The sequence below is a fragment of the Ylistrum balloti genome, unplaced genomic scaffold (genome assembly GCF_031769215.1).
Source record: "Ylistrum balloti isolate Yb309-2 unplaced genomic scaffold, AGI_CSIRO_Ybal_v1 Utg370058, whole genome shotgun sequence".
NCBI classification, from domain to species: Eukaryota; Metazoa; Mollusca; class Bivalvia; order Pectinida; family Pectinidae; genus Ylistrum; species Ylistrum balloti.
Genome location: NW_026782107.1, coordinates 313959 through 602316, shown reverse-complemented (window position 1 = coordinate 602316; position 288358 = coordinate 313959). Strand labels below are relative to the sequence as shown.

General features: G+C 35.0%; 12 protein-coding genes, 1 non-coding gene and 1 pseudogene across 16 annotated transcripts in view; 6 read left to right on the top strand and 8 right to left on the bottom strand.

Annotated features, from left to right (window-relative positions):
- Window positions 1-36574: 36574 nt before the first annotated feature.
- LOC132549462 (plasminogen-like) lies at window positions 36575-37417 on the bottom strand. The gene is made up of 2 exons (XM_060213404.1): window positions 37000-37417; window positions 36575-36807 (listed from the first exon to the last, which is right to left on the bottom strand). Exons 1-2 carry the CDS (start codon window positions 37415-37417, stop codon window positions 36575-36577), a joined length of 651 nt encoding a protein of 216 aa, XP_060069387.1.
- A 19646-nt stretch (window positions 37418-57063) lies between these two features.
- On the bottom strand, window positions 57064-68391 carry LOC132549435 (probable aminopeptidase NPEPL1). The gene is made up of 13 exons (XM_060213371.1): window positions 68344-68391; window positions 66967-67123; window positions 65452-65637; window positions 64674-64931; window positions 64296-64377; window positions 63471-63613; window positions 62978-63055; window positions 62579-62679; window positions 61466-61520; window positions 61156-61237; window positions 59738-59901; window positions 58350-58460; window positions 57064-57770 (listed from the first exon to the last, which is right to left on the bottom strand). Exons 2-13 carry the CDS (start codon window positions 67111-67113, stop codon window positions 57603-57605), a joined length of 1575 nt encoding a protein of 524 aa, XP_060069354.1. The 5' UTR covers window positions 67114-67123; window positions 68344-68391; the 3' UTR covers window positions 57064-57602.
- A 430-nt stretch (window positions 68392-68821) lies between these two features.
- LOC132549482 (gigaxonin-like) lies at window positions 68822-78691 on the top strand. Its single transcript, XM_060213421.1, has 5 exons — window positions 68822-68994; window positions 70633-70968; window positions 71233-71589; window positions 71957-72093; window positions 73072-78691. Exons 1-5 carry the CDS (start codon window positions 68822-68824, stop codon window positions 73908-73910), a joined length of 1842 nt encoding a protein of 613 aa, XP_060069404.1. The 3' UTR covers window positions 73911-78691.
- Window positions 78692-79337: 646 nt separating this feature from the next.
- LOC132549438 (MTOR-associated protein MEAK7-like) lies at window positions 79338-88770 on the bottom strand. Its single transcript, XM_060213377.1, has 8 exons — window positions 88574-88770; window positions 87495-87710; window positions 87080-87218; window positions 86547-86698; window positions 84914-85208; window positions 84428-84546; window positions 83717-83917; window positions 79338-83050 (listed from the first exon to the last, which is right to left on the bottom strand). Exons 1-8 carry the CDS (start codon window positions 88694-88696, stop codon window positions 82892-82894), a joined length of 1404 nt encoding a protein of 467 aa, XP_060069360.1. The 5' UTR covers window positions 88697-88770; the 3' UTR covers window positions 79338-82891.
- Window positions 88771-88941: 171 nt separating this feature from the next.
- On the top strand, window positions 88942-100344 carry LOC132549452 (centrosomal protein of 76 kDa-like). Its single transcript, XM_060213396.1, has 12 exons — window positions 88942-89013; window positions 91899-92139; window positions 92635-92859; window positions 93063-93248; window positions 94692-94918; window positions 95313-95504; window positions 95885-96048; window positions 96283-96403; window positions 96835-97047; window positions 97551-97638; window positions 97812-97941; window positions 98208-100344. Exons 1-12 carry the CDS (start codon window positions 88951-88953, stop codon window positions 98344-98346), a joined length of 1989 nt encoding a protein of 662 aa, XP_060069379.1. The 5' UTR covers window positions 88942-88950; the 3' UTR covers window positions 98347-100344.
- Window positions 100345-108224: 7880 nt separating this feature from the next.
- Window positions 108225-109199, bottom strand: LOC132549461 (uncharacterized). Its single transcript, XM_060213403.1, has one exon. It carries the CDS (start codon window positions 109197-109199, stop codon window positions 108225-108227), a length of 975 nt encoding a protein of 324 aa, XP_060069386.1.
- Window positions 109200-117854: 8655 nt separating this feature from the next.
- LOC132549444 (phosphatidylinositol-3-phosphatase SAC1-like) lies at window positions 117855-132896 on the top strand. The gene is made up of 17 exons (XM_060213387.1): window positions 117855-117945; window positions 119869-119949; window positions 120738-120865; window positions 121234-121383; window positions 121512-121605; window positions 122800-122987; window positions 123266-123349; window positions 124604-124672; window positions 125238-125317; window positions 125594-125692; window positions 125934-126072; window positions 126501-126570; window positions 127502-127574; window positions 128184-128277; window positions 128435-128536; window positions 129020-129080; window positions 129340-132896. Exons 3-17 carry the CDS (start codon window positions 120821-120823, stop codon window positions 129462-129464), a joined length of 1473 nt encoding a protein of 490 aa, XP_060069370.1. The 5' UTR covers window positions 117855-117945; window positions 119869-119949; window positions 120738-120820; the 3' UTR covers window positions 129465-132896.
- A 729-nt stretch (window positions 132897-133625) lies between these two features.
- On the bottom strand, window positions 133626-143274 carry LOC132549460 (uncharacterized; annotated as a pseudogene).
- An 8156-nt stretch (window positions 143275-151430) lies between these two features.
- LOC132549484 (serine/threonine-protein kinase Nek11-like) lies at window positions 151431-166714 on the bottom strand. Its single transcript, XM_060213423.1, has 14 exons — window positions 166557-166714; window positions 160363-160528; window positions 159971-160119; window positions 159190-159351; window positions 157687-157836; window positions 157476-157554; window positions 156765-156838; window positions 156424-156552; window positions 155438-155513; window positions 154838-154973; window positions 153848-154030; window positions 152375-152620; window positions 152090-152174; window positions 151431-151764 (listed from the first exon to the last, which is right to left on the bottom strand). The coding sequence occupies exons 1-14, from the start codon at window positions 166712-166714 to the stop codon at window positions 151563-151565; spliced, it is 1995 nt and encodes a 664-aa protein (XP_060069406.1). The 3' UTR covers window positions 151431-151562.
- Window positions 166715-172482: 5768 nt separating this feature from the next.
- LOC132549490 (E3 ubiquitin-protein ligase Su(dx)-like) lies at window positions 172483-219065 on the bottom strand. 4 transcript variants are annotated; one of them, XM_060213429.1, is made up of 20 exons: window positions 219009-219065; window positions 202219-202302; window positions 197260-197407; window positions 196488-196612; window positions 194977-195123; window positions 194291-194449; window positions 192871-192924; window positions 191794-191980; window positions 191215-191543; window positions 190915-190999; window positions 190610-190738; window positions 184577-184730; window positions 183593-183681; window positions 180197-180356; window positions 179838-179971; window positions 178941-179081; window positions 178458-178578; window positions 177907-178011; window positions 177501-177597; window positions 172483-177222 (listed from the first exon to the last, which is right to left on the bottom strand). In XM_060213429.1, the coding sequence occupies exons 2-20, from the start codon at window positions 202277-202279 to the stop codon at window positions 177050-177052; spliced, it is 2598 nt and encodes an 865-aa protein (XP_060069412.1). In that variant the 5' UTR covers window positions 202280-202302; window positions 219009-219065; the 3' UTR covers window positions 172483-177049. The 4 variants fall into 4 exon arrangements, with proteins under 4 accessions (XP_060069412.1, XP_060069415.1, XP_060069413.1 ...); XM_060213432.1 differs by having other exon boundaries at window positions 194411-194449; XM_060213430.1 differs by lacking the exon at window positions 192871-192924.
- Trnat-ugu (transfer RNA threonine (anticodon UGU)) lies at window positions 188029-188101 on the top strand. Its single transcript has one exon. It is a non-coding gene; the product is annotated as a tRNA-Thr (tRNA).
- Window positions 219066-219334: 269 nt separating the features above from the next.
- LOC132549479 (RNA-binding protein NOB1-like) lies at window positions 219335-234587 on the top strand. The gene is made up of 8 exons (XM_060213417.1): window positions 219335-219418; window positions 220221-220353; window positions 227249-227382; window positions 228233-228304; window positions 231306-231743; window positions 233417-233514; window positions 233666-233807; window positions 234302-234587. Exons 1-8 carry the CDS (start codon window positions 219338-219340, stop codon window positions 234569-234571), a joined length of 1368 nt encoding a protein of 455 aa, XP_060069400.1. The 5' UTR covers window positions 219335-219337; the 3' UTR covers window positions 234572-234587.
- An 11007-nt stretch (window positions 234588-245594) lies between these two features.
- On the bottom strand, window positions 245595-275201 carry LOC132549488 (zinc finger CCHC domain-containing protein 2-like). Its single transcript, XM_060213427.1, has 14 exons — window positions 274722-275201; window positions 266910-267087; window positions 256225-256301; window positions 255877-255948; window positions 255398-255461; window positions 254440-254485; window positions 253654-253826; window positions 252834-252920; window positions 251932-252001; window positions 251643-251829; window positions 250239-250330; window positions 247941-248281; window positions 246343-247581; window positions 245595-245997 (listed from the first exon to the last, which is right to left on the bottom strand). Exons 1-14 carry the CDS (start codon window positions 275199-275201, stop codon window positions 245954-245956), a joined length of 3150 nt encoding a protein of 1049 aa, XP_060069410.1. The 3' UTR covers window positions 245595-245953.
- Window positions 275202-279503: 4302 nt separating this feature from the next.
- The window catches only part of LOC132549449 (kelch domain-containing protein 4-like), a 10460-nt gene continuing 1605 nt past the window's right edge, over window positions 279504-288358 (top strand). The window contains exons 1-9 of the mRNA XM_060213394.1: window positions 279504-279622; window positions 280583-280674; window positions 281866-281944; window positions 282310-282408; window positions 283108-283244; window positions 283901-283993; window positions 285114-285340; window positions 285533-285678; window positions 287949-288040. Of these exons, the coding sequence (XP_060069377.1) occupies window positions 279509-279622; window positions 280583-280674; window positions 281866-281944; window positions 282310-282408; window positions 283108-283244; window positions 283901-283993; window positions 285114-285340; window positions 285533-285678; window positions 287949-288040 (1079 nt within the window). The 5' untranslated portion in view covers window positions 279504-279508. The remainder of the gene's footprint in view (window positions 279623-280582; window positions 280675-281865; window positions 281945-282309; window positions 282409-283107; window positions 283245-283900; window positions 283994-285113; window positions 285341-285532; window positions 285679-287948; window positions 288041-288358) is intronic.

Sequence of the window (288358 nt, the reverse complement as noted above, 5' to 3'; positions counted from 1 at the left end):
TCTAAGTGCATCGTATATCGGTCATTACATCAGCCAGATGACCCGTTAAAGTCCACGAGTCTCGTGTCTTTTCTGTCACAAATTTTGGCATCCGCCGGAAAAAGACGCGAGTGATTAATCTTCCGACAACACGATGACAAGTTTATTACAGTCATATGCACGGATTTTGACAAAACTCCTATTACACAAGAGGCTACTGGTGTCCCGGAAAAACATGTTTTTTTCTTTATACCATCTATTTTGAAGTTCTCATGTTTCTCGGAATGGAATCAGGTGAAACGTGCATGAAACGATACTGACATGGCCCTGACACAGTTTTTACCGAATCGGTTCCAAACCCTAGATGGTGTAACAAAATATGGTTTAGATATATTGTTACAAAATGTAATTTCGATATTAGTGTATATCAGATACATAAGTCAGTAATCTTTGACTGACTGGTTTTAGGATTCATTTTGTCAATATATAACATCTGGTAGACTGGGCGTAATTATGAATGCACACCGATATTTCGTAACTGTATTTACAGTGGACAGCACTGACATCTACTTCTCCCGGTAAACAAGTATTAGGCAGTTTAATGGCAGTCCAATAAACGGAAGTCCACTCTGATAAGAAACTCAACCATTGGGGCATTAGATCGTGGCATTTCCATGACGAGATCTTACAGAATAAGGATAAAAGGAGGAGAGTTTTTGGGGACGAGGGACAGACAGAGGGAGAGAGCGCATTAGCCCTACGGACAGACGGGGATATAGTTCAAAAGCCCTATGGAGAAACAGGTTACACCATGATGAATAGTATGAGGAGTGGGTAAAATGTGTATACTTTAGAAGTACTGATTTTATACATGGACAGTTCTGATACGAGACACAACGCGAAGTACTAGTATGAGTATATGAACTATGTATATTGATTGTTTTTGTACATGTAACATTATTATTTTTCAACATGTAATAAACATGGCTATTACCAACAAGTACGTGTGTTTACGCCTACTGTGTTACAAAGCTCGCCATTGCAGGCATCTTGAATCACATTTTAATTATCTGCAAAGTTCAACTGATGCTATTGGTTTGAAATATTGTAGGAATGATGGAAAACTGAAACAAGGAGTGTATAATTGTTGCATCTGAAATATTCCGCACTGTTTTACTCATTTAACATTACTTCCCACTACAACTACTACTACTACTGTTACAAGTTCATCGTATATCGGTCATTACATCCGCCAGATGACCTGTTAAAGTCCATGAGTCTCTTGTCTTTTCTGTCGCAGATTTTGACATCCGCCGGAAAAAGACGCGAGTGATTAATCTTCCGACAACACTATGACAAGTAAAGGACAGTCATAGCAGGGGTTTTGACAATACTCCTATTACATAAGAGGCTACTAGTCGTCCGATTTATTATCTGCCTCAACTGTATCGCTGTGTAAACCTCAAACATTGTTAGAGCCATTTTACGACAGCTTTAATATCTGTCAAAGGCTCCCACAAGTGTTGATAAAAGCTGCCAAATTTTAAGTCATACTCATTCTTTATTTTACAATGTGTGTCAACAGGGACAACGCATTCGACTCGAGTGTACATAAATATAATGCATGCGCTCATACCACACTAATAAAACATTACAGGTATTGTCGGTAGTGTGGCGATATCATACACATATCAATACAAAGCCTTGGTACGGGTCCTAGAAGGACAAAACAGCTGTATGATGCATTTTAATTCATTGTGTTGCTCTACTGTATCTAACTCTCCATTTGTATTTAAAGGTGTTATTCGTACGTGTGTATTCTGTACTATATTTGAGATAGCAGGTGGAAGACACACCTGGTGGACTTAAGTAACCTGCATCCCACATTTTATTTCAATCGAATATTGGCACGGCTCTGAATATACGCATGTACTTGACGTTGTAAATTAATTGCTATGAAAATGATATGTATTGAATTATATGGCTGGTGTCATATTGGCTGACGAGGCCTAGAATAGAGGACGAAACAGTTGTATGATGCATTCAAATCATTGTTTGGCTCTACTCTGTCCGATTCTAAATTTCTATTTAGAGGTGCTATTCACATGTGTGTCATTGTACTATCTTAGACTATCGTTGTTATTTACTAAGAGTCTCACGTCATTGAAAATTAGCATAATTGTCCCAAACAAATTAGTTCAATCAGTCTATATCAAATTTAAAAGAGCAAAACTATTTAGTAAGGAGTACTTCAACCCCAATACTGTCACCTCACAACACAGGCATCCAATGTTATTATTAAGTCATATTTTAAGTATATCTATAACGCATGCCCTCTTGCTATATAAAAATTCCGACTTTTAAATTGTAAATTGTTTCATAAAATGTATTATTGAGCCCTTGTGCTTAGAATGAACATGACAGAAGCAAACAATATTCTCAATGAAAATATGAAAAACAGCTGCATTTCTGTAACATTTAGTTGTGGGTTAAGAAATTAAGTCTCTTCGAGAAAACTTGTCAAAAACCACTGTAAAATAAATGCAAGAAAACTGATATTTTCTAATAGAAAAACTAGAACTCTTACTTTGAAGAAATCAGAAATTGTCTACAAGTACGTGTAGAATCGCCACTTATGTCAAGGATATAATTGATAGTTTATCCAATGTTGTTTGGATTTTAGGTATGTACACTTGTATACGTGTTTAGGTGTGCATGCACCTTTGGCCGTGTTAACGTCACATGTCGGTGTCCTTGTGGTAGTCACGTGATTTACCTTATTTGGTGATAGCGGAGTTTACCGTATTTGGTATTGTGGATGTACTGTTAACCTGTGTGTCGCGTGTGAGAAAAAGAGCAAAAGTTTTTTGTTAAGTGCCGTGCTGGTTTGTTTCCTTTTGTTTAGATTTATTGGAGGGGTTAATAACTTGTCCTCACGTCCTGTATATATCTTCTAGGGTTCACGATTTGCAAACTTTTGACAATTATACTGCCTTTATCAGCTTATACCAGCATAGAAATGTGATAATAATATAGTTAACTGATGTATACTAATAATGGTCGAAAAGTCACCTTATATCATACTTATACTTATACTAATTTCGTTAAATTTCTCTATTTCCAGGGGTTATTTCTCTGTTTCTATTGTGAAAACATCTTCCGGTAGAGACAACCACCGAGACGAAGTTGCCCTTGCCCTTCTTCGGATGGGTCATACATACCTTACATATTCATATATGTTGAAAGGAGAAGATAATCCTTGGTGCATAGGATGTGATGAGCCATTCACCGTTATACCGCTCTGTGTTTTAAATGTTTGGTGGCCCTAATGACGTTTTATGTGTTGACGAGCCGTAAAGAATTTAATAATATAAGACTCTTCTATATGGGTATGTAGGATAGGGAAGCCGAGGGTTTTTACCACATTTTGTGATCCCGAGGGTGGAATGTCCCTATCCTTCATACCCATATAGAAAATAGTTTTTTTTTCTCTCATTTCTAATCTCATATTATCAAATATTTGCACTCACCTCGCGGTAGCCAGCAATGGACGCCGCCATTTTTCAGAATTCTATTTTTTTTTCTTGGGCCATATACCTAACAAAAAATGCTGAAATAGATTCTCCATCCCCGAATTTTGCAAACTACGTTTGCGGTCGAAAACATAATATGGACTGTGAATGTAAACATCCAACGTCAGTGTTTCACCGTTTTTTCTTCAAGCGGGCAGGGTCAAATACCCTGTCAAATATGCCACTCAGAGACATGCATACGCGTTCAAATATAGTGCCTTAAAAGACGCAATAAAACAACACTTTTCTTTTTAATATTTACTATTGCTCAATGTATAATATATCATAAACGCATTTAATATCTTTGAACATGTTTATTAATACTAATTTACTGTCAATAGTAATCTACCAAATCTTACACATTTATGAATGGAATTCTTGGTTTGCTTGTGAGATTACGTCACACATTTCGCGCCACACCGACAGGAGGAAAGTTAGTCACTTTCAGTCACACGTAGACGACGGCGGAAAGCCTGAGTGAGGGTTGGTGATGTTGATATTTATATAACAGTTTTGTAAATACGACCCTGCAAACAATAACTCCAATCGACTATGCGTGTTTGTGGATGAAGCGGTTGACAGGGACATAGTCGATGAGTGTGTGGGAATTACAGTGTCAACTGCCGGAGAACTGATTATCGGCATTGACAACATGTTTGACGGAGAAGAAACACAAACGGGCAAGGATCTTACAGGCAGTTGGCCAGTTTCTTGTGTGGGTCGCGTAACTGTGCATGTGGCAGGAGGCAGGATGGATTTATTTTTTCCCGGGGCTGATGTGTTGGACAACATTCTGAATATGGCAAACTTATGTTCGTTGTTGAGTGATCGGTAATTGTTTAGGGATGCAGCATTTTTGTGACCGGTGACGTATGTTTGCAAATTGTCGGGCACATTGTTGTCAGTCATTTTCTGAACGAGTGTTTTTCTAACGCTGGTGTTGGTAAGCCTTTTTTCAGGTAAGTCGGCGGATTTTGCTGTAAGCAGGTGTACAATAATCTCTGTCACCAGCGCGCGCGTAATTAGCACGAGCTGTGAAAGATTGCATGAGAGTTGCATGCCCTTTACTTTTCAATATTTTCATTATGATATGTTTTTATATGTCAAGTCATCCAACTTATATAATTACGCTGATGATAACACCATCAGTAACTCTAGCAAAGATCCCCTCACTCTAAAACCAACTGTTGAAAGAGACTGTTCAAACTTGGTTAAATGGTTTTACAAGAACCAAATGAGGGCAAATCCTGAAAAATTTCAGGCTCTATGTGTAGGTAAAAAATCAATGGAGGCATTTGCAAATTTCAAAATAGATAATGTAACCATTTTACCAGAGAAACCTGTAAAATTGCTTGGAGTTTATTTTGATTCACTTTTAAATTTTGACTTTCATGTCTCGGAGCTATGTATAAAGGCCTTCAGACAATTGAATGTTCTGAAAAGAATTGGAACTTACTTAAATAAACAGGGCAGAAAAGTTATATATAATTCTTTTATACTTTCAAATTTCCAATTCTGCCCATTAGTCTGGCATTTTACAAGTATGAAAAGTGTGCGAAAGATGGAAAAGATCCATGAGCGTGCTCTAAGATTTGTTGAAAGTTATATGAGTCGTCTTTTATTCAGCTTTAACAAACAGTAAAACTACTCTTTTACACATCAAGAGACTTAAAGACAAGGGCTGTGAAGTTTACAAAATTTTATACACATTGTTCCCTAAATACATTTAAAGAGTCTATTTATAATTTTAGGAAGGACTACACAGTCACTGTGCCAAATGTAAAGTCTACCAAGTATGGACAGAAATCGTTTAGTTTTGAGGCAGCACGGGTGTGGAACAGCCTTCCGAATGAATTACGGAAGTGTGAATACTACCCAGAATTCAGGAGGCTGATCCACACCTGGGATGGCCCGATATGTTCCTGTTCTATCTGTGCCAAAATGAAACCTTGATCTGCTTTCTGTGTGTGTTTGCCATTTGGTCTGTTGCCAATGTTTATTTCTTACTGTTTGTTGCTATATATTTTTATGGATTAGGGACCTGGTTTGTGGGGACTATACTGGCCCAACTTACCAGACCTCTGGGCCATTTTAATTTATAACCATTAGTGCTTTCATAACTTAAATATGCTGTGTCTTTATGTACATTTTAATCAATGGAAATACCGTAATTAACATCTCGAGTTACTACTCTGTGCATGTTTTATGTCCATACACGTATGTTTCACATTTTGTTTTTTTTTTCTTTTATATTGATATGTTTTGTCGTAATAATAGCTCCTCTGAGCTAATGTTGACTTTGTTTATCATATACGACACAAAATAAATCTTATTGTATGGTGTTGTATAGTTGCGCATGCATGAGTCACGAACCACCTGTACCCCGAATTCCAGTCACGTCATTCCGCACCTGGCCAGCACTGCGTCCACATCGGTGGCGACACACACGTTCTCTCCTGGTAAGTATATGTCGAATCTGTTAATTTGTGATATTTAATTATATTTATGTTATATGTATATGTAATATATGTTCTGTGTATTACAGGCTCCGGTTAAACTATATGTAAATAAAAAGTGTGGAATGGAACCCCCGTCTTTGTTCTTTTTTGAGAACGAAGGCTCCATGTAGGGACCCGGGAATAGTACTTAGCCATGCCCCACCAGCATCTCTGTAACCCCTGGAAACTCGAGGACGAGTTATTACCTGGAGGGGGAGTATGTAACCCTGGTAAAATACTAGCCGCAATATACTACTTGGCTAGAGAGCACTTCTCTTTAGCTTGATTGGTTGAGCGTCAGACTAGTAAGCCAGGGGTCCCGGGTTCGATTCCTAGCGGAGGCATTGAGATGAAAAATTATCTCTGTTACATTGCCATCGATTTCATAATATTTGAAAGTTTATTTTTACGGAAGTACAATTTTTACGGAAGTACCAATGGGGCCTCTCAGAAACCACCTGTCTTGCACTCGGGGATGCTTGTCGTGAGTTACGATAGCCAGGTAAAAGGGATCATCGGCATTAAAGTAGCCCTCGGGTCGTTTCGCCTGATAAAACATGTATAATTGAACTGGGCAACTGTCCGGTTGTTCAGGGGTAGCGTACAATTTAGGAGGGCATACACATGTGGATCTGAGATCATCACCATTGCGGGTTTTTGTCAAACGTTCGTAATATTCTAAATAATCTAGTTCAAGCTCAGGGTCGTATTTCACAACAACATCCCCCCAGCACATGGCCCGATGCTTTATCGCCCCTCCCCTCATACCAAAGTGTAATATGTTGTTGTTGTACCACAGCGTCTTTATCACGGCTGTTGGGTTACCATTTCCCATTTGCCCCGTCTCTTACAGTTTATCGATATCAGAGTCAAGTAATGGGTCTGCCCTGTAGGGTTTCGAACCTTTCCCCTGGCCCTTCAAGTCGTGTTGTTTCGCTTTCATTGCATCACGGGTTTTGGAAAATTCAACGCTGGTTCCCATAATACTGACACCATATGATCTTTTCCTTAAATGCCTATCAAAGCTGCTGATCATGTTACGTAATGTACTGGGCTCATATTCTTTCTGATCCTTCGTTCTTACGGACACAATAAAATTGGCAAGATACATGTCCAAGTCACACGGGGGAATGCAGTGGACGGGACACTTTTCATCATACCTGGCTTTTAGAAATTCATTCAAAAGTTTCAAATTACTCAAAATTTTACAAAGAGTGTTCTGATTTTCATTACCATCAATAAACTTTTGAAGGTCCACTTGTTGAAACCGTGAACTTGCCATAGTCAAATGAATGTTGTCCAGTAAACAGTATTGAGGATGTATTGTTTACAAACAGCGGACGATACTACTTTGGATTACCTCCCTTTAATTGTAAAAAACTATGAATTACTCCGTGCGCGAGGCTTTATTACACAGGCGCCTGTGTAATAAACGTCTATCATGACCATGTTTATTGCCCTGGACAGGCCTATCCGACACAGATGGAAATGAGAGAATAATGATAATTAATGTACACAAGGGTTCAAAAGATGCAGGTTGGTGAAAATTATGGGGAAGTTTTATGGTCGCTATAATGATATCATTCAGAAAGATTCTATTTTTGTGTTACATAGAGCAGGACGTATTTGATGTCCGCTAGTTTGCCTGTTGGTTCCATTGTTGTTTGCCTTGACAACGTGACATTACTTACTTATATTGACTAAGGTTTACATGGCGAGTGTCGTCGATGAAGCAGAAGACGCTTACACTTCCGGAACTGGTATTATTTTGCTTGCACTTTTCAGAAGTCCCCTGTCAATCTTTCTTTTGTTCATATTTTGCCCTAGTTTTATGGAACTTGAGTTTGAATTATGACTATGTTATGTTGGTATTTTTTCAAGTTTTTCATGAATATGGCAAGATAAGCTGACAGTAAATATTTATTTTTGGTACATAGTAGCTGAAATATTTTTAATGTTGAATTCACAGATAACACCACGCGTAGTTATTAACATGACTGATCCTGATTACTTATGTGGGGATAACAAGAATAACAGACAGGATGCAACTCAGGGAAATATGTAGATACGTATCCAACGAGCCTTAATGTCTCTCACAACATTTCTTGTCTCATCTGCAGGCAAGCATACTACTGTTTCGAAACAATGGATTGCTTTTTGAAATGACGTGGTTTTTTTCCCAAGAGCTGTCACATTGTTTTCTTTTCTTGAAACCTGATTTCGATACCTGCAGATCCTGTATTGTAGAAATGGCAGAATTTTTTCAATTTTGGTCTGATGCATTCTCGGGTAACTGGGTTTAAATTTTGGATCAATGTCCGACTTCCCTGAGGCTAAAGGGACAAGCCCTACAGAGAGAATAGGGTAATAACGTAAAGAGTTTCCTTCTGAATAAATCAATAAAAAGATATGGGACAAATTTGGTCTGACGCGTCGTTGGGTGAAGAGGATTTGCTTTTGTATGCATGGTGAGCTTTGGGCAGAGGTTATCACCCTACCCAAGGGAATAAATATTAGGATCATAATTCTAAAATGTACCGTGTGTCTTGTCCCTCCACTAGGAAATAAATGAGTGGTCTCAACTCTGAAATGATCGAGACCCCGTCCCATATATACCAAGAGGAAAAAGAAACGCAATTAGGAATTTCCAGGTCAACTCGGGAAATAGAAAAGGGTTTTTAGAATGTAATTACGGTGTAGCTTGAAGATAGTTGACCACTCTGTCATCTACGAGAATTTCATTCATGTACGTTAAGTAAACCTTTCAAATTTGACGTTGATTCAAGAGTACCCCACTCAAAATGAAGTGCGTTTTGGACCCATCAATATCGTGTGTGCCCCCGCGAGCTGCAGTAACTGCACGAACTCTTTTGTGCATTGAATTGATAGGGGTATTAACCCTCCTCATTGGTATACAATTCCATTCCTCATCCAGCGCCAATGCCAACTGAGCGATGTTGATTGGAGGATTCAGCCTACGTCTTATAGTTCTGTCCAACTCGACCCATAAATGTTCCATTGGGGAGAGGTCGGGACTGTATGGGGGCCAGTCTAGGGTGGGGACATTGTTTGCTGCGAGATAACCACGGCAAACTATCGCCACATGCAGCCGGGTGTTGTCCTGCTGAAACGTCAGTTGACGCTGCTGTACTAGAGGAACAACATGTGGCGATAGGACTTGATCCATGAGATTTCCCTGAATAACGACCAGAGGAGTCTTGATACCATGCGTAATCCCTCCCTATACCATGACCGATCCTCCTCCAAAACGGTCATTCACACAAGTATCTGCATATTGCTCGTATATATAGACACGACGTCGGCCGTCTGCGCAGACTCATCTGAGAACAGGACCCTTCTCCAACGTTGCACTGGGAAGCGTCTTACGGAATGTGTGTTCAGCCATTACATTCATCTTGCACGTCGCTGCGCATTAAGCCGTGGTCTAACATATGGCCGCCGCTGTCTTAGACCGAAGCACGCAGTCGAGTACGCACTGTCTTTGGATAAATTGCAACATGACGACGCCCAATTGTGTTCCTTGTTGTTTCCGTGGCCGTCAGAAAGCGATTATGTAGGTGCATTGCCCTATCCTGCCGACGCGTCGTCACACAAGGGCGACTGCTTCGGGGACGGTCTGCAACCCTTCCAATGGCATGTAGTCTTTGGATGAGACAACAAATGTTCGATGGATGGACTCTAAATTGATCAGCAACCTGATTTTGCGGGGTACCTTGCATAAGAATTTCGGACAGTCGTGGCATTTTTTATGGTGAACTGTTTATGCTTAAAATGTGAGAAATCAAGACAGATATGTCTGAAGATTCGCACACACAGATTTTGAACCAATATTTTATACTGGGTTCGAGATATCATGCTTTTGTATCTTAATCTTTTGTATAAGCTGCATGCGCAGTTCAGTTATGCATCAGTGATTTTAATACGGTACCATGGGGACCTTACTCAAATGCACACATTTGTCAAGTTTCAAGGTGTATGTAATATCTTCAGATCTCTCGATCATGCTCGATGGCGTGTTTATTCACAACATGGCCGCTCTATAACATGTGCGCGATCCCAAAATGCTCCTACGAGTACAAGGGGCGTAACTCGTTATGTATTATCGTAACTAGGGTGCAATGCACTATTATAAGTTTCTTTTTCCTCTCAGTATACATTTGACAGCTCTGTCCATGGAGTAATTTTCCACTACTAGAGACTAAGATATTTGGTTGTAACTGTGGGAGGTAAACTTGGTTATCTGTTGAAACCATGAGGCCTCACCTCTAAGAAACCTAGTTTTAGGTAATATGTTTGAAAGAGTTGAAATCCCTATCCTTTATATAATAGATATACATTTTTATTGACATATATACATGAACTGATACTATAATTATATGGCCCCACCCGAGTGACTTCATTCGTTTGTTCAGATATCAGATTGATTCTCAAAATTCTTTTTAACTTCTTTCCACACTGATTGGGGAGCTGATAGACAAGTTTTGCTAAGACTCTATAGAGCCCTTATTAGATCAAAATTGGACTACGGTTGCCCCAGTAAAGATCGTTCTATTCCGGACTTGAAATACTCCCGATAGCAAATTTGAAATAAAATTTGGTAGATAACCTCCGATACCTGTCCCGTGCAGATATTTCATGATGTCGTATTTTCATGTTGTATTGTTAACCTTTTCCAAATCGAAGAAAATCGCAACCAAATGTTACATCTTTAAAAAAAAGCCTCACACACGAAGGTTTCTAGTCTAACCAAATGATCGTTGGTACCTTGCTTAGATCTGAAATCGCTTTGTATGGGTGATATTATGTGATTTGACTCTAGATGCAAAATAAATCTTGAATTTATCATCCGCTCTAGAATTCTACAAAAGCAACTCGTGAGTGATATTGGACAGTAACTGGAGGGATCCTTTCTCCTTGTACTAACCGGGACGCAACACACAGCAGACAGGTTGCCCCTTATAGGGGAGTTTTACCACATGCAGTATGACGCGGCAATATTCTAACCCCTATCCGCAGCGGATTGAACCCATTAAACGAACGTTCTCATACCTGATTCGTCAGAAGTTCACAGCCACACCTCATATGCTATCGGAAGATCTTAACGCTAAACTCGACGAGGATATTGTTAACCAGAATAGTCAATCATTTTTTTTTTTTTTTTTAATTTTGACGCTTCGAACATATCTGAACTGCCGTCCACACTTTTGAAAATAAAGCTCTCGATAAAAGAGAATGAAGACGTTCTTTCAGTGTAGAATAAATCAAAGAAGACATGTTAAAGTCAATTCCTAAGTCACTAAAACGTTTGAATGCATGGATGTATAAGTATAACAGTTATGCTCTCTTTTCATACGACAAATCTCCTCAGGAAGTCATGGATGTATTACGATTTCTTTTTTTAGTAAAATTTATGCCTCATGACGTTTAATATTTGTGTTTTTACTGTTTTATTACACCAAATGTGTTTTCAGAATATAAACACATTTTAACGAATCGCTGTCAATTCTTCTCTAGTGTCAAAACATGGCTCTACCTGGATCATATTGCACCATTTCCTTTGCCCATTATTAACTCTGATAATGGATAAGGTGATGAGGTCATCTGGTGTAGGTGGTGCACGGTGTGACTCAGTATAAACGAACAAGATTGGTATCGCTGCTGGATCTATGATTCCTTGTTTAACTATTATTTATATTTGTTATAAATTGTTCAATTTCAGTGTTACTTCTTTATGGTGGTATTCCCCTAAATCCTGGCCCGGACAGAATTACCAGCTCTCACTTTCACGACATTTCCCTTTGCCATACAAATTCTCTGACTGTGATATTCTATGTGGTACTGAAACTCATCTTAATCACTCTATTTCTGACAATGATGAAATACTGGAAAATATGGAAATATCCCAAGAAAAGATTGCAACATTACCACCACCAGAATTATTTTAACTATTCAAAACTAATCTGAATATCAAGAGAGGAATTGACCTTGAATCAGATTATCTTGAATTACTTCTCGTATGTATTTATAGACCCCGAAATTCACTTGTTAACTATGCGCAAAATCTTTAAAATAATCTTAAAGGTATAATTGATTTACAAAGGGAAGTAATTCTGATTGGTGACATTAATCAAGACATGTTGAATCTTCATCCCAACTCTCACTTTTGCAGAAATGTGGATTAACAAATACTTTTTCTGATCCTACCAGGATTACTCCCCATTCGTCAACATCTCTTGATATTCTTGTTACTAATAATGTTTATTTTGTTAAAAACTCTTTTGTACTATATCCCTCCTGTAGTGATCAATGTTAATTTCAATTCTTTTAATAATAATGTCTATAAAAAGAACACTGCTCAATGTTAACAATACTAATTGGGAAGAAGCGAAACGATTTCTGAGCTCAGTGGACTGGAATCGTTAACTTCAAGGTAATATTTATGACACGAACTGTACTTAATAATAAAATATAAGCAGCTTTAGACCTATTTGTTTTAAATATAACTGTAACTGTTAGACCTTTTTTAAATTTGGATAACTAATGAAATTAGACTGAATATAAGACAACGAAATCGCCAGCATTCTAGGGCTAAGCACATAAACGTCAAAGCCTCTTGGACCAAATTTAGAGCTATTCGAAATGCACTTATTTCTTTAATCCAGGAGGCCTCAGAAAAATACCTTTCAAAATTGCAGTCGTCTCTTATTGATAATAATATTATTATTATATAAAATACACAGCGATCCAAAAAGAAATAACATTAAACAAACCAAACGGAAAAAGACATGTTAAAAATATGAAATTTGTATGTTATCACAAAAGATTAAAATGCCACGTCAAAGTCTATTATATAGACCAACATATTTCAGGTAATGTAGAATTTTACAAATATCAAAAGTAGTAATTAACATAATTAAGATATAAAAAAAAATACATCCTATTGATAAAGCTAAGTCTTTCATAACTTTTTTCTATCTCTGTTAGATACGAATGCTGGTGATTTACCTCCTGAACCTACTCAACCAAGACATACTTTTCTTCTATTGACATAACTGAAAAACCTGCCGGTCCTGATACTATTCCTCCTTAATTTATAAAACATGCCTCCGAATCACTTGTGAAACCACTTTAAATAAATTTTGATGAATCTATTTCGATAAATCTATTTCAACAGGAATTATTCCTTCTGCATGGTAAAATACACGTTTTACCAGTCTATAAGGGAAAAGATGGGAAAGCTAGCCTATCCAATTATAGGCCAATCTCGCCACATCTATCTTTAGTAAGGTACTTGAAAAAATGTTTTTTAAAAACATGTTTAATTATCTTTTAAGAAACAATATTATTTATAAAATTCAACCGGGTTTCATAACAAACGATTCTTCTGTTAATGAATTAATGTGATTTTCAATGATGAAATTGTTAGGCATTTAGACAAAGGTAAAGAAGCTAGAATGGTATTCTGTGATATTAGTAAAGCGTTTGATAGGGTTTGGCACGATGGACTTATTTATAAATTGAAAAAAAAACATGGCTTTAGTGATAAAATGTTAAATAGGTTTTCATCTTATTTACATGATAGGAGACAGACAGTGGTCTTGGATGGCTTCAAATCCAACTAGAAAACATTACAGGGAAATGTATAACATGATTCAGTTCTCATACTATATTTTCATTACACATTAATGATATTGGTTAAGATTTACAATCAAATGCGAAGTTATTTGCTGATGTCACACCTTTATATGGTCTATTGCTAAGAGTTTGTAGAACTGAAAGAGAGTCTGCATGGATTACATCTCTCATTACTTTGTGTCTTTGAATATATTCAAGGGCGAGGTAGATAGCTCGCGCTTCTGCCGAGAATATTGAGGCGTTGTTCGGTAGCCGGCATCCATAGGTTTCGTCTTGTGTAGCCATGACCGTAACAACCTTATCATTATTTTTTGGACCATCAGTATATAAATGTAGAAATGTTTCATATTTTAACTGCAATTTCGAGAAGGATGAATGAAATTCGTAATACCTTAATGCCATATCATAAACTTTCGTATTGCTTTTTGCTGGGTTACTGGTCACATTGGAATACCAGGCAATGAAAAAGCAGATCATACTGCAAAGGAAGCTTTATCGCTACCACCTGTTGTTTTTAAACTTCATTTTACCGATTTTAAACCATTAATTAAAAAAGTTTTAAAAGCTCAGCAGCAGCAGGATTGGAATACATATACCAGAAGAAAGTGTAACAATGTTTGTAGTGAAGGATAAAGTTATTAGACGCCTGATCTGCAGACACATTAACATACATGTCATGTAAGTTTTGAAATTGGATTTAACATAAAAATGGAGGAAAGTTTACTTGTTTTGTTTCCATTTGTTTTCAAGCTGCAAATTCTTTAAAGAATAATGGACCAAATGGTTTTAACCCACACATGAACTGCATCGAACGCAGCATGTTCTCGTTTCATAAATTCTCTGGATTAGTTTTCGACAAAATTTTAAAGTATCTTGAAATTCATATTCCAAATAACGGACGGGGTTTCACGATATTATGGACCCGTCATCTAAAGCTCTCGTAGCTTAACATTTTGAATAATGCTTCAAACACTAAAAACTATGTGCCCAATTGGACCATAATAGAAAACGAGGTAGAACAAGAATAAGATTAAGGAGCTAGTTCTAAGGTCATGTACATTCATTTGTTGCTGCGTTTGTTTGTAGTTTAAACGTTTAGATGCAATGGACTTGAAGTGACTGTACGGACAGGTTTAAAAAGCTTGATTTTGCAAAGTTACCATTGAATTTATGACGCCTCCAATCTAGTTTACACAAGTGACTAGAAGCATTCTTGGTTAAATCCACTCAAAGTTTTGGTAGTCCGCAGAGGAAATGAATATAATATAGTTCGAACAAAATGGGCACCTGTTGGTTTCTGTAAAGTATCCTTTCAAACGTGACAGTATATCCGCTATGCTTATTGCGATGCCTCTGTCCAAGGCTACGATAACGTTTAATTTGTTCTTGGTTCTATACGGGTTATATCTATACTATATACATATACTACTCACAATTTGATAGGAATCACACCTAATAATGAGCAAAATTTTCTTTTAAAATAAAATAATACATATTCCTTATATTTTTTGGTTTATATCTGTACCGAGGTCTATGTGTATCGGGTGTTTATGTGGTCAGTCACCCGTAACACCTACACCTCACGTGTACACACACGAGCCTCCTACGTGCAGATTGTCATCAATACGTTTGTGGCAGAATATCTCGATTTTTGCTTTACATTTTGAATTTTGATGGTTTCAAAATGCCCCGAAAGCAGGCTATATGACGTCTAAGCACTTCAGATATGGACAGGGGCATTGGTATGATCCATTCTGGTAGATCACAAAGGGAGGTGGCCAATGACCTTGGTGTGTCCCAGAGTGTTGTGTCCCGTACGTGGAATCGTTACCAAAATTATGGAACTGTCTCCAGAAGACAAGGTGGGGGTCGGGAACGACTTATCTCGCAGCGTCAAGACCACTATCTTGTTATTGCAGCTCGACGTCAAAGGTTCATCAACGCTACGTCACTACGTAATGACTTCCAGAATGCCATCGGAACTCGTATCTCCATACAAACTGTGAGAAATAGACTTCATGATGCTTGTTTAAGGTCGCGCAGACCTGCTGCGAGAATTCCTTTGATGTTACGACGTGTTCAAGCTAGACTTGCTTGGGTTCGCGATCATGTGAATTGGAACCTCCATGGCTGGTCCCCCGTACTTTTTACAGACGAGTCTAGATTTCGCTTAGATTTCACTGACCGACGTGCCAGGGTGTGGCGACTACCAAATGAGAGGTTCCATGCCGCTAACGTTTCCCAACATGACCGATACGGTGGTGGATCTGTTATGGTTTGGGGTGAAGACCGACCTTCATGTGTTCCTTAATAGCAGTTTGCACAGAGGTACTGTGACGAAGTCCTGGACGTGTACGTCAGGCCTTATGCCGGTGCTATAGGCAAATTAATACTGTTATTCTTCGCTTGGTGTTTTTAAATCTTCATCTTATAATGCTGAAGTATGTATAAATCGAACTGTAGAATATATTCTTAAAATATATACCGTTACACATTAAATAAAAAAGTGATTCCTATCAAATTGTGAGTAGTATATATATTAAAAGTACTATTCTATACTAATGGAACCAATAGAATAAAAATATGTATAATAATGATTCAGAAATAAAATCCATTACACGCGGGATTTAATTGAATAAGAAAACAAAAAAACTGCATTTAGTCCTTTTCTTCAGGCCTTAGAGAACATGTATTTCATAAAGGGCCGGTTTCCAAAACGGCCCCTTCTCTGATTCAAATTTCCTGTTGGTGGTGCATTGCCCATGCCGTTGTGGTCACAAATCTATAAAGCATAAAGATTTAGATCACTTGGTTTGTTTTTTATGGCTCCTCAAAGTTGTACCTTTCAAAAGCTGTCTAAGTGTTGATAAAATGTGCATGTTATGTAAAATATTAATGAAAATCTAATCAAATGATAGTCACCGTAACGAATACATTCATGGCATGATTGTGACAAAAAATCATGTTTCCATCGCGCCATTTGGCTGTTTTATGGAAGAAACAATCTCAAAAATGCCATTTTCGATGATAACATTTTAGACAAAAACTGTGTTTTTTAGAGAATACACCCTTTTATGGGCGTTGGATGCAAACCAATTTTTATCCTATTAAATAGTTCGTAATATGCTACTGATGAGAGGAAAAATCATCAAAATGTAAGTGGTGGAACATTTTCAAATGTTGGGTTGAATTAGCCTATGGTTGAATTGCCGATTCGAATTAACAAAAAATTATTTGCTCGGTATGTTGAGAATATGTACACAGATATGAAAAAAAGTGAGAGAAACACTTTTTCATAAAAAAAATCCAAGATGGCTACTTCACAAGTCCCCGTGGTTGAAGACATTGGCTGACAAATAGACAGAACAACAAACAAAACGTGTTCCTTATGATTTTGGTTGGTTTTCGCATTTACGGGAGTGTTCATAGCTACGGGCGATTGTATAATACCTATATTTATAAGTTTGGTTAGTCACATGGTAACGGGGATCTTTCATATCGAGCCCCAAACATACTTTCGACATATGCACTCCGTTGCTGCATGGAAAACTATTTCAAGTTTTGTCGGAATTTCTTGTGCGCACACATTCCCATCGTTCTCTCTCCACCTGGGCACTGGCAGTAGTAGTCCTTTATTGGGGCCTAAACATCGGGTGAAACGGTGAACCGTATCCAAACGTTATATTTCGTTTGGCTTTTGTGTCGAGAATGTATTTGACATCGGAGAAGGTCTGGGGAGTGCTGGTAAAGCCACACCTCATAGTCTCCGTCATCACTTAAATGTTCGGCGATGTAACCAGGAGCCAGAGATATCTGATACGTTCCACACGTAATGGTTCTCAAGTAATCAAGATCGAGACGGGGAAACAGTACGGAAGATGCATCCATCTTGACAAACTCGGACCTTGCCCGTCTAGATAGATCCGGATCTATCTTGACTCTCTGAGCTAAACCATTCGGTGTTGTCAAACGGTCCTTCATACGTTCAGCCATTAGCCTATCTTTGGCATCTCTCTCTGGAGATCTCTGGTAGATCGGTCCTCTAATACCATTCTGACAGGCTGTGACGGTTCGAAGCAAAGCCTCAATGACATTGATAAAGCTGTTAGACACCAATTGCGTTCGGAGGAACGTCCAGTGTTTCAGATGACCATGATAGGATTCCACAATCCACCTCGATTTGGTGATAGTTCTGTCAAGATTTGCTTGGACGTCAGAATGTTGACTTTGACCGGGTTTCAGGTATGACGGCATGCTAGCATTGAGGCCAGAGGCTTCGAGAACTGGTAGGACATCTCTAAAACCTCGGTCAACGACAACGTTGTCGTCTGGTTGTAGACAAGTAACTAGCTTGTCCATGACTTTTTTGTAATTGTAGCATCATTTTCGCTGCCAGTGAATGGTCCTACGGTGTCCAGAATGTAGCCATCTGGTAAGGCGATGCTCATGAATTTGACATAGTTTCTCTTCTTCTGGCCACAGTAGGACATTCTCTGGAGCTTGTGGTCGGAGCTTTTCTGGATATAAATATAGGTGCCATCTAATATGGCAGTGGCTTTATCTCCAAAAAATGCTTCTGAAAAGACAGTATTGTGCCCGAGCAATTGTTCTCTTGTCAAGTGATCCGGACCTAGAAATTGTGGGACTACGATGTGTCTAATGCCTGTACTATGGAGTGGAAAGTTTTGGACACACTTGACTTGAAAATTCCAAAAAGAGAAGAACACTAATTCCAGGAAATGTCGGTTTTCAGTTTTACCCAGAACAGTAACAGAGCATCGTGTGTAGTCTTGGTATATATACCAGATGAAAGTAATGGGGAACAGTGCGAGTGGATTTCGAGAAACTGATCTTTGGACCAACCTGTCCGGGCCATGCATGCCGAGTCATCAAGAGAAGAAAAGCTTATTGTAAACGCAGACTGGTTCTGTGAAAGAACGTTCGACACCTCTAGGAGGTCATTAATGACTTCGGACAATTTTGATGGTAACTGAGATTCCAAGAACCTCTACCATCAAGGACAACCTCTGTAGACGGATCTAAGTCGTTACCAATAAGGTGAATGGAGCAGATGCGGGATGAGGTGGGACACCATAGTTTGTGTGTATAGATCAGGTGATGTCTTGCATGTTTTGGTAAGACTGATGATTTTGTTCCTTTTTTTGGAAAGGTAACAAGGCAACGGCAGGATATGGAACGGGGAGTCGTCTTCTTCCTCTATTTCCTGGTTCTGCTCGGGTTCAGGTTCAGGCTGATTTTTGTTCCGAAGATACTTCATGTAGCACTCCTGGCAAATAAATGCTTGTTCCTTTGCTGACATCAATCCTTGTTGCACCAGCGTATCTAGGAGCCATTTATATTGTGGACTATTTACATTGCGTGCACTTCTGTTCTTATTGCCACTACGTTTCTTGAAGTATACTTGACACTCTTCTCCAACACATTTACCCTCCATCTTGAAACAATAACGATTGATTTATGAAGCGTCGATAAAGTAACAAAATAGCAAGCCACCGATGATTGCTGTAAACAGCTAATACTTAGTAGTTTGGTACAATTATGCGAAAATGTGTGATAAATAACGAACAACTAATTACACAAAATAAAGTATTCCATATGGATAATCTATCTATTCGATGTGGCGTGGTCGGCAGGCACAAAGAAAGTGAGACAAGTCAGGGTCCCAACCCTGACAGAGCCACGACGCTTTGGAGATAGTACAATAAAACAAGGAAATTGAGACAAGAATAGCTAGCGTCGAGTGAATGATTTCGTAAACGTATAGACAAAGACAAGAAGATACGGATAAATGTACAAGGCCACACGATCAGAAAATTCAGAAGAGGACAGCTTGAGATAGAACAGTATTCATGTATCAGGGTGTCCTCAGTGTAAATCTTTATATCGATACTATTTATTTAGTCGTTACACATCATAAAACTGTCATGAAAATATCCGCTCTGATATTCAATATAAAAGTTTGTATATAATAAGTTATATAATAGGGTTTCAGACAAGGTTGTTACTCATTTCCCCTTTTCTTTCAATTTACAACCACATTCAGGCGGCGATATGAGAACGTTCCACCACATGGAATTAGCTGATTTTTGGTACACATATGAAACAAGTAAAGCTCTATCCGATTTTCTGATGGAAATTTGCATCCAAAACTATATAACGGGAGAAAATTGCAAATTTATGGCATTTTTCTTCATAATTGTGTCTCTGCAAGTGCATTTTCATCTGAGAATATTTTTTTATGTTTTATGAATAAACACGATGTTTTGGAAATATTTATCAAAAGAAATTTATACTATGTTGCGAATTACAATTTCGAAATAACCTTCTTTTATTTACGAACTTATGACTTTGACGCTGAAATTGACAACTTTATAAAAATACATTTTCACTGAAATTATGAAATCTGGGTGTCGGAAAGGTGTAAAATTATTTTTCGGAAAAGAAAAAAACAGTAGTTGAGCTAGATAAGAAATTATACGGGGGCAGGCTCCTATGGAGAATTAACATTACTGGAAACAGGCCCTTTGTTTTTATTTAATTTTTCATATCTATTTCTATATACGTATAACGAACTATAAAAAGATTCCAAACTTTTGTCATTTTTTAGACGCCATCTTTAGGTGGTTGGCCGTTTTAACAACATTTCGTGGTCCTTCCGCCTGCCTTTAAACAATTCTTGTTATCGTTATATCTAAAGAGAAGTAACGGATTAAACTTTCTCAAAGAGTCGATTCAGATGAACATCATGGATGTTTAAGTTATACTTTCTTGTCGCTTTTCGTGAAACGTACTTAATGAATCATTCTCATATGAGAATTGTTATTTGCTACACGACCTGACAGGATTTTGTTCGGTTTCATACTGTTTAACGTAACTACTGTGCCACAGTTATGGTCGTTTAAGGACGGTCTCCCTTTGTATCCATGGCTTTATAAATCGCTCATTTCATATTCTACGTTAAAACACCTCATGGTAAAGTTTACACTGCAAAAACATGGCCTTTCCGAATTGAATTTTCAGAAAAGCTTATATATTTTACGGACATTCAATGACTGCGCAGAATTCCCATCTGCTATTTGGATCTGTAGTATAACACCAAGGTCTCGGCTCTCCTTCTAGTTGGCACCAATTTTCAAGGTCACTACGCCCTACGAATGACGTGGGAGTATGTGGATAATTGCTGTCCCATCGCTGACATGTGTTACCCAACTCTGTGCACGACACTCGTCCTTCGTAGGATTTGCTATGGACGTCATAACAATCTTTCACTGAATAGAAAAATACAAAATGATAAAGTGTTTTGATGTTTCATTTATTGTAGGGAATATTAGCATTATGCAAAGCTTCTCTGTACAAAGATAATGCCGACAGTAAAAATAGTTCACCCATTATGGGAAAACTATGGATTCTACTCCATGGCCGGGAAATACCGAAAATGGTAGTTATTACTGCCTGTGCAACTTAAAGTCTTGCGTAAATGTAATGGTAGTATAACCGATGTCAACAGAATAGGTTTCTTTGGTCGTAAACATCAGTGTGGTAGCACTATATTCGGTATCAGTTTTGCGCTAACGAAACTTACACATATATATTACAGCCTCCCAAAAAGGCATGCAATCAACACAAACACTCGTTTTGCTTGCAAAATTTCATTAAAGTTGGTTAAGGGCTTTCTAGAGGTCAAACATGTAAATTGACACATGAAAATGACATAGAATATGGGACCAACTGTGATTGCTTAAGGACATTTCAGTTGACTTCATTTGACTAGGATACTGCCGATAATAGGATATTTACCTGAACATGAAATGTTTGCCTTCGACCACGAAAGGCCCTCACAGCGTGCCACGGGACAACCCTGTAAAGGGTCACCTTCACCCAACGACAGACACTTGTACCACGCCAACGCATCAGAATTCATATGAGGCTTCTTAATTGTCACCTCGGCACCTTTCATGGTGGAAGGTATCGATGAAGTGGGTGGAACCTCACAATTGATTTCCGGCACCGGACAATAATCCCACCTTGTATCGGGATCAGTTGTATAACACCAGGGGCGGCTCTCGGTTTCAAGTTTACATCTGTTTCCAAGATCACTTCTGCCAGAATATACGCTAGGCGTATGGGGATAATTACTGTCCCACCTCTGACAAGCAACTCCCTTTACTGTGCAGGTTACACCACCATAATAATCATCTGTGCTGCTGCTGTTAAAAACGTCTTTCACTGAAAGCACAAATAAGAAAATACATTTTCATTAATCTGATAATTTCTCCGACCAACGCAACGAGACTAATTTTTTTTAAATCACAACGAAACTTTGCAACGTGAATTCATCTAGTCTTTAAAAAATGAGAATCGCGTGGGAAAGCTTAAACAAAAACACGTTTATCATAACTATGTCATGCGACAAACTTAATAGCAGCGTGTTGTTGTTTTTGTGAACACGCTGGATATGTACACATTTTCAAACCCTGGTCGTCTTTGATCTCCAACAATTCAGATTTGACATCGAACTACTTTACACGCGCGTTTTTCGTTTATCAATGAAACAAAAATTAACATGACCACCGATTTGTCGTGAACTGTATGAAAACACAAGAATTCCTTCCCCGTGACAATTCTGAAATGCATGAACGCTGATTATCCATATTATGCATTGACATGTGTCTCAAAGACGAGAAACTTGGAAGCCTTTGTCTAACCATTCAGCGATGATATTTTGAATGAATTTCAAATGAATTTGTTATTCCTGGACTAAACCAAAGTTGTCATGGCTAGGCCTAGTCAATTGTTAATGCAATAATATATTGTCACCAAATGAACATGAATATAAACACTCTGGATGACAAATATTATTCACTTTTCCTTTATTGCAAATTTATATCCCAAACGCAACATATTATATTCCATTTTGGAACATTCGTCTTGTGTTATTAACTTGATGAATTGACCTGATGTAAGCACCACATTGCAGCGCACGTTGGATCAACACACGTCGCAAATTCATGATTTTTATACAGTATATTTCCGGACAAACATAGTATATTATCAATATATTTGAGTGTTGAACGCGCGTCAACCTCACAGCAATTTCCACCTGTTGCCTCCAGCCAGTGTAGCAGCCCCGTCTACTTCACCACGTATGTCAACAACACAGTGTCACAACAGTAACGTTAGCTTATCACTCCAGCTAGGTTTCTCGGAAATCTACTTGAACACGCCTGCCTTGAGGCGTTTTAAAAATCTTAAATAGAACAAAATCTTCAAGCGAAGTTTTGATATCACTATTTACAAAACCTACAAACCTACTACATCCAGGAAATGGGAGATAACTTCTAATGGCAATGATTCTATTCATATTCGACTGCTCAAATTTTGACGTTCCGCCCGCCGTGTCATGCCGTTCATTTCGAGTGGCGATTTTAACGAGTATCCTATTAATAACAGCTCAGTGGCAGGAGGAATGGAATCAATATACCAATTATAAAATGCACTCCGTAAAACACAATCATCGGTGAATGGTCTCAATGTTATAGATACAATCACCGAGACGAAGTTGTCCTTGCCCATCTTCGGATGGGTCATACATACATTACGCATTCATTTTTGTTGAAAGGCGAAGATGACCCTTAGTGGAGGGAAATAGACGAGCCATTCACATTTTTATTGGACTGCATTGACCTTCTGTCTACTCGAGAATGTTTTTATCGTAACATTTCTAAAGACCCTTTTTGAAACTGTTGAGATTTGTAAAATTCTAGGTTATCTTATGTTATAGACTATGACTTACTTTCTTAATCATTTATGATATAAAAATTTAAGATTTTTGGCATTTGTATTTTACCTTCTAGTTTGATATTTTTTTCCTTTTGAGATCGGTGTGTGTTTTACCGGTTGATGGCCCTAATGGCCGTTTATGTGTTGACGGGTCATTAGTACATTCTTTTTTTACATTATTTTTCAGGGAACAAAAACGAAAAAGTAAAAGCAGAAGCATTATCAACTTGAAAATGATGTAATGAGTTAACATCTTAATTGTGATAAAATTCAATAGGGCAACATATCAACAAGAGAAAGATTTATCCGAAAACTCATGGGAGGATAAAACCAGATATTCCGGAAGATGAAGCGTCCGTCCTCTGATTCATCGTCGACATCCGCTTTGTAAATCTTAGTCAACCTAAAGTAATGTCAGGTTCTCAAATGGGAACAAGGTATACAACAACGGAACCAACAGACAAACTAACAAGCAACTAGCTAATCCAGTTTCATATCGTGGTAAATGAAATAGATTTCTCAATGATGACCGTAAAATTTTCCCATAGTTTTCGTCAACCTGTATCTGTTGAAAGCCTGTGTTACAAACGTGTCCATCAGCTGACGCCTATTGCACGAAAATCGTGATAATAGGGACAGGCCTTTGAATACTGAATCAACTACAACATGTTAGTATCATGGATTGGGGATGCAGGTAGCTGCCATCTAGAAATGGAAATTTCACAATAGGAAAATTGAAATCATTACGCTTATCATACTGTTTGATGGAAAGCTGTCCATGTTGGTTTCTTTGTAGGAAAAGTTGCTTTGCACAAGGGATGTAGTCCATAAATTTCATTTCATCTAAAGATAAGACGTCATCAATATATCTAAAAGTGAAATTAAACGACTTTGAAGGTCTTTTTGGTCTGGTTTGATAAGCTCTCTGATTAATACAGTCTCGTATGAAAACAAAAAAGTTCGCCGGGGTCGAAATCTAACGACTTCTAGTTTACCAAATGACATAGAATAAAGGCATTTCGCTGGGTTATTCTTATGATATATATATATATATATATAGAGAGAGAGAGAGAGAGAGAGAGAGAGAGAGAGAGAGCGAGAGCGAGAGAGAGAGAGAGAGAGAGAGAGAGAGAGAGAGAATTAATCACTTAACATTACCAACAAATATATCACTAACGTTTTCAGACCTCGCGGCCATCTTCAGTAACTTAAATTGTGACGTAATGTTATTGTTATAATAAAAGGGGAGTTAATAACGTTATTATTTGTGTTCCGACGCAATCTTCAGTGTGTATTTAGGGACGGTTTAAACAGTTTGACAAAAGATCTTCTTTAATGATTCGTTTTGACGTTGTAGATTCTGACATCTTATAGAACGGGTATATAAAAAAGTTTCCTTTGCCGCAGATGTCCAAATGTTCACTTAGCGGGATATTCCGTGTTTCCGGTGAGCGTATCTGCTGTCTGTGAACCCGAACTCTTTCAGATAGGGCATTTCCTGTCTGTCCAATGTAGTTTTCGAGACAAGTTGGACACGTAATGCAGTAAGTTAAGTTTCTGCTTTTACAGTTTAAATCACAGTTTGGTTTCACCATTTTCCCGTTTTTCAGGGTTATGGAATGGCCCTCTTTGATGTGTTTACATGTCCCACATCTGGTATCTTCGCACTTCGAAATTCCATAGTCGCGCTGCTCGTTGACATCGAATTTAGCTCGGGTTAGTATTTTCTTCAAATTCTTGAGTTGCCTTTTACTTTGAAGAATATCCGTTGAGATCGCGCATCTTTTTGCTCTTATGTAATATGACGATAGAGGTTTTGGCAACCTCAACCATATTACGGTGTCCCGGGTTATGTGTTAATACGAATGGTATTTCGGCTTTCTTTTCTTGTCTTATTTTGGGCTTTCTTAATTCCTCCAAGGGTATTGTCTTTGCACGTTGAACACCCATTTTAACTAACTAATTTGAGTAGTGTTGTTTGCGCAAAAATATTTGAAGCTCATTTAATCTCTTCTCTCTTTTCCCACTTTCTATTACAATGGCACATATCCGCCGTGCTAAACAGAATGGAATATTTCGTTTAGTATGAGACGGGTGACATGAATAGAAATCTAGATATTGGTGTGTATCTGTGGATTTATAATAAATATCAGTCACGATATTTTTCCTCTTTTTTGTACCAATACATCTAGAAATGCTAGTTCCGTTTCACTAATTTCCATTGTGAACTTGATATATAGGTTGAGATTATTGAGCATTTCTTCAAATGCAGATAGATCTGTTCTGGATTTTGTCCATATTATGAAGCAGTCATCCAGGTACCGTTTCCAGCATTCCTTTATATACATACCAAAAGTGTCATATTTGTGCTCATTTTTATTACTTTAGTATATATTTATAAATATGCTACTTAGAAAGTGTGCAAAAAAGACATGACTTTGATCCATATTATCAATCAGGGTTATTACTTGGAGCGTTGTCGTCTTAAATATTTTGAAGGACTTTTATACAAGATACTGACATTAATCTAAGTAAAAGATCCATCACAGTATTCATTATTATGTCAGGGCAAGGATGCAAGCCCAATGTGCCTTGTTTTTGTTACACCATGGCAACAAGGTGTGTTCTGAAATCGGATACCACATTAGGCAGTGTTACGCGAGCTGCTTTTCTTCATGGAATGTAATGGACCTTGGATGTTACGTGTGATTACCATACATTAGAACTTCAAATCTTACCTGAACAAGACACAGACACATTTGTGTTGTTATAAGGACCGCTGCATTTCACGATCGGACAGCTGTCGACCGGTGGTTCATCAGTAAGGGATGAGCAGGTGTACCTGGCCAGATCACTACCACCGCCAAACGGATATTGTAAGCCGTACCCTGGGGGAATTGGCACAGGACATTCATCTGAAATAAAAATGATTTAGCGGAATTTAGACGGTTCATACCACACACGTGCATCTTATATATTTTAATCATCACGTTGGCATCAGTTGTACACTATCGCAGCCTTCCGAAAGCACATGGTCTCCATACATGCAGTGGCGTCACGTACGTAAGATTGTCCAATGTAGCATAAAGTAATTTAGGTTGTATTTAAAATTCAAAATGAAACGAGGGCATGATATGTTTTACACTGGCACACTTAAAAAAGTAAATGGAGATTTAAGACCAGGTGTTCCTGAAAACAAATTTTGGCGCAGCTTCCCTTAATTGGCTTCCCTCTCAAGATGTCCCCAATAAATCGCTGTTAGTCATAAATGACTGCGCGTTTTGAACAAACAGAAAAATATATTGAGGAAGGAACAGGAATTTAATGGGTGTTTTCGCTTAAATACGTACGCGTAATTCGTTTTACTTACTTGGTCCTGTGCTGTCATCTGATAAAGCAGCATCTTTCGGAGGTCCGTTGTTAAGCCTTGCTGTCATATGAAAGAAAATGGAAATAAAATTTGCCGAGCAATTATGATTTCTACATTTGCCCCCTCAAAGCAACAACTACATAACTTAAAATCCTTGTTGGATAATAACTGTTTGTGACTTGTAATGACTGCGCATGTTAGAGACAGCTAAAACCATTTCCATACATTATGACAAAACGATTCCGCTCATTTGGCACTTAATTTTAATGTCCGTAAACGAAGTCATTACTGACAACTAACATTGTTAAAACAAATAGTTCGTCTCAACATCTAGTAGTGTGTACAGTTCACTTCACGATGTCAGTTGGTCGTATTTTAATATTAACGGTAAAACAGTTCTGATTCTTTTTATTAGTACGATGATGACATCATTAACTTATCGATGCACCAGTCGGCAACTGATACATGTGTCAATATATCTCGTAATACTCTCGGTATATCATTAATAAGTCTTTTCCTGGGCGCCGACATCTTGGCTTGTGTTTATAACAATGTTATTATTATTATCAATACAACACATAAAAGGTCATTAGGGCCATCAAACGGTAAAACACTCACCGATCCAAAAAGAAATAGCATTAAACAAACCAAAAGGTAAAAGACAAATGTTAAAAATCTTAAACGGGTATTTTAACACAAAAGATTAAAATGGTACTTCAAATATCAACAGTTTCAAAAAGGGATTTTATACATGTAATGTTATGATAAAAACGTTCTGGAGTAGACAGAAGGTCAGTGCAGTCCAATAGAAAAATGTTAAACGGTGAATGGCTCATCACATCCTATGCACCAAAGATTATCTTCGCCTTTCAACATATATGAATGTGTAAGGTATGTAAGACCCATCCGAAGACGGGAAAGGACAACTTCGTCTCGGTGGCTGTCTCTATAGCCTGGAGACCATTCACCGATAACAGGATTAGCGGAGTGCAATTTGTTATTTGTATAGGTATTCCATTCCTCCTGCCACTGAGCTTTAAAACATGTTTTATAAATGGTTTTAAAATCGGTAAAATGAAGTTTAAAAGCACAGGTGGTAGCTATACAGCTTCCTTTGCGGCACGTTCTGCTTTTTCGTTGCCTAGTATTCCCATGTGCCAAGGAACCCAGCAAAAAGCAATACGAAAGTATAAGGCAAGTTCATGAAATAGAAATAATCTATTACAAATGAAAATGTTTTCGATATTTCTATTGCTAAGACTGTATAGACCAGAAAGAGAGTCTGAACTGATAACAGCTCTAATTATTTTGTTTGAATATATTCAAAGACTAGATAGATAGCTCGCGCTTCTGCCGAGAATATTAAGGCGTTGTTCGGTAGCCGGCATCCATAATTTTCATCTTGTGTAACTATGTCCTTGCAGTTCGTGGAGACGATCCGCTTGTTCTTCATTTGATAGTTGAATCATGGTGTCGTTATCACATTCAATAGAGACAAGATAAAATCTTTGTGTTGTAAATTTCCACAACTTGTATAAGAAATGCAAATCCTTTCCATCCTCAATGGATACCTGCTTTATTGTCATTATAAGAAATACTGGCTATCAAGCGCCAACATATATCATATCAGGAACTGCTTGCAGTGAGATAGTCTATATAGAATTATGTTAATTGCCATTACAAGAGCCTGAGACTTTGTGATGATAATATAAAATTGCTCTAAATATTTAAAACACAATGATGAATAAAATAGCGGGAAACACGTTTCCGTCATCACCTACTAATTTGTCATTACCGAGGTGTTCGGTAAATATTGGCGACTTACCATACAACTTCTCATGAGGCAGTCCACAAACGGGCGATGCATTGATATCTTCGGTAAAAATCCTACAAATCCCGCTTAGACTGTTGAACGAGAACGCGTCAGTGCTGAGAATATCAGAAATCAATGCACAATTTATTAATGACATATGTGTTATTTCTGACGTCACCTTCTTCCCTGACAAACACGTCCTGTATTTATAAACAAGTTCATTGTTTGTAGCAGATGCAATGTATGCAAAACAGAAAAGAGGATAAACATTGTAATACATTTCCAAGTCAGAAAAGTAAAGTAATTTCTTTCGCGAATTTTTTTAATGTTTTTCACTATATGATTGTTAGATTACTGCAATCCTCTGCATACAAGCACCTTTCTAATACTTGTGATCACTGAACATAAATTTGTAAAATTTCACATTATTATTCTATCATAAATACTATATTATAACCTACGCATTCTATCCAATGAAATTGCTCTTCAGATTATAATCAGAGTGTTCGGAATTAATATCAGTCCAATAACAATGTAACCATTAGTTACGGCACACTTTGACAGACCCATATATAAAAACAGCTTCATATTTAATAATTCATATAAAAAGCATTTATTTTTATTACAAAAGGAGACGGTTACCAATTTGGACTTACCAATCACATTAATGTTATTTATTTAAAAGTATTGATATTTAGTGATAAGTGGTCTCGATAGCTCAGTCTGTTACAACTTCCGTCTGTGTAACATCGGGAATCCGAGGTGCGTTTTCCGACGATGTTTATCCATGTTAATTTGTTTGTTTGTTTTCTCAGTAAGCTAAGAAACGAACCTGTCTGTGCTGTTCTAGTTGTGCCCTTTTGAAAGGCACTTTGCCTTAATTGCTCAGTATGACATCCTATCACCCGGTTCAGTGAGGCATCAACAAGGACAGCCGCGCCTAAAATTAACCCGGTTGTTCAGTGCAATAAATCCAGCAAACAAACTGGAAGTGACGTATGTAAAAGACCGAGGTAGATTCTACCCCATCAGACTATCTTGTAACCTATATGGAAGGGGATGGAATTTCGTCACTAAAAATCAAAATTAATGCAATAATGATTTCCAGTGACCTGAAAATTTTTAACGATAAATGAAGTAAAATATACTTATTATTCAGGCAATTATTGCCGTAACCTCAACTCGTCGTTTGATTCATAAATCGTTTCTTTTTCTGTCTCGGTATCTTCCATCAAGAGTAGCAATAATAAGATATTGTTTACATTTTGACATACAGAGTTAACTCAAGGACATATTCAGTAGAGATAAATGGTAAGAAATTAATTCTCTCGCCCACTGGAGACAAATTCGGGTTTGCCAGAGAGAGTAAACGACCATTGGTAATGTGTGTTAAATTTTTCATCAGTTCAAACGCTTTTATGTTTCTATGTTGGAACATTTTAAATGAATAATTTATGTGCTTTATCACTATTCTTACATCTCTTACGGTTTATTTGTGTTTTTACAACCTCGCATTGTCTTCGGGCGCAAGTTGTAATTGCTGTTTATATACAGGATTTGTAAGGGAAACTAAATTTGGCATAAAATCTGTCAGTTTTAAGAACTGTTTGTCTCCCTTTAAAACAGTTAAGCTTCCAGAACATATATGGGGCCGTCCTTAAATAGATGTGTCAGTGGCACGGTTCATAGTATAAACATGTACTTGACGCTCTTCTTAACTTATTTGTTAATAGTGCACCTCCCCATCTATACTTAAACTTTTTCGGTAATTTCGGATAATCCTCAATCGCCACATAGGTTTCAATGACGAAGCCTTTATCATCACTGACGAGACCTAGAAGGACGAATCACTTGGTGATCCAGTTTTATTGCGTTTTGAGTACTACTTTATCTAATTTTAAATTGTGTTGAAAGCTGCAACTAATTTTTTCCATCATTCGGTATTCAAATTTCTGCTCTCTTAACAAACAAATGTATTGATATTGATCAATTTCAGCCATTTGGAACGATAGAAATTCCATCCTGGCTCTTGAATTCACATGAAGTTGACTTTTCTCCTCGCGTAATGTTTAAATCAGACACAGACAATTAGCTCGAGCTATCTACCTCGCCCTTGAATATATTCAAAGAAACAAATTAATGAGAGCTGTTATCCAGTCAGACTCTCTTTCTGTTTCTGTTCTAAAAAGTCTTAGCAATAGAAATATTGAAATTATTTTCATTCGTAATACATTAATACTATATCATGAACTTGCCTTTAACTTTCGTATTGCTTTTTGCTGGGTTCCTTAGCACATGGGAATACCAGGCAATGAAAAAGCAGATCGTGCCGCAAAGGAAGCTGTATCGCTACCAACTACATTTTACCGATTTTAAACCATTTATCAAACAAATTTTAAAAGCTCAGTAACAGGAGGATTGGAATACTTTTATCAATAACAAATGTTTTATTTGACTGCATTGACCTGTCTACTCGAGAACGTTTTTATCGTAACATTACATGTCTAAAATCCCTTTTTGAAACAGTTGAGATTTGTAAAATTCTACATTACCTGAAAGATGTTGGTCTAAATAATAGACTATGACGTACTATTTTAATCTTTTGTGTTAACATACCCATTTAAGATTTTTAATATTTGTCTTTTACCTTTTGGTTTGTTAAATGTTATTCCCTTTTGGATCGCTGTGTGTTTTACCGTTTGATGACCCTAATGACCTTTTATGTGTTGACGAGCCGTTCAGAATGTAATAATAATAATGATGATATTGTGACTGGTACCAATTTCAATCGCCAGGAAGTACATGCATACGATATACTTCGGCTGAAAATTTTATTAACTCGTTCCAAAATCGTGGTAACGCTTCTGAAACAACATCGCTGCTTTAATGAAAACTCGGACTTATCTGTAGGCCTGTTCTAAAGTTGGTTGTGTGTCCGCCACCCATTGACTTTGGTTTTACCTGTCATCATCCGGTCATAACGCCAAGAAACATTGTCAGTTCTCGACCTAGCATGAGAGAGTTTAGCGTTGTGAACAGATGAACTTTGTGGCCTTATTATGTATGTAATATGGTTTTTCCAGTCGTTCTGGTTCTCGTTGACAAATAACCTGTGCATCTTCTTTAGCTTCCTACTAAATCTCTCCGCCATACCGTGATTGCGGATAAGCCGTGGGTCTAGTCTTTTTGATACCAAGCTTTCTGGACTTTTCTGTGAATAAGACGCTTTCGCACTGCCTTCCCTGATCTGAATGAATGGACGATGACATACAAAACCTTTTAATAATTTCTTCTGCCAAGACGGTTTTCTGATCCGGGAACGCGAACGCGTACATCCACTTAGTGAAGTAATCAGCTACTACCAGTATATATAGATTGCCACTTTCATTTCTTGGTAGAAGTCCCCTCATATGTATAGCAATGCTCTCCATACGCATTCCAGTCTGTAGAACCTGCATTGGTGACTGCATTGCTTTACTGATCTTTTTTCCTCTTGAACACTTTTCTCACCCATTGACCCATTTGCGCACATCTCTCTGAAAGCCAGGCCAATAGTACTTTTGGCATAACATCTATAAATGCGAGATGGCTTCTAGTCCTGCTATCGTGCACCTGGCTCAAAACCGTCTTTCACAACTCTCTTGGTACTAGAACTTACCATGCAATTTTCTTTTTTGCTGAATATTTCCACTCAAAGGCAATACTTCCATTATGAAACTTAAAACGTCCGAATGATATCCAGAGAGATTTCAGCTTGCTCCGTACACCGCTCACATCATTCTCATCGGGGAGAATGCCCTGTCGGACCAAGTCAGCTAGTTGACTGATGGTGCAATCTTCCTCAATTGATTTGACCTAGTGGTCGTAGAACGTACGTGTATTCACCCAGTTTTGTCATTTCTCATGGTGCTATCGACACAGAGATCACACGAAACTCTGCTTAACCCTAATCTATCATAATCAGAAATCTATTCCCGATGAGATGATACCGGAAATACTGCCCAAATGGACTTCAGCTGACAGCCGTTGCATTTTTACGCAGGAGTGTCGTTCACACTTTGAAAGTATTATATTTCCATAGAATATCGCCCTTTCTTTTTTAACTTGCACTTGTGATAGAACAGTGTCGATGATTACATCATAGGCGTCAGTATTCAAAATGTAGTCGGGATGTGCCGAATCGGCTCGGAAGTAAGTTTCGCCTTCATTTGGTCGACAACTGTTTCTTGGCAGTAGATTGTGAAGTGGCTGTGCTTGGAATCTTTCGTTAGCACTTCTTACAACTCTGGCGCGGCGCCTGGATATGCCAGTTAATAACTTTAATAATGACTGCCCTAGCGCTATCAAACTTTCACTTGGCATGAAACAACGAATCTTAAACAGCGATGGATATATTCATGTTTCGTTTATGGGTGGAAACCGTTGTAATGCAGATGAAAACTTTCCGCATTATCATTTGCCTATCTGATATACCTTGCGCAAACGCTCGTTAATTTACTGTAAGATGCATGCCTTTTTCATTGTGGGACCAGCATTTTAAAGAAGCGCACTTTTCAAAATGTGTCAATTCATGATGTTAAACCGTCGAACATTGCTAGTTTAACTTTTGTTTTCGGTTGGACTGTTTGTTCAGGTGTATTTTGCAACAACTGTCGTGAATGCAGTGAGTTATGTACTCTGGCTCACTTAGTCCGAAGTTATTTCAGATGCCATTCGGATTTACTCCATTGTTGTTTTTTTTCCAATATTGCAGTACTAGTCATCCAAATGTTGCCATCTTGTTGCATGTTACCTGGCGCTACCTACTTTTTTGTTCAGCGAATCCATTAGGGAGACCTTCCGTTTTGTGTAAGATCGGTATACCATGACTTTGGTTTTCTTCTATCATTAGTAACATCTTTACTTTTTTACACGTGACGTCAAATGTGATCTAAGAGTCATTTGCGCCAGCGACACCTGAGGTGGTTGTGCTGGATAAGCAAATTGCTTCGGCGATACCTGTGACGCCGGCAATGCTCCTTGCGCCGGGTTGTTTCTCTCTGTGTATTTTTTCTATTGTTGAAATTATTTGATACTTATTCAACTGAAATGTCTAAAATTTTGAAATAGATGCTAATTAAAAAATAGTTTAAGTTCAAAAAGTCAATTACGACATATAAATGTATAAATGGTATAGTACCACAGTATTTTCCAGTGATTTTGTTATATTTTATTTTTGTGTATCTGGTTGTCAGGAATGGAACAAACTTCCAAATGAAATCAAAACTGAAACAGAAACTAGTGTGTTATATATAAGCGTATAGCTATGCCAATATTTACACTTGATTATATTAGTATGTATTTATAATAAACAAGTTGCCCTTTAATGATGAAGAACATTTTGCACGAACCTGTGTGCATTCAGTGATATTCTTAATTATATACCTGTGATAAATGTATGGAAAATCTTAAAATTATGATGTGAACAATCATGTAATTTAGCATGTAACATGTTTTACTAACAAGAGGACCTTGCTAAACAGGTTCTTTATTCCTCATGAAGTAAAGTATATTATCATTATCATTATTATTATTATGTAGAACTGTAGACGTTTTGACGCCGTGTTACACCAGTTCACTGCTCTCACCAACTTTGTAACAGTTTTATTATGAAAACGCAAATTGAGCTCTAACCGTCGATCTTGCTTTCTGGCGTAGATCTGGCATTTCGGCTTGTTGAACAAACAATACAACCAACACTGCCTGTTTCAGAATTTAATACGAGAACTCACAACAAATAAACCCAAGCACTAATTGTTCAAATGAGGCAATATTTAATCAACAAACTCAAGCACAGGAAATTAAGATCTATATCGGAAGTCTTGTTTTTTGCTGAATGTGGCTATATGTATTTCATTTTTGTTGAGTTTGACATTCCGATGATTAATGTTATGGTGGCTATACTTCCGATAAAAAAAATTGGACTGATCAGGTTTTCTTATAATTGCATACAATACCATTTTTTCACACGTTTCATTGAAAAAAAAAACAAGTAATATGAACAATTAAAAAAGCCCTCACATAGGAGAGCTATCATTCAACACACACCATCCACTCATTCACAATTCAGCTAAACACAAATCCTTTAAATCCTGCTTTTTCACTTGTATTAGATCCAAAATATAACACTTTGTTTGAAAACAAGACCATTCCACTATTCGGTAATTCGGATCTCCGCTCTTTTACAAAACACAAATACTGTTATTGATCAAATTCAGTCATTTGGAACGATAGAACTTCCACACTGGCTCTTGATGTCATCTGAAATTAACATTTCACTTCATGAAAAAAGTTCAATCAGATACTGACATATTTTCATCTTTCGTTCATCCTTGTCGAAATTGCAGTTAAAATATGAAAATTTTCTTATGTATATATTGAAGGTTCAAAAGATAATAATAAGGTTGCAGCGGTCATGGTTACAAAAGACGAAGTCTACTGATGCCGGATACCCAACAACACCTCAATATCCTCGGCAGAAGCGCGAGCTATCTTCCTCGCTCTTCAACATATTCAAACTAACAAAGTAATGAGAGCTGTACTACAAAGTCGTAGCAATTGAAATGTCGACAATATTTTCATTCGTAAAACATGGATACTAAAGCATGAACTTGCCTAAAACTTTTTTATTGCTTTTGGCTCTCACAAGCATTTTATTTACAAAGAAACGATTCACAACACATACATAATTAACAAAAACGGCGGTAGCAATAAACATTAGTGTTTTAATGAAATTCTACAAAAGAATGCAGAATTCCTTATCTGATGTTAAGAATATTTCTGATAGGTACTTTGTTAAAGGGAAATAAGTTCCCTTCGGACGTAAACTCGACCATGGTTGTGTCTGTGACGAGTCATGAACTCCGAATGAGTTAGGGAAAGTTAAATGTGGTATTCTGTCTGGTTTGTGAAAAATCTTAAATTGACATAGTAAAGCGTAATACATACAAATCTGCAAGTACACACACTTGGATGTGTATGAAAAACATGCATTTTAGTTGAAAAGACTATAAGTAGTATTTTTTGTCTGCTGATAATTTGGATTAAATATCTCTGAATTTGTGCTAGTTATGATGAAACTTAATTGTACATCAGGATAACTGCAACGTTGTACCAGTATATATTACCTATGTCACGTATTTGAAAATACCATTCGAATTTTGTCTTTCTTTTGTAGGTCCGATTGTCGACTGCTTTATAAATTTGGCCTACCGTCATGTAGGCATATGATCAGCCAGTTTGAGTTGCACATCTGTAGGCATAAATCTCGAGGACTTCATTAGACCGGAAACAATGTATCTCTATGTGTATTTTTTATGTCTGCATATGTGATTCCAGATTTAGAATTAGACATGGTATTGTCATTCAACTTTTTCAAAACTTAAACACAGTTACGTATAGATTTTACATAGAATGATTTAATATATAAAACTAAACAGCTAAACTAAATTAAACTAAAATATATATTTCAAAGATCTTATGTTGACACATATGATCATTTTAGAACGACCCGTTATTGATGGAGTTCAAAAATACACCTAAATGTTTCCTTTCTATCAAAATTGCAGTTTTAGGACCGATCAGAAAATTATAATTGCAAAGATAAGGACATCTTAGAATTTAACTGTTGTACTTTGTTGTCATTTGCTACATCATTTGACATGGTTTCATACTCTTTAACTAACTACTGTTTCACCATTATGGTCATTTACGGACGACCTTCCTTTATATCCGGTGGTATGTAAGTAAGTAATTCCATAAACTACTTAAAGACTACCTCATGGTAAAGGTTACACTGCAAAAACATGTCTTTTCCGAATTGAATTTTCAGAAAAGCTCACATATCTTACGGACATTCAATGACTGAGCAGAACTCCCATCTGATACTTGGATCTGTAGTATAACACCACGGTCTCGACTCTCCTTCCATTTGACACCAGTTCTCAAGGTCACTACGCCCCTGGAGTGCATGGTGAAAATGTGGATAATTGCTGTCCCATCGCTGACAAGTGATACCCAATCCTGTGCAGGATACTTGCCCTTCATAGGAATTGTTATGGGCGTCATAACAATCCTTCACTGAGTAAAAAAAAGCACAATAAATAAAACGGTGTTTTGATGTATTATTTCTTGTGTGTAGGAGGAGGGGATTCTGTTCACTGGCAGGGAAATAAAAATAAAACAAAAAAACTATATTTACCTTCTATGTAATGTCAAGTGTTGAGGATAGAGTAATAGCACGAGATGAAGCCTGTGACAAGAAATATTTACCTGAACATGAAATGTTTGCCTTCGACCACACAAGGCTCTCACATCGTGTCACGGGACAACTTCGTATAGGCTCGTCTCCACTCAGCGAGAGACACTGGTACCACGCCAACACATCAGAGCTCATATGAGGATTCTTTATTGTCACCTCGGCACCTACCATGGTGGATGGTGTCGATAAAGTAGGCGGAATCCCACAATTAATGTCCAGCACCGGACAATAATCCCACCTTGTGTCGGGATCAGTTGTATAACACCAGGGGCGGGCCCCGGTTGCTAGTTTACATCTGTTTCCAAGATCACTTCTTCCAGAATATACGCTAGGGGTATGAGGATAATTGCTATCCCACCTCTGACAAATAATTCCCTTTATGGTGCATGTTACACTTCCATGATATACATTGGCGCTACTGTTGAACATGTCTTTCACTGGAAGAACAAACAGGCAAGTCCCCTTTTTTTTACTAAACCATTCAACCAATATTATTTGTCTTCAAATATTAAACGCAAAACAAAATATAACAAAATGAAATAAATCATAACGAAAAAAACTGAGTATGTTTTGAACGTTTTAGAGCTATAACGGAAAACGCGTTTGCGTCTTTTTGACGACCTTCCTTGCATGAAGGCAAGGTTTGCCGTTACCTGCATCATAACATTCATTCTAGTGTAACTCTCCACCTAGATTGGTTTCCCTCAATCGCTTCTTAGTTTAAAAAGTTTAAGACCTAACCATCACTGAAAAAACAAATCTATAATGCAGTTCATCTCAATATTTGGTAGGCACAGAATGACATTGATAATGAACCTATACCGATATTAAATTTAACCTCTTTCTTCAGAGGCTCCTCTCTTGTAACATTGACTTGATCTAGTGATCTTGATTATACGTTCCTGGATATTTCGAAACCTGGTCATATAAAGACGGGTGACAAGAGGTATACCAAGAGTTTAAAAGCGGAGAAAAAAGCGCTAACAGGAAAAGTTTAAGATACTAAGTGCTGCAATAGGAGTAACATTTCTATTTTATTTCCCTCAAAAGTACCCTTGGTAGAAGGCACGGAAGCAAATCTAGTTTCAGCAAAGGGGCTACCTTTAGTTGCGTTCTTAGAACATGCAGTGAAATACATTAAACACTATTGTCACGAACGCAGGCACATCTTTTTGTTATTGTGAATTGGTCACGTGTGCGTTTGTGTGTACGTGTGAAGAAAGACGGGTAGTGCATGGGCTGGACAGGTGAGAGGAGTGGCCATTGTTTGGCAGAGCTGTTTATAATTAGTTTCCCAGCCATAATTCGTGTGTGATGAAGCCCGGATATCTGACTGGGGTAAGTATTCTTTCTATCTTTCATAAATTGTTGTTTTAGTTAGCTATTTCGTGCCATATTTTAATTGTCCCTATTGCCGGTCAACCAATCTATCTATCGATGCGTGTCAACTCGAGCGTAATTATTTGCTGTTATAGTATACAGGTGTGTTGATTTTAAATGTCATAATTAACAGTATAAGGTAATTAGGATTTATGTGGTATTATAGTAATGTGTTGATATGTACAAGTAATTTAGTTGCCTTTAAGCGTATATTTCGCTTAATAACGTTATTTTGTTCGAGTAGTTTATCTATGGAAGCCCTGAGTAGTAGTTGTATTTACCTGTGCGCGCAGGTGTAAAAAGTACGGAAGCCACTCAGTAGCATATATGGTTGCGGTGTTACGTGCGTTTTGGCATTATTATTATAAGAAAATGGTCACGCATCCTAGAATTTAATATGTTTGTAGGGGTATATGTACAATTAGGTTTAGTATTTATAAAGGGAAGTAGAATGGATGGTAAATTATATAGTTAGTTAAGGAATGTCTTAGTTGGATTAAAGTATGGATGTGCGTGAGTGTTTATGATATTTTGTCATGTTTATTATAGCTTCACACGACGGGCAGACAACTAAGTTAGGCTAAGCCTGTAACAGACTGGTATGCAACGGGGCCGGCCAGTGTTGCAACAGCAACTACCAGGAACACGGTGGTCAGCTACCAGGACGTTCAGACAAGGCGTCAGGCGGGCTATGCAGGCAGTGTTGATGTTGGAGATCCTGGTCTGAGAGAGACCAATGATGCTGATGGGCATATGCTGTTCTATTTATTGTGTTAGCCGTGGGCTAAATTTTGTTTGCATTTTGTGCACCGTCTCGAGGTGGTGAACGACGAGTCGGGACCTGTAAAGACCACTGGGTGACTGTATTTCCTCGGAGAAATGTGAAGACTCATAGTGTGTGAAGAGACTGTAGTATAACATTTAGAGGCGTGGAAGATAGAGTGGGTGAATGCGAGTGTGTTATTGTCTATATTTAGTGTATGTAGTGTAAATAAACTTGTATATATATGTATTGCAGTATCTCTTGTGGTATTTTCCCGTGAGTGTCGAACTGAGGCTCGTCCCGCGTTACAACTATTATTGGCATTACGATGTCCCCGAAACTGAAGATATCAGAGAAATCACTCCCGTCTTGCAATGAATGCCAAACAATTTGTCGTCATTTACTACATAAAGTGATATATAGCAAACACATTCTTTCCCCAGTCCTTGAAGGGTTATATCTGCTCATCTTTACAATGGTCCTGTTTCGTTTGGCTCAATAATCAAGTTCACACTTATAGAATATATGTATATATATACTAAACAAAAAAAGAAAGGTAACACTACTTTATTCTGTGATTAATTAATTAACCCCTTCATTAATCCTTACCAATCATGTACGAATAAAGTAATTGATAAATTCTGATAAAACTGCAGTCATGGTTCATTATAAAACTTTGCGTTCAGTCGATTTTATTCGACTGTAAAGGACGTTGGGGTCAATTTCAAAGGTAACACCATTAGTAACGGGTATGGCCACCGTTTGCGAAGTAAACAGCATTGCAGCGTCGTCGCATGGAGGTCGTAAACCGGCAGGTAATTCGAGCAGAGATGTTGTTCCATTCAGCGATCAAGGCTTGAGCCAGCTCCTGCAAGTTTGACGGCTGATTTGGACGTTCTCTCACGCGTCGCCCAAGAACGTCCCAGACATGCTCAATCGGTGACAAATCAGGTGATTTAGATGGCCAGTTCTGCACCTGTACGTCATTCTGCTGTGAAAGTTCTGCTGACGTTGGTGTGCGCCAACGCCATGGCGTCTTAAGAATGACAGAACCACTGGTCTTAAAATTTCGTCCCAATATCGAATGCCGGTTAAACTGCCATTTAACACAACAAGCCTGGTACGAGTTACGAATCGATTGCGAAAGTGTTTCAATCGTATACGACGGTCATCCCTGGCGGTCGTTTTACGGGGTCGGCCGCTTCGGGGACGATCGGATGTTGACCCAGTTTGGTTTAAACGACTTACCAAGTGGCAAATCGTCTTAACACTGCAACCAAAATACCGTGCAACTCGACGGCGAGACTCCCCAGCCTGGATCATGCCTACAGCCCTTTCTCTCTGTACTTGTGACAGCCGGGGCATAATGATAAAGTTGATAGATAGCAAGATTCGGTGATTTCTAAGTCCTAAGGATCTAAGGAACAGTTGTCAGTTTGAATGTTTATGAAATTCAAGCGAAGATACAAGTTAGTCGCAGAAAACCTCGTGCAGCTCTTTCGCTAATACAGACTTTCACGCTTGAATGATTTTGGTAACCCCCTTGGATTTTGTAATGTAAAACATTACCATTTTCTAATATTGCACAAACGTCATTTTGTTTTCACTCATTTACAGGTATTCGCCAAGGAAACATGTTAACCTTTCTTTTTTTGTTGAGTATATTGGCGGACTTCTTTTGGCAAACTACGTGCCGATGTTAACAAAGACTAGCATGCAGTTTAAATTATTTAGTACATCAAATACTGCGAAATATTGTGAACAGTGTTGTTCTCATGGAGAAAGTAGAAAGGGTTCAGCTGTCTGTCCACAGCTTTTGTAAATGACTGATGTGGATTGATAAATATGATGTCAAAACAGTTTCGAAGACTGGATACACAAGGCCAATATATATATCTGACTTTCTAGGTCAATTGAGACGAAGTCTCATGTGGCGTATTGTGATCGCCTTTCGTACGTCGTAAGCAATTGACATTTCCGACTTCCTCTCAATAACTAAAGGCCCATAGTGCTGATATTTGGCCTGCAGCATGCCTGGATAAAAGGCTACCAAGTGTGTTTAAATGAATGACTTTGGCCCAATTTCAAGGTCACAGGGTCAAATATGTTGAAATATTTAAATGACTTGTTCTCAGTAACCAAAACACACAGGATGCTGATATTGAGTCAGTGGAGTCCATGGATGAAGTACTACCGGGTTGTCTCAATACTCTCGGCAGAAACGCGAGCTATCTACCTTGCCCTTGAATATATCCAACGAAACGAAGTAATGAGAGTTGTTATCCATTCAGACTCTCTCTCTGATCTACAAAGTCTTAACAATACAAATATCGAAAATATTTTCATTCGTAATGCATTAATACTATATCATGAACTTGCCTTTAACTTTCGCATTGCTTTTTGCTGGGTTCCTGGGCACATGGGAATACCAGGCAATGAAAAAGCAGATCGTGCCGCAAAGGAAGCTGTATCGCTACCACCTGTTGTTTTTAAACTTCATTTTACCGATTTAAAACCAATTATTATACAATCTTAAAAGCTCAGTAGCAGGAGGAATGGAATACATATACCAATTACAAATTGCGCGCCTATAAGCCCGTTATCGGTGAATGGTCTCCAGGCTATAGAGACAACCACCGAGACGAAGTCGTCCTTGCCCGTTGTCGGATGGGTCATGCATAACTTACACATTCATATATGTTGAAAGGCGCAGATAATCCTTTGTGCAAAGGATGTGACGAGCCATTCACCATTAAACATTTTTTTATTGGACTACAGTGACCTTCTGTCTACTCGAGAATGTTTTACCGTACATTACATGTATAAAATTCCTTTTGGAAACTGTCGCGATCTGTAAAATTATACGTTACCTGAAAGATTTTGGTCTATATAATAGACTATGACGTAGCATTTTAAGATTTTAAACATTTGTCTTTTACCTTTTGGTTTGTTTAATGTTATTTCTTTGATGGCCCTAATGACAGTTTATGTATTGATGGGCCGTTAAGAATGTAATAATAATAATGATAATAATTGGTGTCGCGATAGTGCAGTCTCTTAGAATGCTGACCTGCGTTACATCAGGTATCCGAGGTGCGTATTTCGACGCTACTTATCGGTAGCGATTTGTTTTGTTTTTCTTGGAAAGGTAATAAATGGCCCAGTTTGTGCTGTGTCCTTGTCCTAATTGATTTTTCGAAATCCATACGTGTGTGTATTCACTATTGAAATCCTTTTTTCTTCATAAAACTGAGAAATGGACCGGTCTGTGCTGTGTGTTTTACCGTTTGTATTCAGGTGGTAGCCTAATAACTTAAAGGGAAGTTGGTCCAAAAGATGTTTCTTATGTTCAAGATGACATCAGTTACGTTAAGAATGTAATAATAATAATGGTGATAATTGGTTGTCGCGTGTGGGCTTTTTCTCTCTGGAATAGTTTTTTCCAAAACATGCAGTCTCTTTTAAATATTCACATTCCTTTCCACATAGCTTTATTCTTTTATTTAAATTTTTTCATTTATTGTTTTCGGGATTACATCTTTCTTTTTAATATAACGATTGAATTTCGTATTGTTTTAAAATGAAAGTTCCTGTTTACATTATTCGTTTTTTACGTAGCGATTTTACATTTTGTTTTGTTTTTACATGTTCTGTTATGCCCACAAGATCACTGATAAATCAAACTTTGGCCAGTCTTAGTTTTTGCTGTGTCCTTGTCCTAATTGATTTTTTTTAATTAATTCGAAATCCATACGTGTGTGTATTCACTATATTTTGAAATCCTTTTTTCCTCATAGGCTTCAAAATTTAAGCACTTGACATAACTGACGAGTCCAAGAAGGACGAAACAGCCATGTGATACAGTTGTATGAATTATTTGGCTCTACTGTATCTTAAATTTATTACAAGGTGATATTCATTTGTATGCCTTTTGTACAATCTTAGGAAAAAAATGTTGAAGATTAGTTAAAGATAAGATTAAACTTCAAAACAAAGAATATGAACACTGTCAAATCATTATAGCAATTAGCTATAACTACAGATGTATTTTGTTACAGTATTTTGTGGATTCAGCTGACCGCCTGTATTCTACAATGTATGTGTATGGCACATTAGCGCCTCCCACACCTAGGAAGCATGAAGCTGAACTGAATCGGCATACAGAATAATGTGCCCAACCCACCACCATTACCATAATATGGATGAGTGTCTGTACACTAAGACTAGTCAAATTGGGCACTTTGTATACAAAACACTCTTAAATACGAATGTATATAACTATTTGATATGTACCTGATAGATCTACACGTGTCTGACCTATAGGTATAGCTTTGCTACGAAATGTACTTATTAATAAAATAAGCATATCCTATTCGTCCATAGGTCATTTCTAAATACATGGACCTGGATAAAATCTTACAGATGTGCGATAGCAAATGACTTGGAATTACCGAAAGAAATACCTGAAAGTTTCACGGGAAAAGTCCGATACTACCGATGGGACAGGACATGCATGAATTTCACTATTTTTGTAAAGCTCCATAAGAATGAATGAATTTCAGAACTGACATTTCAAAGCCTTATGAAGAAGTCTTTTTGTAATTTTGGTTGACACTGAGCGACAGACGGACGACACCGTCACTGTATAAGCTCACATGCTACTCGAGAAAGTAAGCTAAAAACTGATAATAAGTTATCATTACTTAATTGTTGTTATATTTTATTGTTATGAGTCTAATTGCAAATACGTTTACCATACAGGTCTTCTGATTCAAATATATATCATTTTACATCGTATTAAAAAATGAATGATTGAAAGTGTTTGAATATTGGAAGTTGGAATATCAACGCACTTCAAAAGAGATCATTAATTGTTTCTAATAGACAATGGTATTTGTTTTTTTCAGTAGGAAGACTATAAGCGGTTACGAGAGTAAATATACAGAAGAAGCAACTCTTGTCATACAGAGGTCATACTGATACCACCATAGCCTTTCAGTGTCGGTTAATAAACATAATATTGCAGGGAAAAGCCGAGATTTTAACTTTCTTTCCTTGTCGTTTTAAATGTTGGGTATTAAAATCAATCTCTATTATAAAGTCATATAGTGACGGTACATTATTTCAAAATGATTTGGTCTGGTTTTATATCGTTCATTGTCCTGTCAACAGCTACAGGTAGTTAAGGAGTCTCAGATTGTATGTGAAGCGAATGCGTTTTGTTAAGAGCGGATAAACCACTTATCATGCGTGTTAAAATTGATAAGTTCAAACTAATTTATAAGACTATGGTGAAGCAATTAGAATAAATAAATTATGTGCTTTTTTAACTATACTTACTGTAAAAGTACATGTGTGTCTGGTTAGGATTGTGCGTGGTTTTACAACCTCGGGTTTGTTTTACATCGTTCATTGCCTTGTCAACAGCTACAGTCAGCTAAGGAGTCTCAGAATATATGTATAGCGAGTGCGTTTTATTAGAGCGACTAATACACTTATCATACGTGTTAAAATTGATGAGTTCAAACTAATTTATAAGACTATGGTGAAGCAATTAGAATAAATAAATTATGTGCTTTTTTAACTATACTTACTGTAAAAGTACATGTGTGTCTGGTTAGGATTGTGTGTGGTTTTGCAACCTCGGGTTTGTTTTATATCGTTCATTGCCTTGTCAACAGCTACAGTCAGCTAAGGAGTCTCAGAATATATGTAAAGCGAGTGCGTTTTATTAGAGCGACTAATACACTTATCATACGTGTTAAAATTGATAAGTTCAAGCTAATTTATAAGACTATGTTGGACCAATTAAAATAAATAAATTGTGTGCCGTTTTAAATATACTTACTGCAAAAGTACATGTGTGTCTGGTTAGGTTTGTGTGTGGTTTTACATCCTCGGATTTCCTAAAAGGTAGGGCGTATCGGCGGTAAGGGCAACCACATTTGAGATAGATCTTTTCCTCCTAAAGTACTGTTCGTTTTACAAATGTCTCTCTTGGAAACATATTTAAGCTTCCTGAACACATAAGAGGCCGTCCTCAAATACCTGTGGATGTAAATAGGACGTTAAGCAATAGAAAACAAAACCTACGTTCCCGAAACAAAACTGTTCGAATGAGGAAGTTAGTTGTCACACGCCATAGTTTGTTTTTGTTTTTATGGGGTTAATCGTCTTCGAAACAATCAGTGTCATATTAGGGCGGGTGCCAAGAGGGACACCAACAATCAGTGTCATATGAGGACGGAAGTCGAAAGGGGACACCGACAGCCATGATCATATGAGGGCGGGTACCAAAAGGGGCATCAATAGTAAGTGCCACATGAGGAAGGACGCTAAGAGGGACGCCAACAACTAGGGTCACAACCAGTGAAATTTACCTACTACTAATGGGACAGACATGAATTTCACAACTTTTATAAAGATCTATACGTATGTTATTAAAAACGTTATTGAAGACAGGTCGATTAAATATTATAAAACACTTGATTCATGTGACCATGGAAATGGGTCATCCATTCAATTTAAAAACCTTCGTAGAATGGCCACATGGCTGAAATCATTACACTGCGCATCTTCATTAATGAGACGTGGATTTTAAGAAATACTGTTGACGCCAGACGGACAACGCGCCACTGTATAAGCGCACATGTTAAAGTGTTAAAAGTCAATGTTAAAGTTAAAATTAATCCTGATTATGAGTCATCACTAACTAGAAAAAGCCAAGAACCGGAATCAATGTTATATTTTAATCTTGTTTTTTAATTGCAGTTGTAGGCCACGAAGATGGATCAGCAGATGTTGCATGTGATGATCAAGCTCACTGTGCGAACTTTGGTGGAAGGCATGCAGCATATTCAAGAGATTGCCCTCCTTGGCGCAAGGAAAAGGAAATCCTTCACGTCAAGTATGCCAACAATATCACTTTTCCTGAGGCAAGGACGATTGTTGAAACGCCATTGTCGGGTCCACCATATGCCAGTCGTGCAAAGGCTGTTATTACGACCGTGCAGACCCGTGATGCTGCTACACAGACATGTGATGCAGGGACACAGACTGACATGATGTGTAACGGTCGTTCTGACCCACGGCCTGCTGCATCTAAGTCTTCATCAACACAGTCATCAGAACCACCACCGTCAAAACAAAGTCAGTAACCTCAACCCCCATCAAAACCAGCTCCCAATCAAAAAAGGAAAAATAAAGCGAAAGCAAAATTCAAATTTTCCCAGATGAAAGGAAAAAAGGGTCTGACGACACAATTCACACCATCAACAAAATCGACTGTCTGGAGGATATGCAGTACCAGGTAGCTGCTTCCAAATCCTCCAATATCTCTATTAAAGCTGTCAAACCACCTTAGGTTAAACAAGAAGTCTAACTAGTTTTCAATGGTCCCCCACTTTTCTCTATTTATTTGAGTAGTAATGGATACAATAATCCAATGGAATTGTAGAGGTCTTCGTTCGAATATTGACGAACTTCTTCGACTGTCTCAAGAATAAATCCCTAGTGTAATCTGTATCCAAGAAACGCTCACAGAACCGAAACAAATATCAGTTTCAGAAAATATTCATTGTTTGATTGCTTCGGTCCAATTAGCAACAAAACAACCGGTGGAGTTGCTATCCTGGTTGGCAACCAAGTTCCTCTCAGAAATATACCATTAAATACAGACCTCCAGGCAACTGCTGTTAGTGTTACGCTCCATAGAACGCCTACAGTATGCTCTATCTATCTCCCTCCAAACTCTGATTTTACGAGTAGTAAAAAGGTAACATTCTCCCGGTTACACTGTTTGGACTTGAAATTAACAGTATTGTAAAAACATTATCCCCTTCAATGAAGGATGCTTTTTATGTTGATGACTTTATTATATGCTATCAATCTAAGCCTATGAATACCATCGAAAGATAATTCCAACAATATTTGAATAGACTACAAATTTGGGCAGATGAAAATGGATTTAAAGTTTCGCAATCAAAACGTTTGTATGCATTTTTGTCAAATGTGGAAACAACACGACGATCCAAATCTATCTCTTTGTGGTGTACCCTTTCCGCTTGTTGAGTAAACCAATTTTTTAAATTTTAACATTCGACAGGAAATTGTCGTTCCTTCCACATAGAGCTGATAGAAAAGTTTTACAGAGAATTAATAGAGCTCTCATCAGATCAAAATAAGACTCTGTTCTAACGTGTATGGATCTGCTAGACCATCATTCTCAAATTATTAGACACTGTTCATTATCAAGGTATCAGACTCGCTCTCGGAGCTTTTAAAACCACACATACAGCAAGCATCTATGTATAGGATAACGAACTGTCACTATATAGCCATCGAAATAAATTGGCTTTGCAATACACCATTCAGCTAAAGTCAAATCCTTCAAATCTTATCTTTTATACTTATATTTGATCCAAAATATAAAACCTTGTTTCAAAACAAACCAAAAACCATTCCATCATTCGTTATTCAAATTTCCGCTTTTTTACAAAACACAAATATTGATATTGATCAAAATCATTTTGAACAATAAAAATTCCACCCTGGCTCTTGAATTCACCTGAAGTTGACTTTTCACTTCATGAAATGGTTAAATCAGACACTGACAGTTGCACCTTTCGTTCATCCTTCTCGAAATAGCAGTTAAAACATAAAACATTTCAATATTTATATACTGATGGTTCAAAAGATAATGATAAGGTTGCCATGGCCATGGTTACACAAGATAAAACCTATGGATGCACGCTACTTAACAACGCCTCAATATTCTCGGCGGACGTGCGAGCTATCTACCTCGCCCTTGAATATGTTCAAAGAAACAAAGTAATCGGAGCTGTTTTCCATTCAGACTCTCTTTCTGTTCTACAAAGTCTTAGTAATAGAAATATCGAAAATATTTTCAACCGTGATACATTAATATTATATCATTAACTTGTCTTTAACTTTCTCGTTGTTTTTTCTGGGTTCCTGTGCAAATAGGAATACCAGGCATTGAAAAAAACAGATCGTGCCACCAAGGAAACTTTATCGCTACCACCTGTTCTTTTTTAACTTCATTTTACTGATTTTTAACCATTTATCAAACAATTTTCAACAGCTTAGTGGCAAGAGGAATGAAATCAATATACCATTAATAAATTGCACTCCGTAAAACCTGTCATTGGTGAATGATCTCCATGCTATACTGACAACCACCGAGACGAAGTTGTCCTTGCCCGTCTTCGGATGGGTCATACTTACCCGACACATTCATATATATTGAATAGCGATGATAATCCTCGGTGCATAGGATGTGATGATCCATTCACCGTTAAACATTTTCATTGGACGGCACTGACCTTCTGTCTACTCGAGAATGTTTTTATCGTAACATTACATGCCTAAAAACCCTTTTTGAAATTATTGAGATTTGTAAAATTTTAGGATACCTGAAAGATGTTGGTCTATATCATAAACTATGACGTACCATTTTAATCTTTTGTGTTAATATACCCATTTAAGATTTTTAACGTTTGTCCTTTACCTTTTGGTTTGTTTAATGTTATTTCCTTTTGGATCGCTGTGTGTTTTACCGGTTAATGGCCCTAGTGACCTTTTATGATATGACGGGCCGTTAAGAATATCATAACAATAATAATGATAATGTTGGAAGTTGGAATATCTACTCGCATGAAACAGACCATGAAGTGTATTTGTAATAGACCATAGTATTTGTTCTTTTGGTATTAAGACTATAAACGGTTACGAGAGTAAATATACATAGGACACAACTCTTGTCATACTGAGGTTTTATTGATACCATCCTAGTCTTTCAAAGTCAGTTTATGAACAGAATATTTCATGGCAAAAATTTGAGATTTTAACTTACTTTTCTTTACTTTACTATTGGGTTTGTTTGAAATTTTGAAGGTTGGAATCATTCAATTATTAAATAATATAGAGACATAACCTCATATACAACGATTTGGTTTGGTTTGATATTGTTCACTGCACTGTCAACAGCTACAGTCTGATAAGGACAATCTCAGAATGTATGTAAAGCGAGTGCGTATTGCTGGAGCGGATCAACCACTTATCATATATGTTAAATTTTTGATAAGTTCAAACTCATATACATGTCTGTGCTGAAGCGTTTAAAATAAATAATTTATGTGACTTTTTACCTATAACAGGGTTGTACTAAAGCATATTGGTGGTAAGGGCAACTGAATTTGAGATGAGATATTTCGAAAAATAAAGAACTGTTTGTTTTCCTAATGTCTCCCTTGGAAACATATTTGAGTGTCATATGAGGACAGGTATCAAGACGGACACCAACTGTGTCATAAGAAATGTGTCAATAGGGACACCATCAGTCAGTGTTATATGAGGAGGGGTGTTGAGAGGGACACCAACAGTCAGTGTTATATGAGGAGGGGTGTTGAGAGGGACACCAACAGTCAGTGTTATATGAGGACAGGTGTTGAGAGGGACACCAACTATCAGTGTTATATGAGGACAGGTGTCGAGAGGGACACCCAACTGTCAGTGTTATATGAGGACAGGTGTCGAGAGGGACACCATTAGTAAGTGTTATATGAGGACAGGTATCAAGAGGGACACAAACAGTCAGTGTAATATGAGGAGGGGTGTCGAGAGGGACACAAACAGTTAGTGTTATATGAGGACAGGTGTCTAGAGGGACACCAACAGTCAGTGTTATATGAGGACAGGTATTGAGAAGGACACCAACAGTCAGTGTTATATTAGGAGGGGTGTCAAGAGGGACACAAACAGTTAGTGTTATATGAGGACAGGTGTCTAGAGGGACACCAACAGTCAGTGTTATATGAGGACAGGTGTTGAGAAGGACACCAACAGTCAGTGTTATATGAGGACAGGTGTTGAGAGGGACACCAACAGTCAGTGTTATATGAGGACAGGTGTCTAGAGGAACACCAACAGTCAGTGTTATATGAGGACAGGTGTTGAGAAGGACACCAACAGTCAGTGTTATATGAGGAGGGGTGTCTAGAGGGACACCAACAATCAGTGTTATATGATGACAGGTGTTGAGAGGGACACCAACAATCAGTGTTATATGAGGACAGGTGTTGAAAGGGACACCAACAGTCAGTGTTATATGAGGAGGGGTGTCTTAGAGGGACACCAACAGTCATTGTTATATGAAAACAGGTGTTGAGAGGGACACCAACAGTCAGTGTTATATGAGGACAGGTGTCAAGAGGGACACCAACAGTCAGTGTTATATGAGGACAGGTGTCGAGAGGGACACCAACAGTCAGTGTTATATGAGGAGGGGTGTCGAGAGGGACACAAACAGTTAGTGTTATATGAGGACAGGTGTCTAGAGGGACACCAACAGTCAGTGTTATATGAGGACAGGTGTTGAGAAGGACACCAACAGTCAGTGTTATATGAGGACAGGTGTTGAGAAGGACACCAACAGTCAGTGTTATATGAGGACAGGTGTTGAGAAGGTGCTTCTCACTTTTGCGTCTTTTGTACAATCTGAAAAATAGTAGAAGGTAGACACTGCTGGTGCCAAGATGAGGTCGCCATTGCCCGTCAAATAGTAAAGAATATTTTGTTAGACTAATTGACCTGCAAACTAAATGAGACTTCATCAAGCTTTTTTGGTATGGTTAACATATACAACATGCTATCTGAAAACTACCAGTTGATAAGACTAACAATTACCACTTTGCTATTCTAAACAATTTACACAAGTGTTTCGACAAGTGTCATTTCATATTTTGTTTGATATCATTTCAAGTTAACCCATGTTTTCACATGCAGCAGTTTCAGCACGGAAAGAAATAGCAGACAGGAAGGGAAGGTAACAAGATATCCCAGTGAGATCTTGGAACCCAACATTATATATTCTTCAACCTTCTTTCCTATACATTGCTAGTAATTATATGAATTAGCTCTGATAAGCTCCAAAATGGACAATGCAAAACTATATACGTTACGCCAAACTGAAACGTTTTCAAGAAATAGCGAAATTCTATATAACCAATTTTAATTCATTGTATGAATATAAGCTTCAGGCTAAAGTCCTGATGAATTTCAGTAGTATACACATGTACAGCCTTAGTGTAGTTTGAACTGTTCTTCAATTTGATCACACCAGCCTCGTCTGTCAGTTCACTCATACTAATCACAGGGTTTGTAAAAAAACACACTCAAATTCCATAAAACTAGGGCAAAATACAAAGAAAAATATTCACTCCTGAAACTGAGACTCCTGAAAGTTCCAGAAGAGTAAGCATCTTCTACTTCATTGATGACACCCGTCATGTACATTTTGGTCAATCCATCAGTCAATGTCGCATTCTCAAAGTTTGTAATGTCACATTCTCAAATGAGAACAAGATATACAACAACAAAACCAACAGGCAAGCTAACAAGCATCAAACATGTCCAGGTTCATATGAAAAAAATAAAATATTTCTCGATGAGATCACTATGGTGACCAAAAAAATGCAAATTGGTGTTCTAAATCCAACTAGCCAATTAACGCCAAGATTTCCAAAATTGGGACAACCAGCTATGTAGCGGCGTTCTTACAAAATATTATAATTCTATTCAATTCAACATTATTAGCACAATTATAATTACATGTGTAATTTGGAGGCTATCATAAACAACATAGAAATTACGAATTAAAAGTTATGTAAAAAGTTTTTCAGGCTAATGATACTAAGTCAAACGGATTGCAGGCATGTCTGTCTCGGTCAAAATATTAGTCTTATCAAGATTGTGTACCGAGCTGTGATGTTTGGCAAGATAACATAGGGAATAAGAAAAACTACAAGTGAGTCAGTAAATTATCAATCTTTACACTATTTAAATTGAATGGTGTGTTTTTAAAGCTTATTTATAGGGATTCGGTGTCTGATATAACTCGCTGGCAAAAGGAGGATTATGTTGAAAAGTAATACAATTTGTCCTCCAAAAGTCAATTACTAATTATAAGGGTCACAACTTTTCAATCAGCCATTGTATGAAATTAAAGAAAAATATTTTGAAATAGATTTAGTTTTTTTATGGTATTGATCCCCTGGGACAAGGACCATTTTTTAAATCCTCCTCCTGCTAGACTGATTCAAGTTTTTTTTCCGTTTTAAAAAAAATACCTTTCCTTTAAGCTAAATCAATACCAGCAAACTAAACCAGGTGAGAAACACAGGTCCTATGGGCATTTCTGGTTTACCATTTCCATGTCAAAACGTTTGAAGAAGTGTGATGATACTTCGAGCACCGGGGCTACAATAAAAGAAGTCAATGACAGTAGAAGTGAAGAGTTCGAGGACACTTGGTAGATACTAGGACTTCAATGTCAGGTGCTACAATGTATAAAACATTTCATAACATTTCCTGAAACACTGACCATAGAAATATTTTCCTGTTTTGCCCCAATTAGTTGTAAATTAAAGTCATCTTACTGTTTTGTTGGTGTTTGTCAATATGTAATTGTGTTGATTGTAAGAGATTTAAGATGACATTTTTGTAAACAGAAACAAAAGACAAAGTACTTATGACAAATTTCTTCAATAAGGCCAAACAAGGCTTGCGAAAAGAAGCGATCTTGACCTAAATTTGCTGAAACCTGAAAACTACTTCTGATTTACCAAAAGACCCAGAAGCATACTTACCCATGTAGTTCGTATTAATAAAGTTTGCAAAAATAAATGACCTTGACCAATACTTAAGGTCACATCGGTCAAATTTTGTTAACACCATTATACAATTTCTGCTGATTAAACAAAAGGCTTCGAAGCATAAAATTGGGCTGATAGTTTCTTAAAATGAATCCTGACAAAGTTGTCAAAGAAATTACTTTGACCCATCTTCAAGGTCACAGGGTCAAATTTGTTTTAACTTACGGACAACTTCTGATTTCTCGAATGATGAAGCAAAAGACCCAGAAGGCTATATTTGGCTGAGAGGTCCTTAGTATGAATTCCGTTATAAAGTTTGCAAAAAAGAAATGACCTTGACCTATATTTAAGGTCACATTGGTCAAATTTTGTTATAACTGTAAAACAGCTTCATCTGATTTAACTAAAGGCCTCAAAGCATGATAATGGACTGATAGGTTTCAAATAAAACATACTAAAATATGGAACTTTTTTTCTGATTAATCAAAAAGCATAGAAGAATATTTGGCTGGTTGGTCTCTGGGAAAATGCTCAATAAAGTTTGTGAAAAGGAATGAGCTTGACTCCTATTCAAGGTCACGGGGGCTTACTTCTTCTGATCAATTAAAAGATCCAGAAGCATATTTAGATGAGGTCAAAGTTTGTGTGAAGAAATGACCTTTACGTATATCCAAGGTCACAAAGGCCAACTTTGTTTAAACCTTAAAGCATCTGTTGATCAGGAATTGTAGATGCATGATATATGGCTGATTGACTGCTGGTGTGAATTCCGACAAAATATGCTAATAGAAATTACCTTGACCCATTCCTAAGGTCATCCGCGTTTAATTTGTTAAAAACTTTAAAACAACACCCTCTGATTATCAAAAGGGCATAGAAGTGTGGTATTTAAGTGGTATGTTCAGAGGATGAAACCTGACATATAGTGCGAAAAGAAATGACCTTGACATGTATTCAAGGTAACACAGGCCATATTCTTCTCATCAACTAAAAGTTCTAGAAGCATGATATTTGGCAGGTATGTCTTTTTTTGGAGGAACCATATTCAATGTTGCATGGGCCAAAGACTTTTTCTTGCAAACCAAAAATCCTGAGAAGCAGAATATCTGGTGGAAAGGTGTTTCAAGGTCAAAGCTGGACAAATTTGGAAACGAAAAGTTATTGTGGAATTTGGTTAAAACTGATTGAATCTGCCCATTTTGAATGCCATTGGTGCATGTGTTAATCTTACTTTTTAATGAACGTTGATTGTATTTTAATACACATTGAATATCAGGTGAGCAATACAGTTAAAAATCATAATTGATCTAAGTCCATTTCTTTATGTAAGGCAAACCCTTAGATACTAGGTTAATTTACAATTGACATCACCTATCCTTTTCAACCATTATTAACGATTAATCATTCTGGTAACATTTGTGAATTGTCATCAAGTTCAACAATAGGCAAGCAGCCAATAAAAAATTTACAGTTATTATTCATTTTCTAATCTGTATTTTCTCTTCTCTGTTATTTAGATTCTCCTTTCTGTCAGATTTTCTCTTCATGTTGTTACATTTCTGTCAGTTGTCACTTTGATCTAAGAATTCTTTGGTAAGTTAATTCTCTCTGTGTTTTCAGCTTTTTAATCTTGTCTAGATATCTCCTTTCACAATTAAACAGTCAGCTTTATTACCACAATATGAAATTGTCCAACACTTTAAAGAGTTGTAGCCCTTTGTTTTCGTAATTTTAATATTTACCCAGCTCTCCTGGAATTTTTGCCTGTTTTCCCTTTCCATATAGGTATTGATATCAACAGAATAATGTATTTTGTTCCATTCTGCAGTACTCAAGCTACCATTGGCCTTTTTAAAAAACAAAATATTAACCATACACTAAACACAATCACTTTGCATTATATTACATAAAATATATATTTTCAAATTGAATTGCAATTTTTTAGTTTACTTTATGCTTGCCTTTGGTTTAACCCATAAAACTTTTTATTCAATCTTTTAATCCTACAGATCACAGTTTGTAGTTTGGCCCAAAATGACCCTGGCTGTCGACAGGCTATGAAAAAACATCAAATCAAATAACTCCCGCTACCAATCTGTTTCAAGCATTAATTATTTACTGTTTCCATTGAACTCTTGCGGACTTTGACAAAGGATGAAAATGGAACTTTTAGACTTTGACAATTCCTTGACAGAGGATGAAAATGAAACTTTTAGACTTTGACAATTCCTTGACAGAGGATGAAAATGGAACTTTTAGACTTTGACAATTCCTTGACAGAGGATGAAAATGGAACTTTTAGACTTTGACAATTCCTTGACAGAGGATGAAAATGAAACTTTTAGACTTTGACAATTCCTTGACAGAGAATGAAAATGACACTTTCAGACTTTGACAATTCCTTGACAGAGAATGATAATGACACTTTCAGACTTTGACAATTCCTTGACAGAGAATGAAAATGAAACTTTCAGACTTTGACAAAACCTTGACAGAGAATGATAATAAGTTAATTGAATTGTTTGCCTGTCTTGCTTTACCATAAACAAAGCATAGATAATAAAAACAATTGTTTATTCAGTCTGGATGCTTAATTTTAATAATCTTATAATCTTCAACTTGAATTTTGTGCATGGATAATACTAATATTGCTCTTTGTAAATTACAGGTTACAATTAGACCACACAACATTACATTCAGTAATATTTCCATACATCCATGTATTGCTAAAGTAAGAAAGTTGTGATGCTGTGAATATGTATAGTTACTTAAACTATCTGTCTGATAATGGTACTTAAATAGAGTTTTGAATACAAAATTGACATTGTATTTTTATTACAAAGTATCATTTAGTAGTCATAAGTTACCAACTGTACCCAACATCCATGCTTGATAAGGTTTGTAAACTGAACAGTATGTAGTGACCGACTGTTTATAGCATTTAGACTTGGTAAGGTATGTATAGTGATCAGTAGTGACAACTGTGTAAAACACTTACACTTGGTAAGGCTTGTATACTGACCACTAGTGACCAACTGTGTACAATGCTCAGACTTGAAAAGGCTGGTGTACTAACCAGTACTGACAAATGTTTACAAAGCTCAAGACTTGGTAAGGCTTGTACACTGACCAGTAGTAGCCAAAAAAACACAACATTATGTAAAGATGTTTATGAACATACCCTTTAAATTGCATTAAGGCTGATGTACTAAATTTACACTAACAATGACACACTTAAAGGCCAACACACCATAATCTTCACAATGCAATATATACACCATAACTGCCATTTGAATGTAACATGTCTTTAGAAACATCAAACATTCACAGCTGCCAATATGTAAGGACCAAGTACCAAGTCAATATGATTAGTTAACTTACTCTGTGTAATCCATGCACTAATAAACACTATCGCTCGATACGATAATTTTTCCAGTTTTAAAAAGTGAAAACTCATCAAAAAACAAGGATTATAGGCCTACATTTTCGCATGCTTCACAATACACACTGTTAGCACAAAACCTGAATAAATTATCAATTTGGCTAATACCATTAGTTGCTATAACAAAGCATTCTAATCATTTTCACAAATTTTAACAACTAAACAAGTGTTCTGGAATGATACCATATCAATCATCATTTTCTTCTTCGAGGATCTGTAACATTTGGAAGATAATACTATTTTGGTGTAAGAGAAACTCTGAAAAACCAGTCTTGAAATTTTGGTAATTTTATATAGCTATAGACACTGATTTTTGACATAACCACAATTTTGCAGTAGTAAACTTTTCACACACTAGAACTGTTAAATGAAAATTGTAGCACTCTGGGACTCTCATATATAAACCACACTAAGTAAGTGCACATGGAATTATTGTAGATTTTCTATTTTTTACCAAACACTAGAATACGCCAATACATTTTCATTACCAACCATACAAATATTTGAAGTTTCCTTAAATTCACTTTCCAAAAAAAATATTGAAAAGGAAAATTTTCTGTGTTGACACAAACACGGGACTGAAGAAAGTGATTTTACAGAAAAAAAGTTTAATAATGATACAAAAGATACAATAATGATACAAACTAGTTTTCAACAGATAAACCAATAAATGTTCAATACAAATCATGATGGCACATTTTCAGTTCTCTAAAACCATTGTCTTAATCTAAACCACATCAACTTTGTTTTATATCAATAAACCTTATTTGAGTATTGTTTAAATCATCATTGATTTCAGTTTTGATCAACATTCATCTTTTGGGAATTTATTGTAACTAATAATTTGTCCTCTTTAGAAATTGTCTACAAAATTTAAAGCACTTTCAATAAAGACCTTCCAGTATTTATATCACATACTTTGTCTACTGATGCACTGTATATGATAGATTTGCTTCAGATTGAGTTAACATAATAGAACACATGGTTTACACTTGATACACATAAAACAGGATAGACTTCATTTTGAAATTTTGAACATACATCTGAGAAATATTGCGTCCTTTTCTACGTTTCATCTTCATCATTTTGATCTCATTCACAAAGATACTTCATAAAATTGTGGGATTCTTTCGGGTGGAACGGCAGGCTACCGCATTTTAGAATATATCCTGAATTTCTTCATCATTAATCACAATGACTTTTTAAAATATTTTAATGTGATTTGGGTGAACTTGATGCATTAAAAGTAAAATTTCCCTGTAGACAACCTCTTAATGTTACACTTAAATATTAAGCAGATATATTTTAGAAGGAATTATCAGACTCCATTTAGACTGAACAGAGATGGCTGTCCCTCTAGCTGAGTCGCATCTTCTTATTATTGTCTGAACAATCCACTGTGTCTGTGTCCATCACCTCTGTCAGTGTTATAGAGGGTGCCATCTGTTGCAGCAAGGAACTGTGGGATAGCTGGCCAAACAATGTCGTCAACAAGGCAACACCATATCCTGTTGCTCTTTCTCCCTTTAAGGAAAGATGAAGTTACTTCATCAATCATACACTTATTAAAAAACAACCTACAATGTGTGAAAATCTTGGTATGTCACAGGGATATCATGCAAAAGAATCATGTGTCTGTGTGACTTTGATTTCGTCATATTAAATTAGTACATGTTCTCATTAAGAAATAGGAATTCAGCCTCCAAAATATTCACACTCAAACTGCATCAACAGACACAAGTCAAGTTATGATTTTTACTAGAAAGCATTACATTGTTATGAAATCATGTTTGACAATGACACCTTGACCATACACTAATACATACACTTTTGAGAACTTAACTACTAGTTTTATTGATGTATAATCTTCACAAAGATTTTTTCTGTTCAATCATTTCTCCAAAATTGCAACAGTAAGTACTGTTTATGGTCATTTGACAATCAGACAGATATAAGCTAGTTTGAATAAGTCTGTCAGTTGAAAATAATGCTTTTATAAATACTTAAGAGACACAAAATCACATTATTGGATGTTTGTTAAAATGTTTATCCTCAATGATTTAGGTAGGTGCCAATCAGTCAAAAAGTACACAATATACTTACACTATGAACAGGATAAGCCATATCTATATGGAGCCAAGTGCCAGGGTAGTCAAAGCCAAGGTGTGAGGCGATAAACAGACCAGCACAAGATACTTGTGCATTAGCCCTATCCTGTTACAAAATATAAAATATATGATATAAATATTCAGGAATCTTATCCATACCATACTCATATGTAACAGAAACTCACCTGTAGTTGTCCATACAGGAAATCATACAATTGTACAGTCCATACTTGTGTGACATATATGTCTACTGAAATACTAGACCACACCACAAAAGGACATACTGTAGAACAAGAAATATTCATTGCGTAGAAATTATTTTGTTCTTATGGCTATAGACAAACCACCAAAATAAAATGCAACAAATAAGACTTAACAGAATTATATGTATGATTATAAATTATTTGTGGAACTTTTAACCCTTGATGTCTCAGGTTTAATCTACCAAAGAAATAAACCCATGCATATTTAATGTTATACATGTACGTTAGATAGAGTAACAAGCACTGGAGGTAGCACAGAGCTGTGACCCGTTAACTACTGACCATGCTTCACATAATTAAACACTCTACCACACAGCCACACATGCTAGCTATTGGACTATGCTGTTGTAATGTCCAAATCTTTAAACCATCACACTCCATAAAGAATAAGGCAATTGCCACTCAGATCAAAGAATGCACAAATTTTGGGAAATTGATTCATTTTGGAGAACTACAAAAAATATGGAAACACCGGTCTAATGAAAGCATACAATGTAGTCTCGCTTTTCGTTTGATCGTCATTTGTAAACTATGAGTCTGTTGCATTTGCTAATAGGTAGCAAATTAATCAAGACTGAGAGAAACTTAATAGAAGCTCACAATAATCTGTCCCACTGTTTGCTTCAGGAATAGTCACAAGTTATTTTCTATAAATTCAATTTAACAGAAACCTTGACCTCTGAAAAACAATACCTATACGAGAACTTGGCATAATAAATTCCTGATTCTCTGGGGGTCACACTCACTTTTGCTCTCTGTACCACTGAAACATATGGCAAAATTGAAGGTTTCCTGTGTAACACTTAGTGGACAAGACCAGTTTGATCATTTCATGTACATCAAACAAATCACAAGGTTGTAAAACAGTTTGTTGTAATGGCTTTGAAGTTGGGTGTCGCTCCTTTGTACTCTTCAAAGGAGCACATCAGCCTGTGATCAGTCAGTTTTTTTCTCCCGGTTCTCGCTCTAGACCAATCAAATTACTTTGCTTGAGCCTTCAGTTTTGCCATGACATATTCCAGGGGTGCAGAGAGTAATAGTGACGCAACCCAAAGAATATCAAGAACGGGCAAATAATGCCAATGTAAACATGAAGGGAGATAAGAGTTGTAAAACTTACCGCAACAGAGTTCTTCATATCAGCCACAGCACTAGCAAACTCACTGTAGTGGAGTTCTGGGCTGTAAGGCATTGGATGAACAAGGTCACCACTGGCTCTGCCTGCCTTAACACTAGCCAGCTCTATATCCTCATTGTTGGTCACCACAGAGGCATGATATTTCCCTAATAAAACAATACAAAATAACACAAATTAAACAGGATTTAAATCATTCTGACACTCCATTCTTCTCATTTATCACACATTATCACATTTTATAGGGTTTAGTGATAACACTTACTTACCAGTCTACATATGTTTACTGTTCATTCCTTAACTTTTTCAACAATTTCCAACTGAATTATTTACAAACTACTACACACAAAGAAGAGTAACTACTATCATTATAGCAGGGGCAATTGTGGCCACATCCTAAAGAGAATGCTGTTTATCAACATAAATTTACCTCCAACAACCTGTAAACTATACCTTGAGCAATGTCACCATACCTACAAACACACCTGTATATACTTACCTCTATCTACATCCTGAGTATCAGATGATGTCACCATACCTACAAACACACCTGTATACACTTACCTGTAGTTATATCCTGATTACCAGATGATGTCACCATACCTACAAACACACCTGTATATACTTACCTCTATCTACATCCTGAGTATCAGATGATGTCACCATACCTACAAACACACCTGTATACACTTACCTGTAGTTATATCCTGAATACCAGATGATGTCACCATACCTACAAACACACCTGTATATACTTACCTCTATCTACATCCTGAGTATCAGATGATGTCACCATACCTACAAACACACCTGTATACACTTACCTGTATTTTATCCTGAGTACCAGATGATGTCACCATACCTACAAACACACCTGTATACACTTACCTGTATTTTATCCTGAGTACCAGATGATGTCACCATACCTACAAACACACCTGTATATACTTACCTCTATCTACATCCTGAGTATCAGATGATGTCACCATACCTACAAACACACCTGTATACACTTACCTGTAGTTATATCCTGAATACCAGATGATGTCACCATTCCTACAAACACACCTGTATACACTTACCTGTATTTTATCCTGAGTACCAGATGATGTCACCATACCTACAAACACACCTGTATACACTTAGCTGTATTTATCCTGAGTACCAGATGATGTCACCATACCTACAAACACACATGTGTATACTAATTGTAGCCACACCCTAAACACCAGTCAATGTTGTCATGTCTATGCCAAAACCTATATAACCCTTACCTGTAGCTATACCCTGAGATCCGGACAATGATGCCATATCTATGTCCACACCTGTATTCACTAACTTTAGCTATACCCTAAGCAACAGACGATGTTGCCATATTTATGACCATACTTGTTTACACTTACCTGTAGCTATACCCTGAGCACCAGTCAATGTTGCCATATCTACGACTACATCAGCTTTCAGATCTTTTCTAGCATATGCTACCTGCAAAGGCAAACATCCGTTTAAATCAGTAACTTTCTCTTGAAGGTTGACTGGAAAAGAATCTGTACGGCAAAAAATACATATAATTTAGTTTAAACCATGAACTATTTGAAATTTCCAAAATAAAAGATATTTATATTCCCTAAAAGTCACATTTTAGAATACATCCACACAATAGTTTTACAACATTATCAATCAGATATTCACAGATTCACTAGAAACACTTACCCCATCTCCTAAAACAAGACGCCCTTCTGCATCAGTATTGTTCATTTCTACTGTTCTGCAAAAGATAAATTGAGTGATTCTGAAAAAACGAGTTGTAAAAATTCTAATTTTGAGATAGGTTTACAAAATTCTAATTGATATGGCAGCAACATCAGTGAAATACATTCAGAATCTTTTTGATATGCGTTATTTACCAAAACATTTCTTTCAATGAAGGTTAGTCCATACATCCTAAAAAGTACCTATATGTCTGTGCATTTAAAATCATTAATCCTGTCATGCTATATAAAGTGGCGCAGAAACTGTTCAGTGTCCTGCACTTGTCTGTCTAGTGAAACACTGGTTTGAGAACTGACCTGCCTAAGTATATGGTGAGTGACCATTTGTATACTAACCTGTCTGTGTAAATGGTGAAACACCTAATTGTGAACTGACCCGCCTAAGTATATGGTGAGTGACCTGCCAGAGTACATGGTGGAGAATTTTTTTAAGTATGATCAGACTGACTACATGGTGAAGTACTGATTTGAGTACTGATTTTTCCTGTGCACATGGTGAGACAATGGTTTTGTTAATTGACCTGTTTGAGTACAAGGTGAGACAATGGTTTTGTTAATTGACCTGTTTGAGTACAAGGTGAGACAATGGTTTTGTTAATTGACCTGTTTGAGTACAAGGTGAGACAATGGTTTTGTTAATTGGCCTGTTTGTGTACAAGGTGAGACAATGGTTTTGTTAATTGACCTGTTTGAGTACAAGGTGAGACAATGGTTTTGTTAATTGACCTGTTTGAGTACAAGGTGAGACAATGGTTTTGTTAATTGACCTGTTTGAGTACAAGGTGAGACAATGGTTTTGTTAATTGGCCTGTTTGAGTACAAGGTGAGACAATGGTTTTGTTAATTGACCTGTTTGAGTACAAGGTGAGACAATGGTTTTGTTAATTGACCTGTTTGAGTACAAGGTGAGACAATGGTTTTGTTAATTGACCTGTTTGAGTACAAGGTGAGACAATGGTTTTGTTAATTGGCCTGTTTGAGTACAAGGTGAGACAATGGTTTTGTTAATTGACCTGTTTGAGTACAAGGTGAGACAATGGTTTTGCACACTGACCTGCCTGAGTACATGGTGAAGATATCATCTGGTCGAGCTGCTATCGAAGCTACCGCATTCTCTGCCAGGCAGAACACTGCATGCAGGTTCTCACTGAAACCCTACCATCCCAACAAACACAAACAAGGTTAACAGAGTCAAGACAACCTATACAGACAACAATCACCTAACCTAGGGGGTAAATAAAGATTCTTAAGAACACCATAATCATTTTACATTTAATAAGAATGAATATTTGTTTATGGTAAGAAAGATTTAAGGTAAATAGCATGTTTTAGATTAGTAAAAAAACTATCATTTGATAAAGAAACAATTCCAGTTAAGATAATAAAATCTATATTAATATCAATTATGACAAACATTTAGCCGGATTTTTAGGAGCCCTATACCTGTACATACCATTTTGACAGCGGCATAAAAAGCTCCCAGGATACCAGCTGCTCCGCCACAATCTCTCTTCATCCCACACATACCTGTCTACAATGAACTTCCAGTTGATATATCAGGTTATAGTGATAATACTTAAGGAAGAGGATCATACACAATTGGCCTATTGAACACCGCATTTAATTTATGACATAATCTATGGATTAGATATGGCATGTTTAATATAAAATTTGATATGATATAGCATCATCTGTAATATTCTCCTTATTTGTAACAATCATTGATATAATAACATTAAAGGTCATTCCATATAAGGCAGATGAATTTTGACCTGGAGAGGAATTCTTTTGCAGTCATGACAAACATGACATTTATATATGTTGTCATAGTTACGTTATTATACGTCTTGCAATTTTTATGACATCAAAATGTAACATGGCCCAGCAGACATTTTACTTAGGAATAAAATAATCCAACACTCAACTACCTGTTAGAGATTTCCTACCTTAGTTTTGATGCAGAGGCCACCAGAATCAAACACAATACCCTTGCCGACCCAAGCAATGCTCTTAGTCGCTCCTGCTGGTTGATGACTAAGGATGGCAAGAGCAGGAGGATGGTCTGCTGCTTTTCCCACAGTGTATAAACCTATGTAATGGTTGTTCCAAGTTATTTGTAATCAATGAATACAATTCATGTGATTTTTTGAAATCAATTTGATTTAAACACAAGCCAATGATGATGATTTTAAAATAACATCTTAAAATTTTCTTTATTCCTCATAAAGAAAAGTCACTTTATTTTATTTATTATAATGGTGATTCATTATCAACTGACAGGTTTCTCAACAGAACTGCACAATGAAAGCAAGTTAGGAAATAAAAAAAAAGAGAAATATATGAAGTACAAAATACATGAATAATACCTTTTGATCAGCATTTGCAGACCCAAAGTTATTACATATGCAAATTATATGGGTGCACAAATTTCAAGGATGTTTTGCAATATACATATTTACAAAAATACTTGTAGATATTTTTTTCGTTGTTTAGTTGTTAGACCAGTCTTGTTAATTATATAACAAATACAATATTCATTTAATCAAATGATGCTAATTATGACACATGCATTTCCCTATCGAATTTCAACCCTTATTAATTTTTCAAGAATCCTAAAACAAAATTGCATGCATTACCGAAACTACATTTCTGAGGATAAGAGGTTTTTTTCTTTTAACAAAAGTGAAGGAGCCAGTGATTGACCTCAAAACACATGTTTTGTTGGGGCTAAGTTTCCTCTTATCTACTGTAACACTGAATAGACAAGGTACCTCCAAATCCCTGCCTATCTAAATCTTCGCCTCTGATGATCATTGGACGTATATTGAGCTCATCGCCTACGGTTTGGATTTCCTGAAACAGAGTTCCTAGAGATGAAAGTTCTTGCAAAAAGAAATATACAAATAAATCCTTGAAAAAAAAAAAACCAAACAAACAAATTGTTAATTCTAACAGCTGTGTACTACCCAAGAAGATTAAATGCCAGTCTTGTTCAAAAGATATAAACACAAATAATTTAGGCTACATTAACAATTCCTGAAAATAGGGCTCCACATGGGATAAGTATATGCTGAATTATTCAGTAATTGACTTGACTGGCATCTGGTCTTCTGACCAGTTAATTATTGCCTGATATTACTTATACTAACTTTAAGGAAACCATCAGTGTGCATTTCTGAGCATGGAATATCAACAATCTTTGCTGCAAGTCGCACTCCTTTAGCTTCTGCAGCAAGACATGCTAGGTCTTGTTCAGTCAAGTGTGTCTCATTGCCATCACCGACCAGGAGGAATTCAACAGTGATGGTGCGATCTTCTGTTGAGGCATTGGATTTACCATTAAATAATGGAAGAACACGGGCCACAGCACAACCAGATGCCAAAACATCACCCCTCTCACAAACAATCTATTGGAATACAAAATTTCATATCTTTTGTAATATGATGTATGTTATCAATTTTCATTTTTTTTCAGGAGTAACTTTATTTTTTTTATTGAGTCATAACGTAAAAAACGCAATGAACTTTGAAATAAACCATACAGCGGTTTATGCCAAGAGTTCACCCTGTTTTTTTATCATGTATTATGGATCAATAACACAAAAAATAATTAAAAGTAAAACCTACCAGTTTTATCAAAAATTGCAATATTTCTTACATTTATAATGGACTCCTTTCTATGAAAACTGTCCAATCAAATGCAACGTTTCAAAATGTTGTCAGTTTTTAATGTAATGGGATGAAAATAAAAAAATAGCAAATGAAATATTTATTTCATAGAGGATTAAACGATTCAAGTATTATATACTATGGATTCAATCTGGTTTCCAAACTAATAATTCAATTTACAAAGTAAAAATAAAAGATATAAACTATCATCTTTTTAAAAAACAGCAAATTTAACTGCTCTATTTAAGGGATACTTACAACAACATATTCACTGGTACTGTTTCCAATAAAGGTCTTTACAACCTTGGACAGAGCGTGTGCTCGAGAGGGTGTGTTGTGACGACTACACTTTGTGGGCAGAGCAGCCACTGCAGCATTGTTCAGCCAAAGTGGACAGGAATCTGTCGGGGAAGGGTGAAGGCCTGCAACTGCTTTCTCAAAAGTCTTGAAATAAAAAAATACCATTAATAACATGGGAATGACTACAGCAAGGCAGCATTTATGATTCCTGAAACAGCCAGATGTCTTATATTTATATATATATATATGAAGTTTATGATACAGCTGTGTTTTGTATACAACTGTATAAAGTAAACTCCAATGACACATAATTTTGATCTGAACACAAATAATCAAACATAAATGCTCAGCTCAGTTTCAAATGACTGACAGCTCCTCACATTTCAGTTCAAATACTTGCCTATAGTTATGTGCTTATGATTCAGTAAAAATTGTCTAAAAAACACAAAATAATGGCATTGAAATCCATTACATACATAACTGCTCAGTTGTTTGCAATTTTGTATTCCTTGTTAGAGAACTAATATCAACAGACTGGATTATTTGTTATTGTGTAGAAGTTGTTTTAAGATTTTAACACATTTGACCCCTGTTACCTTTAAGAAGAGAAAAGGTAAATCACATTGACAAAATTAGTAACCCTTCATGCCTGCATTACACAGTCCAAAGCACCTAAACCTTTTGGTTATTTAGAAAAAGTTGTTTAACAATCTTGCCATATTTAATACCTGTGATCTTGAAATTAAGTCAAGGTCAATAATACATGTATGAACAAAATCAGTAGCCCTTCATCCCAGCATTCTAGAGGCCTGTTATCAGGACCCTGAACCTTGTGATAATTGAGAAGATTTTGTTGAAAGATTTCAACACAACTAACTCCTGTGACCTTGTAACTATGTGGGTCAAGGTCATTCATTTTAACAATTTTGGTAGCCCGCCCTTCCTTCCAGCATGACACAGACCCAATATCAGCACCCTGTGCCTTTTGATTATTGAGAAGAAGATATCTAAAGATTACAACATATTTGACCAGTGAGCTTGAAAGTGGGTGAAGGTCATTCATTTTAACAAATTTTGGTAACCCATCATCACAGCATGCTATTAGTAAAAATCAGCACCCTGGACCTTTTGGTTGTTGAGAAGAAGTTGTTTAAGATTTCACCTCATTTGACCTCTGTGACCTGAAAAGTAGGTGAGATCATTCATTTTCACAGGCTTGGCAGCCCTTCATCCCAGCATGCTACAGGCGAAAATATCAACACTCTTGGCCTTTTGGTTAATGAAAAAAAATCATTTGAATGGCAAGTTTAAGCATGGCGGATGGCGATGAAACATGGTGGCTATAGGTAATTCTGACCATTCAATGATCTAAACACATGAATGGTGAACATGAAGTTAAAAAAATTCTCACAAAATGTTTATTATCTTTTTCCAATAACATGTCCAATCTAACCCTTTTATTTTCTTACACACCTCAGCATCCACCCGAGGTTCCAGTTTCATCTTAACATCATTGAAAGAAATCCTGGTGAGGTTCTTCACTTGTCCTACTATAATGACTGGCGAAGTCTCAGGATTTGTCTCCGACAACTTCCCAGAAAATATTATCTCAGTTGACATTTTAGCAGACCTGTTAATAAAAGTACAAACATGTCAATGATTTTTTTTTATTTAGAGTAAAAAAAAGTATTGTTTTAGGTGTTTCATATCAATATTGGAACTATTATTAAACCATAAATTATAATCCCCCCTCCATTGATATTTCAGACCAAATCTGGTTGAAATCAATGCAGACATTATTTTAAATCAAAATCTGAAAACTTCTCTTTTGGGGCCCTACCCTATAGTCTCCAGGGACCAAATAAACTTTGTTTATACATTTTATGATTACCCTCCTCCAATGATGTTGCGAGCCAAATTTGGTTGAATTCAGTTTAAGCATAGAAGAAGATTAAGCCATTTTGATGTAAAAGTTTATGCATGACAGATGATGTCATGTGCAACATGATAGCAATATGTCATCAATATCTATGTAATGATAGTATAAAGTATATTTCTTGCAATTGTAAATTCAGGGCTCTTGATCTGCCAGATTTGGGGCCGAATATCGGCCCCACTCCCAATGCAAAATAGTATCTTCTTTCCCAATTTAGACCCCAAGTTTCCCAAATTCTAAGCAAAACATCATTATTTTTCCCAATTCAAAGGGCCCTGGGCCCCAGTCCCACAAAGGGAGAGTGAGAGCCCTGAAATTTCATTACACCAATTCCAGTCTACTTTCTCAGGCAATCTCCTTTCTATATAACAGCTTTTTAACTCTCCCCCCCCCCCCCCCCCCCCCCTTCTAGTTCCCGATCTCTTATATTAGGCTTATACTTTCATCATACACCCTTCACATCTTTCTCTCTCTTTTCTTCCTTCTCCCAAATGATGATTCCTCCTTGGGACTTATCTATATCGGACGTTTGACAATGTCCCTCGTCGGATATAAATGTGTCCAATGGAGGAACCTCCAAGCGGAATACTCCTTTAAAAAAAAAATTTTCAAACTAAAGTAATTTTCTGAAACAATAACCATCCTTGTTTTCTTTCTATTGTTTTCAACAACTTTTCATGCTTAAAAGTGGTATTTTTCGAAGAATGTTTACCAAAGACAAGTGCAACGTCAAACACCAGATCAGCTTGTCTAAAATGTCAATCATGCAACTAGCCAAACCGCTTGGAAAACGATAAACGAAAGCGGACTGACAACAATTACAAACCGTAACAGAATATGATGCTTTATCATATTTTCACGTGAAGTTATAATGCAGTTTACAGTCATGAATTATGTCTTACTCTTATACTCACTTCAGATGTCTTCTTTTCTGATACAAAGTTCACTTCGCAAACAACCTGTCCCAGCCGGTAAGAACTGAGAGGAAGTTGAATAATTCAACTACAAAATAAAACAAGCAAGACCGGAAATAAATCGGAAAGAAAATTGTAAAGTTTGTGTTTTTAGTGTGATATATTTTTTTATGTAAGCAATATGGACTGTGCTTTTATTTTATTATCTTATTTTAGCAACATATTTTTTATTATTGTTTTCAAAGTAATTCAGTGTTGCAGTACAAGTGAGTTTGTAAATGTAGGCATTTGGTACTGAAACAATAACCAAAAATGTATATCATTATCTTAATAATTAACCATGATTGATCCTGTTTGTGGTTATATTATGAAATCAACATTCAATATAATTGACAATATGAAATACTTTCCGGAAGAAACTTTCAAATTTATTTTTTCGGATCGTACTTTATGTTTCTCCGGGAAGATGGCTGCCTCCATGGAAGACGAACGGCAGAGGAAGTTTTCCAGTGAGAGACATGCCAAAAAGATACTGAATGCTCTGAACGAAAACAGAAAGCTTCAGCCTTTTTGTGACGGAACAGTTGTCATAAGGGATAACAGCATATGTGTCCAGAAGAACGTCCTGGCAGCAGCTAGCCATTACTTCAGGTAGTTCTTATTTCCATGTAGATCTATGAATTCTGCTGTGAAAACGACATTACATTTAAATAATGATTACATGAGTTATAATTTTTTTCCAGATATATGTTAGATTGTAGTTATATACGAATCTTAGTTCAAGAGAAGGACTAGTCTGCCTTCTGACTACCGATGGGAATGTTGTCTGTACTACCACTGCACTACCTTGGGCAAATTACACCCAGTCTCCTAAAATGTTTTCAAAATCATGAAAGAACAAGCAAACAAGTATTATGTCAGGGCAGCTATTGAGTATGCTTACACAATGTGGAATCAATAGTTGAAAATTAGATCAGCAAAATAGAAATGTTCTTAGGGTTGTTTAGCTACTTATATTTCATCTATACTGGTTATGGTTTGCTTACACATATTGAAGTTTATGTCATGTGTGGGTGTAGTGGGATGATAGGAGCTTTAGGGTGATATGATTTAATGCCATTGATTTGAATGAAAGTAAAAAGTCAGAAGAGGTAATTTCATTATCTTTGGTTGTCTAATTGCAAGGAAAGGATTCTAGCCTTATGGATAAAACTTTCAGATTGTGCGTCAGGAAGTGGTTGAACGAGGATGGCATTGGCTTTTTGATGATGTTATTTACGTAAGTCATAGGTGATTGCAACCTCAAGATATTTGGTCTTTTGTTACATGTTCCAACTTGTGGTCATGGAAAATATAGAGATGGCAGATGAGTTATCTGTTCCTAGTGACAGGAAGGACTTGGCATATCCAATAATGGAAAGTCATTTAACTTTTCACCTCCTGGAGGGCTAGCTGATCAAGATATTTTTTTCAGGGAGTGGATGTCTGTCTGTGATGCCACAGTTAAATTACATGATGGTATCATCTGCAAAGAATCTGATAGAAAATGTAATACCCTTGATGATATCATTAATGAAGTATAAGAAAAGACTAAAAGCTAGGTTTACTCTAAATCGTCATGGAAATAAGTCCAGTGAGGAAGTTCCGAAGATGCTCAACAATTTTTGTTAGATACAAGAGTAAAACGTGTTAAAATTTTTATACAACTTTTTAAAACACAATAATCAAAACACACAGAGTGCTTATATTGAACCTGTATCATGCTGAGATTAATGGTTGCCAGGGTTGTTCAAATGAATTACCTTGATCTATTTTCAAGATCAAAGGGGTCAATTTTGTTGTAAACACAAATTTCTTCATTCAACAAGCAATAGCTCTTAGGTCATGCTAATTGTGTAGTAGCATGCTTGAGGAATAGGATTTCAGATTGGCATGAATTGACTTCATGAACCAATAAAGTCTTTTTGTGTAAGCTGTAGTACAGGTTCAATTCAGGCCCATTGGGCCTTTTGTTTGCATTAACTCTTAAGATCTTTTGAATCTGAACTGTTTTGATCACTAATACTACTACAAATGTACTACTATTCTTAGTGGGCCTCTAAAGTCAGATGACTGTTAACGCCTGTGGGCTTCTTGTTTAAAACTGCCACGCATTTTTGAAAACCTGCAAACTTTCTAGATAATTTGACTCATAATAACATTATAAATTTAACTTACTTTAGCATTTTCTTAATATATTTCAAGTATTTCTTACATTTTTTGTTTTTGTTTTTTTACAAATACTTGCAGGTTGGTGTTTAACTATGAGACAGATCCTGCAAACCCTGTAACTCAGAACAAACAGGCAACAGTTAATATAACGTCCCTGGGAATCAGTTTTGAAACATTCAAAATCATTCTAGACTACATCTACACATCAGAAATCAAAATCAGTGATGAAAATATACAGGACATTCTTCAGGCTGCTGATCTTTTGTTACTGGTTGATCTCAAAGAATTGTGTTGTGACTATCTTGAGCAGTGTATCACTGCTCAGAACTGTTTGGGTATCCGAGAGTTCTCCTCCAGGTTCTCCTGTCCGTGGATACATCTAAAGGCTTCTATGTTTCTGGATGAACATTTTAGGTAAGTCTATGGCTCATTGTAATTTTGCCCTTAAAAAATTGAAGTAAGTGCAACAAGAAGCAAAAACTGAGATTTGACTGTCTGTTTTGTTTCTAAATATAGAATCTCATAATGATGAAACTTGTAGTATTTTGATTTTATGTGTATAGCACAATTGCCGTCTGTGTACAAAATAAAAATGTTACTTCTGTAACAACTTTTATTTGTAAAATAATTTCTGATCTCGCAGTGGCTTATTATAAATATCTGATCATGTGTAAACAGAGATATCAGTCACTGCGAGGAGTTCCTCAGACTGTCTCCAGATGCTCTAACGGAGGTGCTGTCCCACGACACTCTGTCTATCAAGTCTGAAGAGGAAGTCTTCGGTAGTATAATCAGATGGGTCAAGTTTGATGAGGCCACTCGGAAAGTGTGTTTAGAAGATTTAATGTTGTCATGTCTGCGTGCAGATCAGATGTCTGATACGTTCCTACAGAAACTGACTAGGATGGATACTGGGTACGATCCGAATATTCTTAGGAAAATTGTGGAAGATGTTCGTATACTGAAGCCAAACCAGAAATGCCGTGGTTTTGCGAATGTTTTGCTAGTATGTGGTGGTGAAGGACAACCTCATGCGTAAGTTCTGTGTCAAGATTCTTGTTTTGTGTGGAGAGAATATTTTCTTATGAACATGAAACTGGGAAATCTACACCATTCAGTAATTTTTTATTTATTTTTTTTTTTTCTATTTCATTCTATCTGTCTGGTCTCTTGATGTGGCATTTGGCACAAAGTCAACACAGTGATTCAAAAGATGTCATATTTATTTGCCTCCCTGACACATAACTGAGAAAGGATATTTCAAGATGAGTTATGAGATCAACTAATGAGCTAGGTCAGTTTGGAACACATACAGGTAATAAATTTCATTTATAAATACTTATTGTGTGAGTATCAATACTCTAACAGCAAATGAATGTTGAAATGTTTTTATTTTGTACAGAAAGAGTAATGAACTAGAGATTAAAGCCTGCGTGCGTTGCATTGTGCCCAGTAAACGTGAAAACAACACTAATGGTCAGTGGGTGGACCTAGCCAATATGACCACTGATAGGATAGGACATGGTATTGTAGAAGTAGGTAAGTAGGGCCGACCAGTGTCCACTACCCCGTCAGAACAGCCACTGATGAAGTAGATAGTATCCAGGAAATAATAAGGTTCCTATTCATTGTGGGTCTCTGTCAAGCATATAGTATCATTGTAAGCAACTTCACTTTAAGATAATTTTATAACGAATGGATCTCAGATTCACACATGAAATGAATATTTCGATTAAAGTAAATATTCATCTGAGACAAGGAAAGATTTTTGTTAGCTGAAACATAGTATTGTTGATATGGGTTTGAAACAGACCACTTCCATATCCCACCCCACCCAATATTCCAATCAGACCAACTGTAAGATTGATGCTTACTTTCAAAGTGCTTCCAATGTCTGGAAGTATTTATTGGGAAAATTCTTTAATCACTAGTCATGTTATATCAGGTTGTCCAGTAGTTATGTATAGCTTGAGTATTCACTTGGTAAACTAGGTTGTTCAATAGTTAGACTGAGTATTCACTTGGTAAACCAGGTTGTTCAGTAGTTACCTTGAGCCTTCACTTGGTAAACTAGGTTGTTCAGTAGTTACCCTGAGACTTCACTTGGTATCTTAGGTATAAAGTTCTAGTAACAAGTAGTGTTGTGGATGAATAATAATTGCAAAGACTGCTGTATTAAATTTCAGAGTTTACATAAACATAGGTCTCTAGTGGTTTCTGGAGTCTAGATTAAATGTGTTGTTACAGTAGTTTCTTCAGCCTCAGTACCAGATTCTGCTGTTTCTGATAGAACCTTCATTACCAAGATAATAGTTTCCAGAGTCTTTGTTTCTGCATACAAATACTATACATAGTCTCAGTAGCCTAGATATACTTGTCTCTAAAGGAACTTTCAAAACTTGTTCTCCAGTAGCTGTCTAACACAGTTGTCAAATAATTATCAAAGTGATAATCTAGACTCACCTGTAGTCTCCCATGTAAGATGACCTTATCAGGATTATTTGTGATTTGTTACAGGTGGTTACCTGTATGCTGTGGGAGGACGTAATAACAAATGTCAAATTCTCAACACTGGCGAAAAATATGATCCTCACCAGAATAAATGGTCTCCAATCGCTCCAATGGAGCATGCCAGAGTTGGATTTGGTCTGGTTGCCATTGACGACCACATTTACTCACTGGGAGGCAGCAATGATATGACAGATCCACTTACCTCAGGTGAGGTTTACAACGTACTCACCAACAAATGGCGTCCTATCCCGGAGATGAACCTTAAGCGAGTCTGGTCCTCGTTTGCAGCTGTGGACAAGAAGATTTATGTGATAGCAGGAGGTGCAATAGGGAAACTTTTTGAGGCAGTTGAATGTTATGACACGCGAACAGAGACGTGGACCTCAGTCTCTCCAATGAGAGAACGCCGGTGTGACGCCCGAGCAGTCGCTGTTGACAATGATATTTATGTGTTTGGTGGATTTAGACGTATTGAGTGCCCAAGTGCTATGCATGGTGGGCACAGTGTAAAGTTCTGTGGGACTGAGATCTACTCAACACGCAATGACTACTGGGCTCATGCTCATACCCGTGGCGTTGGTCTTTGTACAATGTCAGACGCATCACAGATCTATGGGGCAGTGTATGATGGAGATGAAGTATTGGTAGTAGGGGCATTAGATGTGGGTGGAACATACCATTGTGTGCGAGGGTTTAATTTTCATACAAACAGCTGGCGTTGTGTAGTACAGAACCCTCCAGCCATGCAGCGTGGACACTCGTCAACAATGTTCAGGATGCCCCTCCATCGACTTCGCAACCTACAGTGGGATCAGGGCAAGCTTACGTTCACAGATATCATGTAACATGAATGACACAGTGTCGCCTCACTTTGTCTAACCTAGGGTTAACATCAGAGTAGGTAGAGATGTGTCAGTGTGTACTTCATATCATGTTCAGAATTTGAATCCAAGAAAGTCAAGAACAAAAAAGAAACAAATGTAATATGAATGCCAAGGCTTAATGAGTTAGAATTTGTTTAATTCATAATAACTCCTTAACATTCAAATTGCTCCTGATAAACACTGCTTACTATGATTTTATGATCCAAAACGGAAATAGTTCTATTTTGATGCGGATGGTAAAATTCATTCATTATGTAAAGACATTATTATTTATGGGCATCAGAACATATCAGCTGATAAGGGTATGTGTTTGAGATTGCAGGTATGTATATCAAGGTAAAGTATATAGAACAAAGTCTAGGTTAAACATCAAGCCTATTTATCAAGGTAACGTGTTTAGAGATAAAAGATTTTGAATTATGAGCTATCTAATGAGTCAATCACGATATTTTAACTTTAGAGCCAATGTGAACTAACACTTCTCAGAACAAAAAAAAATTCAAAACATCAACAATGTGAAAAACTGGTAATTTTTAGCTCACCTGGTCTGATGCATGGTGCCTGGCATCTGTCTGTCAACTTTTTCTTGAAATTGGTACTATTTATGAACTACTAAAAATCTTGTATAAACGGAGGAGTTTGGGGCCTGCGGGAGGCAGGCATATTGGAGGCAAACTAGATATAAATCTTTAAGAACTTGTTTTCTTTAATTCAAATAAAGTAATTCCATCCTAACAAACCAGGTAAGTGATATAGGTCATGCTAACAAACCAGGTGAGGGATATAGGCCCTTTAGGCCACTTGTTTTAAGTTTGTCTAATGTAAAATTAAATGATCAATGTGCAATAGAAAAAGTTACATGGCTAGATGTGACTACAAGGATCTTTCTAATTGGCAAGTTGCCTACCTTGTTCATAATCTGGCAGGTCTGTGTATTATTTAATTATTTTTCTCTAATCTAATTAAATTATATGTAGTTGTCTCCCTTGGAGAGCCCCTCAAAAGGATATGTTGTATACATTATAAAAGTGATTAATTTGGTCTGTTGTACGTGTTTCCCTTTATGTGTTATGAAATGACTGTTGATGACCTTGGTATGTCTCATAAATGACAATATGTACCTGTCATTCTTGATAACTAAAGTTGAAGTACATGTAGTATGTATAATTATCTCCCTTTGTATGTCTAGTAGATGATTATGTATTGCTTTTGTTAGTCCTGTAAATTGACAGTTGATTTGTCTGATGACAATTAAATGTTAAAAATTAACTCCCATGATCATGATGTAGATAGATATTATAGCATTCTCATGGTCTTGTGTATAACATTGAAACGGACCGATGACACTTGTACTCATTTGTCATCTGACAGAAATCCTCTCATTTAATCAACTAAATAAATAAAATGGTATCTTGATGATAAACAGTAGATCTTTAGATATAAAATGTCATTTTAGTAAAATCAGTTATGAATCGCAGCCTTTCATTCAATTCTCTTAATTTGTTTATATTTCTCTGTCATCTGTCTAAGGCTGATTTCATGTAAACTGGTTATAAATGAGCCGGTGAACTAGAATTATTCTGCTATTGATTATCAAACCTCTACCAGTATTATATGTAGAGATCATAGAACACAGTTTTTAAAATTTTGCCAAGGCTAAAATTATTCATTAAGTACATTTCATTAAACCTTTAAAGATGTACTTTCATGAGAATTTTTTAAAATCCAGTGTTAAAATTTTTTTTCTAATGATGATTTTATGAAAGGTTTGATTTCAGAAAGTAGATAAAAAGCAAAAACAAAACCAGTATGTTGCTGCACTACTTTTTCCAGTAAAGGTGTAAGAATGTGTGTAACAGGAAATCATTCATTTCCATGTATTATTCGTATTTTTTTCCCTGAGTAACAAGAGACATTCACTTCACTTTTGGCAACCTTTTCTTAAATTAAATTTTTGTCTTTCATTTCAAAGTAAGGAATTATATTTGGATATCCAGAAAAAAGTATGTGAAAATGCGAACTTTTCATTTTATTTAAAGAGCTTTAAGCTGCATAAAATCAAAAAATGAAAATGATCCAAAATGACATACATTTTTTTTAAATGAGTACTAAACTTTTTTAAGACTATGCATAAGTTTTGATAGAGAGATTTTTTGATGATATTTTTCATGTTTGAAAAAGGAGAGGTCTTTGCGCTTTATTTTTTGGAAGTTTGCAACCAAAATAGCTAGCTTTTACAAGAACAAGAAACCAGTCGAAATGTATAGAAACCAAAAAACTTTGAAAATGTCGACACTGTTAACCATATCATGCCTTGAATTATGCCATCAAAAAAGGAGTCTGCAAGCGAATTTTTTCAACATATCATCTGTTTTTAACACTTAAGTACAGTTATAGATGACAAAGCATACGAAGGACAAATCTCCAACACATGTTTGAGTTCATCTTATATTGAATTATGCCTTACTTCAGGTCAAAACATCAAAGTCTTTAAATTCTGAAGTTCAGCGATGGTCAGAGAGTTAATTTGAAATAGATATAGTTAACCCTCTCAAACTGCACATGCTGCATATTCTGCAGACCTAGACATGATTGCGATCAATACCTGGAGTTTTTCTAGCATGTACAGCCAGTCCAGCTGTTTCATTTGCTCACAATTTGTGTACATTATCTTCCATCATCTGTTACTTCACTATGGTACAGAACTGTTTTCCATTGTTTGCTTCTTGAATGACTATTTTGTATATAGTAGTCTCTATATAATAGACAGATGATAGTCTTATGGTCTTGTTTGACCTGTCTACCAGATGATTATATAGAACCATGTCCCTGTTTTGGCACGGTGGATTGCAGTTGTATAGAATTGTCTCCCTTTATGATAAGTCTCTCAGAATCTTCCTTTATCTACTCACAAGATGAATTCTTATAGAGTTGTCTCCCTTCATTAGACTAAAGGAAGGTTTCTATACTTTCTATTGATTTTTTCCTCCATGGAATGAATTTATGTAAAGTTGTTTCCAATCTTTAGTCAAGAAGATGACTAATTTCTGTTGGCTTCCTTCATCCATGAAATGAATGTGTGTACATTTGTTTCCCTTTATCAGTCTAGAAAGTGACTATTGTCTATGTCTTCATTCATGCATGAATAAATATTTGTGGAGTTTTCTCCCTTCATTAGCCAAGTGAATACTTTCTCCTGGCACCCTTCATCTATCCATTGAGTGAATTTATGTAGTATTGTGCCCCTTTATCTGTCTACATGAACCTGATGTCTCCATTTAGCTGTTCAGTAAATTAATTTATTTTATGTGTACAGATAGATTCTTCTTCATTCATCTACTTTCATTTTAGATGATGACATTGAATGAAACAGACTGTCATACTTTAAAATCATTTATCATCCCTGATTTATTTGCAGTGATAAATTGTCACAAAGATGTTTCTTTCATAAGAATTTGCGAAACTGAATTGCACAGACCAGCATTATGAAAAAAATAACAGGATTTATTACCATGTCTTCTTTTCTTTGATTAATTAGGGTTTTACTATGATATAAATACATTTAGAAAGTGATTAAATTAACAATTTTATGTATAGATTTATACATTAAACAGGAATGAAATCAAACAATCATTACTTTATAAAGTTTAATATGTGAAATTGATCAAAATATTCACTACTACGGTAATGTGCTTATTTTTTCAGGAAGGATTTTTTTAATGAAAATGTTTAATTAGTTTTTAAATGATTCAGTATATGAAAGTGTACACAATACAAACATTGAATGCATGTACTAGATTTTTCTGGTGAAATTACAAGGTATGCATCCTTGATAATGCAGGGTTAACACTCACTGCACCCCTGAAACATTTCATAACAAAATTGAAGGCACAAACACAGTAATTTGATTGGTCTAGAGTGGGTTTCAGGGGAAAAAAACTGACCAATCACTGACTGATACACTCCTTTGAAAAATTCAAATGAGCAATACCTGCCTTTAAAGCTAATATAACACAGAGTTGTACCTCTTCCAGATTTGATGATATACGTTAAGGATCAGCTAGCCTTCAGCATCGGGTGCTGTGTATGAAACCTTCAATGTTGCCATGAAATATTTAATGGGTGCTAAAAGTAAAAGTGATCATAAACCCTGGGGAAAACATGATAATCTACTTAATATTATCATATCTTTCATTAATTCTTGCTCTGCATCTGATAAACAGGAGACTGATAAAAATTATAATTCTTTGTGATGTAATGTTTTAGCATTGTTATCTATAGTATTGATAATTCTTATACAATTTTTTACATGTATCTGTTGAATTTTAATATGTCAGTTGTAGTTGACAACCTCTAACTTCTGTATGTAAATATTGATCCCTGTTCTACAAAGTCTATATACACAATGCAATAGAAGGTTTACTTTACATGTGAATATAAAACATGAATTCTATTTATTAAATGTGTTGGTCCAGGCAGTATTGAACTTCTTACATTTTACACAGAAATTCAAAACCATGAAATAAATCTTCCTTTTTTTCCACAAAGGAATTTAAGAATGTGTTGTCGCTGGGTAACATTTCCCGATTGTTATTTATTATAGTGAAATAGTTGCCTGTGTAATGTCTTGAGTGTGTGTCAATGTTGTAGATACCTCATTGGTAGCTTTAACTAATTTTTGTAAAAATCATGTTCACAATATTCTTCATTTGAAGTAAAACGTATACTTATTTATTATCAAATGTTGTTGTTACTTCTTCCTCCCAGGGGCCCTGATATTGCAGTCCTTCAGAGTGATGGCCTACATAAACTTACATAAATAAAACTGGGAAAAACATGGCAAGCCAAGGTCCAATCAGTATACACCAAGAGGATAAATATGGTATACAGGAGATCTTAAAATTTGATAAAAATTGAGGTAGAAGAAAGAGATGCAACTCCTGGTGCCAGGTTTTCAAAAAATGACCAACATGTTTCTCCCTACTACACATCATAATATTTTTCATTAACCTAGTCACATGACCTCCATTGCTATTCAGTTTACCATGCCAGTGACATAACACACAAATAAAAAGTGCCCGGATGATAGCTTGCCTTGTAGATGAGGCTCCTTCTTATACCTTGCCTTTTATCAACATAATCTCGGTTAGACATTGCCAATCCTTGGTGTTTCTCAGGAAGTTGAGAAACAGATTGATCTACGCTGATGTTTTTGTGTCATTGGACAATTTGTCTGCTGTACATTCAGTAAGGCAGCCACCAGCTTCTGCAATGAGATCTCCCCTCAAAATGACCCTGGCTGTTTATAGAGCAATAAATACACCAAGCAAAAACAACATTCCCTGGCAGAGTAAATTATACATTCTGCAGTAAGTCAATGCTTGGTAATATTCTATTGCAGTTCAGTAAAAATTCTCTCAATAAGCCCACTCCTTTATTATAATTTAATAAAATAATAGACTTTTCTTCAATCAAAAAGGTGTTTTCTTTAATATTTCAGTATGGTGAGAAATTTCATGAAGTTTCTGATGATGGTAGTTTGATAAAATTACAGTTTGTACATATTGTCAGACAAGAGCGAAACTCTTAATCATGGTTTCTCTAAAAGTGTGTTGCTCGAAAATGTTGCTTATAAAATCAAATTATGTGAAATACAACTCATCACAAATAATAAATAAATTTAAAATTGATTTCACTGTAATATCAACATCTAAGTGTGTGCATATTGAATTTGTTATTTATAGTCAAAAGAGAAAAGACCAACCTATTAAATAAAAACACTGAAGTATTATAGGACAAGAACTGTTTTAGTTACAGGTTTACTTAACTATTTAAACATTTAGATATCAATAGATACTGTGGTGATGACAACAATTCATTTTTATCAGGCCTTTTGACCTTAAACTAGAACGCTGACAGGTCAGCATGGGCCCTACTATGTCGCAGAAAATCCCTCCTCCACCAGTTTACCCATAGACACACACACCTCGGAGGGTAAAAAGTATGATTATCGTCGGGACACTTATTTTTCTAATTATAGTATAAGTTACCTTGATTTTTAACCTTAGAAGCAGAAACACAATCCAGAAGCACTGTATGATGTTTGACTGTGATTGGCCAAAGCAAATTTGAGGTATCAAAGGGAACCTGATCTTTCTATTTATAGTAACAGTGACCTGAAAAGCAATCCCATGCATGCACTTTCAAAAAGGAAGCACTATATGCAGTTTTAGCTGGATTGGCCAAAGGAAACTCAATTTATCGCACGGAAACAAAAAAATAAACACTGGTTGAAATTTAATTATTTTCTATTTCTAGCAAGTGACCTTGACTTTTGACCTCCAGACATGTAAATCTAGATCAAACCACCACTTCCTTTGAGGTAACATTGGATAAAGACTGAGTGCATGTGGCCTAATCTTGGGAGATGAAAACTTACATACTCTAAGCAAGCACTTCCATCAAGGAGGCTTGGCATGAAGTATGAGGGCCATTAGCCTAACAGCATTTCAGATACTGTACAGAAACCAAAAAATGAAAAGACAGGCAGACAAGTTTATTACTATAGGGCACCCGCATCTGCATGTGGGATTCCTCTGCATTCAATCCCATATAAGATTAACAATATCCATGTTATTTTAGGAAATATCAAAATCTAAGAATTGTATGTAATGTTGAGTGGATTTAGAAACATTAACTACAGCACTACCATACATATTTATATTGACAAGTCTAAGCAATTGTAACAAAAGTATATGGCCTCAGAGTTGCTGTGCTAAAAAAGTTACCTTTTTTGCCATTTCTCATCAACAAAAAATCCTTTCTACCTTTATTATGCATATGATTATGGCACAAATTGTGTTTTTGATTTGCATGTAAGTTTCATTAAAAAATCCTAGGGTATGCTTTAGAATTATTGCACAAGAACCAAAAAAACACTCATTTAACCTTTAAACTTGAAATGACAGTCATGATCAACAAGGATCTATTTTGGGCACTATTAATGGGTTTGGCCATGATTTTAATTCTTGTTTAATTCTGTTACATCATAATGTAAATAGCCATACTCCCAATATGGTGCTCCACAAATATGTCCCAATACCTGCTTTTAGACAGACGAAAGTGAAACAAGCTGTTGTACATGTCCAAATAATGGACCCTGAACATGTTCTGCTATGTGTACTTTGCAATCATAACAGGTTCATAAAGATACAAAATCTGTAGTACTGTATGTACCAGTTACACGAAGATGAAACATGATAAATCCTCAGTTTCGCTGTCGTTTGTCAGGAAAAGTTTGTTTTGACAATGATGTCCGTTGTATCCCTTTTCCTACCACTTCAAAATGCTAATCCCTTTTCCTACCACTTCAAAATGCTAAGTATTATGAAAAATAAAAATCAGTTTGATCTGGTCCTAAAATGAATCACTTTAATTGTTACTTAGAACATGCACTGAAATATGACATAATTTGGACTGAAATATGGCATTATAAAAAAATGCGCCAAAACCCTTTAATATATGTTTTTAGTCCACATTTATTCTTAATGAAAATTACAGCTTGCTTTTTTTGTTACGGTTTTTTTGTGTCTAATTTGACATCTTACCATGATCTGAAGGTCAAACTGTCTAAATTACACATATTGAACACTTCTTAACCTAGTTAGGTATGTTTATAAGACGGACAACGTTTTATAACTGGTACAAAATGTTTGTTAATTTGTCGTCCTGATATAGCCCGGAGAGGGCGAAACCGGTTGACGGTTCAAAATAAATCCATATCAACTTACTCTGAAGCTGTTGCGATTGATTTCCTAACTAAAAATGTTTGATATATACATCTACCATATCAAATGTTTACATACATTACACAGTTATCCTACTTAGCAGTGCATACAAAGTTATAAATAACAGTCGTGCTATACAACGAAATACATCCAATCCTTATCGTATATATAAAATAACCGCTTGCATTCGGGACAAAACAATCATTATTAATGAGGTACAAACAGGTAATACTCCCTGTACTTAAACAGAAACATTCAAACATGCTTCGAAACATCAATAATAGTCAATTACTGTAATTATCTATACTGTAGAGGTGATCTGAAATTTAATGCACCTCGTGTAAAAGTTATTGTACTGATACACAGCAAATATTGTGAATATACTAATTCATTTTCTTATCTAATTTGCCCAAAAACTGATTATACACTAAAATTTGATTCCAGCAAAGTATGTATACAGTAATAAAGGTATGTTACTATTACAATGCTATATAACAGTGACATGTACCATTACAAGTCATTCAGCCAGCATACATTTCATTCATTACAACACAACACATTACAAGTATTACATTATTAAGTACTTCTGACAAAATATCTATTAGCTGTGAAAGATCAAAGCTCAGGACTAGGGAGGTGACTTAAACATTCATCTTTTCAAGGGCCTACAGACTTTGGGAAAATGTATAAAAAAAATCACAGGCATGAGTTTTTTCTAAGATGGTTAAACATAATGATGAATACAGTTGAAAAGAACTCCCTCTAATTAATATCAAGTTTTAGCTCATTATGACATTGAGAGTACGGCAGTGAATGAATATCTAGTTTTAATCAGAATGATAAGAACTTGCATTTTCAATAGACTTGTTAACTGTTTGTACGGGTTAGAATCATGTTATACATACCCTCGCATGTACAGAGGAGCTTTGTTGATTCGACCAAGTATGTACATACTGGTATAATATATCACGACCTTATACGTTCATCAATAAGCCCATGTCTGGTAAAAAGCCTGCCTAATCTACTGCAAGGTTGAGTGGAAATACTAACAAATGTTACACTCTTGTCCTGTTATGAGCCCATCTTCCTATTTGGAATCAGCAGCCATATGCTGGTCATCTGGGCAGGAGTTAGATGGTTTAACATTACACAGATCTATATAAGAGATGGTATTGTATTCATCTTTCGTTTCATGTCCTCGGATATCTCCATGTCGTCATCCTCGTCACGATAACCTTCGCTCACTCGTTCCTTACCTATGAGTGAGAGCATTGCTTTGGCCTCAGAGTTACCATCCAGTATACTTTTCTTCACCTAGAGGTAAACAGCATTCCATTATTATAGATTTTAATTCATGAAGACAGATTTTAATTCAAACATAAATTGTAATCATTTCTAAACATCAAAATAAGATTTCCTAGAGAGATCTTGGCACCCTCCACAGTATAGCCTGCATTGGTTCTATGTTAGTGTGATTCTTTCCTTACAGATTTCAGTTGCTTTTTCAAGGAATAATTAATTGATCAAGTGGTAGCATGTTTGGAATATCAAAACAGCATGTCGCCATCTTTCAGGAAGCAGTTTAATTTATTTTCTCACCATTTGTCTTAAAATTAATCTGTTCACCATTGTCCGACCTGTCTTAAAATTAATCAGGGACAAGACATCAAGAGCTACTAGAAAATGATTTGGATTTAAGCAGCTATAAAGAAAAAGTCACATATTAATATGACATTCCACTCAATATCACAATCTGACCAAACAATCAGGAAGTGATAATAAGTGGAATATACTTTAACCATTAACAACCAGCCATTGATTTTGTACTCAATATATTGTTCATAGTACCTACCTTCCCATTTATTAACCAACTGATAAACCTTGTCCATAATAAGGGTCAGAGCCTCTCACTCAATGTTCCACAGATTTATTACTTAACCAACAACTGATCTAATCCACAATAAATGGCAGTACACTTACCTCTTTGTCTTCCTCATCATCACTGTCAGCTTTGGGCTCTGGTCCAACCTCCCACACCTCCAGGGCAACCACCTCAAACTCTGGTGTACCTGACAACTGTGGACTAGCATATGTTGTACAACGAGGCTGTGCCTTACTATGGCCATAGTTAAAAGACTGGTCAATCCACAGGCCAAAGTAATCAAACTGACCACCCATGCCCTGCAAGCAACAATGTGAATTCACTAGTGTAACATTAAGCAGCATTAAACTTGACAACATTTGTGAAAAAATGGCTGCAGCTCTACATATACTGGCTGCCAACAATAAACTAGGATAATCAGCAATGCGATCATACAGTTACCGGGACAAAAAGATTTGCTTTGGGTGATCTTTTTTTCAAGGAAGTACTTATTTCAAAGTGCATGCCCCATGACAAGTACAATGAAAGAAAAAAATGTAGATTGTGGATGAAAATTACTTCCATGGTGGATAAGTTTCACGAAATTCTGAATGTCAGTGACCTACTTTTGATCCATTTGTTAGCATGATCTGATTCTGTATAAAAATTGACCTATTTAGCAATCTATTAATTAGTACCAGCTGATCCCCTGTCACAGTGACCTACTTATCAATCCATTAGAATGTATTAAATGAACCTTTATCACAGTGACCTAGTTAGCAATCCATTAATGGGTATCAGGTGGTCCTATGTCACAGTGACCTACTTACCAGTCCATTAGGTAGAGTCTGTTGCCCTTGGTTTAGATACATGTAGTTGGAATTGTAAGTTGTTGTGTTGTAAATTCCATATTGTGGAGAAAGGGTGAATAAGAAGTTATCAGAAGAGCCTGTAAATACAGAAATAGTTTCATGTTAAGTATGATGTATTTTGTATTTTTAAGATAAGTATCGGCATCATTAATAAAGAATATGATTTCAACCAAGCAACCAATCAATATTATTTATCTGAAATATCAATATAAAATGCTTTGTCTCTGAATGTCCTTCTTAAATATTTGGACACGGACATATGAATATAGCATATATATGTTGTAATGTCAAAGACGTGAAAAAGTCATGTTCATGACTACCAAATAGATATTTACATATTTTTCTGCATGAAGAGAAAGAACTCATGTTTAAAGTAATTTCATCGACCATATGATATTCTCTTTATATTAAAGAATTTCATTTCTTAAATAATAAATCAAATACCGTAAAATTTAGAGTTGAGTTGCCATTTTTCACTGGCATATCCCCCAAATACATGGCCAGTCTTGTCTTTAACAATGAGAAGGGATGGGCCCTTGTTCAACATGTGAGACACAAGTTGTGTAAAACTATCTCCAAACACACTGTTGCTGAACACAAGTCTCCATTCCGTCTGTAGATCTTTTGGTAGATTAAAGTTTAAAAACTTCATGGCATAAGGGTCCAGTATAGATTTGTTAGGTACCATGGTAATGGGAATGGGTACAAATGAACACAATCTCTCTGTTCGTGAATTCTCCTGTGTAAAGTCAAAAGATACAATAGTCACAAAACAATCTGTGATATATGTAAGGTAGAGCAAAAACTACACAAATATAGAGAAATACACATCACAGACATTAATCAACATAAGTAGATATCCCTTATTTTTACTACCATCTTTAACCGACAATAACCCCAGGACACCAACTCATTAACTCTGTCTCAGGGTAACGATGGCCTTACCACATGACAGTAAGTCCAGGAGACCAAGTCATTATCCATGTTTCAGGGTAAAGAAAGCCTATCACATGACAATAAGTCCAGGAGACCAAGTCATTATCCCTGTTTCAGGGCAACAAAGGGCTTATCACATGACAATAAGTCCAGGAGACAAAGTCATTATCCCTGTTTCAGGGTAAAGAAAGCCTATCACATGACAATAAGTCCAGGAGACAAAGTCATTATCCCTGTTCCAGGGTAAAGAAAGCCTATCACATGACAATAAGTCCAGGAGACAAAGTCATTATCCCTGTTTCAGGGTAAGGATGAGCATATCACATGACAAGTCCAGGAGACTTAATCATTATCTCTGTCTCCGGGTAACAATAGGCTTATCAAACATCAAATCCAAGATACCAACTTTTGATCCATGTCTCAGGGTAACAATGGCCTAATCACATGACAATAAGTCCAAGAGACAAAGTCATTATCCCTGTTTAAGGGCAACAAAGGGCTTATCACATGACAATTCTCCAGGAGACCAATTCATCATCTCTGTCTCTGAGTTACAATGGCTTATCACATGACAATAAGTCCAGACCAACTCATTATCTCTGTCTGGGGGTAATGATGGGCTTATCACATGACAATAAGTCCAGGAAAACAATTCATCATCTCTTTCTCAGGGTAAGGATTGGCTTATCATGTGACAATTTTCCCTGGAGACCAACTCATTATTGCTGTCTCAAGGTAAGGAATGGCTTATCAGGAAAATGTAATAACATTTGAAGAGCTTAAACAATCTGGTTATTACCAGATATGGCATCACTTCAGAGTGAATAAGGCACATAAGGAACTAGAGATACAGCAAACTTTAAATGCTGACACAATGTATGAATTGCACAGAATGTAATTTCTGATATTGCTAATATGAATATATCATGTTATCAGCATTTTAGACTCTCATTCAGACATCCTGTACATGTACTCACCAACATATCTTTATGTCTTATAAATATTTATATTTAAAATGCTTCTGTGCATTGTGTAATATTAGAATAATAATTAATAACTGTAATGTAAGGCACATTGTAGCAGTGAGCTAAATACTGAAACCATGAAAAAAACTTTTAAAGTTATATCCACGAATACTCACATCATTGCTAATTGGAAATAATGTCATGAACACAGCATCACACACTTGTAAAAATAGTGGAGATTTATGTAGCAAGTCTTCCACATCAGCTTCGGTGTAGGTGACATCAGCTGGAATCTTGGCTTCTGGTACTGGACCCTTCTTACTTAGCCCTGAAACAAAGTTAAATTTAGTAACAGGTCCTCATCTACATGGCTATCAGTTCCTTGGGATCGGCAAGGATCCAAATGAGGATACTAAACGGTAATCAATTAAAATCATCAATGCAAAGACAATAAAGTGGAAACAATGAGTAACAACAAACACCACTGAATTCTGGTAATAAATATAATCATTTAAGACATCCAATGTGTGATAGAGTTTTAAAAAATGTCCATCTTTGGAACACAGCCGAGTATAATTGCTCCAATATAATTCATGTGACTCGAACAACGGAGATTATTATGACCACCTGACTGTTTTCTGTCAAGAACAAAATTTTTGTAACAATTCATAACTTTCCCCAAGCGGTAAGAAACTGTCACTATACAAACCTTTATTAAACAGTTCCTGTAATAATCCAAAGGTAAATTCCTTTTGGTGCTGGTCAGTTTCTTGATCAAGTTTCCATTTTGACCATAGTGGTAGATGTTTAGTCACTTTTCTGTAAGCTTTGACCAACTGTAATACAGCCTTAAGAGAAAGATAGATGTATAAATTTTCATTCTAGTCAATGCGCCTGTATCCATGCTGTCAGAATAATTTATCTATTGTATGATCAAGCATGCATCATGTCTTAGGCTTCAAAAAGTGTTGTTTGAATTAAAATCAGGCTGGTAAAAGGAAAATAAACAGTCTGAAAATATTTGTGATGGGCTAACAGCAGAATACAATGATAAAAATTGAAGTGGATGTTTCTATGGATTATGAAATCACATGATCAACAAATAGCAATTAAACTTCCTTTACCTGAAACAGATCTTCTGATGAGATCTCTTTACTTTGAGAGCACAAACCCTTTAGAGCACTTGCTTTGTCTGTTGAGCTTCCACGGAATAGCTGACTGAGGAGCATATGAAATTGACGATAGGTAAATAAAACACCTTTGTGAGGACGAGATGCTAGACTGGATAAATATTTCAGCAGGTTTTCTGATAATTTGTTGTCCAGCAGTTTTAAATGATTCTGAAAAGAAATATACTGGATACGTTAATCAATTTTTATGAACATAAATGTATAATCAGTAAAAATTTGATGTGAACTAAGGATGAAACAGAAAAGGCCAGGCTTTTATGACTACAGCTCAATTAAACATCTTAGTGAGCTTCAGAAAAAATCTCTATATTTGAGCTCATTTGGAAGAATGTATCAGAGTTGCAAGACACGAAAATGTTTATAAGACATCAATGCTCCTATGCAAACCAGAACCTGATCCAGTGTAGAACTTGATGTTATGGTGCTAAATGATGGTAAATATGAACCAATTTAGATTACCTTAAGATATTGACTTAGAGGACAACAATGCAATGGGATGGACAGACAAGGGTAAAGCTACACCCTACCCCCCCATTCCCCACCGTTCCTGTTTAATTGGCATTCGTGTGAGGACTTGAAAATAAGATTCATCCTTGCCCAATAAGCATTGCTGCTCTAACCTCTGGAAACTGCATCCTTCTTTCAGTTCAGAGAATCCCTGGTTCAAATCCTTGCTTGTTACATCTACAGTGTTTTCATTAAAGAAATATATATCATATCCATTGTTGAATATGTCATCAGGTATGCTCTTCATTTAATAATGACATAAGTTATGTTCATTAGAGAACTAGTTATATCAGAGACGTATATATACGTCTCTGGTTTTATATAATGTGTGTGTATAAATATATGTGGTATATCTAAGAGATTTTTTAAATAAAATATATTAACTATGTAGTCTACTATACCCTTAAAACGTAAATACATGTAAAGAAAAATATAATGAAATAAGGATTTGTAAAAATTGTTATTTTAATATATCTGGCTTACAAGTTACAGTAATCATTACATACCTTGAACAAATCTTCTGAAACTGAAATTTCCTTATGTACTTGTTTTATAACAATTTGTTCTTCCACTGAAAATAATCCTCCTTCGACATAGTCGTCCCCATCTTTGCTCTCGGCGGTTCCCATTTCAATGTTTCTTCTAAACCATAATTTCTATGTCATTCACATGTGACAAATATTTACGTTGATAACAAACGGAAATGAAATTGCGAAAACGAAAGATGACCTCGCAAGGCCGGCAAAATTTACGCATGCGCATAACGTCATTCGCGGCCATATTCGAAAACATTCCCGCATGGAAAATGTGACATCAATTTACATCGAAAAGTTTGCCGGATTATTTTTGATAATTGAACCGCATTTAACACAGATCAACTGAGATGGCACTCCCACCAGAGAAGATCTCCGAGTTGAAGCAAATTATCCATTCGCAGCTTTCGCAGGTAAATAGATGTTTACAAGTTCCAGGTCAAAACATGCAGCAGCAAGTTCTGTCATTGGCATTTGCTAGTAATAGAGATTCTGAAGATGTAGTCTACTCTGGATTGATAATATATATTACCTGACTTTGTTTTTTTTTAATTTGCACCAAATTTCATTTCGTTTGTTGAGTTATGGTCTAAATTGTCTAGCAAAAACACGGTGAATATTAATTTACATGACACCAGACTGTCATCTTGACGTCGGTTCCGGACCGCATTATGTATTGCGGAGAGGTAATTATTGCGAACGGTATCTGAACAATTAGTCTAAGTTACTTGGAACTCAGATGATTCTGATTTCTAAAACATTACACGTTCCTGGAGATAAAAAAGAAATCCATTTAACATAGAATACGTGTATGTAACAAGTCTGTCTGCTAGCTAAACCAGAATGATCCAATATTTCCTAACATCCAAAAATACTCGCTCGCTTCAGTGGTTTGTCATTGGAGTTAATTATGTATATTATTTATTATAATCTTACTAATCAGGGTAGGTGTTGTGTACCATTAACCTACCCATGACAGGTATGTACTGGAGGTGAAAGCCTACAACTGTCAACACGGTTGTTGATTTCTTGGTCCACTGATAAGAACTTTGGTTTTGATCATTCAGATAATGCAGGTATTCAGAAGTAATTATCAGTATACTTCAATCGTTTTGGAAACAAAATTTATTTAGTATTCTGAATTGAGAAGGATCAATATTGGGGAGATTTTTATTACAATTATAAAGAGGATATCATTCTGTACATCACAATTTCATTTACTTTCAAGGCGTGATTGATTTTGAGAAGGATTGGTTTGGGAAAGTTTCACTGCACACAATTTTACGATTAAGGTAGCAGTACACAGTTTCTCGGTGTGGCCATGGGTGATTTTTTTTTGCTCATTTGATTACCCCATTATAAAGATTTTAATTAAAAATGAAAAAAAATACTTGCTAAAATTGGTCCTGTCATGTTAAAGTGGACAATGTGGGGTTTCATTTTTTCAGGATAATATTTTAGCTTTGTGTTGGAGATTACTATTTGGGCAGTCTCGAATCTGTGTCTACGCACCAAAAACTAGCTTTACAGGAAGTGAAATTTTCAAAGTGTTTACATGTGGTCATGTTATGAAGAATTTCCGAGTTGGAATTTGCTGAAATATAAGTACTTTGTTACCAAGACAGTGTTGTTGATTGTAAGATAGGTGTTTAGAATTAAATTTCTTCTAGAAAGTTGTAGTGTTAGGTTGGAATTAGCAGTATTTTTGCATTTTTAGCATTTTTTCAGTAGGTAACCATGACAATCAAATGTCAGAAATCAGAGGAAATTTTTTTTTTCACACAAATTTCATCTCTCTACTGTTAATGTAATTGTTATGTAGTTTATAAATATATATACATGTAATGATGTATTTTTCGTAACCAATCTGCTATACCTGTATATCTCAAACATGACAAATAATTTCAGGAAAAATGCAAATTAACTGTTTACTGCTACCTAAACATCCTCAGATATAAAATGTTATAAGACTCTTTCATTTGTTCGGGTGTAGGTTAGGGATATTCCACCCGAGAGGCCACAAAATATTGTAAAACCGTGTCTCTGCCTAGAGTTTTACCACATTTTGTGACATTCAGAGCAAAGTATATCATTCTTCACCCCAACATATCAAAGAATGTTTTTATCTAAAATATTGAAAAAAATACTAGCTTCAGAAGTCAACATTGTACCACCAAGAATGCCATATTACATGAAAATCACATTTTTATTATTCAATTAATCAACAAGTTAACTAAGATAATCAATTCTCTAAACCAAGACTTCCCAAACAAAGTTTGAAAAAAAAAGTAAGAAAAAAAACTTTTAAAATGCTACCATAAATATCCGCAATGATGAACTATAATAAACATGTGACACATCAATTAATGTGTTGAATGGCTAATTAGTTCAAAATCCTTAATCCTTTTTTTCCATACCATACGATTGTTTCCTTCTGAAGGTAAAGGTATTTAGAGGAGTATGCACATGTCCTAGTGTATGGAAGAACACACATTACAGCTTAAGAGTATAGGTTGTATGATGTCAAATAGAAGATTTCTCCATTGTAAATATTCATTTAAAGGTCAGTTGTAATTTTGTATGTGAGCTAATGCAATGATGCTTGCATGCAAAATTCATATTAAATATTGCCTGTCCTCAGTAATTTTTTAGGATTTTTTATGACTAGTCCAAAACACTTAATTCCAAAATTTTGATGAATCCTTATACAAAAAGATATAAGGGTCTTACTATTTGAGCGTCCCACAGGAAAAGCACAAGACCATAACTCAAATATCAGAGTCCCAAAAATCACTGTCCCTCATCAGTTTTATTTCCCAATAAGCAATTAGCTGTTTCTTATTTTATAATTGATAGTACCAACATGAAGGGCATAAATCAGTTTTGAATCATGCATTGAAAAAATATACAGATACGTACAAAAACTATTTTTAAAATGGATCTCTTTGTTATTTACTCTTCTAGTAATGCATTGGTTTTCTTATTCTGTAAACCAATGATTGTTACAAATTCATAATAAGTCCTCAATTTACTGATTCTGTTATATGTAACCCTGGTAAAATACTTGCTGCAAAATACTGCTTGGCTTGATTCCTAGTGGAGGCAATGAAATAAATAATCGCCTCTGCTACATATATGCACATGTCCTTTTGACCTTGGAACAGGAAAAGTGACCTTACAAAATCTAGAAAACACTATCAGAAAAGTGTTTCCACAATGAAGCATCACAGGCCTTACAAGGTTTAATGCTTCAGCTGTTTATAAGATATTTAGTTATAATTGGGGTTTTATTTTTCAGATGGATGTACAAAATCGTATTCGAGACATAATATCTGAATCAATTCAAGACGAGTATCCAGGGCGAATGGACCAGGTTGGAGAAGAAGAGTTACTGCAAAAGCTTAAGCAACGAGGACTGGTAGATGACATCCTCCAAAAACTTCAGTTCGATAGCAGTAGTGGAGGGGCAAACAATGGTCGTCCTGCTACGCACTTCCTGGACAAGGACGACAGACTGACACAGTTACCTTCTAAGAAAGGTAGTATTAAGAGAAGAAATTCTGTAGTTAATAAATGCATTTTATTGTTGTCATTGACCATAGATTTATTACTTTCATCATTTTGAACACATGTTCTTTAGAAATGTATAACTACTTACTTACAACTGACTGGTCAGCTCAGTATTTATCAGATTATTTACCAAGTTTTGAAAACAAAAGAAAAAATACAATAGACCTTATTGAAGACTTTTTTTTGTGAAGAACTTTTGTTGTAAATAAAGTTGATATGAAAAGTCATAAATTTTATCTTAAGAAGTCTCTTTGATAGTTTTACTTAAGCAAAAACCTCTGATTTTTTAATTGGAACAGATTTTTTTCAAAGGTGCTGATTACTCTAAAAAGAGGAAGTTTTGTTTTAAACACTGGCACTATATTTGGTGAAAAGGGAGAAAAAAGAATAGACAGTTGCATTTCTTTTATTCTGAAAACAAGATATTTAACCTAATTAAAAAATTTATTTTGTTGCTGTTGCAGCTAATATTGACCCTACACGACGCTACCTTTATTTCCACATTCGCAGTGGTAAGGCTTTCTTGGAACATATTGAAGATACTGACCCAGTTCCTGGGCAGGTAACCTCCCACTTCACCTTCTATCTGTACTTTCGTGGACAGAGATTTCGATCACGACCTGTGCCATGTGCCTGTGAACCCAGCATTGAAGAAGGTTTTCTCCTAGAGTTACATAAAGAATCTGCAGGTATTTTTTAGCTGAAATAATTTCTGTAGATTGTAAAAAATTAGAGATATACCAGACCATAAATCAAGAGTTGTGATGAATACATTTCATAATGTCATCAGCAAAAAGCATTATAAATGTTATAGTAATCTGCAAATAATTAACAAAAATCTTCAAATTCTGTTCAGGAGATGTGATTCAGTCATTTTCTTTCTTCATGGCAGGAGAAGCAGCAAAGATGGCAGACCCTTCATCCATGCTTTCTATATCTGACCCAATTCATCTGGTGCTTGTCAAGACAGACATGATAGGGGAGACAAGCCTGGTATCCTCACACTTCTTTGAATGGCGTCCAGTTCTTGCAGCATCAGGGGGAAGACTGTCCATGTCTTTAGAGCTGAAGGGCATTGGTAAGCCCTTGTATTCACATTTCCAGGTTCTTAGTTCCTAAGTTCATGGAACTTGGGTTGAATTTATAAGTCATGTGCTTTATCAAGGCTAGTCAGATAAGTTATTTGTAGAGATGGAATAAAACAAAGATTTATTAATTTATTTTATTTTATTTTTACATTCTTAACGGCCCGTCAACACATAAAAGTTCATTAGGGCCATCATACGGTAAAACACACAGCGATCCATAAGGAAATAGCATTAAACAAACCAAAAGGTAAAAGACAAATGTTAAAAATCTTAAATGGGTATGTTAACACAAAAGATAAAAATGGTACATCATAGTCTATTATATAGACCAACATCTTTCAGGTAATATAGAATTTTACAAATCTCAACAGTTTCAAAAGGGATTTTAGACATGTAATGTTATGATAAAAACATTCTCGAGTAAACAGAAGGTCACTGCAGTCCAATAAAAAATGTTTAATTGTAAATGACTCATCATATCCTATGCACCAAGGATTATCTTCGCCTTTCAACATATATGAATGTTTATGGTATGTATAACCCATCCGAAGACTGGCAAGGACAACTTCATCTTGGTGGTTGTCTCTATAGCCTGGAGACCATTCACCAATAACAGGCTTAACAGAGTGCAATTGGTTATTGGTATATGTATTCCATTCCTCCTGCCACTGAGCTTGTAAATTTGTTTAATAAATGGTTTAAAATCTGTAAAACAAAGTTTAAAAACAACAGGTGGTAGCGATAAAGCTTCATTTGCTACACGATCTGCTTTTTCATTGCTTGGTATTCCCATGTGCTCGGGAACCCAGCAAAAAGCAATTGCTAATAAAACGAAGAACCATAAACATACGTATTTTGGTATAATCACATGTTAGCACAATATTAATTTTTGGTAAATTAGTACAGTGATGGAAATAATGTCTATACAATGACTGCCACTTATGAAGAATATTCAGAAACTTATTAGTGCAATCATAATTTAGTGCAATACTTTCAGCATTGGAAAGTGTTATTAAAATAAGATTACAGCCTAAGTGCATTTACCTGATAAGTAGTTCAAATTATTTTGACATTCTATCGACTTTTATATATCGGCTTGGTGTGGATGAACTTCAGAAATCTGTCCCAATAAAAAGTGAAGGAAATAAAGGTTCTGTGCATTCAAACGATAATTATCATTCGAATGAGAACCCAAGCACATGTTGCTTATTTCCTGAACTTCTTATAGGGACAGAGTTGTGACATTCACTGACTCCAAGCCAATATTGATATCAATGAATTTTTAACCACTTCGCACTGGTGAGGACATTATACTGGAGATATCTTATTTTTTTTGTGCGATAAGTATATTTATTTTAGTTTAAATAGATAGTGTTTGTGTTTTAACTGATTTTGATTTTGGTTATATTCCATCTAATTGCCTCTGTTTTCAGGAAGTGAAAGTAAAGTGGCAGCTGGAATATTGGAGATTTTGTTGGAACTTTTCCCTAAGGTACAAAAATCTGTCGGTCAGGATATACTGACAGCACAACTGACCATGGAGAAAAATCGACAGGCAGAGAGAGAACGGCTATTTCTTGTTTATGCAAAGCAGTGGTGGAAAGAATACCTCCAGATAAGACCTGAACATAGCGATAGACTTGTTAAAATATTTGCTCAGGTAAATCATTTGAGAAAATATTGCATATCCTAGAAAAGTTCATCAATTAATTTCAGACTACAGGTTTATTATCTTTTTGGCTATCACAGTGAGCACTCTACTGTAACGTCATCTGGTGTATTTCCAGATTTCAAGAAAATTTCTGAAGTAAAATGAAATGTAATGTTTGTAGAATATATTGACATTGGTCCAAATTCTCGCTTTCTGTTTATTTGTTCAGGACCAAATTCAATTCAGTATTGAACTATTATAATTTGGTTACAGTTATATATTTCAGGTAAGTCTTTTTACTGCAGCTGTTTGGCTACAACTCTAATTGAGGGTGAATTATGAGAATTCTAATTCCAAATCTTTGTTTACTACATATCTATGTATGTTTTATCTTCACAACCAGGATGAGAATGCTACAAATCGACCTGTGTGCTCATTTGTGAAGCCATTAAGGTCAGGACGACTACTTGACACAGCACGACACTCTGCACGCTTTGTTAGTCTCATCCACCATGAACGAATACAAACACTTGGAGGAGGTGCCCGGACTGAACAGTGGACGAACATGCACGCCTTTCTGTGTCGGAACAAGGGGGTAAAGTTTAATGTTTAAAGGAATGAACATGATTGTCCTGTGTAAGAATAAGGGAGTGGAAATTGATATTCTGATGACCTTTCTAAATGTAATATTATAATGATTTACAATTAGATCATAATGGCAGTGATTGAGTTCTTCTGTTGCTTTCCGTAAAAGGAAATGTTATCCAGTGAATTTGCCCATGTAATGTATGGTATATATGTTACTATAGTAGTAAAGGTGTTAGTTGTTTGATGAATATATGAATCAAAGTCACTTGAACACTTGAAAATGTTAATATGAAGTTCGGAAAAAAATTCAGAAAATAAAGAAATGTATGGATTTGATTTAAACTATGTTATAAGTCATGTTTATAGATATTCCTCATCTATTTTCAGGACACAGAGGACCACGCTACCCTACTCTGTAGCCTCCTTCTGGGATTTGGCCTGGATGCGTATGTTTGTGTGGGGACCAAAGCTAAAGGTGCTGTAGTAGCTTGGGTAATGGCCATCACAGTTGACGGCCAGATCACATTCTGGGAAAGTCTGAATGGACATAGGTAATACCTATATAATCAAAGACCAGTTAATGATATATATATATGTATTATACAGTTCAGTAATAAAATGAGTTTTTATATTTTTGAAAAATAAACATCCGCATGGAAAACAATAAATAAAACAAGATGTGTCAGAGTTACCAAATGCTATTTCTGGAAATGTTTTTAAAATGTTTGACCACCTGATAAATACATTGTATTCATGTTGTGATGATTTTCAAACATATATTTCAGATACTTGCATACACCTATTGATCCAAATGCCCCTCCACTGGACAAACAGCACCGTCCAAAGTATCCCTATAAGACTGTAGGTTGTGTATTCAACCACCAGTCATTCTATGCCAATAGTCAGGTATGATATCACAAGTATTTTGTAGTAAAAGTTATCCCATTCAAGTAGATCCAAAAAAAATGATGACATGCATGCAATAATATCAAACAAATTTGAAAGACAACCACAGTGTGTATTTCAATTTTCAGGTCTAATATTCTTGAACCAGTCTTTGTTACCTGTTTCTTAAGAAAGCATCTCTTTCCATATTGATGAATATGATTGCTTGTAGAAAACTTCCTAAAGATTTACAATCACTATTATCTACAGGCCACCTATCTGTAAAGTATTTTGTTTGTTCTCTATGTAATGCAGTTCATAGTGTGTTGAATCTGTAAACAAAGGCAACCTGTGTATAAAGGCCACTTTTCTCAGCTCCAGTGAGTGGCCTTTTAGACAGATTTGACTGTAATTTGTACAGACTCTGATTTTACCTGAAAAATCTTTTTCAGCCAATGGACTCTGTTGAGGTTTGTGTATTTGACCTGAAAAATGAGTCACGATGGAAGTCCATGTCCCAGGATGCCATTCTGTCAGTATGTGGACCTGGAGCCAGTCCTCAGTGGCCTTCACTGCCACCTCTTTGTGCCTCTAATCTAGACCCATCCCTCATCAGCAATGACCTTGAACAGCAGCTTCGTGTTCTCACTTATGAACACAGACAGGTTGGTGGAGTCAGATATTCCATTTCAGTGGAAAGCATGTTCTTTGTCAGTTATAGTAGTATCCTAAAGTTTAAATGATCAGAGAAAACATTCTCTTTTGAATGTGACAGTAGCTTCCTTACCACTAGATGACCAGGGTAAAAATATTCTTGATCAATGAAAGTAGCTTCCTAACTTTTAGACGATTGGGGAGAAGATGTTCAATATGTTTGTCTGGTGAACAGAGCAAAAGTTAGTTGTGAAAACTTTGTTGTCAGTACTCGCTTCAGATACAATATGTTGTATTCTACAGTCCATTTTCCTGTCTATTAAATTGCATCAAATCAAATGACACCTTTAGTCTAGAATTTGCTTTTCGGAAATTATATACAGATCTAAAAAGATGAAATTAATTTGACAATTTCAAAGGTATGAGGGGGTGGGGTGGGGAAATTAAAAAAAATAAATATAGCTCAGCTGTGAAGAAGTGATTGTGATTTTAACAAGACTTGATGAATTTACAGGACCAGGGTTTAACAACAGCTTGGGATGACCAGCTCAGCTACCTCCTCACCCCAGCATTATCAGCATATGAAATGGAGAGAATCACAGGTATACTCTATGTTGATGTCACAATATAAATCAGTTCTATTGTCAAACAGCAAAGTAATAATGATTGAGTTTCAGTCTACACTGTCACTTCAAATATTGGAAAGTATGTGTTGTATATGCATTTGCCTTTTGAAATATGTTATTAGTGTATAAATATTTTTCTTAATTTACAGGACTTATAGCCGGTAATGAGGAGTTTCAAGACTCCATCAAACAAGCTGTTCCTGATGGTCATACATTTAAAGGCTTCCCAATACAATTTTCTCATCGCAATGCACGCAAGGCGTTTGTCACATGTCTCAAGTAAGTATTACAAACCAATAATTTGCTTTATGTCTTCAACAGATGCAATGAAACAGTAAATGTTTTTTTTTTTTTTTGAGACTTTTGTTTTAGCTGTTTTTGAGGAAAGAAGAAATCCCAGAAAATAGATACATCAAAAAATGAAATCAATAATGACACAAATAAAAAAATCTTTTTGTTTTAAGATTTCGATATAACCTTGGAAATTTGAATGACCTTGACATATCTATCAAAACCTATTGTAACACTGATTTTTGTTTCTCCAGGTCCCCAGTCTGTGAGGAGATTATAAATTGCCGTGGTGATCATGTCCGCCTGGCAGTACGAGTGCGAATCTATCCTTATCCTGAATCTGCGTGTGCCACTTGGGTCATGTTCGCTGCCAAATATAAATCAGTACTGTAATCTGGGGAAGCTCAAACATTTGATGGACTGTTCAGCCAATTAGTGATTAATAGATATCTGATAGTGAAGTATGCGTCTATGATTGTAGAGATTACGGAGACTGAAACACAGCTCTGTATAATATAGAACCTGAATATTCTATGTTCTGATGGAGACTTAGTGAAACCTCGATATTCTGATGGAGACCTATTCAAAGCTGTATACAATATAGATTGTGAATCCTCTATATCCTGATGGAGACATATTGAAACCTCGATATTCTGATGGAGACGTATTCAAAGCTGTATACAATATGGGTTGTGAATCCCCTGTATACTTATGTCTTATTCAGTGTTGTATGCACATAGAATCGGAATTCTTTATGTGCTTGGTCAATGAACAGAGAAACTTAACCAAAGCTGTGTCCATTATATATCACAAATTCTATGCATTTCAAAAAGCTGAGTTAAACAGTAATTAAGGGATACAGTGTACAATCGGATTTCTGGATGAAATAGTTCTATACAATTTAGATCTTTATTTCTGGATGCTCCAGTTTCTGCATATCATGTTGGATCTGAATGCATGTGCTCACAAATCTATCATAATGGCTGTGTTATTTTATATCAGAAACGTGTTGGTGAACAAATGATGGCTTCTTCATGTGGATTGACTCCAGTGTATAAGAGATTATGTGACTTTTACATGAAGCATTGAATTTGTTGACTACATAGTGCTCCTTTAATTTTATATAGAAGTTGTGAATTGATGAGCAAATATTTACTGTAAGTACTACTGAATTGTGAGAGTCATGTAAGGTTGTGTAAGGTGTTTGGATGCTACATTAGACTCTTGGGTGGTTGTGTGAAAAAAATGGTTTAAAACTTATGTTATTATTATGATCATGCAGTTAGTGATGAGGAGAGTCTGATTGATGTTGAATAGAATAATCACATAAATGCTGTGATCATATTTACCTGTATCTTATGTTGTATGAATTATACCTGGAATTAATCTACAAATATGTGATAAAAACTATATTGTATATAGTATACATTACCTTTAACAGCACAGCTAGCTAGCCACTTCTGAAATTTTTGTTGATGTTTGAAGAATGGCATCTGTCTATAATTAGTTAGTTTATATACAATGGCAACTCTGCTTTAATTCTTTGTAGTGTAGAATGACATGATTGGAAAATATTGGCAAAATGGTAACTGTCCAGTCAATCAGAAGATGGCTCTTTTGAATGTCTTATCCTGAACAGCATCTGTAAATTCACTTTCTTTGACAGGTACTAACTTCTGTAATTTCTGTGTCTCAATTTGCAGGTGACTTTTGGGGAAAAGACTATAAAAAAAGTTTGAAGCTACACAAAAAAAATAATTACCCCTGTTTAAAGTTTTCATTGATAAACTTCTGGTGAATTTATTTTTATTATGAAATTTACAAAAGTAAATTGAATGCAAATGAAAGTTGCTTTACAGTATGCAGATATGAGAGAAACATACTGTCAAGCATAAATTGGATGTTCTGTTATCAGGATTAAAAATATGATAAAAGCTTGATTGGTCCTGATGTCAGTACCTATCTGTCATGTATCCTTATCACTGATGCCCAGAAATGTAGATTGTAATTCTCTAAAACATAGGAATCTCCTGATCCCATGACCACGAGCATTCTTCTGAGTGGGGCTTGTAACAGAATTCACATTTTATCTGTTTAAATGGTACTTAATGTCAAATGTTTAGCATGGATGCTCAACAGGACAGCATTATTGGTACCTATGGTGTCTATGTAATTGTTAATGCTGAAGTACATGCACATCTCCCAGATCTGGTGATAGTTATAGCAATAATATCAAGATGAAACCTATTCCTTCTATTTTGTTATCTTTATTTTTTTGTAAGTTCAACATTTTATGAAACTGTTATCAATTAAGTTGCAAATTAGTCAGTTTGATAGGTGAGTGAAAAACATCCTCATGTACTTTTCAAATAAGCAGATAATTTCATTTAGTAATGCAAAAAATGAACTTTTATTTTTATACTTTTTTCATATTATGTTGGTTCATTAATTTTGATGTTTTAAAGAAAATGTCAAATTGAATTTTTAATTCATTGATGTTAAAAGTGCCAGTTAAAGAAAGAATAAAATGTAATAACATTTATATACAAACCTGTTTTATTAACTCTCTCTGCTCTATGACCAGAGGAGCTATGTGGTGTCCTGTGTCTGTCCTTTTCTAAGAGAATTTCTTTGTCACTTCTTGAATAGATGGTGACAGCCAGAACCCTTATTAGTGAGCAGAGCACATTCCACTGTGGGTCTTAATAAAAAATTGTCCTATGCTAGACTCAAAACCTAATTAATCTTGTTTTTGTTTCTCATCCTGAAAGGAAAAAATGAACCACGAGACAACTGTCACTGATGAGTTATTTATAATAAACATGATATTTGAGCCTGTGCCGTATCTATGAATTTTCTATAGTGACTCTCCCTAACATCTTGTGATCACTATTTCACCTGTTTGGAAAATCCTGTTTAAAGTTAAGCAGTGATTAATAAGTCACTTCTCACCAACATGGCATAATGCTGTTAAGTCTCTCTTTCTCCACTTCTAACTGAAAAAGGACGAAAAAGGGGGATAACTGCCAAGGTGTTGTGAAGAATTGTAGGACAAAATAATCCAGAATTAATCTTATTCACTGTACCCTAGTACCGCCACTATTGCCAGCCTCTAGAGGAATCCCCCAAGGGAATGTATTATGGCCAACTCTCTCCCGTTACTCTGTAGACCAGCGATTTCATTCTCTTGACAAGACATTTTATTACTTAACTACCCATCCAGGTTTGATATTGTGAGTTAAAAATGTACAGACTATATGTATATCGGTATTGCTTATTGTTGGGTAAAGGATGTATTGAAGCCTTTCCATCACCATTTCAGCTCATTTTACCAGACTGTGATATCAATGCAAACGGGTCCGTTTGTTTCGATTTCAGAGTAGTCTCAAGCAATCGCGCAAGAATAAAAAAAAAAGCCCAGAAAGCAATTGACACCAGTTCTGTGAGAAAGTCTTGTTCAAACATTATTACCCATTTAATCAACCAGTCAATTTGAAGCCACATCATATGAAGCAAAAATTGCTCCCTGCAGCACTCTCGAAACCATCGGAAACGACTATAGGCATACTCAACCTACCGTTATTAATGAGTGTACTCACATTATCTTTAGTGAAATCAATAAAAACTCACAATCTTTTGAGGAAATGAATATTACTCGTATTAATTTTGACATGAATTAATATTGATCGCGTTGACTTTGGTGTGAGTGGATATTACTCGTGTTAACTTTGGTATCAATGAATATTACTCGCGTAACTTTGACATGAATGAATTTATCTCGCGTTTTCTTTGGTTTGAATGGATATAACTAAAGTCGAGGGTTATATATAAATGTACTGAACAAAAGTGCTGAATTAATAATTGACCTGGCGTAACAGGTAACTCGAGTCGCGAAATACTGGAAAATTGATTGTTTAGAAGAAAAATATATGCTGTACGTGTATCTGAATGATATAAAACAAAATATATTTGATTACCAGTTGTAGATGTAGTTGAATTCCAAATACATATATAAATAATCAATATTCATGTCCCCGGAATTGAAACACTAAAGCTGCAATAGTGTAAACACAAACAGGTAGTTGATTGGTTCTTTAAACAGTTTTAATCATTCATTTCCTCCAAGAAAACATCTGCGATCTTATTCGGTACACATACAGAGTATGGCGCTGTTCTATTTCTGTTTGATAAAATGTTTATCCTTGATTCACACGAAATACCTCTATAAGATAACCAAGGTCCACATTTTATAAAAAGAAATTAATCAAGGAAACTGATAGAGAGCACGATTGTGCGTGTTTTATTTTTTCTTTTTTTTTTTTTTTCTTATTTCAATCTTCAGCCTTAATTACATACTCACATGGCAATCGAAGCCGTGGGAATTTTTTATCTTCAATACTAACAACGGCAGCAATCACAAGCCCAACGGTAATGATATAAGGAGGCCGGTTAGGGTTACAAAGCACGATGGAACGAGAGCAGTTGGCGATCTAGAGAGCGATATCACGATGGCTATCGAGGGAACAAGATCACGATGGCGGTTGAGGGAACGAAATCACAACGACGATTGAACGAGATTTCGACGGCGATTGAACAAGATCACGACGGCTATTAAACAGGACCGCGATCGCGATGGAACGAAGAAGGTTGCTATCTGGCCCTTGATCCTGAACATGAACTAGGCCTTAACCGGCCACCTTAGTAGGAGGGAGAGACAGCTTTTCATAAATAGCAATGACAATACAACTAATTCCCTATTGTAGTAAAGGGAAAATGAAATGCGTATTTCGAATGTTTGATTTGTAAATTCATAAGCAAAATAATACTCTTTTTTACGATGCATTGTCTTCATAAAGACACAGAAAATCAGAAAATCGGGGTTGAAAAATCGTAGCCACATCTTTGGGACTGATAAAAATAAATTTTAATGCATGGGAATGTTCTGCACTCGACGATGTACGTCGCACTCCGTCCACCGTCACAGGAGGGGTTTGCTTCTGATGCAGACTTTTCATTTCATTTCATTACAAGCTTACTTGCTTTGAGATCAATCTGGTGACACAGCAAGCCGATGTACCACGACGACGCTCTGCTTTTGTAGACATTCAACAACGACGCTCTGCTTTTGTAGACATTCATCAACGATGCCGTGATAATGATACGATGGATATTACTGATAAATGGAAGAACGTAATGACGTATAATGTCGTCATGGTAACGCACAATTGCCAAATTGCATCTCACTTTACCCATATGGGTTCTTCTAGGTGTTGTAGTGCCACCACAAGCAACAATTCCGAACTGATGACCCTGAATTACACACACATCACTGTAAAGTTCTTCCAATCGGCGGTACGCTCGAACACTACTGTCATTGTGAACTTTGGATTCGTCTGTGAATAGCTATTCAGACCAGATCAGTTCCCGAATCGCAGATGTCTTCTGTACTATGCCAAGTGCTTAACTCTTTGACGTTGAAGCAAGACTAGACCAATAGCGGGACGTCGCGGTCTATCGCATTCCGTTTCAAGTTCTGTAACTGACCCGGCTTCTAGAGGTCAATGAAGGGGATTGGAACCGGCTACGCAAATGCGACGTCCGCACAGGGATTGAAACGAATTCTCAACACTACAATACATAGATATAGACTGTGGGTTGGGAATTTGTACCAAGTCACTTTGGACGAATCTTGCCGACGGGACGGACTTCCTGTTCGAGGGGGGTCCCGTACCATGATCCTTTCCTGTGAAAACCTCTCAACCCAAACTATCTTGCCACATTATTCTGAGATTTTTCATTCTCCAATAGCAACGCAAACGTCCATATTCATCCTTACATGCCATGTCCTAGGAAACATTTCCCGGAAACTATTACTTTCTGATATAGTGAATAGAATACTACCAACGTCTGACCTCTCTTGATGTGCGTTGAAAATGAAATGAAAGTTTTTACCAGTCGAACACTATTTTTACTTGTGCAATATTCGAGTGTACCGGCAAACATGTAATCGACTGGTAGCCGTCATCTCCAATATTACATTATATGGCCTCGAATTTAAAACTGTGACATGGTGTTTCGATTTTTACAATTGTAAAATTTTATTTTGAACTCAGTCCATTAAGTGTCAAACAAGAGATGACAATTTTTGTACAGATCGTGGCGCAATGTGTTATTTCCGTTAGAGAGGGCAAGTGATAGTTTCATCTGAAACAGAATATAAGGATAAGAAAAGATCGGAAAATAATTTCGTCCGAAATAAAATGTTACGTGTCAAGATTCGCGCTAATATGTCTGCTCTAGGTAAAGATACAGAGAAGACCTGCACACTTTGTACTACATTTGCTAATACCGGCCAAACTGCTGGCAATCGTGAACCCTGCGACGAACGTCTGCCGTTTGGAATGGCGTTGTTCCTCAGTTTTTCATTGATAACTAGTTCTATTTTGGATAATCTGACGGTGGCACGCAACAAAATATGCTATTTCACATTATTGGTACAATGCATGTTTTGTCTTGGCGGTGAGCAGTGTTGTAAAAGTTGTGTGGGTATTTCGAGCACTTTGTATTATGGGACGAGTCAGAACGCACTCAGGGAAGAAACAACCATGATTTAAAGTGTAACAAATGACGTCAAAGATGACGTCACAGTGGAGGTCGCATCAAAGCCTTTACTTAGACAGAGATGACGCTGAAGCTAGACCTCATTACGATGACTTTCTAATCATAATAATAAGAAACGGGGTAAAAACAACGTTTTGGGGACTTAATTACACTTAGCATGGAAACCAACCTTTCAAATACAGAGACATACTGTGTGATAAGGGATGTCTCGATCGCCAATCAATATGTTCAGTGATAACTAGTTTTGTTCTTTCGTGAACACTAGCAGGGCTACCATGTAAATAAACAGGGCTTTATTGGGATTTATAGTCAAGCTACAAGAAGAGTTCATATAATTTATATTCTCGTATTTCTTCTAGGCCGGTTATGTGTATTTGAATTATTATTTTAGTACTACTAATTGTTTCATAAGTGTACAAAAGACACAAATGAAAAGAACTTAGTAGTTCAAAGTTTTAGATTTCTGTACTGCAGAGCCAAACAATGAATTAACCTGCACCATACAGCCATTTCGTCCTTCTAGGACTCGTGATGCAAGTATGCAATGATGCAAAACGCAAAAACTTTGCTGAGGGGACGTTTAAGAAAATTCCGAAACGATCAAACTTCAGATATTTTAAAATCTAGATGGGGCGATACACTAACCCCGTAATTCAATAAAAGTCATTTTTATGTTCTATAGTTTAAGAAGATTGTCATGTACACGTGTATAAAATAACACGTGGCGCTTAGGTTGTGTATTTATTTACGTATGTCGACAAGTGTGATTTGTGCTCGAAATATTTCATTTGTTCATTTCTTAAAATTAAGTATTCATTCTGTTGATTCGCTTTAACTTTAATATACAACAGATTAATAAAATGGATTGAATGTCATAAATACTACAAAATACAAAAAATAGTATCTAAAACCGTATGCGTATTCCAAATTCCCGTATTCCATGTTAATACAGAGAATGACCAAGAGAAAAGCAAAACCAAATTCACTCATTTCTGAATTTATTAACATTTGCCAGAATATTCTTGATGCTCATTTTTCCTAATTTCGGTAAAAATTGTTAAAAAAAAACTACCATATTTATTAAGTATCCTTATTTTATAGACCTTTGATCAGTGTTACTACCGATGAAGGGAAGGTGTGAACGACACACTTACTATAGTATTGAACAAAGTATTGATACTATTGTATTGAAGTATTCAAATAATCGAGTCAAGTATACAACGACCTCTGTGATTGGTCGGGGGCGGAGTTTAGACAACCTGAATAGTTGATCTGACACCCAATTTGTTCCGGTAGGCGGAGTTAATGTACACTATCAGTTACATAACAAGTACTAAGTAATCGCTGGAAAAATGTCCGACGACGGCAACAGTACGCAAAATTTTCTTCGACGAAATTATGTCCGATACGAACGATATGGGGAATCCTGTTTTTGTACAAGGCGATGTGGTTGTGATGGATAATTGTGGATTCCATCACCATAGACAGGGAGAGCGCATTTTAAGAAATATGCTGAAAGAATATGGCGTGTCCCTGGTTTTTCAGCCGCCTTATTCCCCGGAATACAACGTAACTGAATATGTATTCAATGTCATGAGACAGAGGCTTCGGGCAAATATACCCGACTTGTGTCAGAATTTCTGGAACTTGCAGTAGTAAATGCTCTAGATATTCCGCCCAACCAACTTCAAAGTTTTTTCACATGTTGCGGATATGTATAATTTTCGATGGAAAGATAAAAAATAAAATAAAAAATATATGGGACCACAGAATTCCTTTATTTTTTAATGCAGTATGAATTATCGGCATATATCAGGAGGTCCCAGGTAATTCGTAATTCTTTGTTACATATAATAGAGCTTGGGCTTAAACCGAAATATTTTGAGCCAACCCTCCCCCCCTTCAAAAAAAAAAATAAATAAATAAAACTAGTACAGAATGACTATGTGACTACATTCACTGTTAAGATGTTATGAATTCTCCGGTCCCAGTGATCTAACCTGTTGATATATATTTTGTACGTAAATTAGTTTAGTACTGAGTAACTTTCGTTTTCTCGTTGTACCATCGATAGAAAAGCAAAGTATCATTGGGTGTAGAACGAAACAAATGGGACAACCCAATTAGGTCTGATCTGAAGCCACCTGTGACTTGGACTCTTCCAATTAACCTCTCGCGACAGTCGAGTGTTTGTAAAATGCCGATGTCTGCACAGTATTTTTTCACCTGGCTCCACCCACAATCGATCTAGACTTGGCTCTGCCAATCAGAGAGCTTGTTGCATAAATTTAAGGAATTCGATTGGTGAAGTACTTCAATACAATACTATCAATACTTTGTTCAGTACTACAGTACTTGAAACGTTCACACCTTCCCTTCATCGGTAGTAATGTTGACAGACTACAGAAAAACTATAGTTTGTCAACATTAACATGGTTTATAATGAAAACAACCAGTTCTTCATTTACCTTCAAGTCTGTAAACATTGAAATTGTTAAATTAGCTATTCATTGTTAGATCTGTAAGTGTTAGGCGGGCTCGAAGAGTAAGTGAGCTAATGTCTTTGTGCAATCCGTCTTTTGTTGGTCGGTTTTCCGTCCAACGTCAACGTTTCCCTTCAAATGACTTCGTCTCAGTATGGCGGCACTGACATCTGGCAAGTAGCTAGCTGAGACGATGTGCTATTATGTTTGTTCAAATGAGTTATCTTAACCCATTGTCAGAGGGTCAACTATATTTAAAACATTCAAAAGACTTCTAAATAACTCCAATGCACGTAGACATAATATTTCGTTAGCAACACGCTGTGATGAATTGCACTGTCTCTCTTTCAAAGTCTCTGGCGATAATTGTATGAAAACTGTAAAATTAACTTCTCAGTAACCAAAAGCACATGGGTATAGGACTATATTTGGTCAGTGTGTGTCCAAAATAAAAGATTGTATTCTATATCGTTGTTTGAGAGTTTAAATGAGTTTCAAAAATTAAAACAATTTCTAAAGTCAAGGGTCATAGACAGATGTACACATAGTAAGTTGCACGGGCTGGGTGTAGAGCTTTTGATTTTGCTCACATAGTGACCTTGACCCACTTTTAAGAACTTAGAGGTTAGAGATACTGTAATTCTGACTTTTTATACACTACAAGAATCTCTTGATCTCAATAGAGTTGACACAAACTTTCTTCAATGGCATGACTTTATCTTTGAATTCCTGATGGTGAAAACATCCCAACCTTTTATACCGCTGCTTCTGGAAATAGTTTTCAGAAATAAAACGATTCAAAAGACTTCTATAAATTTCTTATTACGCCAGCACCAGTGCCATCAGGTGTAATTTGCTTTTCCTCCCTAGACAAGGCAAAAAAAAACTTTACTTACAGACGGCAGACAAAATGAAACCTTGCTGTGCGGGAAAGCTTGGTTAAAAGGTTAATCCAACGGTGACTGTTTATGAAAACTGTAGATACAGACCTATACATGCAAACTCACGTTCGGTAAAAAACATCATATCATGTGCTCACATACAAAAAGTTGAGTCCATGCTCGTGCATAGTGAAGATAGATTTATTGATAAGGTAAACTTAACAATATTCATTATTCAGCTTTTCATGTCCTATGGGTAACGAATAACACGTATATCTTTTTAACACTATTTAGGGAGCCACATGACGTCGTATGGCCAATCGTTGCTTTCTTTTGTATTTAGAAGTTTCTTGTCCTTACTTGGAAAATATGGCGCGAAATTCAAGTTTCCCATGTACCTGATAATGTCGTCTCCAGAAGGCATCATACGGTGAAATTCCCATTCCATTAAAACTCCTATAACTTTTGTTCTTTTGAAAAAAGTTTTTGATTTTTGTAAGGCTTTGTGTTCCGATCCCTCTATATCTATCTTAACCAATACCTTCGGGAAGTCACGAATCACAGGTAAATCTAGAAGATCATCGAACGTTACAGTGTTTACGGGATTCAGCCAGATGCCGTTGACTCTTGTCTGTTTTAATGCTTTAATATGTTTCGAGTCCATATCAACAAATGTTCCTCCCAGATTTCCGTCCTCAGCTCCAAGGTTTACTGTCGCTCTCTGATTGGTCATAGCATTATGTACTATGGTAACTCTGTCGTGCAAATTCCCTACATCTACGGAAGCACATAAGGGTTCGATATTAAAATGTAACGCTTCAACTGAAATAACTTTACGACCATATTGAGCAATCGGCAATGTATGCACACCTATGTTTGCACCGATGTCGATGAAATTTGCTTCCGGTTCATTTTTCAACAGATGAAATAACACATTGGATGTTTCCGGTTCGTACGTATGCTTCCGTTTTAGAGTGGCGGATATAGTTTCATCGAATTTTGGGTTATGAATGAACATTGACGTTTTCCCAGCAGGCGACACAAGAGTTGTATTCCAAAAATCCGGACACTCTCCACAAACATCAGAATTTCGCCTCCATATCCCATTTGACATCGTAAACACCGAATATGGATACTTACGAAAGTTACGTCCACAAGTAGGAGTTGGCTTGTAGCGGAGACATAAGTAATGAACAAAACTCGATACTGAAAGGACAGTTGTTATTCCAAACATAACACGAAGTGTGACACGTTTCCTCATCACTGTTTAGAAACCCGCAGTTATACATACATAAGACAAACTATAGACAAGCAAACCAACCGCTCTAAATGCTTTACAACCACATCGGTATCCTCGTCTTTATTCTGTCCACATAAATCTCCACCATCTGCCTTCCGAGTTTTTGAGATATGCAAGAACCTTAGTTCGGACGCTGTTGGTGTTTGCCTGATATTCCTCTGTTCTAAATGGAAGGAATGGATAAAAAGTAGTTTGGTTCAAGTGCAGAAAGGCTAATATAACATGTTGTAAAAAGTCACAAGTTTCGTTTGAATTCTGCAGGTTCGCTTTAACTTAACTTTTAACAAACTTGTGCAATTACGAAATCTTCAATCCAAATTATAGTTCAACTGCTGGTAGCAATCCACCTTTGTTCTCGAGAAGACTTAGAACTTCATACATGGCAATGATTAAAGTAACAAGTTTTCCAGGATAAAACAAATTATGTACGGCCCTTGTTCCACGCACTGAGTGTGCTAATTATTATCGACCTTGCGGGTGAATGACTAATTGGAAATGGGCATGATGGAATGGTAGATCACGTGCTTACAGTAGAATTTGATTCCCTTCGTCTATTGTTCGATTAATTATGTATAGGTCTGAACTCCAGACAACGGTAATTTGGCTAAGTATGGACTGTTTGGGATAAAAAGCAGCGCATAAATGACAATACCCGTTGCACATGTACGTGAGTTGTAAAGGACTGGGTGTGTAAATAGCAACAAACTTCGCGCGTTCAAACAAATCGTAGTCCCAAAGGGATACTCTGTTTCACGTGAGTTATGTAGATAGGGATTCGGGAAAGGAGAGAAAATAGTCCAGATATAAGGCACTCCATTTTCTTTAAAATCAATAAAAATGAACTCGTTATCTGTAAGAACGATGTAACCCCTACAAACCCATAGAAGTTAACTATTTACATCTTAATTTGATGTATTTCCCTCAAATAACCGACATGTATAAGCTGATAGCACAACTTATCTACAATGGGCCATCCGCTGGCATGCTCCGAAAAAATTGTGTCGGCACATTTTGGACGACCTCGCCTTATAATGTTGAATTTAATTGAATTTCAATCAATTTTATTGCATAAATATTACACAATAGGATCGGACGGAAGTTGTCATAACTTATTTTGTCCTCTCCATTTACAATTTTACATATGCACAACTTAGCAATGACCTCAATCGATCAGTACATAAATTTGAAGTAAAGAAGAAAAAAGGCCAGTTACTTTGTATGACCTATGCCAACGTAAACCTACGTTGAACTTTTCTTACGTAGACATCATATTTTTAACTCATGCTAACGAAAGCTAAATAGATTTTATTGCAAACAAAATACAGCAGGATTGGACAAAAGTTATAACAAATTACTTACGCCCTTTCCATAACAAATAAAAACATACAAATTAAGATAGTCGCGCAATAGCAATAGAACTTTTCATATTTATTAGTTAAAGATATGCTTAGAAAATGATAAAAAGAAAACAAAATTTGGTTAAGAGTGGAGGTGGGCACCGACAATTAATCCTGTGGGTTTGGTGACTGTCATTTCCTAATCCATTCGGCAAAGAACTGACCCTTTACTGTACACACATTGCGTTCTACTTATCTAAAATGTTTAGTGCTTTAGTTGTCGTTAGCCTGGATGGGGTCTTCCCCGAACACCAACTCTGTATATGACAACATGTTTACATAGGAGGTCAACTGTGATGATAGTGGATTATAGGCTGTTTTAGAATTGGAGTACAGGTAACTTGCACAGGTAAATTCTGATAACTGTTCAGAAAACAGGTAAATCAGATGATTAAGTTCTGATTCTGATAACTGTTCAGAAAACTGAAAACTGTTAATAACTGTAAAATAAAGGAATCAAATATCTGTGTTAAATCTGTTTAAATCCCATGCTATTCAATGGGAAATGTATAAAAGCCAAGTTCATTTTGGGAAATTATCATATTTCAATCTGCACTTTGAAAGATCAATATCTCAATCATTGCTTGATTTATTACTGTACTTTTGTCACAGATATATATTGTCAAATCATAACTTTTGTCATGTATAAATTAGTTAATCTTGTATTTTCTCTCAGTTTTTGTGTAAATTGTAACTTTTGTCAAATATTAGTTAATCTAGTATTTTCTTTCAGTTTTTGTGTAAATTAGTTAATCTTGTATTTTCTCTCAGTTTTTATGTAAATTGTGTTTAATTTGAGTGATATTATTATCTTTGTTGTTTGATACAAGGACAGTATGGCTAATGCTCAGATCAACGTTAAGTTCATCACCAACAGAAGAGGCGGACAGAACCTTTCACATAATGGATTCATCTTCAGACAGATTCGAAAGAACGGCAGGACATTCTGGAGATGTTCGACCTCAGGCTGCTCAGCATCACTCTCGATAATCGACAACATACCAGCTAACTTCGGGAGAAATCCACACACCCACGCCTCAGACCCAGCCAGTGTTGTAGCCAAACAGATCATGAACCAGATCACCAACAAATGCGTATAATCGGTCCAGCCTATTCCGTCCATCTTTGAGGAAGAGCTCAATCAACTCCGAGACAACGACTGAGATGACACTTCCAAGGCCGTGGTCCAGCGACTACCAACATTCTACACAGCGAAATCGTCTCTTTACCGTGCTCGCCGCAAGCAGACTCCTCCACTACCAAAGACTTTGGCCGACATCACCTTGGATGGAAGATGGACAGAAGCATCTACAGGCGAACCATTTCTCCTCTTTGACGACGGTGAACAGAACAACAGGATGATTGTATTCGCTTCGTCGGAGAACCTGGCCGAACTTGCAGCATCTGACACCTTCTTCTGTGACGGAACTTTCTACAACTGTCCAACAATGTTTCATCAGATTTACAGCGTCCATGTACAGAATGAAGGCATCATGACACCAGTCGTATACGTATTACTTCCCGGAAAGAGCCAGGCAATCTACAGCCGTTTCTTCACCCTTCTCCAGGATCACATGGCACACTTCGACATTCCATTCCGACCCACTACAGCCTTCGTCGATTTCGAGGTAGCTGCACACAATGGATAGAGGGAGATCGTACCACCTGGAACCACTTCTCAACCGAGGGACCCCGGACTACCAACCATCTGGAAGCTTGGCACGGAAAACTGAAGGTACTGCATGCCCACCCCAACATCTACACCATCATCCAGACGTTTAAGGACATACAGAACATGAACGACATCAGCCGGATTCAGAGAGACGCAGGAGGCACCATTCAACCCCGGAAGAAGAAATACGCCAACATTGACAGACGCCTGGGCACCTTGAAGGACCGTTACCAGACTGGGACAATCGACCTGATGACCTATGTTCGGGGAATGAGCCTCCTGGATCACTCCTTGTCCTTCTACGATGCTGTACTCTACCTGCTTTGCCGACAAGAATAGGAAACCTCAGTTGTGATCTTAGTATATGGTCTTGGTAAACTATGGATATTTTACGAAGTATGTATTAAATAAACATTATAATTATATAAATAAAACAAAACCCGTCGGTGTTGGGAGGAAAGGATGTTCATAACTGGATGAATTGAAGGGGTGTGGGGAAGGGGTAGTATAGACATACTAGGTGTCCTAGTTATCAATGATTAAATGTTAAAACGTTTAGAACTAGAAATAAATGATTGTATAGACCTACAGATGACAATATTTTTATTAGTATCGAGATTTTCGTCCCCAAATAGAAGGTGTTCCACAGTTATTTCGTTGTACCTGTAAAGCATTATATTCGAAATTGATCAAAGTTGTTACAGAAAAGCAGGTAATGACTAGAGTCTTCAGAATGATGTCCGCAACTGCAAAAAGAATTGGGTCGAAGACGTGCTTTGTAAAGATCATAATTTAGAGAGCTGCTGCGGTTGCGGAGTTCACAATGTATTATTTTACTTTTCTAGGCCCGTACCCAGGAAATGATTTAATATTTGTAGGGATAGTAAGATGAGGTATAAAATTTTCGAATTGTTGGATAGAACCAGATGACTTTGTTTCGATAGGTAGAGTATTCCAGGAGGCTGAGGTGCTTGGTATAAAGGATGAATTTGTAAGTTGTAGCATATAGAGTGGATTTTGAAAATTATTTCTGTTTCTAAGATTGTAATTTGTAGAATTTGACACAGTAGGTGGTAGTAGAGATTTTAGATATGAAGGAGCATTATTGTGATAAATATTATAAAACATAGACAACTTCCTAGTTTTACGTCTGTCCGCCATTGATTGCCAGCCTAGCTCCCTGTAAATAAATACTTTTTTGGTAAATACAAGTAATCCTGTAATTATGCGACCTGCTTCATACGCATGCGTATTCAAAAAGTGGTCTGATGAAAATAAGATATATTTTTCTAAGTTTTTTCCGTTCAAGATGTACTTGAGTTTCCGAAGTGTTGCTATGTATTTCGCAGTTTTTGTCAAAATGTCATCAATGTGAGAGTTCCAAGTATCATTACTGTTTATAACTACTCCTAAAATAGGAATGGATGTGTTGTCAAAGAGAAATTGTGGGTTAGAAGGTATATTTGTGTTAGAAATCAGGAGTTTTTCAGTTTTAGTTGGATTGAAGCTCATTAACCATTTTTGAGACCAAAGATTCAGCTGTTCCTTGTCGTAGTTTATTACCTGTTTTAGGTCGTGTAAATGTTTAGAAGAGAATGATAATGCAGTATCGTCAGCGAAAAGTCTAGTAATAGATAAAAGAGTGTTTGAAATATCGTTAATGTATACAAGAAAGAGAAGGGGGCCTAGAACAGAACCTTGGGAAACCCCGGCTTTATTACATACTTCTCGAGAAACAATATTTTTAAGGACAACTGATTGACGTCTGTTGCTTAAATAGTTTTTTTTATCCATTCTAAGACTTTACTCCTTATCCCGTATCTTCCTAATTTAATTAACAGACCTTCATGGCAGACTCGGTCAAACGCTTTAGAAAAGTCACAGAAAGCAAGAACTGTAGATTCGTGATTCTCTAGTACTAAAAGTATATTATGGTAGAGTTCAATATGTTGGCGAGTCGTAGAATGATTCGGTAAGAAGCCGGATTGTAGTTTGTATAGAAGATTATTAGTGAAAAGATATCAACGACGTAAGTCTGTAAAGTGAAAGGAGTATCATTTTATTTCATGGGCACCGCAATACTTTATCAATTCATTGTGGCTTCAATGTGTTTAAGACGCCCTACTTATAATCGATTTATTGGGTACAGTAGCTGGTGTGCTAACTGCCAGATGTTTCAAACGTAAAATGTAAACTGCATTTTTCATATCTAAAACTAATGCAGTTTACACACCAGTAAACAACCGAGAATGAAACAGTATTTCTTACACTTACAATTTAACAGTTGTGTGTGGGTTTTTTCCATTATTATTATTAAGGCTGCGTTGGTAAGAAAATACACACCGGAAATGTAGATATAAGATTATGTCTTCTCCACAGTAATTTTGGACCGATGCTAACACGGTACGGTCCGATCTGTTTGTTCATTAGTATGACTGTAGGTTAATCCACATCATACAACGTGCAGCTCGAAAATTCGTATAATTACCACGGTGACATTAAACTGAATATCGATATTGGTAGAGTGACAGGTGTAGATCACGTGACAGTCTGTAACGTTTGGTTATTGCATAACTGGATTATTTCTTAGTATATACATTAATACCCTAATGTCACGCGACAAGATCATACGGAATTATAAAATGCGAATGCATTCTAAACAAGAAATGGGGTCCATTCGAGATTTCAACGTACAGTTGACCCAAGTATGGCTTTCACGAGGTGTAACTATGTTGTTAATCAGAAAGAAATACGTATGCAAGAGGTGTCGCTACCCTCTAACCAGAAGTGTTTTATGTGCATATAATAACACTGTACATAAAATCAAAAATATGAATTCATTATTTTGCTTTACTGTAACCTAAATTTGTATTGAAAGGTGCAATCCTCTTTTGTGTTCTTGGTGGTGTCGCTTCACTCTAAGCCCCGAAAAAAACTACGGTTTTAAACAGGTCTCTGCGATTTTATACTACAACTTCTGTTTTCAGAAGTGTCATAGTATATGTTGCTTCACTTAACTCAAAGCCATAATTAACTACAGTACATGCTATAGAAACGTTCAGTAATTATTGTATATCAGAACAGAAAACAAGTATTGCTATTTATTCAGTAATCGTTTTTTTTATCAAAAGTTGAGGAAGTTTTACTATTCACAACCGTTTAGGTATCAAGTCCCGTCATCAACCGTGTGACAGTCACATCGGAACTCTTTCGTGTTTGTCGGTGAAAAAGAGTATTTTGGGTCCAAGATGGCGGCCTACGAATCGCTGAGACTGTAAGTGGGCGTAATGTTTACACATTTCACTCATGTTTCGTGCATTGTAATGTCACAAGTAGAACAACATGCTTTAAAATATTATTTTCTAACCAGAAATATGCCTAATGTAGTTGGTATTATCGATATCAGTAGTCTGCTTTCTACCTCTCCGAGATTGATGACGTGCCGGCTGTTTCGTTCATGATAGGTACTAGCGCTAGCATCGACAGTCAGTATACGGATGTACTAATATGGGTAGATTGACAGACGAAGCTAGTACCCGTGGTTTCTTTATAATCATTCGATTTATTACATTTGATCTTCAGGTTAGCCTATAGGACTCGCACATCTGAACACAAGTATGAGTAATTGCCGGGCCTAGTTTCCAGGTCTATTATTGATCTACCAGACAAAATTTAAGGACCTATGTAGATATATCCACATTTAATGTGCTGATGTATCGAGTGACCTTTCCATATTTTAAGATATCTAGACCTATTTAGCAAAGTCACATAAAAGTTTGAAGATTTATTGCGACAAATATAGACGGAAACCCGAGTATTGTTCAATTCGGTCTTGGTATTTTGAAAGATGTGTTTAATTTTATAAATAACTCAATAATTAGCTACCATATGAAGGTGGTACAACATCAACACCATTGAATTTCGTCAGTAAATCAGATGCTGTGAGCGAGCTTGAACTTGTGCCATTGACTATGAAAGCATCTTAGTGATATATGGATCATAAAATATGGCCTTTCACCTGTTTACAGGTATATACATTTGAAACCCATCCCTTGTTTACGCTAGCTATGTATTTAGCTGGAAGAAATAACATGATATACTGTACGTAAGGACTTGTCGCAGTAAGAAATGTTATAATTTGTGGCCCTGGTAAAATGTTAAATATTATTTAATTATTAATTATTCGCCATTCCTAAAACTATCAGAAATCATTTCTCCAAACAAAAGCTGATTGATAAAAAAAAAGGAGCAACTTATTAATTCATTCAGATACTATTAAGTGTACCATTCTATTGATTTTGTATTTTATTGAACTTATTAATTTAATTTGAAATCCCTTTTATAATGTGCATATCTTCATTCATTTGTTTGATCTTACACAGAAACATTAATAACATGTAAATCAACTACAAAAACATGTGAAAGATTATTTAAATGACAATATTATTAATCGAAGGAATTATATGAGAATAGTTATACTGTTATATTTAATAATTTAATATCTAAAAATAGATTTCTGATACAAGATTTGATATATCCTACACCATACTGAAAAATATTAAAACAATTAAATATATCTATTTGATGTACATCTTATTACCCTTATTCATAAATCACTTTTTAAATATACCTTTAATTTGGACATTCAGTTTTAACTTTGGAAAATATATGTACCTTTGAACTGATAATTTTCGAAATAGACAATAACAAAACTTATGATTAACAAGTGAAAGTATTCCTGACAAGAGGTGAACACATTGTAATTTCGTAGTTGAACCTGGCAAGTACTTTGTACATGTATACACCTGACTCATATTTTAGTGTATATAGTACATCAGCTTACATTTATGTATTTGATATGTAGGAGGACATCGATAATAGTTTTGTTAATATGTAAATATGGGTTGTAATATTATACATGTATCCTAAAATTAAAACCGATAAATTGTTTGTTGATATCAGTGCTAAAGAAATTATATTAACTACTTATCACTCTAAATATACAACCTCTTCATATTACCATATTTTATTAAATCTATACAGTGATTTTTTTCGAAAAGTAATTGTGAAACTCATTAATGTCCCAATTAATTGTTTGAATAACATTTTATCATAAAATAGAGAAAGTATTTATTAAAAATGATAGCAAATTTTGGGATCCAATATTAGAGTCCCAGACTCATGCTTTTCCTGTGGGATCCTGCTAAATCTTTAAGTGTTGGGACTCTTCCGAATTTTGCGATTGGTGTCCAGGACTTGCCTGAAAAAAATCTTTCATAAGATAATTGACACAAGATCTGGTTGAAAAGTTCCACTAAATAATTCTATTGTTAGGTCAATATAACTTAAAACTCCTGGGCACATTTTACATCATTTACCCTTTAATGAATCCATGAGGGCAACTCTTCCAGTGTGTCTCAAACTAGGCGCATTACACTGAATATGTGTAGTACTTGTTGAAAATTCTAATTAATCTGGGTGTTCATCAATGTACATCTTCACTGAAAGTGTTTAAGACAGATAAAATATTGGATTTGTAGACATATAACAGGAGACAAGTTCCTGATTGAACCCCAGAATGCTGGAGTTAGTGAACTCCTGGTGATAGACAGGATCTCACAAGAAATATCTCTGGAAGGTGAGTGTACATATGTACCTGTAGTGTCAGTAAACCAGCATGATTCTGTTGTCTGTGTGGCGAATTCCCAGGTCATTTAAATTCAGAAAAAATGAACTTAATTTATGAAAACCTGGTAAAAAGTATGTGTGAATAATACTTGTACGATATCAGAGACAGATCAATACATAACATATACCTTGAACTATCGTGTGATCAATGATGTCAGACCAGTACAGACATGTGTAAAGTCCAGTATTACATGTACTTATACCTGTATGTGTATAAAATCAGATTGAACTGATCCAGAAAGATTTATCACTGTATTGCCAGAGGCTGCCTGACATCTACTGTCATGCATTAGAGTTCATAAAGTGATTTTCACAGGAAGTAAATCCATTAAACATCAATACCTACTAGTGACTAGTAGAATGATATTATTTTCAAAATATTAAATGTTTTCAATATTTGATTGACAGAACAACATGATGGTATGATACACTGTTTGGTCATCTGTGTTTTGTCCATTGTTTTCAAACACATGTACCAGCATTAAGCTTTTTTCTAGTTCCACTAATGCAACTAAGTTATAATTTGCTTGGAATTATCCTGAAATGGTTAGTGAGTTTTTAGACACAGATATTTGAGTCATGGACTCATACTTGCTCACATTTTGAGATTCCATTATATCTCTTAGTATTGGGACTCCAATTAAAATTTTTGGATTGGTGTTCTGTTTTCAACTTACAAAAATCTCTCAAAAATAAATGGAAAGTCTTGATGAAGCTTTCTTATTTTTCAGGTTGTCCTGAAATGCAAGATGGCCAGTATGGTCAAATCTTGAAAAACACATTTAAACCTCTTTGCCAGTTATGCTGGTGCCATTGAGCTGAAAATTTGAAACTGAATTGAAATGTTACTTTGACTTCTAAAATATCACAATTGTTTTAGTTATTAGACAAAGTCAGATGATCTCTAAGGTCCATTGGCATCTTGTTTGTCTTTTTAAGGATGGGGACTCACTTGGCACAGATGTCACTTATACTGTTGTTAGTTCCCCAGTACTGGAGGGGATTTTAGTTTTTGTTGTGTGTGTGTCAGACCTTCTGCTTTCTTGTCTAGCCTCTATCTTCTGCACAACTAACCATTAGAACTTTATGCTTAGGCAATGAGTTCACTTTGGTAGGTCACCCTGGACTACATTTTCGCCTTTGACCTACATCAAAGAAAAAACCTTGACCTTGCTCTGTCTTCTACACTACTTATCACAGGACGATCTACATCAAAGAAAAAGCTTGTGTGGGCCCTATCTTCTACACGATTAATCATTGGAACACAATACTTTGGATGTTAACATCACTTGTCATAAAATTTAGTTAAAAAGAGGAATTGCTGTGTTGGACTCAGTTTTTTTGTGTATTACTTGGGATATAGTGAGACAGTGTGTTGGTGGGGAAATGTAAGTCACTAAATTATCTTGTTATATACTCAGAATTAAATATTAACAATATGTCACAGTCAGGGACATGTATCATGATCAGACATTATTTTGCATGTGAAGTGACTTGTCATGTATTAAAAAGTAGGTCACTCAGGTCTACACTTTTACCTTTGACCTACATCAGAGAAAAGATTGTCTGGGGTCTCTCCCCAACAGTACTAGTCACTGGAACTTTACCTTGGGCATGGGTTCACCTGGTGAGGCGATGTGTAGTGTATCAAAAGTAGGTAATTCAGACTTATATTTTGACCTTTTACATACATAACATTAAATCTTTTCCTGGGCTTCTCTCTCCTATTCTTCCTGCCACTTGAAATTCATAGTGAAAATATGGGTTTACCTTGCTGAGGCAACGTGTCAGTTTGAGACTGTCATCGGCCGAATGGTCTTACTTTATATATACTCGACAAGCATTAACAACTGTACTACTTTTGTGTTTCCAGCTCCACAGTCTGTGTTACCTGGGACAGACACATTCAAACAGCAGATCTATGGAATCTTTGGTGTGGTACGACTCACAGCAGGTTTGTATCTCTAGTGGCAGTTTGTTTGCTTTATAATTGTGTGTAACCTTATTTTTTAGCTCGATATCTATCTGTTGAGTTACTCATATCACCCTACGTCCATCATCCTCTATCTGGTTGTAAACAATTCTTTTTATCATTAATTCTTGAGAAACACTGGACGGATCTTGCTTAAACTGTGTTTGTATGTTCCCCATGGTCCTTAGTTGTGTCCTTTTGATTTTGGGACTGAACAGAAAAAAAGAAATGGCCGACAGGTGGCCATCTTAGATGTTTACAGTCACAGTTTGTTATCACTATTTAATGGGAAACCCTGGATAAATTTTTGTCATATTTCACATGAAGCTCCCCTTGATTCTTAATTATGCCATTCTGATTTTGAGATCATTCATGAAAACAAATGGCTGAAAAGCAGCCATCTTGGATTTTGGCAATGAAAGTTTGTTATTGCTATTTCTTAAGAAGTACTAGATAGATATTTCTCATAATTCATATGTAGTTTCCTCTTAGTCTGTAGTTGTGTATATTTGATTTTGGAGTAGAAAAGCAAAAGGGCCCACAATATTATTTCAATTTCTTTGAAGAATTTCTAAATTTCTTTCACTTAAGAGCGAAAATAGAGGAAAGAAGGTAATAATTTAAAACTTTAAAAGAAGAAAATCAGATGATGTTGGATGCCAATATCCCTCTTGGATCAGTTGTTCCCCTGATAATAATACTACTTAAACTATGTACTTGTTTCATATGTTTTTAATCAAAATCTTTTACTGATATACCTGTGTGTTTAGGGCCTTACCTAATTGTGATTACAAAACGAGAGAAGGTGGGAGAGATCGGAGGTCATACAATATGGCGGGTCAAAGACACATCCATGTACTCATATCAGAAGACCATGCTTCATCTGACAGAGAAACAGGTAAGGCTTTACATAGATTGCAAAACATAGATTGATTTATAAACCAGATCATTGTATAGCTAGGATAATGGTATTTGGTATCCTACTTTGAATCATCTCGGTTACACTTGATATTCTCAAACCCACATGTTTTGTGTCTCCTGATGGATTTCTTACTTATTGTGTATTTGATGCATTGTAGTTGAGATGTCTTTAAAAAATTTCAGCTGATGGGATGAATTTAATAAGTTACTGATTTCTTGAATAGAAACAAAATTGTTAATGCCAGAACATAAGTTTGAAGAAGATAAAAAATACCAGTTGATATTGAAGAATTTTTAGCAAATTTATAGTTCATAAACGACAATGAGATTTTTATGTTTCTGTAGATCATGGACAATCGGACATACCTTTCCATGATTGAGCTGGCCTTGAAAACAGAAAGTTATTACTTCTCTGCGACATATGACATTACACATTCACTACAGAGGCTTCAGAATACCAGCCCAGAATTTCTCAGCATGCCCTTACATGAACGTGTAAGTAAACTTGTCTCTGTACCCTCACATGGAGTGGTTCAACCTATAAAATATCTAAATGTAGTTCAGATGATCTAATTGTAATGCTGATATGACATTTTTCATACTATCTCTGCTGTGTATTTCAGGCAGATGCCCGTTTCCTTTGGAATGGCCATCTGATGAAAGAGCTGACACAACAACCAGAACTCGGTCGATACTGTCTGCCAATTCTCCTTGGCTGTATCCTTTTGTGTGTTGCTTCCAATAAGGAATCTATAGAGACTGTAGTCTCAGACTGCCAGATAAGGGGGATATTAGAATGTTTCACTGCTTTAGAGTATGATGAAATCGCAACTCAGTTTGAATATCCAAAACTTAGGCTTGCCCATTGGTCTTGCAAAAATCTTCATTCTTAGATCAAGTTGATATCTTACTTTTCTGCTAAGGTAAAATGCGGAGGAAAAGATTTCAATTTTCTTTCACCTATTTCCCTCTAATATGGGTAGGATAGGTTGACCTCATCCTGAGGGTAAAGAGTCTTTAGATGGCAAACATGAGTCCTGTTGAGTGTTTGCTAAATTTAATCTATCTCCAAGAGTTGAGATCACTGTTTCTTGTGCTCTGGACAGGTAAATCCAGGCTTTTTCCTTATGTGAGATTTACTTATCTCATCCTAGGGTTGATACATCCTACAGAAGTTCTTTGTATGTCCTGAAAACAATTTAAGTGACGTCACTGACGTGACCTGGAAGTAAAACAACTTCTATGAGGTCACACACATGTGCTAGTTTGTCTGCTACTGAAATACTGTGTTATCCTCTAAATTGAAAATGCTGTGTTATCATCAAGGTTAAGACTCATCTTAATTCACAACGCATTATCAAATATATGGAAAGAATATCGAGATAGTAAATTAATTTGATGTTTTATTGACATGTTCACTAGAATTGTATTTTGTGTAAGATTAAATCAAAATGCTCCATTTATGTGTTTTTGTTTACACACAATGCATCTTGCTCAAGGACAAGAAAAACAAGGTAAGAGAAAAATAATCATTCACTTCTCTACTGGAATGAGATGGCGGGGAATCACAATCCTTAGTGGGAAGACTATTGAGCTGTCAAACACTTATAAAGCCTCATGTTTTACAACTTAATCTTGATCTTCTCCCTCATGTTGAGGTCCCCCTATCTCACCCTAAAGGGGAGGAGGGTGAAAGATTCTATTAATCACACCTTTAGGAAGGTGAAGGATTTATTTTCTCCTACCTTTAAGATTCCTATATATTTTATATTAGCTTTGTTCTTTACTTTGTTGATGTGACATTAGTGAATTGTTACTGTGTCATCATTCCATTATCCTGAAAAGGAATCCCCCCTGTACATGATGCAGTACATAATTATGTGATCCTATAGTGCCTTAACTGTTGATTAGTTATTACCGTAAAGTCCTGTAACATCAACAACAAAGCATTCGACTACATCCTCATCTCTCGACGATGTATATACCGGGCAGGCACACGTTTCTATGTACGAGGGATTGACACAGAGGGACAAGTAGCCAACTATGTGGAGACAGAACAGATAGTGCAATATAATGGACAGAAGTGCTCATTAGTACAGGTTAGATAATTTAGCTACTAACCGTGCAGGGTTTCAGCAGTAGTAGGAAGGCTAACATCTTAAGTTATTCATTTTAACTGAAAAAAGAGCAACTGATCATCATTCTTTCATTTGTCCTTTAATTCTTTTGTCAGCCTTATAAAATAACATGCTGGTAAATTTTGAGAATAAAAACACACTTATTTAAACAAATTTTGTCCAGATAAACTGGAAAATAAAGCTTCACACTGAAATTTATTGGTTGTTGATGTATCTGATGTGCTTTCCAATTTTTACAGACCAGGGGATCCATACCCATATTCTGGAAACAACGACCAAATTTGAAATACAAACCAAAGATATCAATAGACACATCTAGTCATGTAAGTAAAACAAACACACATCTAACTCTATAATAAAAAGTCACATGATATTCTAGGTGCAAGGTGTATACTGTCTAGAAAATTCCTTGAATTAAGCTATGGCGCCTTAAAAATCCTTGAATTTACTTTTGTCTTTGAAACGCCTTGATTCCTGGTCTGTGGTCTTGTGTGCAATATGTGATTCAAGGTTTCATATGAAAAATTACAAACAGACATGAATGCTTGGATATGTACCCTCAATCCAAGTTGAAAGAAGAACTCTTGGCTTGTTAAATTCAGATTTGAAAGTTCAAAGGTACATTGAATTTCATGTCTCAGATTGATAGACCTCCAGAAAATTAGTGAAACACTGACATCACTTAAGAAAAGCATCAGAGTATGTAAAAATCTCAATGTGAAGGGTCTTTAAAAATAAGCTACAACCATAAAAGGCATTGAATTTGGTTTGGTCTGGCCTGTATTCACCTTGAATAAATTATAAATCCTTTCGTGTGATAAATCTTGATGGGACTAACTGGTAAATGAGTAAAGCATAAAATAAATTTCAGGGTGTATGGAATCATTTAAGAAAAGTAATACCTGTTTTATCATCACATTAAAGTACTGATACTTAAGTATACATTGGACATAGAAGATGGAGCATCGACATTTGTATTCTGTGGTTTTATGATTGGTTTACATGTTTCAGATAGCATGGCAAGCAATCATCAGAAGTTCTCATGATAGCTAGAGGAAAACATGTAAACCATTGATAAAACCACAGAATCTAAATGTTGATGCTTCATCCTCTGTGTCCTCTGTTTCTACCTGCCTTGATGGGGCTTTATTGAATACTGTTCAGTGTCCATCATTGATTCCAGCAAAATCTTATCTATGACTGAATATAATCAGAGAGTCGGTTCTCTCCTACTTCATTTTTAATTCTATATACCTGGTACACCTTTTTCAATATCACTTTTGGTATGATGTTTTTTTTTCTCCCTGTAGGCTTTTTGGGGAAATGTATACCTCAGGGCCCTGACATACATTGTAGCACGTGTTACTGAAAAATCCAACACATTTCATGAAGTTTTGGTTCAGCATTTAAATGGAACCTTTTTCATAGCACTTGTTAAATATTTCAACAGCCTGTGTTCAGCCATCACATACAAAGTATATCATTATATACACAATATATTGACAAATTATAGGTTTCGGCATTCTTGTATGACACTGGAATACAATAGTATTATTATAAAATGTTATATTTTCAAGCATGAAGTATTCCAGCGTCATATAGAGGACCAAGTGTATCATTATGGCGAGCAAGTAGCTGTCAATTTGGTGAGTATGATTGTAAGAATCTGTTATAGAAATCTGTTATTGAAATATAAACTGGGATGTTAAATTGATTGAGGTGTTTATATAGGGATTGAATGTTACTTTTATGTTTACCATGCATTTATGGAGCAATTCCTCTTAGAATATATTTTATGGAGCACGTTATCACTCCATTTTGAATATATTCTGATAGTAACTGCCCTATGAAAGCATGGTCAACATAAAAAGGTCCCTTTTCAACTTTGAAAGTAATATATGTAACAGTAACATTTTCAAGGATAATCATATTTAAACTGATTTAAAATTTAATTTTATGTCTAACTTGATAAATGTAATAAACAAAATGTAATTATATATCTATGTGTTTGGCAGAAGTAGTTCCTGAAACATTTTCATGTGCCAGTTCAAAGGTCAAATGTTTCCATGCCTAGTATGGGAAACATTTTAATCTGGTAATGTTGTATAGTGATAAATAGTGTAAATATACATATATATTTGGTAAATCTAGGGAAACTATTATCTAAATAGTGATAACACTATGGTAAAATTTACATGATTTATTTGACAGGTGAACTCGACAGGATCAGAGGGCCAGTTAGAAAAGGCCCTATCTCAGTCTATCACAAAGCTTCAACACCAAAGACTCAGGTGAAGTGAAAACATTAAGTTATTTTAATGGTTTTACAATACTTGTACTGCAACTTGTATACTCTTGCACCTGACTCTTCAGGGTGTAGTTTTACCAGCAGCTCTAGGTTTGAGGTATCGGTGGTATGACTTGGCTAGTGACACTATCTACTGTCTGTTTGAGTACATTTATAGGTGTTTAGTTCTACATCAGGATAAAGTATGTGTTATGTTATATCACTCTTCTGTAGAATGTGTCTGTAAACTTTTTGGATATGCTTTTTCCTCCTTTTACAGATATGAATACTTTGACTTTCACCATGAATGTCGAAAGATGAGATGGGACAGACTCACCATTCTAATAGACCGCCTGTCTGAGGATATCAACAGGTTTGGGTAAGAACTCAAGTATTGATCATCTTTTTTTTATTACTGTTTGGCATCTTGAAGTTGACAAAGTGTTTGATAGATCGATTGCAAATTTTTCTCTATGAGATATTTCCACTTCCTAAAAATCCTTCAAGATTGTATAAAAAGTGTGATAGACATTTGGTTATATTGGTGTATTCACAACTATTTGTGTATATTGGTGTATTCACAACTATTTGTGTATATTGGTGTATTCACAACCTGGCAGGTACTACATGGTGGGTAATGATGGAGTAGCCAGTATGTACCAGAAGGGAGTCTTCAGGACCAACTGTATTGACTGCCTGGACCGCACTAATGTTGTACAGGGCTTAATTGCCAAGGTGGTTCTACAGCAACAATTAGGGGTATGTATACAACATCTACAGATCTTGTGCACCATTACATCATCAGTTCCAGTGTTATGTATTATATCATCAGTTCCAGTGTTGTGTTTTATATCATCAATTCCAGTGTTGTGTTTTATATCATCAGTTCCAGTGTTGTGTATTACATCATCAGTTCCAGTGTTGTATATTACATAACCGCTTGTGGTGTTGTGTATTATATCATCAGTTTTAGTGATTTACATCAACATCTCCCTTTCCTTTTTTGGTTGTGACAGCTCAAATTTGCTCTGTGATAAACAAATGCTTTCGAAAGGAAGTAAACTGACTCAATAAGCAGAAGTTAAAATGTACTTTCAGAGTTTCCAATACAATAAACTAAGATTTCTGTGTTTTTTGCCCATGAATTAAGATCACTAATTATTTATATATAACATTTTCACTTACAGAGACTTGGGATAATAGAAACTGGACAGAAAATAGACGACATCACTACTTTCAAAAAGATGTACAACAACAGTAAGTGTAAAAGTCTTATCTCAGATATTGACCAACAAAGAATATTTTACATTCATATACCATATATATATATATATTTTTTTTTTATGCTATTTTCTAATTTACAATTATTTTATGTCATCAGATTCACTGTTAATATTAAACTGGAATAATGTTATATTATATCCATGTATTTTTAGTTCCTCCTCTTCATTGGTGAAATATGACTATGACTTGTCTACTATTAAATATTCTGGTTTTGACGCTAAGTAGTGAACAGAACCTATCAAACAATATTCATGAGATTCAGAAAGTTTCCTGCAACATTTTTTTGCAAAGTTTTTTATGATGATGGGTTGGTTAGTTTTAGTTTTATACTTAGTAAATGACAGGATTGGAATTATGTGTTTTGATTAAATCCTTTTTGTCCTGCATTATTTATCTAAAGACAGTTCACATGATAAACTTTGGTCAGTGTTGAGGTAAACTTCCTTCAATCCTCAAAGTTAAGATTTAAACCCTTGCATTGTATTGGATCAGCTTATTTCTTATGTTGTATTATATTTCTCCAGCACATTATGATAGACTTTCCCAGTATGTCAAATCATACTTTTAATTTAATATTTTGATATTCAACTTTAATTTGTGTTTAGCTTTAGTATTAAACAATTTTCTAGCCTCGTCTATTTTCCTTTAACATGAAGGGTCAATTTATATAAAGGTTTGGTGTTGATATTAGAAAAATCTAGTTGTTTGACAACTACAGATTGCTACAGGATGAAATTGTGTGAAGTCAAACTTGGATGCCAGTTAGAATGAACGAATGATTGAGTCATGCAAGGACTTGGTTTTAACCCATTGTTTCCGCACCTGAAAAAAAAACTGGGTAGGTCCAGGCTCCTGAAACTGCACCAGTCCAGTGTTAACCTGATGTCACTTTTTCCATTTACAGTATGGGCAGATAATGCTGATTGTATATCTAAACAGTATGCTGGAACTGGTGCTCTGAAAACAGACTTTACAAGGTAACACTTCAGCCATTGTTGGTACTTATAACTGCTGGTTCTAAATGATGTACCAGAGATCCAATCAACTATCAATTCATTTTATAAAAAATCTTGTGATGTTTACAACATATATACCAATTGAAAACAAAACCAAAAATGGTGTGATCAAGTTAAAAAGTTGTAGAAAAAAATCTAAGAAGATGTTTAAAAGAGGTTAAGAATTGTTTGAATTAGATAAGAATCGTGCAACTAGATTGGAGTAAGATTTACCAACAATATGAAACAGTTCAGTCACCCAGGTAAAAATAAGTAAAACTGATGAGAAAAAAATGTACAAATAAAACAAAAATAATGTAATTGTCTTGGTAATTAAGTGTTGGTCAGGCTGTGAATATTTGTACATGTATGATTAATATCAACATGGATACAGACTCAGTCAGACACCTGTACTAGTAGGAATGACTTTGACAGGTTGACTAAACCTGTATATAATACCAGACTTAATATATTGCCATGGTACATACTTTATATATTACCATGGTTACAGACTTTATATATTACCATGGTTACACTCTTCTTATATAACTTTGCTACACACTTTAACTCAGTAATTTGCCTTGGTTACAGACTTGGCAAGAGAACTACCATGGGACTGATGATGGATGGCTGGAACTCTCTCATCAGATACTTCAAAAACAACTTCAGTGATGGTTTCCGACAGGTATGCTAAACCAGAAGAAATACAGGTTATTGCTGGGTTTGTTTATTTTTGTTGATCATAACCAAGATCTAAATCCTAGTGGGTTACACATCACAAGTTTGTTGCTCACAATTCAATTTTTATCCTAATTTTGTATATATATAATCTTACTTTTAAGGACTCCATAGACTTGATATTAGGAAACTACATTGTGGAGGAGAATGAGGGCGTGATTCACCCCACACCCTTACAGAAACAGCGGGACTGGAAGTTCTATGCAGTAAGAATATTTCACTTATACATGGCTTATATAACATGTACTTTACTCAGAATCACATTTTTGACAGTCATGCAAAAAATGTTTCCATTTACAAGAAACTTTTCTGCTTAGCATGAGCTGAATTAGCAAGTTCTAGGTGTTGGTTTTGGCAGCTCAGCTCAGTGTTTAATATCTGTGTTAATGCTTTTTGATAAATTGTTGATATTTTGATGTCTGTGTTAATGCTTTGTGATAAATTGTTGATATGTTAATATCTCTGTTAATATTTTGTGATAAGTTGTTGATATTTTAATATCCTGTGTTAATACTTTGTGGTAAGTTGTTGATATTTTAATATCCTGTGTTAATACTTTGTGGTAAATTGTTGATATTTTAATATCCTGTGTTAATACTTTGTGGTAAATTGTTGATATTTTAATGTCTGTGTTAATATTTTGTGGTAAATTATTGATATTATTTAATAACTTGGTGTGTGTTTTGTAGATTCCTGTGATACTTGTGATTGCCATGGCGATGTGTTTCATCAGTATACTCATGCCTGACGGTAAGTATATCTTCTTTCATTATTAACCATTATGTATCAGGCTAATCACAGATAAAAATTGAAGGATACTAGTAAAGGATATTAAATATAGAAAAGGTTTGATTGTCCTTTGAAAGTTAGTCTTAAGTCATAATTTTGTTATTAATACTGGTCAGTCTTTGTATGATATGGATACAAATGGAATATAGAAGCAACTTTGCAATGAAATGCAGTTCATTCGATTGAAACTAGTTAACAAATGTGTGATTTATATTTGCAGAGGACATGACAGAACAGTTTGTGTATGTGCTATTCTGGGGATCAGCCAGCATCATTTCCATGGCAACGATATACATATATGGTGCAGCATTCATAGACAATCCAAAATTGGTTCACACCCGATAAATATGGATAACTTAGATAGCTGTGTTACCTTCTATTCTGGTAACTAATGAAGATTTTACAGATTCAACAAAACCAGTGATAAATTATCTATTAACCTGTGGGTTTGGTGTTGAGGTTATGATTTGTGACAGTATTCCACTTACCAATGAAGCTATTCTTGGAAAGTCATTGAAAATATTTAAGGGAAAAAAAACCCACAAAATTATTATTGGTATAAAAATTCATGTCTATATTTCTCATACATGAGACAGAAATCTCACACACTACCCGGTGCTAGATTTCTGTATCTTGTCTGTGTGGTACCTTTATGTGATATTTGGCACTATGTGATGTCATGATTAAGAGACATTATATTCAATTGTCATTATGACTTGTATACACTGCAAAGGGAGGTTATGAAATTAAGTTGAAGAATTCAGGAACAAAACACTGGAAGTGTTATGGAATTTTGACAATATCATGTACAAGAAATAGAATCCTTTACCTATGTGTGTCTGAGATTTATAAACCTCTGGCAAGGGCATTCTGTAACATCTCATTCTTGGCAAATTACTTGTATGTGTGTTTCAGACTGATTTCCACATACAGAGAGTGGGCTCTGTATGCCAGGTATAACTAAGATGTCCTTCAGAAATATTATAGATGAATACTACATGCACAGAAACTTATGGGACGTTAGTTTTTTTGGATTCTATTTGTAGAAGATTTTGAATTACTCGGAACATCTTCTGTGGTGTGTGTTTTAGATATCGTTTGGAGATAGTGGTCCCAGTGTATATAATTTACACTATTCTGTGATGTTGTAGTGAAATAAACTCATATGGAAATATTGTTATTTATTTTCATATGATTTGAAATTGTACAGCAGTAAGTGTAAAATACTTACAAACAATGAGGTGTCCCTCATCTTCTCAAACAATGTATTGTATAGTTTATTGAAGGTGCTTAAAAAAGTATGTTATTATAACAGTGTACAATGATATCAAGTAATTTATTAATTAATCAGCCAGACCTAATTAAGTTCTTCCATTACACATTATTTGTCTGACATTTACTTTTTATGATTAGTCCTGATTTGCTGAACAGAAGTGAATATTCAACATTTAATGGAATTTGTTGTGTGATGATAAACCCAATTCTAGGATAAAGGGACTGGACCCAATATTGAAACGATGGTAATTATAAAAAGGTTGTAATAGTTGAAGGGATTTTAGCTTAAGAGGTTTAAAAGATCCTTTGGTGTTGGACAAGGATAAAAAGTTTTAAAAGTTAGTGGTTAGACCAACTCTTTACCAGTGGTTTTTGAAGCACTTCCTACCTTGTGGCTTTGAGGCAAGGTCTCTGCCCACCATGTATACTTTTTACCATTCTCTCAACTTTTTTTTTTTTTTTTGCTTTTTTTTGTATATAAACATATATCTCAAAACTTTTGTACAAAGACAATGGTATTTTCTAATAGTGCAAATTACAAATATTTGTACGAGACAGCGTGATCACAAAAACATCACTGATACAGATTTGTGTGATACATGGAGCATGTTGTATGACCTTCCATTCATACAACATTAATCAAACAAATCTAAGAATTTTTTTCATTTTTACAGAGCCCATGTCAAGGTTAAATGAATTTTTTTATGCGTACCACATATACAATCTATATGTACAATTTTCTCATTATATCTCTTTCTTTGTTGACCTTACAATGCATTCAACTCCATGAAATTAAGATGTTATAATGGAAACATTGGGAAACTACAGCCTCATGACGACATATTACACATGTGTACTGATGAAAAACATGTGATGGGTGTTCATAAAATTATCATAGGAAAATTATTTTTATAAAGTGTAATATCAGAATTATCATACATTTATGGATGTTTGTGATGGTGAATTATGATTTAAATCTATTTATCCAAAACTACCATGAAAATACAGCTTGACACTTTAAGTTTTTCACTACTCTTGCTCTGTTAGAGGTTCACAGATATCTTAATATGGGTAAAAGGAGTGCCCAGTTAAAACATACATAGTACTACAAAAGAATCTGTAACTTTTCACATGTACTTGAGATATCAAATTGTTACCATCTTGGTAACCGGCAGGTGCTGTGTCACATATTAACCCTGAATATCATGTGGTATGACACTGAAAAAAATACTTTGATACTTTGGCTTTGTCATTGTAAAAATCAACTTTTAAGGTTCATATCACACGATAATGACCATCTCAAATGTCTTCAGGTGTGTAAAGTTTTGAGAATTAGATTCTGAAATTCTAGGTTGGTAATTTATTGATTTTTAATACCCAGTTTCCAAATAGATCATTGGTCCACCTAGGTAAATAGGGTAATGATATTGAGTTTTTTGTTGGACAACATGCTGACCAAATCATTGTGTGTAATGCATGTATTGTGAAGACCAAATATGAATGCACAATTCTATATACTGCAAATGTACAGGTTGGGGATTCCCTGGAAGGGTATATTAAGAAATCCATAACTATCAAAGCAGTCTACATGACTTATCAATGTCATATAGCATTATTTAGGATCCAGGATCACAAGAAACCGGTGTTTTGATTTGTCTAATTTTACAGGACATTCTGACCTTCTGACCATTGCCATTTTTTTATTCTTGTAAACAGATATTGCTTTTGTTTTGGGTGCATATTTTTCCCCATTTCTATAATTGTCATGAAGCATAATTTATTTATAATTGATCTCGTATAGTCATTAGTTATTGTCGAGTAATGTTATAATATAACATAGATATACTGTTATACATTTTCAATTAGATTATACTAATTTAAGACTGGAACAGAAAATCTCCACTTTATCAATCGTGAACATGACAATGAAAGAACAAACTACATGTATATCCAGGTAATATGATATTTTATGGTTTTTTTTTGTCTTATTTCAAATCAGGTCGATTGATCCACAAATAAGAGTTTTGTGTTTTGTGAATATTTGGAGGATTTCTGGAAATTTTATGGTTCATTTCAGATCATATTTGGTTGTAAAATGTCTGGGGCACATGGTCACCTGTGAGTTGCTTGTCGTACTGATATAATGAAAAGTCATCAAAATTGACACCCGTTTATTTTGTTTTGGGTTACATTGTGTGGAGGTGTAAGGTGTTCTTTGGTTAATTATGTGTTTGTGGAGATGATCTGTCATGTTGATTGAATGGTGTTGTAGTAAACAAAGTAGATAAAAACAACTGCATTAACTTAACAACTGTTAGAGCACGTGTTTATCAGGTGTGGGTCGGAATGAGATGCATTCTGATCCAAATAGATATTTTGTTTTTCCAGTGTTTTATTCAACGAATATCTGCTTTTTAAGGCCAATAAATTTGTATATCCTTGTACATCCTTATACAAATTGGAATATGTAAATAAAGAAATCACGAGAGTGAAATCTCTGTTTTTTATCTGTTGTGTGATATTACCCGGTATTTCAATGCTTATGTGCATAGTGTATATACAATTACGTCAGTAACGAAACCGGTCTGCTTCTCAGCTCAGCGCCAAGAGTTTCGAGCCTCGAACCCCGTACCTCTGACATTACGTAATCTAAATAGCTAAACAACTGAGCTATTGCGTCCGTCTGTTTTAAACAGAGTGTAATGGAAACTTATGAATGCTCCTGAAAACAAATTTATTGGACTTAGCATTATTATAATGAACAATGATTCTATAAATATCGGATAAACTATCTTTTTCTTGGTGGCAACAGCCATGTTTACCCAATGTTTTTTGCGTGTTGAGTCTGAGAGAGAGAGAAGTAAAGTTCTCTAGGATGTGACTTGATTTCATATGGACCCTCTTTATGATGAATGGATCTCTTAGTAATTGTTTTAATTATTTGTCACATTTTCAGCTACTTCTCTTGTTAGCTGATTTCCTTCAAAGATAAATACGCAACGAAGCACAAAATTCGAGAAATAATTTAATAAACAGAAAATAAGGTCAAGGAAACAGAGAGGCAGCGGAAATTAGGTCAACAATTAGGTCAAACCGAGGATTAAAGTATCGCTCTTATAGGATTTCATAATATCGATAATATTATCTCTTATATTCACATCTACTACATACCATCACATGCTTTATACATCTATTAGTTGTATGCAGGAACAAATCAGATTTAGGTTATTTTTACGGCTCTTTTGTACAGGTCATCTTGGATCCGTTTTTGCCATCCTGCTGACATTTGCAGTTCTGGAAAACGGCCTTCTTGTTGCCTTTCTTGACAATACCTTCGAACGTGCCTGAGTTCCAGTCCTTGCACGCTCCTTGCTTGTCTTTGCAAACTGAAATCAGGTCATTCTCATATTGACAACATCACATGTATATTTTAACTTGAAAATAACTGTTTTGATAGACAAAGATATGATTTACGTCAGACGTTAACGACTTTCGAAAGCCTTACTTTCAAGTGTCTTTGTTGAAATATTTCCTTCTCTCGTGTTTCATTATTATCCACTTCGTCAAAAGCACCAAGAAAGTACCAGCTTATCAACACAACTTATCATACGGCGAAACAAGTGCAATTTATGAAGAAATGAATGATTTACAAGGAAACCACAGAGAAAATGTATTTTTAATGTATAGATTTAAAAATAATTGCTGTATCCCTAGTAATCTCTGTCTGGAGGGAAAGTCTTGTAAAAGGCTGCGGTAATCTTCTATCAGCTTGTGAAATATTCGTGGCCGGTGGAAGTTTCCAACTAAACGGCTAGATTACAAGACAGACGGAACTCCCGCATAACATTCACTTGATGATCACTCTGTTCAGTATGATTCTCATGTCTTTTCATACTTCCTCTCTAAACTCATTTTCACATACATTTTATGATATTGCTGATAAATATCTCCTCTCTTTTAAGCGTAATACATGATGAGTGACAATTAAGTATTTACAAAAAAAAATAAATAAATAAATAAATAAAATGGAAAAACCATGTAAATGCGTACCGGTTTTGACGACTTCATCATATGCAGCACCAGACTTGAGACTGCACTTGTGCAGTGAACAGTTACTATCCATCCAAGTACTTTTAAAGCCCCGACAGAGTTTTCCGTCTTTACAACCTAGAGAAAACGAAATTCATTTAGTCAAGAACACAACTAATAAATTATTGTTAGCTTTAAAACTGAGGACTTGTGTGTAACACTTTTCAACACAGACTGAGGATATAAAAGAAATATGTCAACTGTTCTCGGGTACTAGAACGAAAAGCAAGCTAGAAAATGAAAATCCATCTTTGATTATGTTTTCCGTATTTTATAACAAGGTTTATTAGGTTTTTAAAACATTAATATATTCACAAAAGAAGAGAGCTGAACAAAAAGAAATCTTGTAACAGACACGAAAAATATATTTATAACAGAAATATTTGGTTTAACAGACCTACATTGAGCATTTTATATTTTCCATATATACATACCATACGGTCTGTCCTGTATGGACAGTTTCTGCTTTCCATTGTCGATGGTACTAAGGCACTTTTTCTCGAGACAGGACTCTTCTTCTTTCCATGTAGACTGACTATCCATACAGTTTCCCTTATAATTACAGTCTTAGAGGAAAACAAATAAAAAATGTAACTATTATCCAGATAAAATAGTTGAACACCACATATTTGTCACTGACATATCTACTGCAATATCGTACTAATTAAACGGATGTTTCCGTAATAAGACTAGAATCCAAATCTATTTTCATCTTATCTTTAAAAAATTGCGTTTAACATCTTATGTTTCTATTTGATATCTAGATACTGACCAGCGGAGATAAGTGACCACCCGACTTCCTGGTCAGTTTGTTTACACAGGTACTTGTAACAGCCGTATTTGTTCTTGTACGATCTGTACACCCCGGTCTTGTAACACTTCCTCTTGTGGGTACAACCTTAGAGACAAGGAAACGTTTATATTAGTCGTAGATGTTTGAACCACAGGGACTTGGCGTGAATTCCCAAACTAGTGACTGTGATATAGATATATAGACCTCTGGTTGGAAACTTGTGTCCGGCCCCTGTGGTTTGCACTTGCAGGCCACAATTGTTTGTTAAGGTACAAACGGTTAAAAACTATCATGAAGTGTTTCAGATTTCCAAAGTAAATATCACTGTAATGGTTTATTTATAGAAGTGGTGTGAACAGGTTATAGATACTGCGTTACTGTGAGAGATACGGGATATCAATAACCTTCCGTTATAACAGGTTATAGATACTGCGTTACTGTGATAGATACGGGATATCAATAACCTTCCGTTATAACAGGTTATAGATACTGCGTTACTGTGATAGATACGGGATATCAATAACCTTCCGTTATAACAGGTTATAGATACTGCGTTACTGTGATAGATACGGGATATCAATAACCTTCCGTTATAACAGGTTATAGATACTGCGTTACTGTGATAGATACGGGATATCAATAACCTTCCGTTATAACAGGTTATAGATACTGCGTTACTGTGATAGATACGGGATATCAATAACCTTCCGTTATAACAGGTTATAGATACTGCGTTACTGTGATAGATACGGGATATCAATAACCTTCCGTTATAACAGGTTATAGATACTGCGTTACTGTGATAGATACAGGATATAAATAACCTTCCGTTATAACAGGTGCATTTTCTGTATGGTGTTTCCCCATGGAACACATAATTTCCGGTATAGGAGGAGGACAGATATTAATATCAGAACTAGCTGAGAACAAATTTCAATGTACCTGGAACGCCGACAGCCTTGGCGTAGAGTGACGTCACTTTACACGTGTACCAGACACATTTTTTAAACCATTGATCCCCATTGTAGTAGCACCTCCTCCCAGCTCTACAGCCTAATGGAAAAAAACGACAGTATGGATCAGACGAATATAGTCTGAAAATAAAGCAACGAAATCCGGAAAAACTCGTGTATGGCTATAAACAACACGGAGTTAAAACAACCAGCAACAAACGATTTAGAAAATACCCCAATGGTAAACTTCCGCTAATGGTATGACATCAACGTCGACGAGTTATCAGTGATCATTTTTAGTTGGTAACTTGGCAAAAACAAGAAGCTAGTAATAAATTCGGATGCGTAGAGATCATTACTGGACTCGAAACTATTTAGCAAATATGCATTTACTAAAATATCAAACAAAACACGTGCCATTTAATTGCCATAAGCAGGAGTGTAAATTATAATTGTGCATTTGACACGATAACACCCCAATATTCTAACTGTTGTGCGACTTTTTTCGTCAACATTTTAGACAAATGAATGTTCACGGTCGTTATCAGAAACCCATATGTCATAAATAATGACAAGTTATCAATGTACACATAACACCAAGCACAACTTCCCCTGATATTTTGGAAGACAAAATCACACGACACCTAAAGTATCTTATGTCATTAATATGCAATATTAAGATATATAAATGATGATAAAATAGGGAGAAGTTGTAATGGCATGAAATTTGCGGTCGGAAATTGATAAAAGACAATATTACAATAAATCTTGCCTTGTTTAACATTGACCACTTGAGCTGAGTACTGAGTATTGCCAGTATTGTAACCTTGACTGGAAGTAACATCACAGCGCTTATAATTGCATCCATCCTTCCATTCTGCTCCGTTTGACTTGCATTTCTTCTTTTGATCTCTCCCCTCTACTGTGCACTCTGTAATAGTTAGCAGATAAATATAAGCCATATCTTTTATTAAAGGACTACGATGGTGTCGTCGATGAAGGTGTGACACTTACACTAGATATACATGGTGGGTATGGGTGATGAAGGTGTGACACTTACACTAGATATACATGGTGGGTATGGTTGATGAAGGTGTGACACTTACACTAGATATACATGGTGGATATGGTTGATGAAGGTGTGACACTTACACTAGATATACATGGTGGGTATGGTTGATGAAGGTGTGACACTTACACTAGATATACATGGTGGATATGGTTGATGAAGGTGTGACACTTACACTAGATATACATGGTGGATATGGTTGATGAAGGTGTGACACTTACACTAGATATACATGGTGGATATGGTTGATGAAGGTGTGACACTTACACTAGATATACATGGTGGGTATGGTTGATGAAGGTGTGACACTTACACTAGATATACATGGTGGGTATGGTTGATGAAGGAGTGACACACTAGATATACATGGTGGGTATGGTTGATGAAGGTGTGACACTTACACTAGATATACATGGTGGGTATGGTTGATGAAGGAGTGACACTTACACTAGATATACATGGTGTGTATGGTTGATGAAGGAGTGACACTTACACTAGATATACATGGTGTGTATGGTTGATGAAGGAAACATGCTAACCCTTTCTGTTGCTTTAATACAGAAATAGCACATCACCATGTCATTCATTTTCTCTCACACTTGCCATGAATGACGGAGTGATAATAACTCCAAATGTCAAAAATGGCAAATGGACCCATTTAAATTTATATTTACTGAATATAAACAAATAAACTCACGCATGTCGAGTTTAGTTTCGAAGTAGGTCATAGCTCCTGTTTTGTAGGAAACACACTGAAATTTGCTGCAGTCCTTTTCCCACTTCTGGTCAACATCATAACACTTCCCGTCTTTGACACAGCCTAAACAACGTCCATGTTATTAGCTACATAAAATTATGTGTGTTGAAAGTTTGTAACTACCCGACAAGTAGCATATTAATGATAAAGAATCATTACATTGTTATTATGAGGAACCTGATCTGTTTCGTAAGAAACAGCGATAAAGTTTCTGAACATCTTATTTAGGATGTTCTAGAGACATACAGTCTCCAACATCATAAAGGTATACATATTTTGTGGGTAATTTGTTACGCTTTTTATGCCCTTCCACCCCAAGGAAAAGACAATGTAATAGTTCTTTATTTAATCTTATCAAATGTATTTCGCTAAGTTCTTGGCATGTTAAAGAACATTTCAATGCTTTCACTTGAATTACAGTCGACATACTAATGTAGCAAAATTAAAATGTATTTAATCAGTTTCCAACACGCCAGACTCGTTATGGTTTCATCTGTTTGTCGACTACATCTTAAAGCTTCAGTTGAATACATTTTGTTTGAACTTCTTTGCCTGTGAAGATGTACGTCCTGTCTGTGTTTGGCGAGAAAGGTGACTAAGGTAATACAGGGTACTTGCAGTGTGACACCACTTACGCACTACTGTACGTTTACCCACCGGACATTTACAAGAATTAGCTGTGATATGTTTTTTCCTGTTGTCCACATTGAACGTTATCCAAACATTGTACCAGTGTATGTGGTCTGGGATTCGTGACGCTATCGTATTTGTTCTTGGACTCTTGGACGGAGCCTTCACCGTGCTGGTAAACCCATGCCTCAAAATCACCATATTTGTCACGTGCTCTGCAATGCTGGATTTGATAAGCGGTTTCCTGGCATTACATATCAAGCTCTGGAAAATCTGCCGAAGCACAACCACTGATCTTGCCCTTTGACTAAGATCAGATTCATTGAAAACTCCATCTGCCAAAGAATGTTCCGGTGAGAGCCTTAATGACAGTCTGTTTGCTAGTTGGCGACCTTTTTGCTTCACGGGCTACGAATAGATTATATACGGGGCCATGGGTAACATTCAGGAAAGCAGTAGTTATTCGAAAGGGCTTTTCGATTATTTCTGTAAAATAAATGGAGGTAACTGTTCTTTAAAAAATATTTATAATGTTCGAATCGTCCGTGGTAACTTTTTGTGCATGGTCTGTCTTTGTTTGTCGAGTCAAGCTATAACTTAACTAATTTCAAGTACGGAGGCGAATGTGATGACTTTTTGAGGTCAAGAACATCCCCGAACTCCATGTCAACTATAATGTAATCGGTAACATTTAGTCATAATTTCAGGTTTTCCACAAAACCTGTTTCTTTCATTAACCTTGTCATCGGTTTATGTTGCCATCAAATTGTGATTAACATACCCACCCGGGAGACTGAAACTCTAAACTTTAGATAAATCTCCTTTTGTTTTGATCTGCCATCCAAGATAAACGAAATTTTATTTCCATAAAAGAACTTTGTGGAAGTGGTGTTGTAATAAAACGGCGTTCTATCTGTCCTGAGTTTCCATATCACGGTATGTGAATTTAATAGTCTTATTCAACACTGAAGTCACCATATGGAAACGGCAATGATACGAATGCCATACATTGTACCTAGCTGTGACCATAATTTTGCGCTAGAGATGTTGCCGAGACACACAGCTCATAATCTTATTTACGTCGTCAACTGACCAACTTGTCCATGCCTGACTTGATTTTGTTCTTTCCGAAGATAAATATTGAAACCTCCAGCAATTCGTTAATGATAGCGTCTGTTTTGTCCGATTGGTGTTCCTTTAATAGAGTACAAATGTTCATGCTAACTTGTAAATCTTGATGTACATGTAAATCACTGCCAATGAAATGATTTGAGGATACACAGGAGGTAGGAGACCATAGTTTTAATTTCACAAAGAGCGTCAGACGTGCAGATCGAGGAAGATGCTATAAACAGGACACATACTGCAAACAAATTATGTGGCTTTTGTTGGAGCATGCACCATTCAATATTCGGACAAGTTTGAACCTCTCTAACACCAACTGGTATTGGCTCCCACTCATAGTGGTTAAAACATTTGTAACAAAGGACTGCGTCATTGATTGGTTGATACCTTCTTCTGAAAGAAGTACACAAAGCCACTCATGGTTAAAACCTTTTGGGAGATCTCTTCTGGTTTAGGAGCATCCCTTACATGAAATGTGCACCAAGACAAGTTTCAGCCATGAAATGCATTAATGATATATACACGGGCTAATTCTGCCTTTGCCAATGTTATATAAGTTATATAATATTTCAATATTCAAGTGTTCAATAACTTATCATACAAATCATCAAATATAAAGTGAAGACATTGGCAAGGAGACCCTTTTTGCCCGTATTCATTTGAAAAATACATGTGCAGGCACACATACTTTCAAAATTGTGTAGAAAGTGATACACAAACGTTCTATTGACATATGGTCAGTTCACTCCTTGGTCTTTCTTATCTAAAAGATGAAATTTCAAATGTATGTTTTTACATGTCATTATCAGTAATACAAACATACAAACAGCGTTCAATGTGTGTTTGGTATTAATATGTAACATTAACTGGAACCATACCTTTAGAAGAACATACGGTGTAGAGTTATACTGATATGAATCAAAGCGTCGAGCAACTAAGGATAGTCTAAATTAGTCGCGAAACAAGAAGTGAATGCCAACAGAACCATGACCCAAACTCACATTCAATGTAACTAGGGCAAAATATGAACAACAGAAAGAGTTAACGGAGACTTCTGAAAACGTACAAGGATAATTAGACCGGTTGCTCCGAAAGATGAAGCATTTTCTGCTTCATCGACAAAAACCGCAATCTAAGTCTTGGTCAATCCAATCCAGTAATGTAACTTTCTCAGTATACATAAAATATGTCCAGCTTTAGATGGCGTAAAGAAACGGAATATTTCTCAATGAGATCACTGGTTTTCATTAGCCAGCATTTTAAAAACTTGTGTTATGAGTAAGTCTGTCAGTTAACACCATCTTGTACAATAGTCGTGATATCGGGAACACGCCTTGGCATATTGAATCAACTGCGAACATGTAAAAACCATGTGGGATGCAGGGTTGTTGCTATCCAGAAATGATAAATTAAAATCACCATGCTTATCATACAACTTGGCTTAAAGTCATCCATGTTGGATCGAGGCAAACGCTGATGTAGAAGAGTTTGTCGTGTCCTTGATTTTCAAACCAGGGGGTAGGCCTATATACGATGGACATAGTTCATATATCTCTTGCTATCTAAAGACGTCATCAATATGTCTGAAAGTGAAATTGAAGGACTTTGTAAGGTCAATGTGACCTGTTTTGATAAGTTCCTCGGTATATTCAACTTCGCAATCCAGTCACAGAGGAACATATTTAGTTCCTTTTTGTAGGTATATGTCAATAGTTTGTTAGAAGATCTTATCACAAAACTCGACGATTGTGTTGTTAACGTGGAGCTCGATTACTTTATGATTTCGTCCTCTATATATTTCTATATAGAGTTGGAGGAATTTCAGTACATAGGTTTCAATATAGTTCACAACCATATATATTTGTACCACTCTTCATCTTTTGGGAAAAAACTCCCATAACAAGAGAACGATGGCGACCTTTCACTTCAGAACGGGATAAGGTGAAATGTTAAAAAAAAATTTAAAAAAATGAGATGGGAAGGTCCCGTATCACCATATCTTAATAAATTTCACTCTTGTCGATATACAGTAAGAGGATTATAACTGATATATATATATATATTATAAAGGTTATTACTGATATATACGTGTCTACGATTAAAACCGAATTTTATGTAAATATACAGATGTACGTCATCACAAGGACTAAAGATATGGATTTCAAATTAAACTGAAATAGAGGTAGAATAAACTTACCCTTAAATTTGAGAAGTTAAACGCATGAAATATTAAAAAAATGCATTAATATTCCTGGCCTCGTTTTTCACAATCTAAAACGAGGGAGTAAGGAATCGTAAAAAAACCCAAAAAACAAAAACAAAAAACGATAGCAAGGGAGCGAATACGCGGTGGCAAGTGAGCGACACCGGTATGTCGCCATCGATTTTTTGCAACCTTGCTCGTTCGCGTGGCGAGAGAGAAAGAGGTGGGAAAAGTGTTTCAAACAGTCTCAATCATAGGAATAGGATTTTTAAAGTTTAGAACTCTTAATAGCTTTGTACTGAACTCCTACACCTGTGAATCAGACAGGTGAAACAGCCACCGATCTTTGGGGATTATAGGGGGCCATACCTACGCCTCTTCAGAGTCTGTTACACTCACCTGTATATTTAGGGTAGATAGTACCATCTCTACATCTGTAGCTCAGACAGGTGAGGGTGTCATTGGTCCAGTTATCGCCATGCTTGTGATTTCCACAGTTGGCTAAAAAGATAAATGAAGTTACATACGTGAAAACATCCTGCATACATTGAAAAAAGGTATATGGTAAATAATTGACAAAACTGAAACATATAACTGTTTCGTTCTTCCATTATCATTGTTATTTTTTTTTTTTTTGGGGGGGGGGGGGGAACAGGAATATTATGAAGCTTTAAATACTTGAGTAAATATATATCAAGATAAACTCATTGAATAGGTTAATCTAGATTTTTTTTATCTGATAGATAATTTAAAGGATTTTAACCAACATTACGAACCTAACAAGTTAATCATGTTTATGTTATATAACGATAAAACATCGAGGACTTATTTACACTTCTGATACACCTGCTAGTAGCACAAATATATGGTATATCAATATGCAAAATGATAAAATATATTTGATTCACGGAGTTTTCCTATTCCTTATGAACCTTTTTGCCGATGCTAGGGAACAAGAACATTTAGAAATAACAACAGAATGTACGCACACACGCGTTGATTGAATAGGTTTAATTTTAGGTACGGAACAACTTCATTTTTGTCTGCGGAAGTACTTCATAAACGATACTTAATGCAAAGTTTTAGAGAGAAACAGTAAAATACAATTAATGGTTTCGTATTGTTTTATTATTCACAAAGTATTTAATGGACTCTTACCTTTTACATATGCTGCTGTGACGTAATTGATCACGTGAACAAGAATGTACGACAGAAGCAAGTTCCTGATCATGATGGAAACTCCCTGTAAATAATTAACCATCGAAATAACGGAGAAATTAATTATCATTGAATTCGTCTTCGTTAAACTGTGACATTGAAACAACGTCTTCAGTTGATTTTATTCTCCTTGTTATGCACATTTGTGTGATTAATCAATGTGAAGATTACATTTTCAAAGCATGTTAATAGATAAGTACTAATATTTTAAACTTGATATAATTTAACTCTAAATTAGAAATAGAAATAAAGAAACGACATGTAGTTAGGGCGAAACTGTATCCGTGATCATAACAATAGTGACAACATAACTTACACATGCTATCTAACTACAGAGTTAACAATATACTGAAGCACTTTGTGTAAGTTAGCACAAAGTTGGCTAGAGGAAGGCATAAAAAATGAGAACTTAAATTTTAACCATGACCAAAGCATGTCTCCCTTTTATGACATATTACAACGTTATTGAATGCATGTTTGACAATGCCGAAATATGGACGTTTCTTCATTGGTTATCCAGTCTTGTTTCCGAATACTAGATAGACAATTTTTTTTAGATTAAGGCGAAAACTTATGTTTTGAATAATGATACAGATGGTTGTAAGATGTGAATAAGTAATATATATCTCACCTAACTGACTAGTTCCTTTGTCTTCAAACGTCGGCGAAGAAGTGCCTGCAGCGACAGCTAACGGCTGATGAAATAGCGAAAGTCGCGCCACACTCGGCACTAAAGACACCGAGGATTAATATTTTAGTACTACTGGGAGTTATTTTTATGAGGCAAAGCTCAAAAAACTTGGAAATGACAGCTTTTCCTTTTATATGCTAGAAATGCCACCCAATAAAGACTCGGTATTACTGTCGAAAGTGACACTTTTATGGTGCAGAGAGAGCTAACAGCTGACATGGTGTAAATACTATGTGGACAGCACAAGAAATGGACAGTATTTATAGGTATATTATTTGTATGCAACCCAAAATTACTAGCAGACGAGTTGCGTATGAATAAAGTAATTTAAGAGTTAGATATGTATTATACAATTACTGTGGAAATGTGTAAATATATCAGTTATATTGGATTAAATTAACTCTAATATACCAAAATTTTGTGATGTCAACATTTTTCGGTGACTATTTCATAAATTTTGTCAAAAAATATTTTCACTACCACAATGAACATAATACTTCAAAATCGTACAATATAAAGAACTGCCACGTGGAAAAATAGTGTAAGTGTCATTTCACTTCCCCTTAAGGGTTGAAAAAGAGCCTACACGCCTCAAGTGTAAAACTTACTTGACGTAACATGGACCAAAGCCTGTTGAGTCTGTTTTGTTTTCTTGTTGTTGTTTGTTTGTTTCTTTGCTTGTTAGTTAGTTTGTTTACCCTTTTCTATATGTGTTATTTTATAATACCACAGGTGTAAATAAAATCTGATCGCTTTTGGTAGCGTTGATTACTAGTTGGCCGTTTTTGGTGCAGTGGGAGAATACATCACAACAGACGATCGTAGTTAGATCTCTCTACGTCAGCAACTGAAACTAGACACCATCGACATAATAACATAACAGTACATCAACATCAGAATCAATGGGGAGAAGGACAAGGTATGGTATGAATAAATGCAAGGTTCTCGCTGACAACTGACAAAGACAACCTTGTGTTCCGGAAGAGTAAGCGTCTTCTGCTTCTTCGATGGCAACCTCCAAATCAATATTTCTACCAAATCAATGTCACGTTCTAAAATTGATATTAGGATCAATAACAACGGAACAAGACATACCAGCGAGTATAAAACATATCCTTTGTTACCGTAAGGATACAGAATGTTTAAAAGTTCTCATTGCATTTTTTTCACAGTCAACATCTTCCAGGATGATCGGCATATTCGAACAAAGCCTTTATATAAAATTAAATTTCGGCACTTACACAGAGGAACGTGATGGAGTATAAATATTGAAAACTTTACGCTCCTCATACTATTTATAGTACGTTTTGGGTAAACAGCTGATAAAGGAGTCATGTTATTGATATAGATGAAATCTAAACTTGATTTTTTTTGTTTATTGTCTCAAAAAGCCCTTTCATAATTCCGGCCTCAAATGATGAAGATAAGCTTGTCGAATAGCTGGTAATATATAAACTATATCCCATCTTTAAACAATACAACCCGATACAGCCTAAAAATCTTGGAATGATGGACACTATGGACTGTTTTTATCGGCAGATTAAATCGATCTCTTAACTTAACCTTGTTACACATGGAGATATGTGATGCTCTCAACCTAGTGTACATATTCCAATTTGTAAGTGGTAGCTTACTGATTCCTCAAAGTGTTATATTCAAGACCATCGGGGTTTTCTCTTAATATCATGGCTTCAATGATAGATGTCAACATACTGACAACATACAACACAGTATTTCAGGTGATGGGAGATGATGGGAGATAATGAAGACTGCGGGGAAACTTTTACGGCTCTGATTTTAAGAACATGATAATATCCGAAAACTTTACTTTTGTGAAAGTGTTATAGGACTGGTACCTTCTGAATTTGACCTTATCGTCCTTGTTCTTTGATCTGTTTGTAGAGTTTACACTCATTCTGGAGACTTTGAATTAGAATTAGGAGTTTGTTAACAAGTTGGTATTCATTTGTTATGTTCGCCTATCAAAAGTTTCGATTAAAAGGAGGTGCTCACGTTTTCGAATAATAATATTCAGATCTTTAAAATCCACACTCCATTGATCACATTTTCAGATATCACATCCGGAATGTACAGCCATAATGATAGAACCCTCTCCTTTAATCTTACTTCGAATTAAGATTCTTTAACTTTTCATTCAACAAAACTGACAATAAAAGAACCATTTATAATTATTCTCTGGAATCCAATACAAACAAAAGAGGTCCGTTATCTACATTTTAAATTTCTGCTGTTAACAAGTTGCCCTTGTTCTTTTTTAGAGTACTTCATATAAAATAGACAAAGATGATGGTTACTGGATGTGTTATCTGGTGTAACACAACCTCAGTACCCTTTGTTAGTTTGGAAATTCAAACAAGCACATTAGTTCTATATTAACTATTGATGTCGTTTTTCAGTCTCTTGAAATTGACATTATTATAAACAGTATTTTTGCTGTAACGAGACTTTAAAAGGTAGTAGAATCCTTGATGAAAGAGTGCACTAATATTGCTTTATGAATACACAAATATAAAAACGGTCGGTTACTGTAAGCGGACATACAAAACAAGAGAATGATGAAAAACATATAATCATAATACAGCTAACATATATTTCAAACCTGATACGTATATTGTACATTTGGTATTCCGAGCCTGAATACAGTTTGTATTTATGTGAACACCATTTTGATATCATATTTTTTTCTTTTTTGCATGCGTCTATTTTCACTATAAGTTTTCATGACAAATATAGATCCTGCATACTTTAATCAAGAAAGAGATATGTTATTATTCGTCAACAAAGTGGCGGGGATATTCAAATAGGTTTCGTCTGTCCTTCCGTCCGGCCGAATGCTGCTTTCCGCATATATTTTGAAAGACTTGTAGGATTTTGAGTAAATCTGGTTGGTACACTTGTTACCTTAATCCCTTACCCAAGTTTGATTATCGGCAAATTCTGCGCATATTTAATGAGGCTGCTGTGACCTAATTGGCTGATATCTTTCGGCATTCTAACTGAATACTTTTCGTACGTTATCGTTTGAAGGAACAAATGAATTATAAGGAGACTTACTTGGTAGACTTGTTACCTTAACAACTTGTTCAAGTTTGATTATAGACAAATTCTATGCATATTTAATGAGACTGCTGTGACCTGATTGGCTGATACCTTTTCCAGTTTTCCATGTTGCTCACTTTAAATGTAGATATTTTACAATGAACATGGGCGGGGGACCTCGATGACCATGTCCTTGTATATTCTTAGTTCCTGCTCTTCAATGGCAAAAATATGGTATGATTAAAATAGAACAATCCTCTGTTAAGATAGAGTGGTAAAATAACATTATTGTTATATATGTGTATATGGCCAAGCAATAGGATCAAAGCCATCTGAAATGTTTTCTTCATTTTAACTTCCAGAGAACAATTACACATTCATCATCAGAACTAACACTAAACTATTGATTTTTTAATTGGCATGCAAAATCTCATCCTCACCATGATGTACAATAAATCTTCCCATTGTGCCCTAAATTCTGTTTTCTGGTTTTGAGGCTAAGAAACAAGAACAAACAAGAGGCTGAATTGTTCATCTGTTCTTCAGCTTCCACTAAAGATTTTGTTGATTTCTGTAAACCTTATAGTCTATTACTCCAGTAAACTACTACACAAATACCATGGCTTAAGACATAATGCTTGTTGAAAAAAAAGAAATTTCGAAGCTGTTAACATGTATGACTCCTGTGACTTCAAAAGTGGGTCAACGAATTTGATAGCCCTTCATCCCATCATGCTACAGAAACTACCAACATCCTGGGACTTTTGCTTATTCAAATGAAGTTGTTCAAAGATATACCACATTTGAAACACGTGACCTTAAAAATGGGACAAGGTAAATTATTTAAACAAATTCCTACTAGTTATCCAAGCATACTCCAGGCCCAATATCATACCCTTGGCCTTTCATGTGAAGATTTTGATATATTTGACCCCTATGACTTTTGAAAGTGAGTCAAGGTCAATCAATTGAACAAATTTGGAAGCCCTTTATCCTAGCATGATACAAACCCAATATATGCACACTGGACCTTTCTCATATTGAGAAGAAATTGGTTAAAGGTTTTAATGTGACCCATGTGTACTTAAGGTATTTAAAAAGTGGGTCAAGATCAATCAATTGAACAAACTTGGTCGCTGACAAATGCTGTACCACGACATAAGCTCACTTTTCCTGGGCAAGAGAGTTTAAACGTCTACATAACAAAGAATGTATAAGTGTTTAGTATTTATATATTTATTATATACAATTTCCACTTCATACATTGTATTTATAATACACTGTAAACAGAAAAAATCATTTCTTCATACACAGATAACCTTCTTGGAGGTCAAACAAACTTCATCACTTTCTTGATCTTTCATATTCCAAGTACTCAACATCAATTTTGTTCACATTATTCTGATGAATTTATTTCTTAACCAATTTAAATCCTTAATCATTTGACTTCACACACAAATATGTCTTTGTTACAAGATTTCTCAGTTGAATCAGGAACTGGGACGGTGGTAGGTACATAGTTAAATACAGTGTTATCAAGTTGTACATGTTTAAGTTCACATTTTGTGATTCTTGCATTTAGGGAAATATTTGAAAAATATTTAGTGCAAATAAAAAAATTGACAACTTTCAATCATATGATTCAAAACTATGAACCATGGGGGCCTACAAATGACATCAAAGAAATAAAGACAAGAATTTATGAATTCATCCAAGATGTCTGAAAAAACACTGGTGTTTATCCGATATTAATAACGTATATAACATATAAATATACATATTTTGGTGCAATCATATTTTAGCACAATGTCAATACTGAACAATTAAGCACAATTATGATTTCACACATTAACATCTAGAAAACTGCTATTAGCACAATCATCTTCAAGCACAATATCGCCAGAAGGAAAAGTGCTAAAATAAGATCACAGCTAAAATATGTAAATTTACAGCATTTTAAAAGTAAAATTTTGTTATAAATCGCAGATAAATTTCTGTTCAATTTTTCTGTACAATTACTGTACTTTAACAAAGAATCAAATTCAAAAGGATTTTCCTGCCTTAATTATCCATAAAAGCAGGAAATATGAATATGATTTGGTTATCTGGTAAAATAAAACCTTATATACAAATCCAACGGCAGAAATACATGATTTGTACATCACTGGTAATATCAATTGTATCATGATTGCTCATCAAGGACGTTACTTAAAAACTAGTATTAGTATTAAGAAGAAATGTGGGATGCGATTTGGGAACCAAAACACAGAATGTTTCCTAAAACTTCTCTAAAGTTAATCACTAAATCACATGGAAGATTGTACCAACATGAAAGACATTTATCATAATCAACACAGAAATCTTGCTCCTTTACAAAACACTGGATCAAAGTTCAACATACAGGTGAACATTAGAATAAGCCGACTCAAAGGAAACACAATGAACACATTCGACATGGAGGGATTTATAGTACAGTGAATGCCACCTTCAATATCATGTAATACAAAGTTTATTTATGGGAGAATTTATTTTATTATATTTATTTATTTTTATCCGTTTCATCACTCCTGTACATATACATCCCTTTTACTTGGAACTTTAATAAAAGAAGAAGTTCAACCACTCAAAAATTTATCATTAACAGCAGTAAATTTACAGGATTTTCAAATAATGTTTTTTTCTCAGTGGCTATATTAATCATGTTATACATGGAGAGGGTCATTTTTCAATTAACTTTTTAATGGCGATACAATCACTATGGGGGTTAGAGGCACAACGTCCCTCAGAGAAAATTTCCGTGGAAATACCGACGAACTAGCTGTGGATCCAACAGAATACATGAGGTCTCACTGAATATCCAGGTAATGAGTAAAAAGGAGTGAGCCCAACACGACAGCGAGAAATATTTTGCGAAACTTTCCTCATATTAAAGACACGTGGTGCTCGTTGTCAAGTAATGCATATGTATTTACAGGTAAACACATTTTTTAAAACAATATATTCCAGTCATTGAAATCATATCGATAAAGCCTCCTCCAGGATTGTCTATGAATACACATGGAATTTGAAATATGACACTATTAAGTAATATTTTGATTTATTTTACAACCAAAGTGAGGTTAGAAATATTAACTTATATTTATATGAAATCTAACTTATCATTAGCAGGATAAACAACAGTAGAACAATCTTGTATAAACTTACATCCAAACATGAATAATGTTCATTAACAAATGTTTTTATTTATAAATATTGGTCTACTGCATAAAATTATTTCAATACTTTCTTGTTGATCTCAAGACTGTAGATTGCAAAATGCAGGATATGCTTAGACAAAAATTGTGTAAAGATTGACAAACAGCAGAAAGCACTTATTAGATATCAAACTTCCAGCAAGTTGTTTAATGATACCTTTAAAACACTCAGATTGATAGTGTCTACTGATACAAGGTTGTATATACCTCAAAACAGACATACAACAGACATACAAAGGTGTTACATACACCTAATACAAAAATAAACATTTCCTTAACACAACAACTTAATCCTACAAAAACACTGATATACAAAACAAGATTCAAATTAATGGGAACTACAAAACTCGCCAGTATCTTTCATGTTTTCTTCCCCTGATTCTCAATATCTATAATTTCAGAAAGTGTCTTGTCCAACAAGGTTCCACTGTTCATACATACTGGACAAAACAAAGCATTTACAGAATCTAGTACTTCAGTACTTTAAAGTATATAAAAAAAATCTTATTCACAATCAACTTCAATAAAATGCTTTACAAATAAGCAGGAATGTCATACCCTTTAAAACACATGTATGATTGTGAATTTATTGCATCAAAATCATTCTGAAGTTTACGACTTCACACATTGGAAAGACCCTGTACTAGAAGCACAATACAAATTTATATACTATGTTTTCATTCATCAAAAAATTTTCAGCAGAATACCAAATAATCAGACCACATCCATTATTTATCAAGCTCCATATCTCTATATCAGACATTTATTAAACCACAAAGCAGAAATATACATACATATATTGATTTTTTTTTTGTCTTTCATATCCATCTATCACTCGCACTTATCAATACCAACCTACTCATTAATTTAAATAAAAAAACCTTTACTTTCAAACAACTCATTTATCTAAAACCAAGACATTTCATTGTTGGTGCCTCTCAAAGTACAATGCCCTTTATAACGAGTGCATTAAACGGTTGCCATGCAAATTTTGACCTTGTGACCTTGAAAATTCATACTATAGTGACGATAGTAAAAGCAATTAATAACCACTGCTGATTTGTTTTGAGTTGCACACAAATCAACAATCATTCTTAATCCATTGTTACTTTGAGATAAAAAGTTTCCAATACCTCTACAGTCCAGATCATCCTCTAGATTACTTTTTTAATATCTCAATACCACTAACTTTCAAGAGATTCAAAAACGACGAATCCAGTCAGATCAGAACATCCTTTAAAAAGGATGAAATTGCAGGATACAATTACATTAAGGGGTGATAACTCCTTCACTCTGTTATATAATGTTCTGGCACATGGTTTGGATTCAGGATGCTTTGGCTGCTAAATTGGCTTGTTCTTCTAAAAATAAAAGTTGATCAACAAGGAAACAATCACTGGGATTTTTCACAAAATGACGCAATCCTGCCATAATGTCTTCTTCAGCAGATTTGTCATTGTAACGTGCCTCCTTCAGATAATTGTAGGCTTTGTCAAATGCATCTTTTCCAAGCATCTTCTCACATTCTCTGTGGAAGTTGTTAAGGAATCAACTAAACATATTCTTTCCAGTCATCAAAATGATGATAATTCTTCTCAAGGGAAAAATTAAAGTTTTATTTCATTTTTAATTGGGTATAATTGCCTCTTGGTTCACAATTTTTGATGCCAAGTCATATGAAGGTAAAATGTTTTAGTAACATTTTCAGGATGACATGGAACCAGTAAATTTACTTTTGTATTGATAAATTGAATTAGCTGTAAACTTTGGACTAAATTTCACTAAAAAGTAATTCATGTATATTAATGTAGTTAATATCTTTCTAATATACAGTAGTAACCATAAAAGGATACAATCGTAAGTTTTTAATCTTCTGTCCCCTGGCTACAGGGCCGAACGCCCCAGCCTCTATGTCATCTGCTAAGGTCATTGTAGACTCTGAAATCATAATATGAAATAATTTTTTCAATTTTTTCAAATCTATCAGCTAAGATTAAAACCAAGTTAAGATTAATGCTTCAAAATGTTCCTGAATTATAAATATGAACTAATCAGCACTTATTACACAGGTTAACTTAATCCTCCACTGTTGTCATGGTGACATACATTATCAAAGACATATTACCAAGGATACTTACCAGCATCATCACCCTGTTCTAACACATCCTGCAGACAGTTGAAAAACGAGTCCTCGTCATTAGAGTGACCAATCACAGTATCGCTTCCTTTTGATTTGACAGTAGAATTTTTGGCCTTGAGCGTGCTTTCATTTTTTTCAACCACGGTTAATTGGTTTTCATCTTCAGAGTTAGAGTCGGAATTCTGAGCGAAGTCATCGTACTGGCTGTAATAAGTATCAGCCAGTTCTGGACTCTCTGGTATACCTGTGGGGTGGTCAGAAGTCAGTATAATAATCATGTTTTTAATATACATCAAGTAGACACCTTGACTTTAATTAAGCAACTAGTAACTAGACAACGTAATTTAATGTAAATGTGAAGATGTATTAGTTAAATGTCCAATATTAAGCAATATCCATTTCTAGATTAACAATCTGGACACAAAACATAAACATAAAAACATAACACAGACAACATTCGGCAAATTCAAGCTGAACATCTCGCTACAGAACATTTATCAAGTGTAAAAATGGGACAAACTTTTAAACAAGACTAAAACACTGAGAAAAATTCTCAGCATTGTTTCCTATAAGATATAGAATTAACACAAAGCATTCTGATGCATTATTTGTGGCAGTGATGTTAGTTTATTGAAGCAAAATACAGGAGAAGTGTAATCAATATGGAGAATGAAATGATGGCCCAGCTATAACAAGTACAATTGATCGCGAGCACAAAGTGATTCAATATGTACCAGTTCAACTCTAAGTTTCCACTGCAAATAATCCATGTGTTTTTTGCATGATCACATAGTCATTTAACTTCGATTTTGAATCTTCATTTTCTAAACCCTATATAAGAATTACACTAATAAAGGTTTACAAATTGCATGCAAAATCTTTTGTTTACTGTACTCTAACTTCTACAATAATGATTTTAAAATGATATATAATATATTAATAAATGATTTTCTGTTAAGTTCTATAATAGAATTTTTAATAAATTATTCTTACAAATGTTTTCTGTAGACAAAAACAAAACAAGAGAATTATTATACAGTGGAACCAACTTCATGCCACATCTGTTAATGTCACTTTCCAGTTAATATCATGTTGTCTTGAAAATACCAATTTTTCTCTATATAGCCTATGTAATCCAACATATGATAATGTCACTTACTTTCATGTGAACAATGCTTAATATCACATCATTTTGACGATTTATACCAAAAAATACAGGTAAATCCTGTCCTGTTTTAATTGTATATTCTAATTTGTCATTTCTATAGAAATAAGTTTATTTGATTTTTGAGTTAAAACGTGTTTCAGTCACATTTTATATATTAAACACTAGAAACATATATACAGATATGTATTATCACTGAATGAGTTAGTAAGGAATAACTCAATAAATTGTCAACTCAAATCATCTTAAAAACCCTACGATCACATTCCAGAATTATACTAGATTTTCTAAACCAAGGATTCTTACCATCTCTGAAGTCTAAAGAGGAGTGTTTCACGTCATAAACCATTTTATCTCGTAACGGTGTGATAGGTCTCTCGTCTGGAGACAAGATGGCCGACGATAAATGAGCTTGGTCTACTGTTTTGGATGCTCTGAATTTTAATGTTTCCCTTTCATCTTCATCATCGTCTGCTAGATATCTAGGTACTGCAACACCACGAATAGGGAAGAAATATGGTCACATTGCTATTTGACTTCTCGGTTTTTTGTGATCAGGTATACTTAATTTTTCTTTTTTTATAACTGGCATCTAGGAACACACTTCAGTAAACTTTTATTTTTGATGAAAAAGACTTCTAGGTACAAGTAATACTAATACTAATCAAATTTCATAACAGTGATGCAAAGATAAATGATCAGTAATGAATTGAGTTCAGACTAAGGAAACATGTAAATATGATAAGTTTGTGAACTGGATGTGTACTCTATCATAGCATCAAACTGTTAGTAGCATGTGACATGATGTGCACCGTCTACACTATACACTGTCAATAAACTTCATATCAAATGTTCAAATTGAATTTTTTTACCACAGTAAGAAGTTTTTGTTGTGTCTTCAGAAAACAATTTTTTTATCAGCTCACAGCTCAATATAATTTTTATTATATATTTTTTCATGTGTTAAACATAATTTGACAAAATAAGTTTTTCCTCAACATATGAAAACATCTGGAGGACAAAAACCACATTTTCCTTGACATTTTCATAAGTTTTTGTTCATTTTCTTCGACATTTGATTTTCGTACGTTATTTTTCATTAATCTGGAATAAATAACATGGAATGATTACATGAAAAAGATATTGGAGGACTCTTCTGAGTCAAGCTATAACACACTAGTTGTAAGTGCATATGAAAAGGAATACAGGAGAACTTCATTTCAGCTACCACACAAAGAATTAACAAAGGACGATGTGTCGAGGTCAGGACGAGAGTTCAGGGTTATCTGCCCCTACCTGGAGCTGTCTTGAAATGAGCTGGAGTGACAGTTATAGCAGGAGGGCTTTCTGGTTCAGAAGAAGTAGAAGAATTCCTACGGGCTGGTCTTTTAAATATTTCTCCCTCTCCTGCTCCGCCTTGCCATGCTGGTACCTAGCAAAAGTATGCTAACACTTCATTGACAATTCAAAGGAGACCAAAGATCACAAGAGAAACAAATTTTCTCTAAATTACACAAACAGGCAAGAAATTTAAGTCATATATGTAATGTTAAGTTACAAGAGCAATGATCTGTCTTCATGTAAAACAATTAATTTACATGTTTAATTTTTTTTACATTAAGATATGCACATTAATGTACAAAATCACAATTTCCCTAGAAATACTAAGAATTAAGTAGCAATCGCAACAAGCCAGGATACATGTTTCTTCTTATATATACAGAAAGTTCCTAAGTACTTATTCAGTTTTGTAATCCTAATGAATCTGTGTTAGCACCTTCCACAACTACAAACACGCTACTCCTAAACAGAGCCTTTCAATTATGGGTGAAAAGTCTTCAAACTTGACACAAGGCTGGACTTTTAATGCAGGAAATAGTCTAATATTGGACTTACTGTTGTTTTATTCAAGTGACTTTTAATCTTTGACTTTCTCTCCTGATTTGCAATCAGCTGTACTTTAGCCACTTCCCTGTCAACAAACATTGAAATCACTTTAGTCATCATACTTAAACATCAAGCTCCACGTCTGAGGACATACTACAACATATATCTCCACATCTGAGGAGATAGTACAACATTAACCTCCACTTCTGGGGAGATACTACAACATAAATCTCCACTTCTGGGGAGATACTACAACATAAATCTCCACTTCTGGGGAGATACTACAACATTAATCTCCACTTCTGGGGAGATACTACAACATAAACTCTACTTCTGGGGAGATACTACAACATAAATCTCCACTTCTGGGGAGATACTACAACATTAACCTCCACTTCTGGGGAGATACTACAACATAAATCTCCACTTCTGGGGAGATACTACAACATATATCTCCACTTCTGGGGAGATACTACTACATATATATGAAATGCTGAGGAGCATACAGACACTGGGTGTCTTCTGTTTTATTGAAGAAGTAAATTTAAGGAAAAGTGTATGACAGTATAAGGAAAAATGCTTTCCCGTTGCTGTACATTACAAGAAAATCAAATCCACCATGAGAAACATCTGTCCTTGTCATCTAACTGAACCGCTTTTAGTTACAACTCATAGGTATCATTCACATTGTTACACCATGATACTTTTTTGATAACCAAAAAACAAGTCTTTGTTTGAGGAATATCTATTGACAAGATCTCTGATAACGAAAATGTTTAACTTTGCATTATCGTCTTCTGATGAAAAGGAATCCTTTTTTCAGCTGTTTTGAAATTTCAATGTTTAAAATTTGTGATAAGTGGCTATATATCAGTGCAATGTATTAGAAACATGCATGTATTTCATGGTTTCAATACTTCAAATGGGTTTTTTTCAGTCAAGGTGAAGGATCCATATTGAACAGGATACAACTGACTATCAAGAGAGGAACATACTTGAGTCGATGGGCTTCCTCATCTGCTTGAGCCATTTTTCTCATCCTCATTCTCTCTCTTGGTGGCAGGTTCTTGTACTTGACCTCCTCTTCTGTTAAACGCAGGTCACTCAGGTGCGATTTCTCACGTCTATAGGGCAACGTCAAAGATTGAAAAGTTTTTCATTTAGTACACAAAAAAGAGCGGATATAGATGAAATTACAATTTTGTTTATAACAATATATATAAATAACATACCTCACAGCAAAATGTATTTCATCCTTAATAGCCACGATTTCTCCTCAGAAACAAAAAGAGGAGATATTAATCTTAATGTGACAATACAAATCACTCAGACTTACAATAACCGTGCGATTTCTTCAGCCTCTGTTACAGCGTTTTCTTGATGACGAGCTTGATAATCCTTAGACATTTTCTGTAGAAATAATTTATGATCACTGTAAAAATTCTTTTTACTATACAACCTGTATATATACAGCTATGTGTGGTTGGCTACAGTGCAGATAATCTTAACTTGTTGTGATTTGTACTTACCTCTTTGGTAAGTAATAAAAGGGAACCAAATTGTTATAACAATTATACTTCTGGGTATAAAGAAAATCAAATTTTTATCAACATCAATGTAGTTAGTTATAAGGAAGAATAATTGTACTCGCAAATACCATTATTCTAAAAAGGAGATAATGTGTTCTCAAAACTTAAAAGAGAGAAAATCTAAAGAGGACACACCTAAGTGGTTGCTTACAGAGGAGGGGACAATCTGTACTCACAGATAGGTGGTTGACAATAAGGGGAGATAATTCATATAGCTATGTGGTTGGCTATAAGGGGAGACAACCTGTACACAAAGCTATGTAGTTGGCTTTAAGGGGAGATAATCTATACTCACAGCCATGTGGTTGGCTATGAGGGAGACAACCTGTACACAAAGCCATGTGGTTGGCTTTAAGAGGAGATAATCTATACACGCAGCAATGTGGTTGGCTATAAGAGGAGACAACCTGTACACAAGGCTATGTGGTTTACTATAAGGGGAGATAATCTCTACTCACAGCTATGTGGTTGGCTATAAGTGGTTCCTTCAATAAATCAGTTCCTGAGGGTCGTTTCACTGGGTCTTTACTTAACATTCTATAAAAAAAGTAAAAACCCAATGATTACAACACAAATACATATTTCTTAACATACAGTAAATACATATCTTTAGTTTGAAATTAAAGAAATACATATTCCTTAACATAAAATAAATATTTTTAAACTTACGATAGCATAATCCTATTCAATTCCTTTGAATACTTGTCAGGCAGTTTAGGGAGATCTCCCTCCACAATTTTATACATCACTCCCATCAAACTGGTGCCATCAAAGGCATGGCTCAGAGTACACATCTCATACAGTATACAGCCAATTGACCTGGAATTATACAATACACGTACAGTTATAGACCAGGAAAGATATGATACACATACAGGTTATAAACCAGGAAATATAGGGTACACATACAGGTTATAGACCTGGAAATATAGGGTACACATACAGGTTATAGACCTGGAGATATAGGGTACACAAACAAGTTATAGACCTGGAGATATAGGGTACACATACAGGTTATAGACCTGGAGATATAGGGTACACATACAGGTTATAGACCCGGAAATATAGGGTACACATACAGGTTATAGACCAGGATACATAGGGTACACATACAGGTTGTAGACCAGGATACATAGGGTACACATACAGGTTAAAGACCTGGAAATATAGGGTACACATACAGATTATAGACCTGGAAATATAGGGTACACATACAGGTTATAGACCTGGAAATATAGGGTACACATACAGGTTGTAGACCAGGATACATAGGGTACAAATACAGATTAAAGACCTGGAAATATGGGGTACACATACAGATTATAGACCTGGAAATATAGGGTACACATACGGGTTAAAGACCTGGAAATATAGGGTACACATACAGGTTAAAGACCTGGAAATATAGGGCACACATAGAGGTTGTAGACCAGGATACACAGGGTACACATACAGGTTATAGACATGGAAATATAGGGTACACATACAGGTTGTAGACCAGGATACATAGGGTACACATACAGGTTAAAGACCTGGAAATATAGGGTACACATACAGGTTGTAGACCAGGATACATAGGGTACACATACAGGTTAAAGACCTGGAAATATAAGGTACACATACAGGTTATAGACCTGGAAATATAGGGTACACATACAGGTTAAAGACCTGGAAATATAAGGTACACATACAGGTTATAGACCTGGAAATATAGGGTACACATACAGGTTATAGACCTGGAGATATAGGGTACACATACGGGTTATAGACCTGGAAATATAGGGTACACATACAGGTTACAGACCTGGAAATATAGGGTACACATACGGGTTAAAGACCTGGAAATATAGGGTACACATACAGGTTATAGACCTGGAAATATAGGGTACACATACAGGTTATAGACCTGGAAATATAGGGTACACATACAGGTTATAGACCTGGAAATATAGGGTACACATACAGGTTATAGACCTGGAAATATAGGGTACACATATGGGTTATAGACCTGGAAATACAGGGTACACATACAGGTTACAGACCTGGAAATATAGGGTACACATACAGATTATAGACCTGGAAATATAGGGTACACATACCGGTTATAGGCACATGCAAAGATGTTACGGGACAGGTGTGTTGTACATTAGAATAGAAATCCTTAGAACCTACCATATATCTGACTTGGAGTTGTATCCTTCATGTTTTAGAACCTCAGGGCTCATGTAGTAAGGAGTTCCTGTGAATGTTGATGCCAGGTCTGTTGTACCCATCAGTATCCGAGATATTCCAAAATCACCAATTTTTATCATGTTCTTTTTAATAAATATGTTTCTGTAAATATCAAAAGTAACTGATATACAACAATGTGTTCTATGTGACCTCATTACATCTGATAAATAGAATTACATTACATACACATATTGTATTAACTTGGTTTTGCAGCACTACAACATATATCTACCTGATTGGAAGATTTCTAATTTGTGACCTGGATTTGGGGACTGTGACCTTACATTCATTTGGTTGTGCTTTCTATGTGACCAATATTCAACATGTTTTGGAGGTCAAAGTGACCTATATTTACCTGCTTTTCAAGGTCATTTTTATACCTCCGTGACTTTGAACTCTCCTGGTTTCTGTGTTATTCAAGTTTCTAGGACACAGATTTAATCATTTATCAAATCTGTGTGGTTCATGTTTACATGGTCTTTAACATCTATATGCTCTCAGTTTTTGGTCTATTTGATATAATGATTTACTTTATTTTAATGGCTATATAAGCTACAGTACCCAATTTTTATGCCTGTATGACATTTATTTCACTGAATTTGGGGTATCAGTGACCTACATTTACCAAGTTTTGAGGTCACTGTGACCTGTATTTACCTGGATTTGAGGTCACTGTGACTTATATTCATATGGTTTTGAGGTCACCGTGACCTATATTTACCTGGTTTTGAGGTCTCTGTGTAATACCCTACGTGTATGCATGTAATGAACAGCCAGTACCAGCTGGACAAACCAGTCTAGCACAGTTTTCTCATCAAATTGTTTCTTGCTTTTCTTTAAATCATTGATCTTCATGTCCAAGTCTCCTCCCTAAAACACAAACAATATGTCAGAAACTTTTAAGTCTGTCACTGATAGAGATGTAAACCAACAGTAGCCTATAACTGATAGTAGATAGTACCACAAGTATTATATAAAGACTACTTCCTAAACTTCAAAAAAATTAACAGCAAATTGTTAGTACATGTCATGATGATGTAAATGACAACAAACAGAAAGTCAGTAATTGTAATGTTACACAATATCACACTAAATTGAATTATGAGTTATTACCTCACAATATTCAGTGATGATACAGAAGACATCGCCGTCAATAAAGCTATCATGGAACTTGACAATGCTTGGGTGGACAAGTTTAGACAGAACACGTGCCTCCTTAGCAGCCTCCACTGTCTCATCTGGCTGTAACTCGCCCACTGAGATCTCCTTCAACACCTTCCTGTTGATAATAAATAGAAGTATAAACCAGGTACTATCTCTAGCTCACCCACCAAGATCTCCTTCTACACCTTCCTGCTGACAATAAATAACAAGCATCCATGGAGTAGAACAATATAGGCCTTTCTAATGCCAACGAAATAGGATTTGTTGTACTGAAAAGTTTATAAAATAAAAATTGTAATAATGTATCAAAATGTTAAAAAAGGAAAACAGTTTTATATGCTTTCATGATAAATTTAAAACACATCAAGTTTCACAGAGATATGTGGAAAACAGATTGAAATCTTCACACAAAATTAAAACGCTTATAGTGGTTAAATGAAGCTGATTTAACAGTGCTACAATACTGAAATATACAGACAAAGGCACCAAGCAGACCTTCCCCATCTAGTCATATTATACTGACAGGGCTTGGGCCAGAAATCAAAGCCTTCCACACAAGGGTGAATGTTCAACTAAAGTACAAAAGTGAGGCAGTTTCAAGTGAAACCTGGGGAAGAACAAGGCTATATAGAAAAGATAGAAAGATTCCAAGTTTAGTTGAATCTTTCGATCATGGAGTAGGAACAGCAGGTTCTTATGTTCTACCTGTAAAGAAATTTTATGCAAAAGTATCAGACTGCTGTTTGTGGTGGAACTGACTTACGGACAACTATGTCTGAAATACCGTGATTATAAACTAGGGGTTGACAGTGAAGGAAAGTGACTCTGAAAACTGAATCAATATATAACAATGATAAAATAATGATAAACGTTAATGTCTATTGTACAACTTCATTACAAGTGACCAATGTAAACTTATTACATTTCAATAAAATTAAATACTGGATTTAAAGTTTGTATACTAAGGGCAACAACTCTATAAATAAAAAAGTGGCTTGATATATCGGATACTTACAGAAATACTTTGTTAAATCTTATCATAGTGCAACCTGCTAAGGTAAGAAGGAATTCTGGAAAGAACCATGGGGAGGCTTGGTAGTTATCTAGACATTATCTTAAGTACCACGGAATGATATTAAACTTTAACACAAAGAATATCAATATTTGTCCATCAAATTTATTCATTTTTATCCTCAAAAATAATATCTTTATAAAGACTCAGATCTGACCATACGCAATAAAACTACGGTGGAAATTCCAGTGAAATTTCTTTAAATATAACTTAATAAAAAGGTGATGGTTTACTTTACTGAGATGACAAGACTTTAGACCCCTGGGAAAAATCAATAACATCAAACAGTACGGCAGGTAACTTGTCACTTCCTGTCATTTCCCAGCCATCATGATCTATTGATCATAATTGTAGGACACTGCAGTAGTTAGAGTCAGAGAAGTATAACCAATTCAACATACATCTGTCTATAGGAGGTACCGGGGTATGTCTTATAAAACATCTCGTCTGGGCATGGAAAATAAAAAAAAAAAACCACCAGCATTGTCAAAGATTTAAACAAATGTTTTATGCCCCACATGTGGTAAGGAAAGAGGATGCCAGTCATAGATACATGTAGTGTTATCTTATCAATGTGGTCAGATTGAATATGTAGGGCTTAGAAACGGAATTACCTGGTACAATACTAAATAAAAGATTGCTAAACTCAAGAATTTTTTTCGTACTTGTTTGGTTTTTTCCCCATTAATTCATTGTGTATATGTTTTGAGGAAAATATGCTAATGTATAACCTATTTAAAATTCAAACAAATATGGACGCTGTTGCAAGTACACTCTGAACGATAATGAATGATTTTATTTTAAAAAGAATAATATCCAGGCCTTTGTGATGAGATATACTTGAACTACTAGAAACAGTAAATCACCAATTTGATTTAAACTTATTGACTAAATTCAAATATTAGTTGTTCATAGCCAGAGGTACCATCCTAAATCTCATTATCACTTGACAAATTGAATACCATGACTGCAACAACTTTTTAGCCTTTCCGAAGATTCCAGTCAGGGATTAATCTAGACAAATTTTACCACAAGGAATGGTGGTATTCCCCAAGTGGTACATGTATTTTCCCCTACTGAATATAAACAGATTCCCCACCAAGAAAACAGACTGAAAACTTGTAGAAATTTTCCCAAAATAGGGAAGATTTTCCCCCAATCAAAGCTAATTAGTATATTTTTGCAGAAGATATTTTCAAATCATGCAAATCATGGAAAAATAAAATCAATCTAACCTCAGCATTGTTATATTTTATTCATGCAATATTGATCTATGTCATATATTTCAACACTATCCCTCTTTTGAATTCCGGCTAGATGGACTATCTGAAAGTCAAACATGGCCAAAAATTCCCCTTTTCCACAATGGATAGTATTCCCTATATCATACAATAACCCAGGTCCGTCTTACAAGAAACATATATACAGATTTGACCCTCAGCCATCCAGCTGTCCCATAACAAACCTGACAGGATTTGATTATGCAAATATAAGATAAAGGAGTGCATGTATTCCTAAACATACCCAGGCCTCAATATTAGCTGTATTTCTCTATCTGTGGCAGATATTTCCCAACAAGTACAAATATCAATTGGACAACACATGTATAGTACTGTGTATAGAGGGTCCAGGGTTCACATTGTGTCGTCCTTTGTTGTATAAACATACTTTTGTCAAATGTTCATAGACTTTTCATCTCCATTCACATAATTGAGTGCATTAATATTATAATAAAGATTTGATCTACAGGTCAGGTGGTTTAATAAATCAGTATTCTGAGGTCTCTTCTATTTCAGTCAGATATTTACTTAAACAGGTGAAGATTATCATACAACACAACTAATATTGCATTTGTTACAGAAATATTTCCATGTTTTTAGATTGTACATGGTGTCAATGTATTATATAAATCTCACAGATACTTATAATATTGATAATTCTAATGATAAATACAGACTTAATTATTAATACATCAATATAGTAAAACTGAGCCAAGCCAAATGTAAACATGTCTGGTAATAAGCCCACTCATATATATTACTTTTTTATACTGAACTACAAACATACGCTATTATCGTAAGTCTCCTTCGATAATCAAGTCCCCAACATTATTACAGGACAAAGATTGTACAAAAGACGCCAGTGATAAGCACCTTTCAATACAAACACAATGATAAGTAAAAAGTTTAAATAATTGAGTTGAACTGTTGTAATATATACACCAATCAAACAAAGCGCTCCCCTTACAGTTTAATGTGCCATTTACAACTGTACTTATCCAAGATCTAGTGTTTTTGTACCTGACATGTATATACACTTACAAAGGTTTCATTTCTGTTTCAATGATTGGGCACCATCCCTTTGCCTCAAGAGGTCACATCTTACATTGATACAAAATATTTTTTCCTTTGCTCAATGAAATTTCAAACAAAACTTGGTGGTATTTAAAATGCTATATTGGTTTATATCCACATGAATTTCCTTTTCCATATCCTGCTCTTGTGCCTCCAGTGGAGTCACTCTCTCATATACAAAATTAAATTTCATTAGCCCAAGGATGCTGCAGAATAAATCCTCTCATCCTGATGGTAGAAGAATTTCAAAGGTTTCACCTCAACAGGTCCTGCCTCTAAATTCCTGGTAATTTTGATTTGCAAACTTTGTTTGACACCTTCAAAGAAAGCTCCAAATCCAATATCATGTGACTTTGGTAACTCAGGTTTGTGACATTTTTGAACCTTAATTATCATAGCATTGGAAATAGGTCAAGGCTATTCTTATTCTCAAACTTTGTTTGGATCTTTTCAATGAATCCAATATCATGTCTCTAGGCCTTTCGGTATTTCTAAGGAAGTTGTCAGGAGGTTTTGACCCTTGTTTAACCCTTGTAACTTAGAAAGTATGTCATGGTCATTTTTATTCACAAACTTTGTTTAGTTCCTTTCCAGGAAGCTACCAGCCAACTGTTATGTCTCTAGGGCTTTTGAAATTCTAGAAGTTACTTGAAGGTTTTGAAATAATTGACCCCTATGTCCTTGAAAGTAGGTAAGAGTCATTTTTAAAATTTTTTTTTCTTCAAAATTCGTCAGGCTACATCCCAGGAGGCTACCAGCCAATATCATGACTAGATGCCTTTTTTTCTTTAGAAGAAGCTTATTACCATCCATATGGACTCCTTGTTGAATACCTTACTTGATAAAATATGTATAAATTGCCTTGTTCAATAAACGATCAGAAGCTCTTCAAACACAAAGTTGAGCTAGACATGACAGTATATATAATGACATGAAGACTATGTACAGACTTGTTCTAGTTACATATATAAATGTATGTAATGTTTTGGAAATAAAACAAAAATTAAAGACTAGGGTAATTTATTGTATCACTCTTTTCATGAATACTCCATAGATGTTGATAGGTTTGAAAGATATCTCATGTCTATGATTAAAAGGATTCTCACTTTTGAATAATGGTTTTGAATAAGCATTTATTAGCATCAAAATGAAGCTTTCAACAAAGCTCACAGAACACTGAAATACTGTAAAGAAATATATTCTTGACTATCAACTCAAAACATTCAAGGTTATGTTCCTTTATTATATGTATAAAAGAACAAACACATGACTACTACAACTTTAGGCAAAGGAGTGTGGATTGAACTGAAATGAAATTATTCAGTTCAAATATTAAAAGCCACGAATTACATTCAACAATCTTGCACTGTTGGATGTTTTTTCTATGGATGTGAATTGATTATGGTGTTTTCAAGGTTTGAATATGACATGGAGTTCCAAGAATGACTCGGATCTGAAGCAGACATGAATAGAATTCTTTCTTCACTCTCACCAAAATACCATTTATACTGACCATGTAGGACCTCAATGCTTGTATTTCATTAGTTTGTTTTTATCAAGCATAACATTTGTGATATCAATGTCATGTCAATTTTAATACTGTATGAAATCAAACTCTCCCAAAATGAGATAGACCTGACCTGATAACGAAAAAAAATTAAAGAGATAATTTGCGCCCTGAATCACCTGCAGAGCCACATGTGTAGATGAAACAATGACTCAAAACTATTCTAAATGATTAAGTTGTGTATGTGTTGTTTAAATTCTGATAAATTGATGTAAGGAAAAGAATAAAGCATTTTAAATATTAATGAAGCATGGTTCAAACTTTGTGAAGATTATGCCTCTCTGGTATCACAAATTCACCATTTTCTCAGTTTTGTCTATATTATATATAGTAGAATAGGCAAATATTCTGATTACCCAGAGTTCAGGTCCTTGTCAGTTATGGGTGTCTGAGGCCAAAATGAAACACATTATCATATCTTAATATGTTCCTGTGGTTGTTTTGCTAAATTTATCATCCCATCAACAGTCAAGGGCATTTTGAAACTATATCTCCTTATGTAGCTAAAGGTGTCAAATTATAACATATGTGAGCCCATCACATACCTTACACAGCCATTGGAATAAGGTGTCTTACTGAAGGACAAAGCAATGACAGTTGAAATTCTCAGATTCCAGATAAAAACATACCACCCCCTCCATCCTCTATTGAACACAAAACTACCCTAAGTAGGAATTGCCCAACCACACATCTTAAAAACTTCACCAGAGCTTTCGAAGTCTGATGGTCTATCCATGGATTGTGGAAGCTGCAAGTCACTTTATGGTTGCATCGACAAAGTGCACTTTGTTGGGTGATGTGATGAACCAAAGGAGACAGACTGACAGACAACAGGTGGTCGGATGTCACAGTAGTTATACAGTCACCTTTCACCTCGACCTAGATGTCGGAGGTTTGATTCTCGGTGCGGTTGTGGGTTTCCTCCCACATTTTAACACCTTGCCTCCTCCCATCCGGACAACAAAACAAATTAAGACAAGCTTGAATAACTTGGCTGACAATAGTGGTAAAAGGCTGACAATGTGGACATACAGAGATGATAATCAACATGAGGTCCTACATAGAGTGGGAGTTATCGTGATTAATTAAGAGTTGATTCCGAGGGATGGATATGGGATGTTGTCAAAAAGATTAATGTATGTATACTTACAAGTCAGATCCATCTGTAGAATTTTTCTGTCTCAAGTCTTTACAAAGGTATGCTGTTCCAAAATTTCCCTTCCCAAGTTTTTTAACAATTTCATACCGATTTGCTAAAATTCTGGGAGGTTTCTTTTTGGTGGAGTTGTCAGACTTAAACTGTGACATGGTCCTTAATGGTCTCTTTGTTTACATGAATCATATACGCACATTGAGTAGTGCGAAATATTTCCTCGTGTTGTTGTAGAAATGTCAACATTGAATCACCCCTATGACATCGACTTGTCGTGGGTCATTTTGACACAATAACAAAGGCGATCAATTCAAAGTTCGTAACAGTAACTCTCACAAGTATATGCCAGAGTTTTCACATTTTAAATCCCGCGAAAATAAAAAGCTGATGTAATTATTGTTCGGATGTCAAAGATGCACTAATCCCCTCGTCAGTCGTGCTAACAGTGACGACGTAAGATACTTCTTTCATACCGTGGGACAGTGCCAAGTATGCTCCCTTTATCAGCCATATTGGCGTCTATCGTTACCAGGTCCGGACGCACGGAATGAAAATGAAGGTTTTCTCTGTGTATATCTTGCATTTACGGATGCATAACAACTTCATCATTCGTGAACCGGATCCTTGCAGCGTGGCACGGGGAGTAAGTCATGTCTGAACTCCCATCTTTCCAAACGTGATACCTGCAAGCACCTGTTTTGGAAACTGGTGCATTATGGGTAAACTCACCTGCGCATAAGTTCTGATAGAGTCCGGTCTGTCAGGTGAACCGTAACAACTCTGTCAAATATTAAACAAAAAAAGTAATGTTTTCAATGTGGAACATCCTGTTTTTATTACAATAATTGCGCCAAATAACTCGGTTAAACTAGTTTATATCTGTGGCGTAATTTATTTTAAATGATGTCATTTATCATAATAATGCGACAAAAAGTACAGTACTTTTGTATTAACTATCTAGCTAAGTAATGCAAAATATTACTTTGTAAATCCATAGAAAGTATTACTTTTAAAAACAATATGTTATGATATCTATAAGTCCATTTGGTATATCTTGGTACACAAGATACAAAAAATTTTATTTAAAGTCATGTTTTGCCAATTAACTTTAGCTCAGTTAACAACCACAGCAGTACAATGATGCAATATAAAAACGACAGCAAATTAAAAAACAAAAACATCGCAATAATAATATGCGTCACAGATAGCTTTGTAAATAGCTAGATAACACAAATTGATTATTTAAGGCCATGCAAACATAATAAATGTTGATACAGTGTATATATTATGTAAGACTTGTGTCTAATTACGCATGTGTCCAATATGGTAAAAACTAAAAATAAACAGGATACATGCTTATAACACGGACATGGACTGCCATCTAATCCAAGTCGTGCTCATAGCTAGTATGATATTAAAATACCAAAATTAAAGGGGCATAAAGTACTACAGGGAGTCATCTCATTTTTATTTACTTGGCTTCTGAAATATAACATGTGAATAAAAGTATGAATAAATAAACTTTATTTGACTTCATTTTTTAAATTCAGAGACCTAAACGGGATAAAGTTTTTGTTCAAATTCACCACATAACAAAACGCAATGTTATACTAATCGAATTGGTTTAAGGACTGACAGGCCATATATATATATATATATAACATTAAACAGTCTATAAAAATATACCTAATGACAATAAATCAATGTTAGTACAATTCAACATGATAATAAACATGTTACTTTATGTCCCGTCTGTCTCGATTTGTCTAAATCCACTGCAATAACCTCACTGTTCTTCAGAGAAAACCTGGCCCGTCTGACATTATACAGTAAATATACTCAAAATTATGATATGGTAATACTACGGGGAACGAACTACCAAAGTTATGCGTTTTATCAGCTCATGAACTGCCATGGGCGTAGAACTGTTCCCTGCAGTAACGAAATAGTTGAAAATTGAAAATGATGGATATAAGGATTGAATTGCTTTTAATTGGCAATTCTAGACAAAATTCATGAATTTGGCCCTTATGTCTGCATACATATGCTCATAAATGCCAACTGAAAATAATGTGTTTTATCTCAGGTAATTATAACCAGGATTAGAGAATGAAATGACGTCACACATTCACATTGACGGAGACCAAGGGGACTTCCATTTAGACCGCAGTGCCGGTCAGTTACCAATAGTGCCGACGTTGTCGTGAAACGTAACCGGCAACGTTACCAGAAAAAAAACATCAAACAGTAAAAAAAAACTGAAAACAACGGCTACATTACCGGCAATGTATGTTAATGTACATTCTGTTTACTGGCAACGTAAGAAAATATGTCTTTTTATCCTGCTAAAGTATAAAAGAAATTATTCATACCTTGAGCTCTGTTTGCTCTACATGTCAAGAAAAGAATACCAAACAATCCTATTGGCTGTAAAACTTGGCATACCCTTTTTTAGAATAGGGAAGCCGTTTATTTTCAACCTAGTTTAATTAACATGTACATATGAAAATATCATAGTAACATATTTGGAGCAAAGGTGAGCGAAACTACGCCTACGTTCGAGTAAAAACCAGGAAAAACCTCCGAGAGGAAACCTGCGGCTGGCAGATAGGCCCAACGTCCAAAGGGGAAGCACCGGGACTCTGCTAATCTAATATACATACATATCTCTTGTGAATAACTATTTTACAAACATAATTATATACACATAAATACATCTTGATGAAAGCTACCATTACAAACAAAGTGCGTTATAGACAGAACATAGTCAGTATCAAACTAAGAAGACAAGAAATAAAAGCTCACATATACCAATTAAAGGGAGGTAGTATGGGGAGGTTGGTGGGACGTGCTGTAAAATAACTACAGGTGAATAAGAAAGTCACGTTGTGAATAAGAAGAAAACTTCTCGAGAAAATTTTAAAAAAATCAATATGGCGTCGAGGTGTCTGAAAAATGCTGCTGATGTGGGGTTTTCAATAGCCCCGCAGGGGCAAACTGGGTCAGCAAAACGGGAATCACCAAAGCCCCACAGTGATCACCTGACTTAATTACCATACATACATTTACATATAAACTGAAACAGCATGTACATAAAACCTAAGTATGTGTGAACCTTTATTGTACAAAAATATGTCTATAAATAGACATTTGCTTTTTGTCCTGCTAAAGTATAAAAGAAATGATCCATACCTTCAGCTCTGTTTGCTCTAAATGTCAAGAAAAGGATACCAAACAATCAAATTCGCCGTGGAGTACTTTCTCTTAACTGGCAACGTAAGAAAATATGTCTTTAAGTACACGATTATGCTATATATTGTACAATTGTGTTCATCGATTTTTTTCAATACCTTATGAATCATATTTTCGATAGCGATTGATTCCAAAGCAGCATACTTGAATGCTTTTATACACTATTAAGATTTAACTATCTGTTGTTCTTGAAGGCATTTTTATCACGAATCTAATTTTTAAACAACTGACTGTAAATCTGGAGTTAGAATTTAATGGAAAAAATTTTCTTAACTTTACTAATTTCCATGAACATTTAGGGTTGCCCTTACTTCTAGTGTTAAGTGGTTATGAAAAAGGTAACTGCTTTATTTAAATAGATATATTTACTTTGATGTCACGCACTACTTCGCATTTATAACATATCTATGTTTTGGGATGATCGTACCAGAGACGTATATATCACATGTGTTATATACGTCTCTGATTGTACTAGATGCTGATGAGCTAGACAAGGCCCCGAGACAGTCCGCCCGCGTTATAACGGCTTTTCCTTAGTACGCATGTTATAAAGCTTTGTATTTGTCTGGCTTGGAAACTCTTACTTAGCATCTGTCTTACAAATTTTTCATAACTGTTTGGAACACATTACTACTAATACGGAAAATTAATTGAAATCACTAACGTCACTCAACACTTTAAATAAGTTTGTAGATATCTAGGAATGTGATAAATCACAGCACTGTATCTACCTAAGCTTTGAGATTCTCCAGTCAGTCACTTTGAGTTGTATCAACAAAACAAGTTAGTAAATGCTACCTCTATACATTATTACTGAATACTATGAAATTCTTCTATCAATATGAAATTGACAACTGATTTAGATGAAATCAATCGAGGATTTTTTTCATCGGCAGATCAAAATCTTTTTAATATAGTGGTCGGTCCCTTAGCTACTCCATTTTTCACTCAGGTCGACTCAATGATGGAGAACTTTATACAGCTCATTCAATTAAGCCTGAAATGTGAACAACAGATCGAAGCCAACGAAAACGATAAAAAAACATTATTCCCATCTGTTATTTCAACAGGTAGTGTATGTTGTAAAGTGTTGTCATGATTTGGTGTTACAATGAAAGTCATATTTTAAATATGTCAGTTTTTTTTTCTTTTTACAGTTATAAGGTTCATCATATCCATGAATAAAATGCCCTGGAATTCCTTATTAATTGTAAGACTGCAAACCAATCGTATGATTTTTCTCTTGAAATGATTTTCTTCATTCATGTCACATACCAATATATATAAGTTTGTAAAATCTCACCTGTACAGAAAAAATAATAAAGTGTTTGTCAGACACAGCAAAAAGTTCTGAGTAAAAACTTCAAAATAAGTAATTAGCAATTTTGTCCTCTTGGTTTCTGTTCCTTGTGTCCTGTGAGAGAATCCACTTATGGTTTGATGATGTCTTAACACATTTTTAGCTATGTAGTATTTGTTCCAACATTCGCATATATGTAGTTCTTGACACTGCATAATATAATTAAGTAAATTATACATTTTGCACCTTGAAGTCCAGTAGCATGTATAATTAAAAGAAAACAGCACAAGTGATGTTTATGAAGCTCTAGACCTGGTTTTCGTTGTATGAAACTTGTCAATTTTTAATGGTGTGTATTCCTGAAGATCCTTGTTTAACAAAACAGTGATGCTACAAATTCTTCAATTAATTTATTTCTATTACACATGTAGCCCTGTTCACTTTTTTAAAAGTCATATAGAAGAATTATCGGGATGGTCATGTTCTTCAGTGTCTCTCAGGTTACGTCATCCAAATAAATCAAGACTGACATTTTCTCTAATCTGTCTTCTCAGGTTGAGTAATTCACAGAAGACTCTGCTGAACTTTTTTTTGTAGATTTTGTTTATCTAACACAGAGTCAGATCTCTTTAATCAGTTAGAAGAAGGCTAGCATTTGATTGTATGTATCAGTGCTTCCCATCCATAGATCAGCGACGGTGAGAATGTCACCTTTTTATCTGATTTATATTGATGTAGCTGTCTGTCTGGTTGTAAACTTTGTGACAGTTCCCTGTGTGTGTGTTAGTTACTATAAGCTAGAGCTGGGTCCTTATTCCATACATTGCCATTTCCTTGTAGACTGTTTTGATGATTGAAGTATGTCAGCCATTACAACATCAGAATTCGCAAATTCAGGTGAAGATTGTTGTTCAATCCACACCTATTGCAGTGTTTTTTAGGGAGCTGTGATCAGATAGATTATACTGTGCTACCGTGTTGTAGACAAGACTTTTCCTAGTAATTACTCCACAAGGCATTTGAAATGTCTCTTACATTCTTACATGCGTGTTCAGTGAGGTAGCTGCCGGTTACTGACAGGAAACCCACCCTAAAAACACTGAACAGTCATATATATGTGAACAGACTTGTGTACAGGTTTACTGTCAGGTAAACAGAATATTTGGCATCATTTTTACATGGTACAATATTTTTAAAGTATTTCCTTTGGAATCAAACAAGGGATTATATTGTACTTTGAATGGCAGACAATAAAAAGTCAAACATTATGATGATTTAGTTGAAATTTGATAAGAATTATACCGCATTTATATATAGATGTTCCTTACCAACTCCACCCGGTAACCCAAAGACGACATTTTAAAAACAATGTTTATCAGCTTTCATCACAAATTTATTGTCCTCGTAATGTATATAAACACTGAATCATATTTGTTGTCAGTTTATCATCAATCAATGCATGATACGGAGGGAGTGTGCGAGAATAATACTGCATTGAAATCTCTACCAAAACACCTAGTATATAGACCAACCAGGACACAGGTAACAAACTGGTCTACAACAAGTCCATATAAACACTACACTGATCTCTTATGATGAACAAAACCATTCTACAAATGTCCACTAATTATAAGAAACAAGTAGTAGTCAAATACAAGACAAATTCAATCATCTGAAATACTATTTGGAAACAGCTTTCAATGCAGGCCTCCTCGCTGTATGGTTTCAGAATTATGAAATAAATACAGAAACAACAAAAAGCATCAAATCAATAACTATACTTTGTGTTTACTGAAAGACCAGGACTCCAGTTGATTAAATCTTTTAACCTAGTCTTTTGATCTAATATCCAATAAAAACTATTATGTGCCTGTGGCTAATGATACAAGTTTTCTTAAATCAAGCAAGATAATAATCATTCTGGTTATATTGCTTTAACATAGTTCAATCCGTAGCATGTTAGTCCGTCTTTATTTCCAATATTGTCACATAGATATCTATAAATGAAAGCTGTATATTAATGAGACCGTTGTCTAACTACAATGTATTTGAGTGAAAGGAATCATTTACTTTCTGGATTATTTCATGAGAATGTAGTCACTTAGAATTCCTACCAAAAAAAAAAAAAAATGATTTCCACAGGATGGGCTAAACCTGACCGACAAACTGATCACAAAAAATTCTGTTAGAATATTGGTATCGTGACACCATGCGCACAAATGATGAAGAAAAAGAGAGAATTCTACCAGATTTCCTGTTGAAAATGAGAAAGCAAAGCTACTAAGGAGTAGACTTGTAGACAGACAGTGCATTAGTACTGTTTTAGTTACAGTCCTCTGTTAAATATTGCAAGGATATGTACAGTTCCAGAAGTCCACTCTCCCAAGATCTCTGGCGAAGAAGTCATGGACAGAATAGATCATATCTAGTATGTACAAATTTGTTACCATCACAGTGATCAATAATTCTCAAAATACACGCTTTCTATGAATATTCATCAACCTTGTAACAAATATTCATGCCACACACACATTACATGCACATACTGTAAATATTCACAATACCAATGCATACGAACGCTCAACATTCACGATACTCATCCACAAGAGGTCAACAATTAAAACAAAAAGGGACATCATCTATCAAAACATCTGTCAATTGACTGACTGCTATTTCAACATTCTGCCAACTTTTTATGACATATTCAGGCTGAAAATGTCAAAACTGCTAAACATGCAAGATTAAAATACCAACCAAATACCCAGTGAAGAAATCAAGCAGTTTAACATGTTTCTTTCTCATCTTTTTTCCCCTAATTTGAAAAAAAAAAAAAGATCTTATAGAGTTAGCAACTTGCAGTTATATTAAAATTATTATTCTTTTCATTTTAATTATTAGTGTTCCATTTCATTTAATCCAGGTTTGTCCTAAAGTTAGTCACATGTAAAAATGGAAGTTTGTGTTCTGAGCCTGGAAACCCACAAGATGATCTGCTAAGAACATTACTGGATAAAATAATGTCATAACCTTTGACCTTTTTGTCATATTCTGATGTTTAATTACATGATCATGTATATTTACCTCTATGAAGTCTTAATATACATCATACGGTCTTAAAAAAAAAAGGTCACCTCAAAAATCTATCTGACACTCTTTCAACTGCTCTTTAAGATAATACTGAAATATCTTGTATATATCAGTATACACTTTTTTCAAGATGGAGGAATTTGGTGACAAAGTTTCAAAGACCTCACTGTTAAACAGCTTATACATCATACACATACCTCATCAATACACTGCCACACCAAAGGAAATAACTTAGCATGTTAAAAACAAAATCAGCACATTCATACAGCCTCACTTAAACATTCATAAAATTCAAACTTTCAAAGTTTTGCGTTGTGAAAATCAGGTACACTTTCTTTCATTCGTAAATATCTGTTGCTGATGGGCGATTCAACACATAAAAACATCCTAAATCTACAAGTTCACAGATGTTTACAAACTTTTCGTGTGGGGGAAAATTATAGGAATTTCATTTCAAATTAAAGTAACAATGAAACTTATAAAAATAGCTTAAACTCCACAAAAGATTTCAAATTTAAAATTATCACTGTGATAAAGTTTACAATAAGGCATTAATTATCATTCCAAACCATTTGGCAACATTGCATGAGTCTAGGCTTCATAACTATCAGTAAGAATGACAGTATATATATCTTTTAACTAGCTTTTAATATTCGTCACATACCATACAAGACATTTCTAAATGCTTAAATGAAGTCCTACTACAAATGTTTCAAATTGTACAATGACACCCTAATTGTTGTGTCTCTTTGACAAACAATGCATGGTTCTTTTAAACACCAGACTAAGATTAACCCTGGAAGTGCTAATTATCTGTAGGACATGACTTTCATCTGTAAGACACATGAAAGTTCACACTCGACATGCCAATTTTCTGAAAGACATGACTATTATTTATAAAAGACACACGAAGGTTCACACTAGACATGTCTGTTAGGCGATACTAGACACATAAGTGTACTAGACAAATCAGACATTGATGGTTCTAAATAAAACAGAATATAAGTGATCTTGTATGATATGAATTAAAACTGTGGAGAAATAACCCCAAATTGACTATATGGATATATATTTCATTTTGCAGAACATGCTCAAAATACAGAAATAAAATCTGAAATATGGGATAATAAAACAAACAAGGCATCTCATTCAGACCAAGTAACAGAATCAACAATATATATACATTTATATTTGCAACATTTTCGTACTGTGTACAAATCACATTTGTTGTAATATACAAAACAGAAACAAACTAAATTGCAGATTTTTGCTAAGATTGAAGGGGAGGTAACTTAATATTACACTGTTCTGTCTCAAGTGAGGTAATAGTGAACATTGTAATGAACAGTACAAAGTGTTAGTTATTTTCAAGAGGTTTCTAATTAATATAAATCCTTGAATAGAGACATATAAGACTGCATACAAATTTTTCTATCTAGAATTTAGAGGTGAACAGATTTTCACTGTTTCAGGGTATATGTATCCTATTAACACTAGGGAGAAGAAACAAAGTTAGGTTTCAACAGGCAAAATCATGTTGATCATTCATTATGCAGGTGTAAATACTGTACAGTGTTTCAAACCTAGGAGCAAGAGTAATAGGGGAGGTTTTTTTTCTAACACTATACAGTATAACAAAAATCTAATTTGTCTCAATAGTGAAGATATGATGTAAAAACAGAACTGTACATTTACACTTGGGTAGGGATAAAACAACGAAATCAACACGACACACACACTACAGGGTTTTACATGTTTTGTTTGTGTGTGTCTGGACATGAAAGCCCATTGTACTATATAAAATCTTCTATATATCTGTTACATACGGTGTGCAATACCAACAATGATACATATAACAGTTGTCACCTCAACACAACATTATCAATTCTGGTTGTCAAATATTTCCATACAAAAATAGTACTCATTCATTATTTCGCAGTTGTCTTTACTTATGATCAAATATATCTAGCACTGAATCATAATGCCTGGTGTTTCTTTTCAAGCATTTGTACCTTTATCATGTTTAACAGTACAAGGGCAGGTATTTTTACAATAATTTGAAGAGAAATGAGTTGAAGGTTTATTGCAAGTGCAAAATAAAGATATAATATATGCAACTGTTAACAGATTGATTTATAAAACAATTGTAGAATATCAGTTTCTATTAAAATCCTGAATCATATTTTCCACAATTTTGTATTACCTGGGAAAAATTAAATTTCTAACCTTGTTCACCACTGTTTATTTAGAAGTCAAAGCAAATAAGGACCTTATAAATACTTGAATCTGACAAAATTTTCTCAATCACAAATCTGTGACATCATTGAATTTGATTCAAAATCTCTGACATAATTATATCTATCAATCCTAATATTATGGAATGGATCATTCTGACGTTACACTGAATTCACACAATGACCGCCTTGGATATTTCTGTCTGTAACTGACCAACCAACACAATGATCCACATTACAAGATTCATGTTTGAATTCTCTGAACTTTCAGATTCTGTAGTAGAATGATATAACGGAGGAAAACTTATTTTGAGCAAATATAGATAATCTGTGTCCTGCATAGAATATTTCCTACTGATGATAAGCAAGACCTTTCACACTTGGATTTCAATACCTCACCATACTCTACAGACAAGTTCTATCAACATTTAAAACAAAGGCAAATGCATTAAAAAGGACCCGGTACAGTTATGCTATATATGTAGTGCTGGTATATAGAAACAATTCATTCATTTCAATCTCGCGCAGAAATAAGAAGAGGTTTCTCCTATGATTCTATGTACAAATATGCCAAAAACTTGTCTTTTATTATCACCAGTTGTTTGCTTAACTAAACATCACTCTTGTCCAAAACCTTCTGTTTCTTCAATTGCCATTGTCAATTTTTCCACTAACTGTTCATAGGTCCTGTAAGGGGGTAAATCTAATCGGTTAAAGCAGGTGTGACTGCGTGGGAGCCAAGTCTCCTTGCCTACTTTCTCTATACAGAATCGCTGTGGACCATTACTTCCTATAAACAACCAAATTGAATACACATTAGGTATATCATCATAAGATAAACGGAATTGTTCAACGACTGAAATTTTCAGTTTATAGCTTCAAAGTTATAATGTTTAAGCTTTAACCTAAACAAAACACAAAATAATAAGTCATATTTCAAACAGTTAAAAAATAAGAGGCAAAATTCACCAATTTCTATATTTTTATTAATTTAATATCATTATCATTAAAAAGAAAAAACTTCATCAACTTAAACACCATAAACTATAATTATGTACATAAACATACCCATCAACTCAGCAAACCCTCCTACAGGCAAACGACACGTTCCAGTTACAAATTGCATCAGTCGTGTACGCTTCTCATTATCAATTTCTCTCACAAACTGAAACAGACAACAAATCAGGTGTTATCTCCCTTACACTGGAGAGTCTGTATGCAGTTTATGGCTTTCTGCCATGTAGACGTAAATTGTATTGGAATACATTCCAAATGCTTGTAACTTTTCCATGATTTTGCTCAATTCAATCATAAGGCAATCTATACATATTTTAGAAATCCATCCACCAGTACGATAATGCCTTCCATTAGGAGATATATTTACTGCATGTTTCTCTTTGACATATACCAGTCTGCTAAATGAAGGATGTAAAATTCAATAAATGACCCAAGGGGAGGTGACCAAATTTCTTACCTTCCAGAACCAGACAACTTGTTTGGAGTTTCTCTGATAGTGTCTATAAATAGTATTCCTCTCCCAATCATCCACATCTACCTCCTGCATGCCACACAACATCAACTGGAAATATCAATAAACATATCATTCAAAAAACAATATATAATTCAATATATAAAACATAGTCAGGACAACAAAATACCTACACCATTCAAACAACAAAATCAATCACCTCTGTGTGTGTTGTTGACAGAGTTATCTAAACTGGACAGTAATAATCTTGAAGTTGCCTATCATATTTGGGGCTGACGTCATGAACTGTACACAGTGCATCATCATTTACATTGGATTAAATATGTGCAAAAATTTATTGTGACACGATTACTCTACACAACCCTTACTGGGAGTGATGACTTTGTGAGCTCTATTTTCCTTTATATTTTTCATTGGTCATAAGCAAGTGTGAGAAAAACAAGTTACCCAATTAAAAAAACACAGGAACTTTTCCATATGCTTGAGTCATTTCTTGTATTTTACATTAAAGATATGGATAGTACAGGTGACTTTACCTCAAGCTCCCTCTCATCAAAGTACTGGAGCCACTGGAGTGGCACCACCTCACTGAACCCATCCAGGAAAGCCTTGGTCTGGTCCTCAACCCCTCGCTGGAACCGCCAGTTAGTCATCAGACTGATTAAATAAGAACAAGTTCAAGGTTAAACTAACCAATATAATACAATGGTAGCACAGAAAAATTAAATTATTCAGTTGTCATCACTGCACAAAATAAAATTTCTCAAACCTGAAAGGCCACCTCTATATAAACGTATTTGGGTCAATAAGGTCACTTTTGTTTTTCTTCCTGGTGTATCACAATTCATAGTAACTGAACCTCTATATAAAGTCATCCTCTCTATCAATAATTACTTAGACTGACTGAAAAATATGATGGTTTACATCCGTTATGGCTTTTACAATCAAAACATCTTTTCAGAAACATTTTGTATGACCTGTTTTAGATTGAAGTGACTTTATATCCTGGCATAACCTACTTGATATACTCCTCTTTGTTTTCCTCTGTGACCCGAATGTCAGCACCACCCTCCTTCAGATCATGTTGCTCTATCTTGCCCAACACCTCAAAGTCAGAGCTGAAGAAAAGCTCCAAACCACATTCATCTATGTTGTTGTCCCTGAAACGTTACACATGGCCAGTATAATAAATGATCAAAGAAGGTTAAGTCAGTCATGGTACACTTGACTGAATTAAAAGAAAGCCAAGCATTGACACAAATCATTATCAGAAATAGGAATTTTGCATTTCTTGAATGATTATCTCTGATAAACAGAGTGATATATGTTCTGGTATAATAAATGATTTGTAAATACTACCCAATTATCTCTTGCTTTCTTGGTTTATGTATGTAATGGAATGTAACTATTTTTTCTTAACTATAAGTTCAAGAATATCCAAAGAAAAATACAAACATTAAAAAGAAGTAATTTAGGAAATGCAGAAATGTTTTTCATACACTCTGAATTTATGAGATAGTACTGTATAAGTGCACACAGATGTTATTTTCTTGTATAATAAAAACCCTTTCCCTTCTTGGAATCAGTGTTTTTGTGTTTGTTGAGCCTCAGTATTTTGTGTTTGTCCTTGACCCTAAGTGGTTTTGTGTTTGTCCTTGGCCTTCATTGGCTTTGCATTCTTCCTTGACCCTCAGTGGTTTTGTGTCACCAATGAGTTTATTATAAGGTTATTGATTTTTTGACATAAAATATGTAGTTATGACTTGACATTATAATACCATAAAGGAAGTTGAACATGGCTGTGTCTTTTTTCTTTATATTCTGCATGCTTCAATGGTTTATTTTACATGGAATTTTGAGACAATCGCCATAAAATCAGACATTTTATCTGCAGATCTTGTAGCACCTATACTTACTGTATCCAAGTTAGGGAGTTAAAGAACTCCGGGTCTATTGTTTCAATGTCTGTCAGGTGGAGTTTCTTGTTAAGCATCCTCTTATAGAAAGGCAGTGTAAATCCACTGTCAATGAACTTTCCATGATACAGGGCCTACAACATTAAGTCACAAACTCTTTATTACATCAAGTTACATACTCTATAACAGTCAACAAGGATTAAAATTTCCAACAGAAATATTCTAGTGCTTCAACTTGTAACAATAATTTGACATTATCGGAAATGTGCGAGTGACATTTTCAGTAATTATTGTCAAAATGTTTGAGATTGTGATTTTACTTATCACCGAAGTCCAATTATTAATTTTAAAGCACTCACCATGGCAATAAATCGTCCAATAAACCTGAAGTATACGAGGTGGTCAGGGTTGACATTCGACGCAGCATTTATCTGTAGGCTGTAGTTACTGTGACTGGCATACTCAAACAGGCAATACATGGGATTCAGTACGTCATGTGATAGATGGAAAAACCACTCCCTGAATGAGTCAATGATATCCTCATATACATACATACAAAGTACATCCAAACTGTAGGATTTGTTTATTTACTACCCTAAGTAAGGTTATGTAACATTTGAAATTAGTTTCAGAGGTTTGGATTAATCTTGATTACAATATAAAACAGTTAAAATCATCTGTTATCCTTCATATCTCATCTTAACAAGAACACAAACTTAAATTTACATACGTCTCTATATAATCAATACGACAGTCATTGCATCTGAGTTACCGTAAACAAAATTTCCAGATCAAATCGTACATAGACCTTAAGCTTAACCCTGGAATCAAGGGCTCTAATGTTAGAGTTCTGGGCCTGGTAGTCAGATAACCGATTTATCCGATATTACCCTGCCCTTGGTACGTCCTGAGATTGGGAATCGCATAACATTGGCATTAAATATCTCTAGAATTCTAACATATTCCAGTTTCACAATTGCATCTTTCCTTACACCGACTGATTACGTGTGTTGCCAGGGTCCGATCACTGGTTTGTGGTTTATATCTATCTTTGTGATTCTGATGCTTCATTTTATCACTGATCAATAAACTGTTTTTTAGATATATTAATAACCAGTTAGACAAATATCACTGTCACCGTTTATTGTTGTAATAATCTTATAAAATATTGCCTTATTCATTGGAACTCTATCTTCTGCTATCATAGCTACAAGGCATACCATAGTTACACAAGAGAGCAACTGACTTAGTTTTTTAAATAATTACAATAGCCACAATAAGTATGAAACTATGTAAATATATATATATATACATATTACACTGAACAGCACTTTTGTTGCATTTACGGTGTTATGAATACAAGGAGATACAGACATATTCAAAATGTAGTGCTAATGCATGCTACATAGAACATATATGTATCCTATTGCATTCATACTATCATAAACTCTTTATCTTGTGATACATGTAGATAAGTAGATTGTGGATAAGAATTTGTGACAGAATGTTCCAGCATCATAATGATAGAAAAGAGGCTGAGTGACATGACAGGAAGTTCAAGTATCACCATAGCAAGAGACTGAGTAACATGACAGTATGTTCCAGTGAACTAGTAACATTATCTAGTTATATAATTAAGAACCATGACAATATGTTCCAGTATCACTATGGTAACACTGAGACTGTGGTATCCAGTATCTCTATTATAACTCTGAGTAACATGACAGTATGTTCCAGTATCACTATGGTAACACTGAGGTAGTGGTATCCAGTTTATCTAGTGTATCTCTGAGGCTGAGTAACATGAAAGGAAGTTCCAGTGTCACTTTGGTAACACTAAGTATGAGTAACATGAAAGGAATGATGAAATGCTTCAATAAAGTATCTTGGTAAGCTTTCCTTTTTTGTAACAGAAAATAAGTAACCACAGATAGGTGTTTCTGCATGTGGTAATACAACTGACAGCAACCATATACAATGATAGAGTTTAAAAAAACCACCAATAACAAGACTGTTTGATGCTGTACTAATCCATGTATGTTGTCCTATTCATGGTATTAAAAATTACTTTGAAATTTTCCAAAAGTTTTACAGAATACACCAATCATACAATAAAGTAACATGCTGAATTAAAAGCTCATCTGTGGTTGATCACTGCTCATAAATTGAATTCTGAGCAGAATCTTCCCGAAATGTCACAACATACAAGAACATATATCAAACCTGTACTCCCTCTCAAACCACAATCAAGTGTTCTTTGTCTCTCAAAAAGTATATGTTACAATTCATGTTCTGAATTGTTGGGTTTCATCTGGAGATACCTAGGGTGTCTGAGTATCTGATGCAGGAATCTGACTACCTGGTACAGGTATCTGACTACCTGGTACAGGAATCTGACTACCTGGTACAGGAATCTGACTACCTGGTACAGGTATCTGACTACCTGGTACAGGAATCTGACTACCTGGTACAGGAATCTGACTACCTTGTACTGACTACCTGGTACAGGAATCTGACTACCTGGTACAGGTATCTGACTACCTGGTACAGGAATCTGACTACCTTGTACTGACTACCTGGTACAGGAATATGATTGCCTGGTACAAGAATCTAACTACCTGGTACAGGAATCTGACTACCTTGTACAGGAATCTGACTACCTTGTACTGACTACCTGGTACAGGAATCTGACTGCCTGGTACAAGAATTTGACTACCTGGTACAGGAATCTGACTACCTGGTACAGGAATCTGACTACCTTGTACTGACTACCTGGTACAGGAATCTGACTGCCTGGTACAAGAATCTGACTACCCGGTACAGGAATCTGACTACCTTGTACTGACTACCTGGTATAAGAATCTGACTACCTGGTACAAGAATCTGACTACCTTGTACTAATTACCTAGTACAGGAATCTGACTACCTGGTACAGGAATCTGACTACCTTGTACTGACTACCTGGTACAGGAATCTGACTGCCTGGTACAGGTATCTGACTACCTGGTACAAGAATCTGACTACCTGGTACAGGAATCTGACTACCTGGTACAGGAATCTGACTACCTTGTACAAGAATCTGACTACCTGGTACAAGAATCTGACTACCTTGTACTAACTACCTAGTACAGGAATCTGACTACCTGGTACAGGAATCTGACTACCTTGTACTGACTACCTGGTATAAGAATCTGACTACCTGGTACAGGAATCTGACTACCTTGTACTAACTACCTAGTACAGGAATCTGACTACCTGGTACAAGAATCTGACTACCTGGTACAAGAATCTGACTACCTGGTACAGGAATCTGACTACCTTGTACTGACTACCTGGTATAAGAATCTGACTACCTGGTACAAGAATCTGACTACCTTGTACTGACTACCTGGCACAGGAATCTGACTACCTGGTACAGGAATCTGACTAACTGGTACAAGAATCTGACTACCTGGTACAAGAATCTGACTACCTGGTACAGGAATCTGACTACCTTGTACTAACTACCTAGTACAGGAATCTGACTACCTGGTACAGGAATCTGACTACCTGGTACAGGAATCTGACTACCTTGTACTAACTACCTGGTACAGGAATCTGACTACCTTGTACTAACTACCTAGTACAGGAATCTGACTACCTGGTACAGGAATCTGACTACCTTGTACTGACTACCTGGTACAGGAATCTGACTACCTTGTACTGACTACCTGGTACAGGAATCTGACTACCTGGTATATACAAAAGATAATTACCTGGCTACACCGCCGTAATCCAGTCCTTCCTCTCCCTTGAAAATAATATAAAGTCTTCTTCTCAGGTCGTATGGCTGTAACCTCATAATCTACAAAAGAGAAAGTCTGTGTTGATGGAATGTGACACAAAGACAGCTTAACCCTACTAGTGTTGATATTTGGGTTGTGTACTTGAATTATGAATATACTGTTGCAGATAGAAGTTTTAAAAACAATGAAGCCATTCTTTTGAATGTTGGTCTGATTTTCAAATATTTATATTTCAAGTTGGAATCTTTGATTCAACTTTATGTTACTCTTGGCTGGATAAACAAGACTGTAGATACATATTTTGCATCTTATGAGAATATCATGATGTTGCTTTAGTGGCATGTTGACATACATTCACACTTAACACTGACTCAGATAACACACACTGAGCTGTACATTAATCAATAATATGATACTTGTATCCACAAGAGTCATAAGGAAAAGCATACATCCACACAGAGGAAACTTTTATCTCAATGATATATATTCAGATATCTACAACTAATGAAAAGCTGTCAAATTATACTGAAAAAAAATGCTATCAGAAACCTATTAAGTGGTATTATTTCCTTATACCATGCTTCTTTCAAATATACGTTTTAGCTAATTTATACAACATCTAAATATAAAACACTCATGATCTTTCATTTTCAAAGCCATCAATTCCAGGATAGACCATGGAAAATGAAATTTAATTTAAGGTAGGTATAAAGAATAAAGGAAGACTCTTGGATTAAATTTTGGCTCACAACCTCCCCCAAGACTTGACATTAACCTCACTGCTACAGCCATGGGTAGATTGTAATAATCCTGTGTATCTACCTATGACAACACATTACTTACAATACAAATACTTGATACAAAACTGTAAAATGAATGGTATGACCATGAAATCATGACATTTGTAATGAAGGTTTGCTTTAGTGTATATATATATATATATTGATACTGTACCTGTGCAAAAGAGTCCTCAAACAGGTTGTCCCTGGATACAGTAATCTTAACATGTCCTGATAGAGCATTTGAAGAACACAGGTATCGGAACTGCCCCAACTTCCACCGGAAACTTCTCTCGTATTGTATAGGTACACCAAATGCACCTTTGGGACTGAAATACAAATTGCAAGCTAGTTCATGATGTGAAGAAACACAAAAACATTAAAAGATCGGACGACAGCAAGAATCTAAATCTAGAAAAAGAAGCTTTCAGGGATGCTTCAAGGTAATATCAGTGTGGAACCAATGGCTATAAACACAGTAATACTGTATTGTTATGTGCTCCCAAGACAGCATGTTCCCTTTTTATACATCTAATCTTTACAATATTTGAAAATGTAAAGGTGAAATGTGGTGACAAGTGGAGAGAGATGCAAAACACAGACACTTAATGGAAGGCATGAAGACAAGGATATATACAGCATGTGTATTTGTACTTAGTGCAGGTTTCTTATCTTTGAATGCACACCTTTGACCCCTTGTTATGGCACATTTACACAAAACTTTTACTTTCAATCTTTATTGGCTTATTTTTGTTGACACTGTTCTGAAGATACCTTGGAAACAACCTAATTATAGTTGCAAATCAGATTTGAACTTAAATGATATAATGTTTTTCCAGGTAATATAAGACAGAACAAGCATCAATTAAAACACACCTCATTCAGATTTGTTCTCCACCAATCTCCACTAATTAATAACAGCCATTTTCTTTTCTTTTTTTTTAAAATACAAAATAAAATATTTTATGATGTCAATAATACCAGTCGAATATGACAAACCAATTATACCTGAATCTGAGTCAACAAGAAATAAATGATCTTGGTCAGATCAACACTCACTTTACATCTTTAACACAAGAGTGCAATACTCCCATACTCGAATGTCTCCCTTACACCAGCCATCAGGCAGGTGATGCATACTCCATCCTTCAGTTACACATACACTACAGAAGCATTATTTCAGTCACTGAAAATGACTCCTTTATTTTACATGAACAAATTTACTATGTGCTGTGGTAGACCAATTAGATTAGTACTGCAATATCATGCTGTCTTAGTGCTTCAAGTCATCCTCTGTTCCCCCACTTTGATATAAAGGACTTTCCCGATCATTACTGCAGCAAAGTCTTCGGTGATGTATGGGGGAGTGCATAATGTTCAATGTGTGTTGTGACAGTGTGTGGAGAGACAGAGATCTGGAATTACATGACTCAAATTGCTGTGAGATTACAGTATCTATGTACTAGTCACTCCTGGACCTAAACACAATCATTATCCTCTTTTAACACATCACACTGGGCCTTTCATTACACTGTAGCCTCAGTTTCAAAGTGCAAAGATCCCATGAGCCTGCATCCCTCACATGGTATTCAATGCTGTTTTCAAACAACTCATTTTAAATCATTGATATTTAAAGTTTTGTCTAATAATAATTCGATGTGGAATGCAGTTCAAGGTCATTTCTTTTTCTGAAACTTTGATGAGCTTTGTGCAAGGAACCTATCAGCCAAATATCTTGATTCTAGATCTTTTGGTTTTTGAGATGTCAGTTGAATGTTTTATAACTTTGACTAATGTTCCAGGTAATATCCTTTCACAAAACCTGTTGGGCTACCTCCAAAGAGTATGATAGCCAATCGCTATTATTTTAGGCATTTTGGTTATTGAAAAGAGGTTGTTTAAAATGTTGTAACTGATTTGACCCCTTTAACTTTGAATATGGGTCATGGTCATATGTTTTCACAAATATTGATAGGCTTCATCTAAGAAACATGGAAAGAAAAAAAATCATGATTCTAGACCTTTTGGTTATTGAGAAGAAGTTATCTGAAAACTTGAAAAAAAATTACCCCTGTCACCTTAAATATAGGTTAAGGCTATTTCATTTTTCAGACTTTGTCACACTTCAACTGCAGAGTTTTTTTTGCCAAATATCATAATTCTAGACCTTTCAGTTATAGAAAAGTCACCTTAAAGGAAAAGCTGACCTGGACAGCAGCCTTATAAACCTTATTAAGACATAAAATAGAAATCTCATTTCTAAATTGCATATACAATGTAAAGGACATAAAATTTCATATAGAACAGAAACATGATTTTCATCTTATATCAACTTATAAAGGACAAAAGATATCATATAGAACAGAAATATCATCATTAACTTTAAATACAAACTTTGTAAAGGACAAGATATCATATGAAATAAATATATCATGTTTATTTTGTACAAATCTTATAAATAACAAAGGATACCCTATAGAATTGCTACTTAATATCTCAATATTATGGCATATTGAAAGTATACAAATGACTTCAGTTGATCAGCGATTTATGAATATCTACACTAATATAAACACAACTCCTGTTAATACTTATGACTGGAAACCTAAGGTTAAAAATAAACTTTTAAATCTTGGAATTATACCAGTGTAAATTTACCTAGCCTGAGATCTATTGACAATGTACTTTGTTGATATATTTTTCTCGGGTCAGTATGTCTTTAAAAGACTTAAAATTCTTTATGACACATCTCTTAATAAAAAAAAAAGTGTTACTAAGAAAAAGAAAACCAAATGAGAACAACATTATTAAGATAATATCATTGTATACATTTTGCATGAATGATTATTACTGTAGAAGTTGGTTGCCTAAATAGCCATTCAGCTTTATCCTAAAGCATTCCAAAGCAACAATGCGTGGAGAAGAACAAGTCTGTCACATAGCACAATTTTGAATAGTTCAGCTAGTCCCAAATAAGTAAACAATGTTTTCTTTTTTAATTATTTTGAGAGAAAAAGAAATCAATTCAGAAATAATTACTGGAAAAGTAAACAAAGCCAAGGAAAAGGAGCTTTAAATATGTATGTAACTCATACATGTGTATAGTCAGTGATCTGCTCAATACAACTCGACTGGCACGTTTGGTCATGGCAACACCCAAATATTGACACCGACACGCACTTAGGCACACATGAACACACCATGTTTTTTCTCCAATGAAACATGACGTGTCTTTTCCAGGCAGTTAAATACAAACATGGTTTAAAATTGATGAAAATTATGTGGTTCAACTATATGCAGGAAAAATATCTCTCCATGGAAATCATTCTTTACAATATAGATGGGACAAAAATTTGAAATTACTTTTAAAAACATGAAGTTTTGCTGTGTTATTTCATTGAAGAATTTTAAAGTTTATATAATTTAAGCTATCAATGCTTATACAGGTAGGTAGCTTATGTCAGCTCAGGTGAGACGATTATAATACCTCAGGTTTATATATCCAGCATGTCCTAGATACTGCCCTTCTCTGTATTGCCAACTGGATTATATGACAACTCTTTGCCTATTAGAATCAATACACACTCACCTACATCTACAATGTAGTATAACTAACTACTTATGTAAGCCTCCATAGCTCAGTGGTTAGAGCACTGGTCTTGTAAACCAGGGGTCGTGAGTTCGATCCTCACTGGGGGCTGATAAATTCCTTTTTTTTTTTTTTTTTTCCCTCCACCTCATTACCTTCTACTCAATTTATATAAGAGAGCTCCAGTATGAAATGCAACATACCATACAAATATCTTTAAAAAAATTAAAAAAAAAAAAACCCCAATGTATTCAACTTATTCTGCTAACCTTTAAGTTCTTTTTTTTTTTTTTTTGAGCTTAATGTCCTTGTTCCGGTTATAACCGAGCCTAGGACACTCAACCTTTAAGTCCCTCAAAACAATCTTTATAAACAGCGATTCCCTCATATAGTGATCTCTAAGCTATTGTTCCCTCATACAGTGATCTCTAAGCTATTGTTCCCTCATACAGTGATCTCTAAGCTATTGTTCCCTCATACAGTGATCTCTAAGCTATTGTTCCCTCATACAGTGATCTCTAAGATATTGTTCCCTCATACAGTGATCTCTAAGCTATTGTTCCCTCATACAGTGATCTCTAAGCTATTGTTCCCTCATACAGTGATCTCTAAGATATTATTCCTTCAGGACAGTGCCGTCTAAAACATCAGTCCTTCAGGACAGTGCCGTCTAAAACATCAGTCCTTCAGGACAGTGCCGTCTAAAACATCAGTCCCTCTGGACAGTGATCTCTAAAACATCAGTCCCTCAGGACATTGATCTCTAAAACATCAGTCCCTCTGGACAGTGATCTCTAAAACATCAGTCCCTCTGGACAGTGATCTCTAAAACATCAGTCCCTCAGGACATTGATCTCTAAAACATCAGTCCCTCACGACAGTGGTCTCTAAAACATCAGTCCCTCAGGACTGTGATTTCTAAAGCATCAGTCCCTCAGGAGAGTGATTTCTAAAACATCAGTCCCTCAGAGTATAAATCTCTAAAACATCAGTCACTCAACACAATCTTTTATAAACACCAATTCCCTCATATAGAGATCTCTAAGATAATCCCTCAGGGCAGTTACCTCTAAAACATCAGTCCCTCAGGGCAGTTACCTCTAAAACATCAGTCCCTCAAGGTAGAAATCTCTAAAACATCAGTCCCTCAGGGCAGTTACCTCTAAAACATCAGTCCCTCAAGGTAGAAATCTCTAAAACATCAGTTTTTCAGAAAATGATCTCTAGGACATCAGTCAATCAATATGATGACTGATCAGATATACTTGCAATGTGAAAATCTGAACAATAAGTTAGAAATCTTACAAAATTCTTTCTACAGACAGAATATGACACCTTGGAATTACATGTGTTACCTATACTAACTCAAGTGGAAAGATGGCTGATTGTTCTATACCCATGTTGACAATTAAATGGGTGTGTATCTGCTATAGCATTATTACTAAGACTGAATCAACCTCATTCAATATTTGTGGATTTTGGAATCCAGCTTGAGCAAGACAGTTGTGCAGTAAGCATACAATGGACCTGTTTTGTCAGAATCTAATAATTCCTTAAAAGATATAGTCATGATGCCTTTGGAAAAGGTCTCAGCAGTATCATTAAAAATACATGTACTTGGCCGAGTATCAAACATGGATAACAGAGGTTAGCAGACAGAATACCAGGTATTTTTCATAATTCATCAGCCAATTGGATCAGAGGGGCCTGATACCGAATATAAACATGAATCTGGCTGAGCATAAAAGTTTAGAGAGGTAAAAGGCCGAATAAGGCAGTTGCAATGAAATTTGATTTTCTTTTCATAGATATCATTGAATACCATCATCCAATCACAGAGCAGAAAACAAATTAAATATACGTGGAACTTGCCAAATATACAACCACTGCAGTGGAAGTTGGTTTAAAAAAAAAAAGGAAATCTGTGCAAGTTTCATGAAATTTAGATAATTCCTTCTGAAGATGATATGTGGAGAAGAATCCACAAATCTGATCACAGCACCTGCTTTTGCACAAACATATTATCTATGTTGGATACTTTGGTAACAAAATGAGGAATAAGATGTTTGCTTCAATGAAATCTACTTTATTTTGAAGCGTAAAGAACTAGCCAATTTCTATTGTTTAACGAACCGAAGATTCTCAATCAAAGTAAATCAGTTTGCAGGGACACATCTATTATTGTATACCTCATGTAAATAGGATGTTGCATCATTTTCCATTTCATACTAGGTTAATGAAACAAGTCATGATGATTTCATTTAGCTAGTTTATGAAACGAAATTTCAGAGTTTCTTAAATAATAACAAAAATGGAGACAAAGGTAGGATTATTTTTTTTCAAACAACCTTTATATAAGAAAAACTTCCAAAACATGCTTTTTCACATTATTTTGAAGTCATCTCAGTGTTATATCCCAAGTCTCCATAGAAATGTCATTATCTATTTTGCAAGAATATGTGTCATAATTATCCTACCTCAGTGCCACAACAGATCATGTATCACTAGTAAATATATTACATGGAAATATCCATTGATTAACAGGACAATCACATGATGAAAAGTAGAGTAATGAAAAGCCAACAAATTGGTTCACTATTGAATAACAGCAGTACTCACCCTTTCGATGGTCCTCCTCTTGGATCCTGGAATGTAGTAGATTTTGTTTTATGATCCACAAAGTAGCGGACACCTTCTGCCGTATACCTCATCTCCCAGCCCTCTGGTAGGGGGTCTTCCTGGACGATACTGAAACCAAGATATTAACAGTTGTTAATTTAATAGTTAACAGGTAATGTTTACCTGGTATCTCTCAGAATATCTGGTTCTCTATATCAGTTACCGATGGTCCAGCATTGAATTCATTTATAGGACTAATACACAGTGAAGAGAAAACAAGACTGATTTTCTTTGATGTCACTCACCCTTGTGTCCTTGGATCCTCCCACTGTGTTGTTCTGTTTTTATGATTTACAAAGTATACTCGACTGTTGGCATCTACTCGCTTCTCTGTAACACAAAAATACACTCAAATAGAACATTTTTCAAAACGTAGCATTCAGTGCGATTTCCTATATATTTGTCTTAGAGAGCACAAATAGTTACAAATACAGTGTATATAATTGACATGTAATTTACATGCAAACATTTTGATTCTGCCAAAACAAATTACCAAAAATGAATAAATGGCACTCTTCGTATTTTTACGTAATGTTATAACTTACCCCAGCCCTCGGGGAGTGGTCCTAGGGGGTCATTCTCCTGAGTGACCTGTGCTGGGTTGGGGAACAGGAAACGATTCTGCAGCTGTTCCAGGGCTATAGAGCGATTGTTGCGCCACTCCTGCCACTGTTGATAGTTGTTGACCATGTCTATATTTGGGCGTTGCCATGTAGTTGTGCGAGTGTTATGATCAACATAGTACACCCGACCACGGGGGTCTACTCTCCTCTCCCAGCCTGGGGGTAGGGCCTGAGGTCTTTCCCACGTGGTAGTTCGTGTGTTGTGGTCCACATAGTATGGCCGGGAGTGCCCATCTGTTCTCATCTCCCACCTGAAATACACAATGCTTATAATGTAAATACTTCTTCAACAGAAGAGAAGATTTGTTTTAATATCTGAAACCTTTCATGGAAATCTATGTTTTCATTTTTATTTCTATAAATATGATCATCCTTTAAGATTGATTTCTGACTTGTAGTTTTGCTGACTCTCTCAACAGTCAAAACATAGGAGTACTAATACTATAAAACTATAGTTTATCATACCTGGTCTACAAAACCTGAGAACAATGAATCACTTACCCAGGGGGGAGAGGTTCGTTGTTTGCCGACTGTTCTGTGGGCGGTGTTCCTGGCGGTGGACCCACTGTCTGGGGACCTCCTGTTGTAGGTGTAGAGGCCGCTACTCCTGCAGCCCCTGATCCTGAAGTTGCATTGGAAACAACACCATTCTGTTGTGAGGTTGGTGTGGGGGCTGTAGTGTTGCCACCTGAACAGACAGATACCAGTGAGAAGCTATTTATTTATTTAACAGGCTTAACTTCCGCTCTTACGGCCTTTCCACCTTTCAGAAGACAAGAGAAATGCTAGAACACGGCCATCATAAAGACAAGATGGTACGTGTGACTCTACATATTCCCCTGAATCTAACATTATACCCCCTTCCCAATTTTTTTCAAAAAGTAAGTACTTGTATGTTTTCCCCTGCACTATGCCGCCGGGTGCCAATACAACGCCACTGAATCAAAGCCAGGAGGATTAGCTAAACACAGCACAATGAAACTCTTGTTATTCTATTAGTAATTACCTGGTATTGACCTCTTCATACCATATAAACATGATAACATTGGGAGCTACATACTCTTTACTACACTTTCAGAAATATTAGACTCTGCATAAAAGCTGAAACTGACAGACAATTGTTGTGATTACTTTATCTAGAAATATAGAGTCCATACAAAAATGAGAAGACCAAAACCATATTCAGAATATATGCCGTTAATTCCAAGTTGTTTAATTTTGTGTCAGAGAGCAGCCTTGAAATTTCAATGACTTGATTAAAAAAACACATAACAAATTACAACAATAAATAATTTTTTTACAGGGTAGTTTGTTACAACTCAAATATGTCAAACAGTTATATAAAGAAGCAAATTATGAAGACAGTACTGGACATTGATAAGAAATTACAGTAAATTTTTTTTTTTTTTTTTTTGACTGTAGTTAAAAAAAAGCCAAACATAATCCAGCAGAATGCCAGCTGACTAAGATCATGCATCCCTAGTAAAGCTAGAACATTTGGAATCCAAACATGCATTTATGACTGAAATTTGGTGGCAAATTGTACATGAAGTGATATGAAAAAGCAGCAAATGTTACCTGAGGCATAGCTTGGAGGTGAGGTTGTACCTATACCTGTTCTTCTATTGGGATCTACAACAACAAATCCCCTCCATTAGGTACAAAATGTTACATGTCTAAATCTACACATATACTCCTCAATCAAATCATCATTATGAACAAAATCAACACTGCAAGTAAACTATTTTGAAAGTCCTTATGAGATGTCCAAATGTAAAATACATGCCTTCATTTGGTATCAATGTAAAAATGAGTACATATAAAATTATAGTAAATCTCCATTGGGTACAATTTCTCAAGTGTAATGAATTTCTCCATAAGGCACAACTGTCTTTCTGCGAATTCCTCCATCAGTGCAAATAACTAGATCTGTTGTGGTAAAATGTCTACATCTTCATTTCGGTTGACTCCCTCTTGAATACATCTGAAGAAAGTTATTTCATTGCTCGTAGTTTCAATGGTCAGGATCTTTGTTTCGTAATTTTTTCAATCTGGTGCCTCTGGATTTCTTCAAAAGTCAATTTTTTTTACATCAATCTCAGATTCCTCATCTGAAGTCCTTTTTTGTTACACAAATGGCAAAATTATTATATATATGAAATCTCCCATGTTGTCCAACAAATGTCTCAATAAATCATTATGTTCAGTAAATCAAAGAGTTCATGTATAATATATTTCCCCTTACTGTTTACAAATTTCTAAATCTACTTGTACTATAAGCATTTAGTTAAACATTGAAAATTTGCATATCATTGCAAATGGACCTAAATCTTCAAGCCACCATTAATCCAGCATCTGATAAGAGCACGAAATATAAGTCATTATAATTCATGGCCATGCCTTCAGCATGACTTCATGACAGAACACAGAAAAGAATACTTCATTATACACATGCTGGATCCAATTGTTCCAACTGAACTAAACCGGAGAAGCCAACTGACAATTCTTTTGTTCATAAATGTTACTCTTACTGGCTTTCTAATTGATGTGAATTGCAAATTTTGCTGCTCAACTGGACTCAAAAAACAGTTAATATTGGTTAGTGGGAGGCTAGCATGCTAGTTACACACCAGATATTGTTACTAGGCTTTTTATCATCAGATTAGTTCAAGAGGTAAAGGCACATGTCTAAACAGCAGTTAAACTTGAGAATCAGCAAATTCTTGGTAGGTATCCAAAATGTTTGTGACTACGATCAACATTTGTCTTTGATAAACAGTTCATACAATGTACAAAACTGTACAATACACCCCAGTACGTAGTTATTGTAAAATGATTTTATACTTGTGTTTACAGTAACTTAAAAATGGCAGAAAATGGCCAAATGTCTAATGAAGACTGAATTTCAAAACTTTAACAATATTTACAAGACTTGTCAAGATTTGCTGATACTTAAGTAGAGAAAGAACATATAGAGGATGATTTGTGTGAATCTTACTAGCAGCACTGGCTGCAGGGGAGCCAGCTCCCTGGGGATGGGAGCCCTGCGAGCGGTTGGGGGGCGGGGGAACAGGAGGGGCAGGGCCACGAGAGTTACGGGTGCGGTTGCGGCTGTTACCGTGGGTACTGTTACCAGTGTTGCTACTTGGGACCTGCCCTGTGAAATGAAACAAACAACAGCAACAAAGTGAAATGAATGATACAACTCTATATATACAGATCAAACAAACCAATGTTGTGAATATCACAAATTACAAAGGGTTGACTTATTTCATCTTCTATTATGAAAATGACTTCAGAATTTTGATGGTTAGCAAAACTATTATGTTATCAAATCTATTCATATGAAAACATTTAAATAATTTTTTTTGTATATTTTTTGTGATAAAGCATGCATTGATTGGCACTTTCAATCACTGAAACCAATATTCATTACATTCTAGAACTCTTAGTAGAGTTCAAATCATAGGGAGACAACTACAGGAAAGTGTGTCAATATCTCTTGTGATTGCTTTTGTCCTGATGCCCCAGTGTGATCTTAGAGAATCTATGTGGCATCTGAACTCCATCTTTCTAACCAAAACTATCTTCACAAGTAGATTCAAACAATGAATTTATCATCAAAACTAGAAAGTTAAATCTAATTTTATACTTGTTAGAATGACAGTCCCCTGTTGGACTTACCATTAGCCTGTGCCTGCGAGTTTCTACTGATATTCCGACGTGGAAACCGTGTCATATTAACTTCCATCCCATGAAATTCCACATGTACCTCACCAGTTTTACCTTTACCTTCAATGCTTACTTCAAACGCTTTGCCCGTATGATTCACTGAAAGATAAAAATGAACAAATGTATCATCCCATGTACAAATGACTACATATTTTGGTCTGCTTGACAAGTTATCATCAGAGCAAGCTGATTTCTAATGAGCACTTTGTACCATCCTTACTTTTGTCTTTGACTTCGCTGATTTCTAATGAGCACTTTGTACCATCCTTACTTTTGTCTTTGACTTCGCTGATTTCTAATGAGCACTTTGTACCATCCTTACAGGTGTCTTTGACTTCGCTGATTTCTATTGAGCACTTTGTACCATCCTTACTTTTGTCTTCGACTTTGCTGATTTCTAATGAGTACTTTGTACCATCCTTACATTTGTCTTTGACTTTGCTGATTTCTAATGAGTACTTTGTACCATCCTTACATTTGTCTTTGACTTTGCTGATTTCTAATGAGTACTTTGTACCATCCTTACATTTGTCTTTGACTTTGCTGATTTCTAATGAGCACTTTGTACCATCCTTACATTTGTCTCTGACTTTGCTGATTTCTAATGAGCACTTTGTACCATATTTACATTTGTCTTTGACTTCGCTGATTTCTAATGAGCACTTTGTACCATCCTTACTTTTGTCTTTGACTTCATACTACTCTGACAATGCCTTACAGTGTATGCTCTCAACTGATTACTTCACACATGATACTGTACATATATTAATTATCTTGCAATCAAATTTTAATGCGCTATCACTTTAGTAAAGAAGTGCAATGAAAAATTAGCATACAATTTTGATTGTTCCATAATCATCATTCAGTTGCAATTAGTACAATCATTTTCTAGCATGATACTTTCAACATAAAAAATCACTGCAATAAGACTACTGCTAAACCATGTCTACAGTACAACGTCATAACTACTTCTATACATAATTTGTTTATGGTCACTACTACAAGCATTTGCAAAGTTTGTCCTTTGTGCATGATGCATTCCAGAGGACATGGCATGTAGCAGAAACAATCTGACATAAACCAGACGAATTCCGATTATTTGACTATGTTAAAAATAAATATGCTTGTGACACGAAATTAACTATATCAGAATCCAATTTTTAAATCATGTTATTATATACTTATTTTGTCTGCAAATGACACCTATGTTTCATGATATGTACAAGCATCACAAAGGGTACAAGCCATGTTTACCGAACATCCACTAACTTCAAAAGATACAGGAGTACTTTTCTGTGAGTACAGAAATAGTTCAAGTGTTATATTTACATTTTTTGAAGCAGATCAATATTTACTGAACAGAAACTATAGGTTAAAATTTTGTTCAGTAAAACAATGGCAAAAACATCAGCATCAATAAATGTCAAAATGCACTAGATGTGCTTGGCCCAAGGACAACTTACATTTGCCATGGTTCTCTAACAGAATGGCATGTAGCTCTATAGTATTAGATCCTATTAGAGTGGGCGCACGTATCGTGTTCTGACTGAACACCTTTATCTCTATCTTTGAATATGGGGTGACCAATCTGCAAAAAACCAACATCAGAAAGAAAATGCAATATGCAAATAATACAGTTATTTTTCTGAAATCGGAGAGATTACAAAAAATCCTGTACATGGCAAAAAAGTAAGACACACGAGTGATTTAACCTCACTGAAATGCTGTACATGTATTTATCTGTCTGCCTAAAATAATAGACACAAGGCCTCCTAGACATAATAGTTAACATAAGGTTATCGAGCAGCCTCTGGAGATTGAAACCCATCGTTTCATTAAATATTCAAGGAGCTAATTAGTCAGTGACATATATACACAGGACCTTTGACAGCATTCAGATTGGTCACTGTCTGACAAATGCCACAATGGGTCAGTGACTGACAAATCTATATATCAATCTATGTTCAACTACTTCACATTGTGCTAAATATCTTCAACCAACCGTATTATGATTACAATAAATGCTCTGTTTTTAGAGTTCTTTTTCACTATTGATTGAATAAAATTCAATAAATTCAATATAATATAGGAAACCATTTCACAACTTCAACCTCTTAATTGTTCAGATTTTTAACCTTTTAACAGTTACCTACACTAAATTACGGAAGTTACTTGATAAAATTTCAGAATGAGCTACATTTAGACCCAACTTAAAATCACTGATTTAGAGCTTACAATGTGAAGTCCTCTTCCCATTTCGGAGTAGAAGTTTTCTTCGCGACATCGGTTTTCCTTGGTGGTTGTCCGTCAACACTTACTTCTGCAAATGTGTCTGGTTTTGAGGAGAGCAGACCACTGCTTGCAGTTATCTTAGCTGATTGTACTGGAAATAAAAAGAGGCAAATATTTTCATAATGTAATTATGTCATGTTACTTGTTATGAAGAACCTGAACTGTCAGCTGATTGGCAGATACAGAGCCTCTTGAAGTCAAAGTGAGTTATGTATAACCTCGCATGTAAATCTGTATATAATGCTTAGCAATATATGGGACACTTTAAGAATTGATATATGCATAGTAAGATGTAAATTTGGTCAATATTTCTCTACAACTTTTCTTTAATTGCTATTTTGCTGTCACTAATCATTAAACTGGGAACTTGACAAATGAGATCTAGATACTAACATATGTAATATTTCTGAAAGACTACCACTAATTAAATCTCTACTTCATCATGTCTGACTGCTGGAGATGCTTACAATACATTGCTTCACATTCATCATCATGAATACACCAAGATACAAGTTATTCTTTGTAACCAAAGTAACATGATATAGACAGATGTTCTATTTATAGGATCAGTGACCTAATTTTGAGAATTTTATCCTGTTATGTTCTGGGAATCCAGGTTTGTCTAAACTTAAGTACAAATTATTCTTGTATTGATGTTTTTCCCCCCTAATTCTAGTACCAGTAAATGATAAAACCTTGAAATCTGCCTGGAAAGCAGTTTAAAGCAAAGGTTTTGGTATCAAGAAATAAAACACAAATTGTCAAAGCATTACATAGGTTGATTAACATCATTTTACAAATTCAAGCCTTCATTTAAGTAGAGGGGACTACAAATATATACATGTACGTAGGCCATGGCCTACAATTGAATTGCACTAAATGACCGAACTTTAAATTGAATAAAAGAATGTCAGTTTCCTATCCCCATTCCTTTTCCTTGCTATTCATACAAATGAAATAAATATTTAACTTCTTTTTCCTATTTGTTTTAACAGCCAACAGCTATTGATTTTGTGTGAGGTCCATACTGCATTTAGCCGTCGCAATACAACACAATTAGGAATTGGCCTTTCACCTTTTTACAAGAGATATGTAACCGGAGCAATTTTTCTAATCTCCTGGTACCAATACATACCACGGCTGATAAAAAAATATCACTTGTACACTAAATATAGAAGTAACATTTGTTCTCAGAAGTAAAATATATCTGTCATTTGCTGAAGGAGACAATTGATTTATCAGATGAGCTGAAGTTAAATTCCCAGAGGTCGAGTCAGTAATAAGAAGCAATCTGTCAATAAACCTGAAGCTGGTAGTAAACATACTTTTATCTATTGAAATTGCAATTTCATTATTTGGCAATATCAGCCCACCCAAAAATTGAGTCAGCCATTACAAGTTGGCCTCTTGGCTTAAAGCTGAGTGATGAATATGAAGGTTCACTATTCAATTCTAGCAGATCTCTATTGAGCAAGTCGGAGAAAATCCATGAAAAGTACAATACAGATGTACCCAGGCCCACTAAACCTATATCAGTACTAATATAAATTAGTTTTAAAAGTGTTTCCAATACAAGATTAAAACCAGAACTACTAAACTCTGATTCAGCTAAAGAGAAATTCATTTCATGCTTCTGAAAATACTGACATTTGTGTGTGTAAAAAGCATTAAGTCACCTTCATTTCCTTCTGGCAGAGTAACTTTGCTTCAAGCATTTCCATAAAACCAATTAATGTACCATATTATTACTTAATCCCTGAGAGCAAACATCAATCTATCTTTGTTTGCACGATTCCTATAGTGAAACCCTCCGATAACAATATAAACAACTTTTGAGATACAGAATAAAGGCAAATTTCACAACATTCCCAAGGTCATTCCAAAAGATCTGTGCATTTTGTAAATAAATAACTAATGCCTAAAGCACTCTTAATCTGCTAAAAGGCCTGAAATAATTCCTAAAATAGAAATGTGTTCTGCTGATTTCTTTTTTAGGGTAACTTAAATCCATATACGACACATGTGCTGCCAGGTCACTACAAATAGTAAGGCTATATTTCAGTCCAGCAGATTTCCTACCTAATCAACATCATGTGTTTAGTATAGCAGACTGGCTCGTCTTGGGAGTTTATTTATTTACAAATAATTTAATGACCTTGGTTACCACAACTAGACAATATTGGAAAGTCAGAAAGGCAATAGGTGTTCTAGTGGGAGTGAGGTGCAGGTTTTGGTACGTAATCAAAGTTGGCTGTAGCTATATAATGCTCCAGTGGAAATGAGGTGGATTTAGTACAAAGCCACTTTCAACTTGTTTCAATGGTTGACCCTGCAAGAATAATGCCAAAGTCTGATCAGAACTGAGGCTTGAATGCAGAATGCAGCATCAGATTTGGCATGTACAATTGAAGTTTTCATAATTCTATATCCCAATATATCTGGGACTTTTATCATTTTCAAACTGACTGCAAAATGAGTACATTTTATTTCCAATTTCTTTGGTGTCAAACAGAAAAGATTTGAACTTTAAATTTTCAGGTGTTTGTTTGTTATGGAATATTTCCATATCGTCTAGACCATTTCAACTGGTTTATTTTAAAGAAATTGTAAAGGTTGTTTGGTAAAAAAACAGATGTTTTTGTGGGAATGTAGCAAGTGGAGGCATCAGTATAATGGATGGTAATAGGTGTTCTGTTGGGAATAAGGTAAGTGTGGGTACCAGTTACAGTGGCTGGTTACAGGTGTTCTGATGGGAATGAGGTAAGTGTGGGTACCAGTTATAGTGGTTGGTTACAGGTGTTCTGATGGGAATGAGGTAAGTGTAGGTATCAGTTAAGGTGGTTGGTTACAGGTGTTCTAGTGGGAATGAGATAAGTGTGGGTACCAGTTATAGTGGTTGGTTACAGGTGTTCTGATGGGAATGAGGTAAGTGTAGGTACCAGTTATAGTGGTTGGTTTAAGGTTTTCTGTTGTGAATAAGGTAAGTGTAGGTACCAGTTATAGTGGTTGGTTTAAGCTTTTCTGTTGGGTATGAGGTAAGTGTGTGTTCTAGTAATAATGGTTAGTTTTTCGGTGTTATTTCATTGAAATATTCAACGGGAGTGTAAGATTAAGAAAATTATACAGTTGTTATGCTGTTGATGTGTAGTTCTATTTACAAGCTTCTATGCAAAGTTGATTTTCTAGTACCAGAATACTTACATAGTTAAAACATTAAATTCCATATACATAACACAGGTTATGTTTGCGGTACATTCATATAAGGGAGGTAATTCTAATATTTATCTGGTTCATCCTGATGCATTATCTCTGCGAAATTTTCAAGAGCTGGATGAGCTGGGTTTTATCTCTACTTGAGTACCACTTCCACATTTTTTGGACCATCCAGAGATGGGGAAACACATGGAAAGGGAGGTAACTTTGTCCAGTTGATGACTTAAGTTCTTGAACTCTACACTTTGAAGAGCTTTGCTCTGATTACAATTCTGATTTTCCACAGCAGGTAAAATTTATAATTTAAATGCAATAAATAAATCAATACCAGCATTTGTTTCAATTTTCAGTAGTGAACAACTTGCCATGGCAATATGATGCAGGCTTACAATTTATCTATGTGGTGCTGTTGATGGGTTGTCTAATAATCTCAATTTACACAATGGCATAAATTTTGTCTGTTTTCACAACTAATTGAAACGGTATCAAGTTATTAACACAAATTAAATAAAGCCATAGATTATCATTTAGAGGAAGACTACATGTACACCAATGCTGTAAACCATATCACTCAACACACAAAATTACTATCTTTTTATGATACTTTTTATAAATCTTGACTGTAAAATTGATTGACAATGTTTCTTTTTTATTTTACTTTCCTTAATGTTTGAATCTACTTTTCATCACAATCCAAAACTCACTGGATATAAATGCTGTTACCAAAGTAAATATTTGGCCTCTGATTGTTAACAGGTCCATTACTGCCCTTGCTCCATTGTAAATAAATATCAATGTTATATCATTTTACATACTCTATAATGATCTTGAGCTTACCCTGAAACATAACTTTATCAAAGGTATTCAAATAGTTGATTCTTGAAACAGCATGTCTGAAATTTCTTTAGAAACAAGACCATTCAGTGTATACCAAAAGTATGTTTTCAAGTTATTAGCAGTGTAAGAGATAGAGCCCTGACAACCTTTTTCCTCTTATGTAGTTCAAAGGTCACAATGTTGTAGGTCGGAGTGACCTACTTTTCATACCAACATCCTGTCTCACTATCTCAAATATGAAGTTTCCATGATTAGTAGTGTAGGAGACAGGGCCTGGACAATCTTCTTCTTTGTTGTTTTTTCGAAACTGACTTACTTTTGTTACATGACACATCGTATCACCTGGGTGAACCTACATCCCAAGTATTTGGAAATCACTAAAATCTTAACCAGGTGTAGACCTTGGTGAAATGATGCTACCAAATTATTCAAAGATTTTCACTTCCAAAAAAGGTCATGGATGATCTCTGACCTTTAACTTTGGTCAATGACCACCAAAATATAATCAGAGGTAGGCTTTGCTGGTATGATGCTATGGTGTGAAAATAAACTAAATCTGTGCATGGTTTCATGACATATCTTATACTCAACATTATCACAGAACTCGCCCTCTGATGGCATGACCGCTCGAAGTGATAACTAAATATAAAGCCCCTCCTTACCTAAGTGGGGAGTATAATAAAGTGTCAAAAGTGATGGCAATTATTGTTCCCGACAGGACAAGACATAAGCATCAAAATGAGAGAGATTGTTTCTGGGCACTTTTCAATATGATCAGTTTTGCTATTTATCTTTCTTACTTTAAAAGAATCACAAAACACTGATGTTAGAAGGGTTTTTGATTAAACATACCTGTGACTTGAAGTTGAGAAAACTGAGCTTGTCCTGCTGCTGCCGATGCTGCTTCTCCCATAATGATCTAGCACATAAGGATATCTGTAAGGCAAAGGCAAACACTGCGTCAGATACAGAATTTATACTGTAAAATGTGTTAAGGTCTTGATAACCACCAAAAAAATCCTCAAAGTGCATTACTATTCCAGCAATTCTTTCATTTAGGCATTCTTAGAGAACTGCTTCAATTCAATCAATATAAAGTAAAACATTTTTGGCTGTGCCATCACATATCCATGTATAGAGCTAGTTGTAGCCATTTCCGAATTCTTGCGACATTAATGGAACTTCCTCTTTTCTAATGGTCATTAATTGGACCTGCCTGTTACCATTGAATCACATATGCATCCCACCATCTATACTGGTACTATGGCATGTAATCCCAAACTCAGCTTCAAGTATTTGTCTCTGTATAACTGGGACTTTACATTCTTTTAGCACATACAAATGTCACTAAAATTAAGTCCATTCTAGACTTCAGGAAATTTGTACAATTATTTGAGTCTATGAAAAATAATTATAAACATAATTTGTTACCAATGTACTTTAAACAGTCAAATAAAATCATATATATTTTACAGTAACGTTCCATGATTTAACAAAATTAAATGTGAATGATCAAGTACGTGACAAATTGCAAAACAGGCCTGCATATTTTATCATTATTCAGTTGCAGTTGTCAAAGTACATAAAAATTCCTGGTTTTATTATGTGTAGAAATGATTTTCAACAGCACAGGTCTTTGTGGAAGACTGCCAGATATGTTATCACTATACAGGTATATACAATGTAACAGACTGCAGCTGGTTAAATGGTCATTGTACTTCACACACGATATGCAACATAACCTGTGACTTTTATTTTGATGTGTGGATGAACAAAATACAATTTAAAGATAAGCAAAATTTCAATTTTACTGTATCTCATATGTGACAATAATCAACAGTATGGAATAAATATTGTAGTGTATTACAATCAATATGTAACACAAGTGAAAGTTTTGATTTTTACATTTCTAGCGAGACACGTAATCACATCCTATACAACTATTTCTGACTCTGAATATTTCATTGGTCTTGTGATAGGTACAGTAAAAATTGTTTCATTTTTTCACCAAGTGAATTTCATATCACTTGCAAATGCAAAATAATGGTTGCATTTTATAAATTCTGCCATGAATTTAATTTTGGGCTCAGATAATTATATTGAAATTGATATAACACATGTACATATTCAAACTTAGGGTGAACTTTTCACAGAAAATAAACAGAAAATGACATTGTGGGTAAGGAAAAGTGTTCACACAAATATGCTATCTACTGAATAACAACGAGGCTAATATGTAGATTAGATCTGACATGTAAACCCCCTAGGTAGGTTTAGTGCTAAGTCCTCCTATAGCAGGAAGCTTGTTTGTTGAAAGATTGTCCCTATCTTTACCAGTCCAACTCCAACTCAACACCTGGATATCAATTGTCAATGTCCTGTTTTTTATATTTATGAAAATATTCAGTGTCAAATACAACATTGACTAACTAAGCACAACAACTTGCTGGTTAATATTCAGGTATACGCATGCATCTGCAGCGTTGAATTCCTGCATTCCCAATTTTGTACATGTGTGTTGTTAAAATTTTCTGATGAAGTAACCAAACATTATGTAAGGACAAATATTAAGCATCGATGCCCCTATTGACCCCTAATTTTATCATTTTGCTGCACAAAAAATTTATAATTTGTTAGGTTGGAATTTTTCAACATGACCCAAAAAAGAACTGTACACTGGCCATGGTGCATATACTCAAGTCTTAATTAATTTGATATTATCTATGCCTGACATGAACCAACAATCCAGTTAACCAATAAAATTATTAATGTGTAATTCATATAATGATACATTTAGTACACCTACTGATATATGTGGGTAACATCCAGTACTGATCAATATGCATATACTGGTGTATTGGATTAATATACAACATAATGTGCCAATGCAGTATGTGAATTAATATTGCCTTTCATTTATACAAGAAAGGTCTGGTCAAAAGTAGAACCACTGTCAGACTGTCCCCATCTCCCTCTCTTAAATATGAATTATAAATGAAATTGAGCTTCGTAATTTTGGTTTCTTGGATGGATGTCTGATTGTAGTATCAAACTAAGGGGAGACAAAAACTTAGGGACTGGTAGCCAGTCTCAGTAGACAGAGTAGAGTATGCTGTAACTCATCAGCTTATTAGTCGGATTTGAATTCGGGGGCAACAACACGAGTATATCAAGAATCACCTAAAAATGTTAATTTCACTGCAGAAGAATAGGTCAAAGATTCTGTGACTGATTCCAGTACTTTTTTTATGGAGAAACTTTTGAAAGTGTACTTAGCTGTGTGAAGGAAATGTATACTTCAGGACATTCTGGCCTACATGGTCACAGTAGAGAGATTTATGTAAGACAGATGTGTAATGTGTATGTTTTTATTTCAATTTTGTATTAGACATAATACAATGATACTTTTGAAAGTGTACTTAGCTGTGTGAAGGAAATGTATCTTCACAGGTACATGGTCACAGTAGAGAGGTTTATGTAAGACAGATGTGTAATGTGTATGTTTTTATTTCAATTTTGTATTAGACATAATACAATGATATATCAGCATGGAGGTGATCACAGGTAAATACTGTATTGTGATCACTTTACCTAGACTACTTCCAGGACACATATACCCAGTCACAAAACAAAGAGTTCAAACCACATTTCAATGCTATTTTGAGATGTCGATCAAGTGTATATAGTATCCATGGTTATATGAAATAATTTTCCTTTCTTGAAATCAATATCGCTGACCGATATATAAATCCATGTAAAATGATTACTTTTTATTGATCTAATGTTCTAACTATTATTAAGTATTGCTTGTTTTTATACGACCTTAACATCATCTCATGTCAAGGTCACAAGGGTATCTCTAGGTTTTGCCAAGGAAAAAAAAGGTTAATGGGAAAGGAAGAGAAAATAACGATACGGTACTAATTATATCTGGAAGCTTGGATGACATTCAAGCAAATGTATACACAATGTGTGTACATAAAACTATATCTAATATCCGATACAAAATTTAATACACAACATATTGAGCAACATGAATCCGGAGTGGTTTTCCTTGAAAACTTAAGATGCTTTCAGGATTGTCCGTCTAGTGGCATGCTACCTGCCAGTGTGTACAACATTTGACTCATTACGTATAGTTAATATGTCAAAATTAGATTTTTTTTATCTACTGAATTAGGTTTACTTTTATACCTTCCAGCAGATTTCATAGTTAAACTTCAATTGTGTATAGATCAATGCATTTGTATTGTAAATGAAAGTGAAATAATAACTACTTAATTTGTTGATTTCTAATAAATTACTGACTTAAATTTTCACATTCCTTGTTTTCATTAACCTTCAAAGCATCCTTTTAGTTTTTCTATTATTCCAGATTAAAAAATCACAAGACATAACACAATTCATTTCAAGCAATGCAAATCACCTTTGCGAATCAACAAGTGATGTGCAATAATGACGGCAGAAAATAGGCAAATGTATCATGTTAAGCTTGATCAAAATCCCCAAAGGAATATGAATCTGCCAGATTGCATACAAACAATTTCTAAAATCAGTGACATGTCCTTGAGTATGAAATTAGAACATTCCCAGATGTCTAGTTACATATATATAACGCTGAAATAATTAAAAAGTATCTGTTGTAAAGTGGTAAATAAATCTAGTAAAGGACAGCAGACCAGGAACAACTATGTACCTATTCTAAGACAGGATCTCAGTATTGAGACTGCATATGTGGTAACAGTGATTTTATACAAAAGCTGATGAGAACATATACAGATCCCAAACTTCCTGACTATAAGTTTCTTTTTGTATTGATTGAGTCTGGTCATCCCTGTGATCTTCCACATGCTCAGGTGGTCAGACTACATAATGTATCTTGATATTTGACAGAATCATGCACAAGTCTATCTTCATAACCCACTGTTACTATCAATATCATTTAGTAGCTTACAGCCATCAATATCAATGTATGATATTCAAATATATATATCCTGTATATATACATAAATATATTGTCTGTAAGGGTAGATGAATACCAAAACAGCTTTATGAGCAAAAGGAAAGGAAAAATCTTCACAAAGAGAAGTATGTGTAGTAACACCAGAACACGGAACTGGATATCCAGTCAGTGGTTAGTACCTCTTGACTGTGTGATATGGTAGGCATTTCAACTATCTGATAACTGCCATCAAGTGTCCTGCACTGCAAAAGCCACTCTCCACTGTTAAAATCTCTGTATCAACGACTCATCTTGATGACAGTATGCATTCACACGTCCTGAACTCATAGAATTTTTATGGGATAAAAGAATTTCAGGAAATAATGTAATTTTATATTGTGGGATCCACTGTTTTAAACAAAAAAAGTTGACGTTAAAATAACTCATTAACATAAATGGTAGACTGATCTCTGCACCTTCTTTCTTTTTCATGTATATTGTAACAGTCAAGAAAATATTACGTATCACAACAATGTGAATATTTTCATATCACTTGACTGAAAATTAAACAAAGACATGACACAAATGCTCGTTTTACTCCTTGGTTACTCTATCTGTCAAAACATATGAGTGAGACTTGTACAATAAAGCATCATGTGTATAAGAACTATGTGAATAACAGGTAAGTTAACTTTGACTGTATGTATCTAACACTTGCTGACATTTTTAGGTGGAAACCTATATGAAATTGATTACTAGTCTGATGTGTCTTAGTGTGTTGTACAAATTGCCTGTTAGATGGATCAGCATAAGGGTACAGTATACAGTACAATATTTTTGTCATCCTACAATGGAATTCAACACCGAAGGCCTGTTTATCCGGTTACAGATCGGTTAGTCCGAGCTGGTTATCTGGTTGGCAACAACATGAAGTTAATTAGGATACACTGGACCCTCAGCCACGATAATCCAGAAACCTTCATTCCCAGCCAAACTCAACGGACTACAAGATATCTTGTTTAAGTAGTTAAGTCAACTGGCCAATTTCTCTTTGGGTCCTAAAGTCAGTATGATGGGGGTGGTTGTTTTCATAAAGTCTACATAGTTGCTACTGTGAATATAAGTATTAATAAATGTCTTTCATTGTCACATTTTATTTTATTTTTTTAAAGAAAATTGTAAATGTATTAAATTTCCGAAGTGAATGTTGTTGTTATTCATTAGAGTCCAATACTGATGACGATTCATTGAATGTCTGTTTGATATAACAGTAATGTTTTATATCTTATAACCAATGCTTTCTGAATATGATATACACTGCATACAGTGAATACATGTATTTTCACACAATTGGGATAATTTTCCGATGAATAAGACAATTTTTTGTTGTCAGGATCTATTTCATTTTCAGAATCAAGTGATTTGGTTCAATTTATTGCAGGATGAGCACTTGCTATAAGATGAGCACAATACCCTATATGTGCTGGGAAGGCTCGTTATTGGAAAGCAATAAAATCCAGTAATTCAAAATCTGAAAATATATATTCTTCTGTCAATTCATTTTCATAGGCTTAATGATATCACAGAAATCTGTGCCTTCTTTTTCTAAGTTTTATTGAGAGATGATAGCCTAATTGTCATCAATCAAAATTTATTTCAGATTCAGATAAAATATTTATCACATCTTTTCTCTTATTGTCTCTCGCTAACAATAGACGTTTAATGTTTAAATATCTTGGTTACTATAAATGATCAAAATTCTACAAAATATTTGTATGGAACAACAATCCCTTTTCTCGTCATACAGAACATGCCATGTTTAATATTGGATAATTCAGATATAATTATCAAACATTTGAACATTTTTTAGAATGAATCAAGACTTTCACTTTTCAAAGGACATATTCGATTGGTCAATAAATAATATCAACCAATGAAGTATTTCTTTTGAAAAGTAAAACCGACCTGTTTAGATTTTGGTAATGCCAACAATGATGGTTTTTCATTTCATCTGAATAAAGTACTACATGAAAAGAAGTCGCTTTACTGAGATTATTCTTAAACTGCATACTTGACTTACAATCTAAGATAAATACATTTATATGTAACTGAAAATTGTCACCTGAAAGTGAATCAAATATGTGTTGACGGCATTTTCAGATGATACCTGCCTTATTTGACTTGAATTTTAGGGAACAAACATTTAGCTTCATCACAGAAAATGTTGGTCACATTTCGCATTCAGTGAGCGAAAAGCTAGAAAATAAAGTCTTGTATTTGAAGTTATGTTTTACTTTTTGATACCAAAGATGTAATAATGGTATTTGGCTGAATAATGGCGACTTTTTTGAAACTGCTGAATTTTGAACAAAAAAAAAAAAAAAAAGATCTTGGTCATCATATCAGAACGTCAGAGCTTTTATCTTTCTTTTAGACATTTCAGTGCTTATGGGAATAATAAAGCTAACTATAATGTTTTGTCTTCAAATGATGTTTCTAAGAAACATGTCATTTTCATACATCAGAAAATTTACTTCTGGGTTTAGACATTCAAAAAAATGTGTCAACTGTTGGTGTTACACTCCAGTTATTATCACATTTTCTCTTAAAAATGACATCTGATATTAATTGATTTTCACAATTAAAAGTCCACTCCATTCTGAAATATAGTAATTTTGGAACTGGAATTTAAATTTTCAAACTGATGAGCTCAATTAACATTACAGAAATCTGTTCCTGTATACATACAGATGTCCTCATTTTGAGTTAATAAATGTTCAAGCATTGTAAAAATATCACTTTCACTTCCTTTATCTGATTAATATGTCGTGCAATTCAGCTTCATTTTTCACTTCTTTGCATGAAAATGAAAGCTCACCTGAGAAAGTGTAAAATGATCTACCAAGCCGATCCTATTAACTACATCACAAACAACATGTAATTGTGTTTAGTAAGATATTTACTGCCCTGTAAAGATGGTTTCTGTATCATGTCATGTTAATTGTTTTCATTAAATAATTTTATGTGCAAGTCAGTGGTCATGAGCTATCCCATCTCATTTATTCACCTGGTAAATTGTGTGATGTGCAGTAATAAATTAGCTGTGATTTCTCGCAAATCTGTTATTTTTTCATGAACTGAACTATATATTTACATTACAAAGACCAGAAAACCGATACCGACAATTGGGAACGTATAACTATATTGGAAATCAATTTGAATTACCTGAAAAATTCAGGTTACTTCATGTAAAGTTGTAAAAAATAATAATATTCATTTGCAATAACAAAAATACAAAGCAATGCTAAGCCATAAACATTATTATCACATACAAATCAACAGTTGATAACATTCACAAGCTAATCTTGGTTTATGATGATATGTCACGCTTCCCTTTACAAAGGTCACAACTGATACTGCAATTCTACCATTCAGATTATGTATAGTGATGGTATGCCCTACCTTACACAATACCTTTCTATCAAGAGTTATCTCCCTTAAAATTTCAATTGCGCTTCTGTACATTGTACTGCTTCGATTTCTTCCCTATGACATTGGTGTTGACTGTAGCACCTTAATCTTGAATTGAACAACAAAGGCCAACAAAACATCATTAATGTTGTCAGCAACACCAAAATTGTTCTTAAAAAATATTTGTAACCAATTGTAATACAATATATTGTAGATGACTGTGATACACTGGACAAAAGGACCCAACCATTATTCAGAAGAAGCTTATGTTGGAAGCCTTCAATACCTACATAGGAAATATTCTTAGATGTTGAAAACGGATGATGGTCATTTCCTTTTTACAAACTAGTACTTGATTTTTTACTTGATTTTGTTCCTTTACCTGAATGCTACTGAATATCACTACCCTGAACATGTTGTATTCATGAGAAACAAGTCATCAATATCCATGCTGTGTAGGCCATGGATGCTGCACCAATACAGTTCCTCACAAATATATAGAACTCCAACTAATTAAAAATTAATAAATGCATATCGTCCGATAATATAATGGAGATAAAATCTAAAAATCTTTGTTTGCTAGCTACGGTCCAAATAAACATTGTAACTTGATTTATCATCAATATAAACAGCATACATTGTTTAAACAGCAGAGCTACTCTGTTGTCTGAATTAGGAAATACAATCAGATCACAATCCTAAAGGGACACTGTCATTATCCACTTTACTTACAGGCAGGCAAACAAGCTGTCTAAAAATTGCTTTAGACCAATATCCTCCAACAGTAAACTTGTTATATATATACAGTAGAATAATGATAATGTGACATTCATGAATATGAAATCAATCTGCAAAAGAAGAATAAAAGAATTTGTTACATATATCCTCTTGGACCCTTCCCCTTTTTCCTCAGTGGCTCAGACCCACCATTCTGGTCAAACAGGGACGGAATCCTGCATTCCACTAGAAGATCGATTTTAAAGCCCTTTTAGCCCCAAGGGGTAGAGACTTGTCATTTATATAAAATGGATTCCCCTTCACCCAAGGATGCTTCAGATCAGAATCCCGACATTCCTTCAGAAGGAAAAAGATTTTGAAAAATTTGCTCTATTTCCCCCTATAAATGGCCATGCCAGTGCCTCTTGGGTAAGAAGACCAACTGTTTACACAAACTGATTTCCATACAGCTAGTTATAATGATTAGTGAAACGAAAGTGATATGGAATTGTGACATTTAGGCTAATGGGTACTATCCCTCCAAACACAGATGGCCAAGATCTATCATCTTAAAAAATTGATTCCCCTCACTAAAGAATGCTTCAGACCAAATTTGGCCAGAATCTTGACTTTTATTCAGAAGAAGATGATTTAAAGGAATTTGCTCCATCTCTCCCCATTGGGCTTTGCCCTTCCCACCGAAGAGGGCATAATATCAAACTGATTCCCCTTACTCAAGAATGCTTCATTTGTGTGTATTAAGGTAAGGGTCATCAACCACGATAACATATACAGGTCATGATCAATTTCTGTAAGATACAAATGCATGCATACATAATTGAAATGGAAGAGAATGACACTACTTATTTACAGTAGCCATTTACGTATGATGTAGGTCATACACACATTTTTGACTCAAAGACAAGGACAATGAAGAGATAATTGGTATCCAGGATGAAACCTAGTACTAGACACCTTCTCCACTGAATTTCAACATCACGAATCAATCACAGGATCACGGATACTCTCGTCTCCCTTGGCTCCTCGTGACCAACAGAGAGCAGAGAAAGAAATCCTTATATATACAATGAAATGTATCAGAAATCAATTCTGAACATTTCAAACAGAGCGGTGAAGAATTACAACTCACCACCCTGGTTATTATTTACCTGAAGTATAAAGTAACTCAGGATTGTATCCACTATAGCTATGGTACAAATTCTTATCATAATTAATACAGCTCTGTGTTAGGATCCAAGAATGATTAGCTATAACTACACATAGCTAGTATAAAGTGTCCTGATACATATACTTGACCAAATCATTTTCATTACAACACAAGGTTCTAATACAATCAAACTTTAATGTCATCATGTTGCCTCTCTTTCTCTTTTGGCATCTATTCATCAATGTCTTTAAAAAGGATCAATGTAATGCATATTAAGTGTTTTAGTTCCTTGTTTAAATTGACTTTTCAAAGGTCTTCGAAACCACATCAACATTACAGTATACTTAATATCAGGGTTGGGCTCACATCACATAAAATCACTTCCTGTAAAACACATCAACTGCAGTGAGGTTGAAAATTGTTTTCATTAAACTCTCTTTTTTTTCATGCAATTTCTACATTATTAAATGTGAGAGAATTATCTGAGGTTGCATGGTAAACGTCCCAACAGATCCACAATCCAGTCTAGTAATCTTCCTTAGAAATTTGAAAAGACAATATCCAAAGCACCTTATATTAGGCCATAATGAAACAATATTGATTAAAGAACATTTGGATCAATATTCCAATTTTCATTCAATTCTACATCCGTCCTTTCATTAATCCATAATCAAGATTTCAAATAATTTTGAAAATCAAATAACCATTGCTTCATTGTTTCTTTTTTCTCTTTACACATCCAATGATGTATCTTATCAGCAATATATATTACCAACCCTACTGGCAAAACTAAATCTGTGATCAGACTTAACAGGAACTTGTCTTATCTCTTTCTTACTGATAATGATCTTGTCTTCCAGATGCTGTTACTTGACTGGTTTTAAAGCCTTGTGTCCTTGAACATTAAATGTAGAAAACATAAAACAGGTTGCAATAATCAACGTATGTGTGAAACCATTACAGATTTTTGCTTGGCCAATTAATATTTCCTGCTCTAGCATTATAATGAAATTGCCCCTTTGGATAAAAAGCAAGGAAACCCTATATATACAATTTGAGAATGATCAATCCAGTACTTCTCAAAAAATAGCAAAAACAAAAATTGTTTATGGAGGGATGGACAGACGGAGGATGCAGATCGATTTGAATAGCCCACCATCTGATGATGAGTGGGCTAAAAAAGGGTTTCTATATATGTAAGCTTGAAAACTGATGTTTCGCTTACAATGTACATTATGATGTTCTGCCTGACAGTCCTGGTTAAACACGAAACCTTAATTCCCATTGTATATATATATATGGAACAATAACATCACAAATGCATTTTAATGTTGCATTGCTTTACCTGGAATGTATTGTCCCAAGTACCGATATGCATGTCACTAGTCTTGATAGAATATTACTCTGGTAATTATCTGTTAAATCTAATCACCACAAAGTTATCTTATTTCACGGCAGGTGACGGTAAGATAAAATCAAAACGATTTTGTTACTTTCAAAAGACACCTAGGTTTCATAAGTCAGCAATGAAAAATGCTCTTTTCATGCAGTGACTATAGCATAACATTTAGCACACCTTTTTTCTCAAAGTTGACATTTACCACTTAAACAGCCTTGTGTTCATCATTCTATGAACAGACATAGTTATTTTGAGGCAGTGGGTTTCTTTTTAAAACAGACCACCTCTGGGAAGATCTGATACATGCTGTAGAGATCAGTGCAGTTGGGGTAAATTTAAGTGTCGTGCTGAAGGACTCAACAAAGCCACCACAGTAAAGTCCATGACATCATTTATAAGAAACACAAACCGTCCTGGATTGAGAATGAACAATTGAACCACACATCTGATCTCTATCTGATCAGTAAGTAACAGAGTACAGAGCACTACTGATTGAAATATTGTGAGCCTTGATGTTGAAATTGTCTCTACAAGAACTGTGAACTATATACAGTATGTTACCTACAATGATTTTAGTCTTAATTTGGATAAAGAAACACTTCCTGGTTTGTGTGCATGTGACCTTATGACACTCCATAGACCGACAACCATATAAAACCTGGCTCGGCTACACTGACAAAAGTGTTCACCTTCAGATCCAAGTCTGATCTTTTTCAAAAACGTTTCTATGGAGACAGTTCGGTCACAAAATAATCATAAAATGATGACTTTAATCACAAAAAGTTGATCCAAGATTTAAAGACTAAGCCTTAGAAATCAATTTATCTCTGTCCCAGTGATGTCTGCTATAATACACTATAAATACAAGGTGTTATCAGTGATGTCAAAACCTATTAACTTCACATGAACAATTACAACCTGCCTTTGCTACAAACAATCACAATGTAGACAATTACAACAAGAATTATGTCACTGGGGGCAGGTTACAGTTGGTAACTTGTTTAAATTATGTTAAAAATATCTGTAACTGTTTCAGACATTTCTTGTGCAAGTATGAAAATCTGTCCATTTAATTTGACATGTTAAGTAAATTATCAAGTTTGTTGTGAAAAGTTTTATTTCATAAAATTGTCCATTAACATTATACCTATTGATTAATGAACAATTTTATGAAATAAAACTTTTCATAACAAACTTGATAATTGAAAAAATGCATGCCCCATTCCTTAAAGTCACACATACATATTCTCTTATAGTTCTCAATTATCTTCATCATGTTTATTATGGCGGTTTTTGACAGAATATTACCAACAGTATCAATTTATTATAATATTCTTGTGCTCTATATCAATGTAATAAAAATGGTCAATACCAGCCTTGTGACTATGTGTATCATTACATTTTGAACCCTGAGTGACAATTTACACCATCGATTTATCCAGCTTGTGACACTCATGTATCTACAAGTTATATATATTAGACAAGTACATAGGATTGACATAGTTCACAAAAACAGCATCATCACAGCTTGTACATACATTTTCTCATCTGAGACAAGTACAGGTCTTTCAAAATCCGAGTACTGGTGTACCAGATATAAAAATACAGGTAGCAAGCCACATGTGTGTTCTTACACACGTCACAACAGGTGTAAATAAATCCTGTTATCACAGCCATGCACAATTCTCCATACAGGAAGAAAATGACAATGTGATACATCAAAATCATTTGATATTTGTTGTGAAATCGAAGAAGATATTTAGCTGGTTTTGTATACCGTATCTAGCAAGATCAATCAATTATCACTTTTATTATAATCAGTCAGACATCTGTTGTTATTATTGTATGTGAAGTTTTCCCAACCATGCATGGCAAGGCTGCATGCAGCATTAATGAGGCAACGATCTTCATGCATGGCTTGCATTGCTATTTCATCAATCATGTTTGTATTTGTGTTTAGAGTAATATTAGGTGCCATTCCTAATAATATCAAGGCGTAGTTCTGAAAACATTAAATTTAACATAATATTGGTAGGGATTTCAACCTTTTTATCATTAAACAACCCCAGGTGAATTTTTTGAGAATTAAGAATCAGAAGAGACACTCAAAAAATTATGCTAGCATATATATTGATAGAATTTTTGTCACTTCCTGTCAAGCAGCTGTGAGATTGAGATACAAATGCAGACAGTAATCATACATTGTAATAGTTAAATGGGATGTTTCAGGATTTCTCAATGAGAAAAATGGATATATTGATCATTATGAGAGAAAGTACAAACTAAAATTTAATTATTCTAATGACGTTCATGTATCCATCATCAATAATGTATTACATTACCAGTATGAATTGCCTGACAGTTAATCAATGACTTTACAAGAAACTTATTATCTATCGTGTATTGATAGAATAGCAATCTTGAGCAACATTTCAAGACTTAACTATTCTTATGTATAACTTGTTGACAGACCTGAGGAAAATCAATGAAGTATGAACCACACTTTACAGTTCAACATTAATTAATAACTGTATTTATGGAGAAAACAAACCTTCTGTCCAAATCTATAGCCACTAGGAACCAAATATTTATAATTACAAGACTCTGAGCTACATGCCTCTTTTCTGATAAACCAACTCGTCATCTCAACCATTGATAAAATTGCTGTTACAAATTTTGAGAGAATACATCTATCTCATATCTATGTTTACAACATATCAATACCCACCAAATATTTTATGTTCATCCATTTCAACTATTTATACAATAAAGGAATGGCTAAACTTCTATCATTTTCAAGTCAGCTATAATATATATGTAATGTGAATGGGCTATAAAATCAGCTGTATATACCTGCTAACAAAAAAGTATAATTCAAACTGCTGATAAATATCATACAGATTTCACAGGTCATTGGGCACACACCACATATACACATTAATCTATTTATAGCTGCTCTTTCCCTCACTAACAATAGTGTCATGCCTTGTTTTCTTTTCAGTCATGAAGTAGAACTGTCTATGTAATTATAAATCTGTGCATGCCACTGAATTCTTTTCATTAAACAGATCATGTATAAGAACTAGATTGTAGGCATACTGTATATGCAAGATAAGAATAGAACACTTAACACTCTTCATGACTGAGAGTAATTGTGCAATATATTATTATACAAGGCAAAAAAGTGGACCCATTCACATCCTGTTTTTTTCCTTATGATCAATTTGGATATTACCAGGTAAGATGGATCTGCATCGCTAACACTTTCCCAAGCATATTAGCAGATTCGAATGAAAAGTTTTAAAGCTAGCATCCTAACATGCTTAAACTGGACAAACCACAACTTCATAATTGAAGAAATAACACACTTGGCATCTGTTGCCTTGAAACTGGTCATATCATTACTCTGAAACTTCTTGGTTCTTGAAAGGAACTTAAAGAAGATTTTAAATTATTTGACAATTATAACTTCTGATCTGTATGCAAGTTTTCGTTTCAGCAGATTTGAAAATTTCCATCTCATGCATCATGCTACTGGTTAAATATCATGACCCTCGGCCTTTCGGGTTACCCAGAAGAAGTTGTTTGGTGATTTTAACATACTTAGACCTGTCAACCTTCGAAATGAGTCAATGGCATCTATTTTAACAAACTTGGATTACCTTCACCCTTACGTAAATACAGCATTTGTTTTCCTCACAAGAAGTAATTTCCAGAAAAATTATCCATCAAGTTTGTTGAGGAATTGTTATGTGCTACAAAACAAATTTGACATATATGGGCAATAACTCTCAAACTAATGTCAAACAACATCAATGGTTAACAGTTCTGGTACACACTAATATCACAAAGTTAACAACTGGGTTTTTACTGATGCAATGTCATGAAAACATGGTCTGTATGTATGTATATGTACACTTGATAATATAGAAACTCCCTTAGCTTATAAGGAATATCAACATTCCTTAAAGAAGAATTACATTTAAATGAATTGTAATTAATGTGAGTTAAGGGTGACTGTCCAGCCAAGGGTCAAAGATAACTCTCTTTCATTCATTTAACTGGGTCAAGTTTATCTAACCAATGTTGCAACATACACATAATATAATCAGTTTAAGTGACATTTTTAACTTCACATGTACAGTCTTATTTATCACAATATAAACATTTTTAGCATTGAAAAGATGTACAATGCAACCTATAACTTACATTAAAAAAAAAACAAGTTACTGATTAAAGAACCCTCAACATATAAGCTATAAAAGGAATATATAATACTGTAAAACCTATTTCCATTCCATCTTATTGGTAACAGTTCCCTTGATCCCTTCTGCTGGTCCAATCATTCTCTAAATAATATACACACTTGCTTGACTACTTTCTACACCTTAAAAAAACATGATCAAATCAGGTTATTTATAAAGTCAAACACAGTACAAACATTCTACATAATGAACCTAGACTTTTCTTATATATACATGAATGTTACTCAATACCAAATGTAGGTCAAGCACATATGAGACAATTAATTAATTTTGCTGCAGATGACAAGTGATGCTACATTCATGTGTTAGGTGTATGGGAGATAAGATGGTTCTCTGGATGTATGTGTTCGGATGGGATTGCATAACCCCTAATGTCAAAATGAATGTATGTGGGCCTGTGGGATGATGGTCATACATACTGATTGTGATTCCTGATGCACTGCATATCTGGGGTTAATAAGCGACATATAATTTAAATATACATTTCCATATCTGATGATCAGTGGTATTTATTGAATTTGAGGACTAAAAAGACATGTTGAGAAAATTTTCAATGAGAAACATAACATCTGGGAGTGCAGGTCACTATAGGGTGTAAAAATATATGCGTACGAATATCATTTAGAATTGGCATGAATCACACTTGCATTTCTGCGTGAATGGGGACACTTGGGAGGGTAGAGTTATGGTGGTGGATTCCCTGATATAGAACATGTTTGAGGATCATCATGGATGAACATGATATTGTACATATGAGAGAAACAGGTGACATAAGTGTGGGTTGGTGGGTGATCCTTGATGATATGTGTACCTGGAGTGATTATGGGTGATCTCTGGTGTGTATGAGAATGGGATGATGATGTTTAATTTTCTGATGTATGTAAGGTGGTGATGGATGATCCCTTGAAGTCTGAGTAATGTGGTAAGGGTTAGATAATATACTAAAATCTCTAATACAGATCTGACATAATCAACAGGCATTACAATTTCATTGATCTGACAACTTAATGCTATCCAACACAGCAACTGGCTTGTCAATTAAATCAAATTCCTTTAACCAGAATCTATTCAGTATTCTTTGTAAGAGTTTTTTTTAGTGGTGAGTCCTGAACACCATTTTCTTATGAATCCAGTTACAAAAACATTTAGTGGTGTCTCCAAATATAAGCAAGTCCCACAGGAAAGGCAAGTGTCCCAAAAATCACTACTATTACTACCAACTACCAGAAACATTACATTAATCTTAAAACGACTTTAAGCTCAGGTTGGTTCAAACAGAAATGACATCCTGGTGTCTTATTTGCTGTTAACATCATGCTCAACAAAAAGGTCACAAGACCCTCGTCTGTCAGACAACCCAGGCACTTTTAATGAGGTCTAGAAAGGTATGACACTCAACCGCCAGGAGACCAATCGATTAAATCATAGAAATCATGTCCAGTTAATTGTCATTATCCTTTCTGGTCAAATAATACGTTTCCAAACGCAATGAGATTCCGACATCGGTTTCATGTTCGGGAATCTTACGAGCAGGCGAGAATTGATTTTTTTGCTCGCAGCTTCTAGGAATTCGCGTACCAAAATGGAAGATCCGTACAAAAAACGATCAAACATAACGTATATACAAAAGACATATTAAGTGTGTATTCACTTAGGGTGTTAATTTTACAAAAGACTTACTCATTCAGTCGTGACCAGACTTAGAAAACGCAGAAAAATTCGGGTTGTGCCACCATATTATCCACCATAAACTAAATGATCACGTGATCTTTGACGTAACATCTACACAAACATTGCTGGTAAAGGGAACGGTTTTCTTGTTGTTAAATATCTTTCCACGTTGTATACACATCAAATATATGCTATCTACTTGGTGTTACATTATTATTTACAAATTTAAACGAGACAAATGTTACGATTAGCCGAAAGCTTCGTCGCGGGTGAGTTGAACGTTTTGATATCCTGTAAATTCAAAGCTTCTGATCAACGCCGACAAATACATACAGCACATGTTAAACATGGCTGACACAGGGAAGGTCCGTAACGTGATCGCAGATGCTGGAGCATTCATCCGAAATGCTCCTCTCCAGGTAAATCAACGTGGTCTTACTTGGAGTGCTAGGCTAAGGACACTTTGAATGAATGATCTAATATAGATACGAATCTGAGATTTGAGTTGTATAGCTTTACGAATTCCGGGATGTCAAAACCTTGACGGATCCGGAGAAATGTTATTTGAAGCTACAATCCGGACACCCTTTTTCCGTCCAGATATCTCCTGGGCTGATGACATGCATTTGTCCGGAATGTTACATAATATCTGGTGTATACGTAGGGCAAAGGAATCTTTGTTCATGGACTATTTCTGATAATACCATCCCTTATTCCTATTGCACAATAAAACTGAAAGAGAATTTCAGACCCATTTAAGGGGTTAGGCGATTTACAGGATCACACAAAATCGTTGAAAAATTGTGCCGTTTTAATAGTGTTTATACATTTATTTTGTCGGTATATGGTCAAATTTCAAACATAAACTAGAAAAAGAAATAAAAATCATATATATTTGGGTCTCGAAAGCCCGAAAAGACCATCATTTCTTCACTATCAAAAGTTTTGTCTTTACACGATGTTGAAATTCCATGAAATGGTAACCAAATATTCCCGATTTCACTAATAATGCTACTCACTGTTTTATTTTTAACTATTTTGACAGAAGGGCAAATTGGAGAAAGTTACACCGAGGTGAATTTTCCTTGTGTATGGTATCACTCATTTTGATTTAAAAAGAAAACCGTGTTATCACATTTTCTCATTAAACATTTTTCTAATATTGATGATAGTATTTTTAGTTAAAGTTAGCATTCATGAAATCTCTCTTCCCTGTTTCAGAGTATCGGAGAGAAGATCTATTCACTACCAGAAGTTGTGAAGGAGATCCGTGACAAAGCCACATTGCAGCGACTACAAGTGTTACCCTACCAGCTCCAATTCAGACAGCCTTCCCCAGAGTCTATCAGAATAGGTAAGAATTTCACAGGTACCACTTCATTACATCACTTATGATTGATTTTAAGAAATGGAATTTTGAAACAAATACTTTATATGGAATTTTCATAGAGTTGGCAGAATTTATTTTCCTGCCTTCAAAATTTTTATGTCCCTGACATTTTATGGTCAATGGCATATAGCATTACCTTTGTCATTCTTTCATGATTTCATTTCCACTCATTCACTCTTTAGCAGATAGAGCTCTGTAATTTAGTATTAAGTAGTGTAAGAATGATATGCAGATAAAGTTATCAGTTTAGTTATGGCAAATAATTTTTCCCCAGAGTTATGGCCATTTATTATTGAATCAAAATTTTCATAAAAACAAAAGGACCGATATTGGAAAGCCTTCCTTAACTCCAACTTAACTCCAATGGGAATTTAGGAAGAAAAAATAAATTGCCAAAGCTGCAGTTTAAATTCAGATTCTCGCAACTGATTTTACAGGAAGAGCTTAGCCTTATGTGAAAGACAATTACACTAAAAAAGTTTCAAACTTATCTTGGTTGCTGATAGAAGCATTCGTGCTGCTCTGACACATTAGTTTGATACATATTCTTTATGGTATGGTTGTAATCATTTTTGGCTGCTATGTTACTGATGTAAGTGTAGTAATTATAATCAAAATGATCGAGGGAAAACCCATAAGCATACCTATGAAATCTATACATATGTTTATTACTAAGCACATTTACCAAATTCTAGCTGAATCAAAAACAGGGAATCTACAATTGACTATTACATTGTTAGGTAAACGGTTGCTAAATATTTAATTTAATTACAAAATGAAATATTTCATACAACCATGATTGAATGTTATCTAGATATTTCAATGCCATATATGAATGACAAATACATTCACCAATTTGGTAGACAAGAGACCCAAAGGTAACGGTCATAATTTATTTTAATCCACTGGTAAAAAATGTTAACTATAGGAATCTAATGATTTAGAAACAAATTTGTGTTTTTTTTTTTTATAATTTTTTATTTTTCAAAGATTTTTCAAAACATAAATGTTTCACTTGCAGCCTTTCAAAGCCACACATGCCCTCACACACCAATACACAGACACGCCATACAATTTAAGGGCCTAACATCATTTTCACTCTAAATTGTATATAACATATCATTATCATTCGCAAAGAATTACATGTATCAAATAAGCACCAATCCTCATCATCATCATCAAACATCAATCATCATAATCATCATCATCAAACATCCAGACTATTAACCAACAGAAAATATAGGTGGCTACGGAATTTGGCCCAGCCCATACCTTCTATGGGATGAGTACACACACACACACTCACACACCCTCTCTCACACGTATATACACACACATCCTCACAAGATCATACACACATTACATATGACAGATGGGAAAGGGTGAGGCGGAGGGGAAGGAAAGAAGGGGCAATGGATTGAAGAGGGAGAAGAGAGAAAGAAACAAGCTGGAGGGCTTTATCAGATACTGTCTATTTTAACATTTACAGTTAATATATAGGTCAAAATGAGGAAAATGAAATAATGGTTGAAATTGTGGTGATGTCAAGGTCAATGGAGAAAGTAGCTCAAGATATAATTTATAAGTCCAAAACAGGTTTCCATTTTTTCCAGTTGTTTTCAAAATTCCTTTTTATGTGACAATTTTTAGAGGAAACAATATATTTTTGTACTCGGAAGTGATCTTTTATTGTATTTATGAGACCATTTAAACTTAGAGTTTTGTGCAGACATCTTGTCTTGTATATATATTGTTTAATAATAATCAAAATTTCATTATCTACTACATTAGCCGTAGGAGAAAGAATACCAAAGAGATAAGTTTCTTTGTTCATCCAAAATGGAATAAAGAAAAGGTTGATTAACGATTCAAATCTCTCTAACAGTGTCTGCACCTCGACACACTCCCACAAACAGTGTATAATTGTCTCCCTTTCCATATTACACAAATTACACAAAGGACTAGGACTTAAATTAATTTTGAAAAGAAAAGAATTTGTGACCAATATACGATGAATAATTCTTGCTTGGAACCACTGAAGTTTTGAGTTTTTAGTGATAGTAAATGGGATTCTTAGAATATTTTTCCTCTTCTGTTCATCAAAATCAAACTCTATCCCCCATTTTTGAATTCCAGTTGGTATTGGTGGTCGTTTAATTAAACAAATATAAAAATCCTTTGAACCTTTTTTACTTTTGAAAAATATTTCATAAAAAAGTGGTATGAAAGGTTGTTGAATCTGTACAACCTGAAGTGTATTCTTCCGTAGAAATTTCTTCATAGATGTAATTAGACCAAAGTACTGCAGATAGTTGGCGTTGATTGTTGGGAAAAGATTACCAAACTCATTAAAAGAATAAAATGTCATGTCTTCATAATTCTTTACAAGGTCATTTATGGTATGTATACCTGCATTAAACCATCTTGGATAAAAAACACATTTATTCCCCACCTGAATGTCTTTATTATACCACAAAGGACTTTTTAAGACAGATGTGATATAACATTGTCTAAAAAGTTCCGAGTTAGTAAGTTTAATCATACTTTTAAATACATCTTTCCAGAATGGATTTCTACAATTTAGGCAACAAGAATTAACATATTCTATCCCACAATTTAACATTTTTTTCTCATCTATAATAGAATTCAATAATATTTTCCATTTCCCTGATGAGTGAAATATTCTTCTGATCCAGCCAAGTTTGAGAGAATCTATGAAAGCTACAATATCTATCATTTTTAATCCCCCGTCTATGTAGTTCTGAATGACCACGTCTTTTTTTATCTTGTGTTGTTTGCCATTCCAGAGGAAATCAAATAAAATAGAGCTCAATTTACCAAGAAAACTGTTGGAAGGATTTGGTAGGGTAATAAATAAATAATTGAACTGGGAAATTAATAAAGATTTTATTATACTGATTCTACCTAAAGGAGTAAGCCTTCGTCTTTCCCACACATTAATAAGAGCCTTTAATTTAACAAGTTTCTTATCGTAATTCATTCCAGGAATTTCACTAAGGTTAACACAAAAATCAATTCCCAAAAAAGTAAACTTATTCTTACCCCAAATTAGATTTAACTCTGGAAGAAAAGCTTCCTCACTATATTTCTTACTTCCTATCCAAATAACCTGTGTCTTACTGGTGTTGATATTTAACCCTGATATCTTAGCAAAAGTATTCAGCTCATTAATAGATTCTTTTAGTGATTTTTCAGTTCCATCCAGAATCAGACCTGTATCATCAGCATATTGCACATTTAAAATAGACACATTATTAATTTGTATACCCTGGATATTTTCATTATTTCTAATTCTTGCAGCTAGAACTTCAACACTTAGTATAAAAATATATGGGGCAACTGGGTCGCCTTGACGACAGCCACGCTGAATGTTAATTGGTCTAGAAATGTTACCCCCCTGATTAACCACTGAATAAACATTAGTATGCAGAATTTTTACCCACTTCCTAATATCCACTCCAAAGTTAAAGTAACGAAGAACATTATCAATAAAATCCCAAGAAACTGAGTCAAAAGCTTTTTCAAAGTCGACCATTAGTAACATTCCTGGAATATTCAAATCTTCTGCATAACGCATTACATCATAAATAGTACGGATGTTTTCCCCAATATAACGCCCAGATAAGAATCCCGTCTGATCTTCATGAATAAGTTTTCCTAAAACTGATTTTAACCTATATGAAATTACTCCAGATGCTATTTTATATGTAATGTTCAAGAGAGAGATTGGTCTCCAATTTTTTAAAAAATGACGGGGCTTATCTCCCTTAGGTAAGCAAGTTATAACACCTTGTCTCTGAGTAATTGAGAGAAGGCCCACTGAAAAACTATAATTAATCGAACGAATCACAAAAATACCTATGAAATTCCAAAAAGTTTTAAAAAATTCTGAAGTAAAGCCATCTGAACCCGGACTCTTATTGTTTTTCATATCTTTCAATACCTTTCCTGCCTCCTCAAATGTTATAATACCTTCTAAATTATTGGACTCAGCATCAGTTAACTTAGGGACACTGCAGTCATGGAGATGATGATCCAAATCAATTGGGGTAACTTCTTTATGTTTGTATAAGTTTTCGTAAAATAGTTTAACTTCTTTTAAAATATCATCTTGATTGGTAATTATGTCCCCATTATCTTTCTGAATTTTTGGAATAATTTTAGAAGTAAAGTTTCTGTTTTCAAGATTTAAAAAATACGAAGTTGGTTTCTCCCCTTCCTCCACCCATTTGGCCCTTGACCTAATAATACTGCCCTTTATTTTTTTTGACCGTATTGCTTCAAGTTCTCTTTTTTTAACATCTAATTCTTCCTGGTCAGTGTCTATATTAGCTTCCATAATTTCGATAGATTTCTTTAGGTTTTCTTCTTCAAGGTTCTGTTGTTTCTTTCTATGAGATGCATATGATATTGACTTGCCTCTTATTTCCATTAACAATGTCTCCAAAAACAATTGATCATTAATTAAGAATTGAATTTCTGTATTAGGTAAAAGCGAAACAGAGTTAAGATTATATACAGGTAGGCAATATTGTAATTTTATGTCATCTATACATTTTTTAACCATGTCTAAATAATCTAGTTCAAATAATAATGAGTTATTAAACTTCCAGAGACCTCTTCCTCTTTTAAATTCATTTAATTTTAACGCTATTACTGTAGCCGAATGGTCAGATCTATAACTTGGTTCTATGAAAGATTTTCTTGTACTGGATAATAAACTGTCTGAAGTGAGAAAAAAGTCTAGTCTGGCCTGCTTAATAGGATTTTTTCTTCGCCAAGTGTATCTCTTAATATCTGGATGAAGTTCTCTAAAAATGTCTATAAGATTGTATGTCTCACTGATTTCTAACACCTTCTCCCTAGCAGATGCATTGTTGATGTTTCTATATGAGTTATCATAATCAAGCTCAGGGTTAATCACGAGGTTAAAATCGCCACAGACTATTATATTTTCATTTCCAAAGCTGTCAATAGTTTCCGAAATCTGAGTATAAAAAATTGGATTATCCTGATTAGGCCCATAAATGGTTATAAGTGTCAATCTACTACCCTCAATATCAATATCAATCCCTAAAAAATTTCCATCTAAATCACGTTTTTCTCTATAAACTTTACTTTCAAAATTATTATTGAGTAAGATTGCTACACCACGAGAATTTGATGAGAAAGAACTGAAAAAACTGTGATACCCCCATTCATTTCTAATTAAATTTTCTTGTTCTGTTGAAAAATGAGTGTCTTGTAAACAGTAGATGTGGTATTTCTTGTCTCTTAAGTATGAGAAAACATCCTTCCTCTTAATTTTATCACCAAGACCCTGACAGTTCACCGAGAGTACACAGATATCATCCATAACTGAGAAATTGAATGAATGAGTAAGAGCAGCCTTCCAGCTGGGAAATAGGAAACAAGACAAAGGGAGAAGAAATGGGGATAAGAGGGGGGAAAGGTTGTGATAAAAGCATCTTACAAGGTCAAGAAAGGAGCTACACCACCACTCAACACTTACACACAACCTATTGGCCGTGAAAACTTCGGACAATCAGACAATTTGTGCCGCTATACCGGAAATGACAAACAGGAAGTGTTGATACTAATGCACGGAGAATGAACCGGCCCGCGGAACTGTCCGGAATAGACCGGGGGACCTCCCGAGACCACCCGGACCGGAAGTATATATAAAACAACTACACGTTCACCAATTATATTATAGCATACATGCATTTCTGTAAGTTATATATAATATCCCATATAATACCTGGCTACTCAATATAGGTTATTAGCAAGATATTATGGACTACCACGGACTTAAATACTACTACTACCTACGACATCCTCAAAATATAGCATATACATACCATTTATTTTCGGAGCTTAAAAAATCTTTCTTAAATTACGACAGTTACAAATATATTATTTATAACAAGCTATATGCTCACTTTGAATGACGTTACATGTGTATATCTCATTATCATACTTTAAAATCTAAAGTCACAAAAAATACTACGTAGTTATTCTTACCTTTTACAAATGGAATTTCAGTAATGATATATATCCTTTTCACACAGAAGAATTGATCACACAACACACATATACATGTACACCACAGAAAAAAGCACATTAGTATACAACACAAAGGTGATCGGTTGCCAGACACACTGGCATTAAGTCATTTACCGATCACTGTGCACTGTCCAACTTCTATCTCCTTGATACAAAATTAGCATCGTTCATCAAGTAACTTTCTTCCAAGGGTGTATCGTGTAAAAGTCTGCGCTTCTTGCCATTAGTCAAAATCACATATATTTTCCCGTCTGTGCTATACGAATTTTTGACACAGTTCATACGGAACGCTTCCTTCAGTCTCTGTTGATTTAAGGAAGTAAGGTCTTCATAGATAACAAACTTGGAACCTTTCAGGATCTTGCGGGCGCGGATAATTTCATGCTTCTTTCTCCGGTGCGTGAACTTTACTATCACATTCCTAGGATTTGTACCATTGTACTTTCCCAATCTATGTGCGATGTCAATGTCCCTCTCCTGAAGTGGTAAATTTGTGTTATTTACATGAACAAGAACATCTTAGGTTATTAGCACTAGGTTAGAATAGAACATTAAACTGGGAGCATGATGATAGACATAGAATATTATTCAATATTTTACAAATTAAGATTTAAATTGTGATGCAGGAAAAAGAATGAATTTTGAAAGAATTGTCAACATATTTCTGCTATTCTTTGTCATTTGACACATATTTATGATAGGGTACATACAAGATGGCTAGGAAGCCTTTTAAAACTTTTATTTATGATCTCAACTTTTTTTACAAAAACAGTAACAGAGTTTGCTAAGAAGACTGGAGACTACCGAAGTCTGTCTGCTGTAGATATCAAGGTCATGGCCTTGACCTATCAGCTGGAGAAAGAAGTTGTGGGGTCAAGTCACATCAAGGTCGTACCAGAGAGAAAGGTATAGTATATCTAGTTATATATCTGTCGCATGAAATTGTAGAACACAGAGGAATGAATATCTCGTGATTCAAATAATCTTTTGTCTTGCTGCAATGAATGAGTGGAAGCGATATTAATATATCACTATTTTGTTGACATTCGTATTAGTGCTACATAAAGGAGGTTGTGTTAAGTTTTCTTAAAGATAAGTGTTAGAATTAAAAATCAGTGAAAGTGTTTGGTGTACAACTCAATTTAGGGCTAACATTGAGATTTGGAATACCTTGATCCATTTTTTGGATGAAAAACATGAAATGTTAACAAATTTGGAAAGTATGAAGATTATTTTAAATGACTTGATATTTTGCACACACCTTAGATGAAGGATGGACTTCAACAAATTACACAGTTTAATTTTCACTCATTCAATCAACTTTATTTAGAGGGTTAGGGGATTTTCATATTTTTGAAATTCATTTTCATCAAGAAACAACTTTAGTAAATCTCAGTTCCTTGAATTTATGTTTCTGAAGCAATGATTTTCAGAGTTAAACCACAAACTGCAAGTTAAGGTCAAGGTCATCATGTCAACCTCTGTTTTTTCTCTATTATAACTTATATATATTTTGTTATGGTCAGAGCTGAACAAGAAACTATTTGTCCAAAGGCCAAGGTTAATGGATAAAACCCTTTCTGGACTCGGTCCCCATATATGAACAGTAGTCATGTGCTTGCTATTTGTTCTTCATCCTTGTATAAATTGTTATGTAAGAGGGAGGGTAACTAGTAGACTTTTGCTTATTAATCTAGTTCCCTGTTCAGCAACTAGCGAATTGAATGCTGATAAATTTCACTTTTCTTTCTTTCAGATTGAGTGGAATGCTACCAGGAAAATGTTAGAAAAACCAACAGATATTGCAGGCTTTTACTTAAGTTCAAAGGTAAGATATTTAGAAACTGTTAACTCATAAGACAATGTTTAAATAATCATTTTACATTTTGAATGTCAAGGAAAGGCAACAGAAGATAACAGAGTTTTTAAATATTTTGTTTCAATTGCTTGCAAAGTGTTTTCAAGACTTAAGAATAAATTTCAGTAAAGGTCATGTATTGTTTAGTTTTCAAAGCTTTTGACTTATATGCAATAAACCATGGATACTAATACAAAACCTGTGACTCTAAGTTAATGCTGGGATTATTATATATAACCCCTGACTGTAAATTAAGGCTGGGCTTATCATATATAACCCCAGACTGTAAATTAAGGCTGGACTTATTATATATAACCCCAGACTGTAAATTAAGGCTGGACTTATTATATATAACCCCAGACTGTAAATTAAGGCTGGACTTATTATATATAACCCCAGACTGTAAATTAATGCTGGGTTTATTATATATAACCCCTGACTGTAAATTAAGGCTGGGTTTATTATATATAATCCCTGACTGTAAATTAAGGCTGGGTTTATTATATATAATCCCTGACTGTAAATTAATGCTGGGTTTATTATATATAATCCCTGACTGTAAATTAATGCTGGGTTTATTATATATAATCCCTGACTGTAAATTAAGGCTGGGTTTATTATATATAATCCCTGACTGTAAATTAAGGCTGGGTTTATTATATATAATCCCTGACTGTAAATTAAGGCTGGGTTTATTATATATAATCCCTGACTGTAAATTAAGGCTGGGCTTATCATATATAACCCCAGACTGTAAATTAAGGCTGGACTTATTATATATAACCCCTTACTGTAAATTAATGCTGGGTTTATTATATTTAACCCCAGACTGTAAATTAAGGCTGGGCTTATCATATATAACCCCTGACTGTAAATTAAGGCTGGGCTTATCATATATAACCCCTGACTGTAAATTAATGCTGGGTTTATTATATTTAACCCCAGACTGTAAATTAAGGCTGGGCTTATCATATATAACCCCTGACTGTAAATTAAGGCTGGGCTTATCATATATAACCCCTGACTGTAAATTAATGCTGGGTTTATTATATTTAACCCCAGACTGTAAATTAAGGCTGAGCTTATCATATATAACCCCTGACTGTAAATTAAGGCTGGGTTTATTATATATAACCCCTGACTGTAAATTAAGGCTGGGTTTATTATATATAACCCCAGACTGTAAATTAAGGCTGGGCTTATCATATATAACCCCTGACTGTAAATTAAGGCTGGGTTTATTATATATAACCCCTGACTGTAAATTAAGGCTGGGCTTATCATATATAACCCCTGACTGTAAATTAAGGCTGGGTTTATTATATATAATCCCTGACTGTAAATTAAGGCTGGGCTTATCATATATAACCCCTGACTGTAAATTAAGGCTGGACTTATTATATATAACCCCTTACTGTAAATTAATGCTGGGTTTATTATATTTAACCCCAGACTGTAAATTAAGGCTGGGCTTATCATATATAACCCCTGACTGTAAATTAATGCTGGGTTTATTATATTTAACCCCAGACTGTAAATTAAGGCTGGGCTTATCATATATAACCCCTGACTGTAAATTAAGGCTGGGCTTATCATATATAACCCCTGACTGTAAATTAATGCTGGGTTTATTATATTTAACCCCAGACTGTAAATTAAGGCTGGGCTTATCATATATAACCCCTGACTGTAAATTAAGGCTGGGCTTATCATATATAACCCCTGACTGTAAATTAATGCTGGGTTTATTATATTTAACCCCAGACTGTAAATTAAGGCTGAGCTTATCATATATAACCCCTGACTGTAAATTAAGGCTGGGTTTATTATATATAACCCCTGACTGTAAATTAAGGCTGGGTTTATTATATATAACCCCAGACTGTAAATTAAGGCTGGGCTTATCATATATAACCCCTGACTGTAAATTAAGGCTGGGTTTATTATATATAACCCCTGACTGTAAATTAAGGCTGGGCTTATCATATATAACCCCTGACTGTAAATTAAGGCTGGGTTTATTATATATAACCCCTGACTGTAAATTAAGGCTGGGCTTATCATATATAACCCCTGACTGTAAATTAAGGCTGGGTTTATTATATATAACCCCTGACTGTAAATTAAGGCTGGGTTTATTATATATAACCCCTGACTGTAAATTAAGGCTGGGCTTATCATATATAACCCCTGACTGTAAATTAAGGCTGGGTTTATTATATATAACCCCTGACTGTAAATTAAGGCTGGGTTTATTATATATAACCCCAGACTGTAAATTAAGGCTGGGCTTATCATATATAACCCCTGACTGTAAATTAAGGCTGGGTTTATTATATATAACCCCTGACTGTAAATTAAGGCTGGGCTTATCATATATAACCCCTGACTGTAAATTAAGGCTGGGTTTATTATATATAACCCCTGACTGTAAATTAAGGCTGGGCTTATCATATATAACCCCTGACTGTAAATTAAGGCTGGGTTTATTATATATAACCCCTGACTGTAAATTAAGGCTGGGTTTATTATATATAACCCCTGACTGTAAATTAAGGCTGGGCTTATCATATATAACCCCTGATTCTAAGTTAAGACTGGGCTTATTATGGAGGAATTAATTAGCATTTTGTGATGAGGCAGTATGCAGCTCAATAGATATGAAAAGGTTTGCTATTAGGTTTTGGCTTACTTTACAAAGGTTTTGCTTATATCATAGATATTATAAGTACAATCAAATATAAAACCTGGATACAAGAAATAGGATGTAACATGTTTACTTCATATACAAATTGGTTTTTTACTTGATTCTAGTATTTTTTTTTATAATGTGAATTTCCTCTTATTTAAGAGCAGGAGATAGTTCTACTGGTTACGCTTTAAAGCCTTTATGTAAAACATTGTTTGGTCATCCTACAAGTTTATTGTAGTTACAGGAGGGTATACATTGTAATTAAAATTACATTCATAGGCAAACAAATCAAGGACAACCTCAGAGTGTACATCAGATATGACAGAATCCAGAGGAGACGAAGCACATGATACACAAGAAGTGATTACATCATCAGAAGGTGTTGACATCAATTGTGAAACTATAGAAACAGTGGAGAAAGATGACAGAATAAATACAGACAACAGTTGTCAGCCTGACACAATACCGTACACAGAAAACGAGGATAGTGTAAATGGTGGTAGTTGTAGACTTTTAAGTGAAGGGGATACCCTTTCTGCAGATATTCTTGAAGAAGAAAGTGACGAAGATGATGATGAAGATGAGGATGATGATGATGACGATGATGGATGGATCACACCCAGCAATATAAAGGCTGTAAAGGAGAGGATGGGAGATGTAAATACAGAAAGAGCTGATGTGGCTGTTGGCTGTCTTACTACTGATTTTGCTATACAGGTAACTTAAATAAAGTTCATCAGTTAACCAAAAATAAAATACCAGACTGAGATGATATAAGCTTGGTTCAGGAAGATAACATCAAAACCATAAAGGAACCTATGTAAAAAAGCTTGGTTGTCATGGTAACAATATGCAGAGTCTGTTTTCATTGTAATGATTTTAAAATTTAAGGCTAAATGCATACTACAAAATGAAATATATTTTTGAAATTTTTTTTGTACCAATTAAAAGTAAAATAAACATTGGGACTTTGCCAAAAAATGGTATCAGTGTAGCAAAGCTAAATATTGTAGTTTACTTGTAAATCGATACAATTTTAAAGTACCATATTTTCTGGATCATAAGCCTCGTGAGTCGGGGTTTTGGTTGATATTAGGATGGAAAAAAATCTGGAGGATGGGGGGAAAAAAAATAGGAAGTGTTCCAGTACACTAGTACAAGAAGGTAATGAGGTTTTTTACAAGCACCTGCCTGTCACTTGTTTGTGACTGAAACAGATCGTCTAAAACTGTCCTTTGCAATCATATACAGGATGATTTGAAGATTGAAATTAAGTTAACATTCTCGTGGATTTTATTAATCATACCTTTTAATGCAAATCACAATAACATCTTCTGGACTTTCGTGGTGACTTGGAAGCCATAGCAGAACTTTACAATAGGATTGATAGGTCATCAAGTTACAGATCAAATTCTAGAACTACCGCCATGCTTGTTTACAATATAAATGGCTTTGTATAACTTACAAGAAAAAATTATATGGAACTGAAAGAATTTGGTCAGCATGCAAGGGCATTCATTAATATTTAACAGTAAAGACACTGAAGGAGTGATTGTTAATCTAAGTGTACATAACATCAGGCCCTATGTCAATCTGTGAAGGCACTCAAGCCAAACAAGATTGATATTTGCTATTTTACAATTTTTGAAATACGTCAATAGAGTAAAGGATTATCTGTGTAAAACTCATTTGCAAACTTTATTAAATGTTTCACTGATGGTCTTGATAAATTGCCAAAAAAACTTTGGTCAAAGTAACGGTTACTACTTAGTAAGAAAGGGTGCAGCTTATATTCCAGTGCAGCTTATACGAGATCAAATAAAAAAATGCCAGAAAATATGGTATATCAAATACTCTATCTTTGTTTGGGTTGTTACACCTAGCAAAGTAATATCAGCAGAAATCACCTATTCCTATACAAAAGTCCTTCAATATTGGGATTACAAATTTAGAATTTCACTAATTGGGAGGGAAGGGGATGTTGTTTGTACTGTCATTCTGAGGTTATGGGGAACTAGTAATCCTTCTATCAAATCATTCTATAAACAAATCTTGTTACCACTCTTTCTCAAGACTTGCTTCCATCAGACACAGTGTGGGCTTGGTTGGATCTTCTTGAAAATATAAAGAGTTGTGTTTAGTATGCATTATAATGTTTACGTCACAAGATGGCCTCTGTCTTCCATTTTGACAGTTGAAGTTTGAAATTGTTATCTATCAAGAACTGGAGACTTTTAGTCCTAAAGAGTTGCCATTGTTCCCTTCACATTTTTTAATCTTCTATTGAATGATTAAGATGACTGTTAATTTTTATTGCAATTTCACATGTTATGTTTCTTTGTTCTGTGCTATGTTAATCCCTCGATCAAATCCACCATTTCTCATTGTAGAATGTACTGATACAGATGGGCCTGAATGTGATATCTGTGGATGGGATGTTGATCAGAAAAGCCAAGAGCTATGTCCTCCGCTGCTTTGCCTGTTTAAGGTGTGTTGATTCATTACCTCTGTTGTACTATAAATGAGCTGAGGCTGTAATTAACAGTTTAAATGTGTTTGCTGTGTGTCTTGGACTGGTTGATGCTGTGAGATAAATACACTATGTAAACTTTATAAAACTATATAATTTTGATTTTCAGGATCACCAGCAATATTTTAAAAGAGTTCTGTCCTTCATGTGGTAACAACACACTACAGAAAGTCTCTATGACAGTGGAGGAGGATGGTACTATTCGCTACTTCCTGTCTAGACGTAAACCGATTAGCACTCGGGGCACAAAGGTTAGTCATTACAAAGAGAATCACAGGGAATACAGTCATTAACTTAACAGGGAAGTAGAGTACACTTGAAAAGCGTAACAGTAATATAAGTATTAAACAGAAGTGAGTCATTACATGAAATAGAACTTGGGCACAAGGTAAAGGTAAGCTAATGCAAAGGAAAGAACTGGAGGTTATAAAGAAGAGTTCTTAGTAATTACAGCTTCGGGAGGGGGAGTAGGGTAATACAAGGGAGAGAACTAGAAGTTTTTGGTCTAGCAATGGTCAGTCATGAAATGAAATATATATTTGGTAGGTTGAAGGCAATGATAATGGTGGAACAAAGGTCTACTCTTACAGGAGGTTAATGCCTTTTTTAATGTGAATTTTTTTATGTTTATCTGTTGTTAATTGGCTATAAAACAATATTGAAATATCAAAAACATGAACAAAAATTTCAAGGTGAAAATTGTTTTGTAAAATGACAATAAATTCTTCAATTTGTTCTTTTCCAGTTTTCTTTACCATTACCGAAGGGAGGTAAACATGCTGTGAACCCCATACTGGCAGAGGATACACCTGTTCCCCAACAAAGAGCTACACGCAAGTCAAAACAGAAATTGGACGCTTTAAACCCTGATTTTATTACTGGTGGCTCTCCCTTCAGTGTCAATGACATCACAAGCCGTGCCTCACAGCTAGGGATCAGACAAGGGCGTTCTTCTAATGCATTCAACAAAAGAAACCCAAATGCAGTGCGCAAAAATTATGGAAAAAGGAAATAATTTATCTTTCTGTAAATGGTAATAAAAGTTTTCAATATGAAAGAAAATTTTGCTTTTTTATGATTCCTACCTACATTGTAGTTGCTGTTACAGTTATTTGCCTAATTTCATCAGATCAACCTTACACACGTATTGGCTATTATCATAACATGAGGAAATTGTGAAAAAAATGCTAGAATGCTGATATTTCATTCCTTTTAATCAGATAAAACTAGTCCACATATATTTGAACTCACCAGTTCAAAGGGCACTTGTTTTGAATAACTTAATAGACCTCGAGTTTTGTACTTGCATTTCAACATGCTGCAAAGAAGAGATGGTCAGTTTGAAATGAACTTTAAAGTTTTAAGGATAAGTCTTCCATTATTAAATATCTTCTCTTTGTAAAATGCAGAACAGGGAGTGTGTATAGGCCTGAAGTTTGAAATGAAAGTAATCAAAAAAATGTTTACAAAAAACTTATAACATGGAACATCATCTAGATATATATATAAATATGGTAAGTACTGTACACAATAAAATTGATCTTAAATACCCTTTTACAATTGAATTTTTAAAATCTCTCAACCTTGATTTTAATGGCTACAACCAGATATTTCATCAGTGCATGTTTAAGGTGCTGGCATTGACTGTGAATCCCACAATAGACAACCTGTCGTCATACTATTATACCCCTTGAGATGCATTTGCTGGGAATATGAAATTGAGCATCATGCTTCTTCTTGTCTTTATTTGTCTGAGGGGCTTTCCCAGGCTAAATCTTGAAATCTGTTCGACTAATATTGGAAAAACGCTATACATAGACCTACTTGTGCTGTTTGCTATTGGCAATATTTCATTTTTACTTTTAACATTTCCTTATTACCATGGAAACAGTCTTGTCTGCTACAACTTGAAAAATCATTCAATGGATGTCCATGAAACTTCGTATATTGTTTATAGTGCCTTATCTGTACTTCTTGCTATTCAGGGGATTTCATTGTTGTATTTTTGCAGTAAACATGGAAACATATTGTCAGAAAAACAAAATTTACAGTTAGCAAGCTTTTCTAGGTTAAGCTGTGAAAATGGTACCACTGATAGCTACACACATTAAACATCAATAGTGAAAGCTGCAGAGATTCTACATAGAAACATTAACTCTTTGTCTTGAATGTAGACATTTATATGTTCACACCAAATTTTGAAAAACATTTGCATTAAGACGTTTTCTAGTAGAGATAACAATATGAGTAAATTTCAAGTCATTTCTTCCACAAAACGTAAAATAATTGAAGAAAAAACATTTTGGAAAATTTGTAGCCTGCTTTAATCAAAACTATACTGTAATTCTATGTTAGCCATATAAGGTATTGATGGATACTATCTGTTTCATCACCATGACATTCTGAACTTGAAATGGCCACATGGATAGATACCACCTGCCTCAATAAGACTAGAACTTTATTATTAAATTGTGGACACATTCAAACATACTGATACTTTGAATTTACTTGCAGAAACAAGGGCATACCAATATGTCAACAAAAATCATAAAACCTGGTTCTCCTGAAGGAATATTGTTTGATGCTTCGTAGTTGACATCCATGATGCAAATTTTGGGGAAAAAAATGAAAAACTACCAAGTATAATAATAAGCTTTTAAAACATGGAACAATGCAATACAATATTTCTCAATGTGTTCCTGGTTGTAAAACTTCCCCCTTATCCATAATTGGCCTTCATCTCTTTAAATGATGTGTTGTAAAGATTTATTTAGCAGCGGTATAACCTAATGTATGATGCACATGCATTGGGAATTAATTTCTTGGATACCATTGGATATCATTTGTAATGAGTAAGCACTATATTTTGGGAAACCAAGGCTCTTGCCGTCTAGAAATTGGAAAATCACTCTTTTCGATTGAAGTCATGTCTTTGATCTAAGATTGGGTACGGTTTTGTACACTGGATATTTCCAATGTTCTAGCAGAAAATACATTCTTTCAAAAGGAGATGTTAGCCCTTTGGAATTCTTCAAAATGGACATAGTGTATATTCCTTTTAAGGATTCTTGTGAAACTAATCCGATATAAAAGAGGAAGGTCATTATTAACCAGTATTTTGTCATTGGAAGGATCGGATGTGTGTAGTTTGCATTTTTTGTAATCAAATAAGCTGGGTAAATTTTGTAAAAACAAAATGGATAGATCAGTATCAAATAATTAGATGCTTTTGCTGCAGATACAATTATTTACTTCACAGTCGTGCAAATATTTGGACTTGACATCAGGATTAAGAATCAGGATAAGATTTTAAACAGCAAATTCTTTCTGTAATGATGGACCAAAAAATTTAATCCATATTATCAAAAGCAGCATTTTATCCATGCTCCTGCATCTCGTACAAAATAATACCTTGTTAAGACATCATTAGTCACATCATACTTTTCTGAACTAGATCTAGCATTATCTCTCATCATCTCTACCTGAATCAGAGACATAATGTCCCTCCAGAAGTCCAAATTTCAGAATTCACTGTGGATACATATATTTGATATACTTGTCCTTTCTTGTTAAATTAAACCACAATAGGTGGGTGTTATTCAACTCCAGAGACTTCAACATATCATTATAACTGTTATGTAACTACATTTGAATTAAACTCTAAAAGAATTGTGATAGACACTGACCAGGACTACTTTTTTTTAATCTCATTTTTGTGCTTGTCAACATCTTCATGCCGAAGACTCATGCAGACATTTGAGAATTGACAAACATTTGAGCATTCAGTTCTGTGTGGAAGACAGATTTATGGCAACACTTTTAACATTAACATCAGCAACATGTCAGCATTGCTTCTTTTGTATCCAAAAGAACACCCGAGGGGTATTTGCTCTAGTGACAATGAATGACTTGTGAACTGAATTAATGGACAATCTGGTAGATCATTTCATACATTTTTGAAATTAAAATGGCCAAAAATTAGCTGGCGTCTTTTTTTGTAATGATTTGAATTGTATCTGCATTTCTATCAATTTATTGCTTTGGAGATAACAAACCCATTGACGTTCTGTTATGATTTGTGATATGTTATAATATTTCCACACACTTCTTAAACTGTTTTGTTTATTATTAATTGATGTCATTTCACTACAGGTCAAATATATGGCCTAATTCTCCACTCAGCAAAAGACAAAAATAAAAGTTTTCCTTTATTACCTTTTTTTATTGATAACATTTTTTTTTACATGAACATTTTTTTGATGCATAAAATATTTTTCTGTCAAATACAAACAAAGTGATGATAAACATCAGTTATCACGTCAGTCTTGACACAGGTCCTTACTTACACCATACACAGGATATACACACTCAGTAATGCACAGATAAGTTAAATAGCAAGTTTAATATACACAATTTCACATGATGGAGATTTTTTTTGTCCTTTTTGTGTAATCATAATGCATTTTTTTGTATACAGTATATATATATATATATACAGTTTTAATATAGCATTCTTTCCTCCTCTATGAAAACAGGCTTTCTACCGATATAATTATGTTTAAATTGTAGGTTTGCAATTAGGGATTTTACATCCATGAAAAATGACTTATATACATATAGATGTCAATCTTAAAACCAATTAATTTTACTGAAAGTAATAACATATTCATCTGTTCATTCTTTTTTATATTAAGGTCAATATGATCAAACAACGTATTTAAAATCAGTCAAAAGAATCAAATTAAATATCTAAAAACTTTTTTTTAATTTCTTTTTTTAAAAGTTTTTACAAAATAATCTCCAATCTAATGGATTTTCTGATATTTAATCTTTGAAACAATAATCAAATGCATGAATATTTAAGAAAAAAATTTAAAAACCTCTTAAAACAGCATTTATCTAGATTTTTTCCTTCTAAAGTAATAGTAAAAAGAAAGAAAGCAAATCTCAATAATTACACATTTAGTATGTCTGTGTGTCCTCATCTTCATTGATTATTTGTACTTGTAAACATATATATTTGTATACTACAATATCTCACTAATGTGTATTTTTTGTGTGCACATCTGGATACTATAATAGTGATTATGTCTATGAAAAATCAATATTTAAATTATCTACACAATGTACATTTACCCAGAATTCACTACTAATCCAATCATATCAATCAAAGCCCTGTAACACTTCAAAGCTCTCCCTATCAAAGCTTATTTCTGTATGTGTATTTTCACTTAACCTCTAGCAGTGAAGATTGCCCCTTTCCCCCTCAGAAATGGTCATAACATTTCAAAAGAAATATTCAAAGTTTGGAATTATCATTTTTACTATTACTTTAGTGTAAAAGGCACTTTTAGAAAGTGTGTTTAAGCAAGATGTGGAGAATTGTGAAAAAATTCCATGTCTACATATGACAACCAAATAAGAGATCGATCAGTATGCATGCTGAAAACCATCCTTATATGATACAACAAGACAAACTTTATGTTAAGAAACGTGTCCACTATAAATAAGGAAAGCCAAGTTAAAGAACCCCATCTTATGGCTATGGAATCAGGTGTAGCAAAACGTTTATATACACAGCACTATTACATCATATGGCATTTCTTATGTTCAATAAAAATATGACAAATGAAAGAGAATCACAAAAGGAAATAAAATGTAGCATCATTTATCATTTAAGTCATCTAAACATTTTTGATTAAAAATAAAGCTGAAGAGAAACAAAACATGCTTGTAAAGTTGTTGGGGCAAAATACCTGTATATCTTGACATTTCAGGTATGTCTACAATTTTTTTATTATGATTAAATTTTGAAGCTTTGAAGTGGGATGGCCACAAAAAAAGATATTTTGAATGGGAACATTTTCACTCATAATTCATTAAATGTTTCAATAATCGGTGAATAATTCAAACTTTAACACATGTAAAAGGAGAGGAAGGGTAGAATCACACTAATCAACCACTAGGTAAATTTATCCTTACAGCCACTTACATAGCAACATAGTCTCTCACTCTCAATGTCCAATAAAACAATTCAAATTAAAAAAGGGGTCACATTTCTATATTGTTGCCATGGTAACAACCACTATTGCAGTGAATGTGCTACAACAAAATAAATCAAAACAATGTTATTTTGAAACAATAATATGTCAACGCCGTCTCGATAGCTGTTTCCCCGCGGATTATAACAGCCGTGTCCTCAACATAACAACAGTCACGATAGGCACTAGAAATACTTCTGTACAAGAAGCTGCTTCACCATTTAACTTAACAAATATAATAGGACCACATGTAATAATAACAATACTACAACAATGGGGGATCTCTAAAACACTAAATATAGCATTGTGTCCATAAAGCTAGGTGCATTAGTGAACAGTAAAACTGGAGAAATGGTAGTTGTTTGAATCCTAAAACAAATCTAAAAACTCCCTCTTTCATAACATCAAGATGAACAGTTCAGTTATGACATGCCAATCAGAATGACCAGGATAAGAATAATTTCAGTGGTATTTTTTCATGTTACAAAATGTACTTTTTTCTCTGAAAATAAGTGCAAAAACTGAATTTTATGCCAACTTCTTAATACTGTCTCCATTATGTCTCCGATTTCATATCACTATTATTATGCAGTATCGGTGGATTGTAAAGGGAAACAAGAGAAGAGAAGCTATTCCTGAAACCGGGTGTCCAAACACTATATTCGATTTTCTTCTACATGAACTTCATTGTAGCTTCAGGTACATCATGTCGGCATATTGTTTGATAAACTGTGTTCAGGGGTTGTTTCTCTTCATTATAATTTGTTTACTGATTTTAAGAGGGCTCTTTAGCCTTCTAAAGCCTATTAGATGAATCACAACACACATAGGAACTTGGCAGGATGTTGGTTCTTCCTTACACTGGAGATTTTTCTCATCTGGTTTTATATGATATATCAAGTTGCATAACTGAATGGAAAAAAAGATGATCCCAAGATGAATTTATTAATGTTTGTCCACTAAAAAATTAGCTTAAGAGATTTTGAAATATACCTGTCTAATTATACTAAAATTAGAAATGAAAGAGATGAATCTAACAATGCTGTATCAGTACAAGCTGACGACATTTCTATAGAGTATACTGTCTACATCTGTCTTGACAAAATTTAGAAGATAATCTCTTTTGCCTTGATTATGGGTATTCATTTGTAAGGAGATTAAGTCATCAGAGATAATTTTAACAATTACATTTCTTCTATATTACAATATACGTGAAACTGAAGTGACAACTTTGCTTGTGGATATCAGAAAAAAGTTGTGCATGTCAATCTTTATCATCTGATGACAAGGTATTGTATCTTTACTATTTTTTGTCTAAATTTGGATAACAGATATTTGTTGTTGTACAGGCTGTCTAAAATGATTGTAATTTAAAGTAAGAGGTCTCAACTGTTCAGAAAAATAACTACTCTAAGACGAGGCACAAACACTTTTCAATAAAATCACAGTTTAATGGTAAGATGGCACTTCTCTTTTTGTGAGACTTATATGATCCTAACTTAAATTGGCTAGTTCTATTAAGAATTCATTTTTCCCTTGTAGTGATAAAGTACAACTCATTGATTAAAACACCACTATTATTGATTTCTGATAATTAATGACCCTAATGATTTGGGAGATAAATGAAAGTTATAAATATATATCTCTGATACATTAGCCAGTAAAATAATACCTTAAAGATAATAATGCTGTGACAGCCATTTCTAGATATTTGATTTATTAAGATACAAGAAAAAAATGCTGAAGTTAATAATTATATCATATGATTAAAACACTCGAGGAATAAAATGTTCTCTGAAATCTGAAAAGCATCTCCGCAAAGAAACTATTTGTGAAATTAGATTTCCTCTATTTTGTTGATGACTGGAGTTAATTCTAAATTGCTATTCCAACAATAAACACAACAATGAAATGGCATGATATCACAACGTAAGCACCAGAGTTGGATAAAATAAATATTGATAACAAAATCTAAAACAACCGCACAAAATACCCTACAAAAATACAAAATTGTGTTGTTGGCAACATAAGGATTAAAACAGGAATTACATAAAAGTCTGTACTAACTAACCTTTCTATGGTGATATCTATTGTTACTATGGTGATGTTTATTGTTACTATGGAGATGTCTATTGCTTATTGTTGCTACGGTGACATTTGTATGTACTGACTAACATCAGTCTACATACATTGTTTTTGTTACAATGGTGACATTTACATGTATTATTTAACATTACTATAGTGATGTCTATTGCTTAATGTTTCCATGGGGACATTCATATGTACTAACACGATTACCGTGATGTTTATATACATCTCTTATTGTTACAATGGTGTGAATTTACAGGCATTTTTGAATACCTCTCGTTTAACTGTCTGGTAATTTTCTATCTGACATCCACAATACATGAACTTACATTAATATGTACTGTTTAACACTAATATGGCAACATCTGTATGTTCAAACTTTTCTCTCATGGCAACAACTGTACATATCTCTGTGTCTGACACTATGCCTAAGTACAGACTTTATTGTTTCTGTTTAATTCAGAAAGGTTTCTCTCCTCTCCCCACTCTTTTTTGAGGTAAGAGGGGAGGGTAGGTGTGACCGTGTGAGGAAGGGGCGTTGGTAATGGGGCCTTTTTCTGAAAACCAAATATTTTGCAATTCATCCCAAAAATTGGCTTTAAATACCAACTGGTAATTTTTTTTTTAAAAAATAAGACATGCTGCACTCTTTGAAATGACCAATACCTATTCAACAGATGAGGTGAAAACTCACTTTTCTTAACATTTTTTTGAACAGTTAACAGTTCCAAAAGACTCTAGTCACTATTCATTGGCATACAACGGAAAATCATTTAATACAAGCCTTATACTACTTCACAGCACCTAATAGACCTAAGTGCACATATCTCAATCTGCTGACATTTAGCTCATGACTAAATGTGAACAGATTGGCACTTAGATGAATTGGTAAACCCATATATGTGTAATAGGAAACAATATACAATAAACATAATATCAATTTTAAGCACAATCATGATCGAGTTCACTGGTTTGAACACCAACAGCACTCCAACAAGATCACCACTAGAATCGTTTATCATAAGAGATATTTGGCGATACATATAAATGTGAAAATTAGTATTAATATATTTGCAAATAAGTCACAATTCAAGGCTCGATGTCTGTATGAATTTGAATCTAACATTGGTATGGAAGCATAAAAAAATGCCCTGAATATCTAAGTGCAACTACAGCGGTCAGTAAATTGAGGTCACAAATATCCTACAGCTGATGGATAAATATGGGGTACATGATCATCTGTCCTTACACCTACAAATAAATGTTAATTACTTTTATCACGTAACAGAAAGAATGATATGATGTTCCTAATTCTCATTTATCCTATTGACCTTATCATCCTGGGTTACAATTTACCGATAGATATACTTGAGAACAGAAATGTCAGTATACAGATAAACTTGAATGTATGTATGTATATTACTTTAATTTAGACTAGTAAATAATGATGATTAAAAGTCACAACTCTTTGTGTCACCTTAAGAAGACATTTGGGTACAACATTAGCATGATATTTTACTTTTCATTTAGTCTGACTAGTCTAAAGATTAATATTCATTATTAACAGGAATTTCCATTCATAAAATTGCTATCATGCTGATACACCGTCATTCCAAGAATATACAGATCTTTAAAATAAAACAAATCTGACTAGACTTTTAACAAAAGTCAATTATTCCGTTCCATATTTCAAAATTGGTAGAATACATCAGAATATATTCATGTACGTCAATAAAGCAGCCTGTTGCGGGCTACAGGTCTATGTATTGCAGTCTACTGGGTTCAGTTGAACAGTCTATTGCTATCTAAAGGACTACATATCAATGGAAAAGTCTATTGCGAGCTATAGGGGTATATTGATACATTTACAATGAAAATCCCCAAAACGCTGAAATTAATTTTGTTGCACATACATACACATGTTCTAGAAAACCTTTCAAACTTGAATCTGATTAAAATGATAAGTGAAACTTTCACACTGACTAGACCTATTAATACAAATGAGAACCTTTCACAATGACCTGGTTTGAAAACCATTCTTAAATGAACTTTTAAAAAAAATGGAAATAGTTAGGATCACATTTCAAATTTCACTGGGTTTACAAATCAGAGGTTACAATGTTCAAAATTGGTAAGAGGTCATTAAGGTCAGTTGGGACAATGGTTTGAGGTTAATGGGTTAAATTTTCGAGACGTCTTTTGACTTGCCATTTACATCAAACAGCACACTTTGCTCTACATAATCATTCATGAATGCAATCCATTTCTTCAAGTAGTCTTTGAACTTTGTTGTTTCCAACATAAGTTAGAAATATCTTCATTCAGAGTGATGCAAGTTTTGAGCTCTATTTTCATGACAGGGTGCAGCTCAAAGATGAGCTGGCTAATCTTTCCTGCCAAAAAAAGTCATTGATAATGTTCAATGAATTCTGGCAAATTCTTATGTTTGCAAAGAACTTAAAAGATCTGGGCTGATTAAAATCACATCTAAGGTCTCATACAACTTACAATATGTAGGAATAACTCTAACAAATTAACAAGAGGAGATGTTTGTTTCTCACTAATATGATAAAAATGACAATATATTTAAATAAGTTGATTTTGTCGTAGTATTTAACATCCACACCAATAAATAAGACCTTTACAATTGTTTTCTTACATAACATAGTTTTAGTTGGAATAAAATATATTGATGACATATCTTATGTTTACCATGATGACATATCTTATGTTTACCAGCACCATTCCATTTGATACAAGATTCAGGCATTGCCTGTTTATATTGATCATTTCTGACATGATTTAGTGGAATCATACTTGTCATGACTTTGCTTTTTTTCGTACAATCTAGAGAGTGTCCATACTTCTATTAATTCTGTAAACCTTTGCTACTGAGGTGCTACTTTGACAGATTGCAGACGATCTATTATCGATTTCTGTCCATGAATCATTATCTACTCTGTTACCATACATGAGGTCAGATTTTACAGAGTTTCAACTCATGTTCTCATGTCCCATCTTTGTTAATATTTACAAAATAAAACGGGGTCACACCAACAATACAATATTAACAAAAATATTTTGCAGGATTTTGAATTATCAACAAAATAAAATTGGCATCTTTCAGTAGACACACTTGGTAAAAAGCTTTCAACCATAAGCATTTGCACCTAACTTACACGCTGTTCAACCAAAGCAGGTAAAACACAAAGCAGATAAAAGATCTACCAATACTGAGCACACGCAATAAACTTACTCTCTCCACAACTCAAACAGGATTTAAAGTAACTATTTTTATGGTAGACATATTTTAATCTGGTTATAATTAAGATGAACAGCTAATACAATCTGATAATTCTTCATGATTTGCAGCTAGTATTTAACCAAAAGTAAGCAACCTTTCAAGTAAGTTAAAAAAATATTACCTGTTAAAATATTCTGTGATCTGCTTTACCAATTACCTGTTAAAATATTCTTTGATTTGCTTTACTCGTAAATCTAATCTGTTCCATTTTTCCTTTGCGAACCGCTAAACATTTAAATCCAGATTGTTGTTAAAAGTATTGATTGTTAACCCTTCTCATTTAAAACCAGTTCATAACATCTGGTGAATATCAGTCAACATTGCTAGGTTTGATATCACCGTTCAATCCATCCTGTAACTGTACATTAAGACCACCCACAGAAGATGTTAAATACTTCACCTGTAGTACAATTTAAAATTGGTAATGAACTACAAATATTGTAGATATCACTGTCATTTTTTAAAGTTTTGGCTATCCCTTTCAGTGGCTATCAGACTCATACAAGTATCAGCCACAATGTGGCAAACAACATGAGTACTGGCCACATTTCTCAATGGTAACTATATTCAATCAGGCACTAGCCACCTTCTTCTGTGGTAAACTTACTAAGATTCCAATGTAACCCCATTCCCTATATCAACAAGGATCACTGTCACTATAATACGAGTCTTTTCTCCAAAAAAGTTTTCTATCCCTGTGAAACTAGGGCAAAGCTGATATCTCCATCATATTGAAAAAGAATTTATCAATCCCTTCTTACAAAGACAGTAAAGTTTGTCACTCTTCCTGCTGAATATAAGCTAGTTTGTCTTTCCCTCAGATTGAATTTGGTTTATGTAAATTTCTCCCTCCAGTTGAACAAAGTCTTCTTGTTGAACATAGCCAAGGTTATTTCTTCCTTCCTGTTGAACGCTGCCAAGCTGTCTCACCTTGTGTCGATTGTCTCCCTTGGACAAATGTTTCTTAGTCCGAATTTGATTTTGGCTCATAATTCAACCTGAAGTGACCTGTGTCATGCAAAGAAATATATAAGTTTTAATTACATCATATGCAATGACAGTGTATATCATGATAGTGCTTTTAAAGTTAATTGATCCTGAGCCACTCACCGGTAGCTATTGAACTGTCAATAGATCATATCTATTGTTAATGAGAATGCAATCATAACATAACAGAGTTGTCATTTTCAGTCCTTCAACATCTTTCCAGTCAGTTCATAGAGTCGTAACACAAGGCATGTATAAATATTACATTTTTGCTAGTTAACTGATTTATAACATAACTCTAGTCTTACCTGTAGCCTAATATCTACTCTAACTTACAATGTTTGCCTCATTTCTTATCTTACTTACCAACAAAATGTTCCATAGAGTTTTCACGACATTCGGCTGCATTGTGGTCAGGTGAACCACAGTTGCTACAGGAGGCTTTGCGGGACTTCTCCTCTCGGCTGGGTTGCCGTACCAGGGTATGGTATGGATAGTAACCAGAAGAACTTCTCTGGGTCATGAAAGGTGTTGGAACCCCATGAGATATAAAAGGGTGGTTGTTGAGAGACAGAATGTCTGGAGTGAGTCCATTGGGAAAGCTATTTGACTGTGGTATGTGGTAGGGGATACCTGGATACCGTAACATCTGTGGTATAAGTCCATTTGAGGAGGAGGAGAAGTGTGGTGACATATGCCAGAATGGAGCATGGTTGAGTGGGTGGGGAAGGGAATTAGTGTGATAAGGGTAGGTGGCTGGGTAGGCATGGCCACATGGACTCCCACATGAGCTGCAGGTGGCACTTGAACAAGTGGTGCTGGCCTGGCTGGTGGCAGCATGCAAGATGTGTGACCCCGAGCAGCCACTTGTGGTTGCTGGGCTGGGACTAGAGTTTTGTACCAATGGTGACACAGAGTGGACATTTTCCTGGGGACCACAACCAGCTTCAACTGACAGCTGACCATGACTACTGGAATTCTTTAAGCTGTTGCCTGGGTGACCTGGATGGATGGCTCCGCAACTCACAGACTGAGTTGACATGGTAATAGATGTAGCGTTAGTAACATTACAGGTGAAGCCACGCTGGTTACCATTGATTAATGGTGGTCTGATCTGGTATCCTGGAACTTGAGGTACTTGCATCCAGTTAAAATTGAGTTTACCAGGATCTATGAAACTGAAGCCTGAATTAGCAGAACTGTTGGCAGCCGTCATGACACTTGTAGTAATAGTTTGGCCATCACTGCGTGGTATGGGAGGTGCCATTCCAATTGGTATGCTTGCAAAAGGACCGTTACGTTTGAGACTATCTGGGGGCATGCTGATAACATGTTTGGGTGGAATATTAAGGTTGGTGTGAGCTGGCTGAGCCTTGTAGTTAGGTCGAGTTATCATTGATGGAACACGTGGCAGGAACGCTGATGGAGTGGGATCTGACTGATATCCACTTCCCATTGGTGGCACAGGTGGGCCATCTCCATGGACAAACATCGGAGAGGGCATCCCAGGCAGGAGCGGGGTAGAATTAGTGTCCTCCACTCCCATGGGTGATGGTACCTGGTTCTGGCTCGGGAGTCGTCCAGTCTCTAATCCAGTAAGTTTGTCTGGGAAAATGTCAGAGATACAAGGTAGATAACATCGTCAGTGAAACAGAAAAGAATTTCACATATAAGACATATCAATAACACTACTCTTGTTTGTTTGTATGCTGGCCTTATCGCCTTGTGAGCAGCTATTTAATGATGTACAGATATCATTCATGAAGAAGCAAGTACAGTGGAATCATCTATTAAGGCCATCTCTATGTAACAAATAATTGTCAATAAAGGAAGACACTTTAGAGTCCAATTGTATTACACTTCTTAGTAACTGAATGTCTACATCTAGGCCAATTTTTTTCAGTTCCATTGAGTGGCTTTCAAGCAAGGTTTGACTGAAGAAGGAGTTCTTTTGTTACACCCACCTTTCTCATTATCATCTGAGGAGCTGTCCGAGTTCTTTGGCACACTGTTTGGCATAAGGATTGCTGTGCCCTTCTTCTGTGGACGAGGACTTGGGGAGGGGCTGGAGTAATCAGAGCCAGATGGAGAGCTGTCACGTGTCTGGGTGAGACCTGGGGGACCGGGCGGGAATGGTGAGTAGATAAACATATGTGGATAGAGAGGAGGCTGGGTCAGTGCCCCACCTTGGGGGTGGACGGCCAACTGGTGAGGAAGTGGCATAACCATTGGAGGTGATGGGTGGCCACGTGGTCCTCCCATAGAACTCTCAATCAAGCCATTGGGTGGGTGCGACATCTTCTCTCTGGAAGTAGGAAAAATAATGTTAAGCTTTATACGTTCTATAATTGAATTTGATGGCACATTATTTTCAAGGCACTAAAATGGTCAGTTACAGGTATGAAGTCACCAGGCTTCGTTCATGTCATATCAATGATATTGTCTGTTAGTGATAAGTCATCTTTTAATGAATATTGATTGTATAGGTGTGTGAAATATGCTGTTTTCATTGAATTTTTCATAAGGAAATATTCAATTTGATAAAACTAATTTTCATGATAAGAAAGATATCAAAGATGATATCTTCCCCACTGTGAAAAAGCTATTTCACTAATGATAAATCAGGATAATACTTTCAAAATCATGTATTCCCTTTTCAGATGAATATGCAGCAATGGTAGAGTCTTGGACCACACTAAGGTGTATACTGATCTGTAGAACTGTGAGGACTTCTGTTAGTGAATCTTCACAAGTAATACCAGAAAATAGCCAAATTACATTGAGTAACATAAGTTGTCAAGTTGATGTCAGAAAACGTACAAATGATAACTCAAAGGCAATGATTCCCCTATACTTTTCAAGCATAAATATTTATAAGTAAGTATGTTAAAGATGTAATAAAGAGAAAATTCAAAGTAGGGGTCTGGGAAAATATTTTAAACCACTAGGCACAGGACTGATGGGATAAAAAATTTACTCTTATGAATTGGAATTTTACTCGTCCAAATTCAGCTATGAAATGGCGACTTAATGAGCATGGATGTGACTTTTTTCTATTTTTATTTGAAGTGTTAGTGAAAAAAACTATGCAGTGATGGCTGCTTTGCATCAGACATTGTGCTTGACTTAGGCCTAGTCGTAGTGTTTGTTTACATTTGACTGACTAGGTGCAGTTAAGAACGAGAGCATCTGACATCAGTATGACAGCTGGAAAAAGACTAAGGTATTCCGAATGCTATATTTGACGTCATGGGAGTTCCGGTGTAATCGAAAGTTAGAGAGCAGACTGGAATATTTTGTTTTCGAAGTACCGTAAACACGTTTCTTTGTTTTAAATTCTCTTTACATTTTTATTGAAACTTAAGTTGTAACATTAATATCATTGGAAAAAGTACTCGTCCAACGGACGATTGACAAAAATAAATCTGGTTGTCCGAGACAATTTTCACTCGTCCATGATGACCAGACAAGTGCTTTTCCGGACCCCTGCAAAGGCTTACAAAAGCGCCCTACTTCTAAAACATAACAGATGACTTGTCAACCTATTTAGTATCTGAAGTGCTGACTGCAACCCCTCATGTCTGAAGCACTTATTCTTTGATGCTCGTTACACCAAAATCAAGGCAAAAATGAAGAGTCAATCTGATCCGTATTTACATCTTAAAACTTGATGACAACTAAGTGTGCTTACAGTTAGGGATTCTCTGAATTTAAATGTACTACAGGCATTAATTATTCAATCTAGATCTACAAATCACTATAATAGTGAATCACAAGTAAAATAAATAATCATTTTATCACAACAAACTCTATGGCTTTTCTCACCTCGATTTCAGATATGTTTGTTTCAGTGAAAATAAAACACAAATTGGTCTACTATATGAAACAAATACAAGCAAGTATTAGCATAATTTTCTGTTTTATTTTGCATTTGCATATTTGTATTTCATTATTGTATTAACCATATCTTTTTAATCTCTGTAGTGGAGACTGTTGATGTGTCGTCAGCTTTATGTCACAAGAGGAAAGAATAATTTTTTTTGCACGAAATTTAGATTTGATCATGGATTCGTGGTTAAAAGTAATTACTTAACCCCTTGTTTATTCAAATTTATATGAAATGCCTGTGTTATCAAAATCCAAACTTCGAAAAATGTGACAGTTCACATTGGACAGCACCTATCATAAGTTTCTCTTTGAGTAAACTGCTAATATTTTTGGAGTACAAAGGGCCCATGACTGTTTCCGTCTGCCAATCATACCTATAGATCAATTCTGCCTCATTTTTGAGTTTCAGAGCCTCTTCTTTAGACAGTCCAATCAGCAGTAAATCATCAACTTTCATGCAACACAACTGAAAAAACAAGTTTTCTTAATAAAATTTCATGAGCCAAATCAAAATGCTTTGCTAGAACTGTAGATCATTTTTATATCTATATGCATGTATATATTCCTTCCCTTTATCAATTCCAGATGAGATATGTTTGAACACTTATGATTATCTACAATGAAGTAGCACCAAGTCAAAAGGATATTCAGTCTCACATCTTTGTATAAAACTTTGCATAAAAGTTCACAATAAATCAGATCACAAAACAAAAGAGACTAGATATAGGGAGTAACATGGTAAAGAAAAGTCTCTGACAAGTTTCAATTGAAATCAGTCTACCAATTCAATATTACACAAACACCATTGTCAGATTCTAATTTGTTTCACAAAATTTGAGAAATATATTTACAGACATCTTTCCAATGCTGCTCTACATAACTACAACTGATGGAATAACACATTTTTAACTACTGAGACTAAAGCAAGACATGATCTCTTTAAAGTGATATTGAATGGTACCCAGACTTTTTTTCTTGTTTTGAGAAAAAGGCAATATAGAAAGGTACTTACTCTTTGTTATGTTCTAGTGAGAGACACAGTATCTTAAAACTTAATAAAGATTCACATCCAAGTACATTTTATTGTTTGAAAAACATTCCTAAATAAAATAGCATAAAAAAAATTTCTTCTCAATGTCAAGCAAATTCTCTTTGCAATTTATAAATAACAGAACTATTGTAAAACAAGAGGCCCATGGGCCTTAACGGTCATCTGATAAAAAAGCAAGCCAAACCTATTTTAACATATTTGACCCCTGTGACCTTTAAAGTGGGTCAAGGTCATTCATTTGAACAAACTTGGTAGAGCTCCATGCCAGTATCCTCTGTGCCAAGTATTAGCCCCCTAGACCTTCTAGTATTTGAGAAAAAGTTGTTTGAATGAAAAGTTTACGCACGGCGGACGGCGCACAGCGGACGACGGACAAGCACGATGGCTATAGGTCATCTTGACCCTTTGGGTCAGATGACCTAATAATTATGTCCATTCCCTGCACATAGGGTATTCTTTTATATAAAGTTATCTTACACTCTGCCCAAACCAAAACTGTTCTTCTGTATCCCAGTTATTTGATACCTTGTACAAACTATCTGGTCTATTTTATCTGCCCTATTTCTTTCGACAGATTCAATAATATGTACAAAATAAGTCTGTTTTGCTTCACCTGACCTAACTGACACCCTCTTCAAATTGTCTGTTCTAGATTATCTGAGTAATCGGACACTTGCACAAACTGAGTCTGTTCTATTTTACTTGACTTATCTAACAAACACTATACCTGTTCCGATGTGTACTTCTCCAAATGGTTTCTGTGTTTCTGCAGGTTAAGTTTGCTAAGAAGGAACTGGATAAGTGCCAATTCTGGATTGTGATTTGTGTCACCAGGAGAGTTAGACCGACTGTTGTTAGGCGAAGCCCCATTGGAGGACTGAGGAGACTGGTGTGGTGATGATGGGCCCATGGGTCTGAAATTCAGCAATAACTGTTAGTCTTACATCTATGTTCTTTTGACAATAATATCAATAACAATAACTATTGCCACAATTTACATATCAATCTGACATTACCTTTGGACTGACATCACAGGCTTGTTGTTGACTTGTCCTTTGAGTGGGACACAGCTCACGCCGGTAACATCTGAAAAAAATTTCAATTCAAACTTTCACAAATATTCATCATTATTTCCTCAGACCAACACAAGATGTAAGATTTCCCAAAGAACAACACTAGCTGTTGTAAGATTTTCCCAAAGAACAACACTAGGTGTTGAAAGATTTCTTGCGAACATATCGTTTTCTTGGTGCTACATGATGTGAACAGATTTGAAGAAACAAAAGTCTTTTGATTGGCCTTTAGTCTTGCATTGTTGAGTTACATCTGAATTTGTGAAATTTCAACATCAGTTTCTGTGAACTTCATAACTACTTTCTCTTTCCTTAAAATGCAAAAAATACACTGTATCAAAGAAAAATATTTCACTAGACTAAAAAAGGGGCAAAGTGCTATCCTGATTGTACAGTAGTAAGGACTGTTTTTGTCATTGTCTACAGAGATTATATTACTCTAAGTGTATTTAATCAGTGTACTATCATTTTAGCACTCTTGAGGATGTTTTCAACGTGTCCTTTAGCAGTGACCTTGTACAGGTAATCTAACACTGAACCATGTTTATTACAAAACATGTCCTATACAGGTGAGGTGACTATTCAAACTGACCAATAGTACTGTATGTATCAGACAGTGTTTACTGATCAATTGTTGTATGTATTGTATTTCTATGTCCAACGACCAGATGGAGAAATTTAGCACTGCACTTGAATTAGCGCAATGTCTTCAGCGTATAAGGCACTAATACTAAACAACCACTAAAGTAAGTGTGTGTACAGCATCTAGATAAAACACAACCCTATCTTTATGGTATAGTAGTCAGTGCTGTCAATGTCAGATTGCTGGACCTCATATTCCTTACCAACATTGTCTATGGTCTGTGGTAGGTTTGAGTTGTGAATCACTAGAGGCTGGGATGGATGGTGGTTGGATATCACAGATTCTGCAGCTGAAAAAATTAAAACCCTAATTACAAATTAGTTTCATGAATGAAACAAACTTTAAAATACAGTAGAAAACTAATCTAGATTAATCTCTAACAGTGCAATAGGCTTTGTTTCAAGTCCAGTTGTCACATAAAATAGGAGAGTAAAATAATTCAAAATGGTGGTGATAGACATCCCAACATCTATTACATTATTCATCCTACATTAAGCCAAGGAATTTACCTCCAACTCAAAACTCAAGAGGTGGACTTGCTGGGCAATTAACATTTGTTACCTTACATTAAGTAATTTTCAAGGGTCAAAATTTTCCCAATTTTCTATCAAATTATATCTGAGTGAATTACAACTTTGTGATCAAGGTGTAAAAAGGACATCTTCTATACACATGTCTTAATTATTTTTTCTAACTGAATGTTTGTGATTTCTTTAAAGTACTGGGGAATGTTGAAAATGTCATCCTCATGACCTAATACCTAATTATACAGTATTCTATACAACAGTTATAAGATGTAATGAGCTTATTACTAGTCGTGAGCTTATTGATACTGATTACAGCATAAAACATCTATCATTCCTTGGAAGATTATAATTGGAGTTGATAACATGTTCCATTACACCATTGTAAATTGAATTATCTGTCGTATTTCAACTAGAGGATGTACTGCTTTCATAATCAAGATTCTTTCATTGTAGTGCCCATGGACATAATATGGGTATACATATTTGTACAGTTACCTTCAGAGCTGTTCTTGCTGACGGTGGTGGGTACAGCCTTGACTGGGGACTTGGCAGGTGCGTAGGAACCTGCAGGACTAGGAGGAGAGGTGGAGGCAGTGTTTATTCCTTGCTGGAAAAACTGCTGCACAAGATCACACTCAAGGATATGTTGTGACTGCTGTGTCAGTTGTCTGTAATGAAAGTAAGATACTTCCTGTTAGAAATAAAGGTAATATTAATGTATTGTTGTTTGCTGGGACTCTTCTGACTGAACAACTGAACAACATAGAAACACAAATCAGCAAGGCAAATAATCCTTGAAATAAGTCCAACTTATTTTTTCAATTAATATCACTCATATGTTCAAATGACCAACATTTTAGTTCTTCCTTCTGCTAAATAAAATTTGTTTCCCTGAACTTCATTAGCACTTAATGCCATCACACTACAGGCCAAGTATAATGATTCTAGGTCTTTTGGTTAATCAGATGCAGTTGTTTGAGCATTTTAACAAATCTGACCCTTGTGGAATTGAATATAGGACATATTTTATAATCTTTGCAGCACTCAGTGCTAAAACTACAGATTCTACATTATGATTCCAGCATTTCTGTTAATAGGAAGAAGTAATTTAAGTGTGTTTAACAATTTTGACCCTTCTGATCTTGAAAATGGTTGAATGTAAATCCATTTTCAAACATTTGTAGCATCTTTCGGCAATTGACAATTAGCAGGGCTTGAAAGTGGTCTAAAACACAATAATAAGTATAAATGATGGACAACAAAAGCACATTGGTTACTTACTTGGTATAATTTATGATGTCTTCACGTATACCTGAGCTTGTATTACCTGAGGAGATAACATGAGTGTTATAATTAAGAAAAATAACCAAGCATATTTTGAATATTGTTTCTTATCTTAGTACAAACAAGAAGCATAAAAGCTTTGAGGGTCACCTGAGATAAGCAATATTGAATATAACAGTTATAGGATAAGTAGCATTGATGACTAAGTGATAGAAGCCCCTTAGGGTCAGCCAGTGTCATATACAAATTATCAGATTTTCTACCATTCTGGGTGTTGAGAAGACCTTTTTTTGAATTTGAGTTCATTTGACCCTTTTTGCCTTTTGGATCTGCCATAATGACACCATATAATCCACAGATGCTCATCTTTGGCCAGGGAAGGTTTCAAAAAATTTACGGACTCACTAAACGTGAGACCAGATGGAATATAATTGCAATTGTTCTCCATGGGACTGGAATGTAATTGCAATTGGTCTCAATGAGACTTTGGGACAGGGTGACCTTAAAAAATTTATTTCAGATTATCACAAGATTCACATGTTTTTATTCTGCAAAGGTTTACCCAAAGACTGTTAAAAACTCATTATCATATACACAACAATGTTAAAACAACAGGTCCATGGACCTTAACAGTCACCTGACCATGAAGACATACATATGAAAAAGGCCAAATAGGCCTAAATTGCTCTACTACTCTACATCTTACAAGGAAGACATTTCTTAAAACATATTATCCTTTATGGATTTATCCATTTTAGAAAGATAAAATAACAAACAAACAAAAAATGATGCAAAAATTATTTTTAGGTTCTACAGCAAAATGTAAGAAAGGTTTGAATTACAAAGAAGTCTCAGAGAGAAATGAACTGTGAATATTTTATCTGTACATAGACTACCATGAAACAACAGAATTCCCAAAGTGCTGTAAGTTAAACAAAAAAAATATGTTGTTTACCAAGGAATGGCAGCTTCCTGTCCTGTTTATGAGCACTAGCTTCTGCAGCAAACTCCTTCACCAACTAAAGGATAGAAAAAAGTCATCATCCTGAATATTACACAAAGGAACCATAACTTATATCTAGTACATAAAAGTCTCTCTAAATGAGTTATTATCATAACATTTCAATATTTGAATATATGTAAAATTCTGTTTCATGAACTTTTGGCACAGTTACAATTACAAGTCATTAATGTCAGTGTTCCCATCTTATTTCATTGCAACTGGATATCTTATCAGTCACTTAAACATCATCCCATAAACTCCTATAATAAACTGTTTTCACATATTCTATACATTTTTTTTCTATGTCTACCACAATTTTAATAAAACATTGTTTCCTCTTGAACAAATAATTACAATCCAATCCTTCTATACAGTAATTAGGCAAATATTCTTTAAGCTATTACGTGTATTCATAACAGTAGTGCATGTACCTTGGCCTGGAACTCGCGTAACTCCTGATAGGTCTTGCTAACTATACTAATCTCTCCATTACTCCATGTGACCTGTATAGATTTCAGAAAACACAAATCACTACACAAAACGAAAGTGAAAGTAGAAATTATGTATTTTTATACCATAACAATTATCAGCTATAGACTACATGGAATAGAGTCAGCTTCTGTTATATATATTGTGTATTATGTCATTGCTTTAGGTATGACATGTACTCCTAAAATATTTTATTGTAAAATGAGTCTAGAGACTTGACCGACTTCTTGCCTTCATACACAGGTATAATCCTGTTGATACTAACCAATGTTTCTAGGAAGGGTACACACCTGTAACCGATATTCATGTTTTCTCTCATGTCGTCGGTGTCCTTTGTCTTGTTTTACATCAATGTTACAGATATGGACTGTGAAAGAGAGAGATGAAAAAATAAATAAAAATTCAATATGCTCTCATTATGATAAAACTAACACCACATCAATCAATGTTTACATGACCTCAAGGAAAATTTCTGTTTTCTGTTTTTTTTTCTTTTCCCAAAATTTCTATAATAATCACAATGTATATGGGTTGTTTCTAATTAGGAGTAATACACACTGTAGTAGGTACACTTCTAACCTTATATGATCTGGGTACATATATATATAGTTGATTAAGAATAATAAAATAATGATATATAATATACATGCCAATATTTTGCATGATTCCTTATGAGAGATAGTGGTACCATCATATTACATGAGAAGGCAAAAATTGTTATCACAGGTCATCGAGTATACCCCACTTTCTACCAAAGCAGATAATGATTAATGAGATTCATCATGGTCCCTATATAGGTAGTGACAGATTGCTTTGAGGTGAAACAAGAGGCCCAAGGGCCTCAACGGTCACCTGAGTTACAATGCCATTGCTGGTCTTGTAACATGTCATAGAAATAATCTTGTTGACGAAGTAAGATAACTTGAACTACATTATACATATGATACAAATATAAAACATGTATATCCTGAACTACTATCCTATACTAAGCCTCCTTGCCATGTTTGAATTATAAGAAATCACACTCAAAAATGTAATTTCCTATAAAAACGCTTCCATCCATGAATAGCATTTTTAATCGATTTCCCCATATTTGGCTATTGAGAAGATTGTTAAAATTTGTGTAAATTTGACCTGTTTTGACCTACTCATCAACCCCTGGAGATCAGCCACGATCAATTTATGTATGTACCATCAAACTGTCATTTTATACTAACAAATCTTACCAAGTTTGATTTTTTTCCAATTTAAAATAAACAAATTATGCTAAAATATGACTATAGATAATTTTACTACATATTATATAGTAAACTTTACCCCCTCTCCAGGGGGGAGGTTTCTGTAAAATTTTATTGAAATCTGTATCGGGCTTTTCCAGAAGTCCAAGTTGCAAAAGGTCACCATGGGACTTTGACTCAGATAATCCAAACATAGTTTAAGACTAATGATTATATATATGTGGAACCCAGATCACAGACAATTATAACAAACCCACAAACTGGAAATGGGCAAAAAATGAAAATAATTTTATAACTTTATATAGTATTAGTGACCTTAATCTTTGGCTTGGGCTGATCAGAACCCTCAAAAACTAAGCTATTCCAGGTATTTAAGTAATGAATCAGATTGGATACATGAATGAATAATGATTTAAAACTGGGTTAACATGAGGATGACAAGACAAAATGATAATTATCAAGTTCTACTGTATTTACAGTGATAAAGACCATGATCTAGGTCCCAGGACAATGACACAAGACTTTACAGTACATACCATGTATGTTAATTGGAATGGTGTTAGAAAATAATAACTGACAGCTCAAAATGCCAGATTGGACAAATATGAATTAAACGCAATGGTGACATCAAGAGTGTTTTCCACAGTACGTTAGGTTTTAGCTGTGTGTATGTGATTTGTGTATGACACACCTTTACCCACATAAAAGGACAATTAAAGAAATCCATTTTCATTAACTTAATTTTTCATTCAAAGTAAACATGTACATGTTCTCTGACGTTTCCATACAATGCAGTTTCTGTGTTGTAACGTTGACACTACATGTCAGAAAATAGATTTGGACTTTCAGAAATGTAGAGATTCAAAATTATCATAAAACATCTTACTTTATTACTTTAACTACAAAATGACACACATAAATTTAGGCCTATACTATTGCAATGTAATGACTGAATGACTCATATCTCTGTTGAAGTTATCATTTAAGATAAGCATGGTTAGAACATGTTCTTACTTTGAATCAAGATAAAGATTAGTACATCATTGGCAACAACGTAAGAATAATTAAGGATTTGCCACCAATTACACATATTTTCATATCGTCTAAGAATTTACAATTCTGCATACAACTGTAAACATTTAATCTTTATGCACCGCTGATCAATACCTTCACATTGGACCGTCATCTACTTATTTTGACATCAGTGTTCATAATCAAAGCATCAATTTACCTGGGAAAATTATACGTCTGATTGTTTGGTTACTGAATTATGTAACCCATTCCTGGTCTTCAGACCGAGCAACCAGTTTAACGCTTAATTTATGCAAACCCTGGTATAGATATAGGGTCGACAAATCATTTCTTACTTGAGAGGTGTGTTTATCACATAAGTGGGCTTATTGCCGGACAAGGAGAGCTATAATTCATGAAACAGTCATTTATATGGGTGGACTTATTATAACACAAGGAAAGCTATGATTCACGAAACAAATATATATGAGTAGGCCTTTTACAGGACAACAAAAGCAATTATTCACAGAACAGTAATATATATGGGTGGGCTTATTATAACACAGGGAAAGCTATGATTCACGAAAAAAAGTAACATATATGAGTAGGCTTATTACAAGAAAAGGAAAGCTATGATTGATGAAACAGTAATATATATGGGTGGGCTTATTACAAGACAAGGAAAGCTATAATTTATGAAACAGTAATATATATGAATGGGCTTATTATGAGACAAGGAAAGCAATCATTCACGAAACAGTAATATATATGGGTGGGCTTATTACAGGACAAGGAAAGCTATGATTCATGAAACAGTAATTTATATGGGTGGACTTATTACAAGACAGGCAAAGGGAAAGCAATGATTCACAGAACAGTAATATATATGAATGGGCTTATTACCAAGCATGGGTTATTATCAACTATTTAATGCAAGAATAATTTCATCCTCCAACTTCTTTAACAATCCACACATAACACATTTTGTGATATCACACACAATACACAGGCATCTTAAGCCAAGTACAGACAATGAACAAATAAATCATGGAACGAGATGAAACACTGAAGTCCCTGGTGACATTTGTTACATACTAGATGTCTGTATATCATCTAATCCTGCATCTATAATAGCTACAATGGTGATCACGACCTCTTTCCAACAGAGTCTATTTAACCTATCAGTAATCAGTGCATTTTTTTTACATAATCATCAGTCTAACACTTTATCATTTATACATGCATGATGAGGTTATTATTCATACATTAATGATGAGGTTTCAACAAAAATTTGATACTTAGTCATTGCTATTTGATTAAGTTATGACGATCACTTTAAAACAGTATTTTACAGGAGCCCATTTTACAGAAGATTTATAAGTCTAACACCATAATTTTTTTTTTACCACGCCTCTGTCAACGTAAAAGATATATATATGGATCTTCTCACCCACCATAGTTTTATTTTTCTTTGGTCTTTTAAAGTTGTATTTTTTCCTACTTAACTTTGGTTTTGCTCTTTATCACTGTATATGACATTTAAAACAGCAATGTATCTGTAATTATCAAATCCAAATTGATCTGTTGTTCATTTTATTTTCTTGATCAGTTCTATAATCAAATCAGCACAACTTAAGGAACCAAGGGGAACCTATGTATGAAATCTGAGAAAAATCCTTCAAGAACTTTCCAATAATAGCAACAACAAATTTTCATCATCAAAATCCAAAATGGACACCTGTCAGTCAAATTTTTTTTTTTTTTTTTGGATTAGTCCCAAAACCAAAAGGGGTACAACTAGAAACCAAGGGGAGCCTATACAAGAAATATGAGAAAGACCCTTTAAGGACTTTCCAAGAGAAAGTAATAACAAATTTTCATTGTCAAAATCCAAAATGGATGCTTGTCAGCCATTTTCTTTTTTTCCCGATTAGTATCAAAATCAAATGGGTAAATTAAGGGACCACAGGAAGTTTGTATATGAAATTTAGGAAAGATCCATCTAGTGCTTATCCAGATATCACAACAGAAACAATGGGAATTACCTTCAGAGTTGTGTTATATGTGTTATTCACACATGTGATCATAACACAAGTTTTCATGATGGGTCTGGGTGTTGTGACGCATATGTGAATGTGTGCAGTCACATGTTAACACATGTTCAAACTTTTCTGAAAACATTTCAAAAAGTTTCATTTCAAGAAAACACTTGTACAGTGATAGAAATTTTTATTTAGACCTTCATATTTTTTCATTTTACGATACTAATACAGAATTAATGATTTCTTTAAACATGTGTATTACTCAATTAAGTATAACATGATACTTAACCGTAAATAATGTTACAACATTTCTACATTTAAATGAAGATAAAAATAGCCCTACTGATGAATAACAAGTTCTTTGCTATCAAAATCTGTCACGATTTCTGTACTGTCTTCAAGTGTGTCACAATAACCATGTAAGTATACATACACCTAACACCCCAGGTAAACAGGTAAAAACCTACAGGTAAATTGACACACTCAAATTTACATTATATACATCAAACAAGACAGAATTTGCTATGATAAAATCTAGGAATGGTTATAACTCTCAATTTTTACTTTCAATAAATTTGTCTCTGATTTTATCAAATTAGGAAAGCCGTTCTTTTATTTGTACATCGCTTTGAGATGAAAAGTGATATGAACTGCTTTAATTTTGTCAGAGGAAAGGAGCTGGTGAATTTCAGATACAATGATCACTACTTTAATATTTGTTATTTCCTGCTTTCACGAAAGATTTAAGTAAGAAGACATATTCTTTGCTAAATTCATGGAACAGAATATGCTTTTCTGTCCAATTTTTTTTTAAGTATTCACTTTTTGCAAATATATACACATATTCCATTTGCAAAAATAGCATAAAATTAACACCTCAAAAATATGGACATTTTTCAGTAATTTCAACTACCTTATATCAGGAAGGATATATTTGATATGCCAGTAGCCATTATGTATTAATATATCATAGAGACCTGACATACATATCAGCCTTTCCTGAAAAACAATGAAGCACTGTCCTCTTCAACCTATTTTTTCAAGGTTTTTATTTGTTGCAATTTTATCCAATACAAAACTTAGCAATAATCAGAATCCCTCAAAAATAACAACCCGCATATTACCTCTGTTAAGATAGTAAAATAAACCACTGGCTTCACAGTAATAAAAACTGTACATCTTTAGTAGATAGGACTGAAAAGCACATGACTAACATATCTAGCATATATACAAAGTATTTCATATTGATCATGTAGGATGCATCGAGAGAATTAAAATCTGCATGTGTTTGATGCTGGGACATGAAAACATTATCAGATTATCATAGAAAACATATTGATGTTTTAAACATAATGATGAACTTGTTTCCAGCAGGCGTGTCAATAATAAATGATGGATTAGTAATCAGATATTATTAAATACACATAAGTGAATTCCACATCCTGTACAAAATTTAACCTATCAATTTTGTGTTTAAATTTCTCATTTTCCCCATATACAAATATATTTGTATAATTTTCATTATAGAGAAAATATATAGATTTGACATTAATTTTTGGTTAGTATTATTTGTTCAATGGGTTCTATAAATTGATAAACGATAAATACGTTTTAAATATACCTAGGACAGTCATCTAGATCCCTCGACCATGTTCATTTGTAAAATATATTAAAGTGAACAACATTGTAACCTAAAGTATTGAAACCATTTATTTTTTATGTTCAGTTTAAAGTTCTGTTAAAAATAATCAATATAATAATGATTTAGTAGCATAATACTGTGAATATCTAAAAATAGCTTATCATACCTTTATCTTTCCATTTTATACCCAATAGTAATGATAGAATATTTGTCACTGAATTTCAATGATGCTGGATTAATTAATGATTCTATTACTGCTCAAGTATGACCAAACAATGAAATGGTTTAAATACACATCAATAAAATACAATACAGCATCTAATAGTTAGATATGTAAAATGGCAAGAAAGTTACTATCCCTAAAACAAATCCTAATCAGTGATAGGTAACATCAATTTGAACATCAGACTTCTAAAACCATTTTGGAGATTCCCCATCATAGGTTTATTAGGGCTTTTTACCTACAGGTTCTGTTTCTTCTATCATTATTATCATTATTATCATTATTATTTCGTGATTTTGTGGCATCTAAATTTCTAAATTGGTAAGAAATTTGCTTATAGTATTCTAAAAGTCACTTATTATTACTTAAGAAGATACCAGTGCAAAGCAATCAGCCATTCAGGTTACAGCTGCCTCATTAGATATTCATGAAATTAGCCGATAATCAAACTTTAGAGAGTGGTTCAGGTACTAAGTCTGCTAAGCAAGTCTCATATAAAAAATTTGGATCATTACTTTGGAAGAAGTGCGGAAAGCTATCCCCAGGACTGTTTCAAGAATCAGCCAATCAGGTCATAGCAGCCTCATTAAATATATATACATTAAATAAATAACAGAATTTGCCGATAATCAAACTTGAACAAGGGGTTAAGGTAACAAGTCTACCAAGCAAGTCTCATCATAATTCATTCGTTCCTTCCAAAGATAATGTGTGGAAAGCATTCAGAGTGCGGAAAGATATCAGCCAATCAGGTCACAGCAGCCTCTTAAAATATGCATATAATATCCCAATAACTGAACCTGAACAAGGAATTATGGTAATAAGTCTACAAAGCAAGTTTCCTAAAAATCTTATCCTTTCTTCATAAGATGATGCACAGAAAGCATTCCCATAGAGTGATTAAAGAAATAAGGCAATCAGGTCACAGCAGATTTACTAAATATGCACGAAATTTGCCGTTAATCGAACTTGGTCATAGGATTATATAACAAGTGAACCAACCAAGTTTCTTTAAAATGTGCCCAGTCCTTCAAAATATATCATGGGGAAACAGTATCCGAAGGGACAGACAGATGGATGGACGGAACCCATTGAATATCCCACACCAATTTCAGATGTAGATAAACATTCAATATTTACTCAAAAGCTAGATTCTCCACATCTGTTGTTATAATTCTATCATGCCTTCTCAAAGACCAAGACAATTATTATTAAGGTCAGTAATCAGGGTTTTCCATAATTTTGTTAGTAGTAGGCTGTGTAGTGAAAGTAGGAGGCTGGCGAAGCAAGCCGACCCGAGCCGCAACGCGGCGAGGTGTGGGTGGCCTGCCGTGTACGTGTAGTGTATGGAACATTATTACGGAACTGGATTGGTGTAGGCGGCCAAATGATCAAAGAAGCCCGTCAAATTGGCCGGCGACCGGCTCTTATGGAAAATCCTGAGTAATTGAGAAAAAACAACAAGTAGTCCATATATCAACAGACAAAACTCATAGTTAAAAAAAGTTGATGATAACTGTATATGGCTGGTCAAGGGAACGTCAGCCATCAGCTGTTACAATGTACAATCTCAATAGTTACTGGTTAGAGACCAGAATGAAGTAAAACTCCTGGTAAGTGATACAGAACTTCAGCTATAAATAGAAGACACTTTGTCAACTCAAGAGGTATAAATCAGAAAAATTTGTCAGTTGATGGTGCAAAAGGGAAAAAAGATTTGCTGCTCTCACAAAAAAAATACAAGGAAAAGCATAAAGACCAACTAAAGAAGGCGTTCAAACCTTTGGTTACAAATACATTGTGGTCTCTAGAGTACACCCAAAAGCAGTTTGGTGGTGTTGTTGACAATGACCTTGAATTTCAACGCATGTGAAATGGTAAATTGGATGGGATGGATGGCTCCCCCTCCTCCCTCCACCGCCTTCTTTCTTGCAAACCATTTTGTTTAATGAGCTGATGAAAAAATGTTTTCAGACCTTCCATCCCATAATGCACCTGTGGGATCACTTGTAAGATTTCTCCAGGTACTCTTTTTACCTTCTACATTAAGACCCTTGCAATGTTTTCATCTGAGCCAACCAGGGTAATGAGCATTATAATGATGAATAATCCTGTCAAGCAAAGATTTAAACCAATTTTCTTTAAAAAAAAAACCCAATGAAATGAAGTCAGAAAGTTTTGACAGAAATGTGAAAGGTCACAGAGGAAAATGAAACACACTGGCATTTTTTAACTTTTTAATTTCATGTTTTGCATGTTCACATGTCTCTAAACACATGTGTTGACAGATTTTCCTTGGGATGAATCCAACAACATAGAAATGCATGCTATAGTATATATAAGAATTAAGTAGCTGAATAATTCAGACAGCTTATCTGTAGCCTACATTCTACTACCAGTATATTAACAACACCTAAAAGATAAGCTTACAGTCAAAGCTATCAAACCACATTGTTCCACACATGACATTATGCCACTGAAGTTTAACAGTTTACACATCAATCAGAAATGGTGTCTTACACATGTCCACTCCTGTTCTATATTTACATATAAACCAGGCAGGCCTAGAATTTAAGGCTTTTTACTGGCTATTTGCAAGTAGAAATCCAAGAATTGCAAGTAGAAAAAATAATGACTTGCTTTTTTCAGCAAGTGGATTCATCAGATACAAACTGTGAGTGCCTATCTATTCCTAACATTTCACAGAATCATACTGTTTTGATTTTCAAAGTGTAAATATTGTGATAAAGCAGTTCTTCTATAATGTTGATATATATTGGATGAAGCAAGGTAATACATTATAAATCACAAAACAAAACACATTTTTTGAACATGGAGATTTGCAATAATAGCAAGTAAAAAGTCATATTAGCAAGTACAAATTTAAGGCACTTGCTGTTTTCAGCAAGTGAAAAAAATGTTAAATTTGAGGCCTGCCAGGACTAGTGTTTATTTCTCATGTGTGTCCAATTCAAATATATTACCTTTAAATCAAGAAAAGTATCTTGAATGCATCCACTTGAGTTCTATACGTACCTATATTCCAGGACTAATGTGTCAAATGTGTCCACTCCAAATCACTAATCACCTATAACCTGAAGTGTTTCAAATATGTCCACTCCATATCTATATCTACCTATATACAGTCGAACTTCGTTAACTCGAACTCGGAAAACTCGAAGACCCCGTTTAACTCGAAGCACTTTGTCGGTCCCAAAATCTTCTCAAATCAAAACTAATCACCTGTTAACCCCAACAACAAAACATATACTGAATATGATGTTTCCGGTCAATTACATTGCTGATGCGCTACGCCGTTTTGCAATTTTACTAGGCTTTACTATTAATGAATAATACTGTAATTAACAATATTCATGTTTTAGAAAAGTGTTTATTGTTATTTAATTGAATGATAAAAGGTAACCGTTATATCTTATAATTGATAGATATCGGCGATAAAAAGTGAAGTTCTACTCACATTGCGTAATTTCCGTGTCTGTCAGCCATGTGTGTATACACTCAGTGAAGCGGAACACTAATCAATCACAACACTACTAGGCTTAATGTTTTTACAGGAGTACGCATGAAGTGTTTAAACCGACAAATGAGTGAAACAATTATTTAATTAGCGTCGAAGTACTTAGGGCAGAATATAGGAGATGTCATGAGTGTCACATATATACCAAATCATACCCGTTTCGAAATGTCGAAGTCAATTGAGCAATCCAACGAAGGACTTTATCCGGGGGGAGTGTCGATTGATAGGGCGAAGACCGGCGTGATAAATAATAAGCAAACTGCACCTAATTTAATTATCAATTCTGGTTTTTCAACGATCAAGAACAAAATATGTTTGCTTATTACCGGAATCTACATCAAGCTCGTATATAGCCAAAAAGTGACAAAAAGTACAAGGAACGTCAGGAACATTAAAAATCTTTGCACCAAAACTGTGGCTATCCACTAACTCATATTTTCTATCGACTTCGAGTTAACGAGGTTTGACTGTACCAGGACTAGTGTCTCAAATGTGCCCACTCCAAATCACTAATCACCTGTAACCTGAAGTGTTTCAAATATGTCCACTCCATATCTATATCTACCTATATTCCAGGACTAGTGTTTCAGATGTGTCCACTCCAAAACACTAATCACCTATAACCTGAAGTGTTTCAAATATGTCCACTCCATATCTATATCTACCTATATACCAGGACTAGTGTCTCAAATGTGCCCACTCCAAATCACTAATCACCTGTAACCTGAAGTGTTTCAAATGTGTCCACTCCATATCTATATCTACCTATATACCAGGACTAGTGTCTCAAATGTGTCCACTCCAAATCACTAATCACCTATAACCTGAAGTGTTTCAAATGTGTCCACTCCAAATCACTAATTACCTGTATCCTGAACTGTCTAAAATGTGTCCACTCCATATCTACTTATAGATCAGGACTAGTGTCTCAAATGTGTCCACTCCAGTTCTATGATTATTTATAAACTGTGACTAGTGTTTCAAATGTGTGTCCATTCCAGAACAGATTTGCATATAAATAAAGAACAGTATTCATTTTTTGACAAAAGTAAAACATTTTATATATTCTTATCTTAGCCTGTCATTCTTGTACGATCCCACTTAATTGTGAAAGGGGTCTTTACTGTGGAGGTAACTGGAGTACTGGAGACCTTTGTGTCAAAGAGGTGACATCATACATTTCCTTGTCCAATCAGGAACCAAAAACTCTGTGGCTTAGGTGAAACTGACTATCCAGCGCTACCCGACATTCAATAGGAGCTGTCATAGAGTGCTACTTACCTTTGTGTTTGTGAGGTGAGGGAGTTGGGAATGGGGGACTGGAGTTGACAGGCGTTGTCGTGGAACAGGTACAGGCCCTGGGTATCATAGGACCCTGCTGGACGTGACTGGTTGCCATGGCAATTGTGCTGGTGGTTGTTGTGCTTGTGCTTACACTGGCTTGAGTTTCTAAGTTTGACTGTAAACAAAAAGTTACAATGTACATTGAGAAGTAATGTGTCATATTTGTTAACAAATTTCCAACAAAATAATTTTTTTATGAAATGGTACATTAATTTTCAAATTTACCTATATACACATTGTATAGTATATATTCCTTACTTTCTCAGGCCATTCAAAACTATGTATTTAGTCAATATTCATGTTCTCAAGTAAAGCTACAGTTCTTGTTATTTTTGTAGCAATATGAATGTAGGTAACAGTCTAATTTCCATATATAATGTACTCAATAAATAGTTATATTATGAAAGTGCATGTTGTGGGAACTGGCCTATGGAATTTCATATTTTAAATTCAATGTGCAGGGTGTTAATATAATACACCATATGTCAGATACTATTATGTTTAATCCATTATCTCTGTGTAATTTTCAGTTGAATGAGATTTCCGTTTGTACTTCATATTTACAGGTCAAAAGAATTGGCTATTTATATTTCTGTACAAGTACAAAAAAAAAAATGATTCCATATGTCAAAAAGAAAAAATTCCACCCCAAATATTAACTTTTGCAATATTGAGTTCAGGATCGAAGCCAAAATGTATAAAGAAATGAAACCCAACACTAGCTAGTGCTGAATGGAAACACAATGATACATAGAGGTGTTGAATATCAACCACAAAAGCAAGCTATTCAAACATTGTCACCAACAATATAAGACATGTATGTAATAGTATGTGTTTAACCTGGCCACAAACCTCATAAATATTTGATTTACTATCCCTTGACATTCTATCTGTCACTAATATCAACATACATGTATATCCTTCAGCTTTGTTAAAAGTTCCTATCCACACCAGTATCAACATTACTATCCTTTCAATATTAAAAGTTGCTATAGACATCCCCTAACAGTAACATACTTCTATCATTCAACTGTATTAAACAGTTATTTCTTCCAAGATTTACTCCGCTGTTCCAAAATTTTGATGAGTCCCTGTACTAGGAGATAAAGTGATCATGAGGTCTTAAAATTTGACCTATTTCCACTGGAAAATCAAGAGTCAACTCAAATATCAGAGTCCCAAAAATCGAATTTTTGATCCCTATCAGTATAAATGTTGCTATCCTTCAACGTTGCTAAAGTAACTTTTCCTGGCCAGAATCAGCATACACTTCAAAAGTGTCAACATTACTATCCCCTACAAGTATAAAAGTTACTATTCCTAATCATCAGTACAACACAGTGGAATCCACTTAATGTCATGTCTGTTAATGTAACTTTCCAGTTAATATCATGCTTTCACGATACAAAGTTTTTCCCTATATATTCTATGTAATCCAATATCTGACATTGGGTTTTGAAATCCCCCCAAAAAAAAAATTGTCAACTGTTATTGTCACATTCTGCTGATCATATTTTCCCCTCACAAATGGAACATGATATTAAGTGGGTTTCACTGTATTACTATCCCCCATCAGTATAAAAGTTACTATTTCTGATATTTGTATCCTCAGTAGTATTTAAGTTACTATTCCTTGATCATGTCATGAAAAATTTCCCTGGCTTTTAATGTTAATACATTCCATGCAGTAAGATGTTAACATTAACACACCCCCGCTATTGAAATGAATCAACACAGAAAAATTTGTAGGGCTACCCACTGCCTGTCAGGCTTAAGCTTATATCATAACTATACTGCAAGAAGTTAATGTAAAGTTCTCAATCCAAACTAAGAAAAGAATGTAAAAATACTGCTTTTATTTATAATCCCAAACATCTCAGCACAACAGCTCCTATGCAGAATGATTGAAAAAACATGGATTTCCCAACATCAATTTTTGCACGAAATATCGGTGAGAGTCAAATTGCTGACTGCCTGGCGTACACATTCTTATATACGGCAAACTCATATGTATACACATTATGATACATTAATGAGAGTTGATTTTTTTGAAGTCCGCCATATATTCCAATTCTGGCTTACAATTATAAGCACCATTCATTAAACTTATTTGTCACTGAATTGAAGTGCCTACACACACATACTGCTATGTAAGTATCTAGTATTATAACAATTGATTGGTAATTATTATACAAATTATAACATAAGGAACACTTAACTACAGTCTTATACCGCTGTTTGATCATTGGTTGATATCATGATGTAAAGGTCATAGTCACATATTGATAAGGCATGTAGAGCAGCTGGTAATTAGTCTTTGTACATACATGTATATCACTTTCAATTTCGCTACAAACTTTGAATTTGTAATATCAAAACACATGGACTTCTCTTGGCATTTTTTTTTTACATTATTGTGTTTTATCTTCATATTTCATACTTGACACATGTAAGCATTGGGATGAGGTATATAATGTCATGAAGACTGGACTCATATTCCTATTTACAGGTAGTCAGTCTATTCCACGGCCAGTAACTTTTATACAAGTCACAAGACAAATAATAAGATATTTTATATATATTGTCCCATCAAAACTTAGAAAAACCACACGCTGTATGTAGGCAATGTCTTGTTATTTGCTTGCTTTTTGATAAAAATTCCAGTCATCTTGAAATGAAGATAAATCACTGATCCCTTCTTCTGTGTTTCATAAAAAATAATCAACGTTTGCACCAAATGTTTTACAATCAATTGGGTAGTAGAGAATCAACATCAACTGTCATTTGTCAGCCCAACTGCATTGCCTAAATACATTCAACTGCTTGGAATTCAGACAAATTGCAATTTACAAACAACTTATAATTACACTAAAATCACACTACAATGTGCACAAGTGTATACTGAAATACCCTTGAAATGCAACAAAATACAAAGGACCTGTATCCTCAAATCTTGACCTCATGAAATGAAAACAGAAGTCAACAGACGTACATATAAAGAATACTTGAACTTGCTAGAGCTTGGGCTTCACCAAGATTGTGCAGCACCTTCAAAACTAGGTCAAGATCAAGATGAAAATACATGTTATGTGTGGGTTTATCAAAGGTCAAATTCTTCTCGGTCAAGTGTATATAGATACACATGCATGTGGATTAACGTTCACTATGCTGTAGCTTACCAGTAAAAAGTATACATTAGTAATATTCATATACCCATTAACATATATACACACGTATAGAATTTCAAAGCATGTGACGAACTCCATCTCCTAGCACTATATCTACATTAATCTGTCAACAAATCTGTAGTCTATGAATCAAAACAGTAAACAGCTACATGTATGCAGGATTCCTTGCCAAGGCTAGTACTGGCAGATGAATTTTTAACACTGGGTGAGAGGTGTAGGAGGCCTATTACATTAACACAATGTAGGTGTTCTAAATGACAGGATTTATTTACTGTCTATCTGAACACTGAATATCAATATAAGTTCATGATATAGATCATACATATTGTAGAAAATCTGAATACTTCTCACTTGTTTTTATGTGTGAAGACAGCACAAATTAGCTGTCATTTACGTGATTACAATGTGTGTTCTATACACATGTATCTTCAAGTAGGAAAGTAGCATAATACTATATACACACCAGCCTGATGATGATATGTTAATGACATAACTTACAGTATTCTTGTGGGGGCAACAACAAGTAGTATGCACATTTCAAATTGTCAAGCCTCACAAAAAAATTTTAAGACAGTAGTTTTTGTAGATTTTTTCTGGTGAGCCCAAACCATTATTTCCAAAAATTTTATGAGTCTGTTTAAAATTTTGCTTGTAATTTTAATAAGACCAGGCACATAGAGGATTCTCAAGCGAGTCCACAGAAAAAACACAAGCCAAGGACTCAAATATCTGATTCCCAAAATCACTACCAAGATCTAGCTCTGTTACTGTATTTTCTGGGGTATAAGTCACAGCTTTTCATTCTAAGCTGTCGGGCATGTGGCTTGTACGCCAATGCAGCTTATATGTGGATCAACAAAAATGATTGTCAAAATGACAACAACAACAAAAATGAAGCGTAATCTGGACATCAGTTCCAGACCTTTATGTATTTACGAACAGCCATTTTTTCAAGGCATATCACATGCACTATTGACCTATGTGACCTCGCACCCTGATGATTGTGGTTACTGTAACACGTCATGCTTCCAGAAGAATAAAACATAGTGATTTAAACCCAGGATACCAGTACACCAGTACCAGATGTCGGTATCGAGGTTTTTTACAAGTACTTGTCCATCATGTGTTTGTGACTGAAACAGATCATCTAGAACCAGCATTTCTAACCATATACCGGATGGTATTAAGATTGAAATAAAAATAACATATCATGGATTCAATTAATAATGCATTTGAATAGGAATCACAATATCTTCTGAACTTTTGTGGTTGTTTAGAAAGTCATAGCGGAAGTTTGCAATAGCCTGTTGCATCCAGCGATCGACAGGCCCTCAGGTCAAACTCTAGAATGACCGCCATGCTTGTTTACGATAACAATGGCTTTGAGTAGCTTACAAAAAACAAGAGGCCCAGAGGACAGGTATTAATCACCTGGATCTTTATGACTAACAGTTTAGAATAATATCACTATCCTCGATGTTTTGGATAAACCTTGACTATGGGTCAAGACCATTTCTTTTTGCAAACATTCTTGGACTTAATAAAAGGAACATACTGGCCAAATATAATGATTCTAGGCTTTTCGATATTTCAGAAGAAATTGTTTAAACGTTTTAATATATTTGACCCCTATGACCTGGAAGATTGGTCAAGGTCATTTCTTTTAGCAAACTTTGTAGGACACCATAAGAGGAACAAAGTAGCCTAGTATAATTATTCTAGGCCTTCCGGTATTTGGAAAGTTGTTTAAAGGTTTTAACACATTTGACCTCTGTGACCTTGAATATAGGTCAAGGTAATTTCTTTTCGCAATTTTGTTAAGCTTTATCAAAGGAACCTTCCAGTCAGATACAATGATTCTAGGCCTTGCGGTACTTTTGAAAAAGACGTTTAAAGGTTTTAACACATTTGACCTCTGTGACCTTGAATATGGGTCAAGGATATTTTTTTTCGCAAACTTTGTTTGGCTTCATCAAAGGAAACTTCCAGCCATATATGATGATTCTTGGTTGATTGATAGCTCCAAAGCTAAATGAGTATGATAAAAGTAATTTTACTTTTTTGAAATGTCAATGAAAGGATTATATGTGTGTAATTCATTTGCAAACATATATTAAATGTTTCACTAATGATCTGTTATATCAACAAACTTTGGTCAACTTAATGGTTACCACATCGTAAGAAAGAGGGTGGCTTGTAGCATGGTGCGTCTTATATATGGATCAAATCAGAAAAAAAATCACTAAAAACCATTCCTGCCGTTTATACTCGGGTGCGGCTTACAGGCCAGAAAATGTGGTAGTTAGTACATAAACATACATAAACTCAGATGAAGGGCCAAGGTGTGTGGTTCAATGCTTCCAATCCGTGGACATTGGAAGCTGAGAAACTGACCGGACTGTGCTGATGTTGTCCTTGGGAGAGACACTAAAACCTTATATAATGCATCGAATGGCATGCAACAGGCTTCCCACATGTTGTTCAGTGAGGTGGCCATTCACCTGCTACTACAGAGGCTTTACCTCAAAATAACCACGACTGCTTGTTGGGTGTTAAACTCCACTTCACCAGCTACTACAGAAGCTCTACCTCAAAATAACCACGACTGCTTGTTGGGTGTTAAACTCCACTAACAAAACAAGAACCATACTGTGTCCTTTACATTTGGACTAACATGAACGAATCTGAACTATCAAGCAAACAGAACAAGGTGCACTTTGTAAGTACGTCATACATGCATTATATCGAAGTGTGATTCATTGATAAGTATGTACATGGAGATTGCTTGTGCACATCATTGTTTTAAATTGGAGCTGTACCAAGTGTCAAAAACATTTATTTCAAATATATTTCATCACTTAAAAAAGATAGTGATTTTTGGAACTCAGATTAGAAGAGTCTGGACCTACCCCTCTTGGGCTCACACAAGTTTTAAGAACCCCCTGGTGTATTGGGACTCATGAAAATTTTTAAACTAGTGCCCTGGACTTCCTTAAAATATTACCACAAAAATTAAATATATACATAATTCCTCTGAGAAGCTGTTGAAGTTAATCATTGGTTATCAATTATACTATTGCCTTAGAAGTTGAAAAATGGCAAAATCACAAGTTGAAAAATGTGTTTATATTGATGATGTGTAGCTCATATACTTTGCTAAAAATAACTGAACTTACACATCTTTAATTTCATATTGCTCAATTGCAAAACATGTTTGTTTTTAAGGCAATACTCAGATCCAGTAAAGTCACATTGCTATTATCTACCCTGGTCTCATGCTGTTGTCTCACACCAATAAAACATTAATTACACTGCAAAAAGGAATTTCCATAGGATGGTTACAAGACCTGAAAAATGTTTGCAATTTGTTGTAACTTTGTTGACATTTCCACTACCATACATACTGCAACACTTGAATCACTTTACTTCCTATTCTAATGTACAGTGTAGAACATGTACAATTCATTATCACAAAGTTATTTAACATATTATCATATTATGACAAAAGTTCTCGATATCTGAAAATAGTTGATACTGGTTTTGTTTTCTTATATAGGTAGACACATGTAACTAAACTTCCCATTACAATGTTGAAACAGAAACCAAAAGTAAAATAGACAGTCAGATTTCTAAGAAATAAATATTTGCATAGATACTAGATTATTGTTGACAACATTTACATCCATATATGGACAGAAATGAATTCCATAAAAATGAATAATTTAGAAATTGTCCATTATGTCCAAAACAAAAAATTTACAGATTTGAATTTGGACTCTAGTATCCCATATACAATCAACGTGATGCTGCACCTTTTTTCGACACTATATTTTCTTTTCTAACTTGTAATCTTTTTCTGTAATTACTTCAATATGTACAGTGATTTCAGCTGTCTGAGGCATGAATCCTGTCCAAGGTATCATTGGTCACATTATGTCAATCAAGTCAAGGCATCCTTCCTCGCCTTGGCCTTTGGTTAGTCAGGTAAAATTGTTATGTATGTGATTTTAGTTTTTATGGATTTAATTGAAATTCTTTTTCAGTTTTTGTATCTTCTACCCTGAAATAACACGGCCCAAACGACTATTATACTGAAAACCTAACTGTAATTTTCCAACCAATAATAGTAACAAAAAAACAAAAACATTTTTTCTAATGAATTTGTAAGTGATAATGCAGCCATCTTTTCTGTTCAAGTCAGTAAATAAACAAAGAAGTGGAAATATGAAACACAGGAATGCTGCAATGCTCTTGTTTGTAACACACAACAAATTACAGATTCAGTGACATTTCATAATTAGGATCGAAGCAATCAAGCGAATTGTTAATACATCACATTTTTGATTAGATGTTTTGTGCTGAGTGAATGGTGTCGTGTTTTTTATACTAATTTACATGACAGTGTTTACATCTTGGCATCAAAACTGGAATAGCAGATTATGTGGAACTGTATGATAATGTTTATAGTGAAATAGGGTGGCATGTGGAACTTAATTGATTTCCTCTGCCAACTTGCAAAGACAGTGTGGCGAACGATCACGACTGACCTACTTCAACTTACCGTCAGTAAGACATTTTGCCTTTCATTATGATCGCCGATGACAGTCTTTTGATAAAATGTAAAAGCTGGATGGTTTTTAGCCATCATAAGCACCAATAAAATTACATCTCGAGTTGCGGAATCTGTAGCCCAAGTTACATCGAAAGCACTTTTCAAGTTGCTGGTTAAAATTTCGAAGATGATGTTTGCACAACTTGCATTCCACGAGTGTAACAGGGCAAGGCTCAGAGCCATGCTTTTAGCAAGTGCATGCGGATCGTTATGTTTAATTTCACTAAGTTTCTCCTGACTGTTTGCTCTGATTTCATGTTCTCGTAAAAAGTGATAATCTTTTTTCGCTAGATCCTCGACCACAGAGCCTATGAATCTCAACTCGGGGGGCAAGCACATACGTAGCATTCCGCACATGATATCTATCCTTTTATGAGGACTTAGACTCCCGAATTTTCCACATAATTCCTCGAATTCTTTACAAACCATGATATAGCTCGGATACCACTTTCCACGTCAGGAAAGTAGCTAAAATTCTAAAAGATCGGGCTCAGAAAATCCATCCGCCATCTATAATTTCTTCACGACATAGGTAAATGTATAGTTGTATCCGGGCATTTTGCATAATCATCCAATCAAAAAGAGGACATGACATCCATGCACTGCCGTCGTGATTGTCATTTGGACGTCTATATTCAACACTTTTCCTTTTAGCTATTATCTTGTATCAGTGCGCACACATCGATAATTGGATCGTGTCACACTCAGCTTTAATTCTTAAAATTTGCTGAAGTCAGCCGAGCACTAGGACAATATATGCGTGATGCACTCGTGTATTATTTTAGATTCGACTAACAAATATTACTGAAAAATGAAAAAAAAATAGACAAGCCTATCAAATAGGTTAATATTTGTTCTTCATCATTTTCGAAATGAATAATTACAAATATTTTCTTATACATATCTATATATGTGTATGCTGATCTATTTTCAAATAAATACATGTTTGTTTTCAGTTGAATTAAATGTTGACATGCATTTGACGTCATAATTTAGGACCGCATGGCACCTGTCTATCACTCATGTGTTAGGCGTGCAATAACTTCATAACTTTTTTATTATAATACATATAAAACGATAAACAGTTATTTAAATATGACGGAGTAGATTCTTTATGATACTAGATAGACAACCAGAAGAAAAAAATATTTGAGTGTTTCTTTTTTTCAACATTTTTTTGGGAACAAAATCTCACTCTAGCTTGCTCCACTTTGTTTCATTTCATCTACATGTATTAAAACCCGTTCCTGTGAAGGAAAGATGAGTTTGATCACGCGAGCTTTAGCTTTCGTTTACTAGCGTTCTGTTATTCGACAGTCAAGCCTTGCATTCTTCTATGCAGTGACTGGTGTATTGATCTATTTTCTCCATCAATTAAAACGGCAATATTTGGTCTTTGACTATTGACAACTCTGTTACACATTATACCGCTTTCCCTTTCATTACACAGATATTCGTGCACTTGAAGATGAAACATCTACAGTGGCGTAGCGAGGCCTTCATTCAATTGCATGCTTGGGGGTGCAGGGGCGGCAGCTGAAGGTATTTTGATTACAGCATTGTAATCATTCGAAATTATTAAAAAGACCAGCATATATAAAGATTATAAAGATTTTAATCTCACTTGGAAAGTTTCCGGAATATATCGTCGCAACGGTATATAAAACAAATCGCGAGAAAAGAATCATGCACATTATGGAAATAGATTAATAAACAAGAAAAAGAAAACATGTTTTCTCGAATTTTATTCTTGCATGCTTGAGCATGCAAGCATGCACGGACGCTACGCCACTGATCTATAAACCTTTTTTGAACTTTTATTTTTCGAAATTTTTAAACACATCATCATCACTATCATCATCATCTATAGAAAAACAGAGAGTTACGTTATATATATCCCAACAGGATATTAACGTCATACTGCATTAGCTGTAATGTAAAATATAAGTTTAGTCACCTCACTCGATCATTCTTTTAGATGTTAGCTCCCCTGAATACCGAAGATCTCCAATACGTCAGCCATGATGCATCGCTGTAGAATTTATCTGATTGCACCATTCTAATAGTTTTAAATCTGTTCTGTGACATTACGATTCGATTTTATATATCCCCATCAGTATACCAAGACAGACAGCCAGTACTGTATTATACGGTATTAACATATATGTTTAAAAACAAATCCGTCGCGTAACGTGTAACTGATTTTAGACACTTCAATTTTGCATTGCTATTGGCCATTAGGATCATTGTACGATAAAGATCCATCAGGCCAGACTGTAGCTCATAATCGAAGTGATTCGAATTTACAAACTTCCGAAATAAGAAAAAAAGAAGATTATTTAAAATGAAATAGGAACGTCTTTTAGTGAAATTGGGGCACATTTAGAACACGAGATCTTCAAGTTATTGCAATATATCTTAAAATATCCATACCTTAATATATCAAACATCGATATTTGACACATTCTATCTGAAGATATAGACTTTAAAACACCACATTATACAAGACATTCTCAGTGCATTTGAGTTTAATTATGTATCAAAATTTAAGTATACCGTTTATTTTCATGTAATACAAGTCATATTTACCAAATTTCCGATTGACTGTTAGCAAAAGCATTAAACTGTGTGTGTGTGTGTGTGTTTGCATCATATGCGTTTTATTTCATCAAATTTATCGGCTAAGGATTAATGGCGAAGAGGAAATAAATTGTTGTGCATGGCAAGTCAGGTTGTAATTCATTCACGAAACAATGCCGTCGATCAAATAAAACAACGTTTAATTTTCTCAATAAAATATCTAATAAGTTATTTTGGCTACAACACACTGACGTGGTCTACACCTGTACAACAGTCTGACGTGGTCTACACCTGTACAACAGTCTGACGTAGTCTACACCTGTACAACAGTCTGACGTGGTCTACACCTGTACAACAGTCTGACGTAGTCTACACCTGTACAACAGTCTGACGTAGTCTACACCTGCACAACAGTCTGACGTGGTCTACACCTGTACAACAGTCTGACGTAGTCTACACCTGTAAAACAGTCTGACGTAGCCTACACCTGTACAACAGCCTGACGTGGTCTACACCTGTACAACAGTCTGACGTAGTCTACACCTGTACAACAGTCTGACGTAGTCTACACCTGATCAACAGTCTGATGTAGTCTACACCTGATCAACAGTCTGACGTAGTCTATACCTGTACAACAGACTGACGTAGTATACACCTGTACAACAGCCTGGCATAGTCTACACCTGTACAACAGTCTGACATAGTCTACACCTGTACAACAGTCTGACGTAGTCTACACCTGTACAACAGTCTGACGTGGTCTACACCTGTACAACAGTCTGACGTGGTCTACACCTGTACAACAGTCTGACGTGGTCTACACCTGTACAACAGTCTGACGTAGTTTACACCTGTACAACAGTCTGACGTGGTCTACACCTGTACAACAGTCTGACGTTTTCTACACCTGTACAACAGTCTGACGTAGTCTACACCTGTAAAACAGTCTGACGTAGTCTACACCTGTACAACAGTCTGACGTTGTCTACACCTGTACAGCAGTCCGACGTAGTCTACACCTGTACAACAGTCTGACGTGGTCTACACCTGTACAACAGTCTGACGTGGTCTATACCTGTACAACAGTCTGACGTATTTTACACCTGTACAACAGTCTGACGTGGTCTACACCTGTACAACAGTCTGATGTAGTCTACACCTGTACAACAGTCTGACGTGGTCTACACCTGTACAGCAGTCTGACGTAGTTTATATATGTACAACAGTCTGACCCTGTATATACCTGACGCCTGATTCTACACCAGTACAACAGTCTGAAGTAGTCTATATTTGTACAATAGTCAGTCTGACGCCTAGATATACACCTTTACAACATTCTGATGTGGTCTTCCTATATATGCAAAAGTGGACATAGTTATTCCTGTACAAAAGTTTGACATATTGTACACCTGTACTATAGTTTGACGTACTACACCGTGACGGTCAGTGTGTACCTTCAGGAACGTTACGTCAGAAAAAAAATTCTTGTTGACCGTTCCCCATTGTCCCACCCACATGAAGCTGTAGTTTTACACGTACTGTCTGATTTTGAAATCGCATCACGTATGGCAATCACTTAAAATGTTTTCTGTTCCAAGTGTAAATATGAAAGTGAGACGTAGAGGATAGTTGTGTGTGGTAAAAGTTTGAAACAAACTAAATAAATAAAATCCGTCATCCCCTATTTCAGAAATGTCTTCATCTGTCTCTAATTTTCGTTGGTTCCCGATTGAAGTCTTAATAAATTGGGCTGTGTTGGAGTTATGTCTACGTTTTGTGACGAGGTATCCTTAAAACTAATGTGAGGGGAAAGTTAGTAAAATGTGACCAGTAGATATGGGTTTTCACAGAACTGTAAATATTAAGAAATATAAAATCATCTTGAAACACACATAAAATAATGATGAATATCTTCTTCAGTTGTGTTCTTTTATTAATCACTGTAAATAATGTACACGAAAATTTTATCTTTTATTTTTGAAATATTTCGGTGGAGCATCACCGATGATAAAATCATCAATCAGCATCACAAAAACGTTTGAAATGGTTGTGTCCTGGGACAACGAAAATACAAACGCCAAATTGACATTGAGAAATAACCATGCGGCTATTGCTAAAATTCGCGAAATACGTATAGCTAATTCCAATCTAACAAAATGGGCAAGAAAAATAAGAAAGATAAGAAAGGGAAAGGAAAAGAGAAGACTGCGTTGAAGACAGAAAGAAATGCTGAAAAACGGGCGAAAAAAGAACTCGCAGAAAAGGGAGAGGTACGTAAACGCCGTAGATCGGATCATATACTGTACACTTATATATCATCAACTAAATGTTCTATGTTGTTTTTTTCACTTTATGATAGACACCAGCATATCTCTTATGACTTCTCGATTTGTATTTGAAGTGGTTACATATATTACTTGTTGGGTTGTAAATGCAGGTTTAGTTTCGTTGTTCAGTGTTCAGAATAATCCAATAATGAGTGTTCGTGGCAGTATTAAATTACCCGAAGTAAATCGACACTTCTCTGTTTCATGTGAATAGAAAACGGTTTGACGGGCATATGTCACATACAGATTTTTTTATGTGGTCACTACCTATATGATGCTTGAGTTTGTCATTTCTTTTTTCCCGTTTAATCATCTTCATATATGTTCTATGAATGTACCACAATATCATTAGGTTCTTACTATCTTCCATGATTTAAATCTTTGTCTTGTCTTGCCTGTCTGCTATTTTATTTCTGTCTTGATCACAACTCTCTATCCACGATTTTATGTTCATAGCACCAAATCTGCAGCTCCCTGGAAATAGTAATGAAAAACACCCTTACTCTGGCTTGGTTCAAACTAGTGACCCTGTAATCTCTAGTCTAGCACTGTACTGCTTGAATAAAGGGAAATTCCCACCAGCCGAAGCTACATGTAGTAAGGCGACATGTAATCTCAATTCGTACATAGTCTTGGTCACAACCAAGACAAAAATGAAATTTTAGATAGATAGTCCGATTTATTATGAAGCATTATTTTGCTGACTGCAACAAGTCACCTGTCATAACATTTTCATATTTTTTAAGTAGGGATGTACTTGATCCTTTACTTGGATTAAAGTCCATCTAAACACCCATGTATTTGTTCAATTGACTTCCTGTGAAATGGTCTCAGTTCTCTTTAAGTAGGTGAAAAGGCTTTTAATGATTTTCACACAGGTAACCTATAAGTTTTCTATTTTAGGATGACATTGAGAAGCTAATAGCAGAGTTTCAAAACAAAGACAAGAAAAGAGTGCAAGTGGTTGAGGAAAAATGTGATCCCCCATCACCAAGGTTTGTATGAGTAGATATGAGATACTGTGACACTTGTATTACTGATAACATATCATTGCTTCACACAAAAATTGTATAAATTGTAGAGATTTGTGCCTATCAACTAACAATATGATGTTGCTGATATGTCTGTGTTTCCCACCCTATTTACAGAGCTATGATTGGTTGTAGGTTTTCTTTCTTATTGTATTACGACTTCTTTACAATACTGACATGTAATTGCTTGTGATATCAATAAAGAAAACAACTTTGTGGCAAATTTCAAATTGTAAATACAATAGTATTTAACATTCCATGTCAGATTTAGAAAACGCCATGTTGGAGATCAGCATAGTCAACAGTAAAAGTGAGTGTTGAGGGGCTTCAACTGATTCTTAGTCTTACAACATTTTACAAGAAAAAGAACTGATCATGATTTCCTCACACCCAGAAATAAAATTACAAAAAAGGCTAACACTGCCCTGTTTTTATGTGATTCAGAAAATTTCTTTCAAATTTTCCATTTGATAATTATGTAGATATAACACTTAAACATAGTTCAATAGAGTGGTATCTAATGTAACAGAGGTCATTATTTATTTCAGAGTTATCGATAGGAATCGAACCCAGGACCCCTGGCTTACTAGTCTGACGCTCAACCGATCGAGCTAAAGAGAAATTCTCTCTAGCAGAACGGTATGTTGCGGCTAGTATTTGCCAGGGTTACACAATTAACAAATAAAAATGAATAAAGGTTTGTCCCACTGAAAATACAAATGAATGTTATATGACATTCAAATGATCGCCACAAAAAACAACGTGATCAATCTTTACAGGTAACATATGATGTTGCATTTGCTGCATGCTTTACAGGATGTCTTATCAGAGATAGAATGCAGGGGTAAAGTCACTGGAGGGCTCGCTGCATAGTCTGAACATGACATATACAAATTCGTAGTAAATACCGTCCTATATAGAAAAGTCTGAAGGATTTTCAGACTTGGGTTCGGCAACTATTGTATTTGGAGGCACATTTACAAAGAGTGAATTTTGACTGCTTTTATATAATACAAATGCATGATCATGAGTATTTCTCAAATAAGTTACTGTTGATATAAATAGATTATTTTGATTTTTGAGTGAAATTTGCAACATAAATGCAACAAAAAACTTTTTTTTCGTTGTAAGTCTGAAATATATTTTTTTTCACAGATGCAATATGACATTGTCCTCACATCCTACCAAAGAGGAGTTGATCATGTTTGGTGGAGAGTACTGCACTGGCAATAAGGTAAATACATTTTTATCAATCAATATACATAATGTCTGTGTGTATATATTAGTCGTTATGTTTGCACTACCAAGCCCTACATAGTACAGTGCTTAGTATGTTTGCCTGTGTGTATTAGCTACTCGGTGAAGAAATAATTTTCCTGAAATCAGCAAGTTTTCAATACTGACAATGTTTTAGTTAAATTAAGTGAAAAGCAGATGAATGTTTTTGAAATGTAATACTTTTCAATAGCAGGAAGTGCCAGTTAGGTGAAATTGTAAAAAAAAGACAACAGACTTTTGAAACTTGTTGCTTCTTAATCTACCAGGAATTATTTTGGGTGTATGTAATATGTACTACAATGTCAGCTTGATGGTTCACAGACTTACATGTACAACGACCTGTTTTTCTACAATATCAAAAAGAAGGAGTGGACTAAGGTCACTGCCCCAAATGCTCCAACACCAAGAAGTTCACATCAGGTATGTATATTGGACCCTTATTCTCACAAGCATAAGCTATCTATACACTCCCACAAGGTATGTTTACACTACTACTCTACTTGGTCGGGTGGCGCAGTGGTATTGACTAACCTTTCACTCAGCCGTTCGGGGTTTTGATTCCAGGAAGGAATGTGAAAAGGTATGGGTCACCTGCCTGACCATGGGGGTTTTCCCTGGTTACTCTAATTCCTCCAACAGTAAGACACCTAATGCTCTTCTATCCGGGCCAACAAGAGTTATTAAGATAAGCTGATAGCTTGTTTTGCAATTGTTGAAAAATAGATAAAGATTGTATTATCATACTACTCTACGCCTTCTCCAAAAAGAGGTGAAAAGTCACAAATGGGTTGATTTCATCGCTGTTAAAGGAAACAAATCTGGAGCTCCTGTCAGTTTACACATCTCTATCAACATCAATACTCTGTAACTTCCTGGGAAAACATATGGAGATGTGAAATTTACAAAACTGTCATTCATCAATACACATATTCATAAAGTTAACTATAGATTAATACAGCAAAGCAATGTAGAACAATTTCCACAGATTCTGTAGCAAAAATGTCACTATTGTACATACTTCATATCAAGCTATTATATAATGTGATATACATGCTTGTTTTTGGATTTTTTTGATTAAGGTGACATGTAAATTTTGACCTTGGTGTTCTGTTGTTGTAGGCAATAACCTTAAAACAAGGAGGAGGACAGCTTTGGATATTTGGAGGGGAATTCGCCAGCCCTACACAGTCACAATTCTACCACTACAAGGAACTCTGGGTCTACCACATCAAAGAAAAGGCATGGGAAAAAATTAGGTATGTTAGGAGAAGGTCATTCCTCTCTATTAGGTAGGTTAGGGCAAGGTCATTACTCTTAAAGGTTAGTAAAGGAATAGGGCAAGGTCATTACTCTTAAAGGTTAGTAAAGGAATAGATAAATTTAAGTTACAGCTCTTAAGCACAATAATATTTCATTTGAATTTCAATGTTAATGTTGAGTTGAAATACATAAAATGTGAAAACGTGCTTATTTATATACACTAAATTTGATTATTGGGTGGTCGGGTAGTGCAGTGGTAATACACTTGTCTTTCATTTAGCTGTCCAGAACGGATGTGAAAAAGTAAGGAGTCACCTGCCGGACTAAGAGGGTTTTCCTGGGGACTCCAGTTTCCTCCCACATTAAAACCCTTTGCACACTTACATCCGAGCCAACAAGAATGATTAGAACCAGTTGAAATAATATGTTATACAACTGTTGTAAAATAAATAACGTTTATATCTTTATATTTAATTATATGAGTAAGTAGCACTTTCCTTTAATAATGGTTGTGACTTGACCAAGATGACTTGATATTCTCACTTCTTGTCTAATGTATGTACATCAAATCTATGGTGTTGATTATAATTGTGGGTTTTGATGTCATGTCCTATGTTTTATTTTCATGCAGACATTGATTTTGGTGTTACAGTGCCCCAGGGGCTCCTGCTAGTAGAAGTGGACACCGAATGGTTCATTGTAAAAAACACATTATTGTGTTTGGTGGTTTCCATGACAATATCAGGTAAAAGTCTTATTATATTAAAGTTAAAGTAGTGTGATGTGTATTTCAGTTTAAGTGTTTACAAAAAGTTTAATTGAAATGAGTATGTTTACTGTTGAAAATACCATTTCAATAACATTTTTATTTATCAAAAAATTTGAAGGGACATACTAACGGTATGGAGTTGTTCATCTATATGTCTGTCCGTCATAAACTTTTACTTTTTAAAGTTTTTAACTAACCTCTTGTCAAATCCTGACTGCCAATTTGAGCTCCATAACAGTTTTGGAAGAAGGGAGATCACTCTATATCTAACATTTCTCACATTGGCTCACATGATATGAGGGAGACTAGTATAGTAGAATCTTTCATTTTTTAGGTTACAAAGATTGGTACCGGTATTGTATTTCAAATGTTGTACAATATAAAAGTTGGGTTTTTCTTAACAGCATTTTGATTCAAATATTTTTGTTTCTGGTCTTTGTGTTTTTTCATAATCTGAATCTTGTCCTGAGATCTCTGCCAACAGTTTCAATCAGTTTCTTTCAAAATTGGTAGGAATGATAACAATAACATGATTTCGTAAACAGCTGCTGGGTTCATCAATTTTTGTAGAAGTAATTATGCTTTGTTTTTTTTAGCATTTAAATCTTGTCTTGAAATTTTCTTTCTTAGTTTTTAACCATTTTCTTTGAAAATCAGAAGGGTTTAATGATTATATGAAGTTGTGTTTTCCTGAATGGCCTTTATATTCAACAGTCTTTTAAGGTAATAAAAGAGATAGTACAGTTTTGAATAGATGACAGAAGGGGTATGGCCCAATAGGAGAAATAAAGGAAAATGTATAAAGTCTTTCTCACTTCATGTATATCAACAGAATATTCATCAAATTTTGTGCAGAAAATCGGTGATTCAGTTTTTTTATAAAGACTGAGATGAGTTGCTAAAGTTGTATTTCAACCAAATTTTCAAAATGATGAATTAAAAAATCATCAATTAATTTCAGATAATGTATAGTTAATAATCTACATGTATTATTATTTAAGATGAGTGATACACAGGCCCACTGGACCATTTGTTTCTTGTGAATACTTCAATAAAGATCACTTCTTTGGATTACATTGTGTTACTTTTTCTACAGAGATTATAAGTACTACAATGATGTGTATGCGTTTGACCTGGAGAATTACTCTTGGAACAAGCTGGAACCCTCAGGAGCCCCACCAGCCCCAAGGTCAGGATGTATGATGGCTGCCATTCCTGATCAAAACAAGGTCATCATCTATGGAGGGTACAGCAAGGAGAAAGTCAAGCGTGACGCTGACAAGGGCACAGTTCACACAGACATGGTTATGCTGACCACTGAAGGTCAGTTAACATAGGTCACACAATTTTTGAGAGAGATGTTTGTATATGAGATAGGGAACACTATGTACAATAAATTTTGAATTGATTGAATTTAACACAAACAAACATGCATACATACAAATTATTTCTGGATTATATCTATAGAATACAGATGATTGTCAGTAAAGAATCAGTTATGAACTTTTGTCGCAGGTAAAGTAAAAGATGAGAATGCACCTCTGAAATGGAAATGGGTCCACATGAAACAGTCTGGTACCAAACCCTCACCCAGGTGTGGTGTATCACTGGCTCTTACTCCTGGTAATAGAGCTGTCTGCTTTGGAGGCGTGTATGACCAGGTATCAGTATAACAATATTGTGTGGTTTATTTTTGGTATAACTGATGAAACTTTATAGATTTCTGTACCTGTTCGACTGGAAGATTCTGGGCGATGGTAGACTTTATCTCCCTGTAGTTGAACGTTCTATCTGACATACTGTTTTGGAAAGCTATAGTAATATTGTAAGTATAGGTTCTTAAGGTTTTACATGTAAGATTTTTAAGTCTTGGAAGTTTTTAGGTTACCTGAAAAAAAGTCTCAGGGTGACCTATTGCGATTCCCTTTTGTCCGACTTCGTTCATTGTGAATCATAAACTTTTCAGAATTTCAACTTTTTTGGGAGAATCCTGAACCAATTTCAATGAAAGTTTTCAAAAACCTTCCATGGCTAAAGGCACACTACAATTGTACATTATATGGTCCCCAACCCTCAGTGGCCTGAGGAGCGGGGTCAAACATGGGTCAAATTCATTGAAACTTCAAAAATCAATACCCAGATATTGTAGAATCTAGTACTCTTCATGGATGGAAAGGCTTTCTGATGGTTTATCAAAATTGTAAATTTCATGACCCGAGGGTCTCGCATATCCCCTAGGAGAGGGGGCAATTTATGATATTATATATAGAAAAATTACATTTTTGAGAATAATTTGTTTATTTTCTTTCAGAAATAGTTCAAACTGGGTTAGAATTCTCTTTTTTTTCATTAGTATAAGCTGACAGTTTGATTAGATGCACATGTTGTCCATGAATAACTCCCCCAGGGGCTGATAGGTGGGGACAAAAATTGGTCAAATTGACTGAAATTTCAAAGATTTTCTGCTGTTTGATGGAAGATTTTATATAGGAAAATTCAAATCTTGAGTGTAATTTCTTTTAATTCAAACTTGGTTAGAAGCGTTAGCATTGGACAACCCTTAATGTTATGCACAGTTTTGCATCATGTACAATATACAAAATAATCTCTCGCATGACATGTTACAAGGATAATTGTCACTCAGGTGACCATTAAGGCTCTTGGACCTCTTGTATTTTTTGTTAGCCTTGACGCGCAAATATTAAAACTTCAAATGAATTTTATCATATTGCATATGATATGGAAACAAGATACTGGTAGTGCTTTATCACATAACTCAGAAAATTAACTTTTTGAAAAGTTTTAAAGTTGAAATGTGGACAAAAAAGTCCAATGGATGCAGTAATTTCATTTCAACAGTTTCAGTCCATGATGTAACATTGTCTATATTATGACATCACAACTGCCTTCTACTTAGCACATCCAATAAAAAACACTCCAGGGTATATTACTCTAGTGACATATCAAAAATATTACAAGGACAAATTCAGTGGATAGGAAGTCGATAATGTGATTGGGTACATAAAGGCAGCCAAAAATGTTTCACCCACCTGTGAATATTATGTAGGACACCCATGTGGGATAATGGATATTCTACTCTCAGGTATAGAGTGTGGGTTGAAAACCTTGGCAAAGCCATTGATCTGAACCTGAATTTTATAACCTTGATAGAATATCTGTATCTCGCATGCAAACATGCTGTTAATTCTTATAGTTTCACATGGTACACTCAGTGATATACACTTAGGTGACATTACTTGTCTGTTCATTGATATCTTGTCAACAGACACAGACTTTGTCTAATTGACAAAGTAGAGATATTGCATTGTTCTTTAGATATGAAGTCTATCCTATTTTTTCTGTTCTTTCCAAATATGACTTTCATTTATAAGTATAGAATACATGTGGTTAAGAAATTTACTGTATTTTAGTAATGTTTATGAAATATCTAGGTAAAAAAAAATGATGAAACATGATTTACTATTTTTGAATGGGAAAATATCTTTAAAAGCTCTGTTATGTAATTGGTACATTCTAGTGTTTGTCATGAGAGATAAAACTGCTTTAACCTTGCATTCAAAAATTATGTGCCATTGATAATGAAGACTTTATACACTGACTTCATCGTTATGATTTGGAGTATTTGAGGGCTCTCACACCCCATTTTGGGAAAAATAGCTGTGTTTTCCTTAGAATTGGGAAAACTTGGAGTCTAAATTGGGAAAAAAAGATACTATTTTACATTGGGAATTCGGCCCCAAATCTGGCAGATTGAGAGCCCTGTATCTAACAGTAAGGAAGGTTTTTAGCAGAATAATCAGTCAACTCTTTATGATGTAGACTGTAAAATCTAAAAGATGTAAAAGACTTGAAGCATGAATTACCATTACTTGTGGAAAAGATAAAAATCTACATGTATATGTTTCCTTAGGTGGAGGATGAAGAAGACCTGGACAGTTTGTTTTTTAATGAAATGTACACATTGGATCTGGAGAGGGGCAAGTGGTTCCCCCTCACTCTCAGGTATAATCAGATTGGTCAAACTTAAGTGTTCTTGAGGTTTTCCTGACCCTAAGTGTGTTCTGATTGGTCAGACTTTAGGTTCCCGTTAACCATATATGTATTCTTATCAATCAAAGTTTCAAGATGTCAGCTGGCTTGTTCTGATAGGTAAAACTAATGTGGTCAAGTGGTCTGTTCTGATTGGTCAAAATGAACATGTATTCTTTAGAGTTCAATTTGTTAAATATAAACTTTAAATATAAACTTTATTTTACAACAAATGCAAAACTAGGTATTTCAACATATGCTTATCACTCTTGTTGGCCTGGATGTAAGCGC

Coding starts and splice junctions, on each gene's coding strand:
- LOC132549488 (XM_060213427.1), bottom strand. CDS start 275,201: ATGGTTTGTAAAGAATTCGAGGAATTATGTGGAAAATTCGGGAGTCTA. Junction 255,949..256,224: donor AACATGAATATCGGTTACAG/GTGTGTACCCTT, acceptor AAATCTATACAG/GTCACATGGAGTAATGGAGA. Junction 245,998..246,342: donor CTCTATGGAACATTTTGTTG/GTAAGTAAGATA, acceptor TGCATGACACAG/GTCACTTCAGGTTGAATTAT.
- LOC132549479 (XM_060213417.1), top strand. CDS start 219,338: ATGTTAAACATGGCTGACACAGGGAAGGTCCGTAACGTGATCGCAGAT. Junction 228,305..231,305: donor GCTTTTACTTAAGTTCAAAG/GTAAGATATTTA, acceptor TTACATTCATAG/GCAAACAAATCAAGGACAAC. Junction 231,744..233,416: donor CTACTGATTTTGCTATACAG/GTAACTTAAATA, acceptor TTCTCATTGTAG/AATGTACTGATACAGATGGG.
- LOC132549461 (XM_060213403.1), bottom strand. CDS start 109,199: ATGAGGAAACGTGTCACACTTCGTGTTATGTTTGGAATAACAACTGTC.
- LOC132549444 (XM_060213387.1), top strand. CDS start 120,821: ATGTACTCATATCAGAAGACCATGCTTCATCTGACAGAGAAACAG. Junction 122,988..123,265: donor AGAAGTGCTCATTAGTACAG/GTTAGATAATTT, acceptor CAATTTTTACAG/ACCAGGGGATCCATACCCAT. Junction 127,575..128,183: donor CTGAAAACAGACTTTACAAG/GTAACACTTCAG, acceptor CCTTGGTTACAG/ACTTGGCAAGAGAACTACCA.
- LOC132549435 (XM_060213371.1), bottom strand. CDS start 67,113: ATGTCAACTGAGATAATATTTTCTGGGAAGTTGTCGGAGACAAATCCT. Junction 62,680..62,977: donor TTTATGCCGCTGTCAAAATG/GTATGTACAGGT, acceptor TTGGGATGGTAG/GGTTTCAGTGAGAACCTGCA. Junction 61,238..61,465: donor GTCTTGTTTTAGGAGATGGG/GTAAGTGTTTCT, acceptor TTGCCTTTGCAG/GTAGCATATGCTAGAAAAGA.
- LOC132549484 (XM_060213423.1), bottom strand. CDS start 166,714: ATGTCACAGTTTAAGTCTGACAACTCCACCAAAAAGAAACCTCCCAGA. Junction 156,553..156,764: donor GAAGAAATCGCACGGTTATT/GTAAGTCTGAGT, acceptor GTTGCCCTATAG/ACGTGAGAAATCGCACCTGA. Junction 154,974..155,437: donor GTCACTTGAATAAAACAACA/GTAAGTCCAATA, acceptor TACTTTTGCTAG/GTACCAGCATGGCAAGGCGG.
- LOC132549482 (XM_060213421.1), top strand. CDS start 68,822: ATGGAAGACGAACGGCAGAGGAAGTTTTCCAGTGAGAGACATGCCAAA. Junction 68,995..70,632: donor GCAGCTAGCCATTACTTCAG/GTAGTTCTTATT, acceptor AAATACTTGCAG/GTTGGTGTTTAACTATGAGA. Junction 72,094..73,071: donor ACATGGTATTGTAGAAGTAG/GTAAGTAGGGCC, acceptor GATTTGTTACAG/GTGGTTACCTGTATGCTGTG.
- LOC132549490 (XM_060213429.1), bottom strand. CDS start 202,279: ATGGGAGAAGCAGCATCGGCAGCAGCAGGACAAGCTCAGTTTTCTCAA. Junction 195,124..196,487: donor GTTAGAGAACCATGGCAAAT/GTAAGTTGTCCT, acceptor TTTATCTTTCAG/TGAATCATACGGGCAAAGCG. Junction 192,925..194,290: donor CCCTGCAGCCAGTGCTGCTA/GTAAGATTCACA, acceptor TTGTTGTTGTAG/ATCCCAATAGAAGAACAGGT.
- LOC132549452 (XM_060213396.1), top strand. CDS start 88,951: ATGGCACTCCCACCAGAGAAGATCTCCGAGTTGAAGCAAATTATCCAT. Junction 92,140..92,634: donor ACAGTTACCTTCTAAGAAAG/GTAGTATTAAGA, acceptor TTGCTGTTGCAG/CTAATATTGACCCTACACGA. Junction 93,249..94,691: donor TTTAGAGCTGAAGGGCATTG/GTAAGCCCTTGT, acceptor CTCTGTTTTCAG/GAAGTGAAAGTAAAGTGGCA.
- LOC132549438 (XM_060213377.1), bottom strand. CDS start 88,696: ATGGGAACCGCCGAGAGCAAAGATGGGGACGACTATGTCGAAGGAGGA. Junction 84,547..84,913: donor ACTCAACTCTAAATTTTACG/GTATTTGATTTA, acceptor CTGTATTTACAG/GCTCTTCTGATAACTTCTTA. Junction 83,051..83,716: donor ATGATGAGGAAGACAAAGAG/GTAAGTGTACTG, acceptor GTTTACCTCTAG/GTGAAGAAAAGTATACTGGA.
- LOC132549462 (XM_060213404.1), bottom strand. CDS start 37,417: ATGTTCAACAGTAGCGCCAATGTATATCATGGAAGTGTAACATGCACC. Junction 36,808..36,999: donor GGCAAACATTTCATGTTCAG/GTAAATATTTCT, acceptor TTTTTTACTCAG/TGAAGGATTGTTATGACGCC.